Source organism: Heterocephalus glaber, unplaced genomic scaffold (assembly GCF_053883595.1).
Source record: "Heterocephalus glaber isolate CG9 unplaced genomic scaffold, H.glaber_assembly_v1.0 deba00000331, whole genome shotgun sequence".
Classification (NCBI taxonomy): domain Eukaryota; kingdom Metazoa; phylum Chordata; class Mammalia; order Rodentia; family Bathyergidae; genus Heterocephalus; species Heterocephalus glaber.
In genome coordinates, this window is record NW_028258142.1 from 58485917 (window position 1) to 58749917 (window position 264001).

The window sequence follows — 264001 nt, forward strand, 5'->3', positions numbered from 1 at the left end:
TCTTCTCCAGGCTTTCCCTTTCTTCCTACCCAATATTCAAGCAGGTGCTTGGATTTTGGTGTCTGTGACCTCAGGGGAGAGATCTAGCAGGTCAGAAAGCAGAAATTGCTTGGATGCTTTCTTGGTTTGTGTTCCCTAAGTTCCAGATGACAGAAACATTTCCAGAGAGATTCTTCCTCTATGTTATCTTATTCCTACATACACATCCACCTCCATTTTTCTCCACTTTGACCTATGCCCTGGGAGGCTGATCTTCATGGACTGCATCACTGGGCCCTTTTGCCCTTTTGGTTGGATTTGGCCAGTGAGAGCTCTGCATGAGATTGGAGGCCAGTGTCCCTCACCCACCTACCCACCCTCTGCACGTTTGTGCTCTGTGAGAGACCATGACATTGTGACAGAACTGGTGGTGAGTTGGGGGAGTTGGGGTGCAAGGTGATCTGAGGTTCAGCTGTTTGTCTTCCTGGGGAGATGATAGCCTCAAAGTTAGAGAGTAAATCGAAGGGGAATTAACTAATACATTTTACATATCTAAATTTTCAGACTGAGATTGACACCTGCCATAGAATTTTTTTTTAGAGGTTATCGCTGGATTACAGTGGAAATTCAAACTTAAAAGCTTCTTGGTGAGCTCTGTCTAGGAATCCAACCTGACAGTTTACATCATGCTACATTGAGGGTTATAAATTCTAAAAGCTGGTTCCTTGTGCACATAGATAAAATCTGTGATTAAAATTTACACTCTGAAGCCAGTGCAATGGTGCTGTAGTCCCAGCTACTTGGGAGGCTGAGGTAGAAGGATCACTTGAACCTAGGAGATTGGGACCGGCCTGTGCAACACAGGGAGACCTCGTCTCAAAAAAACCAAAGCATTGTACCCTGTGAGGCAGAAAGTGCAGTGAGTAATAATGAAGTAACTTGGCTCAGAATGACTTTCACTATTTCCACTTTCTCCTCTGTTAAACAACCCAAAATATTTAGGATTGAATAAGATAATGTAAGGGCCGGGGATGTTGCTTAATGGCAAAGCACCTGCCTGGCAACCACGAGGCCCGGAGTTCAATTCCTGGTACCAAAAAGAAGAAGAAAAACAGATGTGTGAATAGCCTAGAAAGGTGCATGTAGCTGGGCACAGTAAGACACTCCTGTAATCCCAGCATTTGGGAGGCTGAGAGAGGAGGATTGCTGTGAGTTTGACACTAGCCTGGACTGCCTAACAAGTTGAAGGCCAGCCTGAACTGCATAGTGAGACCGTGTCTCAAAAAAAGGCATATAATCAGTTCTCTATAGTGTTTATTACTCTTGTTACTATGACCTCAACAAGCACTCAAGCATTCATTCACCTCATTAATGTTTACTTACCACTCAGCCTATAGTGCACAGCAGGATGTATGCATGCGAAGGGGAATAAAGGATCTGTCTGTTTCCAAGGAGATGGGTAGCTCTTCAGTGAAAAATCCACTTCTCTTTCTCAAGTGCACAGCTAGACCACCTTTCCAGCACCCTTGCAGGTAGGGACAGCATGTAACTAAGTTCCAGCCATCAGTTTGTGAGTAGGTGGGTTGCTTATGACTTTTGGGCCAGAGTTTTTGAGAGAGAGGTGTTTCCTCTTCATACATGATCCCATGCTAGAGTGTTGATCCGGAAGACAAGCCCAGAGGAAACTGCACAGTAACAAAATGGACGGAGCCTGGGGTCCTGAATCACCATGTGGAAGAGACTAAGAATATCTCCCAGCCCTCCTGACCCTCTTGTTCCTTTGCCAAGTGATCAACTGGCAATTTGTACAGTGAAATGTTGGTCCTCCGACAGTTCACAGACAACATGGCTTCTTAAAGGAATTTCATACTGCGCAAGTCACACAAACTGTGTCTCTTAAAGTAAGGTTTATTATTTTTGGAAAATGTTTTTAAATTCCAGGTTAACTGCACACCTACTTCTTGAGACAAAATACCTTCCTTTGAACCAGTACTTTTCTAGGATGCAAGGGCCACACCACCACTAAATGGTGGGAACAGATAGAAGTTCCCATACTGCTTTATCACCATCCTGCAGCCTAAACTATGGATTTGACTGAGATGCATCTGATGTCATACACAAGCACTTGTCTAGCAAATCTGCATGTGCGCCTAGTAGGCCTACGCTCCCCCCGAAGATTGGTTTGGAGGGTGCTGCTCCTACATTGTCCTCAGGCCTCCCTGAAGAGAGCTGGGGGTAATGTCTGTTTCTTTCCTTTCTCCAAGGCACTGCCAGTCTGCACTCTTGCCCTGAAAGGTGTAATAACATAACTAAAAACCCAAATGGTAGGCACATTTTTACCTGGAGTTTGCCAGTTGTCCTGGACTGACCGACTATTCTCATCCAATAAGCAAGGCTGAAATTCCAGAAAAATAAGCACTTCAGAAACATTTTAAACTTTGCCCTTTCCCACTTTCCTTCTCCCTCTCAAACCTCTAATACTTAAGTTGCTGTATGTGGATTCAAATGCCTACACTGACAGTATTTGCTACCAATAATTAATTTTACACTGTAAAATAATATTCTGACTCTGAAAAAAATCACTCTTGGCAGGTTTTGAGGAAATAAATGCTTACCATGTGAGATTTTTAGAAAAAAGGAAGGTAAATTAGTCACTCAATACTTTGAAGCATCCAGTAACTTCTAAATCCCTGGAAAAATCAACACAGGGCAGACCTCTTTCAGATTTCTTAACTTTTCGATTGTCCTAAGAATATTGGCCTCGGGGCCAGGGATAAAGCTCAGCGGCACAGCGCCTTCCTGGCAAGCTTGAGGTCCTGAGTTCGATCCCTGGTACAAAAAAAAAAAAAAAAATAGAATATCATTCTCTTAGCTGGCTGGATTGCAGTTTGTGAGCCAGGACTGGCTCAAGCCAACTTGTGATTTTTTTTTTTTCATGCTTCTATCCCAGTGGCTTTCAAACAGTCACAGCCTAAAGTGGGCCCCGAAACCCTGGGTAGCATGGGGTCTGGCACTGTAGACCTTTTTTTTTTTTTTTTTGTATTGGGGATCAAACTTGGGCCCTTACACTTGTGCAGCAGGCAACGAAACCACTGAGCTAAATCCCTGGCCCTTGTAGACCTTTTTTTGATGTGCTCCGTAGAGGGTTTCTTGTTCTGGCTGGGCCCTAGAGTAGTAGTGACCAACCATGGGCAAGGAACTCACAGGAAAACTGCAGCCCAGCCCACTCCCTTCGCAGTAGGGGTTGCCAAGGGAAAACACAGACTTAGATGCCAGAGAGCTTCACTCGTATCAGAAATGTGCCCTGAACCTGCCAGAGCAGGAAAGTTAATCAGCTGCCTACTGTTTGACACAGTGGAGGAGAAAGACCTCAGGATCTTGATGCTAGCTGAAAATGGGCTGGCCACCACGTTATAGTGCCAGTCAGGGTGGCTTGAAGGAGTATGGTGAGGGATAATTCTGCCAGCGGGCCGAAATGCAAGGAGCCACTTGATGGCTCACTTTATAAAGTGGGACAAGGGGCCTGATATCCAGATGGTGTGGGCTCTGGGCCAAGGGACAGTGCCCTGGCTATTTGGTCAGGGCTTAGAAGGCACCAGGTTGGAAGGTCTGTGACAGAGAAATCTGAGTGAGCAGCATGAGGAGAAAACTATGGCTGAGGGCAGAAACCAAGGGTATCTTGAGACTTAAAATTAATGCCCATTAGAGGATGTCCGTTTGGAGGAAGCACTCAACATCAGGGCCCACAAGATGTGTCATTTTGGTAGGTGTGGGCAATGAATGCCGAACATTCAGTCATCCCACTACTGAAGAGACTGGGCCAGCTCCTTGGTGGCAGATTGGTTTCCATTTCAGCCAGCCCTGACCAGAACCAATACCTTCTCTGCCCTGTATCTGTTAGTACAGCCCTTTAAGGGCTCACAGATGCATTGCCATGGGGTCTTGCACAGCATTGTGGCAATGAGCACACAACCATGGCATCCACTGGCCTTATGAGTCATGTGCTTAGCCAGAAGTAGTCAGTTTGCTTGGAGTGAGCAGACTGCTGAAGGCTGAGTGAGGGTGCCAGCTGTGAGGCAACCACCTGTAGGGTTAGGATGCTGTCCCCCAGCCCGCAGTGTATGCACTCAATCAGCTGTGGTGCTGTTTCCATGAACTAGGATGTCTTCTCAGGTACAGGAGCCAAGGGGTGGAAGTACACAGGGAGCCTCTCACAGCTACTGCTTCTCAAGCTTGCAGCTTTAGGTTCTGCCATCTTAATGGTAGAAAGGGATCATAGTAAATGGGCCACCGTGACACTAGGGCCTGTGACAGTGTCCCTTGACTGGCTTGAGAGACATCAAGGAGATGAGTAAAGCACACTTATGAGTGTCTGGGTAGGTCATGAGGGCATGACCTTGGAGACTAGCCCCTGGCCCCTTTCTTCCTGGCTCTTCCCCTGCTCACTGCTTCCTGGCTGCCATGCATTGAGTAGCTTTTCTCAACCGCACCCTTCTGCTATGATGTTTCTGTCTTTAGCCAACCAACCATGGACTGAAGCCTCTGAAACCATGAGCCAAAATAAACCTCTTAAGTTGCGTATGTCAGGTATTTTTTGCCAGCAGTGGAAAAGTGACTAATACAGTGGTCAAGACAGCTAAGGACTCTGGGCTGAAGTTCTGGCTCTGCCCGTTTGGCAGGCAGCCTAAGGAAATGAAGGATTGGTGACGGAGGAGGGAAATACAGTCTTCATCTTGGGACACATTTTCCAGGGAACCCAAGAATGACCATGGGTACCAGCACAGGATCTGGAACCCAGTGAGAAGACCCTCTGAGACAACTCTATAAATCTTTGATGAATATGTGAATGAGTGACTCTTCACTGGGCTCTGTGGTAAAAGCGCTCGAGTTAAAGGGTGTTTCAGAACTGCTCAGGGGTCCCAGGGGAGTCTGTTGACACGTGGCCCTCCCAGCCTCTGTTTCAGCAAGGTTGTCCACGTGTCCCTCCCACAAGACTAGGGTTCTGGTGGCCAGGGCTCACACACAGCTTTGGAAGGGAACCAGACCACCTCCCCTCTTCGTCACCAGCAGGAACTCATTATTCCTTCAAGTCGGAGCAGCAGGGAGAAATACAATCTTAAGGCTTTACCATTTTCCTTCTCCCAAATAAAAAAGCCAAGTCACACATGGCTACAATTTGGATGCAGTGTCGCTTTCACACTTTATTGCTCCACACATAAGCCAGTTGAATGTTTTTGTAAGTGACTGACTGAATTTCATTTAAAAATTATCCCATGTACCTTATTCCAATAAATTACCAAAATAACCAGCAAGTATAGTATAATTATAGTGTTGACACTGGACTAAGGTTCAGCTAGATGAAAAATTGCTTTCCTTCCACCCCTTTAATTTCTCCTGAGGTCAGTTGGATGGAGGTGAATTCCCAAAATATGAGCTCTCTGCTTGAGATGGAAGCATAGGCCCGATGGGCCCGGAAGTGTTTTACTTAATGCTGAATCATGAAGCCAGAAGCTTTGCAGACAGGGACAGAAAACCTATCAGCCTTTCACTCTGTTTGTATGTTGTTTTTGTTTTTTGAGACAGGGCCTTGCTCTGTAGCCCAGGCTGGCCTTGAACTCATGGTGATCCTCCTGCCTCAGCCTCCAGCTGGGATTTCAGGTGTGCGCCACCAGTCCCAGCTCACCTTTCACTCTTAACTTTATTTCCCCTTAGTCTTGAATTTTAACAGTATTGCTCAGTGGTTCTCAGCTGATATGCTTCTAGCCCATTCTTTTTTTTTTTTCTTTGTACCTGGGCTCGAACTCAGGACCTTGCGCTTGCAAGGCAGGTGCCAGAACCACTGAGCTAAATCCCGGCCCCTTCCCATTCTTGAATACTAAAACTTTTGGTAGTATAATTGAAGAGACTGAAATACTCAAAACCACAACAAGCAAATAATTACCATACAATCACTATTGGGACTTAACTCTTTCTCATAGCATCTGTGGACACATCCACAGGGGATCGTTCATCTGCTACTTGTCCAGGCCTGTGTTGCTTAGAAGAACTTTTCACTGCTCTGATTTTTTACTTACATGTTTGAGAATAAAATTGCCTTTGATGCTGGCCCGATAAAAATACACACTTCTCTCCCTTAAGTGCAGAAAGTTGTACAAGAGACGTATATTACTTTTTGCAACCTTGTCACCTCTGTGTTTTATTGTTTTGAATGCCTGTAGCAGTATTACAGTTTTACCAAAAATGAAATCAACTCCCATCATTATTTGACTGTGTGGCAGTGATGGGTTTCTGAGATGCCACAGTGGTGTGTGAGCCCTGCCTATTAAGAACCACAGTTCTAGCTGTGATGTCTGTGAAGGAAGGAACCGAAGGGTTTGAGCCCTTTCTTAAGATAAATGCTTTCATAAAGGGATGACTGTATATCCACAAAAATGTCATCGTGCCGTGATGACCAACAAACTCATGTAAGGACCATCTGAACTGTGATGATTATGGCTCCAATTCTGTAACATTAGATGTTAATGAAGATAATTGCTAAGCTGAAAATTACTTTTGGGCAGCAAAGGGGCATTTGATTTGTTTAGCTAAAGCAGTAACTCCAAAGGTCATAGCTTTATTGTCCTGTAGAACAGTTTTATATATATTTTTTGTTTTTATTTTTTATTAGTCCATGTTTATAGTACATAATGATTGCGTTCCTCATGGGAAGTTGGTATGTGTGTGTAACACATCTTAATTTTTTTTTTTTTTTTTGAGTACCGGGGATTGAACTCGGGTCCTTGTGCTTGCACAGCAGGTGGTGAAACCCCTGAGCTAAATCCCTGGCCCTAATTCTTTTTTTAACCCCCTCCCCTCTACTCTTTTCCTCTCCCCCCTCCCTCCATCTGTTGGTCCCCTTCCCTTTTGCAAAAGATCTCTCTCCTTTTCTCCTATTATCTATCTTTTATCTTGCTCTTTATAGTTTGGGTTTCTCATAAAAGAGAAACCATGTGATAAGTTTGTGTGTCTGATTTACTTTGCTTAACACTGTGGCTTCAAGGTGCACCCATTTTCCTACAGATGACTCATTTATATTTCTTTATGGCAGAGATATTCCATTGTGTATAAATACCACATTTTATTTGTTCATTTGTTGATGGACAAGATTTAGCTATTATAAATTGTGCTACTATAAACATGGTGATGCATGTATCCTTAGAATATATGGTCTTTCCAGACATAGTGGTGCATGCCTATAATCCTAGTCCTTGGGAGGCTGAGGCAGGAAGATTGCTGTGAGTTTGAGGCCACCCTGAACTACATAGCAAGACCCTGTCCAAAAAAAAAAAAATCTTATAAATGTGATCTTTAATTCTTTTGGGAAGATATCTAGAAGGAGAAGAGCTGAGTTGAATGGAATTTCTATTTTTAATAGGAATCTGCATACTGGTTTCCATAATGATTATACTAGTTTACATTCCCACTAATAATGTAGAAGCCCACCCCCATTCCCTAGACTCTCACTAGGATTTGTTATCATTTGATTTCAATTTTCTTAGTTTTTGGTAACAGGGATCGAACTCAGATCCTAGTGCTTGCACAAGGCAGGCGGTGGAACCACTGAGCTAAATCCCTGGCCAATCATTTGATTTCTTGATGGTCATTCTTTCTGGAGTAAGGTTGAATCTCAAGTGTTTCAATTTGCATTTCTCGAATGACCAGAGATGTTGAACATTTTTTTCAAGTATTTATTGGCCATTTGTACTTTTTCTAGAAGTGTCTGTTCATTTCAGTAGCCCATTTTTTGATTGGGACTTTTATTTAGGGGCATTTATTTTTCCTGAGTTCTTTATGTATTCTAGCTATTAGTCTTCTGTCGAGGGAGTAGCTGGCAAATTCCGCCCCCCCCCCCATTCTGTAGATTATGTCTTCACTCTGCTGGTCACTTCCTTTGGTGTGCAGAAGTTTTTTATTTGGTATGACCTCATTTGTTGATTCTTGATGTTATTTCTTGTGTGATTGGCAAGTCTTTGCCTATGTCTATGTCTTCAAGGGTTGTACCTGTTTTATCATCCAGCAGATTGTTTTAACAGTCAGATCTTTGACCCATTTTGATTTTAGTTTAATACATGGTGAGAGATAAGGGATTAGATTTATTCTCCTGTATATGCATAGCTTCCCCAGTTTCCCCAGCACTATTTATTAAAGAGGCTGTCTTTCCTCCAGCACATGTTTTTGGCTCCTTTGTCAAAGATCAGATAGCTGAATGTGCCTGAAGTTGTTTCTGCATCTTCTGTTCTGTTCCTCTGATCCACATGTCTGTTTTTGTGCCAGTAGATGCTGTGTTTATTACTGTAAGCTTTGTAGTATAACTGGAAATCTGGGATTCTGATGCCTCCTGCTTTGCTCTTATTGCCCAGGATTGTTTTTGCTGTTCTGAGTCTCTTCTGGTTCTGTATGAACTTTAGGATTGTTTTCTCTAGTTCTGTGAGGAATGCTATTGGTCTTTGGATTGGGATCAGGTTAAATCTGTGTATCAGTTTTGGAAGTATGGCTGTTTTGACTATATTTGTTCCGCCTCTTCAGGAATAGGGAATGTCTATTTTCCGACGTCTTCTTCAGTCTTCTTTTTCAGAGTACTATAGTTTTGATTGTACAGTTCTTTCATTTCCTTGGTTAGGTTAATTCCTAAGTATTTAATTTTTCTTGACACTATTGTGAATGATTGTTTTCCTAATTTCTTTCTCAGTGAGTTCATTATTGGTGTTCAGGAGCATTATGTCTAATTTAGCAGCCTTGTCCTAGTAACCTTTATTTTTAAAAATCTTTATTTTTTGGCACAATTCTAGATTTATAGAAAAATAGTGCAGATGATTTCCTTGTACTTTCCACCTAGCTTTCCCTATCCACAGCCTCTTATATTAGTATGGCCTATTTTTTAGGATTAGTGAATCAATATTACTGCATCATTATTAACCAGAGTTACTACCTTGTTACTACTTTGTTTCTATGCCAAGATCCCATCCAGGCCACCATATTACATTTAGTTGTCATGTCTCCTGTGACTCCTCAGGCTTTGTTTCGAGATGACACTTTGGAGAGATACAGGTCAGATTTTTTTTTTTTTTTTTTTAGGGGCTTTTTTTTGGTCTTTTTTTCTACTTTTCTTTTTTGGTACCGGGAATCGAACCCAGGGCCTCGAGCTTGCCAGGCAGGTGCTGTGCCACTGAGCTAGATCCGTGGCCCCAGGTCAGGTATTTTGTAGGCTGTCCCACTGCTGGAATTCTCCCAGCCTCTTCCTCATAATTGGATCAGCTTCGTGGGCTACTTTTGGGAGAAAGACCGCAGAGTTAAAGTCACCATTTGCATTACCCATTACTAAGTGTAGGTGTTATCAACATGACTTATAATTGTTCGTGTCGACCTTAAAGACCTCAGACATCTAAGTATGTAAAGTAGTCCGTTTATGTATACGTCCATGAATATTCCTACGTGACCCTACTGTATCTACGTGTAAGAGAATCTGTACCTACACACCGGTCCACACTGATTTCTCCACCTCTGACCCACTGCCGTATGTGTCATTCTAGCTTCCTCCCCTTGTTTATCTATAAAACCCTGCTACAAGAGTGAGAAACCTGGCTCCAATCATCTGCCATCCTAGTAAGTAATCGATAAATTCCCAGTGTACATGTACCACAGTATTCAAATTGTTAACCCCTGCCCTAGAGGAAATCACCGTACCAATCAAAGAACAGCGTTCATGCGTAGGTCTTTTTGCCTTCAGTCTTACAGAACCACCCATTCCAAAGCTACATAGGACAAAGCCACATAGATTACTCCCCTCGCCCCTTCAGTGAGGTTGCTTCATATGTTTGTGATCAGTGCACTGTGTGCCTGAAGAATTAACAGGGCACGTTGAGATTTCCACTCATTGTTGTCAGGAGACTTTCTTAAGGACATTTTGGCGGGGTAGTAGAATGGTAACAGGTCTGGGTGTGAGGATTCTGCTGCCCAGCGCCAAGCCCATTGATACTTTGAGCCTCCGCTTCCTCATTTTACCCAGTGAGAAAATAGCAACATCAGAATTGTCTGATTGATAAAATAGCTTAATCCATAGAGATGTTCTTGTAATAAAAGAAATTATTTCTGTGAAACACTTGCCATGCATTGTTGATGGGTAAGTTATAAGTCCAGTACAAGGCTTGGCAAACTTTTTTGTAAAGGGACAGGTACTGAATATTTTCAGCTTGGCAGGCTATCACTATCACTTGCAAATACTCAGCTCTGCTGTTACAGTTCAAAGCAGTCAAAGATGATACATCCATCCGCTTTTCATTGCTATGGCAAAATTTCTAAGATACTCAACTTATAAGGAGGAAGGTTTAATTTTGCCTCATGGTTTCAATGCTTAAGTCCTGGACCACTTGGTCCTATTGTCTTGGCCCTTTGAAAGACATTGCCTCGTGGTGGTAGTGTGTGGTGGAGGAGGCCTATCTGCCTCATGGTGCCAGGAGAGCAAAGACAGAGACAATAAGGGTCCAGGCTCCTGATACCCCCTTCGGGACCACACCCCCATGAGCTCACTGCCTCTCACTAGGCCACACTTCCTAAAGGCTCCACCCCCGCCCCAGTAGCACCACAAGCTGGCAACCGTGAACACATGGATCCTTGGTAATATTCAAAATCTAATTTAGAGCAGATGGTAAATTAACCAATGAACACAGCTGTGTTCCAATTAAAATTCTATTTATAAAAGCAGTTTGTGGCCTAGATTGGCTGACCCCCAGACTAATATGAACATGGAAAGTTATAAATGGCTCTCCACGTTCCTTCTTGAAATTCCTTGCACATACGGTGCTGGGTAGGACATTTAGTTATTCACGCACAGCACTGATACCCAAACTGCAGGGTCCCTAGGTGGGGTTTAAGCCTCGCTGGTCACCCCAGCTCTTTACCAAACAGTTGCTACCCTGCTCTTCCCAGGCTCCTTTCTTCTCTGGGGCAGAGCCCAGCCTGCTCCTACAGGAACTGCCACTCTTCTGTCTTCCCGTAGGACTGCTCACCCACTTGCCAACGCCATGTTGTTAGGTGTCTGGGATGACTAGGAACCTGTTACTTCCTTAGCTGACCCAGGGACTTGAAAATCAGCAAGGAAGGGAAGAGAGGACCAAGATCAAGACAGGTGTCTCAGGAGCCATTTGCTGCGTGAGGTGCTTTGTCTGCATCAACTCATTAAAGTTTGCAAGAATGCTGTGAGGTGGGACTTAATACACCCACTGTGCAACTGGCAAGTTCAGAGTTTACATCTCTCATGCTGAGTTTTCCATCAGAGTAAATTTCTTCCTAAGTCGTTTCATCCCAATTTCTACAGAAAGCAGAAAATTTATAAACTCAAGGTAACACAGTCACCAGTGAATTTAAATATGGTTAGTGTAGTTTTAATCTCAGCTAATGCAAGATTCCTCTTCATCCCTCTTTACCCTTTTGTCCCTGGGGCTGTGTGGACTGAGCTTCTCGGGGCTTGGCTTGTGTAGTATCCTGGGGAGAGGGTTGTTCAGCCCTGTACTTTGTCTGCCTTTCCTGAAAGTTTGTCTCTTCTAGTCCCCGTGAGTTCTTGTCTTGTTCTCATGGTCCTGTGCTGCTCATTCTTCTTGTCCCAAGCTCCGGCTCCATTGCAGCTGTAGCTCAGGCTCTATCACATTTTGCTTCCTCTAAGAGCTCACAGGGTCCTTCTCCTTATGGTTCTGTGAAGCTGATGTGAGATTCATCTGACCAGGACTTTGCCTCAGCCGTTCCTTGGACTGCTATTAAAAAAAAAAAAATTTCTGTCTCACATTCTGACGGAGGAGGGTCCAAGGTCATGAGGCTGGCAGAGCAAGTATCTTGTGTCCAATTCCTGGTTCATAGATGGCGTCAACTTGCTTTGTCCTCACCTGGAAAGTGGGGTGGGGGGAAGAAGCATGTGTGTGTGTGTGCGAGTGGTTGAAAACAAGTTAGCTTTCTTGTCTCTTCTTACAAGGGCACCACCCTCAAAAGCCCTACCTCCTAATACCTTGGAGACTGGGATTTCACCATGTGAATTCAGGGGGACAAGACATTCAGACATAGCACCAGGCTGCCACTCTATGGCCATGATGGGTATGAGGCTTGTCTGGGAGGCTCAAATCTCATGAGCGACTCCATGGGCAGCCAGACAATGCTGTTTTGGCCTGGAGAACCCTAAGGTTATCTGGGTTTTCTCTCTCCACTTTCATCCAAAATTTTTAATCCATAGAAGGAGCTCCTTCGAGACCTCGATGTTGGCTGAAGTCTTCCTGACCTCTCTTCACATAATCCCTGAACTCTTTTTTTCCCCCCGCACTGGGGAAAAATGCTTTCATATGACCCTGGTTTCCCCCATTCTTTAGTTCATGGTGTAAACTCTGATGAGTTCTCCAGGATCCTGGTCTCTTAAAAGTTCAACCTTTTCTCAAACATTTTCTGTTTTAAACTCTTTGCCTGCTGGAACTTTTAAAAAGATTGAATCTCCAGACAATATCCCTATCCCAGGCTCTAGAAGGTCTACTTGAGAACTCACAGGTGAGTAGTGACTTCTTGGACTTCACTTTAATTTCTTCCCCACTGTGATCAGCATGTGTGGAAAACTGCTTTCAATTTTGTTTGTTCACTTTTTTTTTTTTTTACAAATTAGTACTAGGAGAAGCTTAAGATCAGATTAAATACAGATCACTTTAAAATTCTGTTTGTGTTTTTTAAGTAAATGGCGAAGGAAAGAGCACAAGGGAGCAGCAGGAGAAATCTTGGCTCACATCTCAGAATAATCCCTGCGACTCATGTATGCAGAAACCAAGGCCGGAGAGGCGGTGGAGTGAGTGCAGGACCACACGGGTGAGGGCGGGCGCACAGGACACTCTGGCTCCTGCCGGTTCTGTGGCTGACTCCAAAACAAACCTGCTGCTGGTGAAATTGTTGGTTTCAGCAGCTTCAGATCCCCAGAGAGGTAAGGATAAAGACGGGCTTTTCTGGTCGGTGCCCTTGGTCACCTGTGCCAAGGCTGATTTGCTCCAGTGCCTGTGATGTGTACCATGAGCACAAGTCTGCAGGCTCAGAGGTCTTGGCCCTGCAGCTGGACCACTCCTGTGCTATTGCCCACTGTGAAGAGCGCCCGGCAGGTGGTGCATCCTGTGCCCATTTTATCCCTGGTGTCGAGTGGCGAGAGGGCCTGAAGGTGGACGTCCAGCACTTGGCCTTGACATGAGATCCCTGGGCAGTGGGAAGTACCACTTGGAAGGAAATAGCACAAAGGAAGGAAGGACATGAGTGGGGAAAGGGGTTTGAGTGAGGGCAAGAGAGTGTCCCAAAATTCCTATAGAAAAGCACCACAAAAGAGGGGAACCGCAGAGGAAAGGGCAGTTGACTCTGGAGACAAGCGAACAGTTGCCGTCCAGGAAATATTTTTTGTTCCCCACAACTTTTTCCAAACTTTTTGAAATAAGTGGTGTAGACTGCAAGCAGTGCAAAGCATGCAGTCTTTGCTATCTTACCCAGGAGGGGTGGCCACCTCTTTGCCTCGGAGGACAGATTTTATTCTCCTCCCCATTGTTTCTGGAACTGTCTCCTAAATACCCCGCGATAGGCAGGTTTCCAGTGTAGAGAGAGCTGTACAGAGATCTGTCCACACGTGCGTCTCAGTTGCTGCGCCACCGCTAGGCTCACCTGGGTGTCAGTGGACTCTGGTCTCACACTGGTGGGAGCTGAGATGGGGCTGGGGAGGGAAAGGGCAGCGTGACTGCCATGCCCTCTGTCCTGCCACAAACACTTCCATGGACTGACGAGAGGGACTGCGAGGAGAGGCAGGCCTCGCCTGTGTGACCAGCCCTTGGTCCCTTGCTTCATTTCTTCTTCTCAATACAACTGTGGTGAAAAACCCGAGACCAGGTTCTGTATGCATCTGTTCAGGCTTCTGTTTGTCTTTGTTCATTTCAATTCCTGTTCATTCTATGAATTCATTCATAGGAGTCATTCATATTCTAGGAATTCATTCATTCCTATTCTGTGGCAAGAGATCTGTAAATAGAAACATTCTAGCTCTGGCCCCCCGCGATGTGTATTGCCTAGTAAGGGGCAGGGTAGACAGATACTGAGGTAATTTGCACCTGGCAAAGAGGAAAACAAAGAGGCCAAGAGCGTTTTAAAAGTTATTTCTAATTGGTGTCTACATAGAGGGTAAAAGCATGTGAAAGAGAATTTGTAAGGAGGACCAGATTTCATTGGCTGGAGGTATGCTTTTCGGGGAAGGTGGGGAATAGCTGGTCTTAGGAAAAAGGAGAAGAAATGGATCCCAGGAAGACAAGTGAGGGCACTAGAACACACTTTGCATGTTGCTGTGGTTTAAATATGGTTTGTTTGCTCTGAAACTCCTGTTGGAATCGGATGGTCATTGTGGTAGTGTCAGGAGGTGGGACCTTTAAAAGGTGACTAGGTTGTTAAGATTTGATGCCTTTCTCGTGGGACTAGATATGTTACTGCCAAAGTGGGTGGTATCAAGTGAAGCCACCCCTGGTGTTTTGCCTCTTCCACATGTGCCTGCTTGCCCTGTAGCTTTTCTGCTGTCTTACGAGGCGGCACAAGGCCCTCACCAGATACCAGCACCTTGCTTTTAGACTTCTAGCCTCTAGAACCGTGAGCCGACATAAACTCCTTTCTTTATAAGCTACCCAGTGTGTTAGCCTTGTGTTACTGTAACAAATCCCTGAGGTAATCGATTTTTAAAGAGAGAGGTTTTATTTTTGCTCCTAGTTTTGGAGGTTTCAGTCCATCATCAGTTGGCCCTGTTAATTTTGGGCCTATGGCAGCACAATGTGGAATTCACAAGGGAAGATGGCCATTTTGCACAAAATGATTCATGGCCAGGAGGTGAAAGAAGAGGAGGACACCAGATCCTAGAATTTCTTCAAGGGTGCACTCCTGGTGACTAGAAGATCTACTAGGTCCCCCCTCTTACATGTTCCAGACATTGGCTTCTGTGGGAAACTCGGGATCCAAACTGTGGTACCCAAGGGCCTTGGGTATTCTGTTATAGCAACAGGAAATGGACTCAGACACGCGAGTAAAAGTAAAAAATGATTCACAGAGAGAGAAGGCTCAGTGAGAGCGAGGACAAGGAAGGAATGTGTGCCATGGGTGAGGTTCAGAGAATGGGGTAGAAAGGTGACCAGCACAGCTGTGTCTGCAGCTGTTTGCGTCTTACTGTGGACGAGCAGTGAATTCATGGGGGAAGGGCCGCTTGACACAATGACCCTTGAATCCTGAGGAGTCATGCCTGAACGTTCAGGCTCGTGCTGCTGGTGGCGGTGGCCCTGGCCCTGAGAGCGTCTCTGCGTGGAGGCACAAAATTACGGTCAGTGTGATGGGAAGAAATGAGGCCAGGGCAGGATTCTGGCCTTGTATGTAATCGCACAAGGGAGCGCTTCCGTGGGCCGCAACCTCGGCTCTAACCACTGTGCCTGTGTTTCCTCATTTTAATCTCCACAAATACTCAGGTGGTCACTGAAGACCATGAGGGGCACTTTTTTTTTTAAGAGGATGGTGGGAGCCAGGTCGGCAAGAGATAAGGAAGAAGGTAGAGGAGAATGGGCAGCTATGGGACCGGGCCATTCTTTCAGGAAGTATACTGGTGATAGGAGTGAGGGGAAGGGGTGGCAGTTCAAGGAAGAAGAACATTCTAATATTTTAATTTTACTTGAAATGAAATAAACTGAGGAGAAGGGAAGGAACAAGTAGCGGGGAAAGGCTGAAGGTGCCAAAGAAGGGCTCTTGCAGTGGCGTGTTCTAGGCCAGTGGTGGAGAACCTACGGCACGTGTGCTGCGGGGGGCTTTCGCAAAGGCTCACCATCCCTGTGAAGTGAGGTGACGTGTGGTTTGCAGTGGGCGGGGAGGGGGTTCGGTGGTGCGTGGGGGTGGCCCGGGACACACGTTCAGGGAGTGCCATGGCCCAGAGGAGCTCCTTCTTCAACAAAGGAGTGTTGGTAAAGGCACAGCACAGTGCTAGAAGGGGCAGGAGGGAGCCTGAGGAGCACACTGTAGCCGTCCTCAACATTTCTAATAAAATGTCAGAAACAGCCATTGACTGACAGTGAAGGAGGCGTAGTGTCAGGGGCTGAATCAAACTTTACCCTCAGGCCAATTCAGGTGTTGAAACCTTAACCCTGGCACCCATGGGTGTGGCTCTGAAGAGAGAGGGCCTTTAAAGGTAGTGAAGTTAAACTGAGGACATGTGAGTGGCCCTCATCTGTATGACTTGTGTCCTTATAAGAGGAGAGCTCATTAGGTAGGACCCAAACAGTCGGAGCAAAGGCCGTGCAGAGATAAATCGAGAAGGTGGCCATCTGTAAGCCAGAAGGGAACCCCCAGGAGAAGCCAGCCCTGCCGACTCCTAGATCTTGGACTTCCAGCCTCCAGAACTGTGAGGAAATAAATTGCTGTGGTTTAAGCCACTTGGTTATGGTGGTCCTAGGAAACTAACACGGAGAGGAACTGAAGGCTTGAGACGTTCAAGGGAGATTTTCAATAGTTGATGTCAAGGCCATCACATGCAGGGAGGAAGAAAGGAAGGAAGGGACAAGAAAAGAAGTGAAAATAGAAGGAAAATGGAAACAAAGCTTTTGTACATAGGGAGGAAAGGGGGTCTGAGGGGGGAATGGGATTAAAAAAAAAGACCATCACATGGAATGAAGAGGAGGGCGGAATGATGACCCAAGGGTGATTTGTGCATAGATGAGTTCAGGTGCCGTGAATGCAGTAGGTCCCGCTCCTGTGGCTCTGGCGGAAGTCAGCGTGTGGGTACAGCTGTGATCATAACATACTGGCATGCATAGCGGCCTCGCCCATCCTCCATTTGGAGAGAGAGAACATGGGGATGTTTGGCTTAAGAACTTAGGTGGTGTCTTGAGCAGCTTGGCTGCTATAGGAAACACAGCCTGGTCTGGGGGCTTCAGCATTTATCACAGTTCCAGAGGTTGGGGAAGTCCCAGATCAAGGTCCCAGCAGATGTGGTCTTGGTGAGGGCCCCTCCTGGCTTATAGTTAGCCACTTTCTTTTTGTTTGCTCTCATTATAGGCAGAGTAGGGGAGGAGGAGAGGAAGGAGGAGGCCGAGAGAGTAGAGGGAGAGAATGCATCTTAGCTAGGGCCCTCAGGTCCCCTCTTAGAAGGGCCCTGATCTTATTTATGAAGGCTCCACCCTCGTGACCTGATCTCCCCCAAAGTCTCACCTCCTAATCCTGCCATACAAGGTTAGGGGATCAACACATGAATTTTGAAGATAGGAACATTCAGTCCATAACAGGTGGTGGTTCATACATAGGATAAGCAATCCGTTAATCCAAAAGCTTTGAAAATTATTGGATTGGCTCCCAAACTCCTAGCTTAAAAATAAAAGAACAGGGGAGCTTGGTATCCTTTCCTTACTCCAGCTGGAGTCCTTTCTGTTCTGTCTACCAGCATCATATTTGCCCTTTATTTGGTAAAGGCAGATTTTCAGTAAAACTGCCATGGGATAATTCAGAATGTCTAAAATCTTTGTTTCTGCTGGTGAGATTTTTGGAGGCCGATCTGGGCTCGGGACAGGGTGCATAGAGGGGAGGAGTAGGAGACCGGGGAAGTTCTCCTGCATTCTCCCCACAGTCACTCTTAGCCCTGGGGGCTGTTGTGAAGTATCTCCTTTGCTCCTGTCAGCCCTTCCAAGTGTGAGGTCCCCGGGCGCTCTGTGGGCTGGATCTCAGCATGGAGATGGCTCAGGGAGCAGCCACACAGGCCTGGGCTTTCCTTGAAGTTTGCATGTTGTCCATCTCTCCAGTAAAACGGAAGTCACATTTACTAAATGTGTTAGATTTTCATCACTATAGCAAAAATGCATGAGGTAATTAGGTTACAAAGAGAAAAGGCTTCTTTTGGCTCATGGGTTTGGAGTTTCCAGTGCATGACCGGTTGGCCCAGTTGCTTTTGGGCCTGTGGTGAGGCTTCGTATGGAGGCAGGTGGCAGGTGGTGATGCAAAACCCACTCATCTTGTGGGTGGGGAGGAAGAGAGTGGGAAACAGGGTTAGGGTCCTGCTCACCCCTCAAAGGCCATGTCCCCAGTGACTTTCCACCAGGCCCCACCTCTTAAGGTTCCACTACCTCCTGTGTGTACCAAGCTGGGGGCCAAGCCTTTAACACCTGAGCCCTTGGGAACATTCTGGATCTAAACTATGGCACTCAGCATTTTTATAGGGCATCTTTTAAAGTTCTTCTTAAAATGCACATTTACAAATTTTATAAATAGTTTTTGTCAGATCTCATATCCTGGTGTTCACCAAGCACAGTCTTCTTATACATGTAATCCCATCTCCTTTCTTCCTCTACCTCTATTTGTGTGATGGCCTGGGAGCTTTTACTGAAATTTGATTATTCCGGTGTAGGGCTCAGTAGAGAGAGGCTGAAATCTTGCCTGAAGGCTGATGTCTGTCTACACGTTAATAACCTGGGATCCGTGAGTTCTCAGAATAGGAGCAGGTGGAAGTCTGTTTCGGGGCTAGATGGATGAGGGGTGCCTCTGAATGGGGCCTTTACAGGTAGATTTGAGACCACTTGGAGCTGGGAAGGAGGGCGTTCAGGGGAGGCCTCAGTTTCCTGGTGCCCTCCAGGGATGCAAGCTGTCTCAGATGTAGCTGTGTAGGAGCTGGATGCTCTGTGACTATTTGCTTTTTGAGGTGCTCTGACCCTGGGCAGAAAGCTGCCCTGAGTCCTTTAATGTTGGCTGCGCTGTGCTTCAGAATAAAAGGGAGGATTTGGTGTTTGCTTGGTGTGAGTGTTAGGAGCAGGACTCCCTTCCCACCTGTGACGAGACCATGCCTCAGTCAGCAGGGCCCTGAGAGAATGTGAAGCTCTGCCTAGAAGACACATGAGGCAGTAAGGTCTGCGATATGATCTGTCGAGTGCTAATCTTGGGGGTTGTTTCTTTGACAAGAAGTAGCGTTTTCTTACTGAGGCATAACACACAGAATGCCTCAGTATGAGATCATTTCTCAGACAGCTGGGGCCGAGGAGAGACTCCTGGCCTCTTCCAGATGCTCAGGCAGTGGCGGGCCCTGCTGCTGCTGCTGCCAGGTGAATCTCACCTGTGTTTCATTAGTGCTGAGTGCCTTCCTGTGGTGGTTTCAGCTCATTGGGCCCAGCTTGCCCTGCTGAAGAGGAACCTGAGTTTAGATAATATGTTGGGTTCCTGGCCTCCCTCGATATGGTCTCCCTGGGTGCCCGTTGTTCCAGGGTGCCCATCAGTGAGCCAACAGAGAAAGGAAAATTGTCCCCACAGGAGGTGGAAACCAATGATCTCGAATGCCAGGGCCAGTTGGCCAAGGTGCCAGTTCTTACTGTAGACTCTGGGAAACACAATGCATGGGATCTTGCGGCCTGTAATGGAAATTGAAGACAGGAAAAGGTAATTCTAGGGCCCTGTCATTTTCAAACATTATAGCTCCAGAGCACAAATGATTGCGAGCAGGCGATTTTTTTTCATGCTTCAAAATGTGTGTGCAGTCAGCACCTCCTAATCTGTCATGATCCAAGACCCAGGCTTGAGTGAGAGGGAGGGCTGAAGAGGAGGTGTAGGGCTGTGTTCTGCACTGAAAGGGGCTCATCCACATGGACTCCAGGGGAAAGCAACAGCTGTTCCCCAGCTGTCTCTCTGTCCCCCTCACGCATCCGTCTGTCCGTCTGTCGTCCATCCATTCATCCTTTTCTAATGAAGAAACACCAGGGTCTCTCAGTCATTGTTCCTTGTGTCTGTTGATTCAGAATTCTCCATATCCTTCATCCATTGAAGCTGTAGATATGAAGTTAAAATAGGTGAAGTTTTGGTGTAAAATGGTTCTCTCTGCAGAGCTTCAATGAAGTGGCTTCTTTCTTTCATCTGTCCATCTATCTGACCGTACTCTCTTCCTTATTTTTTTCTTCTTTTCTTTCCAGAGGACTGAACCCAGGGCTTTTGCACTGAGCTACATTCTCAGCCCTTTTTACATTTTTGAGACAGGGTCTCGCTAAGGTTCCCAGGCTGGGTTTGAACTGGCAGTCCTCCTGCCTCAGCCTCCCAAAGTGCTGGGATTATAGGTGTGTGCCACACACCTGGCTTTAACCGACATCCCATGGGACCTGAGATCCATGTTATTTTCTAAAATGGACCCCAAATTTTACATTTGGAAAAAAAAACAGTGTCTTTTGACATGGTACTACCCAAATAGAGGTACAACAAATAAGTATTTAGAAATAAGTTATTGTCACCATCAGAAACCAGGTAGTGTGAATGCTACAGTACACACAAGGTGCTAACTGCATATACTAGTGAAACAAGATAAAAATTATTGTTTTTACTATCCATGAACATCACAGTGAAAGGTTAGAGACAGGAAAATTTGGGGAGAGATGGAAATTAGAGACCTTTAGAGATACATTTGCAAGTTTATGGAGGATTCATCCATCCTTCATCATTCAATAGGGCCCCTACTGGATGCCCCGCAACAAAGGTAGAACATAAATTTCTTGGTTTGGGAGATATTTAAATTTATCCTGAGTAGATAAAATTTATATACACAAATAGCTAAAGTCTAGTATATTAACCTATTCAAACTTTTTTTTGGTACCGGGGATCGAACTCGGGTCCTTGGTCCTGCGGGGCAGGCAGCGGAACCACTGAGCCAAATCCCTGGCCCTGTTCAAAATTTTTCTAAATCAGTGACTAAATGAAATCACACATCTGATGTGAATATGTCATCATTCTGGGAAGTGGAATTCCACCTGCCCTGCAAATCGTCTCCTCTCATCCACCATGGCCCTTCCCAGGACCCTTGGGTCTCTCACCACACAGATTACAGCCTGCTGTGCTGAAGCAAGACCTTGCTATGGTGCAGGTAATGGATCTTGGGGCTGCCTACTGGGCCCCAGAGTCTTTAGAGAAAGTGTCTTGAAAGAGGGAGGGTGTGAAATGTGCCTTGTTGTGTTTGGCTGTAGGAAGAGGAGGACCCACTTTGTGGCAGAGTGGAGTCCAGGGATAAAATGACCACCAGAGGTGCTGACATTTATCTTCACAGGCCTGTGGGTGGGCTGATCCCACCTATGCCTGGCTGGGCACCTCTGCTGCTCCCCACAGATCTATCTTAGCCACGGCAGCTTTGACCGTGTGTTCATTCAAGGGCTTAAGCAGGAAGGCTTTGGTTATGTCACATCCGCTAATATTGCCCAAAGCATGTCGCATGGCTGAACTCAAGTCAAGGGGCAGAAAAGTACACTTCTGATGATGCGGCGATGAGGGAGCTGGCAGGCTTCGAGGCAAAGGGGTGGATATGGAGAGGTACAAAGAATGGAAACAAGTTACTTGATCTGCCGGTCTTGGTGAGAGGGTGAGGGGCAGAATGTGTTGTGTAGAGGGGGATTTGTGTAGGTGACTATGTTGCTGCAACTATTGACATTTCTTTCTTGCAATATCCAGTCTTCCTTCTCATCATAGTACTAACATTTTTGGCTTGGTCTATGACTGTATTTCCCGACTAAAGGCTTTCTCCATTCCCTTACAAATCAGGTGAGGCAGTTTAACTACGGGTCTGGGTAGAGATGTGAGTGGAAATGAGATATGTGACTTCTGCCCTTAAAGGGAGGAGCTTCATTTTGTGTGTCTTCCTCGAGCCTGTTGTGCAGAGTGTGGGATGGCTGATCCCCGCCAGCTCACAAAAACCAGGGTCATAGCCAAGGGATGGCAGAGCAACAAGCCCGCAGGAGCGAGGCTCCCGCTGCTGCTGTGTCCTCCGTCTGTTCTAGGCTGTGGTTATTTGGGATCTCCATTTCAGTAGCCAGATCTGTAACTAATACAAATTGACAGGAACTTCAATATCTAAATGCAGGCATAGCCCAGAAAGAGGTGAAACTTTTTTTTTTCAACATTTACTGGTCTGAGGGAGCACAGATACCATAATTCCTATTTCCCCAAGTCATCCCTCTCCAGTATTTGGAAAGGAAGTGTTCTCGGTGAGGTAATTGACAAAGCTGTCTCCCTCTGGTGGAGGGACAAGCAGTGGGGTGGGGGTGGGGTTTGGGGGAAAGGAGAGCTGTTCGCCTCTTATCTAAATACATCGCACAACTAGGCAGAGGGTGAGATTCAAGCCTGGGCCTGTTGGGCTCCAAAGCCCTTGCCCCATTCATTCATCCTGCATTAGACCAGAGGGTTCAGCGACTTGAGAACCTAGGGTGGTTTCTCCAAACCAGACCTCTTTGGACATGGATGGCCGTGGGAGCCAGACTCTTGCCCCTTCCTGACAGTGAAAGGACTGCTCTAGTGCTTTAATCTAAAGCCCACAGAACAGGATTCCTGTATTGTCTCCCAAGAGAGGGTACCCTTGGTGCCTTGGCTGATTTCTTCTGGCCAAGGGGAATGAAAGACAATGCAAAAAGCCCAGGCTGCTGATAAAGTCACTGTAAAAGCATGGGAGACTGCATAACAGAGGAGGCAAGGTGACTTGGATTCAACCCCAGTTCTTAAGATAATAACTTGATCCATCTGCCCTTCAGTTCCTTTGAGTAGTATATGTCAAATTCCTAACCCACAGTGGATGCTGCCATGGCTACTGTGGAGCATGTGGTACTTGTTTATGTTGTGCCTGGCCCAGCTCCTTTGCTCCATGGCACAGGAATTGATTTTTGAGAATCTAACTCCCCACAGCTTCCAGCAGTGATTTAGTGGAGCACTGTTAATGATGATTAAATGATACAACAAGCTCTGGCAGCAGACTTTGGAAGACTGGCCAAAGGACAATTCTCCATTCTTGGCCCAGGGGACTAAATCAAGACCCTTTGGTTAAGCCCACTTAATGAGCTGCCCGGATGAATTGTTGGAAAAAGCTCCAGGCCTGGCAGCTGATTCTACCCGGGTTGCACAGCCATCACTGCCTTGCAAATTCAAGGCTAATGAGCCCTTGGAGAAGACTGGGGCCTGGGATATAACCCTGGCTGTGGCATGCAGGGCTGACTGGGAGAGTTCATTCATATCCTCATTTTCTGAAAAATGCAAACTCCAGGGCAAGCTTTGAGCAATTAACTTAAACCTGCTTTCCTCTGGCCCTTTGGCCATCTGGTATACCAGGGGCAGGGTGCATACTTATTTGAACAAGGATATGTGAGAGAGGAAGGAGATTGGATGAGTGGAGCAAAATGATGTCAACATCTGCTTTGTGATTTAGAAGATAGATATGATGCCGTGCCATTAAGGGATTCTTCCCAAGAAAATGGAATAACTGGAGGAAAACCTCTTAGACTGAAAAGTTTGCCCATACTTGTAAACCTATTGAGTATATTAAGAAGTGAGATTCCTCATTACAGTGACTTAGAACAAGCCTCTAAAGCTTTCCCTGACGCCGAGCCATATTTTGGTAAACAGAATTAGGTTTACCATCCAGCTCTTTTCTCTCATCTTCCATTCATTTTGATTATAGTTTTTCCTTGGAATTCATGGGTTCCACATCTGTGTATTCAACTGTGGACTGGAGAAAAATACTGTCTACATTGAACATGTACAGACTTTGTTCTTGTCATTCTCTAAACAATACAGTGTAATAAATACTTACATAACATTTATATTAAGTATTGTAAGTAATTTAGAGATGATTTAAATATATGGGAGGATGAGCTTGGGTTGTTGGCAAATCCTGTGCCATTTTACATATATAAGGGACATGAACATCCTTAGTTTGGTATCTACAAGGGGTCCTGGAACCAATCCTCCATGGGTCCGGAGGGATGGTGGTATGTATCTAATATTCACAAAACAGATGGTTAGCAACATGGGTTTCTTCATTCCTCTTGCTTGGCTTTCCTCACTTTTCAATTCTTTTAAGATTTTCTAACTGACCAGCCACATTAGCCTTTCTCTTTTCTTGAGTTTTAAGCATTTAAGCGAGGCCGTAGGTCATCTAGTCCAGTGAGGGAATTTCCCTCTGTATCACACAGAGCACTTGGTGTAAGCTTTTGGCATGGAAAGAGGGAGGAATCAGTCAGGCAGGTGTGCTGGGAAATGATTCCCATAAGATGTGATTCTTGAGCTGTCTTTGCTTGAGCTGTCTTGAAGGTGGTACTTCCCAGGTAAAGAAGGTAGTGAATCCAGGTAGAGCATGGTGAAAGTTGCAGGTAATATGGTTTTCCTGGAGTATGTGGGCAAGGGAGGGCTGAAGGTGGAGCTGGGAGTTGGACCCCAATGGGCCCACTGGCCTAGGTAGAGGTGAAGGGAAAGATAGACTTGGATTTGGAGGACCTAAGAATAGAGAACTAAGCCAGGCGTAGTACATGCCTATAGTTCCAGCCACCTGGGAGCCTGAGGCAGGGAGGATTTCTTGAGCCCAAGAGTTTGAGACCAGTTGGGGCAACAGAGACATGTTTAAAAACAAAACCCCAAAATAAGCAACCAACCAAAGACCAAGAAAAGCCTGATCAGATTGCTTTCTTGAAATTATCTGTGACAAGAATGTGGGCACTGGGCATATATTCACCCTGAGCCCTACTTTCCTCATTTCTACAGTATGGCAGTAGGTTCTCATGAAGATTAGATGTGCTGATATATCTGCAAGTGGTGTGTATACAGAGCATATTACTGTTATGACTTTGGGTCATGAGTCAACAAGTTTATATTCTGCAGACATCACTCAGTCCTGAGGCAAAATGCACATGCTTGGTTTTGTGACCCAGTTTACATGGCCGTCCACTTCCTTGAACATCCGTTGTTTCAGAAAAGAACAGCTATTACTGTTTGTTGTGTACTCAGGTGAAATCCTAACTGCTACACACTGGAAGGATGGTAGGGAGATCTAGTCAGCATGGGTCGCTGAAGAGGAAAGTGCTTTTTTTTCCTGCCTTGTTATACTTACATTTTTTCAAGAGCCATTTAGAGAGAAAACTGTTTTCCATCTTCTCGTACTAAATGGTAAATGTGGTGACTGAAGACCTCTTCATATTTTGCTAAAATTCTCCCGTCCAGAAGAGCGTAGCTGTTATGAAGGAAATAGATAGATTTGTTCATGAGGCATCTTGTCTGAGACATGAGGCCACTGGAATTTATTCAGTGTTATGAAGGAAGACCTCAGTTCCTAAAGAGATGAGAACATATTCAAGCCTTGGGTGTGAACCCTGTATTCAGCATTCAGTGCTGGTGTAACCCAAGAAATCATAGCACCTTCCTGAGCCCCTGTCCCTGTACAATGGGTATAAAAAGCCCACTTCACAGGGCTGTTGGAAGGAGCACCAGTGCCTGACAAGTAATAACCCTTCCATTAATGGTTATCAGGGCTGGGAGAGGACAGCCACATCTGGGGAGCTGGCACTCGCTTAATCTGATGATGGCATCGGACAGTTAATTCCAACTTCCGTACACAAATCTCCGCTGACATTTGAAAAACAGGAAGAAAATGAAAGAGGGCTGGGTTTAGTCTATAACATTTCTTGAGGAGGACTTGGAGTCCAGGGCCTGCTTCTTATCATAGGCCTCTGCAATTCAGGACTAGGCAACAGGGGGTCCTGGCAGCCTGACAGTCAGGACAAGAGAGTGTAGAAGCTGAGGAGGTGGCCATTCCCTGCTGTGAAAATGTAACTAGTGATCACGGGGAAAGCAACAGTTCGTGTCGTTGCAGGTGTCAGCCACATTCTGTCTGTATTCTTTTGCCATTTTATTTGGGTTAGGTAGCTGCGGTGCCCAGGAAGACCCTGGGGGTGCAGAAAGGGGTGGAATCTTACCTGTGAACAGTTAAATTCAGTGCCTCATTTCAGCACTCTTGACGTTAGACTTTTCAATGGCGAGTCAAGGCGTTGAGGGAAGATGTGCTTCGAGGAAGGGTTCTTTGTCGTATGCCTGGAAGCTTGTTTTTGCATTTCCTTGTGCATGTGCCTAAGAGTTGTTTTTGGAACATGATTTGAGAAATACAAACTTTGCAAATAGCATATAGTTGGTTCCCATCTTTCCAGCAACTCTGCCTTCAGCAGATGTGTTGCTTTGTACTCTCCTGACGGTATTGGCTCTGGTGTGGGTCTCAGACTAAGGCTGTTCGTGTACGAGCCAGAAAACAGGGCCTTCTAGGTCACCAGATTCAGGTGCTCTGCCCTTCCCAGCAGATGCCTCCTTAGCACCCCCGCTTCACTGCCATGGAGCAAGCGCACGTCCCGGGTTAGCCGCTTCCTCGGCTGACCAGGCACACATCAAGGGTGGTGACTGATGATAGCGCCAGCCACACCCGTGTCTCCACCAGCAAAATCTGCAAGGACATTTCCAGACACCTCAAGTGATTCACTCCTCTGAGGAAACAATACATTAAAATACGTATAACACGTGTATTTATTACAACTGAGAAAATTCTTTGCCACTGGGTAGAATTAAATCTGACAAGAAACCCTATGAGATTTTATTAGTACCATTATTGTTTTCTTTGGCTCCATGTATTACATTGGGAAAATGACAAAAAAAGGAAAATTGTAAAAGGCAAATATTTTGTACAAAAATACAAAGTTTTAAAAGCTCTTTAAGTATATTTCATATTACTAAGAGTTGGCCTATATATCTGTATGTCTGCATAGTTTTCCTATATTAGGGATTTTAGAACTGGTAAGGTACTGTTTACACAGTGTATGTTGAAGTTCTTCCCACAGCTCAACAACCAATGGTGGTCTTTTTCTGATTGGAGCATTTCATACTTTGGAAGATACAATTTGTGTAATTGCACAGTTATTGGCTGAGAGAAATCTAGGTGATTCAGTCTGTCTGCACACTGAAAATCAACATGTCATGCTGGGGGAACATGTGGGTCCCCAAGTCCTTGGGTAATGGCAAACAAACAGTAGCTGTCGATTTTTTTCAGTAATTGTTTTTCAGTGCCTTTTCCCCCAGTCTGGTGAGAAATTGATGCAGTCCAAAGGGAGTATCCTTTACCCTGGAGAAGCTGTCTGGAAATTTGCTCATGTCATTACCATGATGTCCATTATAATGCCAATGATGGTCCTAGAAGAGAGACATCAGCACGGGGGTTAGTTCTGCTTGAAGAATGAAATTAATGTACAATTCGAAAGGAAAAAATCTTTAGGAATGAAACACGTCATTCAACAGTGTTTACTTTTTCAAAGAAATGTCTAAAGTTCATTTTGAAGGATTATTCTCTGTAAGCCTAGTCCCTACTGTAATCCCAAGTGGCCAGACAAGGCACACAAATGACATCTGGGTTACACATCACCATCTGGCATGGTCTGTTGTTCAGACTTCCGTGTTTCCGCCTCACCAGATTGCAGGTGCCTTCTGTGTTCTGGCCAGTGTGTGACAGGTGCAGAGGACTCAGTGATTGTCTGCTGAGTTGGTATATTAATAACGTGTGCCCCAGGTACTTAAAAGAATAATTTGAGGGCCGGGGATTTAGCTCAGTGGTGCCACCGCCTGCTTCACAAGCACAAGGTCTCGAGTTCGATCCCCGGTACCAAAAAAAAATAATAATTTGAGCAAAATATATTTAAGGGTTTTGTTTACCACTGTTACATTTCAGTAAAGGTGTTATTTTTAAAAAAAATCTCAAAAACCATACAAACCACCCTTTAAAAGGTTTAATTCAGTTTTTAGTATATTCACAAGGTGGTGCCAGTGAGATCTACTCTTAGGAAAGATTTTCATCATCCCCAAAAGAAGCCCAGTACCCTAAGCATTTATTCTTCACTTCTCCCACCCCCTACACATTTAACTTCACATCTACTACCGGTGAAGGAGTCATGCACTCAATGAAGCTTCTGATCATCTTTCAAAGTCCAGACAGCCTCAAAGGCCTCTTTGGTTCCTGAACTTATAAAAGGCACAGACCATGTTCTTCCATTTTTAGTACAATGTCTGGTTGACTGTAGATGCTCAATAAATACATGTGGGTTCATATGTGCTGCTGCCTGAGTTGGCTGTGTACAGCTACTCATGCGAAAGGCAAAATGCTGGGTATCATATCTTATAGAACAGTTAACTAAGGTATTGGCCCAAATGGCTAGGCCAACATTGATTGAGTACTTCCTGTACATTTGGCACATTTATTAACTTAAACACAACTCCAGGAGAAAGACACTAGTCCTCCTCCCCACTATCCCCACTAACAGGACATAACGTCTGAGTTCCCTCTTACTATCCACTGCTTACCTGTCTCCCTGTCTTTTTCGCAAATGAAGTTGTTGATGTCTTCACACTGGAAATCGTTCCACTGCCCAGCATAAATCAACCCAGCACAGTCTTCTCCAGGCCCGTGGCCATGACCCCAGTTATCTGGCTGTCCAGCTTTCCAATTTCTTTTAGCAAAACAGAAACAGAGTGTTATTTGCACAGTAATGTCAAGGTTTTCTTTACTCATGAGAAGATGAATGTAAAAAATCAAAACTGAAGCATATCATTTGTCCTGGAATGAAAATGTACTGTTTAAAACTCTTATTTGGAATAAGAAGCAGCTGTTTGTAGAGAAAGGCAGCATATTCCTGCAGGCTTGCTATCTCTGCCAAGACGAAGTAACTTAGAGTGTCTCCATCACCGTGCCCAGGGAGTGGATATTTTTTGGGCCCAGTTAGATGAATGGCTTTCCTATGTGTCCTGGACGGTTGGCTTCTGGGCACATGTGTGTGCACAGTTGTGTGTAAATACACACGCATTATGAAGGCACCTCACACATGTGCACGCACTCTTGTGAGAACACAGACATCTGTACATTTCGGTATCTTCTCTAATATATCAAAGCATCAGGAAGACAAAGTGAGAGACCCTTGATTCACATTTACAAGAATCTACGATTATAAACAACTAGCAGTGGTTCTCTGGCTAAGATGTAGGTGGCTGATCACTTTAGAAAAAAATAGTAATTTAACCTCACTGAAAGTGACTCATGCATTTCACTGCTGTTTCTGAGAGAGACTCTTAAAAACAAGTTTCCTTTAGGACGAGTTCACTTGGGGTGTATTAACTTGGATGTGGCTGGTCAAAGCAGCACTGCCAGAGTTCGTGGTTCCTGAATCTGTTTCTGTGCACTGAATTAGATGTGCTTCTGGACCGCACTCTTGAAGGTTAGCACTTCCCTAGGATTCACAGAAGCTTATCATATCATATGACCGCTGTGTGCCAGGCATAATCCAGGGGACGGTGACCCAGTACAGGGATGCGACATTTGATAGTCATATTTTCTCTGTTAACCAGCACACTCCATAAATATGGTTTCTTTGGATGTAGGTCAGCTCAGTAATAATAATTCCCATGTGTTTCCTTTAAAGTCATTTTAAATTAGGGAGATAAGAGACTTCTCAACTGGAAGATAACTAAGTGATGGATGAGAAAGGAGGTCACCTTTGTCCCCTCTCTCCATTTGGTTTTCTGTGTCACTGGAATCCTTCACATGCAGTCCTCAAAACTTCCTTCGGACTAAAAGTGGAATGCAGCTTTGTGGGGATAGGAGGTAGGGCACCCCGAAGCCAGCCCCAGGGTTAATTCTTTCTGTAGACTGAATACCCAGGCCCTCAAAGCTAAAATCCCAGGGAGTGACTTGTGGCAAAACTTCCCAGTGTGCATCCTCATCAGAGAACAGAACCGGCCAAATGAACAGTTGTACACCGAGAAGACTGTCCGCTTAAATAGTGGATAACTTCATTCCCAGCAGCCTCTGTGCTGCAAAGCCCCAAATCCCACCTCACGATGTACACGTCACAGAAGTGATGAGTTAGTGGCATATGTACTTCTGAGTCCACCAGGAACCTTGGAAGCACTTGGACTGAGAGCCCTGGTGCCCTGGAAATGCGCAGGCACAGTAGCCAGTGGGTGTGGAGCACCGAGGATTTGGAGGTCAGCCTGATGCAGGCAGAGCACATACTCTCAGCCTTGGGACCAGCTCCTTCCAAACTCACAACTTAGTACACGTATTTTCTCATCCTCTGAGGCTAATGTGGCTGAGAAATATCTGCTGGTAAGGCCTGGCCTCAAAACAGGAAAATGATAGTGGTGAGAAATGTTTCTCCACAGCAAGACGTTCTCCCACTGCTGGGTTTGTGGAAGATTCCTCTCTCAGGGCCTGGCCGTGGCCACGTGGGCAGACATGTCACGTGTGGGTCAGCTGGGTTGTTACCGAATGAGAGGGCGCTGAGGTCTTTTTCTGTTCTAAGGCTGTGCACTATAAAAACACAAGGAATGACATGATATGGAGCCAGTTGCAGGCACAGAAAAGCACCCCATGTTTTATCTTTGTGATGTAAACATAAAAAGCTGTTGGGCTGTTGCTCAAACCTGACAGCATTTTCCCACCGAATGTCGTCTGTGGATGAGAGGAAGAGTAAATGCAGGTGTGTTTTGGGAAACCCTCAGGAAGATGTCACCATTCTGGTGATTTGAGGTGAGCAACCATGAGCACGGAGGGCGGGAGAGGCCACTGCCCTGAGAGGCCACCAGAGCCTGCGTCCTGCACGCATCTGGTTTGCCCAGCACAGGTGGAACCTGTACACGATGACAGCCTGCCAAACAACACACTCACACGTATTCCATCAAGAGCCGAAAGCTCAGTTTAGTGTGCCCTTGTTTTACCGTTCTGTTTTCCATTTCATTGCTTCCTGGTCTGTTTCTTTCTGTGTACTTAACTGCATACGTGTAGGGTGCTCAAGATGAAACCGGGTGCTTTACACAGGTACTTTCTACTCAGGGATCGATTTGCTCTTTTTCTACCCTTGTGTCATGGATGCTTAGATCATTGATTTGCAACCTTTAAAAATTATTTCTAATACATGTACTTTAAAGCTATAAATGTCTCTCTAAACACTGTTTTAGCTGTACCCCATAGCTTTTTGACGTGTTATACTTGGATTTTTTTTTTTAAATGTCAGATTTTTTGGTAGTTTCTTCTTTAACTCATGATTATCTCATTTCCAAGTATTTGGGATTTTATAGATAGTGTTCTGTTATTCTACTTATTTTTCGCCAGGGAACATACTTTGTATACCTCCAGTTCTCTTACACTTACAGAGATTTGCTTTATGGCCCAGCACATAGCCTATTTCGCTGAACCTACCATATGTACTTGAAAAAATGCATATTTTCAGTTGTTAGTTGAAATGTTCCAAAATAGCAATTCATTAAGTTAGTTGCTTGAGACTGCTCCGTCCCTATTGACTCTTCTGTCTCCTCGTTCTATCGCTAAATCTCTGAAGTCCTGGTCTCTGTTGTGTCCATATTTGGGGTTGGAAGGAGGGACCCCTTCCCTATGACGTAGTCCTAGAAATCCCCCTTTCCTATGTGAACAGAGCAACATCTCTCACTCACATTGCTGCCTCACACCCCAAAAATGTCCTACAGGCCAGCAGAGAGGCCACTGCGGGATCGTTCAGTGACAGTTATTACAGGATCCTAAACTGACCCAAATCTGCCATCAGAGGCTGCTGCTGGCCAGGCATGGAGTTGTCATAGGTCTGTGGTCAAATAAGAAAAATAACTCTGTGTGGCTATGTGTTTTCTTGGGGAAGACTATGTTTTTAATGCTCAGATTTGCTGGGGAGGCTGTGTTTTAAAAGCTATGTCCTGTATCAGCAAATTGAGCCATGGCAGTCTCATCATGCTCCAGTGATGAGAAAGTACACTGGTCTGGGGCCTGGCCCAGCGCTGCCCCAAGGCATCACCTAGCTGGGCCCATCCTGCCCAGCTCAGCAACGGTGCCAGGGGGGCGATTCAGGCTGTGCGTCCCATGGGGAGTCGACCTCGTTCAGGCCTGTGTGCACCCTATGCTCTTGGCACCTATTCCACATCGCCGGTGCTGCTTTATTTGCTTTCAACCAGGCTCTGCATAAATAACTGTGAGTCCAAAAGGCACAGGAGAGCCGTTTACCCCCATTTCCAATTTAACAGTAACCACAAAGCCCTTAACCAATTCAGAAGGGCCGTGTGTGCTGGGGAAAGGGTAAGGGGAAAGCCGGCGCTGACTTATGCGGCTCAGGCAAGGTCTGGGATGGTGCGTGGGTCGCTGGTGTACGGTTTGGGGAGGATTTAAGAGGACTGCTATTAATCCTCCTCTGAGCATTGATGTTCGGTAGAATTTAGCTTTGAAGGCTTCTGGTCCTGGGCTTTTCTTTGCTGAGAGGTTGTTGACTTCTTCAATCTCATTTGTTACTGGCTCGTTCAGGCTTTCCCTTCTTGATTCAGTCTTGGTAGGAATGAGTGATTCTAGACATGCATCCATGCTAGATTATTGGATTTGTTGGCATATCATTGTCCATAATAGTCTCTCTGACTGCTAGCTCAGAAATCATGGCTGGCAGGAGAAGAAAAGGTGGATGGGTCAGTGCTCAGAGGCCGCAAACACCGAGGAGGAGGATAAGGATGGGTCTGAGTAGATGGCGAAGTGTTTGGGGAGACTGATACTGGTGGGAGACCTCTGAGAGCCAGAAGCCTGGTCTCCATTCCCAGGACATGACAGAATGTCCTTGTCTTCACAAACCTGCTGTGAGACTTGAGTGTGTACCGTGGTTGCCCCTCGGCCAGGCTACTGTAGATACATAAATTCCAGGTAGTAGTCTACGCAATAGTAACTGGGGTTATGACCACACTAGCAGTACTACCAGTGCTTGCAGGTAGGATTTCTTCAGAACCTCTCATGTGGAAACCCCTGTACTAAGTGCTACATACAAACACACATAATCTCATTTAACTTTCACAATCCTGACACGGGAACTCATCAGACCCCACTTCTCCATGGCGATATGGAGGTCGCCTGGCTGAGTAATCATGGGGCCTCGTAGCCCCGCGTGCATTCCCTGCCCTGCCCACACTGGCTCTTTCTCTGGTCTGTGCAGTTTATTATATATTCTAATTAAATTGCCCTTCCGTTACTGAGACCTCACATCATCCTGCCCAATTTCTCCTTGCTTTCAGAATTGGCTCTACAGATGCCTCCATGGACACGGGTCCCTTGGGCAGGACAGGGCCCAGACAGGGTCCAGTCGGGGAATCTCCTCGGGGCCCGGGTACCAAGGCTCGCATTTTCCCCAAAATCACATAATTCTTGCTGGGTCCCAAGGAAAAGGAGCAAATGTTCACCTTGGCAGAGCTGGTGAACACGGTACTGTTCCAGCTCAATCCATTCCACGTGGTCCAATGCAGTTTATTTTGGAGGAAGGCTTACGGTTGAATTTCTTAGTTTAACCCAGACCTTTTTTTTGCATTTAAGGCAGTGAAAAATGTAGAGGAAATGGATTTTTTGTTGTTGTTTAGCTCCCTTCAATTCCTTAAAAAAAAAAAATCCTGGCTGTCTTGATTGTCAGTGAAATAGATTTGTTTTTCCCTTCTTAACTTCCACCTCCAGCCCTCCTTGGCGCCTGTGTTTGATGCGACATCACCCATCTCCTAGGTCTCCTGAAGCCTCCACGCTGTGCGGGGCACTTTCCTCCAAGCTCTGGCATTCCTGAGTGCCAGAGGTACCAGGAACTGTCCTTGGGGCAGTCTGAGGCACACTTGGACCAGACCTAAAGTTTTCAAATATTTCACCTCAATGCTTGGCTGCTTGTTTAAGAGCTGGCCTGCTAGTGTGGTGGCGCATGTCTGTAATCCCAGCACTTGGGAGGCTGAGGCAGGGGGGTCCACAAATTTGGGTTCCACCTGGGCAATTCAGTGAGACCCTGTCTTTTAAAAATAAAAAGGGTTGGGGATGTAGCTCAGTGCAAAGGCCTTGGGTTCTACCCCAGTCCTGGGGATTAAAAAAGAGAGAGAGAGAGATGGCTTTATTCTGGTTTCCACCTCCCTCCCTTAACCATGTTCTTCAGGTGGAGGATTTTTAAAGGCCAAAGGCACCTGTCTGTCTACCCACTCATGCAGAGGCTTTTAAAGAGGCTATGTGGCCTTTCCTTTGGACCCTAAGCTTCTCTTCGACTGACAGGAGTCTTTGTCTCAGGACCCACAACACCGTCTTTGATCCAAGACACCACATGGAACAGCCAAAGGCACTGCTGGTTCTGTGACAGCCACACTGCCCTGCCTGGTGGAGCCTCTGTAGGGTGTGGCTTCCGTCTCGAGCAAACTAAAGCTCCTCCAAGGTGGATTTTCCTAAGTGCGCTCTGTCTGGTTCAGCATGTTGTACATTGCCTGCGTGGAAGAGGCAAGGCTGGCACAGAGGAAAGTAAAATTCAAGCTGGGAGACTCTGGTCAGCTTTAGCACCTTGGGATGGACGAGGGGGGAGCTGACAGCCCTGGGCGCCAGATGCTCTGCAGACCTTTGTGTGCTGTGGGACACGCAGGGCTCTCCAAGCCTCAGGTGGTCATTCTGCAGTTCAGTTTGGGGTGCGCTAAACTGCCTGTGTGCTCCAGAGCCGAGCCCTGATCAAGGTCAGGGCCACCGATGATGTCATCCCGCAGGGTGCCTCCTCTCCTCAAACACTGAACGTGCCTGCTGCCACATGAGCTTCATTATCCTTCCTCGTGGGGTTTAAACAAAACACCTTGGCCAGAAGCACCATTCTGTGCCTGTGCAGTTCTGTGAGTCTCATGATTATCTTCTTAGAACTGAAGCAAAACTGACTCCATGAAACCTCGCTTACCCGCATATCGATTCTCAACCTGTGTTTCCCCAATGCAAGGAAACAGCTGCTGCCAGGAGCTGGCAGGAGACAGGCAGGTCTAGGACAGGAAGTCATGGAGGAAGCCACGGAGGAAGGCAGCAGGAGGGGACACAGGCCCATGTGCACCCAGCGGGAAGTTTCCGGCACTCACTTGTATTCTGCAGGGGTTCCGTCTAGCCACTTCCACTCGTTTTCTTGCTCTGAGTCTGTGAGGCCGATCCAGTGGCTCTCTCTCCCTACTACTTGCTTTTTTATCCATTGCTGAAAAATAAACCAGTATGGGTATGTTACTATTGATGGGAACAGTTGTCTGAAAGATTTTTTCTTTGAACATTTCGGCAAAGGGACAATCGAAAGAGGATGTCTGTCAGAATGTGTAGACACCCTAGCTGTCCTTTTGATTGGACTTGTTTTGCACTGTTTGGGGGCACTCATGTTTTTCCTCTCACAAGTTTACACGTGACTCTGAAGTGATTCTTTCTCTCCAAATCACTCAGGCAACTTGAGGAATCCCTGGTCCCCGTCTCCTTCTCCCGCCCGTGGCTCCCAAGTCCCCGAGGTGGAATGCTGTGGAGTTACTGGCCCTTCCTCTGGGCCAGGTCCCGTGTGCAGTGCTTTGTGTGCACACCCCATGTACCAGCGATACCAAGCGGCCGACTGGGCTTTGCCCAGGTCTGCAAGTCCTAAAGCCCAGGAGCCTGGCCACTGCCCTGTGGATGCTCATTCCCTGTCAGTCACTGTGGGAAAATGTATTCCAGGGCTGTGTCTGGTGGAGATGCTTAGGGAAAGGGAGGAAGCCACCGGGACAAGGTGGCACCAAAGGAAGAGCATTGGTCTTGCTGCTAATTGGACTCCAGTCTCAGCTCTGCCTTTACTCGGCCTGTGAATCAGTCTCTTAAACTTTGCTGGGCTTGGGTGTTTAAGACCTATGCTGTCAGGCTTAAGAAAAGGCCTAGCACAGGGCAGCAGCTAAGTAAAGGTCACTGTCATGGTCACATGTGGTCCCTGCCTCTTCAGATTTTTCTCTGCACTTCCTCACCCCTCTGGGGCCACGTGTCCAGTCCCATCCCTACACTGCTCACCCCTTGCCTCTCTGTGGGCGCTGGAGACAGCCTCCCACATTTCCACTTTCTACACAGCCACCAGGCGGAGCCACACATCACAAGGCAAAACCCAAGGCTGGAATCCCAGGCATGGCCACAAATGCTTCCTGTCCCTGGGAAAAGCCCACTTGTCCACACCGCAGCGAATGTAGCCTTCCACGTTTCCGTGACCACAAATTCTCAGTATCTTCGACTCCCTAATAAGCATGCAATTTCCAGGTGTAAGCTGTCCCTAAATTAGTTTTCCCTGACCAAGAATGTGGCAGACATACCTGCTCCTCTCTTGTGTTTATGAAAACAAGATGTGCAGACTTGTCTTCACAGAAAAGTTTCGCATCCTCAAAAATTTCTTTTTCCACCGAAAAATAGTAGCATTTGTCTGTGAAGTTCTTCCAGTGGGGCGGACAGCCTAGGAATGCAAAGGTTTAAAACCCTGATTTGAAAAGCTTGGAAAGCACTCTGCCTTTTCTCAGCTGTGTTTGCAAAGCCAAAGCTGCAGCCCTGTGTCCTTTGCACGCCAGCAGCAGCCTGTGCCCTGTGCCCCTGCACAGAGCCCGGGCTGATGTTGACAGATGCCATCACTGCACCCGGAGAGGAAGGGATGATCTGGAAAAGCCTGTGGCTGAGTCTTTGTTCCTCTGCACCTGGATTAATCCTTACAGGGACAGAAATAACACCAGAAAGCAGGGCAGGCCCAGATGTCTATCGTCAGGCTGGGAGCATCTGGAACCTATGAACACCTGGATGTGAAGTCCCAGAACCAAACCCAGGCTCACAGGAGGAAATGGAGTGGAAACAGCTCGGGTCACAGGCTGAGCTGTTAACTGGTTAGTTTTGCCAAACGTTTAATTTTCAGGGCACTAGAAGGTACCACGACTCCTTGGCGTCAGCAGTTTTATCTGTGTGCCAGTGGAGCTGGCCGAGGACGGGATGGCTCCGGGTGGCCAGTCGTGCAGGAAGCGTCTGGGGTTCTCCTGTCTCTTGAGGGCCGACTCCTCTAAGTACACCAGTTCGGGGGACCCTAACTGTGTCTGGAGAGCAGCTCAGGGCCTGGCTGTGAGAACAGCATACGCTGCTTCACTGCTGGTGGAATGGGGGCTGGGGTCCATCCCCGAGTGCACACTGCCCGCGCCCAACCCCTAGGAAGGGACTCAGACTTACCGCTGGCCTCTGGCACCGGGGTTGGCTCATACTGCAGAGCCAGGGGTGCCCCTGCCCCTGCTGGCCCCGGGGGACCAGGGGCGCCCTTGGGTCCTGGCTCCCCTGGCAGGCCTGGCGGTCCTCGAGGTCCGGGTTCCCCAGGCTCCCCCACGGTGCCCTGCAGGCCCTGGAAGCCAGGAGGGCCCTGGGGGCCGGGGAGCCCATCCTTGCCTGCTGGGCCCGGGGCGCCTGGGTCTCCACTGGTTCCCTGCGGGCCGGGCTTCCCGGGGGACCCACGGGAGCCTTTGGGGCCCTGGGAGCCTCTGGAGCCTTTGCTGCCGCGCTCTCCCGGGGGCCCAGCCGGTCCGACTGGGCCTCTCTCACCGGCGGGGCCGGGGGGCCCAGGCTCCCCCTTCTCTCCTTTTTGTCCTCTGTTGCCGGTTGGACCAGGGGGACCCTGAGAGCCTCTGTCGCCTTTTGGACCCCTGGGGCCAGGAGGACCTAAACACACAAAAAAGTAAATGACATAAACACAGAGTCCATTGTGAATGATGGCATGGGAAGTGTTTTTCTTACACAATCTCCAACTTACGAAAATCTAGCGTAAAATATATACTAAGAAATGCTTGTTTATCATACTATGCTTGGCTGTTGTTATGGGCTGAATTATTTCCCCCCAAATTCATATGGTGAATCCTGTTCTTAATGTGACAGCATTTGGAGATGTCTTTAACAGGTAATTTAGTTAAATAAAGCCATTGGGGTGGGTCCTGATCCAGTCTGTGTCCTTCTGAGATCAGGACACAGACACACACACACAGGGAGGACAAGTGACCCAGGGAGAAGCCCATGTGCAAGCCAAGGACAGGGGCCTGGGAAGAATCCTGTCCAGCTAAGGCCTTGATCTCAGACCTCCAGCTTGCACGACTGGGAGGAAATGCACTGCGGTCTTAAACCTTCTAGTCTGTGATACTTTGTCACAGCAGCCCGGCCAAATCAATGCCATATGTATTTTTTTTTTTTTTTCATAATCCACTCACCCTTCCCCTTCCAAGCATTCAGAACTGATCTGAATGGTGCAAAGCTTCTTAGGGCGGCACTGACGGGCTCCATGTTGACACTGGCAACAGAGGGTTTGTCACCAGCAGAAAAGCTGTGCGGGTTGGGACCAAGATTCCCTTCTACTGCTCCCCCCTTCCCCACTGATTTGACAAATATTAATGATCTGCCAGGTGACAAACACCGTGTAAGGTGTGGTGGGATACAGTCGAAGCTGACCAAACATTGCAGCGAGAGGTTGAGAGGCACTGACTGTTCGTCCCCTCACTACAACTAAGCCTGGCTTTTTCCTGTCACATCCCATCTTCCATTCACTCCTGTCCCGTCAGTGTCGTCCTTAGGGCTCAGCCTCACCCCATTGCCCAGAGGGAGGGGATGGACCCTGCCCACTGTAGGCAGGGCCTACACTCCACACTTTCTGGGCTGGTTTTAGTCTACTACGAATAGACGCTAGGCTAGAAGAAAAAATTCGGAGGACCAGCCAAAAAGCCACAGTTGGAAAGGAAGGCAAGTGCTTGGTCATCCCCACGACCCTCTCAAGCCGCTCACTCAGGGAGGAGTTAGAGGGGACTCGTATCTGCATTCCACACCCAGAGTCTGTAGTGTGAACGGGTTTTCAAGGCACTTCACTCATACGTCACTGGAATTCTTCCTTGGCATGATTCCCATAGCACAGATGAGGATATAAACTAGAGATGTCAAGTTATTTGTTCCAAGTTACTTAGCTACTGAGAACAGATAAACCTCGGAAAATAAGACTGGGACAATCACAGTCTAGTAGTAGAGTTGAGACATGAATTCAGCTCTTAGATTGGAATGAATACATCGAAGAAGGTAACAGTCTCAAAATAGTCTACTCTGCAGTATCTTGGAGTTTCTGAGACTTCACAATTCTGTGTGAGTAATGAAAGACGCACACAGTTACTCTTTCTACAGAAGCAGAAAGCCTTCAACGTTTTCCACTGGACAATCACAGATGTGCCACTAGTGGCTCGGAGCTGCTGCAGCGAGACATGCGTGTTATGGGCCTGATGTGAACATGTTAAGTTAGAAGGACAGAGGTGTGCAGGGGAGAAAAGATTGGTAGCCTGTGTATCCTAAGTTTCTCTTTCTTCCCACCCCTCGATGGGCTGTGAACTGAAGCAGTCCTTCCCACCTCTTTAGGGCCATCTCCCTCTGCCCGCCCCAGCCTCGGTGGACAGATGCTGTACCTTCACCCCGACCATCCTTCTCTGTGCTCTGGATCTACTTTCCCTACCCAAGGTCAGCCGTAGTGTTGCTCGTGGATTTATTGGCAGGATGCTCCGTGGGCTGTAAGAGTTTATATTAGTGGCCAGGCCTCAGACTAGCTTAACTGGGTGCCTTTAGGGTTGTCCACTGGATAGTGGAGACTTTAGAGGACTGGGATGAAGTGCTCGCTCCTGGGCTCTGGTCTGCTGGTCAGACGGGCTGTGCTGTCTGAAATGCTGAGGGGCACCTCCAGCCTGGCCTGCCTTCCACCAGACTTCTCATCTCTGTCCTTCACTTCCTCCCATCATCCTTTCCCACACATGGCCTCCTGCCCTTCTCTCTGCTTTTGACTCCTCTCCTCTCTTTTTGCCTTCCTTAAGCCCAGCTCTGCTGTCTGTTCATTCAACAGCGTTCAGACCCTACGTGGCCAGGGCAGCAGCAAGGTTCTTTGCAACTTGTTCTCTGCACTTTCACACCTCTCTTAGCATTTCTTCTGCCCATATCCACTTGTAAAATCCACACTGAAGCCCAGGCCATTCTGATGGAAGTTCCCTGCCTCTAATCTTTCAGCCTTCGGTCTACTGAGGACCTCTCCCCACCTAGCACCTCGCCCTTCTGGCCCGCAGACATTATTCAGGAATATTTACCAAATGTGTGTGCACTCCTGGTAAAAGCCCAGAGCTCGGATGCTAACATTTTGGGCCCAGGAAAGATCACCCTCTTCCTAGAGGTGCCTCTCCACCAGTCTACGTGGCAGGTGGACTCTGGACTCCTCAAGGGGTGATCTCTTTCCTGATTCTATCCTCGCTTAAAAATTGATTCACTGGGTCTCCTCAGCTGGAATCTGAGTTTTTTTCTGTTAACTGGAGGAGGCTCAAATGGCCTGGGTCACTTAGGAAAGATGGGGAAGGCGGGCTTTTTGCTGCCAGATATATTTCCTTTAAGTTAGTTCCACAGTCATGCTGTGAAATACTGACCTAGTGATGAATAGAGGGGAAGGTGGCATTGTGTTCCTTTGACATGGATATAGCATCACGGAAGGTTCTAGTGGAAAAATATCAACAGCAGGCCAATTTGCAAAAACAAATGAAAGTAACTTTTCTTCCATGTTTAACCTCAAGAAATCCAAATAATGAAGGTCTGTTGGGAAACTGAATTATTCTCTTTCAAAGTTTTGGCAATAATTAGTTTCTCTACCACTCACACCTGGAGTTGGTGCTGTATCTCCAAGTTATGGGAGATGGGTTCATCATGAAAGAAACAGTGCTGGTCAGGGGCCCTGTCTCCCTGTCCTCAGCTGAGCTGACACTGAGCTGCATTTCTTCCAGATCAACTTCTCTGGTTTCTGACAGTTTCAAAGACACACAGCTCTCTTAACTCTTCTGACCCGAATCCAGTACCTCTCTTACAGAGGTGACAGCTTTTCACTAACCATTTCTTCCAGGTAGGGCACTTTCTGGGGGTCAGCTGTTCCCCTATGAACTGCCAATGGCTGTGAATGTCCCCAGCCATTCCTCCCATAAGCTGTGACTTGCAGAATGGCATCAAACATGGTTCCCAAAGTCAGCACAAAAAAACACCAGCAGATACTAATTTCCAGATCTTGTGATGGAAGGGAGAAGATACCGGGAGAAGATGCAAGCTTTTGCCTTTGAAAAATTCTAAAATCCTACTTGCGATGGATTTCCCAGCTGGATTAGTATAAACAGATTTTGAATGTCCATCATATGTGGGATAAATGTCTCTTGATAAGATAAAGGTTAATATCCATGGTGGTGGATAAACCAGCAAGCTCACAATTATTGTGGTGTCTTCATTCACAGCCTGGGAAAAGTAGCAGAAATGGGTCCGCCACTCTCAGAAGCTGGGTTACATGAAAATAGGTTTGGTTCTATACTTTCTGTGAGGCTAGGAATTTGCTACTGCTTGTTTTTTGTTTTTAATCATTGAGAAGAAGAGCTAAAGCCAATTTAAAAGCATGGAGTCCTCACACAAAGTGATTGTGAATGCCTGAGAATTTTTTCCTCTAGGACCTGGGGTGCTGGGATCATTAGCACCTGGGTGATCCTGGGATGTTAGGTCTTTCTTGAAACTTTTATTGGGCAGCTGCTAAAATGAAAATAAAAGGAAATAAAATGTAAGCCATCTTTAGTGCCTTATGCACCTCTGAATGAAATGACAGAGTATTTATGAGCTTGTGTAGTAACAACCTGAATGCAGAGTGGAAAAAACAGTGCCCCATGTGGAGGAAGCACATGAGATGGCCAACCTCAAAGCACATTTGAGACTTGCTTTCAAATCGGCTGAAATTGTAACTAAATGTCAAGGCCTAGTGGGTGGCTTCCTGGTTTGTGACTCTGAAAAGCTCGGGTACCCCTGTGGCTGGTAAAAGAGCCACAAGCTCCGGAAATGCTCAAAAACAATCAACACCAGGACTCTGGAGCAGCCCTGTGTTTGCAATGCCAGCAAAACCTCCACCGCATGTTCCCCAGACTCCAGAACTTCAGGATCCTTGAAAACCTCAATCCTCGAGCAGTTCAAATGCAATGGAAGACTTAAAACACTGCCTTTTCTGTTTTGGCCATCAAACGACAGCCCTTGAAAATTTGCACAGCCCTGTGCCCTACCTTGGGACAAGTTTCAAATGTGTTTTCTAACAGAAAGAGAAACCACTTTAATTAGTACTGCCACCCACAATCTTGGCGACTTCGTGTTAAGAACCTCTAGTGGTAAGGTTGGAAGAAGAGAGAAGTAGAAAAAGATTATTGATATGATCAAATGCAGTTTTCTTATTTAAAAATGTACTTTGGCTGCAAGTATCAAACATTTATTAAACATCTGTGTGTTAGCTTTCCTTTACTGTAAAAATACCCGAGATAATCAACTTTACAAGACGAAAAGCTTATTTTGGCTCACAGTTTTAGAGGTTAGTCCATGACCAACTGGTTCACTTGCTTTGGGCCTATGATAGAGCAGAACATCATGGCTAGGAGCACATGGTGGAAAAAACTGTCACCTCATGGCTGGGACACAAGGAAGAGACCAGTGCAGTCCCCTTTGAGGGCACATCCCGGTGACTTGAAGACTTCTAACAGCACTAAGCTGAGGACCAATCCTTTAACACACAGCCTTCGGGGGACAATCAGATGTAACCTCTAGTAACCCAGAGAGTGCAAAAGTGAAAAGGAATGTACAGGCTTTAGAAGTGTTAATAGGTATCATTTGGCAGTTGTTGGGAAGAATAATTTGATTCTTGACCTCAAACTTAGAAGAGTGTGCTTCTGGCAAGTCACAGAAGTCCCTGTTGTACTTCTCCTGGAGGAGGGGACAGTTAAACCACTGCTGCTTGCCTGCCGGTCACAGTGGGCTTCTATGCCTTCTACTGGCTGCTCTTGAGGACCCCAGACATGTAGTCCTGCTTGGGGAAGTGGAGCCCAGGCCATGCGGTGTTCATGGGAGAAACCGAGGCATCCTGTTCAGTCTGCCTTGTACTTTGCATCATCCCCCATCCTTCCAGCCTTTGGATGCAGCTCTATGCTTCAGCTCATATGTCAGCCCTGAACCGACTGCACTTCTGCAAACAAGATTTCTGTCCTCCACCTCCCCAAACCTGTTTTAGGTCAGCACAGGGCACTAGGATACCATGGCAGAAGCCACACTGGGGAACCAGCACTGGCTGCCATTTACTAGATGTTTGATCTTGGGTAAGTTACTCAGGCTCCCTGTGCCTCAGTTTCCTCCCCTGCAAACGGGGAATGCTAGGGATTCCCAGCTTACGGAGATGTAACAATGAAAGCAGAGAATTCATCTGAGTGCTCAGAGTGATCAGCATACTGTGGACGCGCCAAGAATGGGGACTGAAGAAAATCAGCCTCGGCAGCACCCGAGTCTGACTCATGTCTAGGGCTGGGCACTGGAAGCCAGCAGGAAGGACTACTGGATCTAAGTCAGCCTTGACCCCACCCGCACAGTGTTATTCCTTGTGTATACGAAGCTTCTTCGTTCTCCAGTGTATTGGTTGCAGCTATAACGGAAGGGAAATCCTTTTGTGTGCCCCGCTCTGCCCACAGCTCTGGAGACTGAGCCCAGGACCTCCAGCGAACTCACCAGGCAAGTGCTCTACCACTGAGTTACCCCATCAGCCAGAAGGAAATCTTTACTAGGAACTGAACTTGTCCACACTTGAATATTACGCTAATGCCATGTTAGACACTGCACGCTGTATTTTATATCATCTCACTGAGTCCTCAAAAGCAAAAGGTTCACAGCACAGAGGAGGCAACTTGGGACTTGAGCCCAGGTCTAATTCCAGAGATCTTATCCACTAACCCTTATGCCTTTCCCTTTATTATCTTTCATTTTGAGACAGTCTTACTAAGTTGCCCAGGCTGGGCTTGAACTTGCAGTCTTCCTGCCTCAGCCTCCCAGACTGCTGGGATCAAGGCATGCACCACTGTGCCCTGACAGCTTCCACTTCTAGGGAGGCAGATGTCTCGATGGCTGAACTGTAAGCACAGGAGCTTAATAGATGCAAGTCAACAACTTCCTGGAGAAAGCACTGGTGTTTCGGATCTCGGGAGGGAAGGCCCACATGAGCGGTGCTAATCCCTCCCCTTGGCGACTCAGGGACAAGCTGTGCAGGTGCGGGGGGAGGAGAGCTGGGGCGCACTCAGGGGTGGGGTCTTCCCAGGCTCCCGTTCTCTTGGGGCACCTGTGAGCCCTGTGTCCTGCTGGTCTCAGATCAACGCTTGGAGCGATCGGACCAGGGATTAAGGCGACTTGGGGGACTGTGTGTGAAAGAGCAGCTCTCAGAACCGGAGCGCTGGCCATTTCTGGGAACCTGCCTTCCTACAGATATCTCCCCAGAGGTCCCAACGAGCCTTTCTATACCTGGTCTGGGCCCTGTCCCGGAGCTCCCACTAAGAACGCAGCAGACACCCCATGCTCTGCTTTCCTCTCTCCCCCAGCCCATCCAGCAGCAGGACACCAAACCCACACCCCGGGTCCAGTTTCCACCAATGCCACCCGACCCCTCCAGGGCACAGGTGCCTCTTGGTGCCATGGTGCCGAAGGGGTTGGGGTGGGCGTGGGTATGGAGCCGTGGACTCATCCTGGTGAGGTCACGGCCAGGGAGGCCAGTCGAGACTTCTAAGGCAGAGGCAGGTGGCCGTGCTGCCAGGTGATGGCAGAGCTGCCCAGGACACCCCCTCCAAGCTGATTCCCCCGGCTGGAACCTGCCGGGCCCCTGGAAAGCTGAGGCACCCACATGGCTCAGGGAAGCCGCTACGTTCTTAGGTACCGATGAAGCCCAAATCATCTCTCATTAACCAGCACCTAAGTCGTCTGTTTCACTCTCTGGACTCTTCTGATGCCTCTCAGGAGAGAAGGCCCCCGCACCCACTAGGCAACGTCTCCCATAGGTGAAGGTCCTGGGTCCTCAACGCTTCCTCTTGGCTCATGGTTTCTAGACCCTGTCATCCTGTCCTACTCTTGTGAGCGTGCTGGGCTGTGAACATTCCTCTTGAAATCCTTGTCCCCAGAAAAAACCTTCCAGGAGGACCAGTGACCAGAGGAAGATGCCACGTCCCTCACTCTGGGGATCATACTTTCAGTAATACAGGAAAAGATCCCACTAGCTTCCTGGAAGCCACATTTAATCGCTTCCAGCCAACTAAAACCCCCGTCTTGTTCACTTCCTCTAGGCCTGGCTCCCCCACTGACGTTGGTCTGTGTGGTCTTCTTCATCTCCGGCCGGGATTTTACATGCTCCCTCTGTGCTTCATTGCAGTCTTGCTATGATTCCAGCCTCTTGGATCATTTTGAACATCATTCTCTCTCTCACTTCTCAGGACATATAGTTTTGTGTCACAGAAGTGTTAGATCATCAGGCCACTCATGTGCTCATGCTGCTTGCAGACAAAGCTGCTGAACAGGATCTTGCCTCCTGCACCTGCCCCCGGGGATTGGACCCAGGGCCTCATGTATGCCAAGCAAGCGGTCCACCAGCAAGCTACATCCCCACCCCTTTTTATTCGATTCTGAGAGAGTCTGAGTTGCCAAGGCTGCCCTCGAATTTGCAATCCTCCTGCCTCAGCCTCCCAAGTAGCTGGGATTACAGGTGTGGACCTCCGCACCCCGCAACTCCCACTCTTTAAACTTGGTCATTCAACCAGCTTAGGGTGCCCCCCCACCCCGTGATGCATGCGCTTGTGTTGTCCCTTCCCATTTTTGAGTGTGGAAGCTGACGTCTGACCAGCGGGACATGACAAGGACGATGGGAAGGTGCCCCCTTCGTTTAGGAGCCACTTTGAAGGCTCCATCTCTGCAGACGAGTGAGGGAGACTCCCTTGCAGGCTCCGAAAGAGCTGCAGTAGTACTGGCTGACCCCATGGCAAGGAACTGTGGTGGCCTCTGCTGAGAGCAGTCCCCAGAGGACAGCCAGAAAGAGACCAGGAACCTCAAACTAAGGCTCGAGAAAATGAATTGTGCACCAGACACAGAAGCTTATGTCTATAATCCCAGCGCTCAGGAGACTGAGGCAGGAGGATCATGAGTTCGAGGCCAGCCAGGGAACTTAAACCTCTGTTTAAAAAAAAAAAGGAGTGCCGTGAACTCAAGGGAACATGGCAATGAATGGATCTGTCACCACAGCCCCTCAATAAGCCTGTAGCTTGGGGGGACCCCAAGCCGAGGTCCCACTGGAGCTGCGCCTGGACTCCTGACCCACAGACTCTAGGAGACCATGAACAGGTGTCATTTTAAGCTGTGTACATTCACCTATTCCTCCACCTCGTTCTTAAGGGCATCACTGCCAAATGCTTCGGTGAAATCCAGACGTGCTGTTTCATTCGGTCAATCTAAGCGCTCTGTCACTGTCAGGAAGCTAGACAGGATCTTTCTTCTTAGAGAACTCATTGTGCTGAGTGCAAACTGCCTGAAACCTCACAAATTATCTTTATAATCTCAAATCTTAGGCTTGAAGATAAGTTCCTCATTCACTTCAGTGTATAGAATCTACTTCTCTCCCTTTTTTGAGATTCAGGTCTATTCTGGCTTGTACCCTGTCTTTTGATGCCCTAAAATTCTCTTGATTTTAAGCCACCTAAGGGCTTCTTTGGATATGGCCCAGAGCTTAGCTCAGCATCCTCTGTATTGTACTTTTCACCTGAACTTGTTCACGAGGGCCATAATTCGTACATCTCACACCTGCCACCTCTGACTTGGACATGTTGTGCTCACACCGGCTTGACCCCCATGCAGGACTGTCCTGTCCTGAGCCACCCAATGGGACTGTCACACATGTACCACTGGTGGTCCAAGCCAGTGGGTAAGTATTAAAACCTGTGGAAATAGTTTATGACTAGAAAATATTAATACATAGTTGCTACAAATCTTCACAAGCAGGTGTAATTTAAGTCAAGAACTTTCAATTCATATAGATAATCTGGATTACAGTAAATCTTCGATTTTTATATACAAATCGCATCAGTTCAGCCCTCTGTGGCCTGGCAGTTACTGTGACAGCCAACTATCCCTCTGTTAGGGACATTTGCAACTAGTCAGCCCTTAATGGTAACTTTGTGACCTAGGACAGTCTTACTTTCAGAGGAGCTCAATTTATAGTGGCATCGAAATGATGCAGGAAGTGAGAAGATCGACATCAACCGACCTTTCATTCAATGAACAATTAATGGATCATCTTTACTTATTCCCCTCTTGAATGTGGGCTGAACCTAGTGAGTGGTTTCTAAAGAACAGGCTCTGGTGGCAGCGGGTGTGGGACTTCTGAGGTGTGATCGTAAAAGGTCCTAAGGCTTCTGTCGTGGCCCCTCTCAGAGCACTTGCTCTGGGGACACCCAGCTCCATGTTCTGACAACAGGCAAGCAATTTCACGTGGAAAGGAGCTGAGGCCTTGTGCCAGCACCAAGCGAGTCAGGCCGGTAGAGCCTTCAGAGTGCTCCAGCCTGGGTTAATAGTCTCCAACCTCAAGAAACTCACCCAAGTCTGAACTAGCGCACTAAGCCACTCCCACATCCCAGATCCTCACAAAACAGCTTCAGTTTTATTACTATTTTTTTTTTTGGTACCGGGGATCGAACTCGGGACCTTGTACTTTCGCGGCAGGCACCAGAACCACTGAGCTAAATCCCCGGCCCCAGCTTCAGTTTTAAATGGCCAAGTTTTAGGGTAATTTGTTGCATGGAAAAAACCACTAACAAAATTCAGAACTCACACTTACCTTGCAGGATGGTAAAATTCTTGATAAGCTGACCATGCTTGGAATCCACGAGCTTCATTTCTTCCATAATCACTGACAAGTTGGCTACCTCAGTGTCTAACCGTGACCGCATCATATCTTGTTGCATCCTGAGAGACACAGAATCCAAACGGATGTTGGCCAGTGTGTTATTCAAGGAGGTCAGATCGTCTGTGTGCCTGGTTAGGGTGTCTGTGCACGTGGTCCTGACTTCGTTCAGATTGCTGGTCAGCGTCCGCAGGTGGTGAGCTGTGTAGCTGATGTTGCTAATGATGGTCACAATGTCCGTCTCAAAGAGCTGGAAGCGTTCCTCCAGTTGGCTGAACTTGATTGCCGTTCTATTCTCTGCATCCTTGTGCAAGTCCTGAAGGTCCTTCAGGTTCTGCTCGTTGGCCTGTGAGACGGTGGTGATGTTGTCCACCTGACCTGTGAATGAGCTGAGCTGGCCGTTCATATCCTCCAGGGTGTCGTTGTTGGCCTTGGCCAAGGCGGAATTGTTGGCAGCAAGCGTCTGCAAGCTCTGCACTTTCTCCTTCAGCCAGTCGGTGTCCTTTTTGGCTTGAAGGAAAACCTGCTGCAGGTTCTGGAAGTCATTCTTGATGCGCTGGATGGCCTGGCTGGTGTCGTCCACCGATCGCTGCAGGTTGGTGATGAGGTTTCTCTGCTGCACCTGGGTCAGGTTCAGGTTGTTGAGGTTCATGATGACCACGCTGTGGGAGTACATCTGGTTCTGCAGATTGCTCTGGAGCACGCTGGTGTCTTGCTGCAGATTCGTGACGTAGCCATTGTACGCCTGGAGGGTTTTGTTTACAGTGGTGATGAGGAAAGAATTATTCTCTAGAGTTTCTTTCAGTTGGCTCTGCCTGTCCACCAGCGCATCCCCACCTGCCTGCAGCTTCTCCAGCGTATCTCTGTTCTTGCTGGTTTTTTCTGTAATCTCACGAAGCTGTTGGCGAAGATCCAGAATATCTGACCTGAATGTGGAGAGTTCTGAATTGGTGCTGATAGCTTTCTTCCCAGTTTGGTCCCCTGGAATAAGAAATGTTTGTTACATAGACTGGTGGGACGGAGAAGTGTTCTGATAAGGTCAAAGATCCTAGAGATGCTTGACTGGTATGCACTGCATTTCAAATCCCCAAATCAGGGAACAGTGGAGGCTGCACTCTTATAAATTCTACAATTCTGTGCCATTGAAAATCTTTCAAAAAGGGATTTATCAATCACTTTATCAAAGAGCTTTTAACAAGGGGTACTTGTAATGTTTTGCTTGGATCAAGGATCAAACCCAGTGTCTTTGTACAGAGCTCCATCCATCCTCCCATTTCTTTCTTTTTTTGTTTTTGGTACCAGGGATTGAACTCGGGACCTTGCACTTTTAAGGCAGGCGGCAGCACCACTGAGCTAAATCCCCGGCCCCCTCCCATTTCTTTATATGCTTACTGGTATTATGGGTTGAATCCCAGCCTTCATACCTAACTACCTCCTAGCCCTTTTTATTTTGAGACAAAGTCTCACTGAGCCTCCCCAGAGTGCTGGAATTACAGGCCTATGCCACTATGCCTGGCTTTGATCTTTGGAATTTATTTGTTATCTACAGTTGTGGGGGCAGGGCTCTCCAAAATTGGTCATTTGCGTTAAAATTTGAAAGTCTTTGAACTAAATCATGAAGACTCAACACCAAAAATGAATGTCCTCCTGTGTAAATGGGCGTTTAAAGCAACATCATGCTGAAAATTGTGGTCATCTACACAGAGTGAGGGGCTTTGACTCAAAGGCTCCTCTTGTTGCCGATTACCTAATTTCTTCAGGTCACTTTCCACTGCTGTGAGCTTGTCATCATAGGATTGGCGAGATGTCTCCATGCCTCCTGTCACATTGTCCATTTTCTCTACAACTAAGATTTGGAAAACAAAGCATTAGTCCACACACCTGCTCAAATTTGATTTTTCAGTCTCAAAACAGATCATTTCATTATGGAACAAAGGACATAGACTGAAACAGAAGGTATAAATTAAAATAAAATATGGGGAGCCAGGCGTGGTGGCACACACCTGTAATCCCAGCACTCAGGAGGCTGAGGCAGGAGGATTGCTGCATGTTTGAGACCAGTCTGGGCTACATAGTGAGTTCAAAGCTAGTCTGAACTATAGTAAGACCCTGTCTCAATAAAGAAAAATAATAATAAAATGAAGAAAAGCTACTCTTTAGAAAAAGAATCTTGTCACAAAACCCAGTAGTATAATTTATTTCACCAGGAAGTGTATATTCTTGAAGGTTCTTATGATTGTGTAATGCGCTTCAAATATTGACTAATTTTTAAATTTTTATATATTAAAGAAGTCTTCGGTCTGTGGTATTTATGTTGATTTCTATACATGGAGGTATAGAACAGTGATCTTTTACAACATTCCCTCACTCCCTGGCCTACCTAGCATTCCTATAGAGTCTGACTGAGCTAGAAGGGCATCACATTGCCTAAGAGCCCCTGGCTCACATCTGTACACAAGGTCCCCCGAAAAAGGGACAAAAGGTCAAGAGTGCTCACCACTCCCTGTCCCGAGTTCTGTCACTGAGGCCCAAATCCGGTTTGCGCTAGGGATGATCAAATCTGTACTTCATCAATTCCCACATAGATACCTAAGTCGTGTTTCCAAACAGTGATTTACCGAGAAGATTTTTTATGTTTTGCATTTTCTTGATTGTACAGCAACAAAGATTAGTAATGTGGCGTTAAACAAAAGCTTCACTTCTTTCTTGTTCTCAGTAGGCAGCCATTCTCTGTGGCTATGAATTCAAGTTTGGTTCTAAAATGTCTGAAAAGAAGGTATGTAGAAGCGACTTCTGTGAGACCCAACTTCCAGGAGCTCAGGATCAAGCCTGTCTTTGTCTTTAGTTTATTAATGTTTCTAAACAGGGTCTTGCTGTGCGGCACGGATTGGCCCCAAACTATTGGTCTTCAGTGATCCTCCTGCCTCAGCCTCCTGGGTGGACGGAAGTCTATGGCCTGTGCTCTGCTCATGGCTGTCCTTGGTATTAACAAGCTTCTCTTTCATAATTGACTTTTTAAAGAGCATGAATCTGTTGTGTGTACTAACTGCAGGATAAGCAACCCAAGAGCTCTGCCCACACGTGGCTATGGGAAGATGCCCTTGGCCGCTCTCCAGCGGAAGAGAATTCCCAGCAGTGTGGTGACCCATCATGACTCGGCTCCGTGGGTCCCAGAATGCTCCGGGGGCAGCTCCCTGCACCTTCCCTCGGGCGCCTACAGTCTGGCCACAGTCAGATGTGTGTGCCCCAAACGCTCTCCCCCAGCGAGCGCCTCTCCGCCTATCTTCTCTCCACCTCGGACCTGCTTCCCTGGCTTCTTCACTGCTGTGAGTCCTACTTGCCCTGCAGCACTCAGTGGCTGTGGGAACCGGTGCCCGGCTGTCCTGCAGAACTCCCTAGGCGAGCAGCCCCATGCTCATCACAGGACTCGCCACGCCATGTGCTCATGGCCTGTTCTGTCTTTGGGACCGTACAGTCTGTGCAGATTCTCCTCACCTTACGACGGGCTGCTGTCCTAATAAACCCATTGCAAGCTGACAATACCGGAGTGAAAATGCCCGGAAGCTGCCTAGCCTACAGAACAGCACAGCACCCACCACCCGCATACAGAACAGGGTCAGTTACCTACTGCTGGACTAGGACAAGAGCCAAATTCAAACTTCCAAGTACAGTTTCCAATAAATATGTCCTCCTTTCACACCATCATAAAATTAAAAAATCCACAGCGGAACCATCGTAAGTTGGAAACTATTAGTTTTTATTTTATTTTATTTTTTGACATAGGGTCTCACTATGTAGCCCAGGCTGGCCTTGAACTCAAGGCATTCCTCCTGCCTCGGCCTCCTGAGTGCTGGGATTGCAGGCGTGTGCCACCATGCCCGACTGTATTCACTTTTATCTCCAGCTCTCAGCAAGTAGTTGTCCAACACTTATTTATAATGTGAGCATCTGCCTGGGGCAAAGTGGCTGAGCTAAGTCACGTAACAAACATCCAAACCACCAGCCCAGGGCAGCCTCTGCACTGGCGGCGAAAGGCACATTGCATTGCATAAGCACTGTTTGTGAAATGCCTACACACACACAGGCCTGGTTATGAGAATGTGTACCTTCCTGTTGTGACCAGCACATGTACTGCTAAATCCCTGAAAGGCTGAAGAGCAAAATGTATCATGCATTTAAAAAAAATAAAATATGAAATGTTTACGCATTTCAGTTGTTTTGATTCTCAAATCAAAACACATGCCTCAGTCTGTCCTCAAACCACACTCAGGATCTGAAGTCTCCTGCCTTTCGTTCCTGGAAGCCAAAGAAACCTCTAAATATGCTGAGAGTTAGTCATTTTCTACCCTCTCTAATTTTTCTGCCATTTTAGTTTACAAAAGCAAAACTGTTTTGGACAGATAATTCAGGTTTGCTTAGAGTAGGAGGAATAACCCAAAGAAACTGTGAGCTTTGTCTTCCATGTGGCAAGGAAACTACCTGCCCTGCCCTGCCCACAGTGCACTGGTGTGTGTGGGGGGGTGTGCACGCGCGCCTGCATTTAAGAACAGGATCTGGGAATAAAGCTACAAACTTCAGCGCTGCCTGCGATGCTGGCAGCTTGCTCGTCCATAAAACCTCACGGCTGACGGGGATCCAGACCTGACACTTGCTGCATTCGCTCACGGTGTTCTCCCGGCTTTTTATTCATTTGCAGCACACATTCTCCATCTCCGTGGCAGTTACCAACGTCCCCCTTTAATAGGAACTGTTTCTCCACATGGGTTTTTTCTTCAGAACATTAGGTTTCAGGTGTTATACCTCAAGAAGTGCCCCTCTTCAGGTCCCCAAAGCCTAATTCCTTAGGCTAATGTGGCAATCATACCAAAAAGCACTTTGCTGTCATCCCTTGGTCTTGGTTACTAATCTCTCTTCCCTTGTCTCTCCCCCTCTCTAGTTGGTTTTTCTCTGTTATCTTTTTTAGAGAGAGTGTCCCTATGTAATTCAGGCTGGCCTTGAACTCACTATGGAGCCCAGGCTGGCCTCAAATTATCCTCTTGCCTCAGCCTCCTGAGTGCTAGAATTATAGGTATGTGCCTGGCTCTCCCCAGTTTTTAAAGTCCACTCCAAGCCTCACTGCCTCACTGTAATAAGCCTTGCCTAGGACTGACAGTGGAGCACACTAATTGAACCTTTATTTGAATGGCAATAAAAGCCTTTACTGTGTCTATAAGAAGACTATTTCCTATTCTTTACAGTGGGCCCCATTTTACAGATAAGAATCTGAGGCTTGAGAGATGTTCAGCAACTTGCTCACAGTCACACAGCTTATAACTAAGTGGCCTACCAAGCTGGGAGATCAAACTCTATTCTACCGTACAACTCCACTTCGCTTTTCATTTAGTAGTACTTTCTCCTCAATCTGGTCTCCCCCAATAAAGAGGGCCCCGAGGAGGAGGGTTGTGACTTTGTATTTTCTTTGAAATCAGCATCACTAGATGTTTATTAAGTGTCTGCCACGTGGGTGGCACAGTGCTAGACATTGAAGATGCAAGAGTCAGGGGCCATAGAGTTCCAGTCTTTAGGGGAGGGGACAAGGACAGCACAGAGCTCCTACTTGGTGCTCACAAGTGTTTGCCAAGGAATCCGCCCTCCTGCTGGTTCCTGGGACTTCTGGGTAATGCCAGGTCCACTCCCCTGGGTCTCGGCAGAGCCATCGCTATCCTGAATGGTATTTCAGGTTTCATTACAGAAATACAGAAGCTGTTTCAGGGTGCTATCCTGGGTTCCAGGGAGCTCTTTGGGGTGATTTGAGGTGCATCTTGAAAGCTCACTTAGCCTACTGAAATTGGAATTTTAGAGCTGGGTGTGGTGGCGCATGCCTGTAATCCTAGTACGAAGGAGGCTGAAGCAGGAAGACTGCGGTGAGTTCCAGGCCAGCCTGAATACACTGGGAGACCCTGTCTCAAAAACAGCAACAACAACAAAAACTGCCATTTTGGCTGAGCTTAGCAGCAAGTAGACATGCCATGGCTCGGAATGTTGACTTAAATGAGAGGACTTACTGAGAAGGATTCAGATTTCTGTCTTTTCTCTTTATCCCAGTTACCCTAAAAGCGCCTGCTGGGCAGGATGATGGAGTGGGATTTTCCCATTCAGGGAATGTTCTGGTAGAAACAACCCACTGAGCTTTCAAGATGGCTTCCTTCTGGAAGCCTCACTGACTGTTTCTAAGCAGCCCGGGTGGAGGGTGTGCCAAGCTGTAACTGCAGGCACATGTTTCCTGCAAAGCCACCATACAGACTGACTGGTGTGTGGGGGGGGGGGGGATGCTCTGGCTTGCTAGCAGATTCCGTAGAAGAAACTTCATTCCATCCTAACTCAGAGCCCTGGGAGTGATGTGAGAGGAGGGGTAAAGGAAGGTTTTGAGGAAAGCTGCTGGAGTAGCTTTCGCCAACTCTGATAAAGGAGTCTTGCTAGGCACAGTGGTGTTCACCCTGTAATTCCAGCTACTAGGGAGGCTGAAACAGGAAGACTCCAAGTTCGAGGTCAACTTTGCAAGGCACTGTCTCAAAAAATAAAAAGGCCCAGTGGTATAGCTCAGTGTAGAGCACCAGTGGGTTTGATTCCCTGTGTGAAGTAAAAATAGTTTCAATTCCTTTCAGCCACTCCTTCAGAGAAACACTTCTTGCACTGAATACTCTTCTTCTTTCTTATCTCTTTTTTTTTTAAAGAGGAAGTTTCTCCAGCCATCAAAGGGAGATGTGTGAAGGAAGAGTTGGGCCTTATCTTTCTGCCTCTTACCAGATTGGGTCAGCTTAATCTTATCAGGAAGAAAGAGGCATCCCACTGCACTGATGGAGAGAGGACAGCTGGAAAACATCGGAGTCTGAGTTCTTTAAGGCTCTGTTTGGAAACCAGAAGTGTGTGTTGGATGCATTATCTTCCTCCAATCAGCAGAGGACTGAGAGGTGGGGCTTGGAAGGAGGGAAGAGGGGACTGGTGTCATCTTGCCTCCCCTCCTACTTGCTCCTTGGCGGCTTTCTCACACCACCCTGGTGAGACCGGGCCGCAGTGGGCTGAGCTGACACCTGGATGTCAGGTCTCTGGACAGGATTCTGAAGGGGGCGGTCCTTCCCACGTAGCTGGCCTTTGAGGGGCCTTCCCCAAATCAGTCATCGTCCGTCCGTGCATCCGTCCACCCACACACCTGCACATTCAGTACACTGGGCACCTGCTGACTATCATGAGGCCAGGTACTAGCGGGAGATGTAACAGTTTTCACAGAAACGTGTGGCTGGGTGGGGGACGGACAAGCCAGACACTGACACGGAACAGATACAGTGTGACAGGGACAAGAACACAGTGGGCACTGGAGCTGTCTAAGGGCTGTGAGGGGCCTTGGGCAGTACAGGTGGCTCAGCAGATGTGAAGGGCCGGAAGGAGGCAGCGGGCAGGGAGCAGGGAGCAGGGAAGGTGCTCCAGGCAAACGCACGGACACACGGATGGATATCATGTCGGAGCTGCAGGATTTCCGGCGGGTAAAAGTGGAGGAGATGCCTGTCCCTGAACAGACCAACCAAAACAGGAGAAACCAACCCTCCTCTGGATCTTTCTGTGTAACTCTGAAGGCATGAAGATCCTAGCCTTTACTTCCTAGCAAAGGTAAAAATGACAAAATGTTACACAGTTGCCACTCCTATCCCTCTCCAGTAGTCGCTGTTTCTTCTCATGGTGTCACATGGTACTACGCCCCGGAGGTGCTTACTAAATGGCTGTTTGATTTCAAGTGTCTCTTCTATCTCATATCACTGAGTAAAGGCACAGAGGACTGAATAGTGACCTATATCGCCGACCGCTGGGCTGAATGACAGGGACAGGAAGCCCTCCCTCCTCGAGGAGGTCCCAGCCCTGCCCAGCCGGGTCCCCACTTGGATTAACTCATCTCCCAGGTTTGCTGCTTCGTCTGAAAATGCCAGGCTCTTCAGGTAAATGAGCTCACCATGAGTGGATAAAGTGACCCGGTCATTTTCCAAGTCCCGATGCCCAAATTCAGCTCAACACTCGGGCGCGTGTCACTTTCATGGGTAGGACTAAAAAGCCTCTCCCAGCCTGCGGACTCTGAGCACATCCTGCCATTCCGATGGCGACAGCTATGTGGGTGCAGTGGCGAAGGAAAGGGCAAGGGACAGAGGGCTGTGACAGGAATGACGGCTGGGGGCAGCTGCTGCCTCATCTCTGCTCATCCCAGTCATCCTGAAAAGTGGCCCAGCGTCACCATTTGACAGATAAGAAATCGGAACCTCTGAGAGCGACGACTCACGCCTGGGTCCTGGTGCCTGGCAAGCGCACAAGCACTCACTGAGCATTCACAGTCGCATCACGGCTGGAAGCATCAAGACCTGAACTCGGGCCATCTGGTCCGCAAGCCCACTCCCTTCGTAATGTGCTATCACCCTGGGAGTCCCAGGATACTGGAAAGAGGGGGAGGAGAGAGAGGTGGAGCTCACTCCAGATCTTTCTCTTCCTGTGGACTGAGGAAGAAAGAAGGGATCGGGTGGGAACTGGTGCTCAGCTCATCTACCAAGCTGCCATGTGTGGTACTGGGGAATGAACCCTGCACCTTTGCACTGAGCTACCTCCCCAGCCTTCAAAAAAAAAAAACTTTTTTATTTTGCAGACAGAGTTACACTGAGTCATTAAGTCTCTCAGGCTGAGCTTGAACTTACGATCCTCCTGCCTCAGCCTCCAGGAATGCTGGGATTACAGGTGAGTGCCACAACAGCGCGGTGGCTGAGGTGGCTCCCGAGAGTGAAGTCCACAGACCCTCTGTCTGTCTCCTCTGCGCGATACCCAGACAGGAATGTCTCACACAACTGATGAGAAGGCCTCCACAGTTTTCTAAAAAAGCTGTATGGCTGGGCGTGGTGGCACATGCCTATAGTTCTAGCACTCCGGAGGCTGAGACAGGAGGATCACCATGAGTTCGAGGCCAGCCTGGGCTACACAGTGAACTCAAGGCCAGCCTGAGCTATACAGCGAGACCCTGTCTCAAGGAAAATAAAGAAAACTAAAAGGTTTATGTAGCTCATGGTTCTGAATCCTGGCACCTTGTACTGTGGTCTCTGGAAGAGCAGTGGAGGGGCAGGAAAACTACTTTGTCTGCAAGTCTGGAGGACTCAAGCCAAATCTCCTTACCTTAAAGCAGATACAGTCAGTCTTTTACAGGGTTGAGCTGGCTGTGCTGCGTAGATTTCATTTCTACAGGGCAGTATTTTTATGGCACTATGTGAGCAATAGTGACCACAGAAGGTGTGTTGAAGAGAGAAAAGGGAATGAGTCGGCCCATCCCTGGGTGAAGCAAGCTGTATATTTTTGTGGTGCTTGTGTTCTGCTCATCCCTTACCAGTAGGGTTTTTCTGTGTGCTGACATCAGTTTGCACAGAGCCTCTCTGAGATAAGACAGAAAGAAAAATGGAGGAGGAGGAGCTGGAAATAGGAAGAAGCAACAAAGGGGGAAATATTTTTAATTCCTGGAGGATCATTACTGCTGTTGACATGAGTCAGAAGGAACTATTATTGCCCCCGCCCATAGAGCCCTTAACTACAAATGCTCAGGACACAGGCATGGAGCTCATGAGGGCCCTGAATTTTGCACGTGAGTTAGAAATGTAAAACAGTTACATTCCTGTATCTGTGGGTACTGCATCCTTGGATTCAGCCAACCTTGGATTGAAAATATTTGGGGGAAAAAAACCTGCGTTTGTACTGAAAAGTACAGACTTTTTCTTAGCATTTCTTGAATAATTTGGTATGACCACTGTTTATACTGCATTTGCATTGGTTTAGGTAAATAAGTACTCTGGAGACCTTTAGCATATACAGGAGGATGCGTGCAGGTGGATGGAATACCGTGCCGGTCGACACCAGGGACTCAGCATCCACGGAGTCCAATGGGGGCAGAACCAGTACTGAGGGTCAGCCATGCTTCACACTTGTGAAGATGCGTTTGTCCAAGCTTAAATTAACGAAGAGCAACTTGCTATTTGTAAAGAGAAGGGAAAGAGTACTTACCTTTGTATCCCAAAATGGCTACTGTGATGGTTAGCAAGGCACACAAAATATATAATAATATGATAGAAAACTTCAGTGCCCAGTTATTCTTACATTTGGTACATTGTGTTCCTTCCTGAATACCTGTAAGAGAAGACAAATTTTAATACTAGCAAACTAAAACCTCATTTCAAACAGTATCCTTTTGTATTCCGATTCAAATACTGCGACTAAGAATAATTTTATATGTGCCTTACTGTACTGCTGAAAGTATTTTAAAAATTAAACTTGCCACTGTAGCAATACAAGACTTTTCGATATTACACTATGTTGTATTTAATGGGGCTTTAAAACAACATATAACTTTGGCTTACAGAACAGTATCAAATCAAATACCATTGTGATAATTATACTTTGAATAAACATGATTTAAACACCCAAATCCTCTTGTCTCAGACCTTATCGGATGGACCTGTAGCAATTCACACCCAACCAAACATAAAAACCTTGTCACGTGGCCCTCGATATTGTTTCAGTGGTGTGCGAGAGCTGGTTTCTACTGCCTTGTGGAAGCCAATTATTACACATTTAGGAATTTCGGTTATTTAACTGATAGTAGCATGAAAACAACCCTTGAGGGAGCATTTACACCATGGAAATTGGCAAACACTACAAATTAGCACCTCCTCCACACACAGACACATGTAAAATTATTGGTTTATCTACACACCACTGGTTGTGATGCATTAAACCTACAGAAGAAAACTCAAGTTTGAGTGTATGCTCATTACAGAACCATTTCTGTATAGTACACGTACACAAAAACATACTGATCCCTAGTTATCACAGCAGTTGGAATAATGACTATGGGACAGATAGACCAAACATTTTTGATGACAGGAGGTAAATTTTTACTATGTACAGTTCAACTTTTCTAGCCTAAGAGGCAAACCAGTATCTCTGCTGCAGCTGACCCCACAAACGAACCCATAAAAAGAGAACTTTCCATCTCATTGATTAGAAACACAGAAGGCATCGGCTGCGTCCATTTTACTGTGAAAAGCACACTGCTCAGAGGGTGGGTGTATCAGGAGACTCCTTGTGTGCCCGCCCTTGTGTCCTCCAGGAGCGGCAGCACAGAGACAACTAATCGCTTGTTATTGTGCTTACAGCTTTTGATGGGAATGTCATGAGGATTAAGCCATAGCTGAAGTTTCTTTCCTTTGGTTTATAATTTTACAGACTTCCTTTCTTTGGTGAAGAGTTCTTCAGCTGTGGTTAATGCAAAATGATGATAGAAGCAGCATATAACAATGAATCTTAAATTTAGCTCCCAGGGTTCAGCCTTGGTGTTCTGGGCTACAGACACAGGGGAGGAGCCTGATCCATCTGTTTCATGGCCTAGAGAAGCACTCCTCAGACTCAGGGGCACATAGCAGTCACCTAAAGGGGTCATTAAAACAGCATTCCTGACGCGGGGGGTCTGAGAAATGGCCTGAGAATGGGGATGCCCAGCAGGTGCCCAGGATGCTGAGACAGCAGCACATTTCAGACCACACTTCACCATGTGCTTCTCGCACTTTCAAGGGCTCCTGGTATCTCAGTGTTGAAATGCAGATTGCAACTTGGCAGGTTTGAGCCAGGAGCTCAGACTGTGGCAGGATCACGTGAAGCCTGGTCCATGGGCCACTTTGGAGGAGGGGGTTGGGTGTAGAAGTCGGGTGGGCTGGACTAACCCTTAGTTACTAACTCCTTGGAGGTGAAACTGTAAAAATCAGGCTCATTCATCAAACACTTTGTGTTATAATTCTCCCATATATTTATTGCCTTTCCTTTCCAACCTATTTTAATATTTAATAGCCAGATGTACATCTCAGGACCCCTGCTGATGTCCAAAACTGAGCTCAGTGCTAGCTCTGCCAAAACAGATCTCCTACTTCCCCCCACCTAAATACTGCCTCATTCCCTTGAGTGGTTAAACCCAAAGATGCCATGAATCCTTCTCTCGTATGTGTACTCCAGTTTGGTCAGCCAGCAGGCCTTATTAATCTTCATGCGGGATATGTCTAGCATTATCACCTTCATCTTTACAGCGTTCACTTCCTGCACTGTCCCAGGTGCTGGGTGGTGTACTTTACACACAGCACCTCTAACCCAACTAGCCCTGCAAGGATGAGTGCTGCTGAGAGCTGAAATGATACCCAGTACATGCCACAGCCCGGATTCCAGTTACAGGCCACCATCCCTCTTCTGTGTCATGGGCCCTCTTTCTGCACGTCCTTCCCATTCCCACTGCCATGTCCTAGTGTGAGACCTTTTGTTGTTGTTGTTGTTGTTTTGAGCTAGGGTTTTGCTATGCAGTTCAGGCTGGCCTCGAACTTACTATGTAGCCCAGGCTGGCCTCAAACTTGCAGCAATCCTCTTGCATCGGGCTCCCAAGTGCTGGGATTACAGGCATGAGCCAGATGCCCTGATGCCCTGCCCGGGAGGATCTTTTATTCTTAATGGAAGCTTCCTCTTCCATTCCCACTGGAATCCAGCCTCGCCTAGTATTAAAATACTGCTGTCCTCATGACATTTGCCACAAAAGGAAAACACAAACACTTTCAATGGCCCACCCTTAACTAAAGAATGGATACATGCACAAACGCAAGCATACCAGCTCTTTTGCTGTCTGTAATCTGGTGGTTTAAAAGGAGACAAAGACCCCTCATATCCAATAAGGGTGAAAGTGTTTTTGAAATTGGGAGAGGAGGAAGTATAGGTGAGCCCACAAACATGTCACATTCCATGTTGAGAATCTGTGTATGTGTGTGTGTGTGCGCGTGTGTGCGCGCGCACGCTGTAAAACAGCAGGATGACAGACAGGAATACTGGACCGACTTCCTGTGGAAAGATTGGGTGACACTTTCACGGTTGTTGGGGGCTTTTTCCTTTTGCATTTTAGGGTCATGGTGGAGGGGGACTTTTTATACCTCTCCAGGGTGATTTTTTACATTCCACCAGAAGAGCCTCAAGATTTGGTGAGAGCAGAGGCGATGGTACAGTGTGGAGCCTGAGGCCTAGAAGGTGGCAGCAGGGTCATGTGGCCAATGTCACTGTGTTATCTATGAGGCATAGAGAGCCACAGGACCTGACTGCAGGCTGCTGTCCCTCCCGTCCTTGGGGTGCACTGGCACGGGGTCGCCACTGGGCGTCGTGTGCCGTGGCTCCCGTGCAGCTCTGCGTTCCAGAGAGCGGGGCCTTCCTTCCTCAGGCAGTGGCACACCACCGACTGTATCTGCGCTAATCAACCTCAGATGGCACCGCCCGCCTCCCTTTCCACTTGACACACTTGCTCCGGCTTGTTTTTCTTTCCCTTGAAGACTTATTTTTAATAAGAACTCTGTTTCATCTTTTCTTCTCTGCCCTCCCCTGGGAGGACATCTGGCCAAACATACAGATGCCTACTACAAAGGGACCCTGCTGGCTCCCGGGGCTGGGGGACCCCTTCCTCCTTGAACCTAGATGGTCGGAGAGAGACATCCCCCTGTCACCAGCCTTTGCAGTGTTTGTTTTCCTAGCATTACTTTGCAGAGACTGAGGCCTTTATTCCCGTGGGGGTGGGGGAGGGAAAGGCAAGAGGGCTTGGGGCACAGTGCGGGATAAGGACTGCAGTTCAGGAAGCGCAGCGGTTGTGCCTTTACCACCAAGAGATCGGCTTCTTCGAAAACCTGGCCCAAACTGCACATCTGTAATGTAGCCAGCACAGGCACAGGGGGCTGCGGCTCCAAGGCTTCCCATCAGTTATCCCTCCTCGGCTATCTCCGCCCTGTTCCATCCTTGGCTCCTGGTCTGAATGTATTTTTCAGGGTCCAAGTCTTTGTTACTCAAAAGACGCTGGGGGCCCGAGGAAGCCAGACTCACTCTGATTAACTCCTTCAATAGTCTTCGGAAGTTAGAAGAAGCTGACAATTTGGTCCCCAGTGTACAAACCCAAAGTTGCCCGTGTTGCCCTGTTTCTAATAACACAAGCTTTGAGTAAGCAGTGTGGGGCGCGGTGGGGAGCGGGGTGCGGAGTAACTGAGGCGCTCCAGGAATGACGGTGCAGGGCCAGAAGAATTCACCAGCAGAGAGAATTCCTTCTGCTGTGGGTCCCCATAAAGGCCCTCCAAGCGCTGTGGTCTAGGCTCCAACCCACCCTGCTGTTCCAGTCTCTCTGGAGAAAATAAGGTCCCTCCGCCATCCATCGTCTTTCCCACCATGTGTATCACTGCAGATGGTTCCGACTGCCAAATGGGCCCCAGCTGACCAACCCCTTCCTTTGGAGGAGGAGGCTGGGACCGCTTCTGGGCTGTCTTAATGATCCTGTCTGCAGCTCTGTGCTGTTGTCACTCGGATCATGTTACTGGAAAAGCTTCAAAAGCTGGGAGATTGCAAAATCCAGAAGACCACAGATTCTGATCTGAGATTGGAAGTGACCTTTTCATGTGGTTTTTCTACAGTTATTAATTTACTGCCTGGTGGCACATATTCCCATAAACCCAAGAGAATGATTTGGCCCTAACAGTAACTGATGATTCCAAGAAAGTCCTATACGTAATTAAATGCCCTCCGAAGCAACAAACGGAGCTACCGTCTGGGGGGTCAGTTGCTTGAGTGTTACACAATATCACGAGAACAAAAGTTAAATGTGAAGGCCACTTTATCCCCCCAGTCATTACCCTTCCCTCGTTATAAAGGACATCTACTCTAGGATGAGGTGTGGGACCTAGTTAGTGTAATTTCTTTTATTAGTAATTTAGTTTCCCAAATACAAATCCCAGCACTGGACCCTGTAGTATGCCAAGTTTCCTAAATGATGTAGAGAATCAGCAAAATGGAAGCAGGACAAGAACTGGCAAGGAAACCACTTTCTGTGCAAAATAAATGAAGCCTCACAGCAACTGTGTACTCATAAAGGTGAATTCTGACCAGAAAAAGTATGCAGAAGAGAACTTTATGAGCGCGTGGCCTCTTCAGGGTTCATTCTTAAGAGTTCTAGTCTGCGTTTTTAGCAAGCATATAGTTGTTTCTCATTAAATATTTATTTCACATACCTAAAGAGAAAAGGCAGGCAGTTCTGGTTTGGTTTTAATGTTTTTCAGAAAGAGTATGTATTATTTATTTAAAATGTATCATTTATATTCTGCCTACTGGAAAAGAATTGTTGTAGACAAAACAGATGTGACACTCCCGCTCGGCATATCCAGTGTCCAGTAGAACACGCAGTGTCTCAGAAGAACACCGCTGCTTTTGCCTTGTGGTTTCTAGAAGGGGAACCCTTTCTTATACGAGCTGTCCACAAATGCTTTCGATTGTGAGCAGAGGCACCCGCACTGGCTGGGGAGGTCAACCATCCTATCTCACCCACCGTCCCTCCTCTGCAGAGCCCCCCGCCCCGCCCCGCCTTGGCTGTATTCCTGGTCTTTTCATTCTGTAGGGACGGAGTGAACTGTCATCAATCCCGAAGACACATCTAAGCAGGCTTGACAACTCCATTATCCTGTACCACCACACAATGTCCTTCTGTGACTAAGCACTCAATCTTTTCATTAAAAGAGCTCATGAAAATTCAGCTGGGGCCATCAGAGTCCCTTGTCTAATTGAGACAGACAGTTCTGGGTATCTGCGGGGAGGGCCCTGGATATTTCTTTAGTGGGTGATATTTTGCTGTTGATGTGAATGAAAGAGGAATCACTGGGGACAAGTCCTGTCCCCAAGGACCTGATATGGGCTAGGTTCCCCCTCCTTGTCACCTACAGTCCCTCCGACAACCTGGCAGAGCATGAATTCTGACCCTAATTTTGTAGATTTTAGGAAAGTAGATGGTCAAAGAGGTTGAGTCTCCCAGCCAGGGAATGGCTATGCTGAGAGTTGAACACAGATCTCTCACATATAGCTTCTTTATGCTTAAAGACAAAGCAAGATGAAGGGTGCCTAACTAAACTGTAGCGACTTTTACTGGAAGTATCCTGTCAAAATAAAAGAGTGCAGAAACAACCTTTCACATGTTGAGAGATAACCTTTCTCAGAAATGAGCAGTAAAATTTAATCTCCAGTTAACTATTACAAGCCCCAGGCTTCTGAAAACCGTAATTTCTCTTACCATCTGTGGTGAGATACCTAGGAAGCAAGGTAATTAATTCTTCCACCCTAAATAAATGTTCCTTCTTCTAAGAGGGGTCAGGATCAGCTTGGAGGTTTGGCTGGCAAGAACAACCCACAAGGATGGTGACATTTTTGTAACGGGATGGGCTTGGAAGGCAAACCATGGGACGCACAGGGGAGCCTCCATCAGTCTCAGCTGGAAACCAAAACAAGCTGGTTGCCCCTATTGAATTTTCCTTGGGAAATAGATCTGTGACACTAAGCCAGGAACCTCAAAAGTCAATCTCCAATGGCTCATGCACCTAGGGACCCCAACAATTGCTAGTGGTTCAAGCTTGCAGGAATCGGGCAAGGGATGCTAACAAGAAGGAAGAAGGCACAGGAGGACTTAGGAAATGGTGAGAGAAAATTAATTAGGCTTGGGTTTGCTGACTCCCAGCCAAAGACCTTTAGACCGCTACACAACATCTGCTTCATCATGCTCTTTTCTCATTACAATACATTTATTCATTTATTTGAGATATAAGTATGGAAGGAAAGAACTCAAGGAACCTATACCTACTGAGCCTCCCCAAATGGCTGCTCTTTTCCTCTCTGAGTCTTGAGACTTGCCTCTCTTCTGAGCTACTTTCCCTCTTAACTTCCTTCCAGCTGCTCTGCAGATTCCCTCCCTATTGAACCCTTTCCGACTCGGCCCTGCCCCCAGCCCAGCTGTGCCCAATCCCCTCCCCTCTGTGGCTTACACTCACTGGTGTCTCTCAGGTCCTTTCAGTCCCATCTTCAGCCTGGAGAGTTAATGTTTCTGGGGAAATCCTTTCGCACTGCCTTAACCCAGTACTCTCCAGCACTTTGCCATCGTGGCTGGGGTATGGGTCCCAGCAATGGGACTTACCTGAGTGCCCAGGCTTCTAGGTGATGAGGGACACACTGAGCTTGCTGTCCTACAGGCCAGGGTGTGGCCATCCTGGGAGGGAAGCTGCTCAGAGGCCTGCCAGTCAAAAGGCACCCGAGAGCACCTGCTCCTACCCGTTCAGCCTCATCTGCAGGCTCCTGGGGGCTCAGAGAAGTTTTCAGATCTCGGATGGAGGTCCGGGTGAGTGGGGAGGGGTTACAAATGGAGCAGCCTTCACCCTCTTCCAAGTCTGCAGCCGACCCTGCGGTGCTAAAGCAGCCACTGTTTCTACACCAAGTGCCTCTCAAACTCACGAAACCCAGTCTGATGGGGCGGAGACAAGAAAAGCAAGCCCCCCCGCCCCAGCCCTTGGCTCAGGTGCTGCTGCTGGTAGACCGTCGCTTTGGGGGTAGCAGAGGGACTAATGCAGAGATGACAGGAAACATGCCCAGCAGCACATATCTTGGGTAATGACAGGGTGCTGCAGATCGCTGACTTGATGTGGGAAGCGTAGAAATGATGCAGCAAAGCAGGTACTAGCCTAGAAGCCTAAGCCTGCTCACTCAAACACACCTACTCGATTTTCTCTTAGCCAACAAACAGGTGTTTCAATGGGGGGGGGGGGGGGGGAACAGGCTTCAAAGTAAATGAAAATATAAATTGGCCTGACTGACATTCCTCACTCCTCTGAGTATTTGTCTTTCTATTTCTTCAAGTGAAGACTATACTCGAGGACGCGTAGGATGAAGAGAAGAGCCAAAGCAGAAAGACAGATTTTACTGCAGACAGATTTTAAAGAAGTTTTTAGGTTCTGCACCCACAGCAGCCTCAAGCCTGAACCTTAATGAGAAGTCAGTCAACTTGAGACAAAGTCAGCAAATAAATAGTAAGGGGGAAGGGGAACCTATTTTACAGACTGCAGGCCCACGGAGGCCATGAGGGAAGAGAGCCCTGATTCAGGAAGGAGCACCCCATTCACCATTTACATGCTTGTTACTCAAGCTGAATGAGAGGGGAAAGAGGGGGAGAGAGAGAAAAGGAACAGTCTTTTCATGGGTTAGACAGCTATGGTTTCCACAGTCAAAGAAATGAAACTGGAAATAAAAATTACAAATTTCTCAGAAAAAGAAAGCCCACATGAATTATAACTGAATGCAAAGTAAATGGGAAATGTATGGTTACTAAACTTTTCATGCCAAAGAATTCATAAATGACAGCTAAATGTAGTAAAGTATTCAAAACTGAAATGCCTAGGAAAAACCACGCAGTGTATACATACAAAGTGACTTTCTTCAGACATAAGAGGTGTTAAAAAGAGGATTGGGTCTCGCTATGTAGTCCAGGCTGCCCTTGAACTCATTATGTGGCGCAGGCTGGACTCAAACTCATAGTGCTCCTCCTGCCTCAGCCTCCCAAGTGCTAGGATTACAGGCATCCACTAACATGCCCACCTAACAAAGGATGTCTAAAGGAAATCTGAATTCACAATCCCCATAGATTTGTCAGGGGTGTGGCTGGAGCCAGTTGACACTGAGAACCAACCGTCTCTCCTCACAAGTCCATGTTCCGTGACTTGACATTGGCGAGCTGAAATTGGTCATGCTGGGAATATTTATGCAAAGGAAGTGCGTGCACATCTCCAAACCAAGGCCTTTGCCTTCGGGACAGCCGGTTGTTTAAACATGTGGCAGCGCACCACTCGGCTTACTGCAGTTGACCCATCACATTTAAATAAACCCAACAACCTCTCTGTCCATATAATCACTGAGATGTTCAGGATCACTGACAGCACCAAGCCTGGACACGGTAGAGATTATAATGGAGCAGAGCTCCCTCTCTCTCCCTCAGGGTTACAGAGATCTAATGTGTATTCCTATTCACAGTATCTGTACACAGTAGATGTTCTGAACTGCAAACGTTCGTGGAAATGTAGCAAATCCCAAACTCATAATCTCTGCGGGTGAGATAACTTTAGGTTTCCAGGGATGCTGGCAATATTTAAGATTCAATTCCTACACGTCTGTCCAATCCACAGGTACAGGCTTAGCTTAACCCTGGCCAACCGCGCTGAAGGTGCATTTTCTTCTCATGTGGACAGAACAGACGGAAGGACTGGTCTGAGCGGCCGCCCACATGCCGTTCCTCTGGTGAGGCTGAGAGACAAAGCCCAGGAGAACCTGGAGGGCACATCTGGCTTCGGACGGAGGGACCCCCAGAGGAATGAAAGCCCCATCAACTAGACAGAAAAAAAAGAAATCCAAGGGTCCAAAGGTGAGTGACTCCCTTACATTCACAAGATGCAGAAAAGTCTGCAGTAACAACAGGCAGACCCAGAAACTGAAAGAGAATTTCAGAATTACACAGCTGTGCTGTTCACAGTGGAGGCAGGATCCGGAAGCCTCCTGAAATTCAGCTTTGATACCAGAGAACGGTAACATGTGGCCAGGGACACGTTATTCTGGAAACAAATGGATAATGGAGATCAGAGATAAAGAAAATACATACACACTTTCATGTGGTATGAAATTCTTAGGGTAAGATCACGTCCCTGTAGTTCATGCTCGAGGAAATGCATTATATTTTCCAAATGGCCACACAGCTCCTAGTTGTGTTTCAAAAGGTACGAACAGACTGACAGAAGAGGCTTTTGGTGAGGACTTCAGGTCATCCACATCCATACTGGGCTCCAGGTTCTCTCTACCCTAGTGAATGCAGCATCTGGAGTTAGGGATTCATTTGCAACTTTTACTCCTAGTTTGCAGCATGTATTTGCATGTAGCTTACAACATCATGTGAGCTCGTTACTTACTGGTCTTTAAAATATTCTGTGGTAAAAGAGTCCCTCCCCGTGAGAAGAGGCAGTTGTTCTGGGGGGGGTCACCACACAGCAGGACCTCAGGGATGGGCCCCACTTCAGCGACCGAGGAAGCACAGTCCTGCCCACCACCAGCCCTAGTGCCGGAAACGCAAGTGGAGGCCTGGGTCCTGCTGATGCTGGGCCAGCTGTGTCCTCTCTGCAAACAGAGGCAGCACTATTTCATTCCTTCCGCATAGTGCACGGCCCTAAGAGGAACTGAAAAAGATTCAGTGATTCACCAAACGTGCTTCCTTCCTAAATGAGAACTAAAATTAACCCTAGACTTTATAGCTCCAGCCTATGCATGCTCCTTCCTGCCGGAAAGCAGTTGGTCCAGACAACCAACCCCCTGGAAACGCAACCTGCTGGTTATCCTGAAATAATCTGTCACCTTCAACAGCACTTAGGGGAAACAACACCTAATAAACAACACCTACTAAAGCAAAGGAACGTACACCGCAGTCTCAGGGAAAGGCCCACTTATAACCGCGGTTATGACAGTGCTTATAAAATTAGAAGCACTAATTTATTAGGGCATATAGAGCCCAAATGAGCATGTGATTGTGCATTTACTAAATTTTATCCATAGGACTACTGCACAGAAGTCGGTCCTCATGGCTTGGAGCTTGGTGGAAGGCGCATCTGTTTCCACTCCCGCCTACTCCACGGCTGGGCACAAATCATGCAGGAGAAATGTTTATCCAAGCAGGGCTGAAGAGCCAGGGCTCCAGGAGGCCCCGCGGCTCAAGGAGGGCTCCTTCTGCCCAGCCCTGGGTAGGATGGAAAGGATCAGAGTAGGGGAGAGAAACACATTTTGTTTTTAAATAAGGAAAAGAGCAAAGTTGTGATTCTGTAGACAAAGCAGGAGACAAGGAGAGCTGGGACAATGGGAGTGAAGACAGGCTTGGGGAATGCACTGTGGGAACGTTCCTATGACGGGCAGTTTGCCATGACAGGCTGAGAGACTCCAAGGTGGAGGACCTGTGCTTTGCTCACTGGGACCTAGGGATGACACAGACTGTAGGGTTAGTAATAAAGAACAAGCTAATCTTGTACCACAGTCGTGCCAAAGGACATCTAGGACAGAGTCGATCCAGTGTATCAGGTGAGGAAATAAGTACTGATCTAGTCACCACTTTGGAGATTCCCAATACTAAGGGTTTTCACATCCTTTTTTCCTGGAGATTATAAGCACGGTAATGCCAGCATCGGACCCGAGGCTCTGGCACGCTAGGCAAATGCTCTGCCATTGAGCCATGCTCCCTGCCCTGACTCTGTTAATTTCTATTGTTTCTATTAAGCCAAGCATCACAGTTCCAAAGTCACCAAGCCAAAGTGGGGGGCAGATGACCCAAACCTTTGAAACTGGTACAGAAGTAGAGGCAAAAGAGAGTTTCCTGGGGATTTAGCTCAGTGTTTCCGGCGCCTGCCTCGCAAGCGCCAGGTCCCAAGTTCATTCCCCGGTACCAAAAAGAAAAACAAAAAACAAAGAGAGTTTCCTACACCATTTTGGAAGTTACACCTGAAAGGATGTTACTTACTGACACTGGATAATATAATTCACCCGTGGTGATTCAAGGATGTACCTAGAACTTTCTTCAAAGGGGACATTTAATGTTGTGGCACAGGAGTGTCAAATAGGGGATCCAGTTTTAGTTTGATATTCCAGGAGAAAAGTGCTTCTGGCCAAATAATGCTTTTGGATCCAACTCTAAACCTAGGTCCTCCATCTTTAAGGAAACAGAAATTATAGCTCTGTAGCCAAAAAAAAAAAGGCTTCTCTGTGAAATGTGGTACTTGGAGCATGGACCACTGCTTCTCTATAAACGGGACAATAGTAAAATGATGGTGGCAGACAGGAACACAGTCTGAGTCTGTCATGAGACCCTTCATGGTTTTCCTCTTTTTAAGTTTCCATCTTAATGAAAAATGAGAAATTTTTATGGCACCGAAGAACAAATACATGGACTCCTATGTCGCAGTGGTTCTGATGGTCCACATCACTGGTCAAATTAAGCTCACCCTGCTGGCCATGTTTCCAATGGTCAGATGGTCAAGCTTTCCCCTCCACCGCCTTGGGTAGAGTTGTGAAGTCAGGGGCAGCTCAGGGTCTCTCTCAAGGCTCTCTCTGACCTGATGTGAGCTTAGATGGCTCCGTAAGACCGGCAGGGGAAAGAGTGGTGTGACCACATGGAAATGGATTCGGACAGCACCAGAACTATTTCCCTAGCCACACTGATGAAGGGTTCTCACTAGTTCTTCAGTGAGAAGATCTGGAACTGGGTATCAAAGCCCACCCTGAGTCCTTTACTGTACATAATTATGTACCATAAACTGCATGGGTTGCATTCCATGGCGTAGATCAGTCATTCTCAACAAATCCTTTTGTTGGCTTCTGTAAGTCCCAGCTAAGAGCCCCTGCGGGCTTATCTGAACTAGCAGAATCGACTGTGGCAGCACTCCAGTGACAGGGACAGCGTCGGCCCCCAGAGCTCCTCCCAAGGTGCCTCCCGTACATCTGCAGGTGAGCACCCACCAGCGGATATACTCTGTGGACATTATGTCACCATCGAGCACTGCCAGTGTGTGCTAGTGGGACTCTAGGAATGCATACATCTTACAGGTTGAGTAACTCGTATCCCAAATGCTTGACACCACAAATATTTCAAAGTTTTTCACATTTTAGAATATGTATACATATCATGAGATAACTTTGGGATAAGGCTCAAATCTAAGCATAAAATTCATTTATGTTGCAGGAGGATTGCTGCAAGTTTGAGCGCAGCCTGGGCTACATAGTGAGACCCTGTCTCAAAAAAACAAACAAAAAGGTATAACCACCATATATACCACAGCCACAAAGCCTGTGGGCCCTGGATTTTTAGCACGCCTGTGGTTTTTTTTTTTTTTTTGGTACCAGGGATTGAATTTGGGTCCTTGCGCTTGCGCAGCAAGCAGTGAAACCACTGAGCTAAATCCCCGAACCCTACACGCCTGTGTTTTGACTGTAATGTGAAGTCAAGTGTGGAATCTTTCACTGATGGCATCGTGTCAGTGCTCAGAAAGTGTCAGATTTGGGAGCATTTTGGCTTTCAGACTTTTAGATTAGGGATGCTCAACCTGTGTTTCTATTCCCCGTATAGCAGCAAAGTGGCTGCACTTTCTTGTTTAATTGTTCTCTGTTCCCCTTCTGACCTCCACCTTCCCCTTGCCCGTGGGCCTTGTTCCATGAAGGACCCGGAGGGATGGGGGCTTCCAAATACCTCAGGCCTAGGTTGCTGGCCCCTGTGCATGTGTGGAAAGCATCGCTAGAACTGGAGGTGTTTCAAAGGGAGTGAAGAGCACATAAGAACAAGTGATCTAATACACAGGGTGAATTCTTGGTAATTAAAGCCATGAGCAAGGAGGCAAAACAGACCTTGAAGGACGACGGCACACCTTGATTCTTCAGAAAGACATTCCATAACGTCTAGGAGACTATAATTTAGCTTTCTAGCTTGGAAATGCCATAAACAATACTTGCCAAATCGGGATGTTACAGATTCTCACTCGTGTGGCAAGTACAGCTGGCAACTGGGAGAAAGCCATCCAAGGACCAAGACTCCTCCAGCAAACCCCTGCCCCCCAGACGCACATTTGGACACCACTTTAGGAGGGGCACGGGCTCTGGGAGCTACCGCGGACCTGAGGTTCAGAACTGATTTTCAAAGGAAGCATGAGGTTGTCAGAATGCTTTCTCACCAGAATCTGTAGGCGCTCCTAAGTTTTCTGATGCCTGGTTATGCTGAGTCCACTTACCAATGTCCCCTCCCTCACCCTTCTGCCTCAGTCCCTTCCCGTGGTTGCGGGGCTGCTCTGGAGTCCAGAGACCGCAGTGGTCCACACAGCCAGCTAAGTGGCAACATCTAGACAATGGCAAGCAAGACAGCACCATCCAAGGGAAGGACCGAGGCTGGATACAGACACAGGGGGAGTCAGAGAAAGTTCTTCTGTTGTTAAAATCAACAAGTACAATGTCTCCAGAGAGGCCCAGAGGTCCCATTAAGAAATGGCCTACTTAAATGGTCTCCAAAAGTTGGCAGCTATCCTCATGGGAACCAACAGCAGGAGCAGAAGCTGCTGTGAATGAAGCTGAAATGTCTTTTCTCACATCTGGCTCTGTCTTGATCACGTCCCTCCTCTGCCCAGGCTCCTCTGGGAGCTTCCTGTCTCACTAAGAGCTGAGGTCCACGAGGCCCTGACTGCACCCTGAGCACACCTACTCACCCCTCACCCCTTCTATCCCAGCTACACTGCCCTCCTCACTGTTCCTCGAACACACCAGGCTTGCTGCCCCAGGGCCCTTGCATGCACGGTCTCCTGTGCCTAGGACTCTCCACCTATATACCTTCATGGTTCCCACACACACACTTTTTTCAAGTTTTTACTCCATTGTCACCTCAGATAGGCCTTCCCTAGTTATGCTTTTGAAAAATCCCATGCCCACAGTTGGCAGAGCCAGGATTTCAACCCAGCTCATGATTCCAAGTTCCCTGAGCCCATTGCCCTTGCCTGGAAGCCCTGGGACAGAAGAGAGGCCGAGACCCATCTTTCTGGAATCAGCCGATGCTTCCGGAGAGCAGGGCTGGGAACCAAGTCCGGGCACCCATTTGGTGTGGCTGTGAAATGGTGGGGTCATTCTGTTTGCTTCTGAACTTCACCGAAAAATGTAATCGAGACTGCCAATTAAAAGCTGTTTTCATGACCCCAGAAAATCCACGGATTGGCGACATTTACTTTCAACAGTCTTTCCACCCTAACAGGAAAAGAGGCGGAGCCGGGAAGTTTATTATGACAGCTGCTTTCATACCCCAAACAAGGTTGGGCTGTTTTTGGCAGGTTGCACTGTAGTAGAGCTGGCAAGAGGCTGACAGGCTGCGTGAGTTTCCTTTCAAAAGATCACTTTGCTTCCTTAAAAACCCCACCGCTGCACTACGGCATCTACGTGAACTGCAGATGTTTGCCCCTCTGCCCCTGGGGTGTCCGCCCTACCTGGGCATGAGACTGCAGACTGCAGAGACCTTGGTCAGACAGAACCCACTGTCCTTTAGAGAAGCGGCTAAACTCTCCGAGCCCCAGTGTCCTCAAGTCAGGGTTACCATGAGGACCGGGGGACGGCAAATAGAGCCCATGGCACAGGGCCAGAACCGTGGGCAGCTGTCGTGATGATGTGGTCATTATAAGGACTTCAGGTGGCAAGAGGCTGAGTCCTGGCCCTTCTGAGGGCTCTTCTGAGAGATCCCATTTGCAAAATGCAAGCCACAAAGAATGTAAAGTGCAGTCCTTCTTCTTATGGATTTTAAGGAAGTGACTCGGCACCCTCTTCCCTGTGACCCCACAAGTGGGTAGGAAATGGAGCGAGGATGGATGCCAGCCCCCCCCCCACACACACATGTCACCGCCCTCGGGGTCCCAAGCATGGAGAAGGGGTGGGAGAGGTGAAGACCGGGGTGGCCCGGAGGGCAGGGCTTCACCGGGCTTAAACTGGAAATCCTACAGGAAGCGAAGACTCGTGGCTGTGGGGGCTGGGCTGTGCCTCCTCCTCCCCCGAACCCGTGCTCAGCAAACACCTGAAACCATTTCAGTGCTAATGGCTTCCAGATGGCAGAAGAGCAGCGACCAGCACAGGACAGACTCAACACGTGGGAGCCTGGGGTCTGATGCCCACCAGCCCTGCTGCTGAACCCACGCAGATTAGGACTGGAGCCCCGGCAAGCTTGGGGCCCCAGCTGGACCCAACAGTGGGCGCTGGGCATGTCAGGATGGGCTTGTCCGCAAAGCCACCCTCCTTGCCTCTCCAGCATCCAGCCCAGGCAGCACAGCAAGGAAAAGAACCTCCCAGTGCCCTGGGATTTGGGGCTGTGGTGGAGGAAACCCTTGGCCATTGCTGGCAATTTTGAAAATCTATTTTTGATTTCCAAAAGCTTTTAAATCTTCTGTCTTTGCAGAGCCTGGGTTTGGAGGATTTGCTTCCCAGAGAGGCAGGGAAGCTGGTGAGCAGCCCAAGAAAGACAGGACAGGGATTCAAAAGGCCACCACTAGCTGGGCGCAGGAACAGCAACTCTCCTGGGGAGGAGCGGGGAGAGGGAAGGTGTGCGGTGGGGCCCTGCTTCTTCCCACAAGGGCTGCAGGTCCTTTCCGCTCAGATGTTGAAGCAGCCCAAACACCAAGCATCTGAAGGTAGAAATTGGAACTGTACACATCTTCAGCCTAGCTGATCCCTAAGGGTGATGGTCCAGTAGTCAGTGATCAGGCAGAAAGGGCGGCCCAGAGCATGGCCCAGGTGGGTGGCAGCCCTGCCCACATCCCAGCGGAGACATTAAAGACACACACTCGAGCAATTCTTAGTGGGTGGAACACCCTGGAGCAGCCAACACACTTTCCACTGCTGACACGAAGCTTCCACTGCCTGGTGTTTTCCCGGAGGGCACCCTGCTCCGGGTGGACCATGCTGTACCAGGCTGAGGAGACATCACAAGCCCAGGCTGGGAATTAAAAACAAAAACAGATTATAAATAAAAGTAGCTGTTCCACTGTTTAAGGAAAGTAGCTGCAAGGGCAGGGGCCAGCGCTGCGAGAATATTCTTCCGTGTGTGAAGGTAGGTAAAAATCCCAAGTGTGTTGCTTGGTGAATCAAAGCAGACTCAGTGGCCACTGGTCCTTCGGCCAGTGGTCAGTATCAAGTCCTGCAGGGCATGGCAAGTGGGGGAGAGAGAACAAAGCAAACAGCACCCGGTGTCTGCATCCAGGTGCTCACCAGGGGCAATCATAGTGGCCTGTCGACACCTAGCTTCCTCATATAATCTGGACTGCTCTGCTGCAGAAAGCCTGAAGTCGAAGGTATACTAATTATCTTATTCAGGTCATCCAGGACTCTTCTTTTCTGTGTGACATACTTCGTCCCAATTCATTTTCCCTCCTCCTTTCCTTGCCCATACTGTTAGCCTCTCAGTTCTCATCTGTCTGTCCCTTCTTCCCCTACATGCCTCCTCTGCCACCCCTCCATTCTCAGCAGCTCTATTTCTCTTGGTTCTTTCCTGCCAACAGTGCCCTCAGGAACTTTACATGCAAACGTCCATGGGTGAACACCCTTGGATGAGTTTGGAGCAGGACATGGTAGATGGGCGTGGGATGCTTTCCAACAAGCCTGCCTTCCCTGACACACTCACTGTCAGCAGACAAAGTTGGATGAATCATTCAACCTTCCTATCATAACACTTGAACTTTATTAGGAGGAAAAGTTTGAACAAACAGAAATGTTCACTTCCTCTGAACTGGATCCATGACACCGCAAAATTTTGGAAAAGTGAAGGAAACATGAAAATCACAGAAGGAGAAAGGCAAAAAAATTAAAGAAACAAACAGCACAAGGGTAGACTCAACTCCAGACTGGTGACAGTGTATTCGGGTCAAAGCTCAAGATCTGAAAACTGTGTCTTAATGGCCCACTAAGTCGTGGTCCTCCATGCTTCTGCCACGTATGTGATTTAGAGGGAAGTGGTCCAGTCCCGAGGGGCTCGTGAGCCTGTATGCGTGATGGTTCAATTGAGAGCACCAAGTGGCCCAGTCAGGGAGGTGGCAACACAAAGGTCAGGTGTGCAGGAGGGGACCATTCATCAGCCCAACACGTGAGCAGGCCCAGGGCAGCGCACAGGATGAGAGCCATCTGCTAGCTTTGCTTGCAAGACCCGATTGAGAAGCCACCAGCACAAAACCACAAAGGAGAAGATGAAGCTGGATTTCCGGAGGAAGAAGCAAAGATTTCTACCCAGAGCTGAGGTAAGAGCTTTATTCTTTTTTTTTTTTCCTTCAGTGATGAAGAAAGAATCCTACTTCCCTCCAGTTTGGGATATTTTTAGCACACGTGCCTCAGCATTGCCGGCTAACCTGTCTGGCCATGTCTTTTCCTCGGCCTGAGGTTGCTTTCCCATTACCTAGAGTATAAGATATAGCACAACATAGAAGGCCTTCACGATGGGACCCTCCCCGTCCTCACCTTCATCCCCTTCCTGCAGCCCTTGGCTCCAGCTTGGAGAACGAGCTTCCATCCGTTGCTTGCCTGCCTGGCCACGCTGCACTCCACAGCCCATCTCAGCACCCTGACTCTCCGAAGCCTGACCACTAAGGGGTTCCCTCTCCTGCAACCCACGCCCTAGCCTACTTATGTTTCATGGTAATAAAGACTGGAACATCACAGGAAGTTCTCCGAATGCATGGTGACTACTGATGTAGCATGCATTTGAATTCTGTGTGTATACTCACACACCGGCAGGTACCCCCACACAAGCATACACGCACATGCGCACACCCTCACCGCCTCCTGCAGCTGCAGGGATCCGGGTTCTTGTTAGACCCTTTGCCATAGGGTTCTGACCAGGGACCAGGCAGTGAGATGGATACAATGAGACTGAGTTGTAGATCAGAAAGGAAGTTTGAAACTTAAAAACTGCTTCCAGTGCTGAGAGATTTCCTAGACATGGGCCTCGGCTTTCAGCTCAGACAAAGTATGCAATTTGGCATGAGGGAGAGTAGGCAGTGAGTGGGAGCAGAGAGAGAGGCACAGGGCTCATGCACACTCCTGCCTGGCCCTCCAGCTCCCTGGCCAACTGGCCCCTGCCAAGTGGCTTTATCTGAAGAGCCAAATATTATTTTCATTTGGAAACAGGTCTTTCCCCAAACACTGCAGAATGACAAGAGTGTCAAAAAGTTGAGCCTTTTAACTGTCAAAGCCAGTGGAACCAAACAAACAGAGGCAGCCAGGTGAGTGCAGAAAGGGACCCCTGCATTGCAAAGCAGGTAGAGAGAGATGCGGGAGTGGGTATTTCCACAGGAAGAGGCTGCAGGAACAGTCAATTGCACTGAGACATAATTCTGTTCCCAAGCCCTAGATTTCAATAAGTCTGGCACGAAGGTGGCAGGAGGAGAAGGGATATCTGAATCTCCAGTGTTCCTCAGCTCTGAGGCTGATGCAGTTTGTATTCCATTAAAACAGCTGATCTCTTATCAGGAACACAATTGCTGGATTTAGAAAGCCCAGGACTGATTATTCAGACAGGTGATATGAGCCTATGGTTCTGTGGTCTCCTAGAGGCCTAAGAAAGGTCCTGCTACCCAGAGAGTGACAGAAGCTTTCTTAGTAACTAGGGAAGCACTGCCAGTGTGATCCGCAGTACGTCCGTGGTGTTGAGACAGCACTTTTATAATCACGTACCATGTACAGTGCAGGTTAAGTAGGCATTGCAGACAGCCAGAAACTCGGATCATTGGCTAAAAGGATGGGTTTTTTCTAGGGCAAAATTTATCTCTAAATAATCAAGATCTGCCTTACAAGTCACCTTTCCTGTTGTAAGTTAGGAACTACTGTATAAATCATTCAGATACATTAATTTAAAAAAACACCTTTCTTCCCACTTCTCATGGACACAGTCAAGAGCACAGAACGAGCCCTGTGTGGCCTGACTTCCTACTCTGAGTAGGAAACTGCACCAAGGTGGGGGGTGCTGTGGTTCGGGTCTGGATGTCCCCCAGAGCCTCGTTCCGACAGGTGGCTGAGCCTGGAGTGTTTGATGCTGGGGTCAAGGGCCTGTGACTACTAAACCACTACATGTGAGTGATTCGTTTAGCTCCGCCCTAATCCGGGTAGTCTGGATGGGATAAAAGAGGCGGAAAGACGCGGTGAAGGCCCCTTGTTGCCTTTGCTACCCTGTGCACACCATGGTGTTTCTCCTCTGCGAGGCCTGTTTGCCATCCCAGCCTCGCAGCCAGCCAATTATGGACTGAAACCTCTACGAACTGAAAGCCAAATAAATAAAGCCCTTCCCTTTAACTTTGGGTGCCGGCTATCTTGTCTCAGCAACGAGAGAAAAGTAACGAACACAGAAGATTTCCCTACCTACCAGTAAGTTCAAAGCCTGCAGAAACAGGATTTGGGAAGACAGAAAGGTGGGAACAAGGGAGCAAACCTAATGAAATCCAGCGGGGACGAAGCCTTTCCTTACCGTAGCAGTGTGGTGTGGTGGCAGGAGTGTGACCAGCGTCTGTCCCAGTACCCCACTTGTTAGCACTCAAGGCCCCTCCGAGCCCCAGTGTCTTCATGCGTAATGCAGGCACCACTACAGCCCCATCCCAGGGATACTGTACAGATTAAGTGAGATTCTGCCAATGAACAGTGTTTCCCTCTTTAGTCCTTTTAACATGCAATTCCCTTTTTCAGGTATCTGCCTTCAGACAAGGCATGAATGCCAATCTGCATCTCCACGCTGTCTGCTTTTCGAGGAAGGGCAATCCCTGCATGGGGAGTCTGTGGCTTCCCAGTATTGCATGCTGGCCACTTGAGTGGGTCTGATTCTGGATTCGGCATTGAGAACTCACTGTTACAGCACCCCTAATCCGTCCCCTCTCATTTGGCCTTTATCACTCTACAGGTGAATTTTTAAAATAAAAAAATTGTCAAAATATAAGGTGGGGAAATAGCTTAGCAGAAGCGTCAGTGGAAAAGACTTAGAAGCTGAAGCTGCCAATCTAGTGTGAGTTAGAGACCTATAGTTAAAAAGTAATGTGATGGCCAGGTGTGGTGGTACACCCCTGTAATCCCAGAACTCAGGAGGCTGAGGCAGAAGGACTGCCCTGAGTTCAAGGTCAGCCTGGACTAGTGAGACCTTGTCTCAAAAACCAAAAAACCAAAAAAAAAGGTAAATGTGATGAAGTAGGGAGGGAGTGGATATCAGGAGGGAGATGTATGTCCCTCCCTCCTTATCCTAACTCGGAATGCCTCATTGTAACACCCCAGGGGGCAAAATAAAATAGTATCTGACTATGTGCCTGTGTACTCAGCACTAGGGAGGCTGAGGTGGGAGAATCATTGAGTCCGGGAGTTCAAGATCAGCCTGGGCAACACTGTAGACTCTGTGTGTCTCTCTCTCTCTCTCTCTCTCTCTCTCTCTCTCTCTCTCTCTCTCTCTCTCTCTCACACACACACACACACACACACACACACACACACACACACACACACACACACACACCAACAACCCTGCTAGAAACATAATAAAACATGAAGCATGAAAACATAAGCACAGCTCTCCTAGCTATAAAATTTAGGGTTATATTGGTCTTCTACCAACATGCAAGAAAATCAGAGTACAAACTAAAAGCCAAGAAACAAATCCAAGTGCCATCTCATGGAGAGATGGCTCCATTCAGTGACAGCCAGCACTTCCCCTCCACCCTGCTCCCCTTGTACCCCTGCAGCCATCAATGCCTCTGACCAGTACAGAATCAGACCGTGCTCCTCAGCCCTGGCTGCAGTGACAGCCCAAGAACATCACAGGGCCCTGAGGCCCGGGTCTCTGCACATGGGCCAGGCCAGCCCTGGGGCGGGGGTCCAGGGTACAGCCAAGGTCAAGGTGGGCAGGCCGGTCTCCCTCACCCCTGGGGCAAGGGACCACTGCTGCAGGGCCACACACCTGAGGAGGGAAGGAGGGAGGGAGGGACGGACAGACAGACGGACAGACAGACAGGAGGCTGTTGGAAGGCGTGCAACCAGGATAGTGAGGAGCCCAATGTCTGCCATAAGGACAAGCAGCAAAGGTCTTGGAGCAGGGGAGACAGAGGGGACACAGCTGTTACCTACAAATACTCAGAGGACCATCACATGGAAGAGGGTGTTGTTCTGTTTGCCCTGCATTGCCAGCAAAGGGCGGGAACTAGAGAGAACTGAATTTCAGCTCAGTCTAATAAAGTTTTTATTTTTTGATAAGAATGTAATTCTATGGGGGGAAAAATTTTGCTTTTGTTCTGCAGTGTCGGGGTGGGATCCTGAACACCTTTGTTTCAACATCAACTCCTTCTACACCATCTTTAGTCAGGCGGGCTGTGTCCATGTGCTGACACTTTCTCCTACCCTCAGAAAGTTCTTCAGGGCTTGGTGGCCCTTGATCTCTTCAAAGTCCAAACACAGAAATTCAGATGCCCCCTGGAAAGAGATGGAATGCCTCCTCGGGTGGCACCGTGGGTAGAGCTGGCTTTGCAGCAGCAGCTTGGAGACGCCCAGTGCCCACGGAGAGTGCCCCGGGCCAGACCCCTCAGTGGCCTACTCTGGGGGCCTGCAGCCTTCCAAGCCGGCCACTTTGGTCTCTGAAAGCCCCACCCCAAATGAGAGCCTTCTTACAAAGAGATCTTAGTACAGGGCCTTCGAGGTGCAGTTGCGAGAACGCTGGGAGAGCAGAGTGAAGCTCCACTGGGCAGAGACCCTGGAGGAGGTCAGGCATCAGACATGGGCATTCAGGCTCGGGGACCTTCAGGGTCCCACAGAACTCTGATTCCAGGTGTCTTTGATTCCCGGGGCTCAATGGCTAGTAATGGATTAATTACCAAATTTGCAGAATGAAGGAAAAGATTTCGTTTAATTCAGGGGAACAAATCCATCATAAACCTTACCAAATGGGTAAACATAGCTGGGCTGGGACATACGAATAAACCCAAGAAAACAAAATGCCTCGGAGTTCTGCCACACCGTACAATTCATTAGAACAATTCAAAACACGGCAATAAAAAGCATCGAGGGTAAAAGCCTGGCCACGGAAGCTCCCTAGGAGGATGGCTGCTGGCTGGAGAAGGCAGACAGCCTGGGGGCGACTTCTGCCACTGCTATGGATGTCCAAGTTCATCATCCCTGTACTTTCAGATGAAGTGAATGACATTCTGTTTATCTAGGTCAAACATTTCGAGCTGACTCATCCCCTGACAATCATCTGAAAACACAGTATCCTTTTGGGAATTATAAGAAAAGATCAAGTTAAAAAAAAATAGTATACCTTCTTTATAGGCACAACATAGTATGCCTATATTTCTAAAGAACTCTAATTAGAGCCAACTCTGAACAGATGGCTTAAAGTGGGAGTTTTTAGAAAGATACAAAGAAAAGAAATTTTAATGGTCAATTATCTGTTTCTTGATTCACGATATACTTTTATCTTGAATTTATAGGATATGTTTCCCCACAGAGATAATAAAAATCTGGCTTCTGGCCTCTGCAGCCATTCCTGAAACAATAAATACCACTGCACAGGGTTACAGCACAGCGCAATCATGGAAGACTAGTCAAGTGCTGGTGGTAGTTACCAGAACAAAGAGAGGCTTCCAAGGAAGGAAGGAACTTTATATGCCACCATGTATCTGGCACAGCTGAGGGAGGGTGTGTGATTTAATTTGTAAAATGAAATCTTTGGGAGAGTAAGGTGCTTCTGAATGGCATTTACCAGATGTCCTTTAAAATTGATCTCATTTCAGATGGAGTGAGTCAGAGCCAGCTGGAGAGAGAGGCAGGGGAGAGAAACCCATCCGGGAGAAAGTTGGGATTACCAGGGAACTCTTGCGGGGTGCAGTGGGGAGGAGCACAGGCTCTTGAGAAATGGAGCCATCGGGGAAACTGCAGAACCACTGAGCCTTCGAAGCAGCTGTGGCAGTGCCACAGCCAGCTGTCTGTTATCAATGGCAGCTCTAAAAGGTTCGCCATCACTGCTGAGAGCTACAGTACAAACACCCCACCCGGTGTCCCTTTCTGCCATCTATTCTGCACTGGCAAGATCCAATGCATTCAACACTGGCAGGCCACTTACACAAACCACTGACTCAGAATATCCAGGCCAGCAAGATCCCCAGGTGATTCCCGGGCCTCTTAGAAGTTGGAGAAGTGGGCCGGAGCTAAGCGGTTTCCGCCTGCTGAGCAAGCGAGTTCGATCCCCGGTACCAAAACAAAAAAAGTTGGAGAAGCACTGTTGTGAGAGATCTTGAAGTCTCTAAGCCCTCGTTTTACAGACACAAAGCCAAGACTCACAGAAGTTGAGTGACTCGCTCAGAGTCACACTATGAACTCCTAACAGGCAGACAGAAAACAAACATTCCTTGATGTTTCATCTGGGCAACGTGGCAGAGGCAAAGAATGGAGATGGGAAGCAGGAGAACTGAATTTGGAAGCTCTACACATCTCCGTTTCCTCACCTGGGGAAACTAGGATGATTATATTTCCCTAGTAGTATCATTGTGAAGATTCAACACCATTACATACAGAATATGCCTGAAGTGCTCAAAAAATTTAATTTCCCACATTTTTCTGTTCCGACTGGCACCTTTGGGAGAGGCCGTGCATACCTGACTTGATGCTGCATGGTGTCCTGTGGCCAGGGGTCTTGTTGGGCAAAGAATGCAGACTGCCACTGCCTCCCTGAAGGGTGGGGCCCAGGCTGCTGCCCTGAGGGCTTGAGGACTGTGGCCCATGCCTTATACGGGTCCCTGGATGGTTCCAGCCCTGTTTTCTAACACAGCGACATGCTCACTTTTGGCAGGTTAATTGGCAGAGTTGTCAGCCCAGCTGCCTTTTATTGCCAATAAACTTGGCTCCCTGAGAGCTGTGGCCTTAATTATTTGTTATTTCTTTTTCCAGGGGGGATAATGTCCTGCTTTAAAAAAAAAAAAAAAGTGCCTCTTGCATCAGTACAAGAAATTGAAGAATTCACTGAGGAATTTGTCACAGGGCAGTGACTAAAATGTCACACAGAGCATCTTACAATAGCCTTTACCTCACTTTATTCTCTCACCTTTTTCTCTCCCTGGCCCCTAAATCTATGCTTACTGGCAAAAATCTCATTTCTCTCAATGGCGGAGAATTACCTGCTTCCACTGAGTCTCACGATAAAATCTCCACAGTGAAACATTGTGATTTCCCCCTCGCTCCACTAAAGAAATGTTTGAAGGCTTCGATGCCATGGTGCGATCCTTTAGTAACATTTTCTTGTGCTATATTTGAGGATTGCACAATCTCTCACAACATCAACTAAGACAACTGCACCCACATAGCTTTTAAAAATAACGTGCTCTAAGAAAATTCGAGACCTTTGTCAACAGGACTGGAATTAGGAGGAAAAAACATTCTGTAATCATGGTGTCACTTTCTTAAAGCTTCACTATCTTGTTGGGTTTATTAGAGTCCTTTTCCTTACATGGGATAAGATCAATAGCACATAAAATAGAACTCTAAGGACTGTACTTCTTACACCACCAAGAAATATTCATTTTAGCTGATTATTAGCTCTTTCTAATATCTGGACTCTAGGGAAATAGAGAAATATTTAATCCATAGGAAACACAAAGGTCTGTTTTAGCCAATAGCTTCAGTAGCTTTCCCCTAAGAGCTCACTGGATCCGTCAATAGGTAGACAGATGTAATTTTCACCTTTCATTTCTATTTTCTAGTCCTGGGATTAATGAACTGTAAAAACAGTCCCCACTGGACAGCCGGAGGGATAAGGAACAAAAAGAACTTGGTAATGGGCCAAATACATAATTGGTTCTTGAAAAAAAAAAAGCTTAAATAATAATTTTGAAGCTTGTTAGTGGCCCTTAGCTTTCACAATGGCAAAACACAGTAAAGTACTTATTATAGTATTGTATTATAGTCAAACACTACCTCACTTTAAGTAGAGGTCTTGTAAAACTGAACTGATTAATGTTTTAATCAATGTGTTCTGTGTAATCTCGAACTAAATCTGCCTGATTGGGTCATCTGCAATGGCTCTTTTGGCCATCAGTCTTAATTAACATGGCGCCATCATTACCGCCCACACTCACATGGCTGGAAAGGAGGAGCTGACATCAGCCGTGACCTCTTAGGAAGAGAGCCACTCCCCAGTTTCCAGGTGTGTGTGGGGCTCCCGGTGACAACCGTGCCACCATGGAGTTAGGAACCCCAGTTTTAGTCTGCCAGCGTCCTTGCATTAGCTATCTGTGGCCACCACATCTCAGAGCTTGTCTGTCATGGGGCCCTGCTGGGGAAATGACTGGAAGTATTCCTGCACTGAAGGTCTGTCTGCCTGCCAATTACTGTGCCACTTGAGGCAGCTTCTGCTGCAAAATCTGATTCCTAGGAGCCCTTAAAGATAGCACTAATGCTAGTAAAACTGTTTCCCTTTCTTTCAGAACAAGGAACTCTCGGAAGAGCACACAACTACCCACACCAACCAGGGTCAGCTTAGTTACATTTTCAACAAAGGCAACAGGGCACCGCTGGAGACCTCTACCTGGACACCCACACTGGGCCAAGTGTGCTCAGATAAGGGTCAGCTAACCACAGCACCTCACACGGTGCTCCTTTCCCCAACTTTTCGTGGGCCAAAGTATCTCTTCCTCCTAAAATAACGCTCTTCCCCCGTAGAGTATCTGAGCCGCAGGTTAGGAGGAAAACAACCTGACCGCATTATTGACAATTTCATGTGAAGGTGGAGCAACTGAATTCACTGACAGAATGGAATGTAGAAGTGATGGAATTTCAGCCAATGTCCTTTTGCAAAAGAAGTTATTTCACCCCAAATTAGAATAGAATGTTTGAAAATGAGAGCTGGCCCTCTGTATCCCTGGTTCTGAATCCTATGATTCAAGCAACTACGGATCAAAGGTATTTTTAAAAATTGCAGCTGTACTGAATGTGTACAGACTTCTTTCTATCATTACCCTCTAAGCAATACTGTTTAATAACTGTTTACATAGCATTTACATTGTATCAAGTGTTAGAAGTAACCTAGAGATGATTTAATGTATACAGGAGGGTGTGTGCAGGTTATATGCAAAAACAATGCCATTTTCTAGAAGGGGCTTGAGCGCCTGCAGACTTTGGTGCCTGCGGGAGGTCCTGAGATCAATCTCTTGCAGATGCCAAGGGACAACTATGCATCCATTCCTCTCACACACAGACAGGTGCGTAGAGTCACAGTATAGAATACTATGCAGCAATTACAAAGGGGAATGGTTAGCACTCTATATACTAACATAGAGACTCCAGGATATGTAACAGCAGCCCCTTTTGGACTAAAGCCCAACCTCGAGATCACAAATAAGCCCACCCCTGCTCTTCCTCTGTTGATTCTGAGTAGGCCTCCCTCCTTCCCTGAGAGAACCAGGCCTGCTTGTTACTACACAGACTCCAGCCTAAAGAGCACTGGAAGAAAAAGCACTTCTGGAAAGCTAATGACAGGATTCTCACTCACAGTCGGAAGCTCACTCACAGGTCTGGCCACAGATGGGAATCCACAAACCTTGTTCACAACTATCTAATGACTGGTTTTTGCTCTACTCTAAGGCCAAAGATAAGGTCCTCGTGGCAGTTTTGTCTTTAATATTAAAAGCACAAGAAAACAACCGCAAAGCTGCGAGCTAACACGCTGCCCACTCATTTCTCAGGCTGCTGCCTCAGTGGTGGCCAGGTCCCCAGGGCTTTGCCTGGTGGGGGCTCTGCTGGCCCACTCATATCTGCCCCTCCTCAGAGCAGGGCGCAGAATGGGCCACCCCGCTGCCTGAGGGCTGCCTGCTGTGGAAGCAGAGTGGGCCCAGCCTCTCCTCAAGCCAGGGACAATGGCAAACCTGAGTTAGGCTCTTTCAAAGCAGAAACCCCTGTCTGGGAATTTGTTTTTTGACGTCCTTTTGCCCATCTTTTTTTAATCCTCTTGAACCAAGGATCACTTGGCAAATGATTTGTGCTAAGGGATTAAAAAGATAATAGAAGAAATCCGTGCATGCATCGTAATCCCCCAAAGTTAGGAAGGCCCTGTCTTCCTAATGCCCTGCGCATGGTTTAGCAGCAGGTCACGGGAGGCACCGGGACACTCTTGGCCTGCACACTGCTGGGACAGACATTGTCCCCAAGGCAGCAAGCCATCGCCTGTCAGGAAGTAAACACACAGTGTCTGTGGGCAGCTTTATGTCCAGAGGGAATTGGTTCCACTGTTTATTTTTGGGGGGGTGGGGGAGATCTGCTAAGTCAGGCTGACCCCATCCTCCTGCCTCAGCCTCCTAAGTAGCCAGGAAGGACCAAAGGACCATGCCAGGGCACCCAGCTACTCTTACTTCTAACTTGAACTTCTGGCTTCCCCAAAGCCATTTCTAAACAATGGGTTTTCCAGTGTGGCTGTCAGAGGGTTTTGTTCCCATTACCTTAGCATGAACTCAACTTCTAACAACTTGGGGGAAGAAGGGGAAAGCTATCAGATGTGCAGCTGCTTGCACCATGTGGAGCCAGTCTTCCTAAATTCCCAGTGTTTTCAGCTGAAAGTGACTTAGTGTGCATAAGCACAGCTAGAATGGGACAAGCAGAACTGTGTGTGTCCAGATGGGAAAGGCAGCTCTGAACCATTTTCCCTGGTCAGGTTCGGGGTGGGCTGCTTCTGGAAACCTTTGGAAGTAATCGCATCAGAGTGCCTCACTTCTTCCTTGAAAACAGTATGCACACGTTCCAGGTTCCCACCGCACTGATGGCTGGGATCTTCCCAGCTATCATCTGGAGGGCGGAGGGTGGTGCCAGTGGGCACAGGCAGCGCTCTGGCTGTCACTGTTCAGGCTGACTGGGAGAAGAGTCCTGACTTCCGAGACGCTGGTGTACAACTCAGTGCATCATGACAGCAGTGATATCAATGTCTGAATTTACCTCCTCTTGGTGCTCTTTGGGGGGAATCAAGAAGAGATGATCTTTACCCACCAGTTCTCCATAGCATATCACGAAGTAACTAGGCACAAGTTAGCTCTTTCCTTGGTCAATGAAAATGCAGGCAGGAGGTGGCCACAGTTATTTTTAGCACTTAGAAAGCAATCCTAATAACCCCAGTTCAAGCTCATCATTGCATTTATGATGAGTGAGAACTTTCAGGAAGACCTGGCCATTGCATGCCCTATAAATTCACTCTTCCTTTGGATACGCCAGGTGGGCCTGGGGAGGTAGAAAAATAACTGTACTGACATCAAAAGCCTTGGGTTACAATCTTGGTTCTCGCGCCAAACACCCATGCCAATTTGCCCAAGCCTTCTCGTCCTCATCTCTGATGGAATCATCCTGCACAAAGCTTTCATGCAGTTCAAATTAAGACACTGGATGGGAAGGATAGGCATATAGTTTATAAATTATACTGTTATGTAACTTTGTGGGATTTGTTATTTGTGTTATGCAAAATTAACCCTCCTTTTGGTGAACACCACAGCCTTCTGAATCAAGAACAAAGCAAAACAAATATACTTGTGAACGTAGGTTTATGCTTTCTGGACTTGGTTTATGCTTCACACAATTACTTCAGTTAGTAAGCAAAAGGGGCCAAATCCCAAAGATCCTCAGCCCACAGCTTTACTTCTGAAACATGAGGGCTTCTATAGACCTCCTGTCTGCCTGGAGTTCAGAGCAAGACAGGTGCTGCCAGGCTAGGGAATTTACGTAACCACCGGTCCCAATGCCAGGTCACTTTGAGTGGGGCCATGGGGTTGCACTGTTAGTCCCTAAAGATCAATCGCTTCTCTTCCATAATTAAACACCTTTGGAAATTATTCTTTTCTTTGCTGCATAGCCCAGGGTTGAAATCCTTTGTTCTTGAGGTCTTTGATAGGGAATAAAAGCTCAAGTTTGCTGTCTGCTATTACTTTTTTTTTTTTGGTACCAGGAATTGATCTCAGGACCTTGCACTTATGAGGCAGGCAGCGGTACCACTGTGTTAAATCCCCGGCCCTACTGTCTATTACTTTTTAAGATACCTGCTGTAAGAAATAATCTTCATGAATGATTGCCTAACAGATAAAGGAACATCTATTCCTGTAGATACCCTATATTGTATCCACACATCAAGCCAAACCATCAGAAAGCAGCAGGCATAAGCCGAATCGTTCTGGCCTCATATAGAGTTGTGTTACTGAATTACACTTTGGCAGTGTGCCACTGATTCGCAGTGAGGGACATTACAAGACACAGTCCCATCAGAATTCCTAGCGAGGAGATACTCTTGAAGATCTTCCCCCTTTATCTCACTTGCAGCCTTCGATGAGAATCAATAGAGAAATTTCCCCACACTCTTGTTCTAGCAGAGGCCTGTTTCTCTTAAGCAAATGGCTTTTTTCATACAGGCACAATGAATTTCATATTTCCATTTTTGCGTTGGTGTCTGTGAAGCTCAGGGTCAAATTTTCTTCCATTTTTGACAACTGGGTATGAATTGTATATGAACAACTACTCTTCACTGTTTTTTTCATCTATTTCCTATACTTCAGATATCTTTTTATAAATTTTTTACATGTAAAGTTCTTTTTCTTATACTTGGGCTGGGGACTTAGCTCAGTGGTTCCGTTGCCTGCCTTGCAAGCTCAAGGTCCCAAGTTTGATCCCTGGTACCAAAAAAAAAAATCTTCTTATACTATATGTTTCTACAAAGTTCTCTGAATCTTGAGCCAGGTGTGATGGCCTATACCAGTAATCATAGCAGTCAGGAGGCTGAGTCTCACCTCAAGTTCAAGTCTAGCCTGAACTACATAGTGAGAACCTGTCTCAAAAATAAATAAATAAAAGAATAAATGTCCCTCAACCCTTTGAGAACCTATATATATTTACCTCCTCAGCCCTGAATGAGGGTCCTGAAGATTCCAAATTTCCTTTTCAGCTTGGCCTTTTGCCCCTCTTCTCTCCCATGACCCTGTGGTCCAGCCACATGGACCCTCACGCTTCCTCAGCTGTGTCATGGAAGATATCATGAGTTCTCGTGTCATTCTGCACCTGCCCACGCAGCGTCTTCTGCTTGTCTTTTAGTCAGGAGAGATTCTGGAAGGATTCACACCAACCATCTCTGCTTCTGTATAGCCATCTGTCCATACCTCTGGCGTAGCATTGATTGCGGTTCACAGACTAGACAGGCATCTGTGTCCTTTGCAAGCTCACAAACACCTTCCAGGCAACACCGTTTACATTTATCCTTTATCCTCAGTTCCAGATCTATAATAAGTGCTCAGCAAATGTAAATGCATACACCTGTACCAGCACCAACACGAGGGACCCTTGGGATGTTTGTGACCAAGGTCAACGTCAAGATCCATACCAGCATTCATTCGGGCGTGGTGACAGTGGAGGTAACAGGGTCAAGGTGGCAGTGTCCAGGTGAGTTTGGGATACCAGGGCCACATTAGTCCTTCCTTAGACACTCTGGGACAGCCTGAGTCCTGTTGATGGGAGTCAGGAGGAAGGAGAGGAATGAATGGAAGCCAGGCCTGGAAGAATGAGGCAGAAATCTAGGATGCAGGCCTCATGCTTTGCTGGTCCATGTGCCGTGCTTGTCACTTGCCAACTAGCACATGGTGTGCATCAGCGAAAGACACTCAGGAGTTTTGCACAGGGCCCTCCTTCAGTTGTGTCATGAAGGAAGCAAGAGAGTCACTGCCTTTGTGGTTTGGATTGTGGCACTTCGGGCCCTCTTGTCCCACTTTTAGGGGGCTACATGTGACCACAGTCCCTAGGCACCCACAGCACCAGAGAACCTCGGAAGAGAACAAACTAGCTCAGCCAGAGAACATGCGCACTCTTGAGTTTCTGACTGCCTTTTTAAACCATAAAAACAGAGAATAATCCTTCCCAGAAAAACACAAGGTTAAAAGTTTAATCTGAGTTCACAGCACATGCATTCCAAGAGGGTACTGTACTTGGGGAAATTACTCACCTAGAGTTTATATAAGTTTCAAGGCGATTAGAGTCAGCCGACAAATTGGAGCCAGAACACGTTTACATTTAAGGCTTAAAATGTAGATTCCTCTTATGGAAAGAAACAAGGGGGAGGGAGTCGCCCAGGACCCAGTGTTTCTTGTTAAGGGAGCAGGCCCCATTGAGCGTCTCACAGAGCGTGGAGGATGCCAATCCCAGATTCCCCGCCTGTCGCTCTTGAAAAGCACATGTCACATCTGCTTGCTATCATCATTTATCTCTCAGCGTGCTTCTGACTCATTTGGAAAACTCAAAGCACATGTTTCCCTGCAGAGACACTGGCCGTTACTGTGCAATTTGCAGGCCCCATGTGACCCAGAGCACACGAGGTGGCCACAGGCGCTGTCAAGGAGCTGGTCCGGTTCTTGGTGCTGCTCGGTTTCACTGCCTTGCTACCAGCTTCCAGGGAGCTCTGCTGTCCCTTCCCAGCCTAAGTCACCACAGACCCTCTGCTTCTCAGCCTCGGAAAGTGAGATCCCAAAACAAGTGTGTCCGGGAGAGGGGGCAGCAAGTAGCAAACAAGAGGTTTCTGAGACAAGTGGCATTTGGGCAACAACTTAAGAAGTTCTGGTTCTTTCTTTCCCCAGATCCCTGCAGTCTCAGGGTGGCCTCTGGCCACCACCAGATGTTTCTCACAGTGGTCTTCTCTCCACCACTCAATGTCACTTCCAGTGGCCTAACAAACCGAGCCTAGGCCTACAGAACCTATTAACTCACCAAGTGTCTTTTCTACCATGTGAAGCTACTTTATCAGGCCCTCCACATGCCATATTCCAGGTTAGAAGGAGAAAATTCATCAGCTCTACGAGCATTTGGATCATCCGATCTTTTTTTCTGGTTCTGGCCTGTTCTGCTACAATTTATGGCAGCTTTATGGCTGTGGCAGTCAACACAGGTGTCTCTGTGTGAGTTCGGGGAAGGTGTCCCATTCGGACAGGTAGACGCTGAGAGCCTTTCTGCAGAGTAAAACTACATAAACTATGATGCTGCCCTGGCGAGAGCCCACAGGCCTTTTCTGTCCAGACACTTTCAAAAGGGATGGAACACCAAGGTGTGTTTGCCTTACCTGGAGAAAGCTCTGCTAGGATGGCTAAATGCAGCAGGCCAGAGGTTTGGATCAAAATTCACTCTAAGCCTTTCTGTTCTCGGACTGCTGAACACACAGAGTGGGTCAGGAAGCCTGGCTGGGTGATCTGCTCTCTGCAGGCCCCACTAACGCATCCCTCTCTGCCATCTAGCCAAACGAGCAGGAGGCCCCTGAGCCAGGTTTCCTCTTCTGCAGTTGCCTTCCTGTGGTCTGAAAATATTCCATGGAAAATTCTAGAAATAAACATGTTTTCAACTGTTCGCTGTTCTGAGTAGTGTGATAAAATCTTGCACTATCCCACTCAGTCTTGCCTGGGACATGAATTAGCCCTTTGTCTAGGGTATCCGAGCTGTATATTCTACTCATATGTGTTCAAGTGACCTTTACTTAACAATAGCCTCAAAGTCTAAGAATAGAGAGGCTGGCATTTCAGATATGTCTAAGAGAAGTGAGTACAGGTAAAGGAAGAAACACAATATATGTGGGGTTCAGTACTGACTACAGTTTCCAACATTGCTGGGGGCCTTGGATTGTCCCCTGCAGACAAAGCGGTCTACTATATTTGGCTGGTTCTAAAACCAAACTGCTAGACACAACTTGTTGCTTTGGTGAGTTTGTGCTCACTTTCCTTGGCTCCTTGCTTAATTCTGTGGATCTCTGAAAAGACGGGGAGATTTCCTGTCTCCTGGTTAGTTCAGTGAGTCTTCCAGGTTCACCACCTCTCATGTGTAGCCTCTCTCATCCCTTCAGATCTTGCCCACAGGCACATCTGTCCTCTGAGGCCACCACCCCTACCTTTGAAACATGACACCAACCTTTGGAATCCACTCTAGTCAATGCCACCCCCCGGAGCAGTGAGTTCCAAGCATTTTGAACATGTACGCCACATATGACTTCTTTGAGTTACTCTTTGTTAGCTTATACATTATCTATGCTGGCCACTATCATTACTTCATAGGTCGAGACACAAAATACAGCGTCCCTTGGTATCCACAGGGAACTGGTGCTAGGCTCTGTCCACAGCTCCCTGTGGATATCAAAACCTAAGCGTGCCCAAGTCCCTTACATATTATGACATATTCTTTGCATAGAACACACGCTCTCATATATTTTAAGTCACCTCTGTATTACTTATAATGCCCAGTACAATGTAAAGGCTGTGCAAACAGCTGTTATACTGTAATGTTTAGGAAATAATAACAAGAAAGAAAACGTTTGGATGTGTTTAGTACAGACACAATTTTTTTTTACCTGTATGTTTTCAATCTGGAGTTGGTTGAATCCTGTGGTTAGGTTACAGAGCCTGAGTATATACCCCTATATTCCGTATCTGATGTGTTCGTTGTTAACTTAATAAATTATCTACACAGGCCATTATTGTTACTTAATGGTTGAAGGCACAAGATATACTTTGGGTGAAATCTCTTACAATAATGACATGAATTTTTAATCCCCATTTCCATGTAAAAAATTTTTTTTTAAATCTGAAGGGCTGGCTGTTTTGTTTGTTTGTTTGGCCCAAGTGCTTGCCAAATCAAACCAGACCACTGCTGTCTCACTCCTATGATGGTAGTTAGGAAAGAGTGCCACCCTTGCCATTTGGTCTGTTTGGTTGTCTAGGGCCTGTTCTACTACTGCTGTCTTTAATCCAGATTCTGCATCTTTTAGGTGGAGTGTCCATTTTGTGTAGGTTAAAACTGAATACATGTGGTCAAGCCATTTAGCCAGGGACATGTAACTGGGCAAAGTATACTCTTTACCCTTGAATTTTACAAGTTAAAGACAAAAGACTAAAGATTGGCTCATTCAATTAGCATTAACATATTGCCACTCAGCCAAGAAAAAATACAGAGCATTTGGGGGCTGTCAGAAAACAACAATTTGACAGTTAATTGTATATCTATATCTTCTCTGGTTTAGAGTACTTTTCAGAAAAACCCTGGAAGTTACAGGCACTAAATATGTCCAAATATCTTAAATATTTCCATAGGAAGAGTCTACAAACTAAGTTAAAAAAAAAAAAAAAAAAAGCAGAACCTGCCTTCGTGTTTTTACTCCATTAAAAAAATCTGGAGACAGCTGGGAATTTAGCTCAGTGGTGCCGCTGTCTGTCTCAAAAGCGCAAGGACCCAAGTTCAATCCCTGGTACCAAAAAAACAAAAACCACCAAAAAAAACCGGAGACAGATGTGTTTTTTCACCAATTAGCCTACACTACGTCTTGTTTAGCTATAATAATACCTACAGTCTTAGCACTTTCAGTGAAATTGGTTTTGACATCCCATTCTAGGTCTGAAAAACACAGAGCTGAGGGGCACAAATTCTAGTTTGAGAGGAATTTTGCGTCTTTGTCCAAGAAAAGCAACTTCCATCTCAATGCTAGGAACTAGTAGCAAATTCCCTTTTCCACCCACTTCTATGGTAAAAATCACATGATCAGCGCAATTCTCCAGCGTTGCCCGTGAAGAACGCTTTGAGGCCTTTCTGCCAGCGCTTGCAAACAGTATAACCTTCTGATCTATGCTTGCGGGTGCCCCTCAAGGAAGAGTGGTGGTCCCTGGTGGAACGGGGAGGGGACGGAGTGCAGTGGGCTCCATCACAAGACTGCACGGATGGAAAAGAAGAGCCACCCTGGGGGGGGAAGGCAGAAGGGCCGGCTTAGGGCATGGACCTGTCTGCCTCAAAGGCATCCATAATGAAGTTCAAAAAAGTCAACACTCCACAAAGAGCAAGAAGAAAGCGACATTGAAGCCAAAGGAAGCCATGGGTCAAGATATCTGAAATCTCCAGGCTTTTCTGGGGGGACCTTGCAGTCCACATACTGACTGCTTTTGGCTACTTGGAGATGTTTCTATGGGACTCTAAGTGCCCACAGATTTAGACAGCACAGGAGGAAAGAAGGAATGAAAAGCTGGCCTATATGTTGCAATCCGGACCCAAATCCTAACTTAAACACATTCAGGTTCCTCTGATCTTGTCACCAGTGTAATATAGCAAGCGTAGCTCCAAATAATACAAAGCATTTCAGGGCCACCCAAGTACACCAGGCGACTCTGTCAGCAGCTCAAGGCAGTGTTTAAAAAACAAAACCAACAAAAAACAACAAGAAAACCCAAATCTGAAACACTATGCAAAAAATGCACAGCAGTGTCTGAGGCCGAAAAGAGTTTCTACCTTGCTGGTCTCAGGTAAGCGTACGGCGCTCCCAGAGGATGAACTGAAAGGTGTTCTCATCGCTTGTCAGTGGGCAGCCAGGGCCCTGCTGCTGCAGCGAGCAGGAATCCTGTCTGTTCAAGTCGTCTGACAGCGGCCAGGTCTGCTGTTCCATGTCATTCACTAATTTACTCACCCATTTAGCAAATATTTAGTGACCTCCTCTTAAGTGTCAGGCGCTGAGGATATGCTGGGGAATGGAATACACATGGTCTCTACCCTCATTGGAAACTTTCTCTATATCCCCTGGGAGGTTGTTTGCTTGAGTTTTAATCTGGGTTAAAATGCAGAACGCAGATGCTTTGCGGAAGAATGGTATTTTTGGCTATTATCAGTAGTTAGTTCAGCAGAGTTGCTACATTTGGGGCTGGCGCTGAGTGCTTGGAAGGAATAGGTCTTTGCTCTTTCCCCAACCCTAGCCGTCGCCAAAGGAAGGGGGCTGGGCACAGATGTGTAGTAAGGATTGTAGTGGAGCACTTGGGGAATTTATTTGCATCTGCTGTGCAGTGCTCTTGGGACTACCCCAATCTATAACAGGCCCAACTCCTGGGCTCAGTCCTCAGGCAAATCTTATTAAAGGGAGGGGGTCCGTGTTGGGGTGGTGGGTGGGCAGAAGAAGCTGTGATTATTCAGAGTGTATAGAAAAATCCCAAGACATCATTTTAGCAAGGACTTCAGCTTTCAGGTAGCATAGATGGTGAATCCTCTGGTCTCCGTCTGTCCCCAGTGCAGGTCTGTGGGTGTTGCAGGGAGGCAGGAAACTTCATGATGCCAGTGGCTGCTGGGTGCCAAGCACACAGAAAGGGCTCGGATAAATTCCAGTCTGGAGAACCTCTGGGTGCTGGATAATGAAGGACCGGTGTTCTCTCAAACACAAAGCAAGACTCAGCCCAATGCCTGCCAATGCATGTTCAACAGTTTATAAGGAAATAGATCCTTTTAGGCTGTCACAAGTTCATGCACTGGGAGTGACCAATAATGTACACTTAAACATGTAATAAAACTTAAGGGGAAAGAGGGCCCAGGGCCTGCAGGGGAAATGAGCCATTACTCCTCTGGCATGGAAAGGCTGTTGTATTTCATGTATGATTTGACTCTGCTTCAGTGCAGCAATTTCAGCTTTAAATGGCACATTTCCTTTCTTCTTTATTGGGCTTCCTGAAGGGTGATTTCACCCCAGGTATTTTCTTACACCGAGTAGCATTTCAGCTGTATCGTGTAAACCAGAGATCTTGCAGCGAGCTCAGAAACATTCAGTATGTCACTGATGGCAGCGGCAGCAGCAGCCTGCGGTTCTGGAAGCCTGTGATGCATACTTGAGTCTGTGATGGATGTTTATGACTGTCGGAATGTGTCTTCAATCATCACAGAAATGCCTGAGCACATGGTTGTGGGTTATGCGATGTAAAGACGTGACTGACTGTGTTTTTTAAGATGGGCATGTGTGCCATTATTTATTATTGTTCTGGTAACATTTACTATTTTGGAGGACTTGTTGTTCTGTCCTAAGAAATAACAATTTTTTTGAGTGGGTTTTTTTTTTTTTTTTAGAAGTGGCCTAGACCTTCTTTCTCTGTGTTTTGGAGAAAAGCAGCATCTGGGAACATATGGTCCAGCTTCCTGAAAAATAAACTTTCTTTCCTTATTTTGTTATGATGGCTTCTTTATCCCCAATGAAAACAAGTCCGCATTAATTAATGGATTGTTTCCCCCCTGTGACTTAGTATCTCTGTGGGGACACCAATCTCATCAGTGGATCTCATGATGCAATGTCATCAGAGCATCAAAGCTGAGAACCGGGTAAGGGAGACTTCACCTTCTACTCAGACTTCTGGTCAAGACCCACTGATGCTCACCTCAGGACGGCACAGGCTCTTTCCCATACTACCTGTATTCAGAGGCTTGCTGCAACCTTTTAAGGACTGGAATCTAAAGTTAGTTATTCATGAGTGAAATCAAATCCTTTTATTTACATTATAGTCGTCCAGATCTGTAACCATGCATACTGGCTGTTCTTTTAGCAACTCTGCCACTCGAAGCAATGTAGTGACATCTGGCTTCCTTATAGGGATTCAGCTTATTCCAAAGGAAACCAACCAGGTTCTCGAAAGGCCAAGCACTCCTTGACTCCCTAGTTGCTCAGGAGAGAACAGTTATCACCAGAAAAGATCTTCCTAATGGCCCCAAGCACTTGCCCCCACTGCTCAGTGACTGGCCTGGACTAAGTCTCATGGTGTCTTGGGCAGGGTTCCACCAGCCCTGGCTTTGGGCTCCTCATGTCTTGTGCCATCTCAGAGTTCTTGTTTATGAAGTTGGGCTAGCAGTGCTTACAGATACTAAGAAATATCTCAAGGAAATACACTAAAAAGCTTGCTTTAAAATGATTTTCAGAATGAAAATTAAAACAACATTGAGATTCCATTTTACCTCACAAAGAATGATCATCATCAAGACATCAAATAATAACAGATACAGACAGCCCCAGTGATGGTCTCATTAGCATCACGCACCTTCATGCACAAAAGCGTATTAGGCAAGGTATGTTCCACTGGGGGGCGTCTGCTTTACTTTCAGTAAAGTCTAGCTTTCTCAAAAGACAGCTTTGAAAGTACACTCAATTAATTGCTCTGGGGAATTTCTATCCAAGAGATAAATTGAGTTGATTAGCATTAAAGTTACATCTCCAGGGCCGGGGAACCCCTTTATCTTCTTCATGATTTGCTGTGTGTACCTGTGAACACAAATTCTGTGTGATCCTTCTCGTCAGAGGGTCTTTTCGTCACTCCCAAGAACCCCTTGCTATTTCATGAAGTCTCTGAGCTTTTAAAAAGAAAACCCTCTTGAGTGTTGTTATGAAAAGATACAGGAGCTGGTGACACCAGGTAACTAAAAGAGGTAAGATTCTGATAGCCAGGTGACAAAATCCAGGTCTGCAGCACCCATCTGCCCATCTTGACTGAAGTGAATACAGACAGCCCCAGTGATGGTCTCATTAGCATCACGCACCTTCATGCACAAAAGCGTATTAGGCAAGGTATGTTCCACTGGGGGGCGTCTGCTTTACTTTCAGTAAAGTCTAGCTTTCTCAAAAGACAGCTTTGAAAGTACACTCAATTAATTGCTCTGGGGAATTTCTATCCAAGAGATAAATTGAGTTGATTAGCATTAAAGTTACATCTCCAGGGCCGGGGATTTAGCTCAGTGGTTTCACTGCCTGCTGCGCAAGCGCAAGGTGCCAAGTTCGATCCCCGGTACCAAAAAAAAAAAGGAAAAGTTACATCTCCACCAGTTAAGCAGACACTAAAGGAAGTGGTCCAAATCGAGAAAAGTGACCCTTTATAAACTAAAATGTCCACACTATCTCCACAGCCCACTTCACCAGGTCATTAGGCAGCTTCTGAGTCTCCCAAAGCCAAGTGAACACAGGCCAGGGCTGGCTTGCTGTCTGTCCTCACACACCCACGATCCCAGAGGAAGAGCTGGAAGAGGTTTTCTTTGGCTACTCTTGAACTGGAAGAACTCCAACATCCAACCCAGGACATTTTCCTTTTTTCTCAAATGTATTCCTCGTTTATTTTATTTTAAGGCAAAATGAAGATGGCTAAAACCATCAGAAAATGAAGCTGAAACAGAAACCCTGATGCTTTTATCTTCATACATGACACCACCAATGTGCTAGTGTAATATAGTGATGAAAGCACTGCTGGGTGAACTTTGGTGATCCCCTGAAATCTGTTTATTTTCTTGAACTGAAATAATTACTGTGGCTTTGTTTGTTGACGAGCAATTGTTTTTCAAAGTTTGGAAAAATGTAGACAAAAAATGGTAAAACATGAATATCATTCCTCTGCCTCTCTAGAAGGCATTAGAATGAACAAAAAAAATAACTTTAACAATACAAAATGGTAAAGCGATATTATCTATGTGGTAGCAATTTATGGGGAACTAGTTTAGGGGGTTGTAAACCAAAGATTTTTTTCCACAAAGACGTGAATTTGTGTTACTGAACAAAATATTTATTCAGAAGACAATATGGAGCCACATATGACTATCAGGTGGGTCTAAAGTTGGGGCTATATAAACTAAATAAAAAATGAGCCACCTCAATACAGGTTTTCCAACCAGGATGATCCAGTCAGGGCCACAGCTGGCTGTCAGTACCAAGCCACAGATATGCACTGTGGAGATTCTGACTCCCTTCCCATCTCTTCCCATACTATTCTCTTCTGATCCTTTGACCTAGGCCCTTTTCACGCTGCCTGCTTACTTCCTGGACTGGCATCAGGGTGCACCTATCCCTCAGTGCTCTCTAGGACCAACTGAAAACCCTCTTTGGTTCATTTCTCCTGTCTCTGAGTAACCACCTCCTTCTCAGTGCTGGGCTCCAAACTCCAACTTCTACTTGGGCCTCCTGGCCAGCACCCTGAGGAGACTGTGCCTGATACCGTGAAGGACGGCTGGATAAGGCGAGCATGCAGTGGGTGCTTGCCCTCCCGAGGCTGCTCTTCCCAGGACTGGACCACTGCAGCAAGCTGTGGCATGGTGACAGGGTCATGTGCAGCTTGGTTTCATAGGTAGGCAGGTGTCAGGGAAACAGGGCTGAGGGAAACATAGGGGCAAGAATCTGAGCTTCTTGAGGCTTGGCTGCAGCCACTCTATGTCAGGGTTGAGATGTGCACCTGACTCCCACCAGGAAGAGCTTCTCTTGACGATGTCTCTAGAAATATGAACCATGAAAACCTTCAGAAATGGCCAAGATGACTAGACACCTCGGGTAAAAGGGAAGTGTGTTAGTCACTTGGGATTCCCCAGAGACACGAAACCATCAGGATGTGTGCATCTAGAGAGAGCGATTTCTTATAAGGAGTTGGCTCAGATGATTTCAGTGACCGGCAAGTCCTAAGACCTGCTGCTGGTAAGCTCAGAACAAGGAGAGTTGATGGTTTCAGTCCCAGACCAAATGCCAAAAGGCCCAAGACCTAAGAAGAGCAAGTGTTTGAGTCTGAAGGCAGGAAAAAAATCCAATGCCCATCCACTGTCGGGAGGGCGGTCTGTTGGACCCGGTCCACCAACCAAGATGCTAACCTCACAGAGGGACCTCCAGAGACACACCCAGAAGAGCGCTGGCCTGGATGTCGAGGCGCCCATCACCCAGTCGGGCTGGCACCGAAAGTGGGCCGCCGAGGGAAGGGTGTTAGAGAACGGGGTCACAGCAAGGCCTCGGTGTGCCAGGTCTGGCTGTACAAGGAAACCACTTGGAGACTTTAAAAATAGCTGCTGGGCCCCACCCCAGGCCAATCATTGAACCTCTGGGGAGTGGTGTCTGACATTGATAGTTTTAAAAAGTTCCCCAGGTGATTCTGATTTGCAGTCAGAACTGCAAAACTCCAGGTGATGGTAGCTGTGACTCAGGAAGAGAAGGGATCCAGTTGGCACCAACCTAGGAAATGGATTTTCTTTTTTTTTTTTGGTACCGGGGATCGAACTCAGGTCCTTGCGCTTACAAGGCAGGCGACAGAACCATTGAGCTAAATCCCTCGCCTGGAAATGGATTTTCAATAGCTCCGGTTTAGAATGGAAGAAGTTAGGCACACGTCTGTGGTGTTTGACACAATGCAGCTTAGGTTCAATCCCAGCTTTAGCACAACAGTGACCTAAACTCTGTGGCCTCCAGGGTCCTAACTAGGAAGGCAGGTGTGGAGACACCTGTGATAACATCATGACAAGGTCTGTATGGCCCCCTACCCTCACGGGGTACCTGCAAGGTCACCTCTGCCTCCTCACCCACCGGGAGCAGGTTTATTAAAACCCAAGGGTCACACACATCCAGCATCCATGTAATTCCATCTGTGCTTTCAACAAAATAACACACCACATATTGCATGTCCTTTAGCATTCTTTGCAATCACTATCTTGTAACAAAAACTCCTGTGGTTTATAAACGGGAGAGAAAAGATGTCCTATTTTGAACTTAGAAAGGAATGAACATAAGATTAAGGCTGAATTATTCATAGTTGTCTAACAGTTGAAACCTTCCAGGGAGTTCGAGTATTGCCAAATATTAAGAAAAAGAAAAAAAAAAAGAAAGTACAAGGGAGGGGAAAAGAGATTTAAGATGATTTCTTTAGGGCTGGTGGCACACACCTGTGGTTCCAGCACTCAGGAGACTGAGGCAGGAGGACTGTCCCAAGTTGAAGGCTAGCTTTGGCTACACAGTGAGTTCAAGGCCAGCCTAGACTATACAATGAGACCTTGTCTCAAAACAAAAAATCAAAATTTCAGGAAATATGTCTAAACTCACTTATGTATATAGAGCTCCTTAGGAAATAATTGTGCCACAACGGTTCACACTCAGAAATGATGGTGCACCCCACTTATATGCTTATTTATTTTATGGTTTGTTGTTGTTGTTTTGGTGCCAGGGATCGAACTCGGGACCTTGCACTTACAAGGCAGGCGCCGGAACCACTGAGCTAAATCCCCGGCCTTGCTTATTTATTTTAAACAGAATCAATGATTTTTTACAACTAAAATGAAAATCACCTGAATATTCTGTATGAAATGTTTTAGATCCTAAAATAAATTTCTCCTTACCCTCAAAAGCAAATCCCCATCAAGTGTAGCCGAGAGATGTTTTACTCATGATTTTGTGGATATTTATTGGAACTAACGCATTATATCAAAAGCACAGCCTATACAGCAGTACCAGAATGTGTTAATACTGTGAAGCACTCGCTAATTGGAGCCCGTGTTTGTTAGCTGCCTGCTGTAAGTATAGGCAGCCTCAGGAGTGATGCAGTTGCACCTACACATACACACGTAACCACACATGGGAACGTGTGTCACCCACCTGACAAGTGCCTTGGAGCTGCACGGATGTCCCACACCCAGGCGTAATCACCAGGACAGGTAAAGGATGTCCCCATGGAGCTCACCAGGATGGGGAGAAGACTGTGGGCAGAGCTGACTTCGAGTCCTCGCCGTGTGATCTGGAATAAGGCACTGGATTTCTCTGAACCTCGGTTGTCCCCTCTGTGAATCAGGGTTCATAATAGCCTGACTAAGCATTCTTCTGAGGATTAAGTGAAATTATGCATAAAGGGCCAAGCACACGGTAGGCCCTTGGCTTCTTAGATAAGTCCTGGAAACAAATGCTTCCTGCAGGTGGTTTGATACCCTTCTGGTTTATTAACTGGTACAGCATGTTCATAAAATATTGAGCTTGAAAAACGCAGTGGACTAAACAGGAGAGCTCCAAGGCTTGTAGTTGTGGGAGATGAAGTGGACATACCTTTCCCCATTTCTCCGGCTCAGTATAGAGAGACAGCAAACAAAAGCCTGTGGGCAGTGGAAAGAAGGACGACCAGGTAGGGATCTCGGAACCACAGGCCAGCAAGACAGAATACTTTATATAATAAACACTCTATTATGGCCAAACACCACAGAATACACTACGGCCTTCTTTCCACCCAAGCCAGCATAGCCCAGGCGGGGACCCTGATTTCCACCCTGGCCCCATTGGAGTGAGGTGGGGCCACCCAGGGTGGTATCACAGAATGTCCAGAAGGGGCAGCCAGGTTCTTCACATGGCCACTCCCACTGTGCTGACAAACGCAACCATGTGGGGTGCTGTACCTTCCACCCCTGTCCACCAATAATACTTAATAATAAACAGTAATTGATACCCTATCAATGGAAGGTCAGAGGGAACCTGGAATTCTACTTCCACCTAATCAGCAATGAGGTGAGGCTCAACCCTCCCCTAACGAATTTGTATCATAGAAAGCTTTGAACATAGGGTTTTGATACAAGCCAGAACTTCATAACATAATATGAAAATATTCTGGTTCCAATTAAAATAACTCATCATTCCAAGAAACAGGAAGATCTCAAACTTAATGAAAAATGACTATCAATAGATGCCAATACCAAGAAGATGGAGATTTTAAGATTACCTGCAAGAACTATAAAGCAGCCATGGTAAATCATGTCAATGAGTAAGTACGAAAATGTTTCAAATAAACAAAGCAGAAAGCTTCACAAAAGAAAGTCTGAGAGAGGAAATAGATGACCTCAAAAAGAACCACATGGAAATTTAGAACTACCAAATACAATAAAGTAAAGTTCCCTGGAAGGGACCCATCACAGAATGGAGGCAATGAGGAAAGAACCAGTGAACTGGAAAACAGAGCAGTAGAAATTACCAATCTGAACAGTGGAAACAGATTAAAAAGAAAATGAACAGACCCTCAGGGACTGTGAGATTGTAACCAAAAATGGAATATTAATATCATTAGAGTCCTGGAAAAAAGAAGAGAAAGGCGGAGGACCTAGAAAAGTACTTGAATTGAAAATTTCTCAAATTTGGCAAGAGATATAAACCTGCAGATCCAGAAGATGTGTGAATCCCAAACAAAACAAACAAAGACACAACATAATGAAATTTCTAAAAATAAAGGGCAAAGAAAACATTTTGAAAGCAGTAAAGGAGAAACAACATAGTACCTACAGGAGGAAGGCAATTCAAATGACAGTGGCTTTCTCATAAGAAAATATAGAATCTAGAAGGAACTCGAAAAAATTTTTTTCAAGTGCTGAAAGAAGAGAACTGTTAACCCAGAACCCTCTACCTAGCAAACATACCCTTTAGGAATGAAAGGGAAAGTGAAGGCATTCTTAGAGGTCACAGAACTAAGAGACTGTTATGGCCAACAGATATACTCTGAAGGATTAGCTAAAGGAAGATTGGCAAAATGAAAGAAAAAAAGAAGAAATCTCAGGAAAACAAGAAGGAAGAAGGAACATGAGTAAGCAAAAATATAGGTGAACACAACAGACTCTTCCTCTTTAGTTTCTTCAATTATGCTAAATGGTGAAGGAAAAATTCCAAACTCTTTGATCTGGTTCTAAAATAAGTGGATGAAATACTTAAGACAAATATAAACAGAAGATAAACAGAAAGTAAGGCATCTGTGCTTCATGTGAATTGGTAAAATACCAAGAGCAGTAGGTGATGCTAAGGTCATGGATCTATAATATAGTGCTTAAAGCAGTACTTAAAAAGTTACACAAAGAGATACACTAAAAACTGTTATGGAAAAATCAAAAGGAAATCCTGAAAGAGTTTCCAGTAGCCCACTGAGAGGTAAGAAAATGAAAACCAAAGATACAAAACACCAGAACAATGACAAAAACTAGCATGATGGATTCTAACCCTTATATACCAAAGATCACATTAAATGCAAACAGTCTAAATAAACCAATTTAAAGATGGTGAATGGCAGAGTAGATTCAACTCAACTATATGCTATCTTCCAAGAATTCATCTGAAATTTAACAACATAGGGAAGCTGAAAGAGGACGGAAGAAGATATATCATGCAAGTATTAAAGGAAAACAGAAGTGTCTGTATTAATATCAGACTAAAGTAGACTTCAGAGCAACTAAATAGATAAGAGGGACACAAGGTAATTATCAGTCCACCAAGAAGACACAGCAACTCAAGACAGCAAAATGTGCATGCATCAAACACCAAAGCTGTGAAATATGTGAAATAAAAACTGATACAAGAGGAAAAATAAACAAATAAAAAATTAAGTTGGAGGATTCCCTTTTAACAACTACTTGGGAACTGTTTTCATACAAGACCACCAAGGACAGAGAGGAACTCAACACTGTCAACCAACAGGATCTAACTGTCATTTATAGAACACTCCACCTAACAAGTGCAGAACATACATGCTTTACAAATGCCCAGAAGACACACAACAATACAGACCATATCCAGACAAATCTTACCAAATTTAAATCACTGGAATCATACAGAATGTGTTCTACAACCACACTGAACTCAAGTTAGTTTTCTGAGAGAATTCTATCAAATGTTTAAAGTAGAATTAGCACTAGGTTCTATGCAATCTTTCAGTAAAGAGAAGGAATAATTTCTGAGTTTATGAAGAAGCTAGCATTACTGTGTGACCAAAGTCAAAGACGGTACCAAAACAACAAAACAAAAACCCCAAACCTACAGATCATTATACCTGAGTATAGATAAATCCCCAACAAAATATTATCAAGTTTAATTCAGTACAGTATATAGTATTAAAAGAATTACATACAATGAACAGCTAATCAAGGGCTACAAGGCTGGTTCAATATGTGAAAATCAATTAATGTAATCTACTACAGTAATGAGAAAGAGAGAGAGGGGAAGAAAGAAGGGAGGGAGGAAGAGAAAGAGAATAAAGAGGGAGGGAAGAAAAAAGGGAGGTGAAGGGGAAGGAGGGAATACAGGAAGGAGAGAGGGAGGGAGGAAGAGAAAGAGAATAAAGAGGGAGGGAAGAAAAAAGGGAGGGGAAGGGGAAGGAGGGAATACAGGAAGGAGAGAGGGAGGGAGAGAGAGAGAGATCCTGTCAATCAATGCAAAAAAAGCATGTGATAAAACTCAGGACTCACAATAAATACCTTCAGGAAAAGAAATAGTGGAAACTTCTCTATAAAGAATATCTACTATTTAAAAAACATTGGCTAACATTTATGGTAAAAAAAAAATTAACTGCTTTTCCTCTATAAATCAGGAACAAGGCAAGAATGTTCACCTTCACCACTCTTATTCACTATAGGGTCTAAAGGTCTAGTTAGGGCAATAAAGCAAGAAAAGAAAATAAAGGGCAGGCCAGGGACTTAGCTCAGTGGTTTCGCCGCTTGCTCCACAAGCGCAAGGACCCGAGTTTGATCCCCAGTACCAAAAGAAAATAAAGGGCATGGAGATTAGAAAACATCCACACAAATATATCCAACTGATTTTTTTTTTTTTTTGGTAGCAGGGGTCGAACTTGGGACCTTGTGCTTGCGAGGCAGGCAGCAGTACCACTGAGCTAAATCCCTGGCCCTGCCCAGCTGATTTTTGACAAAGGTATAAAAACCGTCCAGTGACAAAAAGATACCATTTTCAACAAATGGTGCTAGAGGTATTAGATATCCATAGGTAACTTTTGTACCTTATATAAAACTACTCCAATTGAATATGACAAACATAAAACATAAAACTATAAAACTTTTCAAAATTAAAAGAAAATCTTCAGGATCTTGGGCTTCTTAGACATGACATCAAAAGCAGAAAAGGAAAAATTGGCAAACTGAATGAGTATCATCAAAACAAAAAATTTTTCCTCTGGAGAAATCCCTGTTAAAAAGGTAAAAAGACAAGCTATAGAGTGGGAGAAAATATTTGCAAGCCACATACCCAACAATGAACTTGTAGAGAATATATTAAAGGAACTTTCAAAACTCAAGAGCAAATATCAGATGATCCTGTTAGAACATGAGCAAAAGATGAGACGCTTTACAGAGATGATAAATGGCAACAAACAAACAAACACTCATGGAAAGACTTCCACCCTCATTAGCCTTTAGGGTGACGCAAACCAAAGCCACAATGACATACGACTGCGTATCTACCAGAATGGTAACATAAAAAATGGAGACACCCCCCAATGTTAGAGAGAATGAGGAAACACGAGATCACTCCTATGCCGCGGGTGGCAATGTAAAATGATACAGCCATTCTGGCACTAAAGGCAAGACCCTTACTAAATCCTCACAAAGCTAATTCCATCCCCATGAACTCTGGACTCTAGGGCCCAGCCCCCAAATTAGGCCTAGCTCTTTACCATGCTGCTCTGCACCACAAATCATCTTGCATGATGAGATGCTCCTGTTTTCTTACATGTGATTAACTGAATTATAATTATTGAATTACTTGTATAATTACTTGTTTAAAGATACACTACTATTTGTATCCTTTAAAATAGATAACCACAGAATGGACTTATTTGTAGAAATATCCCTGCTTGTCTGTGAACTAGATGGGGCTGTCTTATCTGAGGACTTCTCTTGACATTTGAAAGGACTTACATTTAGACTTCTAGAAGTTCCTATAAGGCCCTGGCAAGCAGGTTAGTTTCACCAGAAAAGTGGCTCTTCAGGAACTAAGAGAAATGGAACAAATAGCTTTCCAGGTTTTCTGGCTAAATGTGCAGGAATACAGAGGTTTATTCAGTTGCCTGTCAAAGTGACATATGAACCTAATTACCCCGTAATTCACATCTGTCTTTCTTCAACTACTTGATACCCTGGTGTTGAATATGTTAGGCTTCAAATAAGCTGAAGGAAAAAATAACAAGAAGCGATCATCAATACCACTGATTGCTGGCCAAGCAATTTTTACTACCGTTGTCAATGAAGTCTCATCCCGGTAGAAAATGTGTGTAAGATATTTGTGGACTTAAATGTCTTTGTATCCTCCAGTGCCTATTTTCCTCTTTTCTTAAAGAAACACAAAGGTGCAAAAGATAAAAATGCAAAGCTGACATTTTACACGTGTTATCCCCCCCTTCCAAAAAAAAGCTTCAATATGGGGATTCTTTCATCAAAAAGCAAAAGCAAACTAAAATAGTCAAGAGCAGCAGGATGGGGGTGAAGCACTCATCACACACGGGCTCGTAAAGTGATCCGAACATTAAACAGAACTGAGTTTTATGAGATTATCTGATGTAAAGGACAAGAAGAAAAGAAAGATGGATCCACTCAGGAGCTGACAAGAGACCTGATGGGAAAGTCGCCACAAGACCGTGGATGCGTCTGCCTGCCCTCGACACTATTAAATGTCTTGTTATTAAATGTCTTGTTCTTGCATCTGAGAAGAATTCCGCAGCTCACTGAGAATTCCCGGCTCCCTGCCGAAGCCTGAATGTGAGCTCCGAGCCCAGGGAAGCTCGCCTGCTGGACCCTGGATTTAAATTCCAGAAACTGGGCTGGGGATTTAGCTCAGTGGTTTCGCCGCCTGCTGCGCAAGCGCAAGGACCTGAGTTCGATCTCTGGTACCAAACAAAAAAACAAAACAAAAAAACTCCAGAAACCAATGTAATAATCACACTGAGAAACCTGTCTTGCTCTACACTGTGGACAGTATGAGATAAGTCTGGCAAACTGACGAAGAGGAGGTAGAAAAGGAAGACGCGAGGGGAGACACAGGTGTGGGAGGGTTTGCCGGTTTGCAGACCTCACTAGAAATAGTTCACTATTTACACGCACACGGACACATATACTGGTAACTTCTTCATCTGAATCTCCAGTTCCTATTTTCTTAAAATAAAAGGTCCAACAGATAAAAATGCAAAGCTGACATTTTACATGTGTTGACACCTCCAAATAATTCATCTTAGGCATTATTTTATCCAAGAGAAGCAAACTGAAAATAGTAAAGACCAGTCAAAAACATCTAGAGAAGTACTTCTCCCATGGTGGCTGTCAAGATGACTGAGACAGATGACATAGGTAGAAAGGTGTTGATGTAGGTGTAGATATAGAGATGTAGGCATAGGTGTCAGCATTTGAGCCAGGCCTTGTTCTAAGGGTTGTAGAGGTGACCACCAGGGACTGTCCCTGCCTCCACAGACCACAGCTGAGCCACATCCCCAGTGCTCTGTCAACACATGTGTCTGGTCATCAGACTTCAGCAGAGACCTATCTTGCCCTATCTTCTGGACAGGAAGAGCCTGCGGTGGGAGGCAGACATGGTAGAGGCGCTGAAAGGGCAGAGCCAGCATCAGAAACATTATTCATAGAAGAGAGATTTCATTGCCAAGCCTGCTGCTATCAGCAAGTTCCAAGAAACAGCAGTCACTGCTGTAGCAACTACTTTCACATGCATCAGGAGAAATCATAATAGTATTACATCTCCCTGGAAACAGACAAAATTAAAACTGCCTGTGAGGAGTATTCCCCACTTCCTCTAAGGATGCTGGGGCTGCCCTGATCCTTTTGCCCATCCCGGAACCCCCTGGGTGATTCTATTGTCAGGGCTTTGTCCCTGCCATCCATGTCCCTGCTACTCAAAGCCTTCAAAGAGCACGACCTCAGGACTATAGATCAGAGTAAGAAATGACAGGGTTCAGGGGTAAAGCTCGAGGTTGGACCTCAGCTCTACTGGTTAACCATGTGACCCACAGACAGTCTGCTTAATCTCTCCACACCTCTGTCTCCGCATTTGAAAAAATGTTTTAGCTGGGCATGGTGGTGCACACCTATAATCCCAGCACTCCGGAGGCTGAGGCAGGAGGATTGCTGCAATTTTGAGGCCAACCTAGGCTATATGGTGAGTTCAAGGCCACCTTGCATTACAGAGTGAGACCCTGTCTCAAAAAAACCTATAAATAAATAATAAATAAATAAATAAATAAATATTACGCCTGGAGCTGATATAGGGATCACAAATCTTAAAATCCTCTAGAAAATATCCGAGAAATGGGGGAATGATTGTAGGGCCATAATTTCAATTTGAGATCAATAGTTTCTATCAAAACATTTGCTGTCAATAATCTTTATACAGGAGGAACTCTGAAACAAACTGCCAACGAATACATCCACCTTCTTAAGACAGGTGCAAAGTGAGACCAGGAAAACCTTTTTGGAGATGTGCCAAATGGCAGGGATTATTGATTTATCAACTGTGTAGATTAAAGATGACTGCAAATTCTTTGCTATGCCCCTTATTAAGAAACGAAGTCTAGGGGCTGGGGATTTAGCTCAGTGGTTCTGGCACCTGCCTCGCAAGTGCAAGGTCCCGAGTTCAATCCCCAGTACCAAAAACAAAAAAAGAAGAAAGAAAGAAATGAAGTCTAGAACTGGGGATTTAGCTCAGTGGTGCCACCCCTGCCTCTCAAGCACAAGGTCCTGAGTTCGATCCCTGGTACTGGCAAAAAAAAAAAAAAATCGAAGAAAGAAATGAAGTCTATGTCTCTTTTCCCTGAATTGGCAGGACAGGGTAGTAGTGAGGGTCTCTGTTAAAATTTAACCAAAAGAATATAGCAGAAAAGATCCTCAGCCAGTTTCTAGGCTAAGCCTTCAGAGAAAAGCAGTGTCCATTTTTTTACCTTTGGCAGACTTGTTCTGGGAGCCCTTCCTGAGGCCACCATTTTGTGAGGAAGCCCAAGCTGGCCACCCAGACAGGACATGGGAGAAGAGAAAAGAACTGTGAGATCACCCTCAGCAAATCTCATCAGCCATTCCTGTTACTCCCGCTGAGACCCAGGATGGTGGCAGAGAGGGGAGACTAGACCAGCTGTATTGCCTCGACTCCAGACCCACAGGACTAGACAGATAATAACAAACAACGGCTTTAGGGTGCTAAATTGTAGAATAGTTTGTTCCCCAGCAATAAATAACTGGAAAAATCATCCAAATATAAAAGAAAATGTCTGATGGTAGTGTACGAACCTGTGTGTCACCAACATGAAATTTCAGCCCGAGTTGCCACAGAAAAGGCAAAAGTGTCCTCTGGCTAGCTGCCAGTGGTTATCTGTGAGTGTCTCAGAAATTGTAGAAAAATGCAGTGTTCCTCAACATTGCTAAGTACAATGAAAAGGGGAAAAATCAACAAACTATATGTAGGCTAAATCTCTTCTGCAAAAATCCAATAGAAAGAAAAGAGTATAAAATTCTAAAAAGCCCTTAAAAAGTCTTTGGTGAAGAAGGGGGTTCTTGAAGCCAGGCATGGTGGCACATACCTGTAATCCCACCACATGGGAGACTGAGGCAAGTTCTGGGCCAGCCCAGGCAACTTAACAAAACCAACCTGTCTCAAAACTTTAAAAAGGGGAGCAGGGCCTATAACTCATGTGTAGGGTCAGAGGTTCAATCCCCAATACTGGAGGAAAAAAAAGAGAGAGGAAGAGAGTGCTGAATTATCCCTGAAGGTAGAAGTTAAATTACTTATTGGATGATTATTCAAGGATTATACAAACTAGAACATATTTGGTAAATGATTGTGCAACCCCGTGAGAGATAACTGAGACAGATTCAAGTGAACAAACTCGCTACATTCATTTGTACTGTACATACTCCGTATTTTCTGTGTGTCATGTTGTTGTGACATTTTAACCTTCCCTCCTGGGCCTAGCCAGTTCTTACAGATAACAGAGGGCCCACCTGGCACAGCCCTTTGATATGCAAACTAACCAGAGCTCCTCCACCAGGCCTCACAACCCAGAGGACAAGCACTGTCTCCATCACATCAGGGCAGGCATCCGGCAAACAGGAACCAGAAATTACCTAAACTCTCTCATCCTCAACTGCTTGCCTACCTACCTGCCTTGCCTTCCCATGGAAACCCAATAAAAGGCTTGGCCTGTGCCTCACAGCTTTAGACTGCGCAGGGCCGTGTGTCTTCTGAAAATGAGGCCAGTCTCTATTGCTGAGCTCTGAAAGCTCTGTATTAACATTACAGGCACATAGCTTAATAAAACACAAGATGGAATGGAATCTTTTTGCCTGGTGATAAAAACCAAAGATGTTTTATTAACAGCCCATCTGAGTAGAGAACAGATGGCAAAAAATACACAAAGGTACGACTCATTTCTATCCTGAAATGTTTTACTGTTCTCCATTCTTGGCAGAAATCAGGTTTCATATCTTCTAAATTTCCAAACATGGTGCTTTTATTTTTCTTTCAGAAAAAGTATAATAAAACACAAATGAGTTGAGACCGTTCATCCCCTTACTGACTGTCCATGTGTGCACGGCTTGTAAAGGATTCGGAGGAATGTCAGAGAGAGATGAATGTGTAATTTAAAAAATTACATGTCTGCTTTCTTGTGCTTTTAATTTAGGAAGTCAGTGGCTTAAATCACCTACTTCCCAGCATGAGTAATGCACAGAGTCTGTGCCGCAGCAGCATTTGGAAGGACTCTGCCACCCAGGCGGAGGCTGAGTGGCACTTTCTTCATTCGGCCGAAAGGGTTTCCAAGACCCATCCTGCCAGTCATCTTATCTAGACCTTTCTGTTGTTGGGATTTTCCCACCAGCCTCTTCAAACAGACTCTGAGCTGCCATTCAAGCATTTCTAACCCCTCCAGCTTCTTCCCTAGATGAGGACCCAAGGAAAGTTTCCAGGATCCTATCATGCGCACTAGACAGAGGCCAGAAGCACACACACATTCTATGAGCTTTTGGATGTCCCTCTACAAAGCAGACCGATGCAGCAAATCCAAACACATCACTGGCGGCTGAGCCACTACACTGCTGTCCCCTTCCTGGGACAACAAGGACAAGCCTTGTGAGCCCTGTGGGTGTTGCCTGCACCTGGCTATGCACAGGGGCCTTTTGGACCACCCTGCCAGCCCAGCCTTTTCAGGTCAGCAGACCCATGATGTTAGCTACTGGCCTTCTCGCCAAGCTGTTGGCCTTTGTTCAGTGGGCAGGTAAGCCTGTGGGGACACCGATAGTTAAGGTTATGCTTTTTATCAAGAGGAGCTAAGTGGCTAATTTGAGACAATTTTTAAGAGTGGAAAATAGGTGGATCATCCACGGCAACCTTCCTTGATTTCCAAGGGCCTTTTCTGAACTTGAGTTTTCTTTCCTAAGTCTTTAGTTCAATTTCTTTCTTTCTTTTTTTTTTTTTTTTTTTTTTTTTTGGTACCGGGGATCGAACTCTGGTCCTTGCGCTTGTGAGGCAGGCGGCAGAACCACTGAGCTAAATCCCCGGCCCTCAATTTCTTTATTATCATCTCTCTCAGGAAACATCTAAAGTCAAATGCTTGAGTTAAACTTCTATGCCACTCTACTGACTGATTCACCTGTGTTAACACTGGATGAATGTATTAAGCACCAGGCTCCGTGTCAAGAATGAGATACACAAATGCATTCTCTTATAAGAAGAATTCAAATAATGAGAAATATATAAGGCCAAGGGGTGAAAAGGTTCCCTTTACCTTTTCCAATTTTGCTTTCTTCCCCCAAGATAACTATTGTTAACAATCTATATGTTTTATAGCCTTGCAAAATATATGCATGCATACATGCACATAGCCTGTGCATTACATTTTAAGAATGTACACAAAATGATGGTGGGTATGCATACAATTTTAAACGTGGTACTCATGAGATTAAAAGGAATGAATTATCAAAATTGTATTAAATGTTCTTTTTAAAATTCTACTCTGATGCTTCTGTTTGCATAAATTTCTTGGGGTTTACAAAAAGAAGACATCACTGGATTCTTAGCCAGCCAGCCCTGAGACTGCCCATTGTGACCATTAAACTTGATGTGTAGGTCAACTTGACTGACTTAAACACCTCGAAGATTAGTAGAGGACACGTTGGTGGGTCATGGAGGTGTGACGCTGGGTACTATGTATGGGTCCTGGTCCCTTCCTCGCTTACGCTGTTCCCCTGCTCTGCTTTCTGACCACCATGAACTAAGAAGATTTGCTCCACCATGCCCTGCCACCATGATGTTTCTGCCTTGGAGCCAGCTGACCTTGGAATGAATCTCCTGAAACTGTGAGCCAAATTAAATCCCTTTCCCTTTGAGTTGTGGGTGTCAGGTACTATCTCTTAGCAACAGTGAAGATGACTAATACAGCTGGCAAATATTTTTCTCATTCATTTGTTCAAAGTAATACTTATCAGGTCTAGACCATGTGCCAGCTAGACACTGCAATGACTAGAAATATAAAAATAAAGATGTGGCCTTTCCCTCTCAAGTCCAGAATACACAGGATTAAAATTAATGCACGTACTATATGTTTTTTAAATCTTCTGTTTTTTCTTTTAACAAAATAGCCTCACAAATTGTTTTTGGTTATAAACTACTTTTTTCCTTCTTGATATTACAGAAACTATTGCTAACTGTTTAAACATTAGCCTTCCCAGTGTCAGTGCAGGTCTTCCTGGAAGAGCCTCAAGAAGCGATTCTTCCTGACAGAAATTCCACATCACTCGAGAAGCCAGCAGGTGAGGCTTTGAGGGAGACTGAGGGCCTTTCGGGAGCTTTCATATTATACTGATCACACATGCCAGGACTGGGCCCACAGTAAGGGTGGCGTGGAGCTCTTTGCGGTCAGTCATTTGTAGCTGAAGCTGGCCCGTCCAGCATGTGCCGATGAGGTGTCCGGTCCAGAGTTAGGAACAAATCCTTCAGAGACAGACTCTCTACTCCAGGAGGGAATTATGTGGCTGAGATAGCTGAAGAGTTCATTTAATGTCAAGCTTAATTCCATCTTCCTCATCTTAGTAGAAGTGAGGCTCTTGCTCCTTCCAATCGCAAAGGAAAAGAAAAAGACTTGGATGTGTTACAGATGGGCATTTATAGCTGCCATGAAACCCAGTTTTCAGAACAGCCTCTTCTTCAGAGAAAAATATTATACAACGTCCCTGACCAGTTCTCTATGTGGAATGAAAGTCCAGTTATAAATTACAATGAGGTCTTAAAATCACAGCATGACCTACAAGTGACCCTTTCGCCTTACATAGTCCAGCCAGCCTGATGGCTCCCCCATCGCCATGGACGGATGCTGCATCGCGGGGGAATGAAGGTTGTAGTGGGACCTACGTAAGCCACAGTCCATCTCCATCCAGCCCTCTGCTCACACTGACCCTAAGCACTATGTAATTTAGAAAGGGGGAAATGTGATCATAGCTTTTGCACCCACACTGCTATGAAATTCCAGGCTTTTATGTGCAGGAAGCTTCATGTTGATCTTGGCATCCCTATTGGTTAAAAATCTTGTTTAAATGTGCAGCCTTAGAATAGTCTTTGAGGTTTTTCCTATGTTGTTTTATAAAAGGCTTCTGCCTGATTATTTACAGATGCTGTCTCTGAGAAAGCTGAAAGTAGTCTCACTACGAACACTGAAATTTGGACTTAGGCTTCCTTTACATTTTACGGCAAACAGCCCAACAGAGCTCAGGCCCAAGCAACTACCCTGCTCCACCAGCCTTCCATGGGAATTGTTGGTGTTTCAGCCACTGAGGTTTCTGTAGACCTGATCTGAGCTATTCAAAGAATCACTCCTCAAGGTATTCATTCAACAAGTATTTGCTGAGTCCTACTACGTGCTGGGTGTGTGCCAGGGGCTGGGGACACAGGGACAAGGAGCTAAACTCTGCCTTCAGGGCTCAGTTTAAGGAGAGGCAACAGTTGCCCCAAACCCAAAGGCCATCTGGGAAATGTGGCATCACAGATTAGCAGGGTGAGCTGGGGTGGCAGCCTCAGAGGGTATGGAAAGGAGCAGAGGCAAACACCAGCCCAGCTCCATGGCTTGAGCCCCCTTGCCCTTATGTGGCTCCCTTCCTCCTAACAAAGCAGGTAGGACAACCAGGAGTGGTTCCCGGAACCAGGTGTTCCTTTCTTTCAGGCTGAAGGAGGCCTCTGCCTCTAGGGAGGCATGACCTGTAAACTAGGGTGAGTGACACCCATTCTTGCTGGTCAAAATCTCTTAAGAACCAAGTGTAGCCTTCTTTAAAGGCAGAAAGCTCCTCTGTCTCCTCCACGTTTATGAGCAAAAATCTCTGAGCTGAGGCTGAGGCTGAAGTTCCGTTCTTGGTGCCAGCCTTGGTGAGAAGGAAGCTGCCCTTGGTGGCCGCATCTTTCCCCACGGGAGCTCCCGCCCCGGCCTTCCCCTCTGGGGAAGCCATCCCACCCGCTCCCACCAGCGCTCTTCTTCATCTCCTTTCAATGTGTTCATGGTCAACTCCTGGACTCACTCCAAACCCTCCTTATCCCTTGTCAAAGACAAAACCCAGAGCTGGACTGGGAATCGGGGTGTGGGGCCAAAGGTTTACCTTCCCCATTCCTACAATTCCTTAGGCTCTCCACAGGCAGGTGAAACGAACCTCTCTTTACAGGACAACCATGAGAGACCCTGGGACGACAGCACCAGGGGGAAGGGGCTGAGGAGAGTAAAATACAGTTTGTCCAGGTTTAATTAGGGACACACGGCCCCGTGGCCATCAGCATTACCGTTCCTGGCACTGCTACCTCTCTGGAGCCACGGGGACACGTGGGTGCACGCTAAGAAGTGCTCTTGGGCTAACAGTCGAACCCTAAAACGCCATTACTGATTAGAGACTTCACTCTGTGATTTACAGCTTGCGGTGACAAACTCATCACTCTGTCTCTTGTTCTATTAGAGTCTCCTGTTCTTAAAACGGGAGGAGCCTAACCCTAAACTGTAATATGATGACAGCTCATCTTGGAAGAGCAGTTTTTCTTTTCCAGAGTACTCTGCCATACATTACCTCATCTAATCTTCACAGCAACTGTGAGGTGAATCTTGAATACCTAGACTTATACCTAAGAAAATGAAGGTATGAAGGGACCAAGTGACTTGCCCAAGGCCACAAGGAAAGCAGCAGAGGTAGGACCCAGACAGGTCTGCCTCACTACTCTACTTTACACTCTCACTATGACTCCAAAACATACCATAGCTGCTACAGCACTTTTCATTTATGGCCGGTCCCCAACCAAACAATGGTTCAACCCATGATTTTCCAACTTTATGACTGTGCAGAAGTGTACCCATAAGACCATTCTGCTTAAAAAAAAAAAAAATTCTGTTTTTCATTTTTGTTCTAGCAATAAATTACATGAACTATTCAACAAATTATTATAAAATGAACTTTTTGTTAGATGACTGTGGGCAACTGTAGGGCTCACGTAAATGTTCTGAGCACATTTAACACAGGCGGGTTGAGCTGTGATCCTTGGTTGGTGTGTTGAATGCACTTTGAATTTGCAATAGGGTGAACTGAGGGGCACCTGTGTATTTTATTGGTCCTTCCTCAGATGCCCTAGAGAACTGAAAGTAACAAAAAATGGTGTAGGTAATAGCTGTGAACAATTTTGAAATGGATTAGAATGATTAGTGGGTGTTGTCAACAGAAAATGAGCTGTCACCTGTCATACCCTTGCAGGTTTCCCGATTCTAAATCTCTGTGCACTTTGTGGGATTTGATTTATAGCTCTGTACATCACAGATAAACAAGAACAATGTAAATGATTCTTGACTGTACACATACAAATGAATTGTGTCCAGTGGAATTGCAGCTGATCTTCCTCTCACACTGTGGAAGAGCGAGTTGTGTATCTACTGACCAAATTCAGCACTCCTGATTGGCTCTACACAGGCCTACTCCTGGACGCTCCTTCAAACTGGTCGTAACATCATATGAGGTCTCTCCTTAATTAAACACATCCTTGACACCCATTCACTTGGTATTTGTAAGAGACTGATGGTTTTATCTTTTAAAATAATGTTCTTTAAAAACAAGCAAACATTTTTCAGACATGTAGTGTAAATCTTTACTAAGATAAAATAAAATTTATTTTAAAAAAATTCTGGGCCAGTAGGGCTGGGGATTTAGCTCAGTGGTTTTGCCGCCTGCAGCGCAAGCAGAAGGATCTGAGTTCGATCCCTGGCACCAAAAAAACAAAAAAACAAAAAACCAAACAAACAAAAAAACATTAAGACATTTTGTTTGATCCCCGGTACCAAAAAAAAAAAAAACTTGGAAAAAATTCTGGGCCGGGGATTTAGCTCAGTGGTGATGCCTCCTGCCTCAAAAGCGCAAGTGCAAGGTCCTGAGTTCAATCCCAGGTACCAAAAAAAAAATCTTTACAAAGGACTTTATATGCAAAGTCCTTAACTTATATTTAGTATTTAAATCTATAAAATGTAAATGATTATTACATATTTATTTCCATTTTATATTTACATTATTATTACTTATACTTTATAGAGGAGAAGACAGAGGTTCAGAAAGTTTAAGCAACTTGCTCAAGGTTCAACAATCAATAAAGGGAAAGACCCCTTCTCTCTCCCATCTTTTGGAGGTCATCGCTGTTTTCCTTGGAGTCTGCAATATCTGGGACTAGCTGAGCCCGAGGTGGCAAAGTCCCTAGAGAAGGTGAAGCTGTGGGTCCCTCCTGAGCAGCTGTGGACGGTCCTGCAGTCCACGTGCAGCGAGGCTGTGGACCGGCCTTACCCTGATAGACCATTTGGGGTGCACTCGGCATTACTGGTCTCCTCCATCTGTGGGTCTCCCTAGTGACTTGCATAATTTGTAACCATTCCTCAAATGTAACTGGATCAATTCAAGCCAGGATGGGGGAGATCCCAGGCCACCCTGTGACACTCAACATGCAATGACATGTGGTTCCCAGATCTTCCTTTCCTCATGGACTACTGCTTTTTTAGGGGACTTCTCTTTTGCTTTTAAAGTTGCCTTTCGTGTTTTTATTGATGTTTTTTATTTGCTTGCTTTGTTTTGTTGTTTGTGGTTCTAGAAATGGAACCTAGGGCTTCACGCATGCTAGGCAAGTATTCTATTGCTGAGAGACAGCCCAGCCCCACTTTTGGTGTTCAACTATATTTTTTTTAAAATATGCAATTCTATACACACAACTATTTGAGGTGCTACTTAAAGGACTTTTTCCACCCAAAACTGTATATTTTCTATGCACCTTGGTCTGTTCTAGACACCAGAAATAAAGCCGTGATTGAAACAGAAAATCCCCTCTCCAAGGAGTTTATTAACATTTTACAGGGGAGATAAAGGAAGGAAAGGAAAAGAAATATAAAAGGTATTACACTATAAAACTTTAAAGATTAGAAATTTTGTCTTGCATTTCAAAAATAAAATCAGTAACCTGAGCAATAAAAATGTATACCTTACCAGGACATTACAAATGAAACGATAGCCTGGAAGGTTGATTTTCATTGGATTCAAATGGTAGCTCCCATTTTCAGAGAACAGAAAAATCAGGTGTGGGTGTGTCTGTTCCAAATAGTGCTACACACTGGATTATCTCAAACTATGCCTTGGGTAACTCAATCATATGCACCTGAGCCCAGCTCATGGACTGCTCAGTGACCCGCTATTATGACCAATAAAGCAACTGATTAGAAATTACATCTGACTGGCAAATACGGGCACACGTCGGTGGGAGTTCATTATAATAGCTTTTTTTTTTTTTTGGTATCGGGGATCGAACTCGGGTCCTTGCGCTTGCACAGCAGGTGGCAAAACCACTGAGCTAAATCCCTGGTCCACGTTCATTATAATAGCTTTAAATAAGGCACTATTTGCTTTAAATAACATATCCGCCAAATGAGGCATTGGATTTAGTTGGGTGACCAAAATCTCTCTTTTTATTTGAGACTTAAATTAAAAATTTTAAGTTAATGTCATTTGGAAGAAAAATAATTAAGACACCAAACCATATGTAAGTACAATAGGTATAACATCTTTCCATTAAGATTTCATTAACTTAATGTTTTTCTCCCTTTAGATTAAATTACATCAGGCCAAAATGAACTTGCCCTAGAGCAAAATTTTTAAGGAATAAATGTAGCATTTACTAGGAAACACAAATCCTGGAAGGGAATTTTTCAAAAAGATATTTTTTAACCAGATGGAAGGGTTTACTTTAAAAATGTAAAAGGTTATAAAAGTCACCCTTTTTTGGGTAATCATAATTTTTCAACAGGCCAAAGTGCATATTCTTAACACACAAGGAAGACTTTTTAATTCTTTAAAATGCAGTAGGGAGTGATTTTTCCTAAACAGTAAGGAAGAAAACTCCCCAGAGACTGTGAAGTCACAAAACCTGAGACTGAAAATTTGCTCGCAGAGGGACAGTCGGTTAATCATCTGCTCTGCGTCTGTGTGCGTGTGTTTAATGAATGTGTCCCCGATGGTCATGATGCACTTTTCAAAGTATTTAAACTATGGTCAGAACAATCTGTACAACAATAGACAATTTCTTCACTTGGCTGACTTGACAGTAAACAACACAAGCCATTTTCTCATGCGGTTCATCATCGACGCAAGCCAGTGAGAGCATGCACCAGCGTGAAAGAGAAGCTAGTAATGCATTGAGGCGGCACGGATCCCAGGATCTGATCCTGGGGCTGTGTGAATGAAGAGCCAATTAGGGAGAAATCCTGCAAACGGCGGGGGATTCTCCAACCACCCCGTCTATCTAAACTAACGCCTCCGTCCTAATTCTTATGGCCTTTCTTTCAATAACTTTGATCACTGCGTGGCATTGCAGGCTTACTGCTTATTCATTTATTTCCATCTCTCCAAGTAGAATGTGAGCTGCCGTGGGATTGGGGATGCTTCTGCTCACTTCTGCAACCCCAGCTCCAGAACAGGGCCTGCATGTGGGAGATGCTCAATAAATATTTGTTGAAAGAATGAATAAACCCTTTGGAGAACTGCAGACTCCATACCTAGATCACTTTGTGCATTAATTACCCCTATTTTGGAAAGTTATATTTACCCAGAGTTCTTTTCTAATTTATTAACAGTACATTTTGAAAAATAATCTTCCTTCTCACTTATATGATAAATTTGAAACTTCTAGGGAATTTAAAACTCTATGGTTTTATTTGTATAGACAAAATTGCTAAGAATGAGTAAACATGGACTAAGCTAAACTTATAAAACCAGCATTAGTGTATACAAGTAGTAATTTTTTAACTAAAAAGTCAATTTTTTTTTTTTGGTACCGGAGATCGAACTCAGGTCCTGGTGCTTGCAAGGCAGGCGGTGGAACCACTGAGCTAAATCCCTGGCCTGAAAAATCAATTTTTAAATTATTTTGAGACCACCTTCCTATCACTATAAAAAATTATCCTATAGATACAAACCCAACTAAAAGATTGAATATACTAATAAAAAGGAAAAAGACACTGTCATGTGAAAGAACACTTTTAGAACCCAAAATGAATACAATCATCAAGAAAATTAGTTTTCTTGGTAAATATATGTTGTTAATCCAAAGGGCAAAATTTTAAAAAATATACAGTGAGCCCATGATGACACCCATCATTAACCCTGCACAGTAAAACAGACATCCACTTTGCACTTAGGTGGTGGGAACACAGGAACTGTAACAATTTCGTATGACCTCCTCCAACTGGCCCACACATTTTTCAATGACTGAACTACTGATATGGATCTGGATCAGGCACTTTGACAGTTTGCATCTCCGTCTCACTGTGTACCAAGAGATTCTTTGGAACAAGGATACTGTCTTTTCCATGTTTATTTCTTGAAGCATTTTGGAGGGAGCCTGAGACACGGTTGGCTCAGTAAAATCCTAGCTGAGTGAGTGAATGACCTATGGAATGTGGAGAAGAAAGGACAGAGCAAAGTAAAGGTCAACTGAGGCTTCAAGCTTGGCTAACTAAAGAGGGATGGCAGTCAGCAGGAGAAGCACATTGGGATGGATATTGGGTCATATTTCAGACATGTTGAGTTTGAAGGCCTACTATGGAGTTTGGAAGACTTGGCTGGAGCTCGGGGAGATGCCAGGACTCCATGTCCCACAGCTGCTGGCTCCTGGTTTCCTTCCCTCATGCAGAGAGCTATATATTGGAAAAGCATCAGGAGGAGGGGAAGAGAAGAGGAAGAAAGAGGGAGGAAGGAGGAGGAAGAGAATGGAAGGAGGATAAGGAGTAGCATCAGCAGTAGCATCAGCAATAGCAGCAAACTCTTGCCATGTGCCGAGCGCTGTTCTAAAGGTTTATATAAATTTTCTCATCTCACTCTTACAAATGCCCAGTGAGGTTGATGTCAGTATCATTTAGGGAGGTTAAACAGCTTGCTTGTGATCTATCACAAGTGTATACTCTTACTCGTCTTACTGACATCCAGACTGACCCAAGAAGACCCGAGTAGTTGATGCAGGGTGCAGCCATCCTGAACTTTAAATACAGTCAGTCAGCGCTCCACAGCCACAGGCTCTGCCTCTGTGAAGTCAACAACTGTGGATCAAAAGTGTTTTTTAGAAACCACATCTGTACTGAATATGTATAGACTTGTTTTTCTTGTCATTATTCCCAAAACAATTCAGTCTAACAATTATGTATATAGCATTTGTATTGCATTAGGTATTATAAATAATCTAAAGATGACAACATACACATGAGGACTGGACAGATCCTATATAAATACTGTGCCATTTTATATCAAGCACTTGAGCATCCTCAGATCTTGGTATCTGCAAGGGGGTCGTGGACCCCATCCTCCATGGAGACCGAGGAATAACTCTATGTATCATGTTGCCATCTGTATTCTTAGCTCTGGAACTGAGTCCACAGTGAACCTGGACTTGATTATGACCATTTACTAAAAGATATTTATTGAGTTCCAGAGACCTTGTTAAGTGTTGGTATCTACATTAAAGAGCTAGTTTTGAGATCTACATTAAAACAACTAAGCACTAAGGAGTACAGAGTGATCACTCCTGCTGGAAAAGGAGCCTGATGTCCAGGAACCCACGCTCAGCTCAGCCACTGACCTGCCTCCAGCACCATTTGGTCTGGCTGGGTCTCAATTTCTTAGATAAGAATTAGAGGGTAAGATTACAGTCACTCCTGCTATGCCATTTATTTTGGAAGTACAAATTCATTCCAACTCAATTGGTATAGTAAGGAATTTAAGTGTATTACAAACTTTGCATTTTGGGGGTGACATATAATTTCTCCTGTGAGAAACTGTAAGTGAATGCTGAAAGTGTCACCTAGCTGAACCTAGCTGATCTGTCGTCAAGCACAGATCCCACGACTGGCTGCTGCAGTTCACTGGGTGTGTGTAATGGGCCATCCCACCCCACGCAGGGTTTTAATTTTCCATCCGATTTCAGACAACCCTCCTTCTACCCCTTCATCGGCTCTCAAGGTGTGACCCTCCTGGCACCCACCTCCCCACACAAACTCTTCCAAGCAAAGCTCCATATTTATTGTAGTCTTTATGTATCTCTTCACCACTGAATATTCATAAAACTGCTAACTTTTTTTGTTTTTTTGGTACCAGGGATCGAACTCAGGACCTTGCACTTTCGAGGCAGGCACTGGAACCACTGAGCTAAATCCCTGGCCCAACTGCTAACATTTTTAGTTTGGTTTTTATCTCTACATGTGTCACTGAAGAAGTTTTAGGATGTTGTTCCCCTTACTCCACTTTTCCCATAACCTCTGGTTTTCAGAGCATGATTCTGTACTGTGCAGTGACCTTTAGGACGGCAGTTTGTCGAGCTACAGAAGAACCAAGTGTCCTGAGATCACTTGCAAATTTAATATCTGCTCTGTCTCATTTCCCCATGTTGTTCCTACACTGACTGTTTCTCTTTGGAATCCTTCAAACAAAATTTAATATGCTGAACCACGCCAATAAGGCTGAAAATAAGCGGTGCTTATTTCATCTAAGTTTACGTTTTAATCCCTACAAGGTAAAAAAAGGATCAAGTCATTCTATTAAAATGATCAGGCACTTGCTATCAGTTTTGCTTAAGGCAGCTGGTAGTCTTCCAAATATAATTTAAAAAGAAAGAAGAAGAAGGTTAAGTCCCTGAAAATCTATCATAAAAAAATGAAATTTATACCCCAAGACTGAGTCATTACACAAAGATGAGGTCTTCTTATTATTACTAATAGCATATCACTACTGAAATTTATCCATAAACCATTAAGTCATTTTCATTGGCTGAGACAAAAATAAACTACTCGAAGGTATGATTTCTACTGATAACAAAATACAATGGAAAGATATGCCAGTGGTAGGGTTTTTGTTATTGTTTTTTGTTTGTTGAGACTAGATCTCACCAAACTGCTAAGTTTCTCAGTCTGGGTTGGAACTTGTTATCTTCCTGTCTCAGCCTCCCAGAGTGCTAGGATTACAGCCATGTCCCGGCACGCCTGGCTTGGGCTAACATTTTGCTTTCGTGGCTTGCAGCCCACATTTGTAGCACCCCTCCCTCATATGAGCAGCCATACCCGGCTCATTCTTCCCCTGCCCACTCTTCTTGACAACAGGCCACTCACTGTCCTGATCAGGCCCGGCTGTCACCACCCCCCCTTCCTGGTGTGCCGCAATGAATGGCCACACTCAAGCCCTACTGTGATGCCCCCTCTTCCTGATCACTTCCCTGATCAACTGCCTTCAAAATGACCTTCCCAGTGCATGTGTCTGCAGCTCACTTTCCCCAGCTACCTTTTGCCTACAGACCCCTCTGATGGCTTTTCATGCAAACATCATTTCCACTGCAGTTTAGCCTAAACAATTTTTTCGGCTTCATTTCTCCACCTGGCCATCTACACATCCTCTAGTGAAGTGAAACTGCTTGCTCTTCCCCAACCTGGCCCCACCTGTTGGCCAATGCTCTTAACCATTTGTTCATCTTGGATGCCAGTCCCCTAATTCTTGTTGTGTGTGTCAACAACTTTCCTGATTTTGACTAGCAACTCTGCGTGTTTATTTAACACTTACTCTTGGTACTATAATTCTCTTGACTTGTACTTTCCTAGCTGGATTCTGAGTTTCTTAAAGATGTTACCACCTCGTATGCTCTCTGGCACATAATGAACACTTTATTAATGTGCATGAAAATGTAATTTGTTGAACTTCTAATTAGAGAAAGGATGAGAAGTTAAATTTGTCTCTGTGTGAGTTGTCACACATTTAAAGCCTCTTTTTGTACACTGGCCTTTTCTAAATACCCAAGAATAGACGAAGCATTGAGAATTTTGCCTACTCCTAAAAAAAGGACTAGGTATTCAAATCTGGATATTAATATCGTATTAAGAAGCTTTCTATCCTCAAGTTGAAGAAGTTCATTTGTTTTCGGAACGTAAAAAGCATTGCAAGATAATCACTACTATTTCAATAGGTCAGCCTGCAGAATTCCCTAGCACCTTGCACTCTTGTTTCTGAAAACCCATAACAGGAACGTGCAATAACATCCAGATGCTTCGTCTCGTACTCAGAGCGAAGTCCATAAAGACTGATGGTGTTTCTGGCAGGCAGAAGTCCCTAATATCTGTTTGCCTTTCCCCTTTAGGTCTTCCATGTATCTTGTTGTCTCTGGAGAGAATGTAAGCCAGAATCTGTGACTAATGTGCATAGTATACCAGCCAGATCACTGCCATGAAACAAATAACCTCCAGTTAGCCCTCAAATCTGTCATAACATTGCTTCTTGGTCAAGCTGCCTGGCTTCAGTAAGAGTCCCACTTGGTGATTAAAATTCTGCTCAGTATCACCATGAAATCTGCCCTGAAGGGAGGAAGAAAGAGAAGGCTTTGAGCATGGTATCAGTGGAAATTAAAATTTGGGGGAAGTGTTTTTTCGGCAAGTACACTCAGGCAGAAGGTACAAGGCAAGGATTGACAGGCTGGGACAGCAACACTGACCAAGGCTCAGTGCAAGGACAGCACAAGGTCTCAAGTCCAAGGTATGTCACATGAAAAACTGGGCTTAAGCAAGGAAGTCCCTAATCCCACAGTGGCAAAGCAAATTTGCTATAAGAAAGTCATCCTAAAGTGGGGTTGCTCAGATTTCCAAATTGTGAAATAATGTTCTGAATTTAATCTTTCCATGATTTACCCAGTAGTTTTGTTTATTGTTAATAGAAATAGAACTAGCTTGTATTCGATATTAGAATCTGTCAGTAAATTAAATTGGTATCAGATGTTTGAATGTCACTGTATATTGCACATATGATGGAAGGATTACAAGTCTACACAGTTATGATCAACAAAAACATATCAGAACCTTAAACAATTCTGTTCAAATAAACTCTTCTCTGCTAGGGTACAACTAGAAAAGGGCTTCTTTACCAATTAGAAATCTATTTATTTTGCAGATAATAAAGGGGAAAGTGTCACTTTCTGGAATTTACACCTGGAATTCTATTCTGTGAATGCAGTTTGGGTCCTGACATTACACAGATCTTCGCTGTGTCCAGTTGGGATGTACAGGCCACAAGTCCAGACTACCTGAGAGCCACCTGAACCAAGAGTCACCATTAGAAGTAAATCACAGAGAGGCAGGTGGTCTTCCCTTAAATAGCTATGGGAGAGTGTTGTGCTGCTCTTGGGCACTCTGGTGCGTGTGAGCCATTCTCCCACAGATGATTAGTGTCTTGAGGCCGAGATCCATGCTGTACATTTTGTTAGTATGCCTCATGTGGCTGCCAGAGTCACCAGCATCCAAATCCTTAACACAGACCCCATAAGTATCTGTCAGTTAATTTATTTTGCCATTGAGAGTAAGCACCGTGATACTTGTGTCTTTTCAGAGACTTCTAGCTCATAGCTAGACTAGCCATATAATTACATGATGTTGGAGCTTCTAAGGTGAGCAGCACTTCTCCACAGGGAATAAAATCAGAGACGCAGGCAGTAGGGGCAGTGGAGGCAGTGGAGAGAGAGAAATGGTGACCACAGAGGAAAAATTACAGGGGCCAGCAGGCTGTCTTGGCCTGAACCAGGGCCCCCCATACCAGGACCCTGTAGTTTTAGAGAACAGCTCCAGTAGGTATTGATGATAGGACTGTGAGGGCCTAGAATTCAATTCCAGTCCTGTTTTCACTTTATGGGCTATGCAACATAAAGACCGAGGAAGAACATCTGGGCCACTGGGCCACAATGTGCATGTTCACAGCTGGAAGAGATCACAGATGACCCACGTTAAATTAGCTTCAGGGTGGCCACCTGCACAGCATTTTCATTTCTCTAAAATTCTTTTCCTGCCCATTTTGACCTGTCCCATGACTCTCCACTTAAACGGGAATTTTTTTCAAGTCTGTTTCCATCGTCTCTTTTCTCTTAACCTTAAAGCTGGCTCTGGCCGTGGTGGCAGAAGGAGGAGGACCATGCCGCCTCACTTACCTCTCCACAGTGCATCCACCAGCACAGTCGGCAAGGGCAGGAAATGACTCCAGGCTGAAAAGTTTGATTCTGATTTGGACAAGTGACTTGAGTCAACCCAGATGTGATACTGCAAGTGACTGCATTTGAGTTAAAAGGAGTCTTTGGAAATCTAGTAGTAAGGACAGTAGTTGGTGTGGTTGGAGCCCTTACCAGAGCCAGACACTCTTCCAAGTTCTTTTACATCTATTCACTTTACACAAAGAGCTACACGTTGAGGGGGGGAAACTAGTAAAATAGACCAAGAAAAGTAGGATTTAAAGCTTTGACCTGTCATCTTAAAGCACACATATTTCTGAAGAAATACTTTCTAAAAATTTACAGTCTACATACATATATTACATGTCTACAGTTGATTATAATTTCAGCTCTGAACTCTAGAACATATTTTAAGTTGAATCTTTTAAAAATTTATGAACAGGCTAAGTTGACATATGTGCTAGGCTGCCATAAAAGCCATATTCTAAAGTGAAATGTAAAAAGAGAAATATATTTGGACATAGGGATTCTATTGGATATTGAGAAAGGAGACATGAGTGATTTCAGATGTCGTAAAGTCAGAGTGCCAGCATAAACCTCATGCTATTGCAACCCAGGATGATAGATGAATTAAAAATTTACTTTTCCTAACTCTTGCCTTCCAAGTTTTGAGCTTAGCTCAAAAATAAAGTGGTACTATGTCATGGAGCTAAAACTCATTCCAAATTTTAATATGCTCTCTACTTCTTCCAATTATGTATTATTTTTAAGCATTAAAATTTTAAGTGAACTTTTGGATTTTATGTTCAATACTTTAAAGATTTATACATCAAGCTCAGCTGCACTTTAAAAAAAGAAGACGTATCAGAGATACAATGCAAGATCTCAAATTCTCATCCCACAATTCCCTGTCACTCCCACATCTAAACACGTTCACTGTATCCAGCCACAGAAGAAAGAAAACCAGACCTGAAATCAGGGGACAAGGCCATAATGGTGGGGAGTTAAAGAAATAACTAGAAGGAAGGAATAATAAACAAAGGAAGCAGAAATAATAATTCTGGAGAAGAACCAGCTGCTTTTAGTGTGCCTCACCTAGCTGGGAAGCCTTCGGGGGACTCCAACTCCATCACTTCTTTTTCCCTTAAAACCTTTTATTGGTATATTTTAGGTATACAATACGTTTACATTTATCATTGGGTGCTTGTACCTGTACATGATGTATCTTGGTTCTTATTTTTTTTCCCCATTACCTGTGCACCCCTCACCCCTCCGCCCTTCCCTATTTACATAGACATCATTTCCATTTTTTAAATTTTCTCATAATTTTTCCTTTCCCTTCTTTCCTTTCCCCTTCCCCTCCCACCACCCTCCATCACTTCTTTGTTCCGACAACCCATTTGCGCTAAGAAATCACGTGCAGGGGCAGGGAATTTAGCTCAGTGATTCCAGCGCCGGCTTCGCAAGCGCAAGGACCCAAGTTCAATTCCCGGTACCAAACAACAACAACAACAAAAACTTAGCATCCATTTGAGCCAACCACAGTGGTACAGGCCTATGATCCAAGCACTCAGGGAGGCCGAGGCAGGAGAATCACAAATTTAAGTCCTTCCTGGGCAACTTAGTGAGACCTTGTTTCAAAATTAAAATTAGAAAGGGCTGGGGTTGTAATTCAATGGTACAGTGGACCTAGGTTCAATCCCCTAGTACTACCAAAAAAATCTGTTTTCACCTGTTTGGAGTCAAAATTACAATGAGTATCACCTCACACATGTTAAAATGGCTACTATCAAAAAATAAGAAATAACAAATGGTGGCCAGGATGTGGAGAAAATGGAACTGTTGGGCCTGCTGCTAGGAGTGTACAGGTGCAGCCATTACAGAAAACAGTATGGTGGTTCCTCAAAAAATTATGTCAAGAACCTACCATATGATCCAACCGTCCCATTTCTGGGTATACATCCAAAGAAGAGTAAATCAGTATCTCAAAGAGAGGGAATCAGGGGGCCGGGGATTTAGCTCAGTGGTTCCACCGCCTGCCTTGAAAGCGCAAAGAGAGAGAGGGAAACAATCTAGTGTTGTCCACGGATGACAGGCATGGATAGGGTATCACTCAGCCATACCAAAGAAGGAAGTCCTGACACTTGTGATGCACACCATGGAGAACTGAGGGGACATTATGCTAAGGAAAATAAGCCGGACAGAGAAAGACAAACACCACCAGATGGATCACACATATGCAGAGGCTTAAAAAAAATCAGAGTCACAAAACAGAACAGTGGTGATTTCTAGGACCTGGGGCAGGGTGGGAGAAATGGAGAGATATTGGTCCAAAGCTATAAATGTTCAGTTCCAAGATGAGTAAGTTCTGAGTTGTAATATACAGCACGTTAATAATGCCATATTTTTACATGAAATTTGCTTACAAGGTATTTACTTGTGAAAAAAAAACGGTAACAGATGATGAATGTGTTAATTAACTTGATCGTGCCGGGTGTGGTGGCGTATGACTGTAATCCTAGCACTCGGGAGGCTGAGGCAGGAGAATCGCCACAAGTTTGAGGCCAGCCTGGGATACACAGTAAGTTTGAGGCCAGCTTGGACTACATAGCGAGACCTTGTCTCAAAAAAAAAAAAAAAAAGGTAAAGTAACTTGATTTCACATTTACATGAATCAAGTCATCACATGGTAATACACTCCAATAAAGCAGATAATTTCATCTATGTGGAGAATTATACAAACAATAATTGAGAAATAGTATTAATAAATTACATTTGTATAGAGTTTCACCAGAAGTATTTTCACATATGCTAATGCACTGGGTTCTGGACATATTTTTTTGTATTGCAGAGCTGAGATTTTTACCTCCACCATACATATCAGATACCCGAGCTTTGGAAAGGTTCCTCCTCTCACGATCACAGACGATTTGGGGAAATGTTAGCTCAGACCACACGAGCATGCACTGCACACCGGCCATCTCCACAGCACATGTGTGACCAAGGTGCGTGTTTTCAAGGGTTTTCTTTGGCGATTGTCCCCCAGGACATGCTTTGGGAAACACTGGACTGAATCGCTCAGTGCTCCTGTGGAAGTGTTTGTCACCCTAGATGCCGCCGAGTGTGTACTGCGAGTAAACCAGACACAGCCCTTTAGTTCAGGACACACAGGGCAGTGGACACAATGAGGACACCATCCACATCCCCACACCAACCGGAACGATGTCCACTCTACATCATGCCTGTACTTTCCTTTTTGCTAGTGAACAGGTCCCCCAAATTCACTTTGGGACAAACAGTAAAAATATTTTTCTTTATATAATCATAGCTATTTTCAACCTATCTAATGTCTCTTTATATTTTAACTGCCCGAATGCTTTTTAAAACTAATACCATATCCAAAAAGAAACCTTTCATTTTAGTCAATGGGACTGAAAACTAGAAATTCTTCCTGCCCAGGTTTGTAAGAAAATGCAAATATAGGGATGTGGATTTAGCTCAGTGGTTCTGGTGCCTGCCTCGAAAGCGCAAGGTCCCGAGTTCAATCCCCGGTACCAAAAAAAAAAAAGCAAATATATTAAGGGATCAGAAGAACAATTAGTCAAGAAACATTTATTGGACAGAGAATCTAAGTTATGTATTGGGGATAAAAATGAGGCACATTCTTTCCTGTCAAGGTTGGCATCACAGAATCTACAAAACAGACAACCATTTAAAAAAATTCCTTTGATTTTTGTATTCTTGCAGTGCTGAGGGTTGTGACCAGGGCCTCAGGCATGCTAGCCAAGCACTGTACCACTGAGCTACAGCCCCACTCCACACATTCCCACTGACAGTGACTGTGACAATGACATGGACCTGTGGTGCCTGAACCCCAGGGGCACACAGGCCTCTGGGGGAAGAGAGAAGGCGCTAGAGAGATGTAGATTAAAGTGTGTCTTGAACCATGAGTAGCAAGTGGTCAAATGTCTGAAGCCTCTCCCAGCGTTATTATTCTGACTTTACCACTTTACCCTCCTAAAATGAAGTTCTACAATTTAATAAAAAATTCTTCTAATGAGCATCATTGGGGACTGGGAAGGAGCATCTTCTGGGCATGGATTTCTGAGGCTGAATGCACTGTATAGTCCTTGGTGGCAGGGATAGAGGAGTCATCAGAGAAGGTCACAGAGGGAAGAGGTCACAGAGGTGTGAAATGCAGGTTGGCATTTTCTTTCCTCCATTTTCCTATGGTGGCTCTGAGTGTCCACCTCACGGGGCTTCCTTCAGAGATGGGTCAAGGACTGTGATGCCTATGAAGTGAGTATTGATTCTCTCTTCAGCCCTGACTGTAGATGGATCCAACTCTCGGTGGACATTTCTACTTGGTGCTTCCAACTCTGAGCATCTAAAATAGCATCAACCAGCACCTGCCCAAATCCATTTTATACATTTAGCCTGAAGGTAATTTTACACAACATTTTTAGTGCCACCTGCATTTTGACTGCAACATGTCATACAAGATCTGGTGGAGAATTTTCACTCATGTCATTATGTCAGCACTCAAAAGTTTCCAATTTTGGAGCATTCTGGAGTTGTGATTTTTGGATCAGGTATGCTCAACCTATATTATTCCTTCCACTAGGTGAATTTTTGTCCTTTAGTGTTGGCGTCTGAAATCAGGGCCTTCACATTAAGCTATATCCCTACCCCACTCCCTTTATTTTGAGACAGAGCCTCGCTAACTTGTTAAATTTCCCAGGCTAGGATCAAATTTGCAATCCTCCTGCCTCGTCTACCAAAGCATAAGATTACAAGTATGCACCACCATGCACAGCCTAGCATCCACAGCGTCTAAGTTCATCTGGGATGGAGCACAGGCAGAGAGCCAGAAAAGAACATGGCCACCATGAGCCTGGGCACAGAGTTGCTGCGGGGCTGAAAGACCCACACCCCTGCTTAGCACCAAATAACATTCCATTATACAAATATACCATGCTATATTTATCATTCATTAGTTGACGGGCATTCATTAGTTGATGGGTTGCTCTCACTTTGTAGCTATTATGAATAATGCACAGGTATTTATGTGAATACATGTTTTCATTTCCCTCTTGTGGGTCATGTCAAAATGTTATATTCAATTCTGAGGAACTACCAAATTGCCCTGACATTTATCTTTTTAGTATCTCTGTAAACAATTTTTGTGAACAAATTCATGAAGTAAACAAGAATGTAAATCATAACACTGTCTCTTTCCTAAAACAAACCCAAATCTACCAAACTTTGGTACCATCATCATAACTATCGAACTCGGGTCCTTGCGCTTGCATAGCAGGCATAGCTAAATCGACAGCCCGCCCAGGGTGTTCTTAAACTATGTAGCACAGGCTGGCCTTGAACTCACGGTGATCCTCCTACCTCAGACTCCGAGTGCTGGGATCACAGGCATGGGCCTCCGAGTCCAGCTTACATTCAAGTATCTTGCTACAATAACCAAAAGCTAACTCACACAGCCTGAGTACTTTGTACTACCTTATCAACTGTTTCTGAGCAGTCATGTTATGCTCTCTCCGTCCAAGTTGGTGACTGTTCCTTGGCTTCTTTGGCTAATGCAACTGGAGGCAGTGCATCCTGCTGGGAAAGGCAGGGCCTTCAATCAGCAAGTGACTGCAGAATCCCTTCCTATGAAAAACTCACATGTTCAGGCTTTCGGCCTCTGTCAACCAACAACAAATAGTACTTTCTAGTAAAATCCCTTTTTTCTACGCATAACTCAGGGTCAAATCATTGCACCCTCAAGAGACACTTGTGTCAGCAAGGAAAGAGACCTTGCTTGCTGAGCAGGTCTGACCTCCCTTCCATGTCCCCAGGGTGGACAGAGGAGGGCAGAACAGCTGCGACTTCCGGAAATCCACCAGTGACTGCCTGGTGCGCCACACACTCCAGCTCCTCAAATAGAATGGGACCACTTTGCCAGACCACAGGAACAGGTCCACCACAGAGGCAGAGTTAGTTCGGGGCCTCAGTGTGCTGAGAATCTAGGATGCTCCTCTCCATGAGCCACCTAAAAGTCAGGAGGGATCATCCCAGTGTCTCCTTTGGTGAAATTCACTGCTTGGCACCTATTTGACAACATCACAGAGGGCAGCAATTTCTGCTGTTTGGATCATCTGTTAATATATAGTAAATAAAACGGTAAAACTATTGAACACCAGGGCTGGGGATTTAGCTCAGTGGTTCCACCACCTGCCTTGTAAGTGTAAGGACCGGAGTTCGATCCCCGGTACCAAAAAAAAACAACTTTTTTTTTTAAATTAAATTCTTTTATTGGTACATTGTAGGTATACAACACAATTACATTTCTCATTGGGAATTGTACCTTTATATAATGCATCTTGGTTCTTATTTTTTCCCCATTCCTAGCCCTCCCTTCACCCCCTCCACCCTTCCCTAATTACAAAGAATTTATTTCCATTTTTTCCATTTCTCAGCATTTTTCCTTTCCCTTCTTTCCTTTCCCCTGCCCCTCCCACTACCCCTACCCCTTTGGACCTTTCCTTCCTATTTTGCATTATCGATTATTCATTCTAATCATTGGTACATTTTAGGTATACAATATAATGACATTCATCACTGGAAATTTGCACCTTTACATAGTCTCTCTTGGTTCTTACTTTTCACCCTTGCCCAGCCCTCCCTTCAACCCCTCCACTCCTCCCTATTTACAAAGATTTTGTTCCTATTTTTCCATTTTCTCATATTAATCCCATTCCCTTCTACCCTTTCCCTTAGCCCTCCCACTTCCTTCCCCTTTGCCCCTTTTCTTCCTATTTCACATTACCTATTATACATTTTAGTCCTTATTTACACTTTCAGTTTCTCACACCAGAGAAACTATTCAGTATTTACACATGTGTGTCCTATTTATTTCACTTAAGAGTATCGCCTCAATGTGCATCCACTTAGCTATAAATGTCTCTAATTTCTCATTTTTTATGGCTGAGTAGTACTCCATTTTATAAAAAAAACCACATTTTCTTTATCCAATCTCCAGTTGATGGGCATTTGGGCTGTTTCCAAGTTTTAGCTATCACAAACTGTGCTGCTATGAAAAAAAAAACTATTAAACACCCAATCTTTTCCTCTCTGATTTTACTAAGTACAAAGCTACTCTTTTTTTCCACCCTATAGCAAAATACGTATCATGTGGGGAGAAAAACTACAACTTTTCCTTTTGATACTAGCCAAACATTTTTAGAACTCTTTCAAAAACAGCCAGCAGTAAGGTAAATTGTAATGGGGGGAGGGTCTGACTTTTGGGAACAGTGGGCATGAAAATATGGACCCAGAAAGTTCAATGGGAAATGCTTCGCTTTTGTGATCAAAAAACAACAGTTCTGCTGCTTTTCAAATACCCAAGTGGAAGCCACAAAGCTTGCCTTTCTCTGAAGACCGCCTGTGTCAGTGCCCTGTATCTCTGCTGACAATATTACTTCTTACGCCAATCTTCTCTCTTAACCACTTTGTCATCATCGTGGGATAAACAGGAGTGGGTTTTCAAAACGGGGTTGAACAGATAAAATGTGGCCTGGTGCTGTTATCTCTGTGTTGGCAGAACACCACTGTCGTTTAACTTGGCTTGGCAAGCCTCGTGCGAAATAGGACCCTTGACTTATGATACAGGGTAAACAAACCGACTTCCGAAAGCCCTCAATGGTATGTGACGAACGAAAACTAGGACACAGCCTCTGCTATGCACAACCTAATTCACTTGAAATGTATTTTTCTGTTCAGATTTTTTTCATAATATATGGGCAGCTCAACCTCATCCCTCCTGTCACAAATTTCACAATTAGTATCCAACTTCCTGGGAAGTCAGAAAAGAGGTGGTATTCAAAAACCAACTGCTGATAGACTTTGAATAAAATGAGAGTTCGGTGGGGCCAATTAGGTTGTCAGTGGACAAAACAAGCATAAATTAGAGCAATTAAGTAAGTGAAAATGATCAAAAGGAATTTGTGGGCAGACTTTCTGAACAGATTCTTTTCCATTATACAGGTACAACTTTTCATCTTAATGAATTTGAAACATTTAAAAAATTACTGTACTGTACCCAAGCAAGACCTTGTGTTACAATGCACAGAGGAATGAATTTGATAGATTCTTCTTAAAAGTTACTTGCATTGAAGTTATTTACATTCAGTATATTCACAAGCAACAGTAAATAATTGATGGGAGTATGGGTATAGCTGAGGGGTAAAGAGCTTGCCTAGCATGCCCAAGACCCTGGGTTCAATTCCCAGCAGAGAGAGAGAGAGACAGAGAAGAACTGGTGGCTAGATACTTCCCAATCACATCTGGAAGGAAGAGGGGAATAAATATTGTCTACTTGGATCATCACTTTCATTGAAAATCATATTGCAATCTATGGAAAGTGGAAAAACATTTTAAATGTCACATAGACATCTGCTATGGTCTGAATGTTGTGCCCCCTCCAAATTCATGTTGAAATTTCATCCCCAGTGCAACAGCATTAGGGGTCACAAGGGCTCTGCCCTTATGGATCAAATTGGTACAACAGGGCTGGCGGGGAACTGGCTAAGCCTTCTGCCAGGTGAGGACACAGTGAGAAAACCCTCACCAGGCACCGGGTGCCAGGGTCTTGATCCTGGACTTCCCAATTTCCGGAACTGGGAGAGATGAACTTCCCATCTTTGCAAACTACTCGATGTCAGGTGTTTTGTTCCAGCATCATAATCTCATTCCTTCATCTTTTATCCTCATGTCACTCTTGCGTGCCTGGGGAATCACCTATCGGGGCCAGTAATGAAGAAATGAGGTGCAGAGAGCCTTTACTTATATTAGCAGGCATCTATGTCAATGACGACATAGATTCGTGATTAAAATAGAATGACTTTCATTTTTTAAGCTCTTCTTTGGGGCAACACACCTTCTTGGTCGTCTTCCCACTCCTAGGACCCCTACGGTTGGAAGATGGTTTGTTCCCTCTGAAACTCGTGCTGAAGTTTAATCCCCACTGTGAGTTGTACAGAGGGAGGAAATTTAATCTGACTGCAGTGATCAGAGTGGGGCCTTTGCAAGATAATTGGGATGAGACAAGGTGGGCAGGGTGGAGATCCCATACTGAACACTCCAGCAGCTTTTTAAGAAGACGGGGAGAGACCAGAAGAGGCAACAAACACATGTGATGCCCTGGGCCACCCTGGGACTCTGCCAACAAGAAGGCCCTCCCCAGATATGGCCCTTTACCTTGGACCTCCAGAACAATATGCCAAAATAAACCTCTTTTCTTAGAAAGTTTCCCAGCCTCGTGTTTTTCATTACAGTAACAAAAATGGACTAACACAAAGATCACCTCTTTTTGGCCCATTTCATGGTATAATCTCCTTCTGCACCCTTCTTTCAAATGGGTTTCCCCCAGGTTTCTTCCCAACCCCCTTTCCCTGTCCGCTGGCCTGCTCCCTGAAGATGGCCATATCCTCTCTCAGTCCTTACATTCTGACCATTTCCCCTCCTGTGGACTCAAACTCACACCACACTGACTACTGGCCATTTCCACCTAGATTTCAGAGTTCCTGCAGTAAGTTAGTGCTGGCCCCAAAGATATCAGCTCCCAATCCCTGAAACCATAAATGTTTCCTTGTTTGGAAACAGTTTTTGAGGAGGTGATGAAGGCTCATGGGAAGGTGGGCTCTTCTGGGTTACCTCAATAGTCCCTAAATGGAACCACAAGTGTCTTACAAGACAGCGGTGAGGGGAGGTTGAGAAAGACAGGGGAGAAGGCAGTGGGACCAGAGGTGGCAAGAACAGTGATGTGACCAACAGTTGGAGAAAGCCAGCAGCCACCAGAAGCTGGAAGAGGCAAAGAATGGATTTTCCCTGAAGCCTCCAGAAGGAAGCAGCCCTGCTGACTCTCTGGTTTTGGCCCAGTGAAAAGGATCTGGGGATTTTAGCTTCCAGAACTGTGAAAGAATAAATTTCTGTTGTTTTTATACCACTGAGTTTGTGGTCATTTGTAACAAAAGCCACAGTGAACTGACAACAGTGCTGCATTAGTTTCATAGGACAGCCCTAACCCAATACCGCAGAAAGAGCGGGCTGGACAGAAATGTGTTCTCTCACCATTCTGGAGGCCAGAAGTCCAAGCCCAACCCCAAGACATCTCCAGGGCTGGTGCTTTCTAAGGGCTGGGAGCAGAATCTGTTCCACGATTCTCTCCCGGCTCCTATGGTTTTCTGGCAATCTCTGGTATTCTTTGGCTTTTGCCCCATCAGCTGATCTCTGCCTCATCTTCCCGTAACGACTTCTTGTGTCCATGCCCCCTGGTCCGAATGTCCCCTCCTTAGCGGGATGTGATTATACTGGATAAGGGGCCGCCTGTAACCTCATCATTTGTAAAGATTCTACTTCCAAATAAGGTCCTGTCCACAGGGACTCAGAGCTAGCACTTCGACATTTTTGGGGGGACACAATCCAACCCACAACCTCAAATTCAACATGAACAAAACAATTTAGCATCCTTAAAAAAAAAAGCTGCTCTTCCTATATTCCATGAATGAGAAGACGGCACTGCCAACGCGGAACCAGAAGTAAGTCTTGGAGTTATCCTTAACTCCATTTTCTGCTGAGCTAAACACCCGGTCCTGACTACCTAACCTCTTGAGGATCTACTGGGGCTCTATCGGCTCCTCTCCATCCCTCCAGCTAATGCCTTTAGCTGAAATCCAAGTCCTCCCGTCTGGGCTATTGCCACAGACTTTACCTATTCTCCTGCCCCAGCTTTCTTACTGTGCCCTCCTACCTTCTGCACTCTTTTGAGCACATGGGCTGTGTCTCACTCCCCTTGGAATCCTGCTGGGCTCACACAGTCTGTCAGAAAGAAACTCAGCAAATGGTGCTCACTGAACTCATTCGAACAACTGCATTAGGGCTGGGGGTGTAGCTCAGTGACAGAGGACCTGTCTAGACGCATGAGGCCCTGGGTTCAATCTGCAGCGCCACAACCAAACCAAAACAAAAAAGCATTACAAACACAACAGAAAAACATGCCATTTGGAGTTATCCATGGGCACTGGAAATAAATTCTGTCACTGAAACAAATTCTACAAAAGTATTTCTTAGAATGAGGTTTTACCAACAAATGTTTCATTTTGGTAGAAGATACAGCTCAAGTATTATTTTTTATTTACTATTAAAGAGAGTTACAGAGCAAAGATATGACTCTGACCCTTGTAACTCACATTGTTTTGGTGTTCCTTGAAGGGTTGTTTTCTGTGAGTTTTGTTTTGTTTGTTTGTTTGTTTTTTGTTTTGGTGGTATGGGAGATTGAACCCAGGTCTTCACACCGAGCTACATCCCCAGCCCATTTTTAGTTTTTATTTTGAGACAGGGTCTCATTAAGTCACTAAGTTCCCCAGGCTGGGCTTGAATTTGCCATCCTCCTGCCTCAGCCTCCCAGAGTGCTGGGATCACAGGTGTGCACCACAACCCCTAGCTTGTAATTGTTGTCAATGCCCATGATTAGGCACTTCATTACATACTACCTTATGCTATTTTCTTTTTTTTTTTTGGTACTGGGGATCCAGTTCAGGACCTTGCACTTGTGAGGCAGGCGGTGGCACCACTGAGCTAAATCCCCAGCCCACCTTACACTATTTTCTACTTGTTTAAGATTATGTTGTCTCTCACACTTACGTGTATGCTGCTTAAAAATAATGTTACTTACCTTTGAATGGTCAACTGCGCATAATCCAGGGTTAAGCAAAATAGATATTGAGTGAGAAAATTTCACTGCCATCAACCATTACTCACATACTATGCTAGGAAAAAAAATACCTGAATGGTGTAATGCTGCATCCAAGATACACGATTTAGATTAAGAACCGGATTTAAGGGCTGGGGATTTAGCTCGGTGACACTACGCCTGCCTCACAAGCACAAGGACCTGAGTTCGATCCCCGGTACCAGAAAAACGAACTCAGATTCTAAAATCAGACAGACTTGGTTTCAAATTTCTGCCACCTTCTGGCCTGTCACTTCAGGCAGTTTATAAAGCTCTGTAAGCCTCAGTTTCCTCTGTGATCCTATGGTCACCCACTTCAGAACCATCCCTACAGGGCAACAGTAAGAACCGAGCTCAGGCATGAAAGTACAACCCAGGGCCTAGCACACCGGAAGGACTCACTGAATGGGCACTATTGCTGTCATTCCTTGGGTTCCTGCTTCTCGGACCTTCTCTTTACTACCCTCTCCCTCCTCACTATCATCATCATCATCAATGAACGTCTCTTAAAGATCCCGGAAGAAACCATCCTGTATTTTTGTGCTTCTGGGTGCTAGCTCTGGCTGGACTCTGTGGGAGTACAAAAATCAGCCATTATTATCCCTGACCAATCCAAGATGCTCTCCAATCAAGGCCAGGCCCGAAAGCCTGGGTGTTCAGGATCAGCTCCTAGATGTCCTTCATACGGTGCTGTGTTCTGCCAGTATCACTGTGCGTACTGCATTTCCTGTGTGTTCTCCTGCTGCACAAGTAGCCCTGCTGGAGCTCAAGGCTCTGGGCAGGGAGGTAAGGATGCTTGGGCTTTTCCCACCAAATGTACCAGCTCCCCGTGCAACGTTGCGGGTCCTAAGCCACAGGAACTTGAAATTAATAGTTTACAAGAATGTAACCAAAAGATATCGTCCTAAAACCCAGCAAGAAACTACCATCAAGTCCATTTCCTGACACCCAGAATTTCTGAACAGCAAAGAAGGACCTCAGAGGGTTGGTGGTTTACTTCCCTCCTTCCTCCGCACCAGGCCAACTTCTCCTAATTAGAAGCAAGAATTGTGAATCACTGTCATATCATCAAAGTCACTGGCTTGTCCCAGGGTGCTAGGAGATGCAAGAACAAGGTCCACTCCAGGCCATGGTGGGGTTCTCTAGAATGTGATGATTAAGAAAGAAAGGAAAAGGAAGAAGAGAGGGAGAAAAGGAAAACAAGAGGACAAGGAAGGAAGAGGAGAAGGAAAATCACCCTTTGTCTCCTCTGCCCCTAACACACAGGAAGTGCAGAGAGCTGTTGGTTGGGAAGGAAGGGAATGTGCTTGGACCACGCAGGTTTGTCAGCACAGAACTTTCCAGAATAAAGGAATGTAAAGTTCTCCTGCCATTCCTCGACCCATGCCCCAGGACTCAGTTCTTAGCCTTCATCTCCATTTACACCCTGAAGTCTCCCGATTTTCATCTGCAGCCACACTTCTCCTTTGAGTTCCAGAGCAGTGCGATTATACTCCACTGGATGCGTACAAGAAGGACCTCAAGCTTGACATGTTTGAGACAAGATTTAAGGTCTATTACTTCCTTAGATGTCACAAGGCCAACAAACATGCCCCTGTTCACCAGCACGCTAAAATCAAGCACCTGCGAGCCACCCTCGAGTCCACGCTCTTTGCTTTTTGCTGTATCAGCAAGCTGGTCAGCTCGGCCGCTCAGCCACCTCCATCCTGTCTCTCTTCATCTTGGGGCTTTTCTGGTCCCTACCTCTCTCTCATCTTGTCTAACGGCACAGCCGCCTGTGGGTCTCCCTGCTCCCACACTCACCTCCACACCCCACAATCTCAGTCCACAGAGGAGTCAGGGTGGCTTGCAGGATGAGACGTGGGAGAGACCCTGCACGCCTCTACTTGGGCCCTACAAAGGCTATCCGGACTCCGACGTCCTCCCCATGGGCCACCAGTCTCAGCATCATCCACCCCTTGTTATTCCCGCACGTTTCGCTCTACTCCAGCAGCATCTGCCTTAGTTCTCTTCCCAGACACACCAAGCTGTTTCCGCAGTATAGTTACCACTCCCTGGGATGACAAAGTTCTTCTCCCAAACTGCAGCACCCTTCACACCATTCCTGACTCAGCTCCAACATCACCTTCCCGAGGGCCTTTCCTCACTACGTAATCCAAAATAGCCAATTCCCTCCATCACAGTCTGGCCCCCAGTCCCAAGGGTGCTCTGCAGCACTTACAGCACTACCCGAATTACGTTCTTTTTTAAAGTAGTTCATTTGGCCGGGGATGGTAGCACACACCTCGAGTCCCAGAACTCAGGAGGCCAAGGCAGGAGGATCGCTGCTGTGAGTTCAGGGCCAACCCGAACCACACAGAGATCCTGTCTCAAAAAAAAGTTAAATTAGTTCATTACCTGTTTCCCCATCTGCCACAACAGCAGATACATTCTACCTTGCTCACCGTGCTCCCAGAGCCTAAAAGTCCGAGACATTATCGCTCTTTAATAAATATGTGAACAATTAAATGCTGAGCCTTGCAATCATCTAGAAAGGGCTTCCTATAATCAGAATTCGAGTTTTATTTTCCAAGAGATGGAGAACATATGCTGGGTGGACTCACACTTGAAGATCACTAATGTCCCTGATTTGACTGCCGTCGCAAGCATCCTATCCTCTTTCACGAGGCCCAGGCCACCTTCTATAATCACAAGACCACCCATCGCCCTTAGACCAGGCTGTGAGCCAGACAGAAACAATGTTAAAAATCACCATTTCCTATTTCACAACCATTGCATGGCTAGATGGCAAGCTATACTGGGCGATAAACAGAAATGAAAGGCATGGTGACACTATAGCTTTATAAAAATAGCATGACATAGTTTAAATGACACAATACTTAAGTGCAGCAGGCACGGCCTGGGCAGGGTATGAAATCAGACCACCTGCCAGTCCTCAGGTGGGATCACAAAGTAAGAAGCTGGAGGCTGGTTGGCTTACAACAGCCTTGCAGTTCATTACATGGAGCGTTTTACTATTGACCTTGCACAGAATTGAGAAAAAGCATCTGACGTCCACATTTGCCTGGTCTTGGGGAGGCAGACACGACAGCATATAAATCCAACAGGAACACTGCGCCTGTGCCCAGTCTGAGTTCTCAACGAAGACTGAAAATAATTTCTGGCCCTATGCTGTCTTGAAGTTTAAACGATATAACACACGGTGATTTCCATCCTGCACACCGCTTGGTTCTACGACCTCATGCAAACCCCAAACCTCTCACTGGGTAATAGTGCCAGAAAGCCCTGGGAGTTTGGACCAATCATGGGCTGGGAGTGACTCGCACTCATAAAGCAGCCCACACAGAGGCACTGCTTCACTCTGGGAGGGAGAGCCTGCGCAGAAAGGTCCTCTGGGATGTGCACAGTTGGGGGAGGGGGGTGGGGCCCTGCCCTCCAAGCCGGGCTGGGCCAACAGGGCTTCTGCATTACCAACAATCTGTTCTCCACGCTTCACCAGAGTCTTGTCACACCTCATGCAAGAAGGTCACAAACCCACTTTGGGTTAAACACTCTCAAAGCTTACTGGAAACCCGCTGGCAGCTGGTGCTGTGTTTTGAGAATAAACTATGCAATCTGCAAGGTTTCCAAAAAGCATGGTTTCTCCTCCAACAGAGAGCAGTGTGCTAAGCTGTAGACTGTGGACAACAGGAACATCTCGCCATTCGCTTCTGAGTCTGGAGAGGCCACAGACTTGATGGCTGGCCAGTGGGATGGCAAGATCAGCTTTGTATCCCAAAAGCAAAGATAAAACACAAGCAGCAGAGAAGAGCCATGCAGGCAGGACCCTGGGACTGTACTCCTTTCTGCTGGGTCAAGGGCTCCGTCCCTCTGCTTCTCACTTCAAGGTCATATTATTTGACTGCCTTTTGGCAGCGTTTTCATAAGCATTTTGTTAGGATGGCAGTTCATTCCTGTTCCCAGACCAGCTCAGCTAGGTAACTGCTCTTCCTCATAATTAGTCTTAATTAGATTACATGTAACGGCTCAGACTGCACAGCGAGACCTGCTGCTCAGCAACAAGGAGCAGCTTAGCCTGTAAAGGAATAGGCCTGCTTGGGATTATGGAAGCTGTCTGTGTAAACGAATGGAGCCCTCTAAGCCAACAGTCCTTGGCCTGCTGACACAGCTGCGTGTAGTGCCCGCTTGCTCGCTTGCCCACCCGCCGGAGCACTGAAGGGTATTCAGTTACAGTGCAGAAATCATAACAAAGACAGGAAACAGATCAGCATACTGTGGAGCTAACACCCTCCCTGGGGAACTCTGCTGATTTCTAGGCTGCAGATGTTTTTAACCCTGCCTTAAAGAATGTCGAGTCACATATACTTGGGCTGATAAAGACAAGGACAGTAGTTAGGCAGGGCATACACAATCAGAAAGTGGACTCAAGTGTGTCAATTAGAATTCCTCATATCGAAAATAAAGACTGGCGACTATTCAAATGGGTGACCAGTTTAGATGGGGTTTGCTGAACAGCTGGGAAACATGCCCATAAAGCCTGGGGTGCCTTTGCGTAAAGGGAGGTGTGAATGGAACAATCTAGACTCTGCCACAAAGATCTTGCAAGTCAGTCCCTATAGCTGCCAGGCGTCCTGGCGTCTCCTCCAAGAGGAGGAGTGGAATGAAAACAAGCCTCCTTCATTCAGCATTTTTCAACATCGCTGCCAACAAAAACTGGATCTCTGACTGTTTGGAGCTCATGATGAAGGGGATGGCATATCCTTCTGGCAGGATATAGGGAGTTTTGCAAAAGTCACAGTAAATTTGCAGATTGGAAATTCGTATTTTTTAAATTCTTCTGAGTTACATAAATATGTCCCCTTCTGCATAAAGCTGTGCTTCCCCAGAGCCCCTGCCTTCTCTCTGTGGCACAGGGATCCACGGTTCCCTGCCAGAAGGGCTCGGGCAATGGGATAATGAGCACTAGAGAAACCTCAAGCCCAAAGGCTGGAAGGAGAGCTGCTCCACTTGCTTGTGATCTGTTTGCAGTTAGTTTACTGTACTAAGTTCGGTACAAAATGAGTCATTTTTCAGAATGCTCTCAGAGGACCCAAGACTATCACTAATTTCTGAGCGTACCCTTGAGCAGCTCACTGAGAACGTGTTTTTATTTCTCGTGGTAAGCAAGCTATGGTCATTTTAACTGCTACTGAACTAAGGCTCCTTGTGTGAGCAGACACGGATTCCTGGTCATTTCCAACAAGTCTCCTTTGCCCGCCTGAGCTGCTGACTTGGCCCAGTGACCGGGAAGACTTGAGGGGGCTCAGGAGGGAGGAGCAGCAGCAGGCTGGAATGATCAGGCCACCCTCTCCTCTAGCCACAGGCACCAGCCACCACTGTGAGTCACAACAGCTGGGTCCCTGGGAGCTGATAAAGACTTCACCAGCCCGTCCTGGTGGCGCTCGCCTGTAATCCCAGGACTTGGTAGGATGAGGCAGGAGAATTGCCAAAAGTTTAAGGCCAGGTGGAACTACATAGAGAGACCTTGTCTAAAACCAAAGAAGAAACAAAGACTTCACCAGGCAGCAGAGCCACCTGTTAAAAGGCCCTCTCAACTTCCACCTGGCAGGACTTGGGATCACAGATTCTGTCTGTCTGATACTCGCCCACACCTCTGTCTCAGATGAAATACTCTCTGTTCCCCTCTGCTCCACCGCCATCCGGGGGAAGTTCTCTTTCCACACTGCACATTCAGAGAACTTTCACTGCTGCCTCAGTAACTAGTGGAGAGAGATGAACTGCTCAGATTCTCAGAAGGCTTTTGGAATGACTTGGGACAAGATGCCTCTTAGGCACAGGCAGAGGACTTTGTCTTAAAAATGTGAAGGATGGCTAGGTGTGGTTGCATAGGCCTGTACTTACAACACTTCGGGGACTTAAGCAGGAGGACCGAACGTTCAAGGCCAGCCTGGGCTACATAACTAGATCATGTCTCAGAAGAAAGTAAGAAAGCAAGAAAGGTGGAGGATGCTATAGCCCGTCCATGTGTGTAGGTCTGCAGAGTCACCTGCTGTGTATTCTCTGCAGTTGGGCAGCACCCAGGTCTACTTTGGGAGACTTGGCAGGCACAGAGCCTGGGACACTCATGTAGAATGAATTTGTAAGTAAAGTCCTAAATCAGACACCTTTCCTCACTGGGAAAGCTTGAAGCAGAGAAGAGGTTGGATGTCTAGAAAAGGCAGATGGCTGGGAGTGTGTAAAACTGGGTGGAGATACGGGGGTGCTATGGTTTATGTGGTTTGAGTGTGTCCCCCTAGGGTTCATGTGTTGAAACTGCTTCCCCATGGTGAGGTATTAAGAAGGTGGAAACTAAGTCTGACTTTGGTTTGGAGGTGAGGCTTTCAGGAGATAATCAAGATTAGATGAAGTTGGGCCGGAGATTTAGCTCAGTGGTTCCACTGCTCTGTCCTGCCTCACAGACACAAGGTCCCGAGTTTGATCCTCAGTACCAAAAAAAAAAAGAGGATTAGATAGAGTCATCAGGGTCCAGCCCCCATGATTGAATTCGAGTGGCTTAGAGTGGCTTCCTGAAGAGGAAGACTTGTCTCTCACCATGTGATGCCCCACATGGACTCTGTCAGCAAGAAAACCATCACCAGATGTGGGCCTTAACCAAGGACCTCGAGAATTGTGAGGCAAAATAAACATTTTTCTCTATAAAGTTACCTAGTCTCAGGTTCTTCATGATATTTGTAACAAAAAGCCAGCTACCACAAGAAGTGTTTAACACCATTTTTGCCTACGTTAAAACTCTTCTAAGGCCAAGAAGTCTGTCAGGAAACCCAGGAGCACCCTTCTCTGCACACCCAGGGCATGCTGGGATGCTTCTGTCTTCTGACCCTTCACCTTCCAAAAGCTTCTGCAGCAGAAGTGGAGCCAGGGCCAGATACAGTTTCCAGACTCTCCCATGCCTCTTGGGTCTGAGGCAGTGAGAGAGAGAAGGAAAGGGGATAGAGAGGACCTCCTCAAAGGAAGGTTCCTGCTTCGGAGGCCAGCCCTGAAATCAACCTGGAAAGCCAACAAAACACATGTGCCCAAGGCACATATTAGTTCATCGGATTGCTGTCGCTCTCTTACTTATCCTGTTTTTCAGACAACCATAATGACCTCTCAGGACTTCCCAGGGAGCTGTCCTGAGATTCTCCCTCTAACGGGCAAGCGGTGAGTGACAACTGGTTAGCCTTCCACATTCTTAACCTCACTCACGAGAGACAGGAGATAACATACTGAGTTATTTTGATTGGGCTTTGAGCTCAAGTATGCAGCACCAATAAAATAGGAAGACTTTTTTTTTGTCAAGAGATGTCACTTCAATGCATGTGGAATCCCTCTGTTGTCATCCAGGAATACAGTTCTGGCAGGCTCATACCTATTTTTTTCTTCTTCTCCTATGGTCACCTGGAATGGGCCACTTGAGGGAGATGCAGATTCCCCGTTTACTATATGCCTCAGGTTTTATGGACTTGTCTCACCTTTTGAATCCCCCATCCACACCCCAAGTTTCATTTTACACATCAGTGAAAGAGCCTCAGCCAAGGGGTAAGAAGTTTTCTTCCCAAAGGAACAAAATTCAGGAATTTATCTCTTAAGGCCTGAGTCAAGCTAAATTATGTTACCTGGGGGTGTTGCCAAATACAGGTCTGTTCTGTTTTGAATCAAGAAACTACCAGTGGTAACCTCCTGTCCAGATAGTTGAGATTAAAAACATCAGCTCGTAATTCAAGTTTTACCAAAGACTGTTGCCAAGTGCATTACGCCTTCAATACAGTTTTCCTGACAATTTGAATACTGACCCACAAGGGAAAAGCAGGCAGGCAGCCCAGGGCCAAGTGTCTCTGTGGTTAAGTGGCATTCACACGTTAGCTAGAGGATGACCCCATGACCAGGGCGTTGTCCCAGGAGTTTGCCAATTCTCTTTCTTCCTGCATCTCCAAGGTGCACTTCCACTTCCTGCCTTAGGCCTTGGAGACAGGGCCTGGGCTCGGGCCAGCTAGTCACAGGCAGAGGGCACTGGCAGAGGAGCGCACCCCACTACCACAGTGCGTGGCTCCAATGTCCTCGCAGGCGTGTTTCTGTGTGGAGAACCTGTCTTCTTTTGCTCTGTAGGGGATGAATTACCTTCCAGGGAAGCTTGGCAGGGCATGAGAGGCCCTGGAGTTGAAAGCTGACTCGCTTTCCCTTGATGCATCCCACTGGAGGAGTAAACAGATTATTCCCAATCTTTCTCGGTGATTTTTTTCTTTTTTTTTTTGGTACCAGGGATCAAACTCAGGACCTTGTGGCTTGTGAGGCAGGTGGTGGCACCACTGAGCTAAATCCCTGGCCCTCTCAGTGATTTTTTAAAAACTGCTAATAATCATCTGTGTTTACCCAAAGGATATTTAGATTAATTTTTTTCTCTTCCAGTAATTCAAAAAGCAAGCCTTGAAAAATCATATGTAACAGCACAAATTGATACATCACTCAAGCCACAGGCATAATTTGTATTTTTCCAGTAGCCACACTAAAAACATACAAAGCAAGTGAAATTATTTTTATATACTGTTTCACCCACCTGACACCAAATACTATCATCTGAACACGTAATGGATGTAAAAATTACTCTAAGAGATTTTATATTCTTTATTGCAACATTAAACCTTCCAAATCCAGGGTGAACTTTAGACCCACTGCGTTTGTCTCAATTGGAACACGTTTTCAAGGGCTCAGGAGTTACAAGCAGCTTGTGGCAGGCAATCACACCAGCAAGGTCAGGCAGAGCCCTGGCTGCCACCCACCTGGCTCAGAGCGCTCAGGGAAAGGAGAATAAAATGTTAACCAGAGCCAGGCATGGTGTGTTCCACCACTTGGGAGTCTGAGGCAGGAGGTTTGCTGCGAGTTCAAGACCAGCCTGGGCTATATACTGAGTTCAAGGCCAGCCTGAGCTTTACTTGGCAAGACTTTGTCTTGAACTCCCTCCCCACTGCAAAACAAGAATGCTAACCAGGTCTTCCTTTCCACAGGGTAGCAGCTCAAGCATATGGAAAGGTATAGAGACCATGATGTGAATAACTAACACTGTAGCCACCCTCAGGCCACTTCAATTCTAGGCCTTCTTAGTTAGTGCACATCATCATGCACTACAGCATGATGATTTTTTCTCCCCTTTCAGGGTAAAGGAATGGGACTACAGTACTTAATAATGCTAGACTATAATCCAGCATTTCCTCAAAAGATTAAACATATAACTCAACTGTCCACTCCAAGGTATCTGCCCAAGAGAAATGAAAACACACATCCACACAAAAACATGCCTGAGCCTTTACCACAGCATCACTCCTAATACCCAACAACGAGAAACAGTGCAAATGCCTACCACCAGCTAAGGAACAGTTAAATGAAACGTGGCACATCCACACGGTGGAATATTACTCAGTAATGAGAAGGAACGAAGTACTGATGCATGCTACGACACAGGTGATGCTTAACGAAATTAAGTGAGATGAAATAAGCCAGCCACCAAAAAACATTACAAAACCACGTTTCTGTGAAATGTCCACAAGAGACAAATCCATAAGCAGCTAAGGAGCCACCAGGAATGAGGGGTGACAGGTGCAGGAGGGAGGGACAGAAGAAACTCTCCAGAGTGATAAAAGCACCCTAAGCTGATCTTGGTGGTGGCTGCATCACTCTGAGTATTGAAAGCCACTGAATACTTTAAATGAGCTGCATGTGAGATGTGTAAGCCTCTGTAAAACTGTCACAGTGATGGGAGGACTCTGCCTGCTGGCAGAGGCCCCTCAGCACCAGGCGCTTGTCACTCTGTCTGCGAGTGTGACCACTTGGAATTGGGTGTGTGAACTTCCCACCAACACAGATGACAGTTCACTTGTTGAAACCTTGATGTTCCTTTATTTGAACAGGACAAAGGAGGGCAGCTCCAGTTTAATTTCTTCCTAGCCAGAGAGGCCTGTCATCCTAGGACTTGGGAGGCTGAGACAGAAGGATCACCATGAGTTCGAGGCCTTTAACATGCACGCTACATAGTGAGTTCAGGGCCAACCTGAACTACACAGCAAGGACCTGTTTCAGAAAAACAAGAAAAAATATACAAGAAGTGCAACATCTCAGGTGGAAGCCCTTCCTAGCAACAAAACAGAAGTCGAGTCTTTGAACAGTTGTTCTCGGGGTGAAGGAGAGGTCCAGGGGAGTGGGGAGAGGGCAGGAGGCCGTGCCCAGGCTCTGATGGAGGCATCCACCCACCTCTGCCATTTCTGCTTCTGCCCTCTCAGCCCCTGCACTGCTTCTGTATCCCTGGGCTGGTTCCCAAAAAGGACCGTCCAAGCTTACAGCAGTTTTCCACATCAGTGCTTCCAGAAAGCCATTTATTTACCCAGACTCCTAGAGTTCCGGTTCACACTCCTTTTACAATGTTTTGCCTTAGGTTGGGTTTGTTGTCATGTTGTTTTTCCCCACGATCATAAATGCCTCCAAGACTGCACTGGCACAGCCAGGAAGCAACAGCGAGGAGTATAAACTGCAGGCTGGAGGTGCAGGGTGTGCTAGGGCATTTCCTGAGCATGTGCAAGGCCCTGGTTACATCCTCAGCACCATAAAAAATAAATCTGTCGAAGCACTTATTGTCTGTACCTGACTACAAATTGCCAGATTTAAAACATTCAGCAATCATCGACCAAACCAAAAGCACTGGGTCTGTTAAAATCAAGAAGGTTGTAAGTCATACTGAGAAAAATAATCTCTCACTGCAGTGAAAGGCGGTGGCAGGTGCATTAAACACTGAGTGTCCCGGTGAGGAGCTCGGCCCTGAGGCTCCGCCCTCTCCTTCCAGCCCGGGGTCACTAAGGTCAGAGGTTATCAGTTTCCCTCCAGAGCCAGCGCCATGGTGGAGTCGCAGATTAGTGTCCCGCTGTGGTATCTCTTCTCTCTCACTTCATTCCAGGTGTCACGTCCATCATCAGCTTATTTTCGGGGTCCAGCGACTCTCTCCCCAGCCCACCTCCCACTTCCTCTGCCTTTCCAGTAACACAGTGTGGCGAGATCGAAGCTGGAGCTCTGCCTGCTCTGCCTCCCCAGGGCCGGAGACCTGACATCTTCATAGGATCCACCTGGATCCTTCCTCCCAGTTTCCCAGCCTGCTGGCCTGGCCTGGCCCAGCCAGCACGCCTGCAAGGTTACCCTGTCTGGGTTTTATCCTTCCCAGCCTGCACTGCCCCTTCTCCTTCCCGGACGTCTGGTCGGCTCCGCCTTCATCTCAGATCCATACTGAGAACTGACCTGGATTATCTACTGCCACATCCACGAGTGACTTCCAAATCCACGGCAGCGTGCTTGAGAACTGAACTCGACTGACTGACTCTTCAGACTCCTCCATGGCTTCTGGCGCCTATTAGGTGCCTAATAAACAGCGGACGTCGTGTTTCCCTCCCTATCTGCACAGGCCGGGTCCACTTTCCCATGAGGTTAGGGACAGCTGCCCCTCGGCATCCATGAGGAATCAGTACAGGACCACCTACAGGGACTAAACTCTGCAGGTGCCCGAGTCCCTCCTATAAAATGGTGGAAGGTTTGCACTTACCTATGTACGCTCTCTGGTACCCTTTCCATCATCTGTAGATGGCTTACAACACCCAACAGCTGGGTGTGGTGGTGCACACCTGAAATCCCAGCACTTGGAGGCTGAGGCAGGAGGATCACTGAGAGTTCAAGGCCAGCGTGGACTACATAATGAGACCCTGTCTCCAAAAATACAATAAAATAAACACCTAACACAATGTCATTGCCATGTAAATAGATGTTATTCTGTATTGTTTGGGAAATGGCAAGTCAGTACGTGGTCGGTTTGGGTGCAGGTTCTCTCTTTCTCAGTTTTTTTGAGGCAGGGTCTTGCTATGTAGTCCAGGCTGACCTTGAACTATGCAGCCCAGGTTGGCAGAGACCGTCGTGCCTCAGCCTCCCAAGTACTAGGATTACAGGCGTGTGCCACCATGCCTGGCAGCAGGTTTTTCCTTTCTGTTTTTTTGTACCGGAACTCAGGACCTTGCGCTTGCGAGGCAGGCAGAGGAACCTCTGAGCTAAATCCCCAGCCCAGCAGGTTTTCCTTATAAACATTTCCTATCCAGAGTCAGTTGAGTCCACAGATGCAGAATTAGCAAACCCAATGCCCGGCTTGCTGCTCATGGGTGCTACTCGTTTTTTGTTTTGTTTTGTTTTTGTTTTTTGAGGTTAAGAGTAGGAAGAATTTATTGAAAGGTAGCTTCTATCTAAGAGAGACAGAGGGGGACCACAAAGTGGACTGCCCTCCCACCCGGCTTCTCAACGGTGTTTTATGGGGCAAAGCCATGAAGTGAGGCAGGTTTAAAGTGGGACAAAACTATAAGACCCAGTGGAAAATTACAAGGTGGGCATGAGGCGAGATAAAACCATGATCAACCAATAGGATTACAAGTACGGTCACCCAGGTAATATTGATTAAACAGTGATCAAATGGAGAAGCTAGTCCATGCTAGCTACGGATGGTTTAGCCCCGGTTAAGGTGCCCATGGTCTATTTAGAATATCAATCACTGTTATTCATCCCCAGGGGAAGTAGGTGGTGTAGTAGTCTCTCTCCTTTTATGTTAACCTTTAGTCAATGGGTCTCAATTGTTTTCTATGCTGAGGGCCCATCCTCATCCAACTGTCTTATCATATTTCCTAACTTAGCTGTCTGCAATATTCCCTCCTCTGAAGAAGTTCCCCTAACTGCAGTTAAGGGATCTAGTTAGTCATCTACTTGCTTTGAGCTGAGAAGGGTTGATGTGCGGGGACTGGAGTTAGGGGCCCTCTCCAGGGAGCTAATCTAATGGGCCTCAGACACAAGTCATATTGTAGTTTACCAGTTGTGAATTTTTTTACGAGGTTGGTCTGGTGGATCCCAGTAAAAGGAGTCTAGCACATTTGTCGTTGGTTCCATCTGTATGTGTGTTTGGAGTTTGGCAGCCTCTATGCTAGAATAAACGAAAATTTTAAGGAGTTAGAGCGTGTATAATCTAAGCATAAGTACCAGAATGGAAAGGTGGGTTGGGGAAAGAGCCACGCTTAGAAGCTGAAATAGTGACCTGCTGGCTAGGGCTCTTACTGATGAAGGTTGTGTATAAGTCTGATATTTTGTCATAAGTCTCTCTAGTTTTAGCTGTAAGAAGATAGACACAATTTGAAGGACAATTTTAGCTAAGAAATTTTAAAACTCTTGTTGAGCTCTTATATGTTTTATCATAGTTTTTTTTTTAATGACCCTTAACAGCGGTCAGCTACCTGTATAGCTGGAAACTGCCAGAAGGACTCAGCGATTGGAGTCCCTTTTAATATCTAGTTTTATTGTTATGGTCTTAATATCTTAATTATTCTTTTCTACTGGCTGTTTAAGACGAAGTTAAAGAGAGACCTGTGTCAATCAAATTAACCTCTTGCTATCGCTATCTATCAAGGTCAGTTAAGTCTCCTCAGGCATTACTTTGGAACCATGCATAGAACCTCTCAGCTCCTCTGTCAGTGTCAGCTGTCAGGATGGGTCACGGCCTTGCTACCATGTTGCTTGTGGTGAAAACAAGGGAGACTCTTCCCTCTTGATCACCATCCTTTGGCACACTGTCCATTTGTTGATTTGTCCTCTGGCATTCAGCAATCTCCCTGCTCAGGAGATTGAGTGACTCACCAAACTACTCATCTGTCTTTATTCTGCCTCTTCCACCAGCGGCTCTTGCTCCCATGTGACTGCCTGGTAACTGCACTTTAAGGCCCTTCCCAAACTGCCCTCTGCTTGTCCATCTTTAGCCCAGGGCTCTCCTTGGTACTTCTCTATAGAATTAACTGCAGGATCTGGGTCCTCTATTTTCTTCTATTTCAAGTATTTTTTCAATGACACTATATCTTTTTTTTTTTTCCTCCCTTGCTAGACTCTAAACACAACAAATACTGGTACAAGGACTGGGGGCAGGGTATTATTTTTTTGTGTCCAAGGCCTGGGTTCAAACTCTAGTACCCAAAAATAATAACTAGTAAATATTTTTTAGCCAGGCACTCTGGAAGGCTGAGATAGGAGAGTTACATGTTCAAGTCCAGCCTGGGCAACTTAGCAAGACCTTGCCTCATGATAAAAAATAAAAAGGGGCTGGGGATGTAAAGGCTATGCAAAGGCTATGCCAAGCTCGGCGGAGGACGTCACTGGTCTCTGTGCTGGCAATGCAGTTCCAGGCTCCAGCATAAGGACCAGGATAGAGCAGGTACACTACAGATGCTGTGGAATTTTTCTAACTCTCAGTGGAGGCTAACAATACATGCACACGATCAAAGCTGGTTTCCACTCCCAGTGAAAGTGAAGCCACTGCACAAACCTATTGAGGGGTCCAGCAGCAGGGCGGGCTGGCACTGAGGCCTGAAGAGCAGATCCACTCAGCCTCTCCACAGCCGGGTACTGGAGACTCCCTCACCTTGGGGATCTGGATCTCGGGAAGCTTTCTCCCAGAATCACATTTCCCTCCTCAAGGCGGTTTAAAGAGGAGCCTTGTATACCTGCTTTCTGGGAAGAGAGATGAGCCCAACCTAAACAAGATCCTTCAGGAGGGAAAGCTTGTGTTTGACGCATCTTTCTGAGCTCCTGTCCCACAGCTTGAGGCATTTCTTCCTCAAACCAGGTAGTCAGATCCAAAGCTCCTTCAACCTTTTTCATCTTTGCAATATGAATCTCGTAGGCGGTCGTGGTGACACACACCTGGGAGGCTGAGGCAGGAGGACTGCCTTGAGTTCAAGGCCAGCCTGCACTACATTGTGAGACCTTGTCTCAAAAAACAAAAACAGAAAAAGAATCTCCTAACAACAAAACACTGACTTCAGCTTGATTTTACAGAAAGAAAAGCAATCTGATGAAATAATTCCCCTAATTACATGTGATTATCAGTAACCATCATCATTTCTAAAACATCCTAGTACATGTGTACTTCAAAAGAAGCCTCGCATCTTAATTAAGTGTAAGCAAAAAATAAAGTCAAGCAGGGGTACAATTTTGAAGCCAATGGAGCTTCCCAGCATCTTGAGCAACAAAGGACCTGGACCACCCCCAAGAGAGTTCCAGGAGTCTGGGGAGTCACTGCCTCCCCGTCTGCTCCCTCGGACACTAGAAATTCTACAACACCCACCGTCTAGTGGAGGCTCTAGTTTGTCATCTGCATTTCTCAGATCTAGCTCTGCTCTGGGCTTTACTTTTTCTGCACGTGATTCTGTGTTCATGTGACTTCCTGCTTGACCATGGGCTAGGCCTCTGTCTCCCCAAACTCAGCGGCAGAGCACATTTTTGGGGTGAGGCCTGCCCAACCAAGAGCTTGGAAAGATTTAAGAAAGCATCTTGAGGACCTGGCGCATTACAGTGACTCAAAATACATTACTGTTTCTTTCTCAGACACAGTGCTAAGGCTGGGATAAGAATCCTCAGAGAGCCAGGCATAGTGTCACATGCCTGTCATCCTAGCACTTGGGAGGCAGGAGATCAAGGCCAGCCTAGGCTACCACAGTGAATCCAAGGCCAGTTTGAACTACATACACAGCAAGACCCTGGCTCAAAAACCAAACAAATAAACAAACATATGCTCATTCCCTTCTTCCTAAGTCTCTGGTTCTTGAGAGCTAAGATTCCTTATATCCCAATCCCAAAGCCTGTGGAATGTTCTACTTCCAACCCTTTTCCTATTCCCTTCTGTCTCTTTTCCTTTCTCTTCCCCTTCTTAGAATTCAAGAACCCCAAATTCTTCAGCTGTCCCCAGCTGTGGGTGTACCTAAATCCACCTCAGCAAAAACAAAAACAAAACAGGTTTTCAGTTTACTGTATCAAAATCTACCCTTTCCAGGTGTCATTATAAATAGAAAAATAATTTTTGAATACTCAACCTTTTCTCCTTCATTTTTTCCCTCATTCTAATGGTGACTTGCAATTTTCGAAGTGAAGTGAACTACCAAAAAGCTGAGAGTAAAGAACTGACCTAATAGTTTTCCAGATGGTAAAAGGACAAGCTCACAAGCTTTTAAAATATGTATGGATCAAGGGCCGGGGATTTAGCTCAGCGGTTTTGCTGCCTGCCTTGCAAGCGCAAGGTCCAGAGTTTGATCCCCAGTACCAAAAAAAAAAAAAAAGAAACAGCAAAATATGTATGGTTCCACTTTACAGAACCACAATCCTGGGGGGAGAAAGAAAGGCCCAAGACACAGAGGACCTCCTAGTGTCTTTTTCTCCCCCTTGGTGAACTCTCATACTTGGTCACTCACCAGAAAAGCTGAGAAAGTCAGGGTTCCCAGCAGGCCTTCTTCTGAAGATGGGACACAGTTAAAGTGATTTTATTCTGTTGATAACCTGGGAATGTATGATTTTATTCAATATGTTCTTCATTAACACAAGAAGCACAAAGAAAAAATCATAACATGATTAAATATAAACGAATTACTCGGTTCAGAGAAACCAACAAATTTCCTTGAGATTATTAATGGAAACATTATACTTTCTATTAAATTTACAAGCCCCTTTATTTGAATAGTTATTCAGTGATTTTATGACGCTCAGAGAGAAAGTATGTTTGAGTCTAGAGAGCTGCAATAAATTTTGTTCAAAACATTTATACCTAGAAAATGCTTCAATACTTACACAGTGCCATGAGAGGAACATATAACCAAATGGAAAACCAATAATCATAAGATCACTAAAATTCTGAGCAAAACTAATGCGAAAAGAGTTTGCCACCTGCTCATTTCTACCAGCTACATTAACATCAGATATCTGGTGAAACATAACAGAAATGAGGGTACAAAATACTTATTTAGAATTGTTGAAGTAAAAAGAATAAAAAGTAAAATATGTTAAAAATCAGGGGCCGGGGATTTAGCTCAGTGGTTTTGCTGCCTGCTGCGCAAGCGCAAGGACCTGAGTTCGATCCCCAGTACCAAAAAAAAAAAAATCAAATGTAGTGGCAGAGTGGATTATTAAACTGAATCACAGTATAGATGCAAATCTCTAACCCGGCTATGGCATGAAGAAACTTTGAAATCAGCTCTATTATTTGGCTGAATTCACACAGGTAATTAAATATAGCAAAAGGAAGACTAACTCTGATCTCTCTGCTTCCAATTCAGCAGACTTCAAACACCCAATGATACAAACGCGTGCACACACACACACACACACACACACGACCCCATGTGCATTCATACAGGATGCACGAGAGTGGCTATGAATATGTACAACGGAAGAACTGAACTCAGTTTCTGTCTTTGAAAACTAGTTCTCTAATACTAAGTACTTATGGAGCACTTTTGAAGTATCAGGCATTGTGCTAAGTGGTTTTCTTACAAGGCCCATTACCTCCTCCCAATGCCCCTGAAACAGTTGTATTATCTATCTTCCATAATGAGAAAATTAAGAATTAGTGGTGTAGGGCTGGAGATTTAGCTCAGTGGCACAGCACCTGCCTTGCAAGTGCAAGGTCATAAGTTCGATCCCCGGTACCAACTCACTGGTGTCAACTTACTCTTTGGAGGCCACCGGGGCTCTCTGAAATCCTTATTCATGGGCCTCAGTGTTCATAGGAGATACATTTTGGTCTATTAAAAGTGGAACAAAGCCATGCATAGTGACACACACCAACAGTCCCAGCACTCGGAAGGCTGAGGCGGGAGGACTGCTAGGGTTTTGAGGCCTGCCAGAGTTACACAGCAAGACCCTGTCTCCAAAAAATAAAAAGAAGGCACACAGTTCCTGTGAGTCTGAGTGAACTCACAGGGCCGCAGCCTAGCAACAGCGGTGGCAAATGGAATGTGGAGCTCACAGAGACAGGAAGTATCTTCTTCTCATTCCTCACCCCCACCCTTCCCAAGGGGCAAAGGAAGGGGACTTCCCTGCTCTCCTCTTGGATGACCTAGAGAAGCAGGTACAAAGGGGAGTCCCAACCTGGTTTACCAACAAGCAGTAGGCAAGGGCCATCTACCTGGCGTGCAGTGCCCCCTGTCGCGCCTGGTGAAATTCTGTAGCCCAGAGGTGAAGCACCTGGTAGAGCTGACTGACATTTTTTTATGCAGATACATCACTGTTTGAAATACGTGTCTGCTTTCCATTAAATGTCAAATTCCCCGAGGCAAAGGCCACATCTCCCTTCATGGCGCACGGTGCCCAACACATTATGGTTGGTTAATAAATATCACATCGTTTTCATTCTGCGCTGACTAGGAATGACGTTTTCCCTAGGAGTCTTGCTTGCTTTAGCATCTCAGCAAGTCTCCTGAAGTGCATCCATTTCCCCAAAAATGGCCAATTCTCTGGGGCTGCCTCTCTTCCCAAATTCCCGCTATGTGACACCCCTTCTCCCCTGAGCCAGTGGACTCCCTCACTCCTCTCTCTCCCTCTCTCTCTCTTTAGACAAGGCCTCACTATGTAGTGCAGGCTGGCCTTGAACTTAGTGATCTTCCTGCCTCAGCCTCCTGAGTAGTACTGAGATTAAGGGCGTGCGCCACCAGGCCCTGCTCGCTCCACTCTCTTTCACTCTCTTTTTCCACTCCCACCTCCAGAATTTATATGTGACTCCCTGACACTCTATTTCCTATCACTTCCAGCACAAAATGTCAACTCTCAATTCTACTCACATACATATGGGAGCCTTTTGAGGAATGGCCCTGATAAAACATCACCACCCACATAGGGCCGGGGATTTAGCTCAGTGGTTTCGCTGCCTGCTGCGCAAGAGCAAGGACCCGAGTTCGATCCCCAGCACCAAAAACCAAAAAAAACAAAAAACAAAAAAAATCAAACACTACTCACATGAATATTCTTAAAAGAATACTTCTGTTTGCATAAGGATTTTTAAAATAAATTTGCTTAGCCAGGCATAGTAGCATGTGCTACCTGCAATCCCGGCACCGAGGAGGCTGAGGCAGGAGGACTGCTGAGTTTGAGGCCATCCTGGACTACCCAGACTACATAGTGAGACTTGTTTCAAAACCACACAAAACTTATTTTTGAGAAATTGGAAGAAAAAAGGAATTCCAAATGCTGATGATAATAAATAAAATTGTCAAGGTCCAAGGCTTTGTTTTCTTCATCTCTACACCCGGCTTCATGGCACATGGAAGGCATTCCATGGATGTATATCAGAATTACAAGTGTTCATAATTCCTCTCAGTTATTTCCCAGAGAAATTCGAAAACATGACTTGTATATAAAAAAGGAGGTAGAAAAATCAGTCCTTCTTGATATTCCTTATCAAATGGCCCAAGTAAGGGGCTCAATAAGAAATATCAGGAGAGCTTTCTCTTATAAGCACAGACTAAGACACACCTAGGAAGGATGTGGTCATCTCTCCCTTGTATTACTGTGGTACTTCTGAGCTTAGACAGAAGACTGAAGATCTACAGTGTCAGCAACAAGGAGCCGGAAGTGTAGCTTGATAAGAGCTCGTGTGCTTAGCCTGTGCAAGGCCCTGGATTCGATCCCCAGCACCAAAAATAATAATAATAATAATAATAATAATAATAATACCAGACATTATTTTATTTCTACATTTTCATATCTCACAGAGCACAAAAGACATGTTAGAAAGTTTACTTCGAATGACAGAAGTGCAGAGCAGCATTTGGAATTGGGAATAGAAATGCAGCCTGGATTTCCCCAGAACTTCTGCAGACTTCTGAGTTCAATTCCCACTTCCCTGACAAGTCTAAACTCCTCCATCATCCACAGCATGTGAAGGAAACTGATCTGTATGTGAAAATATTCACACTTAAAAATTTTTTAAAAATACTCAAGTGCATAAAAAGGGAAGCTTGTATCCATCAGGGCCAAGCATCAGTATTGAAATACCTAGAAAAAGGAAATACTGGAAAATGAGTGTTTGTAGTGATGACTCAGAACAAGAGACCAGTTTCACAATATTTCGTGTGGCAAGAGCTATATTCATTAAGATTTGGGACTTTTCTTAAGTTCCTTTTTTATTAAAAAAATTCCTTCAAAAATCTGCTTAACATTACAGGGAATACTATGTTCTAGAAAACAAAATAACCTCTATTCCCTCACTCATTCATTTCCTCCTCCATTTCACTGATTTCTTGTTTCATAAGGTTTCTCTTTTTATAAACTAATCATGTCTGAGAGCCCAGCACTTTGTAGCTCCATTTTCAACAAAATTACAAGCAACTGAAAAATATTTTGGGCACAAACTGAATTTTCAAATGTGTTATACAAAACATGATAATTTTAGAGGTGGGACAAATGAGAAATAACATATTTGGTTATAATACAATTATGTTGCTATTTGACAATATTTATTATATATTTAATGTTAAATTCTAAATGTACTGATACCATATATTTTTTTGAAACACTCTCCCTGTATAATTCAGGCTGGCCTCAAACTCCCAGTGATCCTCCTGCCTCAGCCTTCCGAGTGCTGGGATTATAGGCATGTGTCACCATGCCCGGCTGATGTTATGTATTTGTTTGTTTGGTCCCAGGAATGAACTCAGGGCCTCCTGCTTACCAGACAGGCGCCTGGCCCTTGATACTACATATCGGGATATGGATGTTATGAGTAATACCAGTGGTCAGAGCTTTGATTCAGCACCATGTACAGTGCTCCACGCCACACAATTAGCCCAACTGGAGGCAGGGCCTGTCCCTGTCTGTCCCTTACTAACTCAGGCAAGGACTGTCAGTGTGGCCCTTGAGATGGGTGCGCGAGCTGACTGGGCGTGTTCATGGGAAGCTCCTTGCTCTGCAAAAGAACAAGGACACAATGACTGCCTCGCCCACCTGGACCTGTGGTGGCCCAGGGCCCCTGTGACCTTTCTGCAGCTTTCTGGACGGGGCCCTGCTCCAAGGACCAGTGCGCTCAGCCCTCACAGAGGCAGACACCTGTCCCGGCCACCTCGCTGGTGAGCCACAGAGGGAAACCAGGCGCCTGTGTGCCCCAGCCTATCCTCTGCTTTGGCCACACGACTCCATGACAGCTGCTCTTTCCCTTAGTGCGCCGTGCCCCTCCCTTAGGGCAGATTCCGAGCTGGTGGTCACCGAGCCTTTCCATCTTGATAAAGCCCTGCAATGAGAGACTCCCGAGGTGTTTCCTAAACCAGCGACAGCCCTAGGGCAGGCCTGAGAACAAACAGTGAGGACGGACTGAAAGAGCAAGATGGAAGGGCCAGAGGGCAGGAAGGCCCCTGCGCTTCTCGGGGGAGAGCTGGGGTGCACCAGCAAGGGATGCAGGGCCTGCGGAAGGGGAAAGAGCAGAGACGGGGAGCAGCCAGGGGCGGACAGCCACGGTCCAGCGCAGCCCCACTGCTCTCCTGGCCCTCACGGCCACAAGCCCGGGTTTCCTCGTCTGCGCACCCCGCCCCGTGGCTGCCCTGGGCGCCCCACTTCACAGCTGAGCAAAGTGAGGCCCAGCGAGGTCTGGTGACTTGCTGGGAAGGGGCGAAGGCGGCAGGGGAAGCAGGACAGTCTGCTCCCAAGCGCGGCTTCCGGCCCAGCTGCTGCGCGGCGGCCCAAACACCTCTGCCCGGGAGGGAAGGGAGAGGCCGGCGCGGTGCGCTGTCTGCTGTCCGCTGCCCTAGCCCAGCTCTGCTGTCCTCCAGGGAAAGTGGCGAGTCACTCTTTCCACCCTGCCCTGCACCAAACCCCGCAAACAACTGAATCTCTTCACGCTGTCTCCACAGGAAAAATGGCTGAGTATATTTTCTTCTTTAGTTTTTCCAAAAATAAAACTAAACCACATTCAGCTTCAACCTAATTGTCGGAAAAACAAATGATTCCCTCTCTCCTCCCTCCCACACCCTCGCCGGGATTCACAAGTGAATGAAAAACAGGGGGCGGGCAGGGAGGCGGTACTAAAGCGGTTGGAAAATTCAGGGCTCAGTACTGTGCACGTTACGGAATTACGACACAGGAGACACTGTGGGGCAGCTGCCCACTTAGCCCACACACAGCCGGGACTCACTTCCGCTCTGGGAATCTTGGGGTGCTCTGAGAAGCAATCTGGGCGAACCTCAGCCCTGAGGGGAGCGAAAAGAAGCTGGGGTCTGAAATCGGGCTATGGTTTCTTGACGTTGGAGGTAGAAGCCAGGGCCTTACTCAAGTTAAGCGCGCCCGGCACTGCACCACAACCCCCCAGCGATGCCACGACAGACACTCGGCTTGGCGGCTTCAGGAGCTCCAGCTCGCTCCTGTGCAACCACGGATTCCCGCCCGAAGGGCTTCAGAGAGACTTAAATGAAGGGACGGGCGCGAAACCCGGGCACATAGGAGACATTCAAGAAAGGAAGCCTCACGGTTACTTTCATACGAAAATGGTTTCTAAAAAACCGTATGAGGGCCGGGGATTTAGCTCAGTGGTTTCGCTGCCTGCCGCGCAAGCGCAAGGACACAAGTTCGATCCCCAGTACCTAAAAAATAAAAAAAAGTTTTAAAAATCGAATGCTATGGAAGGCAGGGAGGATCTGGCCTGGGCTCTTTAAAAAGGGAAACCTGGATGCACATTGCTGGCAAATAAGGCTGCAATTTTCTATTACTGATAATGACAAAAATTACAAAACCTCCTCAGGTTATTTAAAAGGAGGTGATAACTGCTGAACTCCCCTGCGTGGGTTGTGGGGGAGCAAAGGCCAGAGGGGCTTTGCCTGAGACTCTCTTCAGTGTCCACTTCTGTCACCCGACACCAAGCTCTTATGAAATCAGAAATACCAACTCTGCTAGGATTCCCAAATCTCATAAATAAAACCGTCCCCCCTCCTGCTAAGTAATACAAATGGCTTTGAACATTCCAAAGAAACTCTCGGAAGGCAGCGAGTTGAATTCTGTTCCCTCCCTCTGCCCGAAAGCCAGGGTGGGTCCTCTGCCTCCTGTCACCCCTTCCTGTCTGGAAAAGGTACTGCTGACATCTGGCCTTCTTGCTGGGCACACAGTCCTTGCCAGCAGGAAATGATGGAAATTCCTGGCATTCTCCTCTCTGCCAGTCAACTCCGTGGGCCAGCCTCCCTCCCAGAGCTGGGAAAGGGATGCTCAGCCCTCCTGCTGTTGGAGGCAGGCTTCTGACTGGTGCCTTCCCCAAACTGGAAGGTGGAGCCAGGCTTCCCGGAAGAGCCTAGTGCTCACCTTGAGCAGCTCACCACCCTCTCCTAGACTCTTTTGGTCGCTCTGCACTGGGTACCACTCAGTGGGAGACAGAGCTCAGCATGCATGAGGCCCCAGGTTCAAGTCCCAGCACTACCACCAGATTTAGCCCTGGCTGAACTGTTGAAAATACTCTTGGCTCTCCTGGGTGCAGGGCATCCACCTGCAGGGCAGCTACTTGGGAGACTGAGGCAAAAGCATCACTGGAGGAGTTTGAGGCCAGCCTGGGCTGCACAGCAAGACCCTGTCTCTCCATACAAGAGATCATTCTTGCTAATCTGAAATTATTTTTCAGGGTAAAGAAAAAAAAACCAGGCTTACTTGAAGCTATAGCTATAAGTGGTCTGTGAAGTGGTGGGGAAGCACAACAGTCCAAAGACATACTTCAAAGAACAAACTTCCTGACCTGGGAGGAAAGGGCATCTGGTCACACCTCTTTCTGGCCGGGAACCCTAAATGTCTTTCCAGCAGCTCCCTTAGAACTGTTCTGCTTCATTTCCACCACACACCCGAGCTCTTCTCCACAGAGAATTCGTCCTCTTTCTTTTTGATACTGTTTCACAGTGCAATTTTTCAGATCTTTTCTCTCGTGGCCATTCAAAACCCCTATCCCTGAGCCCCAAGGAAGGAATCTTATCCGAGTTTGGTTTGTCAAACACCATCAGCAAATGTTCCCAGCTGCCCAGGGTCACTCACTGTGAGCCCTTAAACCCACCCACAATCTTTGCAGGCTGAACCACGCACAAAAGTGGACATGGGTCATAACAGCTCACAGCCCAGTCAGTGAGACTGAGGCAGTCTCATGTCCCCAGCTGGGCTCCCTGGGGACAGCCCAGGACAACCAGGTGATGCTCATTCTCTCTGCCTTTGGGCTAAGTATGAAGATGGGGGATTCCGGGACCCCATATGCTATCTTTGAAGAAAACAGTGAGTGGGAGATAAACAGAAAAGTATCATCGTTTTATAGATCATATTCTATGGATGGAAAAGAAACATTCATAGCTGGGAATCTCACACCCCAGAAAAGGAATTCTGCCGCATTGTAACCACGGTTTCACCTCAATTAGCTCTGTGGACAGAGGCCGAGAAATGCTGACCTCCCAAGGCTGATCAAAGCTTGAAACTGCAGGGCCAGGGATTTAGCTCAGTGGCACTGAGCCTGCCTTGCAAGCACAAGGTCCTGAGTTTGATCCCTGGTACCGAAACAACAACAACAACAAACAAACCAAAGCTTGAAAATCCTCACTTAATGAACTCTTCAGGATCTCCCCTCAGTGCAGCTTTTGTGACAGGGGCAAATTAGCGGCAAAACCATCAGACTTAACTCCCTCTCTTTCAGACACCTGCCCAGAACTTTGGGAAAGGAGCTAACAACTTTGGCATAGGACAAGACTGAAGACTTTTTTAAAACTGCAAAAATGAGTCCATGAATAAACAAGGGGTGATTGTACTAAAATAATGCAAAACCAGACTAGGTCACCAGAAAGGACCGTGCATTTTGCTCTTTAGGATAATACTATACCAAATCTGAAAACACAGACTATTACGATAGAAATGGCCTTGGCTTTACATAGCAAATGCTTCTGAATAACTCTGGAAATAAGCTGACCCAGTAATGATTCACTAACACAACAGACCCTTTGTGCAGAGAATAACTAACCCCTGTGTTGTGTTTCTTATATTTGCATAAACAAGACATACCTAAAATTATACAGCAGCTAATCTCTATGTTACGTGGTCTACTTTTGCAAAAATAAAAGCCTACACATACACACACGCACATGTACCCCACAGCACCTGGTATCTCTCAACCTCACAGAGCTGGGAGTCTGACTTCTCTACCTAGGCAGGGGGCACTCGCTTACTGGCTAAGGCAGCACCTGAGGCTCAGAGTTTGAGTAACTGGTTTCAGTCCCAAGAGTCACTAGGAGCAGGGCCTAGAGAGAGGCCTAGCCCATGTCCGGACACTTTCTCCCTCCACCTCACTACCAACCTGCAGCACGAAAGGAAGCAGACTGTCCTCTACAGGCTGAACTTCAGCCATACTTGAAGGCATGGTTTCCTGGGCTCTGCTCAATTCAACGAGCAGATCGGGCCTCTTAGGGACCGAACACCCACCTACCATCTGAAGAACCAGGCCGGGCATCCTAGGCCCTGTGAAAGTGGCCAGGCCTCCCGGTGGGGCCCGACTGAGTGCCCACCCAGGCCTTTCCCACGACACCAGCCTGAGAACTGGAAGGTGGAAAATCTTCTAACACGCTCCAGCTACCTCACCTGAACAAGGACATAATCTCTCCAGGTCTCACCTCCCCACCTATAAAATTAAAGGCCGACTTAAATAATCTCAAAAGTTCTTCTACCGGCAAAACCCTGCTGTTGCCCCCCTCTGGTGTTAAGGCTGTGTCTAGAGGACCCCAAAGCCTCCTGTGGCCTTAGATGGGGCTTTTTCAGAGGTGGCCGGATCCTGGGTGTGTGATGCTGGGATTACTGGTGTGCGATTACTAAATCAGTCCACTGATTGTTCTGACACCACCCTAATCCCAGTTGCCTAGATAGAGTATAAAAGGGGCAGAAAGATGCTGTTAAGACCCCTTGTTTTGCTACCTTGTGTCCCCATGAACTGTTTCTCTCCTGAGAGGCCCCTCTGCCGTGTGCCACCCTGCCTTGGAGCCAGCTGATTATGGACTGAAACCTCTATGAAGCATGAGCCAAATAAACCTTTCCCCCTTTAACTCTGGGTGTCGGGTATTTTGTCTCAGCAACCTGGATTTCCATCACTTTGCCTAGAAGCTGAGTCCAAGGATTCCCGACTTCAGGCATCTCTCTCATCACCTACTCCAAGATTTTCCCTTTTCAGTCCGGCCCTGTCCTCTACCTGCATGACTTGGTATTGTTTTCCTCCTCCCTCTGTTTCTGTCCTCTAGTACTTGAGTTCTGTCTCCTGAATCACCAGCTGGCAATTCTCACACATAATTTAACTTGTAAATTATAATCTCTTCAGTAACATACGATTTTTGTGTTTTTCACCAAATCCTTACCCATGTAGCTAGTCATGATTGCAAAACAACAAATTTCCTCTCAAGGTCACTCTTTTTAAAGAGACTTTTTCCTCTTTTATTTTTATTTATTTTTTTTACACAGGGTCTCAATATGTAGCCCAGGCTGGCCTTGAACTCGTGGTGATCCTCCTGCCTCCTCCTGCCTCAGCCTCCCGAGTGCTGGGATTGCAGATGTGCACCACCATGCCTAGGTCCAGACTTTTTGTCTTGGTGCTTCATATTTCTACTGATTTCCAAAACATGGACATTGATTTATGTTGCCTTACTTTGGCAAGTATGAGTTTCCTCTTCATCTCTGCCTTTCATGTTTTCTGGTTTGTGCTTTGTTCTCCTTTGTAATTCTTGGTCTCATCACCCCTCCTACTGGCACCTTCAGTGACTCCCCAGGGGGAAGCAGAGGACCCTGATGCCACCTCAGAAACACAGGAGCTCATGAGGACCAGGAGGAGGTGGAGGGAGAGGCCCGGGCCACTGCTGTTCGAGGGCATGAATGGAGGTGCCGTGGGCCTGGGCCTGGTGCCACCGCATTCCCAGCCCACAGGCAATTTTCTTTCCCAGAAAGAAACACAGAAGTGTGTTTCTGGAAGGAAAAATGCTACAACAACAGGGAGCCAGAGCAGCTGGGGGTTGTTAATGTTAATCGATGTCCAGCCAGGATTTTTTTAAGCAACAGGAAATAGATTCATTCTCTCTCATGTTCATTCTTTCATTCTCTCTTTCTCTCTCTCCCTCGCCCCTTCCCCCTCCCTCTCTTCCTCTCTCCTCCTCCCTCTCTCCGTCTGTCTCTCCCTGTCTCTGTGAGCGGCTGTGACACACCCCTAACAGGGTGGTGCAACAACACGAATCCCTTCTCTCTTTCCATTCTGGAAGCCGGAAGCCTGCAGGCAGCCTCAGTTGGCTGAGGCAAAGCAGTTGGGTGGCCGGCGGCTCCCCTCTGAGGCTCTGAAGAACCCATGTCCTTGCTTTTTCCAGCTCTGAAAGCCACCCAAGTCCTCCCCATGAGGCCCGGCCCGAGCCTTCCCCCTCCGTGCTCACCCCAGTCACATCTCCTGTGCCTCCCTCCTCTAAGGACTCCTGCCTGGGATGGCATCTGGGGCCCCGAGGGCGACCAGGCCCCTCTGCCCCTCTCAAGCTCCCAACTTGGTCATGTAGTAGACAATGTTCAGGGTCCAGGATGGTGATATCTTGGGGGCCGTGCGTGGCCCAGCCCTTCCCACAGTGCTGTGTGCAGTTGGCTTCCTGGAAGTCTCTTCCTTCCCCTCACTGACTGATACTACATTGTACGAGTGCAGGCCTGAGTGACAGGAGAGACAGAGGTTTCTAGATACCAACACAGCCAGGTGTGGGAGTGCACACCTCAGGCCAAGAGGCAAGAGGATCTCCATGAGTTCAAGGCCAGCCTGGGCTACAGAGTGAGTTGAAGACCAGTTTGAACTACACGGCGAGACCCTACCTCAAAATACCTAAATAAATAAGTAAAAACCAGTGCAGAGAAGTCCCATGAATTTTGCCTCAGATTTCCCTTTCCCACCACATTGGGTAGCAAGCCACCTGCTCTGTATTCAGACCCACAAACATCGCATCCTTCCCCACACATAACCTCGGAACTCAGAGCCACGACGTTCCGGGAGGCCAGGGTCCAGCAGTGGGCTCAGTCCTGTCCCAGGCCAAGCAAGGAGGAGACTCGGAGCTTTGCTCAAACTCACCAAACCGCTTGTAACCGAAGGACTGCACCTCCTCCTCCTCTGCGAAGTCGTCTGTGGGAGAAGAAGAGGCACACTGTCAGCCTGGTACAGGGCTCCCAGGCCGAGGCAGCCAGCTCTCCCCTCCCCTTGGTCCGCAGTGGCCACCTCAACGGCCTCCCTTTTGCCCCAGGTCCCGCAGGTGGACCACACTCTCTGCACTGGTTGTCCCCACTCCTGCAATGCTCTTTCAGGTCTTGTTTTATTGCCACACTGAGGACTGAAGCCAAGGCCTTTGCAGTGAGCTAGCTACATAGCCAGCTCATTTTCATTTTGAGTCCAGGTCTTCTGAAGTTGGACTGGCCTTGAACTTGCCATCCTACCTCACCTCCTGAGGAGCTGGGATGACAGATATACACAAGTGCCCACTCCTGCTGTACTTAATGTGTCTTCTAATTCACATCTCTGCTAAAGTCTGGCTCTTTCAAATTGCCTTTTGGCAGCTAGGTGTGGTGGTGCACACCTGTAATCCAAGTACTCAGGAGGCTGAGGCAGAAGGATCTCCATGAGTTCAAGGCCACATATCAGGACCCTGTCTCAAAAGAAAAAAAAAAAAAAAAAAAGATGCCTTTTGGACCACTCAGCCACTCCCTGTCACACTACATTATTTCAGTGTTACTCTCTGATAGCTTGCTGTTTTCTCGTGTGTGTGTATGTGTGTGTGTGTGTGTGTGTATTGTCACTGTGCTTGTGAGCAGAAACTTTTTCTACCTAGATTCAAATGACTAAATTCCCAGTGCCTAAGATGGTATCTGTCTGAAGGCAAGGGGTTAATAAATATTGCTGAATGAATGACTGAACAATGTCCAAAGTCCTGAGTTCGATTCCCGATGAGGGGGGCACAAAACTCTCAAATGCATTGAAGACAAGTCCCCTACCCCACACCTTAGCTCAGCGTCACTGTAGCACCCTAGCTGCTCCCCTTGCAATCGCAGGACTGATGGGGAGCCGCTGCACCCAACATCACCAGGAAGTTTTGTACTGCTTGTTATTAGCCTAAGACCCAAATTCAAAGTACAGTTTCTACTCAATGTGTAAGTTAGAAAATTGCTGAAAAATCATTAAGTCCAGTTGGCTTGAATTTGCGCTGCTCCTGTCTCAGCCTCCTGAGGAGCTGGGGTAACTGGTGTGCACAACCATGCACGTGAGTTTTGAGTCTGGAACTGGGAATGCTCCAGCCCTCAGCGTACTCCATGCTGGTAGCAAAGTCCATCCAGCCCTCGCTGGGTCAGGGACCACCAGGCCAGGAGGCGAGCCACGGTCCTCTCACTCAAGAGACTGCTGGCGGTCAGGGAGGGCACAATGCCGCCTCCAGGTCAGGCATGGACTCACTCCCCAGTGGGACACGGCCTGGCTACAGCTGAACCCCGAAATGGTACCGAGAATCTAAGAGACGTGCTAGCTGTAACACAACCCAGAGAGCCTTACAGTCATGGTTTGTTAGAGTTATAAAAACACACATGAAGCTGGCCATTAGTGACGCTCACCTGTAATCCCAGCACTCAGAGGCTGAGGCAGGATTGCTACAAACTGGAAGGCAGCCTGGCCTACATAGTGAGTTCAAGGCCAGCCCGAACTACACAGCAAGACTGTCTCCAAAAATAAATAAATAAATAAATAAATAAAAGATAAAAACACATGTGAGAAAGGAATTGTTTCTAACAGAGAATGGAGAGGTGTGAGATCTTTGCATTTTGCCATTGCCTGACAATTCTGAAGACAGGAAAAGAGATGTTGCATTGGGATCTAGAATGCCAGAATTTCGCCATCACGACTTCTCGTGTCTGGGATTAGAACCTTGGTTCCTTCCGCATGGAGAAGCATTCTGAGAGTCAGAATGGCACCTTCCCACCATCGCAAATCAACTCCTTACTCTTCCTGCTACGCAGGACTCTTTCATATGAATGGCTGCAGTCTGGTCTATGCACCCTCATGCTCTTTGCTTTTTTTTAGTTTTTGTTCTTTTTGAGATAGGGTCTCACTACATAGTCCAGCCTGGCCTTGAACTCATGATGTAGCCTAGGCTGACCTCAATTTCAGTGATCCTCCTGCCTCAGTCTCCCGAGTGCTAGGATTACAGGCGTGCACCACTTGCTCTATTCTCAAAGAGAAACCTTTGTCTGGTGCTGCTGCTGCTGCTTAGACGCATCCATTTGGTCACTTACTCAGTGTGGTCCCTCAGCACCCTTGGGTACCTCAGGAGCTCGGGTCACTCCTGTTAAAACCCTACACTTCCTCCCATGGAGGTCGATATCGAGATTACCTGCATTACCTGATACAATGTAAGTGCCGCTCAATGTAAATCGCCTTTACACCTCACTGTTTAGGGAACAATGACTGAGTAGGGACAAGTCTGCACACATTCAGTACAGACCTAACTTTTCCCCAACACTTACGCTCAGAGTTGGCTCTGGGACGCAGCACACCAGGGCGAGCTCGCAGTCCAGCCTCGCTGACCCAGTGTGGCTGCGTGATGCCACCATTGCCACCACTGTGAAAGCCACCACCGTGCCTCCTGCTTTGCGACCTCCCAGGACCCTGAGGGCCGAGGACACATCGCCGCAGGTCCACACCCCAGGAGCACACAGCTCGGACCTCCTGCTCTCCCTGAAGCTGCCTTCATACAGGGCTACCATTAGTTTGCTTGTTTGTTTGTTTTCTTTTCCCTCTCAGATCTTTTTCCCATGCAGCTTTTGCCTGGCTCCTCTCTCTTTCCTGAAATTTCCCTGGGAACTCGCATGTCTCATATTTTTTTTATTAAAGCAGTTCGGTTCTGTCCCTGCCTCTCCCTCTGAATTAACATACTCAAACCCATTAGGGCTTAAGAAAACAAAGGCCCAACAGGCGGCCCACCCATGCTAGGGCTCACCAAGGGTCTCCTGCATCTTGTCTTAACCTTCATCCCAAAGGATTAGCCTGCTTTTTTTATTTTGAAATACTGAGGATTGAATCCAGGGCCTCAGCACTGAGCTGCATCCCCCCCCACCCCCCCACCCCCGGTCCTTTTTTATTTTGAGATACAACCTCCATAAACTGCCCAGGCTGGGCCCACTTGCAATCCTCCTGCCTTAGCCTCCTAGCTGGGATTACAGGTGTACGCCACCAAACCCGGCTGGATTAGCCATTCCTCTCTCTCACCCAATGCAGAAAGTAGATAGAATATTACACAATACCTGAGGGTCACTGATAAAATACGACAGATAACTTCTAACTGGGGTCACCAGGAAAGGACTTGTACAGAAGTGTCTTAATTCAGTCTTGCTGCTTTTTGTGTCATAAGGGAGTGAATGAAAACTGATACATATTACAACCCTTTCCTGGTAGTTCATAGTGGCTTTCTAACTATTTGAGACTCTGAGAGGTGTTAAGAGAGGAAAAACAAAAACTTCTTTAGCTTTGTTTTTACTTAAGTGTTTTCAATCGTTGACTCTAGAAGCCTCTTTTCCTAGCCCTCAAAGTTGGGTAGCGTTTGGGCTGGGAAAACTGTGTCTTAGTCAGCTTTGAGTTGCTAACAAATACCCAGATGGCCAAGCTATAAAGAAAGAGAGGTTTGGTTTGGCTGACAGATCAGATCGGAGGCTCCGGCCTGCACTCTGAGGCAGAATGGCTCACCTCATAGCAGGAAAGTGAGAGAGCTACATCCCAACCACTCAGCCCTGCCAGCCCTGCCTGCTAAGTGCTCCTCTACCTCCCAGCTGGGGGCCCCTCCTCAGCCCGAGCTCATTCGGCAGAAAGGCTGTGGTGAACGGACATAGGCGCTGACTGGCTTGTGGCTGTGTGGACAGCCTAGACCGGCCTACAAAGCCATGCAGAGACCGTGTCCCAGTGTACAGGAAATAATATCGGAGATGAAATATGGAATAGTGTAATTCCCAATACGAGCCACTGAACATTCTAGAGAGCACAGGCTACCATGAGGCTCCAAGCTTTCAACCGTCGGCCTGGTGCTACGTTCCCTCTCCAAGCCTCCTCCTCACTGTAAATGTGTCCACTGACATTTTCCAGGAACTCATCTCCTCAGCAATGTCCCACTCCCCACAGTCTGCCTCAGACAGCCAAGGCCACGGACCTGCCACACCTTACAGAAGTAAGGACTTGGTTAAAGTCTAAGAGCTCTGCTGGGCATGGTGGCCCAGGGTTGAAATCCAAGCACTGGGGAAGCTGAGCCAGGAGGATCACTACGAGTTGAGGCCAGCCTGGGCTACACAGTGAGCTCAAGGCCAGCCTACATAATGACACCCTGCCTCACAAAAACTCTCTGAGGAATGTATTATGTACTGCAATCATGTACTAATAAAAAATAAAAACTGAAAAGGAAAAGAAAAAATTTAAACACAAAGTTACAATATCACCCAACAACTCTACTCCTAGATATACACCCAAGAGAAATGAAAACATGCGTACATACAAAAACTTGTACATGAATGTTTGTAACAGCACAAAAGGGGAGACAGCTGAAATGTTCCCCAAAGGATAGATGAGTATATTTTGGTATATCCATAGAATGGAATATTATTCGGCAATAAAAAGGAATGAAGCACTGACACGTACTAACATACAACCCCGAACACACGCTAAGCAAAAGAAGCCAGTCTGAAAAACATCACATATTGTGTAATTCCACTTATAGGAGATGACTACGTCAGGCTAATCTACAAAGTCTATGGCAAATGAGTCTGCAGGGAGAGTGACACAGCCAACACAACCAGCCCAGCCGCCCTTGTGACCCTCAGACTCGGGTGTGAAGAAGCAGAGCTGAGCTGTCCCTGCAGATGGAGCCACAAGATCCTAAAGAAATAAACACCTCTGTTTTGCACTGCGGGTTTGGATGGTTTGTTTGGCAACAGCAGACCCTGAAAGGTAAATACCAGAAAGAAGCGCTAAGGAGTTATCAAGGGCTTGCTCTGGGGAACTGGAAGGGATAAATGAAGAAAGCCTGAGTGGAAAGCAGCTGTTTTTCATAATAAACCTGTGCTATTAAGCGAATGTGTGCAATTAACTTTGCAAAAATAGAAACTAGCTGGGCCCAGTGGCCCCTGCCTTTCATCCCAGTACTTGAGGCAGGAGGGTCACCGTGTGAGTTGAAGGTCAGCCTGGGCTACACAGTGAGACCTTGTCTCAAACCCAATCTCCCTCAAAAAATCCAGGAGACACTTGCTTTAGGAACAAAGAGAGATAGGAGACCTTTTTCCTTTATAGTTCAAATTTCAAGCCATTTCTTACTTGTATCCCTAAAAGAGTCATGGATGCTAAAGCAGACTTCCCTCAGCTGCTACAGCTTCAGCAACTCAGAGCACACAGCAAGTCAGCCATCCAAAGCCTTGGCACCTGCCGAGTGTGGCACACACCTGTGATCCTGGCACTGGAGAGGCTGAGGCAGGAAGATAGCCCCGAGGTCGAGGCCAACCTGTCTCAAACAACCTAAATAAATAACAATTTAAAAGGAATTAAAGGGGCGGGGATTTAGCTCAGTGGTTCCACTGCCTGCCTGGCAAGTACAAGGTCCCGAGTTTGATCCCCGGTACCACCTCACATAGTCTGCTTCCTCCTTGTACCTGGGCTCCGGTTATCTGTGAGTGAATCCTACCTGGCCTACCTGACTCCAAACTCCCTGAGGACAGGGATTTACCCGCCTTATCGATGTTTCCACAGTGCCTTGTACACGGACAGTTCATACCAAATATTTGATTTTTTAAAAATGGCGGCCATAGTGCCACACACCTGTAATCCCAGCTCTTGGGAGGCTTAGGCAGGAGGATCACAGCGAGTTTGAGGTCAGCTTGGGCTACACAGTGAGGTTAGGGCCAACCCGAAGAACAAAGCGAGACCTTGTCTCAAAAAAAACAAACAAAAAAATGGGGCTGAGGGTGTAGCTCAATGGTAAAACACTCACCTAGCATGCACAAGGCCCTGGGTTTGATCCCTAGCAAAAACTAAAGAAAAAGAGCCCAGCACAGTGGTGGATGCCTGAACTCTCAGCTATTAGGGAGGCTAAGGCAGGAGGATCCCAAGTTTGAGGCCAGTGTGAGCAACTTAGCAAGATCCTGTCTTCAAATTTAAAAAGGGGGAGGGTTAGGATGTAACTCAATGGTACAACATCCCTGGGTTCGAGCCCCAGTACCAAAAGAAAGGAGAGGCATAGAGGAGAGGAAAAGGAAATAAGTTAGGACTTGGTGGTCCAACTGTAAGTAATAAATCGAAATACGACAGCTTCATGGAAAATTAACCCTAATGAAACAGACAGGACAGCATATGGCTGAACCTTATGTATGCATACATCTGTCCTAATTCAGTGACAACTTTCATGTGTGCTGCTGGATGTGGTAACCTTCCTGAATAAAATCAGACACTGATTGAGGCAGGGATCTTTAGGACACATGTCAGGATCAGCAGGCCCAACAGCCTGCTGGGAACTCAGTGCTCCTGAGTAAGTGAAGTGCATTTACACACATTTATCAAGTTCCCACTGCTATCAGAGCAAGCATGAAAACTGCACCATCGCTACAGTGACAAACTGCTAAGTGTGGTCCCTGCATTCAGGTGGGGCTGATTTTTGATGCCAAGAACAGTGACAGGCATATGACTGTGACAGGCGTGAGGTAACAGGCATGAGAGTGACAGGTATAATGGTGACAGGCATGATGCTGACATGTACAAGGTGACAGGCCTGACAGTGACAGGCACAGGTGACAGGCGGGATGGCACTGTAGCACTCCCAGCACTAACACTACTCAGCCCCCAAGGTCAGTGACAACACTGCTGCAATCCGAAGATTAACTTCAATACCGGACACTTGCCTTCCAGGTCTAAACTGCATCACTTGATCAAATTAACACAAATGGCTCGGAAATTGGCAGTTAAACTACCACCCGGAGGAAGCAGCGGATTACAGCAACCCAGGTGACTTCAAAACCTAAAACATCAGTTCTCATTACACAGCATTCCAAGCAACTGAGCTGCATTGCCCTCTTCAATCCTCAAACAGCACGCAGATAAACATTCTCTCATTTCAGCCAGGCATGGTGGCCCACACCTGTGATGCCAGCGCTCAGGAGGCTGAGGCAAGAAGATCGCTGAGTTTGAGGACAGCCTGGCTACATAATGAGACCCTGTCTCTCTCTCTCTCACACACACACACACAAATCTCATCTCACAGATAAAGAAACTGAGGTCACACAGGGCTAATTCGCTGGCAGTCACCAGGTTTTCTGTTTCACAGCCCACACTCCTTTAGCCGCACAAAGATCAGATTCAACTCCCTGGTTCACGAAGCATAATTGCATTTTATGAGGTGATTCTCTTTTATTTTATCTGCTCTTAAGTTGGACTGTTTAACCTTTGAAATAAGTTGTTTCAGCTACTTTCCTAAGTTTCCAGTTCATAAGAAAATGACAGCCAGGGCCCAAGCATGGTGGTGCTTATCTGGAATCCCAGCACTTGGGAAGCCTGAGGCAGAAGGACCGAAAGTTTGAGCCAGCGTGGGTAACTCAGCAATGTAGTAAGACTCTGAGGGAATGGGATGAAAAAAAGAATTGAGATGTGTTATGGCCATGTACCAACTCCCCATGAGAAATGTAATCCGTATGTACTGCGAACATGGACCAATAAAAACACTGAAAGAAACAAAGTTGGAGATGTAGCTCAGTGTGAAGGCCCTGGGTTCAATCCCTAGTATGGGAGGATGGGAGGATGGGAGGATGGAAGGATGGAAGGAAGGAAGAAAGGAAAGAAAGGAAAAAGGGAAAAAGGAAAGGACGCAAAAAAGGAAAGGAAAGAAATAACACCCAGGCATAGCGATACACGTCTGTAATCTCAGCACTCAGGAGGCTGAGGGAGGAGGATTTCAAGTTCAAAGCCAGGCTGGGAAATAAGGAATAGAGGGAAGAAGGGAGGGAGAGAAGGAAGAAAGGAAGGAAAAGACGAGGAAGGACCCAAAGAAATGCAGCTAGGTCCACAGAGCCAATGCCAAACAGCTTTCACAAAGTCAATGTCCAACCCCTCTGGCTGATGATACCACTTCATGTGACACTGAGCTACAGCACTAAGTCATTTAGGAAGTGTAAATGACTCAGGTTTAATATATCCAAGTCCAATAAATTTACTTAACTTTAAATATCCTCCCATGTTAAAACACATTTTTCTGTCAAGTGCGGTGGCGCACACCTGTAGTCCCAGCACTCGAGAGGCTGAGGCAGGATGTTGCCATGAGTTCGAGGCCACCCAGAACTACATAGCAAGACCTTGTCTCAAAATAAATAAATAGAGGGCTGGGGACTTAGCTCAGTGGCACTGCGCCTGTCTTGCAACTGCAAGGACCAGAGTTTGATCCCCAGTACCAAAAAAAAATCTGGGATTACTAATTTCTGCTTGCCTGGGGTTTCACTGCTGTGTAATTACAGAAGCCCCTTAAGCGATCAGCAAGGCCTTAGCGAGGCCCTCCTTTGGTCAGGGCTCTCTGAGCGACACTCGCTCAAGCAGGAACTAAATCATTGCTTGATTGAAGAGTTGCCTCCCTCACAAGCTGGGTGGAGGGGCTGGTTCAAAACTTCTCAGCAGTAAAGCATGAGACACCTTCTGTGAAGAAGGGCTCTACCTCCTTGCACCTTAAGATCTGCCCCTGGAAATGGCACTTCTGACATTTTATGGGCTCTCACCTGTGGCTTCTGCAACCAGATGTGAGTCTGACTGCTGGCTTCCCTACCAACTGGCTGGGGAGCCTTGGATCGCACTGCAACCTCTCTGAGCGAAAGTTTTCCTACCTGCAGTTGTGGGGAATAACAATGATTGGGACCAGGGATTTAGCTCAGTGGTTCCAGCACCTGCCTTGCAAGCACAAGGTCCTGAGTTCAATCCCCAGTACCAAAAAAATTTTTTAAAAAGTAACGATTTTTTTCCCTTGCATTGTTCTTCTTTGAATGGTTTTAATTTTTGCATGTGTGTGTTTGATAATAGTTATTTTATATATAAAAAGAGTAATGACTGGCGTGAGGTGAGAATGGTGGTGTATACCTGTAAGAGGGGGAGGCAGGAGGATCGCTGTGAGTCCAAGGCCAGCTTGGGCTACACTGTGAGTAGAGAGGACTGGCCAATGGTCAGTGCTCAGTACATGAGACGTCATTAGAGGGGAAGATGGCCCGGACACTAAGTGGCCCATCAGAAAAAACCTGAGAAGCCGTCTGTGGTCACAAACCACAGTTCAGAGGGCTCTCGTCTCCAGCACAGGACTTAGTCCTGCCTTGTGGCCACCGACGGCCTCTGTGGCTGAGACATCCAGGCTTATGGGGGCACAAGGCCTGGCAGGGGTGGGGCCTGCCTCTCCAGGGACCCAGCCTCTCCTTCCCATCTGGGATCCCCCAGGCCTCCCTGAGAGATCGCTCACAATCTGGGCTCACCCGAGGCAAAAAGGCTTTTCCTGTCACCAAATGGAGAGGTCTATTTTCTCATTGGAAAGCTAATATTTTGAGGCCCATGTAACTGACTTTAGCAGTGGTTGCATCCACTGTGGTGAAATAATATTTTAATGAGAATAAGCACGTATTAGGAAAATCAGACCCCGATCTGCTAGCTTTCCTACCTTCCCATCACCAGAACCACATGGCAAAGGCTGGGGAGAGGGAAGAAGCTGGGGAAATTGCATGAAGACCACAAAGAAGAGCTATGCTTAGCAATAATTAAACTTCACCTTAAGAATGTCAAGCATCTGCAAATCAGTGACAAGCCAAAGTATGATAAGAGGAAGGGCAGCCTTGCAGCCCAATCTGTGAGTGGGAAGTGCCTGATTTTGTATTTTGTTTCTACCTTTCATGCTTGCTGGCTCAGTATCCTAGTTAAGCACAAGAAAACTTAATCTGAGAAAGCAAGGAGACAGAAAAACAGGGAGTAGGAGAAATACGCTGCTTACCAGTGCTTTTGGGAAAGTATTACTGCCAAACAGTATTCTAGAAATGTTTATATACAAAAGTACAAAAATAAGCAGCTGAACACTGTGTTTCGAGGCGCTACTCCTCTGCCCATGTTAAATGAGAACCTCGGAGGTCCCCAGTGGCGCTGGCTGTTTTCAGACGTCTCTTAGGCAACAAGAGCTGCTGCACTGAAACTCACCGATATCCTCAACTTGCTGACCCAAGAGTGTGATTTAGTAGCAGCACATCCAACTCTAGAGCAGTCAGATTCCTCCCTAAAAAGTGTATGTGTCCAACAATCATGAGCTGTATGGTGTAGTCCAGCTAATGAAGGATGAAACTAAAAATACATTAAAACAAACCTCCTGTTTTAATCAGTTTGCAAGACTTCAAGGACTGCAGTAGCGGAGCAAGAAATTTTCTTCTAGAAAATACATAATGATGTCATTATTTTGGTTACTTGGGACTCCAGAGATGGAAGAGACAGAGGCTTGCTAAGTGCAACCGATAGGTGGCGCTGTGGCACACGGCAGTTTGGGATCCTACAGAACCCAGATTATGACAAAGGTCAGGTCCAAGGTTTAAACGTCAGAATTCGAAAGCTTCCCTCCTCAAAAAGGTACCCTGAAAAACCATTCGACTGCACAGGATCTACTGCTTTGGCAAATGAAATTCTGTAACTTCCACAGTAGCCACTGATTTTGCATTTGGCTAAAGAATGTTTTAGATTGACCCATCCCTGGGGGGCTGGATCTAAACTCTCTGCCCAGCACAAAAATCCAGGGTGCTCAAGTTCCCCACGTAAAATGGCACAGGGCTGATGTTGTTGGAGTTCAGTGCTAGTGCGCAGGTTTAGGGTGCTTGAGGCCCAGCACCACAAAACATAAAGAAAAGAAGCGGGACGGTCTTTGCATACAAGCTTCTCACATCCTCTAGAACACTTTAAATCGGTTTTCAATGACTAATGATACCTCATACAAGGTGAGTGCTATGTACACGGTTGTTACACTTTGTTGTTGTGGGGTTTTTTGGGTATAGGGATCGAACTCGGGACCTTGTGCTTTCGAGGCAGGCTGTGGCACCACTGAGCTAAACCCCCCGGCCCATTACACTGTATTTCTAAGGAAATAATGATAAGGAAAAAAAAGGTCTGTACACGTTCAGAGCAGGCACAACTCTTTCCAGTTACTGTCAGTCCTTGGCTAGTTGTATCTTCAGAGGATACCGACTCTACTCGGACTCTAACCGTCTGCTGGGCTCGTCGTCACCTTGTAGCATTTAGAGAAATCAAATTCTAATGAAAACTGGCCAATTATCAGCTGTGCAACATAATCAGAAACCCAGCGAGAGAATAATCCCCCTTAGAAAGGCGACTTCCCTTTTTATCCAGGACTCACTCACGTGCTGGTCTCGGGAGGCCTCAGCCCAGTCACCGCCTGGCTCCTGCTCTCCTGGCCACCGTACCAGCTGTAGCTCACGGCTTCTCAGCTGAGATCCACTGTTCTTCTCGTCTACACCAAAGGTTCCCGACTCAGGCGCCCCAGAGCCTTGGAAGCCACATAAGGAAGGTCTGCCTCTAGGTCCCTTCCTGTCCCCCCAGCTCCCAGCTCCTGTTTCTCCCTCCTTCGTTTCTCCGTGGGAAGGAAGGAGTGAAAACGCCTCCTCTTGGCCAGGGGTATATCCAGAGCTTGTGTTTAGCACTCTGGGTTCATACCTCAGCAGAAAAACAGAACAGAACCTGTACTCTAGGACTAACTGCAGAGTGCTCACAGAGGGCACAGCACTGTGGGTTGGCACTTGATAAGCAGTGGAAAATTATTACTGCCCCTCCTCTCCCTCGACTCACCAACTGGACAAATGAGCGCAAAATCTGTGGTAATAGTAAGCAAATCTCCTACAGAATATTTTCATGTAAAAAGAGGCCTTCAAAAGGACTGGTCTACACAGGACCCCTGGACCTGCCTTCCCAATGGAGGCAAGATGGTGCGGCTGTCCGGTAAAGACCGCAGAGGGTAAAATAGGAGCCTTCTCCTGGGGTTCACAACCTGGTTGACAGTGCTGCATGAATCACACCAAAAATGTGTTCAGAGCCCGGTGTGGTGACACATGCCTTTAATTCCAGCACTCAGGCCGGCGAGGCAGGAGGACCGCCCTGGCTACATAGTAACTTCAAGACCAGCCCAGACTACATTAAAAAAAAAAAAAAAGCGTTCAGAGCTTTTAGGTGCATTTTCATTTTCCATTGCAGGTTTGAATTAATGCTGCGAAGTGCCCAAGCTGCAGTTACAGTCATTTACTCGGTAAAGCTGTAACAGAAGTCTTAGTGTTTAGGAACCCACGATGGAGCTAGTGGAGAGGGTAGCTTACCTTCCCAAGAGCTGAAATACTACTGGCCAGAAGTCTCAGCCCTGGGAAACTCCCTTCTAGGGCGCATCCTTCCATCAGAGCTAAGGAACGTGCACCTTTCCCATAAAGCAAATGAAAGAAGCGAAACGGGTAGAGAACGCACACCATCGCATTTTGAAAGGCCCTGTGCAGGAAGCTGCAAACGTCTTTTATCCCCCCCCCACCACGGCGGCCGCTCCCCACCTGTTGTCCGGTCCCTTCCTCCCGATCCCTTCCCGTGGGGACGCAGCGCCCTTGGAAGGCAGGGAACCGGCGGGCACCAACTCTGCAGATTCTGGAAACTTTCCCAGCGCGCGGGGCTCCCCGGGCCCCTGCAGCAACCCTGGAGCCACCGCGCGGCCCGGCGAGGCTGGAAACTCGGCCGGCGCGGTCGGGAGGCGTCTCCACCCGGGCCCGGACCGCGCGGGGCACCGCCAGGGAACTCGAGCCCGCTCCAGCCCATCGCTCAACACTTGCTTTGATGCTCCGCCGCGACCATTTATCTGACATCTAAATCTCCGCGTCTCCACTAAACAGAAGGCTGCCTGCGAAGCCTGCTCCCCGCGGGCTCCCTTCCAAGGTCCGATAACCTCTGACACTGCCACAAACGGGCTGCGAGGACGCGGGCGGAGAGGTGACTTTCCAGCCCGGTTCCGCTGTTAGATGCCAAGCGTGCGTCCCGAGCCAGCTGCGCTCCGCGGGCCGCTAATCGTTGCCAGATGTGGGGCGGGCGCCGCGCGGACATCCCGGGTCCCCGAGAAAACTCCCGGGCCGCGCGCGGCGACAGCTCGGACGGGGACAGCACAGCCCCGGGGAGGAAGAGGGCGGCGGGGAGCGCAGAGCGGTGCCAGCTCGCGCTCCCCCACAGGTTTTTCCAATTAAAAAGTTGGAAACCGGAATCCGTAAACAACGGCTCCCAACTACCTTGCAAAAGTCGGGGCGGCGAGGAGAGGACTTGCGCGCTTCCGAGCCCCAGCCTCGAGTCCCCGCGGTGCCCACGCCGGCCCCGGAGAGACGCGCCCCGGGGTCCCGGGCTGCAGCCCCGCTCCCGCCGTCCGGAGCCCCCCGCCGCCGCCCTACCTTTCATGGTGGCCGAGGACGCGCGCCGCCAACCCCGGGGCTCCGCGCTAGGAAGTCGCCCTGAGCGCCGTCACTGCGCGCCCATGGCAGCCGCGCCGCGCGCCCGCCGTCTGCGTCCAGCCCGCCGCGCCGCCGCCGCCACTGCGCTCCGCGCTCTGCGCTCTGCCGCCGCCGCCGCCGCCGCCGCCGCCGCCGCCGCCGCCGCCGCCACCCCGGCCCCGCCGCGCCCTCGCGCCCGCCCCGCCTCTGAGTCCCGCCCCCGCGCCCCGCCCCGCCCTGCCGGGGCTCCCGGGTCTCCGCACCCCGCCCCAGCCAGGAGGAAAGCCCCTCCCGGGAGGTCCCGGGGTCACTCCCGGGCGCAAGACAGGGGCAGCTGCCCAAGCCACACTACCCAGGGAGCATGGGGCCGCGGGGTGGCGGGGCGAGGCTGTCCCTTCCCCACCCGCGCTCGGGGCCGGCAGTCACACTCGTCCCGCGCAGTGTCCAAGTGCGCGCCCTGTCGCCAGGCCCCCGTCTCCACGAGGTAAGCTCCTGGCAGGACTAGGGCCAGGATCACGACTTTCGGATCTTCCAGGAAAAGTCTCTCCCCACTACCCCGAGGATGGAAGAGCCCCCTCCCACCCTGCGCCCTAGGCTGACGCTCGCTTCCCAGGAGAGGAGGCTCGCGCGGGAGCGGCTGGCTGAGTTCCGCTCCTGGTCACCCTCATGCTGCCCGATTTACTGAGGAAAGCCCGGGTCTCCTTCCAGCAGACCCTCGCTGACTGCTCGAGGATGGAACTGGTAGCGAGTGGAGCGGAGCAGTGGGGCGGGAGGCGACTTTCTCCAGCCCGAGAGATGACACCTCACCGCGCGACACCTATCCACCCCCGCTCCGCAGACAGCGTGTTCTGAGCGGAGGCGGCTTCCCCCAGAGAGGAACGCATCGTGAACTGTCCTGGACGCTCCACCGCGGAACTTTTCTAATTACAAGGTAGAAACTTGGGCGCTTCTAGCAAAGCAAGACAGAACGCCCCGCCCCAGCCACCTCCACAAACGGCTTCCTGGGTTGGGAGAGCAGAGCCCCAAGGTCGGGGCGGGCCTGGCCCACAGCCCGGAGGCCGATGTGGGTCCTGCAGGAAAGGACCTCCCGAGGACCTGGCATAGCAGTCAGCCAGCCTGGGGACCCACCGAGCCCACCAACTTTGTTCAAGTTTCTCCAGCCGAAAAATGGAAAAGCTGCTTTCAACATTTGCACTGACAATCATTTTAAAAATTTAAATTCTGAATATGACACCAAAAGCACAGGCCACACAAGAGAAAAATAGGTAAGTCACACCTCAGAGTTCAGACCTTGCCGTCAAAGGCTGCAGTGAACAGAGAAGGCCTCTCGCAGGGTGGGAGACGATGCTGGAAAACCAGGTAGCTAACAGGGTATTAGCACCTACAGTACATAAAGAACCCCTCGGGCCAACAACACCGGGAAACAACCCAATTCAAGAATGGGAAGAGTCTTGAAAAGCAGTGTCTTCCAGCAGATACACAAAAATGGTCAGTCATCACAAGGAACGATTCAGATGCAGTGAGATGCAACTTCATGTCCAGCAGCTGGCTTGTTTATTTGTTTGTTTGTTTGTTTGTTTGAGACAGGGTCGTGGTATGTAGTTCAGGGTGGTCTTGAACTCACTGTGTAGTCCAGGCTGGCCTTGAAGTCACTGCAATCCGCCTGCCTCAGCCTCCTGAGTGCTGGGATCTCAGGCATGCGCCACCACACCCAGCCCACAGGGTGTTGTACGCCTGTAATCCCAGCACTCGGGAGGTTGAGGCAGGCGGATCGCTGTGCATTCAAGGCCAGCCTGGGTCACACAGAGACCCTGTCATAAATAAATGAGTGGCTAAAAGAAAGGTAAGGAAGAGGAGAACGGTGTGACTGGAAGGGGCTGAGGCGCCGTTGCAGATGCTCTAAGCTCGAGAGCCTGGGTCCCTACAAGCCCTGCAGTCCGGCAGCATTCACAGGCCCCACAGGGGCAGTCCTCACCCAGCCTCACCTGGCCAGAGGCTCCTTTCTACTGCTGGAAAAGCCCAGCGGCCTGCTTGCCTCCCCTCCCCTCCCTACCTCCTCCACGGGCTCTGCTTCTTCCTTGGAGTGCACGGAACACCTTCGCCCTCCCAGAGACCCTGCAGCCCATGTGGGCGAGGGCAGGGCTCAGCTCCTCCTCTCCAGGCTCCACCTGGACCAGCCAGGGCCCTAGGATGGCGGGAGTTGAGGAACCAGCGGGCTGCATGCTGGAGGACAGTCTCGACCTGTATGCGGCTAGCTGAGTCACATTCAAGCAGCGATCAGAAATACAGTGTGTGTTCACATTTTTAAACAGTTCTGCCAGGCATGATGACGCATGCCTCCAGTCCTAGCCCTCAGGAGGCTGAGGCAGGAGGATCACCACAAGTTTGAGGCCAGCCTGGGCTACATAGAGAGTTTCAGGCCAGCCTGAACGACATAGTGAGGCCCTGTCTCAAAAAACAAACAAAAAAAGTTTTTACAGTAAAAGACACACTGCCATGAATCCCCCTCAAAATACTCTCCCAGCTTTGAACACACTTGCTCCATCTTTCTTGCCACTTCCTGAAGCAGTTCTGGAAGCCCTATTTTGTGTCTTTACAGGATGTTATCAAAACTACAGTGATTGCTGCTGCCCAGGGCCATCTAGCAGGAAGGCAGGCTCACAAAAACATCACAATGTGTCCTCATCCACCATATCCACCGGATCTGGCACTGAGTACTTCCGGCCCTTCCCCCAAGTCACAGTGACCACGAAAGGGAAAAGTTTTGGATCCATTCAGGGCATCGAGGCAGCCAGGACAGCACAACTAAAGACCCTCAGGAAAGAGGACTCCAGAGCTGCTGCAGAAAGCAGCAAGGACGATGGGATAGGTGTGTTTGAACCGAGGAGGGCAGATTTTGAGGGGGGTTAATGGCAAAGTGTCTTTTACTATAATGAAATTTTTACAAAATGTAAACATTCAGTGTATTTTGTGGTCCTATCTTGTAACACCTTGCTCTGTGACCGCCTCAGAGCTTCCTTTCCAGCTTGCAGCCAGAACATTCACCAGCTCCCCTCCCCTTCCCCTTTTGCTGGATCTCGGCCAGGCCGTTTACTGTCTCCCCACACATTCCCATACATGATGCTTTGGGCCTAGCACTCCACCTCTGAAGCCACTGTCCTTTCTCCATTGTATCAGTACATTTATCTGTGTTTGCTTGAAAAATTTAGACATGGACCCCCTGATTCAACAAGCGAGACTTACACGCTGCTGCTATATCCAAGACACTGCTCCGAGCTTCGGATGATCAGAGTTCAGCCAGATAGGGACCCCCTTGGGAAGCCTGGAGCCCAGGGCTTTATAGAAAGGACCTAAGGACCAGAGGGAAGACAGGAGGTGGTCGGCATCCTGGGAGGGGCACAGATAGAGGACAGAGAAAAATGAAGGCAACATGGGAAGCTTCCTTGGGACCGGGCCCTGCCGGATGGTCAGGATTCAGATGGACGTGAGAAATGCTTGCTCTTCCCCTAGACGAACTGGCTGAGAAACTGAGTCTGGAATACTTTTTTTTTTTTTTTGGTACCAGAGATCGAACTCGGGTCCTTGCATTTGCACAGCAGGCGGTGAAACCACTGAGCTAAATCCCCGGCCCCTAGAACACTTTTGATCAGGGGTGTTTTGTTTATGTTTTTTGAGGCAGGGTCTCAGTATGTAGTTCAGGCTGACCTTAAACTCAGTAGGTAGCCCAGGCTGGCCTCGAATTTGCAGCGATCTTCCTGCCTCAGCCTTCTCAGTGGTGGGATTACACGTGTGCACCACCATGTCCAAGCCAGGGATGTTTCTATAAAGTGCAGAGCCCTGGACCTCTTTTCAGGTCTCTGAAGCAGAACTTTTCAGGGAGAGACTTTGTTCTGCTCCCTAAATGACTTCTAGGCTCTCTGCATTTGGAGAATCATCACAGTAGCTTAGGAGCATGCTTTTATTTATTTTATTTTATATTATTTTATTTTATTTTATTTGTGATGCTGGGCATTGAACCCATGGCCTTTGTACTGAGCTACATCCCCAGGCCTTATTTATTTGAGACAGAAGAGTCTCAATGATAAGCTGCCCAGGCTGACCTCGCACTTGAGCTCCTCCTGTCTCAGCCTCTCAGGGTGCTGGCATTACAGATGTGTGCCACCGGCGCCACCACCACGGCCAACATCGCGAGAGCAGGACCCATCCCTACCTTCACCTTTGTCACAACAGCTCCTAGCAATGACCATTCAATGAGACTGAACAGACAGAAATGCAAGCAGGCGGGCAGGGCAGGGCAGGGAGAGCAGAACGTGCGGAACTCCCACAGCAGAAGGGGACTCAGATTCTGTTACACTTCAGCCACTAGTGGAGGAAGTGCCCTGCTCTGGAGAATCAAGCTTTCCCTCTCTGCATCAGAACTGTGGGGACAGTGCTGTGGATGAAGAAGTAGCTTTGGGGTCTTAGAAGCTTCCCTCTCGTTAGTCTTTAATCAAATTTAAGATCTTTGAAAGAGGGCTCTAATGCAGGGTGTGGTGGTGCAGGCCTGTGATCCCTGCACTGGGGAGGCTGAGCCAGGAGGATCTTTGTGCATTCAAGGCCAGCCTTTGCTACATAATGAGCTCAAGGTCAGCCTGAACTATGTAGTGTGACCTTGTCTAAGGGAAAAAAGAAAGAAAGAGGGCTGTGAGAGGCAGTCTCTCCATTTGGCCTACCAGCCAGTCAAGTTGTTCCTGGTATCTTTGGGAGAATCTGGACACCCTAGAATATGAGAACCCATAGAAGCTCAAGGTCATCACATGAAGTAGACATTGGCGAGCATCGTGGCCCACGCCTGTGACCCTAGCATTTGGGAGGCTGAGGCAGGAAGATTGCTGCAAGTTTGAGACCACTGTGGGCTACTTAGCGAGTTCAAGGCCAGCCTGAACTACCTTGTGAGATGCTGTCCAAAAAACAAATAAGGCCAAGAAAAAGTTTACTGAGTTTCCATTAAGAGCAATGCACAAGGCTCGTTTGGGTTGCTTTGTTTTGTTTTGTTGGGACAGAATCTTGCTATGAAGCCCAGGCTGGCCTTGAATTTGCAGTGATCCTCCTATCTCAGCCTCCTTTCTTTTTTTAATTTATTTTTTGGTACCAGGGACCGAACTCGGGACCTTGTGCTTGCAAGGCAGGCGGGTACCACTGGGCTAAATCCCCAGCTCCTGTCTCAGCCTCCTGAGGGCTGAAATTGTGCTCGCTCCCCGGCAGCACATATACCAAGTGCCAGGATTACAGGCGTGTGCCACCCCGCCCAGCTCTCAATAAACTATTTTTAGTCATAATTTATTTATCATCTTGTTTTGCTTTGGAAAAACAGAAGATCAATTACAGGTAAATTTTATCCAATTATTTTATATAAAATACTCTGAATAACAATGAGCCCAGTGACATCAATTTAAATTCTGAGTGAGGGTACAATATATCTTTAAGGAAACAGTTTCATGTGAAGACCAAGCAAGTACAAAAATAGTAAAGATCCTAAAGAGAATGACTTTGAGGGTAGATTAAAATGTTTATAATTCACATGTAAATTGTTACTAAGTACGGTATGCACAAGATATTTGAACATAATTTGTTCTCTAATGTAATTTAAACATGAGCTTTATGAATATGGTTTATACTATAATTTGATTAATAATGGTGAAAGGGTAAACTTTTGCTAAGATTTAGTCAAAATTGTCCCAAATTCCAAATAAGTACATCAAGATTACTGAGATTTAACAGGATAGTTTTATTTCTATGCAGCATTATCTGAGAATTGGCAGGATTTTACTTTACTCCTTACTTCTTGTTAATAACTCGAAGTTTTCATTGGAGTTTTTTTATGCCTATAAAGGACTTACACTACATCTTTTGTTCAGAATCAAGTTCTAATAATTCCATTTTATTTATATCTTTCATTGAAACAATACATTATACTTCAAGCTTAAAACTTTCTTTATGTTGAGTGTGCATGCTCAGCCTCCAAAAATATCAATATTCTAAAATATTTACTTGAAAGAGTAGCAGAAGTGCAGGTAATTTATTAAAGAAGGTCTTTTATTTTCATAGATTTTTTTTTTTTCTGAATTGTGGAAGATGTTCATTGTTGATTGTGCACGTGCTGTAGTGAATTCTTGCATTGCCCATTAGGTTTATTTGTTCTGTTGATTTTAAAAGCTGTGGATTTTAGGCTGGGGATGTAACTCAGTGGTACAGTGCCTGCCTGGCAAGCGTGCGGCCCTGAATTCCATTCCTGGTACAAAAAAAAGAAAAAGAAAAAGAAGGCTGTGGAGCTCTATAGCCAGACACGGTGGCACGAGCCTGTAATCCCAGCAACTCAGGAGGCTGAGGAAGGAAGATCACAAGTTTGAGCCCAGCCTGGGCAATTTAGCAAAACCCTGTCTCAAAATAGAAAGATAAGGACAGGGCTGAGGATGTAGCTCAGTGCAAAGTCTCCAGGTTCAACCCCCAGCACTGCAAATAAAGAAAGAAGATGCGGGCCGAGGATTTAGCTCAGTGGTTCCGCTGCCTGCCTCCCAAGCGCAAGGATCCGAGTTCGATCCCTCATACCAAAGGGAAAAAAAAAGATTAAAGAGCACATATCTTTAAATAAATAGATAAATAAATAAATAGAAGATGCCCCCAGACGTGTCCTCCATGCACACTTCAGCTTTCTCCACAGCTGTTGTCAGCTGTCCTCGCCCCCCACGGCTGCTTCTTTCCTCCTGTCCTTCAGTGTAGAGCTTCCTAGGCAGTCCAGGTCTACACTCACAGTGCTGGTGCGCTTCCCGCACGGTGCTGCTGACGCTGCCCATGCCGAGGTCACTCCCGACAGTCACGCGCCGGGTCCTCTGGGCTCTTCACGAGCTTCCCGGACTCAGTTATCCTTCCTTCTGCTGTCCATTGAACTTCTTGAACCTTGCTCCTCCCTCTAATAGGGGGTCCTGATCCCTCTGACAGAATCATCTCTGACTCTTCAAGAACTCTGACTACTTATTCTTCGTTTTCACGGCTAGCGCCTCCTTAGCTCTCTCGATACTCACAGGATGGTGGTGCACCCCTATGATCCCAGCACTTGGGGAGTCTGAGGCAGGAGGATCGCCTGGGCTACATAATGAGTTCAAATCCAGCCTAGACTACATAGTGAGACCCTGGCTCTGAAAACAATTCGGCTCCTAGCTCAGTAGCGTGGCATCTGCCCAGAGTGTGTGAGGCCCTGGGTTGGATACTGCTGCTCCACTTCTGCATCAGTTCTGCCTCTTGCCCTTAATATCTGTCCACTTCTGATTATCTCAGCTTCAGCCTGGACTTTTTCTGAGCTTGAGACACACATATCTGATTGTTTACCAGATGTTTCAAAACTTTTCTTTTTCATCTCGCTTTTCAAATTCACTGGCATGAAGTTCATAGTAGTTGCTTATGACTTTAAAAACGAATCTCACTTCTCTTTAGATTTATGTCTCTTCTTGTCCCTGATATTATTTGACCATCTCTGCTAGAATTCTGGCATTTCAAAGAAACAGCATCAGCATTGCTCATCTCTGTATTTTTATTTTGTTTTGTTCCCTGTCTTATTTCTTTGGTGTTGTTTTTTTGTTTTGTTTTTTGGTTGGTTGGTTTTGGCTTTTTGAGACAGGGTCTCACCATGTAGTTTAGGCTGGCCTCCAACTGGTCCTCCTGCCTCAGCCTCGGAGCCCTGGGCACCCAGCCTTGGAATGTCCTCTTTCCCTCGCTTGTGGGAGCCCCTCTATCTGGATATCTCTGAGTACTTTTGCATCCTGTTTAAAGTTTTCTCTCTCTGCATTGGAATCTGTGACCCCCGCCCCTTCTACCTCCTGTTTACTTTGTCCATCTAGAGTTTACCTCTTCTACTGACTTTTCAGATTTTGATGAATATCGTGTTCACTTTCAAGGCTTCTAATTTTCTTTCTTTTAATTCACCTATTCTTGTTTTGTTTCTGTTTCTCCCTCTTCTTCTTCTTCTTCTTCTTCTTCTTCTTCTTCTTCTTCTTCTTCTTCTTCTTCTTCTTCTTCTTCTTCTTCTTCTTCTTCTTCTTCTTCTTTTTTCTTCTTCTTTTTTTTTTTTGAGACAGAGTCTCACTATGTAGTTCAGACTGCCCTGGAACTCACTATGTAGCCCAGGCTGGTTTCAAACGAGCAGCGATCCTCCTGCCTCAGCCTCCCGAGTGCTGTGATTACAAGGATGCACCACCATGCCCAGCTCTCATTCTTTTTTATAGCTTTCATTCCTTGATTTATCTTTTAAACTCTTACATTACTTATTTTTAAAATTTTATAGCTTGATGTGGTGGCGCATGCCTGTAATGCATCACTCTGGGAGGCTGATGCAGGAGGATCCCAAGTTTGAGCTCAGCCTGGACAACTGAGCAACTTAGTGAGACCCTGTCTCAAAATAAAAAAAGTTGGGGATGTAGCTCAGTGTAAAGGCCCTCAGTGTGCCCACCCGCCCAAAAAAAAAAACAGATTTTTTTTTTTTTTAAAGATTATTCCATTCATTTAATTTTATCTGGAATGACTCTTGTTCTGGAAGGGGATCTTGCTTGGTGTCTGTGTAGCCTCCTCACTTCCTGAAATACAATTCTGTGCTCACACCTTTATTGTGGTCTCAGGGTGGGGTGCCAGAGTTTTTCCGGCCTTGCTCGGGCCATCCCAAGACTGTGAAACACATTGTCTGTCTTCATCTGTTTCCTGGCAGATGCTTGCAATCTCCAGCTGATAAGCCCGTCCCTGGAGGGCTCAGGGTGGGAGTGGGTGAGAAGGTCATGTTGGGCGCCAGCAGCCAGTGACCTAATCAATCCTGCTGATGTATTGAAGCTTCCAGTAAAAAAAAAAAGAGGCTGGGCTTGAGGGGACCCCACCAGCTAAACAGGAAGTGGTCAAAAAGCACAGGGCGCTCTGGACCACACGTCTCACCCTATACACGTGTTCCATCTCGCTGTTCATCTATAGATTTTTGGGTTTTGAGACAGGGTCTCGCTATGTAGTTCAGGCTGTCCTCAAACTCACAGTGATCCTTCTGCCTCAGCCTCTTGAGTGCTGGGATTACAGGCGTGCACCACCATGCCTGCCTTCTGTAATATTCTTTGTAATAAATGCAAGTTAAGCATTTCCCCACATTCTGCCAGGCACTCTAAGAAGCTGATCAGACTCGAGGAGGGGGTTGTGGGACACCGGTTCATAGCCTGTTGGTCGGAAACACAGGCCACAAACAGGCTTGCAACTGGCCTCCGAAGTGGGGAACAGTCTGGTGAGACCATCTTCCTGGAGACGGCGTCAGTGCTGAGGGAGAGGACTCCTGGCCGGTGTCTGCAGGAACTGTATTCCCACACACCCAGCACCCAAGTGCTGAGCAACCAGCTGCGTGAGAGCTGAGAACAGGAGGAGCAGTTTGCCCTCTCATCTTTCAGCCTTACATGAAGGGACCTGAACTACAGCTGCACTGTGGGAACGCGAGCCAGGTAACTGCTGGTCTCTACCCTGGGTCCCCGACTGAGGAGCAGGAAACAGACATTGTGTCCTGCTAGCCTTGGGTCCCAGCGGGACAAGACACGGCCAGCCGGGACCCCCAATCTTGGTGTCCAGGCCTTGTCCTGCAGGTGACACTGTCCTGCCCAGCTGCTTGGGAATAAAAGGTTGCTTTAAGATACTGAGTTTTGCCACATAGCCGAGTTGCGGCACTAGCTGGAAGGATGTTATATTTTATTGTAATCCTTTTCTTTGAGACTTTGAGTTTGTGGGCTTACTCCGAATGTGCAGGTTTTGGTTTGTGCTCTTCTTTCCTCTTCTCTGCCCTTCTAGCCTCCTGATTAGTGTATTTGGAGGCCTCCTGGACCAAGTCTTGTTTGTTTTGTTCTGGATGCTGGGGATTGAACACAGGGCCTTTGCACCTCATCCACAGCCCTTTTTTATTTTTATTTGGAGACAGGGTCTCTCTAAGTCACTAAGTTTGCCGGGTTGGGCTCCACTTTCGATCCTCCTGCCCCAGCCTCCCAGGGTGCTGGGATTACAGGCGTACAGCACTTCACTGGCTTTATACTGATTTTTCACACCCCCTGGGGTAACCTGGGAAGAGTCCCATCTGGTCCTTGAGCCAGAGGGTGGCTTGGCCCCCGTGCTGGCTGTGAGCTGTGACTGCATCTCCCCATCTACAGGTCGGGAGCTCACATGAGGCCGAGCCCCAGGGACCCCAGCTCTTCTGTGAGGCCATCAGCCAGGGCGAAAGGCAGCCTCTGGCTCCTAGACTTGAGTAGGCTCATTTTCCCTGCCTCACCTAAGGTTCTTTCAGTGCTCAGTACCCCACCGAGCACCAGCTCCACTCCTGCCTGCTTCTGGGCCCACATCCTGCACCCCAAAGCCCACTCCTGCTTCCTGGTGTCTCCTCTTCTGTACCTGATCCAGTGTCCTTCTTTCCTTGAGAAAGCAGGGTTGTTTTTTTGTTTTGTTTTGTTTTTTTGAGACAGGGTTTCAATTTGTAGTTTAGGCTGGCCTTGAACTCAAGCAATTCTCCTGCCTCAGCCTCCCAAGGGGTGGGATTACAAGCATCTGCTGCCACTCCCAGCAGCCCCCCATTACATCTTCTACTCCTCAGGCTGACATCGTATCTAGGCTGACCTATCAAAAACCTGCTTGATTTCACACCAGAGGAATTGAGGAGCCGATGGCACACGTTGGAACTGTTTCTCTGTACAAGTCCTGGATTTCCGGGATTGGCAGGCCACGCCCAGTTGCACTGCCGGCTGGCCACACCCTAATCTCCTGCTTCCTTCCTGCTTTACTCCCTCTCAGTGCCTGGATTAGACCTGTGCCACCACTCTGGACTCTCATCTTCCCTCTGCCTGTGCTTTCAGCCAAGTCTCTGCTGCATCTGTGAAGTAAATTCACCGCCATGCACATGTCACTCATGTCAGTGTTACTCCACAGTCTGGAAGTTCACAGCTAGGAGCGAGTAAAGCCCATGGGAGGGGAGACAGGCAGGCACCTCAGCTCCGCCTCCCCGCCCTGGGCCTGCACAGAACTAATCCCCTAATGCAGAGTTCCTGGCTCTCTCAGCCTGCTGCTGGCTGTGCACCTCCCTTCATGCCCTTTGCCCTCACTGAAATTCTTTTCCTCCTCCACCACCACCCATCACACCTTCCACTGCTCATTCCTCCCTGCCCATGGTGTGCTGGCAAATCTTCAAGACTCGAGAACCACGTGAGTTGAATTGCCACCGGGCATCTCCTCTTCCACAGCGCCCTGGAAGAGCCTGACTCGACACTTCTACCATAGAGCCTAGGACACTGAATGGCATGTAGCTTTGGATTTCCAACTAGACTATAACCTCCTTGAGAGATTTTTTTTTTCCTACATCTCCAGTTCCTTTTAATTAAAAAACATTTTAAAGCAAAGTCTACCTAAATCACCTAGACTAGGTTTGAACTTGCCACCTTCCTGCCTCAGCCTCCCAGAGTACTGGGGTTATAGGTATGTGCCACCATGCCTGCCTAGAGAGAGATCGCTTTTCTTTTTCAATATCTGACACTGAATCGGCCATATAGGAAGTACCTAGTGAATGCCTAATGTATTTTCAGGTTGGATGAAATATAGTTGACTTTCCCACTAGGTCTTTTATTTCTGCATGGTGAATGGGGGAGTTAGGCTGAGTGACCCCTATGGGTTCTTGGCTCTTCATTCTGCTGTTATGTTTCAAATGTATATTTTGCCTGCAAACCTCCCAAATTACTATAGGTCCCATCAGTAAATCTCTGATGTTTCAGGTCTCAAAATATAAAATTGATGGTTGCTTTAATAAATATTTCTACTTTATCCTGCTTTTGTTTAGTTTTTGGTTATTTCAAGGTAAAGATAAAACACAAAAGAAGATCAGTAAAACACATTTTGCTGCAAATCTGTATTATACACAATTACTTTTGTGTGTGTTTTTGTGGTACTGGGGATCCAACTCAGGACCTTGGTTTCTTTCTTTTTTTATTTTTGGTACTGAGGATCGAACTCAGGACCTTGAACTTTCGAGGAAGCCGGTGGAACCACTGAGCTAAATCCCTGGCTTTTTTTGGTTTCTTGAAACAGGGTCTCACTGTGTAGTTCACGCTGGCCTCAAACTCATGGCAATATTTCTGCCTCAGCCTCCTGGTATACACAATTAATCTTGACATTTTAAGTGTATTTATGTTTTTGTCTAATGTACTTGATAATAATTCTATTTCCAATGAGAGTTCTTTATTTGCAGTTGTTTGAATTTTGTGGTATCATTATTTTAAGGAGTTAAAACCTATTCAATGAAGACTTAGCTGGTGTAGTACAATTGAAATATTTTAGAAATCAGGAAATTCATTTCAATCTCACCTGGTTTAGCTACACCAGAATTTTCAGATGATTCATGTTGAAAATTTCAAGCCCTGGAAACGTCATGAAATCTAAGCAAACTGTAATTTTGGTTCAGGTCACTCAGAGCCCCCTAAAATCTGCCATTCATTCATTTCACTCGTTCAGCATGTATTCAGAGAGCGGTTGCCAGCTACCCGGCATTGTGAACACAATAGGGACAAGATAGAGGTGATTCCTGCCCGCGTGATTTTAGTGTGTATTGAGGGAAAGAAGCAATTAAATAAACAAGAAAAAAGTGCATGCAACAGAACAGCCACCCCCAATTCTGTAACAACACAGGAAGTTCACATACATCTGTGACATTCAGAGGTGGCTTCAGCCGTACTTGGTCCAAGGAGCTCAAAGCTCAGGCCCGGACCCAGCACTTCTCTTCATTTCTAAGCTTTGGTTCTGTGTTGTAGGCTACTCTGTCATTGGAATGCTCTATGAAGCCCAGGTAGCTCCAAGCAACTCCTGAAGCTACATCATTCACACACAGTGGGGAAGAGGAATCTGTGTCCCAGTTATCCTAGCAAAAGTTTCAAGATTTATTCTGATTGGGCCAACCTAGGGCACATGTCTACCCTGGACCAATCATTGTGAGTAATGAGAGGGAGAGTGCTCATTGGCTTAGCCTCCATCACAGGTTTCATTCTTGGGTACAAGGATGAAGACTATCTAATCAGATTGAAATAGAAAATGGTTAGGGCAAGGTGTGGTGTTGCAAGCCTGTCATTATAGCTACCTAGGAGCCTGAGGCAGGAGGATCACAAGTTCTAGGTCAGCCTGGTCAATTTAGCAAGACCCTCTCTCAAAATGAAAGATAAAAAAGAGCTAAAGATTTAGCTCAGCACTCAGGACTACTTGAGTTCAATCCTCAGTACTATTGCATATAGGTAAGTTAATTAGATATCTTGTAGGCAGTTAGGGCCAGCCCACAAGGAGCCAACATGGAGGACAGTGAAGACACATTCACTGAAGGCCAGCATTGTAAAAGGAGAGAAACTACCATACCCATGTAGGATGAATAGCAGTGACTGATATTCTAAATAGGTATCAATCACTTGGGTGGGGGGCCAAGGTTTTAACCCAGCCTTTCCAGGGAAATATCCCAGACCCACCCTTACTGAAAATTCTTGTAGGCTTGCTACGTGACTTGCTCCCCCATTTGCTCCCCGTTTAATCAATATAACCTGGGTGACCATACTTGTAATCTTATTGGTTGGTCATGGTTTTGTCCTATCTCATGCCCACCTTGTAAATTTCCGTTGGGTCTTATAGTTTTGTTCCGCTTTGTACACCCGCCTCACTACATGGCTTTGCTGTATAAAACATCTTTGAAAAGTGGGGTGGGCGGGCAACCCACTTTCCGGTCCCCCTTCTGTCTCTCTTCGAAGCTTTCTTTCTCTCAATAAATTTTTCCTACTCTTAACCTCCATTGTTCCTAGAATTCATTCTTCAATTTTAGAGAACACAAACTCACATTCTGGATATCTAGAAGGTTTGGGAGTTGCATCTCTTCCCCCTATATCAGTACCACAAACAAACAGAAAAAGGAAGAAAGAAAAGAAAATTGCTGGGAACAGAATGGGGTAAGTGCTGGGCAGGCAATCCACTAATGTGGATTTACTACAAATTCTGTGATAGAGAAAGAGTGCTCGATGAACACATCCACTTTGGGGAGCGGGATAGTGGAGTACTGAAAAGCGAGAGCTCTGAAGTCACTTTGCCTGTGTGTAGGTAACAACAGCTCCACAAGCTTTCCTGTCTTGCGGTGAACTTTCTAAACGTGAAACAGAATAATAGTACCTTACCCCTCAGGTTAATCTGAAGATGAAACAAAGTAATGCAGGCAAACAGGTAGCATTCTTGGCAAGTATCTTTATATTAATTTGATTTTACCTTGCCTAGAGGCATCAGAGGTTTTTAGGAGGCAGTAGCATTTACATTAAATCCCAAAGGATAAGGAAAAGTTCTCTAAGAAAAAATGATTGGTTTCAAGCCAGGCCTGGGGGCACACTCCTGTAACCCCAGCACTTGGGAGACTGAGGCAGGAAGATTGCTGTAAGTTCAACACCAGCCTAAACTATAGCGAGACCCTGATTTGGAAAACAACTTGGCTGGGGATTTGGCTCAGTGGCACCACTGCCTGCCCCACAAGTGAAAGGTCCTGAGTTCGATCCCCAGTACCAAAAAAAAAAAAAATTGGTTTTCAAGAGAGGGTAGATTTGAGCCCTCAGTTTTGGGCCCTAAAAAAACTTGCACTACCTCAGAAAAGACCATGTCTCATACTTTCTTTTTTTTTTTTTTCATGCTTTATTTTCTAAATGCATTGTGTGGTGATTTTATCAGATATATAATTTTTAGAAATAACTTTTGAGAAATATGAAAATGGAGCTCAATGAAAGGAAATCTAGAAATAAAAATTAGTTTGTGAAAATTATTTCAGAATTTGGCTTTTTAAAAAAGTATGTGTATATGAACAAGCTCTTTACATTTTGGTTTTTGTTTTTGATTTTTTGTTTTTTTGGTACCAGGGATCAAACTCGGGTCCTTGTGCTTGTGCAGCAGGCTGCGAAACCACTGAGCTAAACCCTAGGCCCTTGTTTTGGTTTTTTGAGACAAGGTCTTGCTGTGTCGTCTACTCCCCCCCCCCCCCCCAGGTACCAGAGATCAAACTCAGAACCTTATGCTTGCAAGACAAGTGCAGTGCCACTATGCTAAATCCCCAGCCCTCTATGTAATCTACTCTTGAACTCATTTTACGTAGCCCAGGCCAGCCTCGAACTATCAGCGGATCCTCCTATCTCACTCTCCCAAGTGCTAGGATTACAGGTGTGCATGACCACACACACTTTTACCATTTCCAATTTTTAAGTCATATTTTACAAGGGAGAATTTTAAGCCGGGGATGGTATCGAATGTCTGTAATCCCAGCCCTCTGTGAGGCTGAGGCAGGAGAATCACAAGTTCAGGTCCTTACCAACTTAGTGAGACATTGTCTCAAAATAAAAAATAGAAAAAACTGGGGATGTGTCTCTGCAAATGTCCTGGGTGCTGCAAGAAAATAAAAATGAGAATTTTTTAAAAACTATGTGTTGAGTGGGGGTAGAATGGAGAATATTTCTCATTGAAATATTTTTGGGTTTGCTTTTTGTTTGTTTGTTTTGGTACCGGGAATCTAACTCTGGTCCTTGTGCTTTCGAGGCAAGCGGCAGAACCACTGAGCTAAATCCCTGGCCCTGGGTTTGCTTTTTTGAGGTGCTGGGGATAAATATTTTTAAGTTTGAAAATATCTCTGAATTTTTTCAGCACAAATAATTCTATCTCCTCGTCCCTTTCCTTATTCACATTTTTGTTTTGTTTTTGTTTTTTGTTTTTGGTACCGGGGATCTAACTCAGGTCCTGGCGCTTGTGCAGCAGGCGGTGAAACCTCTGAGCTAAATTCCCAGCCCTCCTTATTCACATTTTAAATGAATTAATGAAATTTATTGTTGTGAAAAGTCATATGGAACATTTTTCAGCCACTTCACTGTATTTCAACAGAACCTAATCTTCCTGGTAAAGTGCAATCACACTGGTTTTTAAGAAATCATACCCAGCAAGCCCTATCTCAGGAATGTGGAAATAATCTTATTTCCTCACCTCCTTTAAATCATGGACATTCATTTAGCTGAAATCCCCTGTGGTATTTATGCAGTTTCTGGAGTTTTCATTATGACTTGATTCCTTTGGTTTACAAATGCACAGAGGTACATGGAGGTGGTTCTCAGACTTTTTTGTTTTCTGGACAATGATGGGTTGGCGCATTGAAAGTGACTCAAGCCTGGCGTGGTGGCAATTGCTCCCAGACAGGGTTCTAACTTCCGACCACTGATCCAACGCACCCAGGGGCTTGGCTATCCAGTGGCAGAGCCTGGCAGGTGACAAATAGTGTCAACACAGCCAGTGCTGTGCGGAGGCTCCTGAGCAGTGTGGAGGAGTGGAGCAAGGAGGGAGATGGTCTCCTAGGGGTCCAGAAGTCTCTGCAGAGGCGAGAATGCATTATGAGATTTACAGTCCTTCTGTGTTCTGTCCATGCACAGACCCCTTCCCCTTGCCATGTGCAAGTTGCCAAGTTTGGAAAATCGTTTAAATTCTAAATAATTTTTGCCAGGAGTAGTGGTGCACACCTGAAATCACAACACTTGGGAGGCTGAGGCAGGAGGATCTCAGTAAGTTCGAGGTCAACCTTGGGCCACATAGTGAGTTCAAAGCCAGCCTGAACTGGATATGGAGACCCTGTCTCAAAAAAAAAAAAAAAAAAAAAATTTGCCAGGGATTTAGCTCAGTGGTTTCGCCACCTGCCGCGCAAGTGCAAGGACCCGAGTTTGATCCCCAGTACCAAAAAAACGAAATCTAAATGATTTTAACATCTCTAAATTTTGGGGACATTCAAACTGAAGTATTGGCCTTCTCTGGAAGAAAGCCAATAGTAAGTTTTTGAAACAAGAAGCCTAGTTATCGCTAGGGAGGTACCCTTGATGAAGTATATCTTCAAGACGTCAACTCTTTGAACATACCTGAAAGACAGCCAAGATCGGCAGCTCTGCCAAAGCGGCTCTGAAGGGCAAAGGCAGCATCTGACTTTTTTTTTGCACCCATGCTGTTGATTGCTAAATGTAATAGTCTGATCACGATGCTGAATACATGTGTCTTTAAAAAAAAGAGAGAGATACACTCTCGAATGTGAGGTTGGCTCTACAAAATTACTTGGGAAAAGTCTATTTGCTCATATGGCTTATGTGGATACATACACCCAAAGCTTTGCTTTAATTTTAATGCTCTGTATTCAGGGCCTAAGTACCTCATCTGTTGTATTATCAATCCTACCATAAAACTCAGAACAGAAGGAACACAGAAACAATCAATACATGAAAGGTATAAGTCAGCACCAGCAATTCCTGGTGCCAGGTGAACTTGCCTGGGAGAATCATAATCTGGGTAACAGCCACTGCTTTTAGGGGTTGATGATGTAAACAGCAAGTTTGAGCCCAGCCTGGACAATCTAGTGACTTAGTGAGACCCTTCTGAAAATAAAAATAATAGGGCCAGGGATTTAGCTCAGTGGTTCTGCCATCTGCCTCACAAGCGCAAGGTCCTGAGTTCAATCCCTGGAACCAAAATAAAATAAAATAAAACAAAAATAATAGAAAGGGCTGAGGATGTCACTCAGTGTGAAGCCCTGGGTTCCATCCCCAATACAGAAAAGAAACAAACAAACAAACAAAACCCCCAAAACTTACAGGCAGTGAGAGCTAACAGCTGAGCTTTAACTCAAGCACAAGCCATGTGTGCACAGATGTAGCCCATCTCACAAAACACAGGTGCCGGGAGCTTTTCCTTCCATGTCAAGAAGCTCCCCTCTATTTCCTGATACTTAAAAGTACTTCAGCCTTTATCAGGGAAATAAGGGACCACCATACCTACACCGGGCAGCATCAGGACATAGGTGGTCCAAGGGGCGTGAGGACAGCTGCTGTGCCTCTGTGGGTCTAAATAGTGATAGTCTCCAAGAACCTCCAGGCAATGGGATTAAAGCACAACAATTTTTGGTCACAAACCTCCCAGATTCTCCACAGCAAAATGTTTGCATAGCTTTACAATTCTGGGCCGTGCCTTAGAAGTCCCACCCAGCCCAACCACCTCACATATTGGGACTTTACAGTTCTCCCTCTGGAATGTTTAGGCTAAAACCTTGTCCTCTTAAAAACTTCCTTGGAGGGAGGGATGGATGGTGCACACTGGAGAACAGCTTTGGAGAGAAGGCCATGGGATGACAATGAGGTGTGGAAAATTACTGCAAAATAATGATACAACCACAGCATTTGGGCCACAAGATGAACCCCCCAAGACAACTGCGCCTGGGCCTATGCTAAGTTATATGCTACTTGGGAGGAGCAATGGGACGTGACGCTTGGCTTGGGCAGGGACAGTCTGACTCCAGTGACCAGTGACTGGGATGGGTGGGAATCGCAGGATCTCCACAGTGGGATTCAATTTGAAACTAAGAGCCTGGTTTTTCTTTTTCTCTTTCTTTCTCTCGCTTTGTGTGTGTGTGTGAGAGAGAGTGTGTGTGTTATGTGTGTGTGTGCATGTGTGTGGTGCTGGAGATCAAACCAGGAGGCTTGTGCTTATAAGCAACTGCTCTTCTCCGGATCGACAACCCTAACCAGGATCCCGCTTTCTTGCTTCATTTCAGCTTCTTTCCAGCTGTGTGTGTTCGGGTAAATCGCACGCGCGCGCGCGCGCGCGCGCGCGCGCACACACACACACACACACACACACACACACATACACTGTCTAGGTCTTGGTGACCTTGTATCTTTAATGAGGCTGAACTATCTCAACTTTTGGGCCTCTTCCTGTGAAAGAATAGAAATGCTATGCATATTTCGCCGAGAAGGTGTGGAGGGAAGATAGCATAAGGGAAGAGGACAAAGAGTTTGTTCCCTAACCAAACAATGAAATGCCCAGGGAGAGTGAATCATGTCCAGGAAACCAGAGAATACCAGAGAAAGGACTGATATTTAGGGACTGAGATAATTAGCTACAGAGCATGTCAGGCTGGTGGGCCAGGGAGTTGAAGTATGCTCAAGGGCGAGTCCTTGGCTTTTTGTAATGTAAGAGGCGGGAAAAAGGCTGGATGGGATACAGATTTTAATTTCAAACTTCCAAGAGGTTATTATAAACAACTGGAGAGAAGGTTGTTTAAAATCGTGTTTAATGTGAGTATTCACTTGTTGGCAGTGATTGGTGTTTCCTATAAATACCACTTACAGCTTACGAAATGGAGCCGGAACGTGTAATGTGTAAGGAGAGGAGGTGAAGAGAGAGCAGAGGGGAAAACTTGGAGCCTGAGCGCTTGGCATGAAACACTGGGGAAAACTGAGCTCCTCTCCTTTTATTCTCTTTGGAACTGATGGCAAACAATTGCCTTTTGAATGGCTGTGATCTTATTAATACACATTTTTGCTTTGCTTTTGGGTATTTAATGTGCTCTCTAGAGAATAGTTCAAAGCAATTAAAATAGCATTTGCCAATTTCTCCTTCTAATTAATACCAAGTGGGCTCATTCAAACTAATGTTTCAAGCTGATTCTACATAAGCAGAATTAAGTGTAGAGTTGAGCTTTGGAACCAGAATAACCTGGGTTCAGATCCGAGCTCTATCATTCCCTGACTATCTGACCTTGGGAACATTATCTAAGCTGCGGACGTTCCAAACGTATCTTCTTTATAGTGAGAATTGCTATGATGGTTAAAAGAGATAAAACAGGCGGCGCCTGACACAGCTCTTGGAACACAGTAGGAACTTCATGAACACTAGCTGTTCTTCCTCTACTAGGAAGAGCTGGGAATTTGGGGAAGGTCTGAATGGTTAGTACTGAGAGGCTGGACAAGTAAACAAGGATGCCCACCCACTCACCCTGCTCTACTTCGTGCCTGCCGAAGAAGGCTCAGGTGAGAGCCTCTCCTAACATCTCAGGGCCTTACTTGGCTCGGTGGGTACGCTCTGCTTCAGCACATGCAGTCTTCGCACGCCTGCAATGTTCATTCTGCTTTTCCCACCAACCCTGCTTTCAACTTCATCCCAGTAGGAGACTGATGGGAAACCTTCCCTGACCCCTTTCACAGTGAGTATTCTCACAAAGCTCTGTGCAAACCACGAGAAATTTCCCTTGTCACATTGTACTGCCAACATCCTTTCATATGCCCGTCTCCCCACTGGTCTGTGGCAGGGCAGGATCATGGTAAGTAGCATACCATGGGCATCCAACATCTGTTGAACAAAGAATAAAAACCATCATATCTAACATTACTTTTTCTCCTAATGTCCCATTTCCTCCAAGTTTTCGCATTTTTGTAGATACAAGCCAATTCAACCAGAGGTACTCTGAAGACCCCAGAAAAGCTTTCTTCGTTTCCTAAATAGGGTCATGTGATGGTCCCTCAAGAAGGATGGTGTTTGGAGGCTGAGATTATGTCACTAGCTTAGCCACACACCCAATTCTCTAGAGCACATATGCTTACATTTGGGTGGGGTAGATATAAAATTCGGTTAGTACCAAGAAAAATGTCAATGGATGTGAGAAGACAACCATGTATCCAGAATATCAGTGGTGATGATGTCTATTTGATTTGTCTTGGAGTGTTGTTGTTTTCATATTTTCCTACTTGATATGCCCCAAGTATATAATTTTGTTTAGGTTCTAATTTACTGAGGCTGAAACTGGGAGGAACATGTGTGGACCCAAGCCATAACCCTGATGCCAAGATCGTAAGAGCACTGGGTTCCAAACTGGGGATGGCAGTGTTCCTGTAGTGAAATTGTGAAGCTAAGAACCCCCACAAATTAAAATTACTTGAGGATACCTACAAATGCAAACATCTTCTCATTGAGGGAAAGTCACGCTGACTGGCTGGCTCCTCTTACCTTTTTTGATAATATTTTTACAGCTTTTCACACTCACAGAAAGATGAACTGAGAGCATATTTGAAAATGAATAGTTAAGGAACCAAATTATATATTACATATATAATGGTTCATCAAATGCTTGTTTTCTTTCTTTTTATTTATTTGGTTGTTTGTTGTTGTTATTTTGGTTTTTGGAGACAAGGTCTCACTATAATTCAGGCTGGCCTTGTACTCACTATGTATCCCAGTCTGGCCTTGAACTTATGGAGATCCTCCTGTCTCTGCCTCTTGAGTGCTGGGATTACAGGTTGTGCCACCATGCCTGGTTTCAAATGTACTGTGTACTTCTTAAATTTGGACTGTTGTCTTGCTTCCACTCGTATCCATGAAACAAATGTAAAGCTTCCTAAGACTCCTCCTCATCAGACTGTTTTTCTCCTCATTGCTAGAGGAGCTGAGCATAGGACTGGAGAAGGGAGTTCTAGAAGTAGAAATACACTTTTACCTCCATGCCCCCAAATCTACAATGGACCCTCACAATGGACTATTTGGAACACAAACCCCTAGCCTTCTGCAATGGTTGACTGATTGTGTCAACGTGACTAAGAAACACCCACCTAAGCTGGCTTAGCACAGTTTGGGTGTGGAAGACTCACCCTTGGGAGGTCATCCCCAGAATAGTGTAGAAGGGAAATGAAGAAGGAAGGCTTGCTTCTGCTTCTCCGGAGAAGATCTGGTCTTCACCTTCACCATGCACACTGCCTCCTGGCTTCTACTGCAGACCTTTCAGCCTCCATCAAAGACCCCTAGGCCTCCTCATGATGACGTGCACGGTACACTGCAGTGAGCTCCAGGCCATCGATCCCCGGTGCATAGGAAGACCTTTCTCGCTCTTCCACACCTGACTCTGTGGGCGGCCATTGCAAGCCAATCCTGTAAGTTCTTATATATTTGTCTCTCCTATTAAATCTGTTTCTCTGGTGAACACCGACTGATAACACCTTCCAATCGAGGGCGGCTGCTTTGGCTCCAACAGGCCTGGTCAGACCTTTCAACATCCCAGGCAGTGTGAATACCTTTGTGTGTGCTGCTCTCCCACTCCCCACAACAGCCCAACCGTTTCTGCAACCTCGAATGCTTCCTCACCATCCTTTCTTGCATGTCACAACCCACACACCCTATCCTCCCCACACTGACCCTCCTTCCCAGCTGCAAGGTCTGTGTGTGACCAAGCCTCTCTGCTGTGTGTGAATCAGGTGTCCAGAGCTGCACCTGGACCAGAAGCAGGCCTGGGCTTGTGACATCTTCCGGGCATTATGGAAGACTACTTTGCTCGGAAAATAAAATGAAACAAACAAACAAACAAACATAAAGGGGGACACGATCTCCATCAAGGTAATAATGGTTTCGAAAATTTTGTTTTATATTTGAGGAAAGTCTTTGACAAGAAAGATTTTTATGGATCAATGTAGTATTTAATCCACTGGAGCACATTTAGAATAGCGAACATTAATTAAGATCCCAATTTATTTTATACTTTCTTTCTTTTTTTAACAGTGTATTGCTTTTATTTAGGGGCCTGGGGGTGGAGGAAAGATCCCATGGTGAGGGAAGAAATCAAGGATTATAAATGCACGAACAATTATAAAAACAGTAATACACAAAATGAGTAACTGGAATTATTTTCTTAGGAGGCCTTGACTCAAGGAAGAAAAACTTTAATTGCTGTTGCAGAAACATTTTTATGAAGTAGAAATTGGTTTCAATAATATTACTAGAGAAAAATATGTTCTAGGAAGTGGAGGTAGTTGGATGTAAAATTCTGGCAGCAATGTAATAGAAGAGTCCCAGATTATTAGTCTGAGGCAAACACCTAATGAGGACGAAATCCTTGTTGGGGTGGGGTGGGGATTTCAGATGACACCTGCAGAAATATTACACTGTGTATGAACCAAACTGAATTATTTCCACAAGTGTTGTAAAGTTTCATACAGTAAAAAGTTTTTTTCTACACACACTTCAATTTCACAGCAAGAGTGGCATAGAACACAGAAGAGAGCATTCATGCAAGAAGTCTAACTCCTTGATACAGCAATGCATACACTTCAAAATGATTACACTGTCATTACCTCTAGGGCCTTCTGCAACTGCAAGGTGGCAGTTACAGAAAGCACAGCCCCTGGTATCAACATCTAGAAAGCAGCCACCACCTTCTATGTGTGTTCTCTTTTTAAAAGTGTTTTCTCTTCATTTTTCTTAATCAACTGTGCTGTTGTTGCTGCTTCTCAGCAAAACTGGTAAAAACAAAATTGTAACGACTGAACATAGCACTCTGGCAATCAAGACGTTTAAACCCTTCAATCTTCTGGGGTGAAGAAAGCACTGTGTGGCATTTAGAACTCTGATTAACAAACAAGGTGGTCACAAATTTTCCTGGCTTGAAGACTTCCACAACTTTCCTGATCAGGTGAGGTTGGACTTAAGTTTGTTTCAAAACTAACCTAAGAAAACTGGTTCTGGAGTGATGTGAATAGTCCAGTAAGTTCCATCTTATTTCATTCCAATCACTGAATACCCACAAGGACTGAACAGTGTGGCATCAATGACAGAACCTGGTATCAGGTCACAAATTCCACTCTCACGAGTGAATCCCTTGCAGTAACACCATCTTCATGTAGAACTGGTCCATAACTCGTGGGTCAGGCTCACCCAGCAGAATCCCCAGGGTCTGATCTGGCTGACCGACTACTCCACTCTCTGGGAAATCCAGAGTGTACAAGTACCAACAGTCAGAATTCCTACGTCCCATACAATATGCTGGTCCAGTTGGGAAAACTGCATTAAGAAACTCTATTTCTTCCTGGAAATTCCGGTGCGGGTACCCTTGGTGAGAAGGCTTCATGAAATTCTTACAAGAATAAAAGAAGCTTTGAATCGAGTCAAACCCACTGTGATCCCTAGCAAGATTCAACAGGGGAACCAGACCTTTCAGTAAGAGGGTGGTACCACTGTCTTCAAAATGAAACATCTCTTGGAGACAAACATGCTACTCTCACTGAGTGCATAAGCTTCCTGCTTGACAGGTTTTGTCACACTTACGATTGAACATTGCACATCCTTCAAAAGTACATCCCACTCAGATCCTGGGATAGTGCGAAGATCCCCAGATCCCTGGTTGGCATGGTGTTGCTGATGGGAGAACCAAACCTCCAGCCGCTTCTCGGTCCCTTCGAAAAAATGTGCAGTTTCCATCATAGCGAGACTAGCGAACGACCAACAGCCACAGAAAATCAGCTAAATTAAATCTCTTCTCCCGCTGCTGCGGATTGTTCCAAGTGTGTTGCTATAAAGTTCAGGTTTCTTTCCTTGCTATAATTTTATATTAACTTTTTAAAAAAATTAATAAAATTTTCCCGGCTTTTTTGTTTGAGCAAACATTGAACGTGAATAAGTTTGGAAACAGAGGCAGATACAGTTCAGTCTCTTGTAATCCACTGCTTTCCCGTTAGAGAGAGTAGAGCAAGCGCTAGCTAATGTCACCGGCCATACTGTGTAAGCGGGATTTTATACTTTCTTTTACTTCACTATTTTTTCTTTCGCAATTGTAAGAGATATTCTGAGTTGCAGCCCAAATGGCAGTGCGTCACTTTAAGAGTAAAAAATGAAGTGCTGATATACAAACCTTGATTAATTAGAAAACAGTTCTGTCCCTCTCCCCTTGCGTGTGCCCTCTCTCTCTTTTCTATTTGAATTGGCATGGAAGCATAGTATTTCTGCCAAATTAGTAAGTTCAAATGAAGAATCCCCCTCTCTCGGCAAGAGACTCAGCATTGATCTGGAGGAAAATGGAGGGGATCTGCGTCCCCACAGACCCTAGCTCAAGAAAAGCACCAAGGATGTTGGAGGAAAACCCAGAGCAAATAAATGGATTGCCTAACAGCTTAAATAAACATGCTTATGCAAAACTGTCTGAAAATGGTTGTTTTTTCCAAAGACGTATGTGTAGGTCTGATGCACGACAATTCAATAATTCCAAGGCTGTTCTAATTCTAAAATTTAGTTGAACACTGACACAGACATGCACACACATCACACTGACTGTGCACTTCCTAAAAGAGGCTGTTTTTTTGTTGTTTTTTGAGACAGGGACTCACTATATCATTCAGGCTGGTCTTGAACTCACTATGTAGTCCAGGCTGGCTTCGAGCTTGCAGCAATCCTCCTGCCTCAGCCCCCCTAGTGCTGGGATCACAGGCATGCAGCACTACACCTGGCTTAGAAACTGTTGTTACTGAGTTCCACAGGAAGGGGAGGATGGCCTGTAGCTACTGTTTGACACATGTATAGTCAGCCAAAGTCCTGGATGAAGGTCCTGGCAGAAGCTTTTCAACCTACACCAATTAATCTCAAGAGTTTCTGGTAATTTTTGAATGCTTCTTGGCCCTGCCAAAAGGCATCAAGCCCAGAAGGAATTTCACTGAGCAATTCCTACATAAAGTCGGGACAGAGGTGCTCAGGAATGCGGAGCTTTCTGCTGTATTTGCTTAGGAGGAAATTAAGAAAGTGGATGAGCTCTCAGCAGGACCAAGGGAATGGGACCTGAGGGCTTGGTGGGAGCAGGTGGTGCTGTAGACAAGGAGCATTGCAAAGACCCTGGGGTGTGGTGGGGGTTGCCGCTTCCCTCCCTGTTCCAGGTGGAGAGGACAGGAGAGGCAAACCCAAATCAGAAATAGCCTTCACCTCCCCAGCTCCCTGACGTGTCATACAGAACAGCACCCACTGGTGTAGGAATACAAAAAAAAACAAGATTTGTGATTATAATAATATTCTGCTTTTGAAAAAATTAAAATTTCCTAATAGTTAATATGTACTGCCACTGGAACCCAGATCTCAGTGGTGTGTCAGGGTCTCACACACACTACATTTACCAAGAAAGAAAAGGATCCCTGTTTTTTGCTTTTGGTGTATTGCAAGGTTGATGTCTGCTATGGGATGTTTTTCTTGAGATTGATTTTATAAAAAGAGATCGTGGTGAGATGGATAATAACTAAGAAAGTCTTCCATACCATTGGTTATCTTGGAGTAAATTATGTAAAAGAACAGTTAATATAAAGATAAGTCACACATATTTTTCACAAAATAGTTTCCAATTTACAATGGTGATAAGGAGCTGCCAGCAGTTTTCCTAGTCAACAGATTTTTTTTTAAACAAACACACTTACATCTGACCCTCAATGAACACCATACACAAGAATAACTCAAAATGTATCAAAGACCTACATTTAAAATCTAAAATCACAAAACTTAGAAGAAAGCATGGGTGAAAAACTTCCTGGCACTGGATTTGGCACTGATTTTTTGGTATGAAACAAAAGGGCTGGGCAACAAAAGAAAAGAGAGAGAAATCCTAGTTTACCAAGTTGAAAACGGTGGCATCTGAAAGGACACCGTCAACAGAGTGAAAAAACAAGCTACAGAGTTGGATAAAATATTTGAAAATCATAATCTGATACAGAACCAACAACCAGAATACATAAATAATTCCTGCAACTCAACAAGAAAACCTCAAATATGAGCAAAGGACTTGAAGAGACATTTCTTAAAGGAGATATAAAATGATCAATAAGCACATGAAAAGATGCTCAAACTCTCCAGTCCTTAGGGGAGTGCAAATCTAAACCGCCCTGAAGCTGTGGGCCTTACCGCTATTTTAGAAACCTCCCCACCCTGAGAGACTAGTGGAGAAAGAAGAAAAGCTCAGGTTGAAAGGAGACAGAAGAGAGAGTTCCAAGGAAACTAGCCTGGGCGCCCACAGAGCTCAGAGAGAAGAAAAAGGAAAGCAGGGGCCTGGAGAGCCGGGACAGTTGTTAGACTGCACACTGCCATTGAGAACTTGCCTCTCAGTGGATCTACAACTCTCATGAACATCCAAGCCCCAAGACTACCTCTGAGACAGCCTCCATGCTCAAACCCAAACGCTGCTGTACCCATCTCTCTCCATTGGCCCTTTGTGCCCCAGACCTGTGACATTCTCTTTCTTTTCTCAGCTGTGGCCAAGAGTAATGCATGGGCAGTAAATCATCTCTTCTGCCATCTTAGCTGAAAAACAATCAATCAAACAAAATTCCACAATGTGATATAACTTTATATCCCATAGAATAACTACTATCAAAAAAAAAACACATGTTGGTGAAGAGGTGGAAAAATTGGAACTCCTGAGCATCGCTGGTAGAAATGAAACAATGGTACATTTGCTGTGGAAGATAATATGGCAGCCCTCAAGAAATTAGACGAAGAATGACTGTGTAATCATTCCACTATTGGGTGTGGACCCAGAGAAAGGAAACCAGGAACTCAAGTAGCTGTACACCTTTTCCTGGCAGTCTTATTCACAATGGCCAAAGAGGGAAAAACGCCCAGATAACTACCAGTAGATAATTGTATCCAAAATGTGGTACATACACACTATGGAATTTTATTCCTCTCTACAAAGGGAAGCTGGAGGGTAGCTCAGTGGTAGAGCACTTGCCTAGCATATCAAGGACCTGGGCTTGATCCCCAGAAAAAACACAAACAAACCAACCCTCAAAAAGCAAAACTAAAAAATGAAAAGGAAGGAAATTCTAGCACATGCTACAACATAGATTGAACCTTGTAGAGAAAAATGACAAATAGAAGTGAATTCACTTATGTAAGTGCTCCCTAGATTAGTCAAATTCATGACATAAAGTGGAATGGTATAGAGTCTATGAAGAGAAGGAAATATAGGGATATATTTAATTATTAAATTTTATTTTAGTTTAGTTTTATGTGTTTGACACGGGGTCTCTCTTCATAGTTCCGGCCAGTCTTCAACTCACTATGTAGCCCAGGCTGACCTGGAACTCACAGTGATCCTCCTGCCTCAACCATCTGAGTGCTGGGATTATAGGTATGCACCACTACAACCACCTAGAGGTATTTTTTAGAAGCAAAAATTTTATTAGTACATTTTGGATATATATATATATATATATATATATATATAATTCATCATAGGGAATTTGAACCTGTACATGATATATCTTGCTTCTTTTTTCCTCATTCTTCTCTTCCCTTAAACCCCTCTTCCTCTCTTTACAAAAGCTTTGTTTCCATTTTCCCCTTATCTCTTCTTTTCTTTCCTCCTCCCCCCTCTCCTGTTCCCCTTCTCATTTGAAGATTTTCTATTTCCCAATATCTATTATACATTTTGGTCCTTATTTCCACTTTTGGTTTCTCACACCAGAGAAACAACTCGGTGTTTAAACATGTGTATTCAATTTATCTCACTTAAGAGTATGGTCTCAAGGTTCATCCATTTAGCTAAAAATGTCTCAAGCTTATCTTTCTTTATGACAGCATAGTACTCCATTATATAAAAAAGACACATCTTCTTTATCCATTCATTGGTTGATGGGCATTTGGGATGTTTCGAAGATTTAGCTGTTACAAATTGTGCCAGAATAAACATGAGTGTGTATATATTTAGGTGGAATGATGATTTCAATTCTTTCTGGTGTATACCAGAAGGGAAATAGCTGGGTCAAATGGAACCTCTATTTTTAGTTCTTTGAGGTATCTCCACACTGATTTCCACAGTGGTTGCACCAGTCTACACTCCCACCAGCAGTGGAACAGGGTTCCTCTTTCCCCACAGCCCCGCCAGCATTTGTTATTGGTTGATTTCTTGATAGCTGCCATTCTTTCTGGGGTGAGGTAGAATCTCAGTGTTGTTTTAATTTGCATCTCTTGAATGATCTGTGATGTTGAATATTTTTTCATGTATTTATTTGCCATTTATACTTCTTTATCTGAGAAGTGTCTGTTTATTTTAGATGCCCATTTTTGGATTGGGTGTTTAAATTTGGGAAGTCTGATTTTTTTTTTTTTTTTTTAGTTCTTTATATATTCTACATATTAGTCCTTTGTCTGAGGAACAGCTGGCAAAATTTTTTTCCAACACTGTGTGTTGTCTCTTCACTTTGCTGGTGGTTTCTTTTGCTGTGCAAAAGCTTTTTAATAAGATGAGATCCCAGTTGTTGATTCTTTGTGATATTTCCTGTGTGACTGGGGTTTTGTTCATAAAGTCTTTGCCTACACCAATGTCTTCAAGAATTCTACTTATTTTATCTTCCAGCACATTTAGTGTTTCTGTTTTAATATTTAGATCTTTCATCCATTTCTATTTTAGTTTAGTGGATGGTAAAAGATATGAGTGTAGTTTTAATCTTCAGCATGTGGAAAGCCAGTTTTTCCAGCACTATTTATTTATTTATTTATTTTCAGTACCAGAAATTGAACTCAGGACCTTGCACTTGCCTGGCAGGCATGGTGCTGCTGAGCCACATCCCAGCCCTTTTCCAGCACCATTCATTAAACAGGCTTTCTTCCAGTGAAGATATATGGCCCTTTTGTCAAAGATAAGGTGGCTGAGTATGTCTAGAGTTGTTTCTACATCTTCTAATCTGTTCCATTGATCCCCAGGTCTGTTTTCTTTGTGAGAGCCATGCTGTTTTTATCACAGTAGCTTTGTAGAATAATTTCAAGTCAGGGATTGTGATGCCCTCTGACTTGCCTTTTTTGCTTAGAATTGCCTTTGCTATTCTAGGTCTCTTCTCATTCCAAATGAATTTTAGGAATGTTTTGTGGGGCCGGGGATTTAGCTCAGTGGTTTCGCTGCCTGCTGCGCAAGCGCAAGAACCCAAGTTCGATCCCCGGTACCAAAAAAAAAAAAAAAAAAAAAGGAATGTTTTGTGATGTATGCTATTGGTGTTTTGATTGAGGTTGTATTAAATCTGTGAGATATACTATTGGCATTTTGATCAGGATTGCATCAAATCTGCACAACAATTTTGGAAGTATGGTCATTTTCACCATATTGAGTCTTCCTACCCAAGAGCAAGGGGTATCTTTCCATTTTCTGATATCCTTTTTAATCTCCTTTTTCAGAGTGCTGTAGTTTTCCATGTAGAGGTCTTTTTCTTCCTTTATTAGATTGATTCCTAGGCATTTCATTTTTTTGAATGCTATTGAAGGTGTGGTTTTCCTAATTTCTCTCTCAGTAAGTTTCTCATTTGTGTACAGAAATGCTATTAATTTTTGAGTGTTGACTTTCTATCCAGGTACACTACTGAAATTGATTATTAAATCTAGAAGTCTTTTTTTTAATCTATTTTTTAATCTAGACATCTTTTGATGGAGTTTTTGTGGTTTTATGTAGTTTTATGTAGAGTATCATGTCATAAGCAAATAATGCTAATTTAAATTCTTCCTTTTCTATCCTTATTTTTTTTTCCTGTCTAATTTCTCTGGCTAATGTTTCCAGAACTATATTGAAGAAGAGTGGTGACAGTGGACATCTTTGTCTTCTTCCTGACTTTAGAGTGAAAGCTTTCAGTTTTTATCCATTTAGTATGATGTTGACAGTTGGTTTGTCATAGATGGCTTGACATCTGTAGCCTCTATTCCAATTTTCTGTAGATTTTTTTTTTTAATCATGAATGAGTCTTGGACTTTGTCAAATACTTTTTCTGCATCTACTGAGATGATCATATGGTTTTTGTCCTTGAGCCAAGTAATATAACAATACAATCATGTAATAGAGTGTATTATATTTATTGATTTGCATATGTTGTACCATCCCTACATCCTTGGGATGAATCCTTAGTCATGGTATATAACCTTCTGTTGATGATTTGCTGCATTCTGTTTGCTGGTACCTTATTGAGGATTTTTGCATCTATGTTCATTAGGGAGATTGGCCTGTACTTCTTCTTTTTTGGTTGGATCCTTCTCTGGTTTAGGTATCAGAGTAATGCTTGCTTCCAGGAATGAATTTGAGAGTACTGCTTTCCTTTCAATTTTACTAAAGAGTTTGAGAAGTAGTAGCATTAGGTCTTCTCTAAATTGCTTGTACGATTCAGCAATGAATCCATCAGGGCCTGGGCTTTCTTTGATGGTAGGTTTTTAATTACATCTTCAATTTCACTAACTGATATTGGCTTATTTAGAATTTTTATATCTTCTTGATTCAGCTTTGATAATTTATATGTATCCAGGAACTTGTCCATTTCTTCTGTGTTTTCTATCTTATGAGATTATAGGTTCTCGAAATAGGAATTGATGATCTTCTGGATTTCTGCAGGATCTGTTGTGATTTCCTAATTGCATGGATTTGAGTCCTTTCTTTCCTTTTTTGATGAGGTTGGCAAAGGGTTTGTCGATTTTTTTTAATCTTTCAAAGAACCAACTCTTTGAGCACTGGTATTTTGTGCATATATATTTATGATTAGTATCTCTTCCTCTTGGATTATTCCCTTTACAAGGATATAGTGACCTTCTTTGTCTCCCTTCATCAGTCTTGCCTTGAAATCCACTTTGTCTGAAAATAGAAAAGCTACCCCTGCTTTTTTCCTGGTTCCTGTCACATGGACTATTGTTTTCCATCCTTTGACTTTTAGTCTATGAATTTCTTTTTGAATCAAATGTGTTGAATGTAGCATCTTCTTGGATCTTGCTTCTTGATCCATTCTGCCAGTCTATTTCTTTTGATTGGTAAATTGAGACCATTTACATTGATGGTTATAACTGATATGTATTGACTTATCCTTGTCATGTTATTTTCCTGTTGTTGGTCCCTCCCCCCATTTAATTGCTTGTCTTGCTTGGTGGAGTCATTCTATTGGGGTTCATGGAGTTGTAGTCCTTGTTATCTCTTTCTAAAATGTCCATCTCAGCATTTTGGAGTGCTGGTTTGGTGGTCATGAATTTCTTCAGGTGTTCTTTGTCATGAAGTATCTTATTTCTCCATCAATTTTGAAAGATGATTTTGGAGGGTACATCAATCTGGGTTGGAGGTTGCTTTCTTTTAGGGCTGGAAATACTTCGCTCCAAGCTTTGCTTGACTTCAGGGCTTCTGTTGAAAAGTCTGCTGTGATTCTGATGGGCTCTCCTTCATAGGTGATTTGTTTCTTTTCTTTAACAGTTTTTTTTTTTTTTTGGTCTAACAGCTTTTAATATTCTCTTCTTGTGTTTTAATTTCTGGGATCTTGACTATTATATGCCTTGGTGTAGATTTTTTTATCATAGTTAAATGAAGTTTTATATGCCTTACTTATCTATATGTCAAATTCTTTTTCCCTGCTTGGGGAGTTTTCTACCATTACTTCCATGAACAGGCTTTTTATGTCATTTGTGCTATGTCCTGCTTTTTCATTGTCTCTGAGCAATCTTATGTTATTCTTCTTTGCATCATCTAGCAGCTATTGGGTTGACTTTTTGTGGTCCTTTGCTATTTTAAAGAAATCTTTCATTTCAATTGTATACAGTAAATATGCCCTCAGTATGGCAATTTTACCCTTAAGGGAGAAACTTTAAAAGACCTTGGGGGAAAATAGAGAAACAGAAGAAGAGGAAGAGATTAGAAGCAAGGCTTGAGGATAACAGAAGATTATGCAAACTTTGGGGAACTGGTGAAGAAGACTTCATGGAAAGAGGGCAGGAAGAAATAAAAATAAGAACAGAACATTAACAACAAAAAAACTAGAAATAATGTTCATACTTATATAAAAACAAGAACAAATAATCAAGAAAAAAGAAAACAAAACAAAAAGAGAAAAACGTCCACTTCAATGCACGTCTCTGCTGTTACTGTTAGACAAATTGGCCACACAGAGTCCAGATCCACACTGATTAATCCCAGCAAATCAGGCATAGATTTACTTACTGTGTGGTAATGGATAATCACTGCAAGCCTGCACCTTAGTTTTGAAGCTCAGGCTGGTTTCTGGTTGTGTGGCTGGAACCTGATTTTTTTCAGGCTGCAACACTCGGCTGTCTTCTGCTGGCTTGATGTTGGCTCCTTGCCAGCTTGAACTTGGCTCCTTAATCTTCTGCCAATTTGAAGTTGGTTCTACCTCACCCTGTTGGAGCCAGTCCACAGCTGCCCTGAGTTCCGAGCTCAACTGGCCCCTCTCCAAAATGGCTACTGTCTGATCACCCTCTCTAGGTGATGTCTAACCTGAATAACTCACCAGCCACTACAGTCTGCTGCATTCACTGCTCTGTTCCACTGGTACGTTTCTCGATGGGGGCCTTTGTGGTCACCAGTAGTCACTGTGCATCTGCAGGTTTGAGCTGCCCTTCCGACACAGTGAGTTAGGGCTCAGGGAGAAAGTGCCATTTGCCACCTCCTTCTTCTTCATTGAAGTCTCTCTCCTTACTCTCCCTGTGGGTTTTGATTCTTGCTGGGACCCAGGGACCCACTTCCCTCTTTCTTCTCTTCCTCATATTGCTATATTACAGTGTCTGAACACCAAATCTCAAAAAAGCTGTTTCCCTGCTGTTCCCACTCTGCCATCTTCCTGGAAGTCTGCTTTGTTAGTAGAGTGGCTGTCTGGATAGGTCAGAGCACCACCCAGGACTTGCACGCACACATGAGAGAGGTAGAACAGGTACAGAGACAGGCACAAGTGTTGCTCCTGACCCCCAGTCTCTTAGATGTTGACTGCGGCTCACCCGGGCCCAGGTCAACAGAAGGGATCACATTGGAAGAAAGGTTGGAAATGGGAATCTCACCAAATGAGCAGCTCCGCAGTGGAACCTAGAGTTATTTTTTAATGAGTACAGATTTTCAGGTTGGTAAGGGGAAAACATACTGGACAGGAATGGTGGTGACACCTGCGCAACACAAAGGTAGACTCAGGTAGAAGAACTGCATCATTGGCTAAACCTTCTAAAGCTCGATACCTAGTATTTTAGTGGTATCCATCAGTTATGTAAAACTTTGTTCAAATTCAACTAATAAATTTAAATATGTCCTGGTGTTAATCAGTTGGTTCTTGCAAGTAATTAAAAAGTATATTTCTGTGGATTCAAAGCCAACCCAATGGGCCATGTGAAAAGTAATGATTTTACTCTACCTGCAGTGGAAACCATTGGAGGATTTTTAAATATTAAGAACTTCTTGCGGGCTGGACCAGTAGCTCAGTGGTAGAGGACTTGACAGCATAAGAGAAATTCTAGATTTGATCCCCGCCACCACAAAAGAAAAACAAAAGACAAAACAACAAAAAACAGTGAAACTCTTGCTTTCTTTTTTTTTTTTTTTTTTTTTGGTACCGGGGATCGAACTTGGGTCCTTGCGCTTGCAAAGCAGGCGGTGGAACCACTGAGCTAAATCCCCAGCCCTGAAACTCTTAAAATACATTTAAGAAGCTAGAAATACTCTTACCAAGTTTTTAAAATGTATGGATATCAAAATTTTTATAGATGATGCATACTATTTTTGACACCAGAACTCCATAATCATAGAAATATTTCCAGACATTCAGTTTCATAATTCTAGCTCCATACCACAAATTTCACTCAGATACTATTTACTTTCTCATTTATTTTGAGCATATCACTTTTATCATGAAGTAACGGAATAAGAGTGCTACTTTTGTTTATATATATTTTTAATAATATAGATTTTAGTCTATTTCCATCCAGTCATTTTTCCTGTGCAGTTTTCTCTCTTTTTTTCTTAAATTTAATTTTATTTATTTGTTTATTTTGGGTTTTTGGAGACAGGGTTTCAGTATGTATTCCAGGCTGGACACGAACTCACTATGCTGCTCAGGTTGGCCTCAGAACTCTCTGCAGTCATCCTATCTCAACTTCCTGAGTGCTGGAATTGCAGGCATGCACAATCATGCCTGGCAATTTTTATTAGTCCAAGTTTACAGCGCAGTACATAATGCTTACATCCATCATGGGGAGTTGGTACAAGTACGTAACACATCTTAATTCTTTTTCCATTTCCATCCCCTCCCAAATTATTTTGGTGATGCTGAGGACTGAGCCCAAGGCTTGTCTGTGCTAGGTACCCTACCACTGAGCTACATCCCCATTCCTATATATATATATATTTTTCTGTTTATTAATTTTATTTGTTTATCATTACCATTCCTATATAATATTTATTGTGATAAAATCTACAACTTTAATCTTTCTTTTTTAATGTACAGTTCAGTGGCATGAAGACACACTGTTGTGCAGGTGTCACCACCATTCCTGTCCGGTATGTTTTCCCCTTACCAACCTGAAAATCTGTACTCATTAAAAAATAACTCTAGGTTCCACTGCAGAGCTGCTCATTTGGTGAGATTTCCATTTCCAACCTTTTAAGGATTTTTTTTTTTTTGGTACCAGGGATTGAACTCAGGACCTTGCGCTTTCAAGGCAGGCGTGGTGCCATTGGGCTAAATCCCCAGCCCGGTTTAAGGATATTAACAACATGGCATAACCAAAACCAAGCCAGAATGCCTATGTCCATGTCAGGCACCTCTTGCCTGTGGTGCTGGGGATGGAACCCAGGGCCCTGTAGGTGCTAGGAAAGCTCTCTGTCACTGAGTTACACCCCCCGCCCTTGCCTGCCTGGGGAGTGATAATGTGTAAGGCACCTTACCTCTCCAAGCCTCATTTTTCCCAGCTGTGCAGTGGGGACAGTGATATACTATCTTCGGCACAGGCTTACTATGCTGCCCAAATGAGATCACGAATGTGAAAGGCTTTGCAAATGGGAACTGCCTCATATAGGTGGGAGTAAGGAAACGGAAGTGAGATATCTATCTGTGGAACCGATGCCCAAAGCGGAAGTCCAAGGTCAGAAAAGGCATAAAGCAGAGAACTGATGCCACATAGGGGCTTTAAAATATTGCCCCCAAGCCTTTCTCCAGGTAGCTGGAGTGAGGCCCGGCATCCTTCCAGGTCAGCTGGGGCCTTGTCAGTGGTAAGGCCACAGGGTCACCTGGGCCTAGAAGCTGGGCTTCCAATTTTAGCTTTGAGTTGGAAATTTTAATCAATTCATTCCAGAGTGCTGGAGCCTGGGGAATGTCCACACTAACCAAACTTGAGAGGAATGACTCAGGAGCTAGCAACATCTCTCCATTCGGATCGCCGCAATGCATTTGCCATGGAGACTGGATACTTGGCCTTTAGGCTGCACAGCTCTCTCCTTGTAAGAATCAGAATTCCGAGGTGAGATCTTCACTGAGCTGGATATTTTGCTCTGCTTCCAGAACAACTTGCCACACAAATCAGAATTCCTCAATGGGCTAGAAAGAGACTTCCTTTTCCAGGGTCCTTGGTGACTACTTCTTTCTGTTGCCATGACAACACACTCTTCTCCATATCATCCAGTCTTCACTGTGGGTGACAATCTAGGGACAAAATTTTTTCAAAGATGATGCCTTCTCCTTCGGACCTCTAGAGAGGCATGCTAATCTCATCAGAAGTGGTATTAAACCCACAGCAGGGTCCTTTTTTCTGAGCTGACTTCGACCCCTGGACCTGTAGGGGTGAATTTCAATAGTCTCAATCTCAGAAGCTATTGCTGTTGTAGTGATTGTCATTTTAAAAATAATAATAAAATGAAGATGTTTAGGAAGTGGCGCTATTCTCCTTGGGCGTCATAGCCTCTCTAGACCTTCCCCTCCAGATGTGCCCTATCTGAAATCTCAGAGCCCTTCCTCGGGCTGTTTGTGTTTCCTCCACAGTGAGGGAGGCATGATCTCTTCTGTATACACTCAAACCCTTCTGTTTCCCTCCTCTTCAGAGATTTGAGCCTGGAGCCCAGAGCTGAGACTTCCTGCCCAGCAACTTCCTGTGTAAACAAACACAGCTCATCCAGCTCCAAACAACAAAACACAAACATCTCCTGTTAGCACAGTGATACCATTCATTCCTCTGGAAGACCGCTTTACATATCACCATAAAAGCTGGATACCCTAATCTATGATGATTAAGATTCTTGTCACATAAGGTTTTGAACAAAGTTTAGCCTCATTAAAAAAAGAAAAAGTTGTTGGTGGCCCATGAAACACAAGCTTCTCTTTCATCCAAATGTTTTGAAAAGAAAACCTACAGAAGTTACGGATTCCACTGTCAGAAGGAGCCTCCTTTGATAGAGGAATGTTTTTAATTATTTGAATACTTTCACAGCAAGAGCTCACGGTGGGACGGTTGGTTTCTAAAACTATTACTGCAGTGGGACGGTTTCTAAAAGTATTACTGGAGTCGCACTGTAGGTAACCATGTAATTTTGTCAAAGCCATTGATTAAACAACCTGGCGTGAGGTAAAGTACCAGTGTGAGTCAGAGTGCTCAACCCACAGACAAACATGCAGCGCCCAATATGAGTAGCCATTTGTTTGCCGCACTTTGCTCACCTTCACTTCCGAGTAAATTGCTATATCCTCTTCTACCTCAGACTTCCAGGGTTGAGGTAATCTAGCCACAAACCTCTGCTGGGTTTTTAAAAACCAATTGAACAGTATCAAAGATAAAGGAATATTTTCCAATCCATTGCCAATTAGGAATAGCCTTGAGAATCCGTGAAAATACAATTCACTATTTCCTCTCTTCCTGGAAAAACATTTTCATGTATGTAGAGATAACTGTTATCTCGGGGATCTTCTCTGACTGTTCTTATTAAAAAATAACCACTGAAAAGGCTTGAAATAAGGTCAAAGTCGAACTGGCCAAAACACTAAACATTCCTTTTAAGTTAGACACCAGATAAGTACACACATAATTCTCTCTCTACGTTTTTACTTTCCTCTTTTTTTAAAAAATTAACTTTTACCAAAAATATTTCGCACCTACTATGCGCAAACGTTATGTTAAATGCTTGGATAGAGAGATAAGTAAGAAGTGGTCCTTGCACTCAGCTCACCGTCCTCGTCTCCGTCTCCGGAGAAAGGCATGTCACTCTCTCCTTCTCACCAGCTACTACCTACTAAGGGCCTGGATGTGCGCCCAGCACGGCAATGCCAACACAACCCTATTTCTTGGGAATGAACAAGCACTCGAATGCTGCCTGGGTCAACAATAAGAGATGGTGGATGTTTGTGTTCTTATTTTCTCTACTCGGCTGTGTATTTGAAATGTATAATGAAAATAATTAAAAACACAAGTGTTCTATTTGGATGGATCCACTACCTAGATTTGTGTTAAATGTTGTCTACAGTGCAAATCCACGTTCTAACATATGTAATAACGGCCAGGAGTACAGTGCTCTTGTTGATCTTGTATCAGTCAGGTTAAAACAATGGACAATAAAGAATAAACACACACACACAAAATATAGAAAGAAATCTGTGGGTGTAGCTCAGTGGTGTAGCACATGCTCTGGGTTGGAGCCCAGCATGGGACGGTTGTTATATATAATACATATTTTATTATAGAGCATATAAAATGTATATTATAATATATATTATAAAGTATATTAATAATGTTTAATTTTTATATAATATATATATAAATCAACAGCCTCAGCTTTGTAAATATGAAAATTTCCCCAAATTTGAGCCACAATCATAATTGGTGCCTATAACTAAAAACAAAACAAAAAAATGGAAATCATCATATTTAAGTATACCCATATTTAACTATAAAGATGTACATCTTTTTGTATTTATTTATTTATTTATTTATTTTTGGTACTGGGGATCAAACTCGGGTCCTTGCGCTTGCACAGCAGGCAGTGAAACCACTGAGCTAAATCCCCCGGCCCTTTCTTTTTGTATTTAGAAGGCCAGGGATTTAGCTCAGTGGTTCTGCCACCTGTCTCACAAGTGCAAGGTCCTGAGTTTGATCCCTGGTACCAAAAAAAAAATTTTTTGAATTTAGATATATCTGTAAGGAATCTTTCTCAGCTATGATATCATTAAAAACAAGTCTAGAGGGCTGGGGATTTATTTAGCTCAGTGGTTCTGCCACCTGTCTTGAAAGTGCAAGGTCCTGAGTTCAATCCCCAGTACCAAAACAAAAAACAAGTCTAGAGCCAAGCGTGGTGGCACACAGCTATGATCTGTGTTACGTGGGAGACTGAGGCAGGAGGATTCCAAGTGTGAGGGCAGCCTGAGCAACTTGAGACCTTATCTCAAAAAAAGAAAAAAAATAGCCAGAGATTTAGCTCAGTGGTGCTGCCACCTGCTTCGCAAGCACAAGGTCCTGAGTTTGATCCCCGGTAGCAAAAAAATTAAAAAAAAAAAATGACTGGAGATGTAGCTCAGTGGTAGGGAGCTTGCCTAGCTTGTGCAAGGGACTGGGTCGAATCTCCAGGAGCAGACAAAAAGTTGGGCCAACGTCCAGTGACATAGCTCAGTGGGGCTGTGCCTGCCTGGAGAGGGCAAGCACAGGTCCTGAGTTTCCCCGGTACCAGAAAACAAAAAAAGTTGGGCCAAAATAAAAAAATAAAAAGAGCTGAGGATGTAGCTCTGCAGTACAGCACCTCTGGATTCCTTCTCCAGTACAACACAAGCGCGCGCACACACACACACACACACACACACACGCAAGTCTAGAAATAAGCAGAATTTAGAACCAGAACCTTCAAGTATCCGTTAAACCAAGATTTTAAAACCCCATAAAATACTTCATCTAACAGTGCTTGCTTAACATTAATAAATGTTAATAAGTTTGCTTTTTTTGGGGGGGGTACTGGGGATCAAACTCGGGTCCTTGCACTTGCGAGGCAGGCGGCAGAACCACTGAGCTAAATCCCTGGCCCAACATTAATAAGTGTTAAAATTGATGTTAACAATTACTATTAATTATTAGATATTGAAATACTTAAGGTGAGTAGTAGAGAAATTTTTTTGTCTTAGTAGTAGAGGATATAGGTTGAAACTTTGTGGATTAAATATACTACCTAAGAAGCTAATAAAAGTGGCAGGGTAAAAAAAGAAGAGAAAATAGTAAAGATAGCAAAAATTAATAAGGAAAACAGTTCTCTTAATGAAGCCCAACAACATCAAAAGTTGATTATTTGAAGACAATAAAATTGCCAGATCTCTGGCAAGACTGACCAAGAAAACAAGATAAGGTATTCATAAATAGTTTTTTATTTTTGTTTGGCTTTTTTTTGAGACATGGTCTCACTATGCAGTTCAGACTGGCCTTAAACTCACTATGTAAAAAACAAACAAACAAACAAACAAACAAAAAACCCCCAAAAAACTCACTATGTAGCTCAGGCTGGCCTCAAACTCAAGGCAATCCTCCTGTCTCAGCCTCCTGAGTGCTGGGATTACAGGTGGTTACAGGATTACAGATTACCCCTGGCTAGGTATTCATAAATAGCATTAGGAATAGTCCACATGATATAACAATAGTTGTGGAAGAAATTTAAAAATACTATTTAATAATGTTATTTACAAATTTTATGCCTATAAATATCAAAATCATAAGTGAAATACGTAAATTACCAGGAAAACATAAGTTACCAAAACGGACTCAAGAGAAACAGAAAATCACAACAATTGTATATGAAGGCCAGATGTGGTGGCACACATCTGTAATCTCAGCATTCGAGAGGCTGAGCCAGGAGGATTGCTGCAAGTTGGAGGCCAGACTGGACTATATAGTGAGTTCAGGGGTAGCCTGACTATGAAGAAAGACCTTGCTGCAAAACAAAAATAATTACATGCAGTAAAAGACACTGAAACATAAGAGAAATAATTAAGAAAATTTAATTCAGAAAAGAAATTTAACTAATTAAAATCTGCCCTCCAATTAAAAAACCAAACCCATTGCATTACTATTCAATTCTGTCAAACAGTCAAGGATTACTGTTCAAGGATTGGGTGGTGCTCATCTGTGATTCCACCACAAACTGAGGTCAGCCTGGACTACATAGCCAGCTTAAGACCCATCTAAACTACACACCAAGACCCTGTCTCAAACAAAACTGAACCACACATTCATAGATTAAGTATGTAATTCCAAATTTTACAACATTTTCAGATTACACATAAAGAGAGACTATTCTCAAATTCCTATTGTGACGCTAGCTTAAACTTAGTACCCAGACTTGACCAAGATAGTTGAAAGAAAGTATAAGGTAATCATGAAAATAACAGCAAAAATCTTAGAGGCTAAAACAGGAAGGTTGTAAGTTCAAGACCAGCCTGGGCAACTTTGTGAGACTTTTTTTTTTTAAAGTCTCAAAACTTTAAAAAAACACACACACAAGGACTGGGGATTTAGCTCAGTGGTTCTGCCACCTGCCTCACAAGCACAAGGTCCTGAGTTCGATCCCCAGTAACAAAAAAAAGAACCAAAAAACAAAAAAAACCACACACACCAAACTTAAAAGAAACTGGATCTAGTAATGTATAAAAAATATAATATGATCAAGTTAAATGTATTCTACTAATGTAAATTTAGCTCATTATTTAAAAATCAACTAATCTTACAATTTGAAAGAAGAAAACATCTTAGTAAATACAGAAAAAATTCAATAAAATCCAATTACACTTGTAATTATAAAATAAACTCCTCTATGACTAGAAGAAAACTTCCTTAATCTGTTAAGGTGTGTACTTAAACACTCAGGAAACATGATAATTAACTGTGTAAAGCAAATCCTTTACAATCATGAAAAAGACCAAGGATCCTCATTAGCAATACTGTTTTGAAGGTCTTAGCCAACACATTCGATTTTTTAAAAATTTAATAGAGTTGGAAAGGAGAAGACAAAGCCTCCACTTAGAGATGAGATACCTGTTTACATAGATGACCCAAAGACACATTATTAGAATTAGAATAAGATTAACAAAATTCCCAAATACTAAATCAGTAGGCTAAGCTAATTTCCTTTCTCTTTAGCAGTTAGTATAAGTTAGAAAATTCAAATAAAAGTACCATTAATGCTAGCAATGATAAAACATCGGAATAAGTCCAGCAAAAGAAGTAAAAGACTTCTATGTAAAAATCATACATTTTAAAGAATGCATTTAAAGAAAACTTCTTTAATAATAAAAATAAGATGCTCATTGAAAAAGAGTCAATATTTAAAGACATAATCCCTCCTCGATGATTTAACCATTCAATGCAAATCCAATCAAAATCTCAAAGAGGATTTATTATGGAATTTAAATTTATAAGGAAGTCCAAACAGCCAAGAATATAGCCAAGACCTTATGTAAAATTAAAGAGCCAGAATTTGCCATATAAGATATCAGCTTATTACAAAGCTGTAGTAATTCAAACAATGTAGTACTGGTGGGCCAGCTAAAAACTCAGCATATACAGAGTGCTGGGGAGACCATTTGATCTAAAAATTACTCATCTGAAAAAGTTACTCATGTGGAAAAAATGAAAATAAACCTCTACTTTACCTTATTTAAGATAGATTAAGGGATTTATTAATTTAGATTAAGGAATTTAAACATGAAAGGCAAAACTTTAAAACTTATAGTAGAAAATACAGTACCTTACAGTAGGGATAGATTTCTCAAGTAAGACATACAAAGCCCCTCAAGAAAATACAGAAAAAATATCATACTATAAATTAAAGCTTTTTTTCCTTTTTTAAGTTTTTGTGGTACTAGGGATAGAACCCCGAGTGCTGTTCTACCACTGAGCCATATTCCTAGCCATCCACTCCCCGCCTCCTTCTTTTGAGACAGGGTCTCGTTAAATTGACTTGCCAGGACTCAAACTTGCAATCTTCCTGCTTCAGCCTCCCTCAGTGCTAGGATTACAGGGGTGCACGGCGACACCTGGTTAAATTAAAACTTCTGAGGGTTGGGGATTTAGCTCAGTGGTGCTGGTCCCTGCCTCGAAAGCACAAGGTCCTGAGTTCGATCCCCGGTACCAAAAAAAAAAACCAAACAAACTTCTGAGAGTCAAACAATGTCAAGAGAGTTAAAAAGCCATGCACTGGGAAAGGGTTTTTAGGGTTCATACAGTGAATGAATTGCTTTCTGTTACCTATTGTTGTGAACAAACTTATCCCCAAACTTGCTGCTTAAGACAGTAGTTATTTTATTACCCTGCTTTTGAGGGCAGGAATTTGGGCTGAGCTCAGGTGGCCAGTTCTCCTGTTTCCTGAGGTCAGCAAGGTCTCCATGCATCCAGTTGGGGCTATAACTTCACTGAAACATACAAAGCATCAGTGAGAAGGTGGCTCAGCCAGCAGCTCCTGTGCCCGTCTGTCTCCCTATACAACCCCTCAGCTTGTCTCTCTCCAGCAGGGGAGTTGGATGTTGTCACATCACAGCTGGCTTCCAAGAGGCAGAAATGGAAATGCAAGGGCTCTAAGACCTCATCCAGGGGACTTACAGCACCTCCTGCGCTGCATTCTACTGATCCAAGTCAGACACAGGACCAGCTCAACCCAAGAGGAGGAGAGGGGGCCCTGCTCTCTTGCTGGAAGGTGGCGTGTGCCTGCAGGGACAGCAGCAATAGTTGCCAGCTTTCTTGGCAAACATTCTATGCACCAAGTTTTGATATCCAAAATATGTAAAGAACTCCTGTGACAAATCAACAAAAAGGCAAAAAAGGAAACAAAGAAAAGAAAAAGGGAAATGTGCAAAAACATAGACATTCACAGATTTATAGAAGAGAAAACATGAATAGCCCATAAATGTATGAAAAGATGCAGGGCTGTTGATTTGGCTCAGTGGTTCTGCTGCCTGCCTCACAAGCGCAAGGTCAATCCCCAGTACCAAAAAAAAAAAAAAGATGCTCTTTCTCTCTTGTTTTGGAGACAAGGTCTCACTGTGTAGTTCCGGCTGGCCTTGACTCACTATGTAGCTAGTTCAGGCTGGCCTAGAAGTTTGCAGTGATCCTCCTGCCTCAGCCTCCTGAGTGCTGAGATTACAGGCAAGCGTCACCATGCCCAGCTTCACTCTCATTATTAATTAGGGGGAAATATTAAACCTACCAAAGAGCAAACATTTAAAATCAGACAAGTCCAAGTGTTGGGGGAAAATGTTATATAATGTTATAAGGAGTGCAAAATTATACCCTACTTTAGAAAAGAAATCATTACCTAGTAAAAATAAGTATGCATAGATACACAATTTCTCTTGCCAGGTATGGTGCCACACACCTGTAATCCCAGCCCTCAGTAGGCTGAGGCAGGGGGATTATCATGAGAATTTGAGGCCACCCTGGGCTACATAGTGAATCCAAGACTACATAATAAGACGCTGCTAGACTACATAATGAGACCCTGTCTCAAAAAAAAAAAAAAATTCCTCTCCGAAATTCTTATGCATTTGTCTTGAAGAACAGTAAAATAATATTCTTAGGAGCATTTGAGCACTAGAATCAACCCAAATGTCAATCAAAAATAGAATGGATAAATAAACTCTAGTAAATTCCTATCTTGGGATACTGTAGTACAGTGAAAATGAATGATCCATAGTTGGACATGAATCCACAGGGATGAATCTGGAAAGCATGATGCAAAGTGGAAAGAGCCATGGAAGAGTATTTCAGTATAATTCCATATATATAAAAACTCACAAACAGGCAAAACTAAGCCATACATATTTGTATAGTCCTTACTATAAACCAAAAAGTTTATAAAGGTTAATTTATCTAATCTGCAACCAGCGAAGCACTGTTATTTTACATGTAGGGAAACCGAGGCACACAGAGGCCATGTGTCTAAGGTCACGTGGCTAGTAAGCGGCCTAGCTGGTCTTTGAGCCCAGCAGTCGGGTATCCCTGTATCTTAGGGCGAAGCGCACATTCTTCTTGAGTGTTGGTTTTCTGGTCTCCGTCTAACATTTCTCAACCTTGCTAAGTGGAGCACAGGGCTTGGAGGCCTGGGCTCTCGTACAGCGAGCACAGTGTGTGCACAGGCAGGTGTGCACGGGGCGATGTAGAACTCAGACTTCAGGACGCCTGAACTGGACAGGGGAGAGGAAGCCAGCAAACAAAGGGCTCAAAGATACAGCTAATGTCCTCTCTCTCTCCCCCGCTCTGTGTTTTGGAGCTCATTCACTGTTACCTAGGCGAGGTTCTGTTACTACTCTAATACAGCTGCACAGTCTGTCCCTTCTGCTGCTGCTTCCGTGGACCGTGGGGCCCTTGCATGGCCCTCTGCCGCTGGGTTGGGCTGGCCATCGGAATCGTGGCATCCTGTCCTGCCACCCAGCTATCAGCTGCCTGACTTGGTGCCCTACAGGCAAGCGCGTCTCCCCCAGATGATCCCATCCACCATCCTGACTCCAGAGCCAGGGCTTCCTGGCTCACAGCTACCACCCAGAGCCTACTAGACGCGTCCCTGGCCCTCCCGCGCAGCACCAAGTAGAGGGCGTGGTGCCCTGGAATGGACTTCCGTTCACGGTCCTGCTTCTATCCTCAGTCCATGCTGTCCTCTCCACCTAGGAGTCAGGTCCTCCCTGCCACCACTCGGATCAGCGGGCAGCGTGGGATCCCCGGGCCCCTGCAGGGAGGCGTCGCCCTGGCTCCCAGGCCAGCAGACGTCCTCCAGGGTCACACAGCGAGCCTCAGGCCTGCCTCTCCCGCCTGCAGGCCTGTGCCTCTGGTAAGGATGGGACTCTTCTGGAGGAATGTGAAGGCGAGTTTCCCTTCTGTCTTAGGACTTACAGAGCCAGAAAATGAAGGCAAGTGTTCTTCTCCAGTCACAATTATGGAAGAACTTTTTCCATTTCTCTATGACCTCTGTTGTCTAGAGAGAAATTATCTTAAAGGGCATACATTTGCTATTTAAACGATTGTAGAAGGTAGCAAAGGAAGGTGGCTACAAGGGGATGTAGTTTAATCCTAGTTTTGTTCTTTTTAATTTTCTGTAATTATACATTATTGAGGGTTGGATGGAAGTTAACCTAGAGAAGTTTTCAGAAATAAAGGACTGTAGCTGATGTCTTCCTCACCTATTTGTCCCCACTTCATGTTAAATGACCTTTTACCAATACCACCATCTGTACAACCAGGCCAACTTACAAGTGACCCAGGTACGGAGGGAAAGTAAATACTGACATTACCTGGGTGTGGTGGTGCATGCCTGTACCCCCAGCACTTGGGATGCTGAGGCAGCACTTGGGAAGCTGCAAGTTCAAGGCCAACCTGGGCTATATACTGAGCTCCTGGCCAGCCTGAACTAAACAGTGAGACCCTACATCAAAAAACCAAGTCATGGGCCGGGGATTTAGCTCAGTGGTTCAGCCACCTGCCTCGAAAGTACAAGGTCCCGAGTTCGATCCCTGGTAGAAAAAGGAAAAAGAAAAACCAAGCCAAATGCCAGGGATTTAACTCAGTGGTGCCATCACCTGCCTCACAAGCACAAGGTCCCAAGTTCAATCCCCGGTACCAAAAAAACCAAGCCAAAACAACAACAAAAAAGCATTAATATTTAGAAAATTACAAATTATTAATGCCTTTCTAATAAGGAATGAGAGGGCCAGGGATTTAGCTCAGTGGTTCTACTGCCTGCCTCAACAGTGCAAGGTCAAAAAAAAAAAAAAAAAAAAAAATTCAAGGTCCTGAGTTCAATCCCCAGTACCAAAAGAAAAATAAGTAATAATAATAAGGAACGAGAGATCTGGCTCGCTAAATATTAACCCATTTTTTAAAAAAGGTATCCTAGATTATGTCATGAAATCTATGCTAAAATAAACCAGGATGTAGTTGGTCTGGTTAGTTTTTCTGCTTGCTTGGAGCGCCTACATTTATAAATCCTGGGAGAAGAAGCTAGCTAGCTGTCTCCAAACTTGGCAGTGGAAACATCTATCACATCCAGGGTATCTGTTTTTATTCAGTGATGTTACGTATTTTTATCCCATGCTGTTCTACCTCATATATGTCACTTGAGTACACGTGCAGTGTTTTGGATCATAGCTATGGTATAGAGGGCAATCACTTTAATTTATGAACGATCCCAACTGTCACTTCCTCCAAACAGCAATGGAATTTTTCAATATCCTCAGAATAAATCCCTCCTCTGGAGCAGTAAACATAATATGACAGTATGTCAACCATGGATTTGTTTCCAGATTATTTACTTACAATCCAACAACAGCGCTGGCCTGCAGACTGCCCTGTCAGCAAAAGCTGCATTGTTTGAAGTAACTGGAGAAACAGGAGAAGCAGCCAGGGTTTCAGAATCCAAAGAATGTCGTTTTCCCAAATACCTCAGGATTATGGGATGCTACAGAACTTATAAATTTGCTCCTTTAAACAGTCTGGAAGGGATCCTTGACGGCCCCTATATGTTTGAAAGTCAGGTTATTGATGGAAAGAGGGAATGCTCTTCTACCCCTTGGGCTCACATATGAGTATAAAGCACATCACACACACACCCCTTCTTTTTATGATTATTTTAAAAGAAATGAAGTCCAGAGGTAGATTACCTTTTGGAAGACAAGAGAGCAATGATGCAACAAAGCGAGATTATGTGTGAGAGACCTACTCAATGAGATTTTTAAGCGGCTCACATCTACCTGATTCTGACCACCTTTTTCCAGATGCCAGACTGACCGATTTCATCACCTCTGGGGTAACCCAGACTGCACTCCGTAGGTGTGACTGGCGATACACTGACAAAAGGAAACTGAATGTTCTACAACTGGTTTATTGTTTACACATAGGCGGTAACCAAGTCTGACCTACATCCCCATCATGTTTTAAGCATTTTAAAGCACTTTCCCATCTGCAGTCTCATTTTCTCACCAAAGTAAGGAGTTATGACTATCACCATTTTATAGACAAGGAAATCTCGGCCCCACAGACTTACACAAGTTACCTAAGCTCACACAGAAAGTGGATGGAGAAAGAGGGACAAAAACTCAGGTTTCAGCTGGGTTTGGTGGCCTTTGTCTGTAGTCCCAGCTACTCGGGAGGCTAAGGCAGGAGGATTGCTTGATCCCAGGCATTTGAGGCCTGCCAGGGCAACACAGCAAGACTCTGTCTCAGAAAACAAACCAAACACCCCATTCAGGTTAGTGGTCACAACCTCAGCTCTATCTAAGGTGTATTTAAATGTGCGAATTCAAAATATGAAAAAAAAAGTATGCACAAGGAGTCTGGACAGAGTCGGTGTGTATCATAGTGGACTTTTTAACTGGGGGCCATGCAACTCAGACTAAAGAATTCACTTCTCAGCCTCCCTTGCTGCTCCATGTGGCCCATGGAAGTGGGCAGAGGGATGCGGGCAACTTCTAGTTCAGAGAAGGCATGTGTGCCCCTCGGTTGGCTGGAGTCCCCCAGATAGTGGTGTCTGCAGCCCAGGTTTAACAGCAAATTTATCTGAGCAGTGATTCCAGGAGGCAGGAGTGAGGGACAGGGAGAGTGAAGCAGAAGGAGGGACAGCCACTGCAAGACAGTGGATCTGATGAGCCACTATTACAGGGGACTGTGCTCAATCCCAGGACCTTCTGATGGGGAGATGGGGTCTACCTCCAGGGCATAAATGCTGAAGGAGCTTGGCACCCTGGCGCTGTAAGGACCATGGGCACTTGGACCGTACAAGACTGAGAAATAACTACCTCACTTAAGCAGCTACTGATTTGGAAACTAAACAAAAGTAAGTCTGATAATCCTGATAATCTGATAATTGTAAACATCAACTGGAGAAATGTAGTGAACAAAAATGTTAGTTGTATCGCTTTGTGGCCTCTTGGCTAAGACCAAGTGTAAAAATGTTAGTTGTCAGTAAATAGCAAAGCCGCAGTCCACGTAAAAACCATGTTGAACATCTCACCACCAGGTGGCTCAGTGCACGAAACCAAAGAATAGTTCCAACAATGGTACTGAAAACCTGAATTAACTGAGTGGTTAGCTGCTAGCCCAAAACAGCCCCCCTCTAAATACTTGACCAACACACATTTACTGTATTCTAAGATGGCTTTTTTCTTACAGTGTGATTATATTGTATTAATGCTTAAGGGAAATCAAAATAACTTACAGGACACAGTGTAGTCCCTGTGGATAATTAAACTTCATAGCTAAAGGCTAATGAGATCAAACTTGATGAAGCCCTAGGTGGGATATGTTACACTGTCCTCAAAGAATGCACACCCCCTGGAAGGAAGATGGTGCCATACTGGGGAAGAAGGGGACAGGTACAGAGTGGCGGGGTAACCACCAGAGCTGCACAACTGGAAAGTGGCAGAGTGGAGATTTGAACCCAGGATGTTTGGTTCACAAGTCAATGCTTCATCTATTCCACTAAACTGGAGTGATCAGAGCCTTAAGTGTCCCTGTCCTCTGGGACTGCAGGGCCTCTGACGATGAGTATTTCACCTGCCTTGTGTCATGCAAGCCAGTGTCGCAGAGGCCAAGACAAAAGTAAAGCTGAAGACAAGAGTTTGCTTGGATCAGAGCACGCTGTCACTAGGGACGGCGAAGACAGGGAGGGCCATGCCTGGGGGGGAGCAGGGCGGTGTCATTTTTGGAAAGGTGTGGGCTGGAAGGAGGGAGTGGCTCAGACCCTGGGACCGCACGTTCTGTCTCCTCTGGGCAGGTGACCCCATCATCCCCATCATCCTGTGATAAGGTCCTGGCCGGGGTATGGGGGACTGTGACAGGCACGCTCCTTACCAGGGCTGCTCTGCTGCAAGTTTCTTTCAGCAGTTCATCTTTTTTTTATTAGTGCATATTTGCAATACATAAATACATTCATTGTGGGAGTTGGCACATGTACATATCCTATCTTAGTCCTTTTTATTCCCTCTTCCCCTCCCTCTCCTCTCCTCTGTTCCAATATTCCCTTCCCAGCTGTAAAAGGTCTACCTCCCTGTTTCCTCCCACCTATCTTTTATTTTTCTCTTCAAATTATTTATACTTTGAGTTTCTCATAAAAGAGAAGCCATGCAATATTTAACCTTCTGTGTCTGATTCATTTTGCTTAGCATTATGGTCTCAAGGTGCAACCATTTTCCTACAAAGGACTCAAATTTATCCTTTTTTATGGCTGAGTAGTACACCATTGTGTAGATATGCCACATTTTCTTTTTCATTGAGACAGCTCATCTGGAAGCAGAGTATGTGGTCCTGAGGTAGCACTGAGTGGAGACTGAAATGGCGTGTCCTTGACTACTTATCATTCCACATTTTGTGTTTTAAAGGAAGGCCCTTAAAAGAAGAGCTCAAAAGACCAGAGTTGTCTATTGTGTGGACAGTATCTGCCCTCAGGTGCCTCACAGAGGAAAGGGAACTAATAAGGCCTATGTGTGGGCTCTTTTGAGATGTTAAGCGAGACAGTGTGTGTACACAGAAGTGCTTTGCGAGTCTAAGCACCACATTCACCGAGTACTTTCTGTGGACGAGGCACGCAATCAAACACTTGGCGTCAGCTTTTCATCCCCACAGGGAAACACCCAAGCCGGGAACTGTAGAAGAAAAGAAGTTCATTTAGCTCACAGTCTCCGAGATTCGAAGTCCAAGGAAGCCCCAGAAAGCAGTGAGCCAGTGACTCTATCTACAACAGGCACAAAGAAGAGGGCACCAGGCCATGCCTTCTTTTTTAAAAAAAATCTTGAATTTGTAAAATGTTTTATTAGTCCATGTTTGCAGTCCATAGCACTCATTCATCCTGGGGAGCTGGTGCACATACATGACACGTAGTCATTCTTTCTCGGCCCCTCCCCTCCACCTCTGGGTCCCTGGCTGTGCCTGCTCTAAGGACCCTCTCAGAGGCCTCAGAGCCCGCCCTTCTGTGGCCACGCCCCCAAGGCCCAGCCCCTCCCACCAGACCCACCTCTTAAAGGTTCCACCACCTCCCAGCAACCGAGGCTTCATTCACACGAATCTGATACAATTAAACCATACTCAACCCACAGCACATGGGTTATCACATTTAATCACCACTTCGACTCTGTGAGTTATCAGCCTTTTACATGTTTTATGAAACCATGAAGCTTAGTCTGATCTTATTTGTTTGTTTGGTTGGTTTTTTTGAGACAAGCCTTCCCTATGTAGTCCAGGATGGTCTTGAACTCTCAGCTATCCTCCTGCCTCAGCCTCCCAAGTACTGGGATTATAGGTGTGCACCACCATGCCCGGGGTAAATCTAATCCTAGTAAATTTTTTTTTTTTTTTGTACCAGGGATCGAACTCAGGACCTTGTGCTCGCAAGGCAGGCAATGAAACCACTGAGCTAAATCCCTGGCCCTCCTAGTAAATTTTTCATATTAAATTGAAATTTATCTTTATGCAGTCTGGACTTATCTTTAATGAGCAAGAATCTAAAGTGTCTCTTCTTTCTGTGTTGCCTCATTCCTGTCTGTTATCCTTAAAATATTTTTTTCAAACACCTCTCTGTTCTTAGAGGATGTGGGCTGCTTTAAAATTAACTATGGGCTGAGTTAAGGCAACAGGGCCTGAAATCACTGTGGTAGGAAAACATTTTGCACGAGGTGTAATTGAAAACAATACTACAAAAAACGGAAAGAAAACAATACTACAATCAACTGATCCAGTTTCTCTCTAAGCTTAGTCCCATGCACGTCATTCAGGGCAAAAGAAACCCTGGCGAGTGCCACACAGAGGAAAAACAAACATGGATTTCAGATAAGAATGATCCAGAAACCAAAGGAATCTGGAAAGGACTCCGCAGATGCAGAGCAGCGAATGCAGAACAGGAAGGGAACCAGGCCAGCGACTCTGGGTTGTGGGGCCACAAACTTCCTAAGGACCCAGGGATGTTTTACCCACAAATAAATGAAAAGGGGGGTGGAGGCGGCTCGGGGTGCAGCCCAGCACCACGGAAAGGAAGGAAAGGTCCTGCGGAAAATGAAAATCCTGCGTGGGCAGTCAGCTGCCAGCTCCAAAGGATGAGGGCCATGTGGGCGGCTCAGCAGGAAGGGGCTGTAATATGACTACTTGTGGATAAAGGGGTTGCTTTGCCAGTGGCTGCTGCAAAGGACACTGAAATGACCCATGGTTTCCTTTGATGTTCTGTTTGCTGACACAACTGCTAAACTTTGAAATGCAGTAGAACTCTAAATTAGTTCAGAAGTTTATGTGTAAATGTATATCAGTCATGGAACTGACTTTTATCCAAAATCCTCAAAAAAAAAAATTTTCCCCAACACTGGGGTTTCATTCAGGGCCTTTGCACTGAGATACATCCCCAGCCTTATCTATTTTTTGAGATAGTGTCTCACCAAGTGGAGATCAAGTTGCCCAGGCTGGGCTAGCACTTGCTATCCTCCTGCCTTAGCCTGAGTGCTGGGATTATAGGCATATACTCACAATTTTTAAAAAATGCAAGTTTCCGGCCAGGGATTTTGCTCAGTGGTTCTGACACCCGCCTCACAAGTGCAAGGTCCCAAGTTCGACCCCCGGTACCAAAAAAATAAACGTGCAAGTTTCTACTTCATAAAAGAGAGGTTTACCCCTCCATCTCCTGATCTTTCATTCCAGTTCCTGGGTAATCAGATGGCCTTGCAAATCCCCAAAATTACTTCTGAAAACAGGGCTGTTGAGAAGCAGGTTGGAGACAGTCCTGGCCCTGCTGTCTGTCCCTCGTTGTGTGTCAGGCCCTCCTAGGTAGCCTTGCCGCTGGCACCACAGGAGCCCACTTGGTCCATATTGGTCCTGGTGGAAAGGACCCAGGGATATGCGGACTCCTTTCCTTACAAGCTGGTTCAGGGGAAGGAATCAAACAGACTGCTACATCTGCAGTAGTTTACTTTCTACTCTTGACTAGTCCTGGTCTGTCTTTCATTGCTGAGATTTATGCTGCAGGTAAGGAACTGGGCAACAGTGGGCTTCAGACTAGAATTCCATTTCCCCTCTGTCTCTACTCTGTCGTCTGAGCAGCATCATCACTACTTGAAGCCAGGCAGAAAGAGTGACCCTACAAGGACTGGGTGAACACTATGCAGCTCGTAGGTCAAGGTCTACCTGGTTTCTTTTGGACTTGCACAGTTATTTTGTTTGTTTTGTTTTTTAAATTTGAATTGCGGTATCTTTAAAAATGGCACACACTCCCCGGGTCACTGCTGCTCTTACCAGCAGCCCTGGCTCAGGCTGTGTCACTCAACACCCTGTGGGTTTCTGACCTTTCAAGCTCTGGTGAGCAGAATTTTTTTTTTTTTTTGGTATTGGGGATCGAACTTGGGACCTTGCACTTTCGAGGCAGGCGGCGGAACCACTGAGCTAAATCCCCAGCCCAAGGTGAGCAGAATATTGTCCTAGGTTAGCAGCCTCAGAGTCAGAGTTAGCTGCTGATGTTCCAAGGCCTTGGAGAATGAAAGAAGGTAGATCAAAGAGCAAGCAATAGCTAAGTCTTTGAAATATTTAAAAAATCCAACAAAGTGCCAGGGATTTAGCTCAGTGGTTCCGCTGCCTGCCTCGCAAGCACAAGGACCCAAGTTCGATCCCCGGTACTAAAAAAAAAAAAAAATCCAACAAAGCCTTTTGGCTCTTTTTGTTTTTTCTCCCCACTATGTAGTTCAGGCCATCCTTGCACTCACGATGTAGCCCAAGCTGGTCTCAAACTCATGGCAATTCTCCTGCCTCAGCCTGCTGAGTGCTAGGATTACAGGAGTGGGCAGCTACCACCTTCGGTTCTGCATTTTCTGCTGAACACCTGCACTGGCGGGTCCTTGGTGAACTACTTTATAGAGTGGTGCAACAGCACCATTGCAGATGCCATGAGTTTGTGTGCTAAGTTTATGTTAGTGTTGACCATGTCTTTCCTCGGCTTCCTTCCATCAAAGTGATGCTTGATTTGGGCTGATCTACACTCCAGGAATTAATGGGGAGAGAGCAGTCATTCTTTCATTGGATCCATTTAATTTTACTTTCAAGTTCAAAATGCACTGGAGATTCCTTCATCTTCCTTGTCTGACTAGAATATGAAGGCAAAATCTGCAGCTCAGGGGTCCCAAGAGCCCAGGCTCAGGCACTTGACCCAGAATTTGATCAAGCAGACAGCAGCAGTGAAGGGCAGCATGGGGGTCTTGGATCAGCACAGCCATGAGGGGAAGTGCAGACACCAAGGTTCAAGATCTGTCTTCAAGAAGCTGGCAGGAGCTCTGAGGTTCTACAGAAAGGGAAACAAAGGCAATGGCTGAGGTTTTGCTGGGCTGGCAGTGTAGGTGATTCAGCAAGGTCCTGGTCTGCTTCATTGTTATCTCAGGACTGGCTCTGTGAGGTTCTGGAAGACCATCAGTGCTGGAGGGCCATCCGGTGCCATCATTAAATGACAGCTACCACTTAGGGGGCAGCTTGGTTCCATGGGGTGATTGCTCCTGCTGAGGCAGTGACCTCACTGTGGGTGACTGTGAAGCTCTGCTTTTCCTGGAATCCAAGGTAAAGGCAGGTTTAGGACAAGGACTGGAGACCTCTAGACATTGCTCCAGAGGGTCTAGAATTGGACACTGTAAAAGCTGGCAATTGGATGTCCCTGCATAGTTACTTTTATTTTATTTTATTTTTTGGTACCAGGGATCAAACTCGGGACCTTGCGCTTCTGAGGCAGGCAGCAGCCCCACTGAGCTAAATCCCAGCCCTAGTTACTTTTATCTTAGTGTCCCCAGTCTTGAAGAGCGAGAGATAGGCTAGATAAAGTTAGGGCTAATAAGCCTTGTATTACTAGTTTTTAGACTGATGCTCCTAAGTAATTAACATGCTGAGCTCCACAGCTGAGCATGGATCTGACCCAATATTTTAAGGTAATAAAGGAGACAGAAAATGAAGAAAGAGATACCAAGCTTTATCCTACCTTTAGTTACCCATTGGACATCTAAAGGTCCAGCCCTGTTACACTCCCACTTTTTCTTCTTTGACTCCCAAACCCAAATGATGTAAAAGTGGAGGGGATCTTGGTTGGATAGGTCTTTATTGAAGATCAGGCCCTAAATTAAATCCCACTGCCATGCCAAAACATGTAAGATTCTCATAGACCCCGCTCATGTCCTTGGAAAGTCACAAAATAAGCACTGTACACTTTTAGGGGAAGGAATCAAATTTGCCCAATGGTCAGTCATTTGAAACTATAGTAGAATCAACAAATGTGCTATGGAACAAAGCAATTTCACTTTTTTTTTTTTTTTTTTTTTTTGGTACCAGGGATGGAACTCTGGACTTCCCGATTGCAAGGCAGGCGGCAGAACCACTGAGCTAAATCCCTGGCCCTTTTTTTTTTTTTTCGTATCGGGGATCGAACTTGGGACCTTGCACTTGCAAGACAGGTGCCAGAACCACACAACTTCACTTTTTAAAAAGATAAACACAGGATGGTAAAGACATTTTGTGCTTGTTTTATCCCTGGCTAGTGTGGGTGCTTGCTTTGGTAGAAGTAGAAATTACACTGAAAGCACAGATTTACAGGAAAAAGCTTTAATTAAAAGTAAGAGGAAATGGTAACAGACTTCAGCTTGAGGAGCTGACATTCTGATGAAGAGGATCAGACTGGCCCTCCACAAATGCAGGAGACCTTTTTTTTTTGAAGCATTATCTGAGGTGAGCCAGGGTCTGGTCCATCATTATCTTAGCCCTGGTTTCTTGGCCCACGTTGAATCCTCAGGACTAGGGGGCCAATTCAGTTCCCACAGTAGGAGTTCTTATGCCCTGAGGGGTAATTTCAGGCCTGTGAGGCTCTGCTGCCATCCAAGGCAACTATAAGCTTAGAACAATAGAGACTTCTGGCCCTAGCGCCTCAGTCTTGAAGGGCGATGAGAGAGGCTAGGTAGACTTAGGGCTGGACAGACACTCCCTAAGAATGACTTATATGCCTGTGTGCAGAGCTGAGAAGGATTCACCCAGAGTTTTACAAGGTGAAAGTCAAGCTTTGTTCGACTTTTAGTTGGGCAGGTGCAGGCCCCCAAGTGAAGAGTCACAGTTTTTAGCAGAAAACACTTCTAAGTTCCTGACTGCCTCAGGAGAAACACACTAACAGTAACAGGTGAGGTAACAGGTGAGGGGCCCAAGCGTGTGTCTGTCCCATCCCTGTGGTGGTCTCTGACTATGTCACGACTATGTCCCTTGCAGGTTTCTTCCAAATGTTTTCCTGGATTGCAGGGGACTGCTTCGAATTCTCCTTTGCTGTTATGGATATCTGGGTGAAAGCTTTTGAGAAACTGTGAAATTCTGGCAAATTCTTTTATAAAAACAGTCTGTAACTGAAAGGAGTTTTCTTTATTCCTGGGTTTCATGCAAGGAGAAATCATGTAGCCCTTGGCTGGACACAGATCTATTCCTAGGCTTGCCAAATGGGCTTGGTTTGAGCCACTGGACTTGACTTCATATTCCAATTCCGACCACTGGGACTGTAAAACTTTTGCTGTTGAGTCCACTTCTTGTAAATGGCTCCACATACTTAAGAATAAACAGTTTAGCTCTGTTACTATTGGTTTTTGGGTTCTCCTCTCACAGCCCAGCACAGCGGTCCTGCTTATGTAGGAGCAGTATCAAGCATTTACATTTTCTGTTCTGCATTTAGTGGAAAGTAAATAGGCAGCAATAAATCAGCTTTATTATGCATGTTTTCTGCCTTGGGTGGCACCTGGAATTTGCTGAGTCTGCTGAATGCACCTTAAATTTTAAAAGGCTCCTGAGCGTCACCTTTTCATGCCATGCAAGCCAATTGGAAAACCAAATAATCAGCAGAAGCAAGCTGCATGGGTCCTTTCTCTTGATCTTTCCTGACTCCAGGCTCTGTTGTGAAATTCCAATACCTTTGCCCCTCCTTCCAGCTGTTAACTCTTCCGGACCAAACTTAACCAACTTCTCTCCTTCGCTCAGATAACCCCAACCAATTTTGCAAATTACCTAGGCCAGAGGTGGCGAACCAATGGTACATGTGCCACAGCAGGCTATTGGTAATCACTGAAAGCTCTAAAAGGCTAGCCATTACTGACCTAGGACACTGTGGCACAAAAAATTTTAGGTGAAAATAAATTTTTAAGTGAAAAAAGAATGAACAAAGCCTACTCACATCCATTCATTTTTCAAGTATTTCATGAACTATCAGTCCTTTTTTTTTTTTTTTTTTTTTTGTACTAGGGATTGAACTCAGGACCTTGCACTTGCCAGGCAGGCACTGTGCTGCTGAGCTACATCCCTGGCCCCAGTCTCTTTTTGTTTTTTGAAACAGGGTCTTGCTATGTAGGTCATGCTGGCCTTGAATTCACTATGTTGCCCAGACTGGCCTTGAAACCATGGCGATACTCCTGCCTCAGCCTCCCCAGTGCTGAGATTACAGGCATGCACTACCATGCATGCCCAGCTTGTCTTAATAGAATTTGAGAAGTGACTTAAAAGGAATGAAGCTGATTTGCATGTGCACCGTATAGACTCACACTAATGCTAATTTAAAAGTACTTGTCCCAGACTCCTTCCCAATAATTTGTATGTGGAGTTGAAAGAATAGCTGAAGAATAAATTTCAAACACAGGGTGTTTTTGTCCCTGGTAATTTGTCCCACATTAGGACCCTGCCTCAGAGCCTACAAATTCCTTTTAAAACTTTTTAGGCAAGATGCTTAATTATTAAGGAAAAAAATCAGCATCCTATTTTTCCAGGGATACTGTGTTTTGATGGTAATCTCAACTTTTAGAGAAAGCAGTGTATGTAATGAACAAAGCATCAGTGTTGAGAGGCCACAGTTGAATCCCAGAGCCACATTTATTAGCTGTGTGCTATCACAGATCTCTCCTCTGCCTCATTTTTTTCCTCTGCAAAAAGGGAAATGAATGCAAGGATCAAATGAGATGACAAATGGGAGGCCCAAACCCAATGCTGGGCACACAACAAAAGTACATTTCCATTTCCTTTTTTTTTTTCTGGTACCGGGGATCGAACTCGGGACCTTGCGCTCGCGAGGCAGGCCAGGCAGCAGCACCACTGAGCTAAATCCCTGGCCCCTCCCTTTCCTTTTTAAATCAGAGTTTAGATTATGAACACAAAGTAACTCCCCACCAAGAGCTGCCTCTGACCAAGGGCACTGTTTTCTACGAAGAGAGTTCTTGGTGGCCCTTTGTTGTGACTGTTGATTGCACACATCTGGAAATGATGACAACCAGTTTGCTTTGAGCTCAACTTGGCCCCAGTGTAGTTCTATATAAGGCAGCCTCTATCCTTCAGTTTTTCCCAACACATCACAGCTTTGCTTGAATTTGGGCAAAGGGGTGGGTGTCAAAGGAAATGCACAAAGTCTGGGAGGAATTGAGGTTCAACTAGCAATTATCCAGGCCGGCATAGCCCTAACTAGGTTCCTGTCCCCAAGCTTTTATGGATATTCTCTCATTGGAAATGCTTTAGGGAGCTTTATCATGATGTCTCCTTTGCCAATGTGTCAAATGATTCTAAGTGATTTTCCCAAGGTCACAGAGACAATGAAGCATGGGCTTAGAATATCCGGAGCTTTCTGACCTGGAAGAGGTAGGGCAAGCCAGGCATGACCAGGCATGGTGATGCACACCTGTAATCCCAGCACTCAGGAGGCTGAGGTGGGAGGATCACCATGAGTTCAAGGGCAGCCTGGGCTACTCAGGGAGTTCAAGGTCATTTTGAATTACATAGCAAAGCTCTATCTCAAGAAACAAAAGAGGCAGAATAGAAGGATGTGCAGTGTTGGAAGATCGGTTCCCTGCCATGTCTGCCTGCTACAGTCTACTCTGAGTTGACAGAGTCTGCAAAAAGTGCCCAGGTAAGCTGCCTTGGCCTGTGGAAACCTTGTGTCCAGGCTGTCTGTCTACTGTCAAAATGAACAAGGGCAGGTAGCGAGCTGTGGCTAATTAAATGTGCCACATGGGTTGGGGATGCAGCTCAGTGACAGAGCTCTCCTAGCTTTCAAGAGCCCCAGTTCAACCCCCACCACCACAAAAACAACAACAAAATACCTTGTAATCGATATCTGATCACAGATTTTTAAAATTTGTAAGAACATTCCTAACATTATTTAATCTTTTGGGGTTTGTTTTTTTTTTGCTTGCTTTAGTTTGATGATTGAGAAGGTATTTTGGGACAAACAATTGTCATACATTAACTCAACAAGTATTTATTCTTTTTTTAAACAAATATTTATTAATCTACCTCCAATTTCTCAAGCACTGTTCTAGGTACTAGGGACACAAAAACTCTTGAAGAAAAACTTGCAAGTGCCATGTGTTGTTCATGGATCAAGTAGTGATAAATTAAGTTTTTTGATTATTTAGGTGAAGAACGCTAAATGTAAAAGTCAGTGGCTTCTTTTTTAACTGTTTAAAGAAACACAGAACCATTCTTGGGCTTATTTGGTAACACTGTCTTTGTTTTGTATTTTAAAAGCTCTTGCTCCTTTGGTTTATGGAAGGACCCTTCTATTTCCAGGAGGTAATTTCAGGTCCTCTCCTGTCACTCTCTCACTCCCTTCTGTCTGGATGAGGCCCACAGTCATAGGAGGGCTACAGAGTGAGTTATTGCACAGCACTGATTGGATGAAAAACAGAGTAAAATTGCTGCTAGAGTTAAAAACAAAACACACACAAAAACTAGGATACCAGAATGCAGTATTTCGACTCCCTTTCCTCCAATCAAGTGTAGTGAATGAAATTACAACCATTACTCAAGTGCAATTATGCCAAGTATGTCAAATTGAAACACTAAAAGTAAATCATACATTTGATTATTACATTTCATATTTGAGAATATGCCGGAAAAATTTTATTACAGTTGAGTGTAATGTCAGGAGACAAACTTCTACAAATTTTATACATAACTTTTTCCATTTTATCTGTTTTCCATTTATGTCAGTTTGAACACATGGTGTGACTTTTAATATTTTCTCTTCCTTCTCCTTTTCCACATTTAATGCCAAGTGATCAAACTCATTTTTCACCCCAGTTCTGGGGATTGAACCCAGCACCTTTGCACTCAGCTACATTCCCAACTCTTTATTTTTTATTTTGAGACAAGGTCTCACTAAATTGCCCAGGCTGGGTTTGAATTTGTGATCTTTCTGCCTCAGCCTCCCAAAATGGGGGGATTATAGGTATGCACCACCAGCTGGCTTCAGTCCTGATTATCCAAAATCTGCCCATCGGTAACTTCAGACCAAAAATGTCTCAGTTTTATTAGTATGGAAAAGGAGCAAAGAAGAACTTCCAAATCTATAAAAGGGTGCTACAGATGCAAATCAAAGGTCCAGAACGAAAAGCCAGGGTCGATGAATTACAGAAGGCAACTGTGGCTATGGCATTTCTTGCCAGCGCCCGTTAGCCTAGAGGACAGTGGGTGATGACAATGTGACAGCTTTGCAGGAACTGTAGGTCCCAGCATCCGGATGCGAGAGCCGAGGCCATGACCCAGGCGCATGCGCGGTGGCCACGGTGCTTCGGCGATTGCCCCCAACGGCTACCAGGATGGCTTCCAGCTTCAAGAAGCCAAATGTGGCCTCTACCAGCCAGAAGAAAAAAGTGGGCCCTAAGCCTGAACTCACTGAAGAGCAGAAGCAAGAAGTGCGGGAAGCATTTGACCTCTTCGATGCCGACGGCAGCGGGACCATCGACGTGAAGGAGCTGAAAGTGGCCATGCGGGCGCTGGGCTTCGAGCCCAGGAAGGAGGAGCTGAAGAAAATGATCGCGGAGGTGGACAAGGAAGACACAGGCAAGATCAGCTTCAATGACTTCCTGGCTGTGATGACCCAGAAGATGGCCGAGAAGGACACCAAAGAAGAAATCCTGAAAGCTTTCCGACTCTTTGACGATGACGAGACCGGGAAGATCTCTTTCAAAAACCTCAAGCGCGTGGCCAACGAGCTGGGCGAGAACCTCACGGACGAGGAGCTTCAGGAGATGATCGACGAGGCCGACCGCGACGGCGACGGCGAGGTGAGCGAGGAGGAGTTCCTCAGGATCCTGAAGACCAGTCTCTACTGAGGGCCGCGGCGGCTCGCAGGGCTCCCGCTTGCCCTCAGTGAAACTCGGCTTGGAGGGCACCGGCTATCTACTCCCCCACGTCCTCTAATTTATCTTGATTTCCAAACCTCTAGGTCAGTTATAGTTTTAAAGATGCTTGTAAACTGAGTTCTGTTTTGCTTTGTTTTTTAATTCTCAAGAACAGACCTGGAGGAGCTTTAGATTAAAGGGTTCCAACGCCAGCACTGATGGACAAACATTAAGCTGAACGCAGAGTGGCTTCCTGCCACAAATAGAAATGTGGTTCCTTTGTTACTTCCTTGGTGTCCTGAAATCTTTTTTTTTTTTTTCCAAGGTTTTTGAGACAGAGTCTTGCTATGTATTCCAGCCTAGCCTTGAGCTCACTCTGTAGTCCAGGCTGTCCTTGAACTTGCTATGATTCTCCTCCCTCAAACTCGGGACATCAGGGATTACAGGTGTCGGTCACCAGGCCCACTCATTAATGATCTCGCTGATGTACCTTCCTTAGATTCGAGTCCCTGTTGGAGTGTGAGGAGGTGGCCTCTGCCAGCAGGTCATCTGGCCATTGCTTTTCACTTAACTGAACAATGGTTTGAAGGAAAAGACTGTAACCACCTACGACCTTACTGAGCTCAGGAAGGAATCCGTTCTAAAGTACAGGCTTGTCCTTTGGGAGGTGGCAAACTGCAGTGTAGACTACTTCTCTGCCTTCATCACATGCAAATGGTTCTTCATCTAAGGATTCTAAATTATCTAGTGAAAGTCATCAGAGCCAGTGTGTAGATCTGGGCTACAGAATAAAAATAACAGGTAACAGTGGTCCAAGCAAGCAAAGTATGTAAGGTCTTCGCTTAGGATATTATTTTTTTTAAATTGGTACATTTTAAGACACTTATTAGGCCTGAGAAAACTAATGAATGTTTTAGTTAAGAGTAACAGAACATAACAGTATGCATTTTTTACTATTTATTTACAAGCCACTGTCTACCTGCTGATTCTCAGAACCTCTTGGTCTTTGGTACTTGATTTCTCCCCTCTGACAATACAGTTGATATAAGAGTGTCTGGGATATAAGCAGTTTCTATTTTGTGTGCTGGGGATTGAACCCAGGACTTTTACCTATGGCTGGAATGTTCTACCTCTGATCTACATTTGTAACTTTTTTTTTTTTTCTTTTAGAAAGAGGCTTGTTATGTAGCCCAGGCCGGCCTCAGACTCATGGTGATCCTCCTGCCTCAGCCTTCTGAGCGCTAGAATTACACGGGTCGGGCCGGGGATTTAGCTCAGTGGTTCTGCCACCTGCTTCGCAACCACAAGGACCCGAGTTCGATCCCCAGTACCAAAGAACAAAAAACAAAACAAAACAAAAAAGAATTACACGGGTGTACCACCATGCCCTGCAGTTTTCCATTTCATAATTCTGAATAAAATATTTCACTATGGCTAGTATATGTGTCAATGCTACTTGATTTCTATAATAAATCAAGCCTTTCTTGTTTTTAAATGAAAGAAAATATCTACCTTTGAATATCTACAAATCTGGAGTTAGAGAAAATGTAAATAGTATGTACCTGTTAAGATGGAGGTTTTGACTAATGGCAACAAAACTATTAGAGAAGCATGATATTTTGGTCACAACTAAACCTAAATTAAGTCTTCATTAAAATACATAAATGCTTAAACTGGGCATGGTGGTGTATGCCTGTAATCCCAGCACTCAGGAGGCTGAGGGCAAGAGGATCACCTGAGTTTGAGGCCAGCCTGGGCTATGTTGTGAGTTTGAGGTCAGCCTGCCCTACAACACAAGAACCTGTCTCAAAAAAAAAAAAAAAAAATATATATATATATATATATATATATATATAAGCTCAAATTCTGGAAAAACTTTCACTTTGCCAGCTATTTTGCCAATCAGAGGGTGGTAGAGGTAATAAGGGAAATTAGTACATTAACAGGGACTCATTTGTCAAATTAATAGCATTGGTGGAAGAGATGGGTATGTGGGTATTTGTTGCAAGAAAGGATCTGCTGAGGTAGTGGCACAGGGCAAGGAGCTCACCCAGGCTGCAGCTGCTCTAACAGTTTGGGCTCAAGGTCTTCATGTGGATACAGGTGCAGCTGTAGGGGGAACAGATTCGATGTGGGCCAGCATCTGTGGGGAGGGCCTGATGGGAGGACAAGGGATGTGTGTGGCATTCTAGGGAGCCAGAATTCTTGGCATCCTGTCGACCAGAGTCCTGGCACAAGGATCAACATTTGGATCAAGGCAGAAATACCAGCAACAGAGAGAGTTGGCAGAAACTGGGAGAAGGGGTCAGAGCCCCAGCCAACTGGACTGGGCTGAGGACTGGCTCCTGGCCCAGCAGAGGACAGATGTGAAAAACAGGACCCTGGCAGAAGCCTGGCAGTCGGATCGGCCACACTGTGGGACTTAGTATTATGGGGTGCTCTGAGGGCACAACCCAACCCAAACAAGGGAAGATGGTGCCAGCATCTCTCCAGACCCACAGACAGCTACACAAGGTCTCACTCACTTAACAGTGTGTCCTCAGTGGGCTCTTACTCTGAGAATAAAGTGGGTAGGAGGACCAACTAGAACTGGCCTAAACACATATTCGAATTTCAAAAACAGTTAATCATACATTTGGGTCAGACATGTACCTAGGTGGGCTTCACAAAAAGCAGAGCATAAAAAACTCCCAGAAAATTTGTGGACACCCTTATGAAGATGAGGAAATAGGTATACAAGTTGGGAAGGGCTAAATATATATTTTCCCCAGCAATCATAAATGATCCCAATAGGGCCAGGGATTTAGCTCAGTGGTATCGCCACCTGCCTCGCAAGCACTAGGTCCGGAGTTCGATCCCCAGTACCAAAAAAAAAAAAAAAATCCCAATAAATAATAAGAAGCAATCAAATAAACCCATGTGACCCTGTAGTGTCCTCATGGTGACCTCTTGCTTTTTAATGAAAGATGTAACCACTGAGCCACTGATAAAAATACAATAGCATCCTGGTTGTATTAATGTATTATCAAGAAAGCTAATGCCTCAAATGAGCAGAGCACACTGAAGGGGTATCTCAGTTATGTTTACAATAAGAAGATACAGAAAAAGATAGGTACAAGACTTTTTTAAGACAAGGTCTCTGTAGTCCAGGCTGACCTTGAAGTCTCAATCCCCTTGCCTAGCCTTCCAAGTGCTGGAGTTACTGGCATGTGCTACCACATCTGGCAAGGGATAGGTATGATTCTTGAGATCATCACAGATTCAGGCTGGGGATTTAGCTCAGTGGTTCCGCCGCCTGCCTTGCAAGCACAAGGTACTGAGTTAGATCCCCAGTACCAAAACCCAAAATAAAACAAAAATTATTCGGCCATGAGATCATCACAGATTGGTTTCTATGGGAAGCAGATTTGGTCTGAGATTTGTATGCAGGAAATTAATTCGAATGTGCCTGCAGGGTCACACAGGTGAAGCTGAGAGAGGGGTTGGGCTGTGACCAAGTTACACCAGAGGAGTCAGCTGACCCATGGGGATCTCTGAAGCTAGCATGGCTGGCCCTGCAGAGATGTCTGAAATTAGGCCAAGGAAGCTGAGCTGGGCCTTTAAAACTCCTCACTGACTGATGTAAGGCATGAGCTGTCTCCAGAATGGGGGTATGAACTTGGGCAAGGTGGCCCTCTTTAGCCAAAGGCAATCACAGTGAAGAAGAACCTAGCTACAGGCTGTCTGCTGTCAACATTCCTAGAATGTGGTAGAATGAGTGCTTCAGTCCTAAGGTGCAGGGTGGGGGTGTGGGGTAGGGTAGGGATATAGGAGTTGTGGAAGGTGGGATTTGGGCACTGTTCCTTTCATACCTTCCGCTACAGTCCACCCCTTGCACTACTTAGATCCAATAGCTTTGTGTAAGTTCTGGGAGAACTACTTCAAGATTCTGATGAACTTCTTTTCCTGAGAGAAACTTACAAAGTTAAAGGGACAATGTGCAGCTCCTCCCACAGCAGCTGCTCTCAAGGACACAATTGGTACTTGCTGTGCGTTATGTATAGATATCCCCCAAGAGCCTCATGCACTCATAGGCAGGGTGCCTGGAAAGTGACTGGATTATGAGGCATTATAGCTGACTTGCTGTTAGCAGTTGGGGTACAGTCAGAAGGGGTGTGTCACTGGGGAGGGGCATGACCTGAAGGGTGTATCTCCCTTTCCACCTCCTCCCTTCACTCTCTTTGCTTCCTGGCTGCCATGAGATCAGGAGCTTTTCCTCCACAATGTTCTTCTGCCATGCCTCCCTGCCTTGGAGCCAGTGGACTACAGACTGAAGATGTGAGCCAGAATAAACCTCTCCTTCCTGTGTCCCAGTGGTGAGAAAGTGACCAACCCAGTGCCGCAACAATCCAGACTCCCCTTGTCCTCAGCTAGCCCCTCTGCTGATGTAGTGGTGGCATGACTCAGATCCTCACCTTGAGTGGTCTCAGCCTCCAGTTATCTTGCCATTTTCATGGTGTGGTGACACATGTGCCCCCTTTTACTGTCAAAATTGAGTGCGTAAGAGACACTCTAGAGTCTTGGGTGCCAAACATTCTCTTCTCATACCCTTCCTGCAGCTTTATCTCCTCCTGATGATCAGGATAATCATGGCTAGTGATTCCTTTCCTTGACTGCTGGCACCTCAACATTAGGAACCTATTAAGATCAGGTCCACATACAGTTTGAAATTTAATGAGGCTCTTGGTGTGCCCACTCTGGAAACATCTGAACCCTGGGGCCAAGATCTCTAAATGCACAGAGTCTAAAGTTGTGGGGGTGAGAAGCACACATTAAAGAATAGACTTCTGGGAGCTATGGTAAGAATTGCTTCTACCTTGGACCCTAAAAGATGCTACACCATATAATGGTCATTGAGTTAGAGACCACTATCTAAGACCTGGAGGACTGGCACCACAGTCTCACTGGTGATCATGTCAAAGTTGTCCTCAGAGCTTTCTTCATCAGGCTTTTCCATTGCTTCATCAGGCTGAACGCTTCAGTGTGTTACAGGGCTGGTGGATTTCATGGTCACATGCCCACTAATACACTTCCTTTCTCTAAAGTGAGTCCTTTAGTCTAATGTGATATTACATGAAATCCTATGACACTTGAAGAGGTCTTGAGATATGGTCTGGCTGAAACTCTGGAAGCAGAAAAGGCAAACCCATGACTAAAACAGGTGTCAAGGGCCGGGGATTTAGCTCAGTGGCACCACACCTGCCTTGAAAGCACAAAGTTCCGAGTTCGATCCCTGGTACCAAAAAAGAAAAAGGTGTCAAGATGAGCCACTCCTCTTTCCTGAATAGAAGGGCTCCAGTGAAGACTACTTGATGGTATGGTGGCATGTATCTATAATCCCACCTAATTGGGAAGTTGAAGCAGGAGGATCACAAATTCAAAGCCACTCAGGGCAACTTAGAGAGAACTTGTCTTACACTGAATAATCAAGATCCCAGAAACCCAACAGAAGAACAAAATACTACAAGCAGTTACAGAAAAGAAACAAATCACATTCAAAGGAAAGCCCATCAGAATCCCAGCAGACTTTTCAACACAAACCCTCAAATCAAGGAGAGCCTGGAGTGAGGTATTTCAAACCCTAAAAGAAAACAACCTCTAACCTAGACTGATGTACCCTACAAAACTATCATTCAGAATTGCTGGGGAAATAAGATATTTCCATGACAAAGAACACCTGAGAAACTTCATGAATACCAAACCAGCGCTCCAAACAATTCTAAACAATATCCTAGAAAAAGACAATGAAGGTCACAACTCCATGAGGCCCAACAGAGCAAATCTACCAGGCAAGGCAAGAAATTAAAGAGGAGGAAAAATATAAAAAGAGCCAACAACAGGAAAATAACATGTAAGTCAATACATATCAGTTATAACCGTCAATGTTTTTTTAATCTCTCCTGTGATGACAATGATGATGATGATGATGATGGTGATTATTATTATTATTTGGTCCAGGGATTGAATTCAGGACCTTGTGCTTGCGAGGCAGGTGGTGGAACCACTGAGCTAAATCTCCAACCCTTTTTTTTAACCATCAAAGTTAATGTCCTCAATTCACCAATCAAAAGAAAGAGACTGGCAGAATGGATTAAGAAGCAAAATACAACAATATGCTGTATACAAGAAATGCACCCCAGTTCAAAAAGAAATTCAAAGGCTGGGGATTTAGCTCAGTGGTTCCACCACCTGCCTCAAAAAGAAATTCATAGACTGAAAGTAAAAGGATGGAAAACAGTTCTCCGTGCAACAGGAGCCTGGAAAAAAGCAGGGGTAGCAATCTTATTTGCCGACAAAGTAGATTTCAAACCAAAACTAATTAAGAGAGACAAAGAAGGTCACTACATCCTTGTAAAGGGAATGATCCAAGAGGAAGAGATGACATTCATAAATATATATACACCAAATACTAATGCCCCCAACCATACAAAACAAATATTAATGGACATGAAAAACCAAATAAGCACTAATACAATTGCAGTGGGGGACCTCAATACCCCACTGTCACAAATAGATCAACTAGACAAAAAATCAACAACAAAATACGAGAAATGAACTAAGCTTTTGAACAAATGGACTTAATAGATGTCTACAAAATGTTCTACCACACAAAATCAGAATATACATGCTATTCGGCTGCACACAGGTCATTCTCCAAAATAGACCATGTGCTAGTTCATAGAACATGTTTAAGTAAATGCAGAGAGACCTTGTCTTAAAAAAAAAATCAAGAGACTACTTGACACCAAGAGGCATTGGTTTCGTTGAGGGACAGTGTAGTTCTACTTTTAGCAGCATCAGTAACTCTATCTTCCTCAGTGAATACGAACACCTGATGTTGGGCTCATCCATAGCCTCCATCTCCACCACAATGATGGCTCCATTTGTTTGCCTATTATACCAACATTAGAGTAGCCATAATCACTGGATACATTGTTGCTTTTTTTTTTTTTTTTGGTACTAGGGATGGAACGTGGGACCTTGTGCTTGAGAGGCAGGTGGCGGAACCACTGAGCTACATCCCCAGCCCCATTGTTGCTATTTTTGTTTTGAACTAACCATCATCTGTTGATCAATTCAGAATAAGAAAAATAATGGCACACATGGTGGCACATGCCTGCAGTCCCACTACTCAGGAGGCTGAGGCAGAAGGATTTCTGTGAGTTTGCGGCCAGCCTGGGGTACATAGTGAGTTCAAGACCAGCCTAGAATACATAGTGAGACCCTTCCTCAAAAAAACCTAAAAAATCTAAAAAAATCTAAAAAAAAAAAGAAAAGTAACATAATACTTTACCTTTATTTATTCCTTCTCTAATGTTCCTCCCCTTTCAGTACTAGGGATTGAACCCAGGGCTTTTGCACTGAGCTAAATCCCCAGCCCTTCCATTTTTTCTCCACGCTGGAGACCAAGCCTTTAACACGGAAGCCTTTGGGGAGAGCTCATCAAAACCACAGCAGAAAACCACAAGTTTGAAAAATCAGGGATCTCACATAAAGATCCAGATTTCTGCCTGTTGGAAAACTGGATGTTCTTTCCACAGGGGGCCCACATTCCTTCCTGACAGCCATCAACACCTAGTCGAGGAGAAACTGTTTCTAGGGCCTTCAGACTGGATGGTGGGACCCCCTCCCAGCCTGGGGTGCCAACGCTCTGAGCTGGGGGCCCTGACCTCCAGCCGGCCGCACCGGAAGTCCGCCTCCAGGTGGCAGCACTGAGCGCGTCATCTGAGCAACAGGTGAGGAATAGTAGTCCTCAGGACAGAGGCTTCCCTGGGTGAGGCGGAGGGAGAAAGGACTCAGAAGTCAGGCGGTCGCGCTCCGAAGATGTTCGCCCTTTCAGGTGGGCAGAACAAAGCCACTCCCTGTTTTGGCCGGGAAAAAAGAAAACACTACTGTCGGCTGCTTCCGAGGCTGCCAGCAAAACTCAGGCAACCTCCTGGAATACTCCGAGGGATTTGTTCGCTGATTTTTTTAACAGCCAGGAGGAGGAGGTAGGTGCAGGGAGACACGCCATTAGTACATAACTATTGGCGAAAACCAAGCAGAAAAAGCATCACTCTGACCCCCAAGTATCAATGCAGTTCATTGAATTCTCAGCCCAGCTTGCAAATTCATCATTGCCAGAAACCCCTCTGGCACGCAGAGGACCTGATTGTCGGGGGTACAGGAGGCGCTGCAGGCACTATTTATGGCCACAGAAAGCCGCTTACCCTAGCTTAGCCTACTTTCAGAGCACACGTCTCACCACTGCACGATGATGCTGTTACCTGCTGGTCTGTCTCGGGGCTTTTCTTTGGAAACTGAAAACAGAAATAATACTAAGGCCACGTTTACCTGCCTCAGTCAAGAACAGGAGTTTTCAAACTCCCCTCTCAACACGGATGCAACCCCGCCGTCCCTGACAATTACCAAGAAGAAACGAGATGTTGTTACCTAATGAAAATGCCTAAACACAGAATGATGAAGTACCAGGCGAAATGAATCGGCAGAAAAGGACACGTTGGAATGTGGGGTGGTAAAAATCACTTAAACTGTAGGTGACCTTGAAGAAAGTCACAGTGATCAGTTTTTCCATGACCCCCCAACTGTGTGTTGAGCTGGTCTTAATATTTGGTGAACTGAAATAAGACCCCTTTCTAGGTTTCCTTCCTTCCTCAGACAGCCCGGAGTCTCCTCAAGTCTCACGGCTGCCCAATTCCTCCTGTGCTCGCATCCTGCAGGGAGCATCAGCTAATGAGACGGTTACTTCCGTGGGGCTTCTTGCGTGGGGGCCCTGGGGACAGAGGCGCCTCTCGGATAATTCAGAACACAGGCGAGCAGTGGTCAGATCACCCCCGGTGGTGTCCACTGAGACAGTGGCTATGACATGGAGTTCCTGGACAGTTTTCTACAGCTGGTCCAGATTTTCCATGGGCTCACCTTTAAATTAAAAGAATTTCTGCACTTTCAAGAATTTGAAAACAAAGCCATGTGCGAGAATATGAGATCCACTCATGCCCTTGCAAGAACTAGGTTGCATTCTTTTTTTCTCCACTTAAAAAAAATCTCCTCCCCCTGCCGGAATGCCATATATGTAAATGATCCCAAATTAATCTTTAGCATGTGCCCATATTGTTTTGATTTACTAAACCCCAAAAATACGCCCATTGTTCTCTTTTAACAGCTTTTGGCAACTTTTTCAGAAATTGAAATATATTAGTAAAATGAGTACAATTAGCAAGTATAATTCAACAAGCACTACAGGTACAAATACTCCTACAATACAAAAAGGATGCGTATATAGATACATTAGTGATTTTGTTTATATTATGTAAAATATACCGATCTATTATAAATGTACCAGTTTGTATCTTTTTTGTTAAGGAGTAAAGATTTCCCTTTTAAACTAACTTGATATTTGCTTGGCTTTTGTTTAATGCTATAGAAAATAAAGTATTAGGGCCTGGGATTTAGCTCAGTGGTTTCACTGCTTGCTGCGTAAGCACAAGGACCCAAGTTCAATCCCCGGTACCAAAAATATATATATATATATATATATATATATATATATATTTACATGTCTGCTTATGTTCTCATATTTAAAATAATTACATGATGAGGTGGGAAGAGATGAGTTAGATAAAATCCTGGTTCTCTCCCTGAACAGCTTTGTGACGTTGGGCACATTACTTCTCTGATCTTCCTTTTATTCTGGGGAGAGTAGAGAGAGCTGGGATCAAACCCACAGCCTTGAGCATGATGGGCAAGTGATCTACCACTGAGCCACACCCTCAGCCCTTGGAGAAAAGCCACAGGGATCTGTTTCTGCACAGAAGGGGGTTGGTACTACTCAGCTGAAAGGATTCGGTGAGATTCTACATAAAATGTCTAACAGGATAGGGTGACTGATATACTATAAATAAATGCTTAATGAAGATAGAGCTCATTATTAGTACTTGTTTCAGATGATGGTGATTTAAAATACTTAGGTCGGTTTATTGAAACTTTAGAAATACAGTTGGCTCTCTGCATCCATGGATTCAGCCAACTGTGAATCAAAAAGTATTACCTTATTTTTATTCCCTAAACACTACAGTATAACAAGTATTTACATGGCATTTCTATTGTATTAGGTCTTACAAGTCATCTAGGGATGGTTTAAAGTATAGTTGGCCCTTAAACAACATGGATTTGAACTGCATAGGTCCATTTATACATGATTTTTATTTTTGAGATTTGCAACAATTTGAAAACTCACACAGAAAATTTCACAGCCTGAAGATACTGAAAAAAATTTTAAAAAGGTTAGCTATGTCATGAATGCATAAAACGTATGTAGTAATAGTTTGTTCTATCACTTTCCAATTAAAATACATACAAATCTATCATAAAAGCTACAATTTACTGAAACTTGTACACAAAAAGATCAGACATGGCATCATTTGCAGTCAAGAGAAATGTGAGCAAATTAAAAGATACAAGATTATATCACAGCTGCATAAACTAACTGCAGAACATACTGCACTCCCGAACCATTTCACAGCCATCTCTTGGTGCTGCTGTGAGCTTCTTTTGCTTAAAATGCCAATGTGATACTTGTCACTTCCTCCTGAGAAGCTCACTGTACATCTCAACAAAGAGTGATCTCAAAAGCCAGGTGTGGAGGCCCACGCCAGTAATCCCAGCACTTGGGAGCCTGAGCCAGGAGGATCGCTGTGAGTTCAAGGCCAGCCTGAACTACATAGGGAGACCTTTTCTCAAAAAACCAGAGAGAGAGAGAGAGAGAGAGAGAGAGAGAGGTTTTTGAGTATTTTTCACCACATATAATTCACACACAACAAACAAAGTATGTGTTAACCAATTGTTTATGTTATTGGCAAGGTTTCTAGTCAACAGCAGTCTCTCAGTAATTAAATCTGGAGGGAGTCAAAGTTATATGCAGATTTCTGACTGCACAAAGGGTCAGAGCCCCTAACCTGTGTGTTATGTATATGGAGGATGTGCTTGGTTGTATGCAGATACTAAGATATTTTGTGTGAGGGACTTGACCATCCTCATTTTAGCATCAAAGGATGACTACATTTGATTTTCAAATGTTTAAAATAATAGAACTTTTTTTTTTTTAAATAATAGAACTTTTGCAAAAAAGGAGAGGACCAAGAGATGGAGGGAGAGGGAGGGGGAGAGGATTTAAAAAGAACTGTGATGTGTTGCGGACATATACCTATTGTTCACAAGGGATGTGATCAAACATAGAGTAATAAAAATAAAATAATTTACTTTTTTTTTTTTCAGTACCAGGGATTGAACTCAGGACCTTGTGCTTGCCAGGCAAGCTCAGTGCCACTGAGCTACATCCCCAGCCCTAAAATAATTTACCTTTAACACCAAAAATGTCAGTGACTGGCTAACCATAGAAGTCAATGATTTAATTAATCATAAGCATTATGTCATTCTCTTAATATTACATAGGCAAATCCTAATTGTGGTGGCTGGTTTCATCTGTTCTTTTTTTGGTACTGGGGATCAAACTTGGGACCTTGAGCTTGCAAGCCAGGTGCCGGAACCCCTGAGCTAAATCCCTGGCCTTGGTTTCATCTGTTCTTAAGTGTAGACTGCTGTGTGAAGGATTATTACTTGCATATTGTCACTGGACTCAGCAGTTGGATTTTTTCTATCTCCTTCAGGAGCATTAGCCTTTCCTACCAAAACTCAAGCAATCCATTTGCTAATTCTAAAATCTCTCGTACATTATAAATACTCTATACTGGCTAAATATTTCCTGTACTTACATAAAGGACACATAAATCAATCTCTATATGATGCTTCTCACTATAAAAGGAGTCGATCTGGTTCAAGAACCAGGCAGTTTTATTGCATATCAAATTTCTATAGTTCAGCCAAAAGTTTGCTGCAAAAAGCCTTAAGTTACTCTCAACAATTTTTCCACTTAGCTGATGTGAGACAGTCAGTACAATGGTTGTGTCCACATAGTCCTCTTAGAGACTATTAGAACAAGGGCCTTGCAGTTTATAAAGGTGGATGCTGGCAAAGTGCTGGAAATATATCCAGAAATCTTAGGAAATCAATGGAAAGAGAAGCCTATTCGTATCAATATGCCAGAGAACATTTTGATTTTTTTTGGACACAAGGTCTTGCTACCTAGCCCAGGCTGGCCTCGAACTCACAGTGATCCTCAGTTCTCACCCTTCTGAGTGCTGGGATCACAGGCGTGTGCCACCACACCGTTTGGTTTTATACTTGAGGAACTAATTAATTTACTTTAATTAAGTCATTGAATTAATTAAGTCCTTTGGGATTGGGGTTAAGAGACTCCTCGAAGTGAAGGGTTTATCTCAGGGTTTCTTAGTTGGTCAATCAGTGAAGTTACCAGATCCCAATTAGAAAAGGTTCCAAGTCTTACAAGACTCAGGGTAACTGCCAAAGAGCCATTTACTTATCTTTGAATAGTACCTCTCACTGAAGGTATATCGTGAAGAATCAAAATCTATATTTTAGGGCTGGGGACAAGGCTTAGTGTAAAGTGTGTGTCTCCAATGTACAAGGCCCTTGGGTTAAATTCCTAGTACTGCAATCTTAAAAATGTATATTTCTTTCATTGACGCCAATCATGGGTTGAACATCTGTCCTCATTTACCTGGGACTGAGGGTGTGTCCAGCTGATGACCATCATTGCTAACCCTGGGACAGTCCCAGGAGACTGAAATGGTTTGGTCACCCTACCCAGCAGTCTCAACTATATCATTAGTGTCTGGATTACCTCAAAAACCTACCCAGTTTGCCTGGCTCGAGACACTCAACACATTTTTATGCACTGCCTGCTGTCTGTCAGGCTCTAGCAATGATCCGTGGATAGAAAATATCACTAGTGGTGTTGGGAGCAATGTTACATAATTCTAGGGAAAAATCATTTGAGTAGGCCTAGTTCTCCTGCCTACAGCCCAGCTAGGACATTCTAGACATAATTGCATTTTGGCCTCGGGTCACAACTGAGACCCCAGTGATCCCCGGATGCTGCAATCTCTAGGACAAGACCATACCTGTGGGAGACACCAGGGAGGAACCAAATCTTCATCTGCATAATTCCTCATTGTTCTTAGATTTCCACTGCCCCCCAGCCTTTTGTTACACCTTGTTTATCCCAATGTGAAGTACTGAACTCTATATTTCACTTGTTACATTTGTTTCCCCAGGTACTGAATAAAAGGTGCTGCAAGCTAGGGGGGTTTTGTCTTTGCTGCCCAGAGCAGCATTGATCAGACCCAAAGCTCAGCTTCTTCTCAGTCTCATTTGTCTACCTTTCCTGTAATTCGCTGTGTGCTGCCGTGGCTCACAGGAGACTAGGATTTACTGCAGTGGTTCTGGTAACATCCCCTTCCCCTGTTCTCTACATAGTGGAAATATTTTATGGGTCTCACACTCTGTATCTTGGGCTGATGGCCCCAGAGGGATGCGTCTCCTTCCAGGTTCATATCACTGCTGGGGTTACCAGGTGCACCCAGGAGAGGAGGATGGCTAGGAGGTCTTGGGCATCTATTGTCACATAAGTTTGGTGTGATTTCAGGAAATATATAGAGGCAGGCAAGGTGGGACACACTAATAGTCCCAGCATTTGGAAGGCTGAGGCAGGAGGATTGCCACAAGTTCAAGGCCAGCCTGAATTACCAAGCAAGACCCTGTTTGTAAATCAATGTATACAAACAATTCTGTGTGAAAGAGAGTAAAAATGGGCCAGAGAGATAACAGCTTGCTTGCTTTCCTTCCCTCATGGTACACATGGTACATCCCCTCCTATGAGAATTTGCTTCCACAAAGATTTCTCAGCTGCTGACTCTGGGCTCCACCTATGCTGGGCGCTGAGGCTCTGAGCATGTGAGAGATATGGCTGTGCCCTCAGGGCCCTCCCATCTAGGAGGAGGTAAACCTGTGCTGACTGCTCTCAGTATGGCATGCTCTCCCACAGATCCCTTCGCCACCTCTTTCTGCCCTGTTCCACATGACCCCTGTGAGCCGCCTCCCTGGGGCTCCCTGCTCTGGGTGCAGCCAGTGAAAGGCATCTGTTTGCTGCAGCAGCTGTGGCAGCGCCTTGGCCACTGCAATCCTCTCCCCTTAGGTTCCAGTACTCCCCGGGCTCCTGTGTCCAATAACTAATGTCCTAACTCCACCCACTCCTGAAAACAGTCCCTTCATAAAATCATTTGGATAATTTTCTAGGTGTGCCTTCTGGTTCCTGTGAAGATTCTGAATGATTCAACAGGAAAACAAACTATTAAAATGAAAGAAGCTGGTCATGGTGGTGCACGCTTGTAATCCCAGCGCTCTGGGAGGCTGAGGCAGGAGGATTTCAAGTTCGAGCCCAGCCTGGGCAACTTAGCAATTCAGCAAGACCCTGTCTCAAAAATTTAAAAAAAAATCATAAAAGGGCTGCCAAGATGACTCAGTGAGAAAGTCCTGGGTTCAATCCCCAGTACCTTCAAAAAACAAAAAAGGAAGGAAAGAAGGTCAGTGTTGTAACAGAAGTACATGCACAAATAGAATGGTGCAATAATGGTGAATTCTAGCACTGCCAATAATGCCCACATGTGCTTGTACAGCTGAACACCAAAGGACAAGTGACAGTAGGAGAAAGACTTGGAATGGGCAATGTTTGGCATGGAAAGAAAACAAACTATGGTCCTGCCACACAACTGTTAGCAGCTTAGCACATCCAGACACAAAGTGCAGATACTCCTTGTGTTCCCATTACACCCAAAGGAACAGACCTGAGGATCAGTGGAATAGATTAGGAGATGCAGAAACAACTCCAGCCATGCTCAGCCACTTCATCTTTAACAAAGGAGCCAACCACCATCATTGGAGGAAAGAGAGCCTATTTAATACATGGTGTTGGAAAAACTGGATTTCAACCTGCCAAAGATTGAAACTAGACCCATACCTATCACCGTGCACTAAACTAAGATCGAAGTGGATTAAAGATCTAAATATTAAGACAGAAACACTAAACTTGCTGGAAGATAAGTTAGGTAGAACTCTTGAAGACATTGGCATAGGAAAAGACTTAATGAACAAAACCTCAGCAGCACGGGAACTAGCACAAAGAATCAACAACTGGGATTTCATCTTATTAAAAAGCTTCTGCACTGCAAGAGAAACCACCAACAGAGCTAAGAGACAACCTACAATCTGGGAAAAAATTTTTATCAGCTGTACCTCAGACAAAGGACAACTATCTAGAATATACAAAGAATTGAAAAAAATCAGACCCCCCAAATTCAAAGACCCAATTCAAAAATGGGCATCTGAAATGAACAGACATTTCTCAGACAAGGAAGTGAAAGCAGCAAACAAATTATGAAAAAATGTTCAACATCACTGGTCGTTCAAAAGATGCAGATGAAAACAACGCTGAGATTCCATTTCACCCCAGAAAGAATGGCTGCTATCAAGAAATCAACCAATAACAAACGCTGGTGGGGGTGTGGGGAGAAAGGAACCCTGCTCCATTGTGGGTGAGAGTGCAGACTGGTGCAACCACTGTGGAAATCAGTATGGAGATTCCTCAAAGAGCTAGGGCCAGAGGTCCCATTTGACCCAGCTATCCCCCTGCTGGGTATCTTCCCCAAAGAATTAAAAGAATCATACCACGGCAATATATATGCACCCATGTTTATAGCAGCACAGTTTGCAATAGCTAAAGCTTGAAAGCAGCCCAAGTGCCCACCAACTGGAAACTAGATAAAGAAAATGTGGTTTTTTATAAAATGGAGTACTACTCAGCCATAAAGAACAAAAAACTAGAGTCATTTATAGCTAAATGGATGCATATCGAGGCCATACCCTTAAGTGAAATAAATAGGACACACATGTGTAAATACTGAATAGTTTCTCTAGTGTGAGAAACTGATAGTGTAAACAAGGGTTAAAATGATGAAAATGAATAATTGATAATGTGAAATAGGAAAAAAGGTCCAAAGATGAAGGAGTGAAGGGAGGGGAAGGGGAAAGGAAAAACTATGAGAAAAGAAAAAAAAAAAAGGAAATGAAATCTATGTAAATAGGGAAGGGTGGAGGGGTGAAGGGCACACAGGTAATGGGGAAAAAAAATAAGAACCAAGATGCATCATGTATAGGTACAAGCACCCAATGATAGATGTAAATGAATTGTATACCTAAAATGTACCAATAAAAGAACAACAGAAAAAAGAAAATACCATAAGTAGGGCCAGGAAGGTAGCTCAGTGGTGCTGTGCTGCACCTGTCTGGCAAGCTCAAGGTCCTGAGTTCGATCCCAGGTACCAAAAAAAAAAAAAAAGAGAGACGAGAGCAGAGAGCGTCAGGAGGGGGACAGTCCTGATGGGACAGGTAGGCTATTGAGTTTTATTCTGAAGGACGTGAGGAGCCATTGGAGACTTCTGAGCAAGGAGCCACATGCTCTGACTGAACTTTCTTCTGTGGGAGATGAGAATCAATTGCAAGGGTGTAAGTATGGGCACAGCATGAAGAGAGGTATTTGAGATCCTTGCTATTCAAAGTGGCCCCTGACCAGTGGCACTGTCGTAACCAAGGGGCTGGCCAGGACTGTAGAATCCCAAGCCCTCAAGACAAACCAGCACTTTAACAAGATCCCAGGGGGCTCATTTGCATGGCAGAGTAGAAGCACTGGTTTATAAGGTCTTCTGGGGCCGGGATGGAGCTCAGCGGCACTGTGCCTGCCTGCAAGCATAAGGCCCCAAGTTTGATCCCTGGTACTGGAAAAAATAATAATAATAATAATGTCTTCTGACAGGAGAGAGGAGGACAAACTTGAGATAAGAGACAAGTCAGAGAGAGGTAGGGAAGGCCTAAAAACCAGGCCACTGAGGAAGTAAAAGGGGACAAATTTAAGGAAAACAAAAAGGTGACAATGCCCTGAGCAATGTAGTTTCTAGACACTAGAGTTTTAAAAATTACAGATTCACAGGGGTTGCAAAAAAATGTATAGGGAAGTACAATGTACTTTTTTTTTTTTTTGGTACCAGGGATCGAACTCGGGTCCTTGCGCGTACCATGTACTCTTTATCCAGTTTCTTCCAATATTAACATTTTATGCAACTTAGAACAATATCAAAACCAATAAACTGACATCGATAGTTTGTTATCCATAGTTTGTTCAGAGTTCACCAACTGTTACATGTACTTGTGTGTGCGTCTTTCTGTAATTTTATCTTATGTGTGGCTTCATATAGCAAGACTCTAAACACTACCACAGGACTCCCTCATGGTGCCTCTCTGGTCACACCCATCCCTCCATTCCTAACCCTGCCCACCACTAATCCGTGCTTCATCACTATAGCTCTGCTACTTCACACGTGTTCCATGAATGAAATCACATCCCCTGTACCCTTTAGGACTGGCTCTTTTTACTCACACAGTTTCCTTGATGTTCATCCAAGTACTGTGTACAACCCTCACCCCTTCCTGTTGCTGAGGCACAGTCCACGGTGTGGATTATGACAGTGCATTCAGCCCATGGAACTCACTGGAAGACATCGGAGAAGTTTCCAAGTTTCCAGTTTGGTTCTCATATGAACAAAGGTGCAATGAACATTCGTGTACCATGAAGGTACTTTTTGAATGAATAAATGAGACAGCATGGATAGTATTTAATGATCAATTACAAGAAGAGTGACATAATTAGTTAAAAAAAAAAAAAAAAAAGAGCCACAGCCATCCCAGCACTCTGGGAGACCGAGGCAGGAGGATCACAAGTTTAAGCCCAGCCTGGGTAACTTAGCAGCTTAGAGAGACCCTGTTCCTAAGTAAAAATAAAAAGGGCTTGGGAAATAACTCAGTGTAAAAGCCCTGGGTTCAATCCCCAGCACTGCAAAACAAAACAAATGCAAAAAAGAAAACCTTGATCCCATGCAATGCGTGGCCACCAAGTACTGCAACACTATAAAATGTTTATTTTTTCCATATATACACTTTATTCATCATAGAACAGTATCTTTTTATAGTAATAATTTAAGTGACCTGTGAACTGAAGTCTAAAGTAAAACTTGGGCCAGGGATTTAGCTCAGTGGTGCCATGCCTGCTTGGCAATCACAAGGTCCTGAGTCCAATCTCCAGCACCGCAAAAAAGACTTGACAGGGCCAGGGATTTAGCTCAGTGGTTTCGCCACCTGCCTCGCAAGCACAAGGTCCTGGGTTCGATCCCCAGTACCAAAAAAAAAAAGACTTGACAACATAATAATGCTTTATAATATTTAAGTAAATTTAGAATAGTCTTTATGATTTGATATTTTTAAAATACTGTTTTATAAATTGTTTTATTAGTTTCTTGAGTTCCTACTCTGTAATGTTCAATTACGATAATAATGATGTTGATAATATCACAGCTTTCCTCAAATATATTTTGTTTGTTTTTGTTCTTCTTTTTTGAGACAGGATCTCACTTTGTAATTCAGGCTGTGACCTTGCACTCAGTATGTAGCCCAGGCTGGCCTCAAATTCATGGCAATCCTACTGCCTCAGCTTCCCAAATGCTGGGATTACTGTTGCATGCCACCACATTTGGCCTTCAAATAGTCTTAAAATCAGTTTTAATCTGAAGAAAGAACATTTTACAAAGTCATGGACAGTGTTAAAAATAAAAATGATAAAGATACAAAAGGAAGCACACATAGGATTTTGTATTATCTTCTTCAGCATACTTCTAAGATAGTAGCCTGTTTTTCTTTTTTGAAAAAACAGGCAGGGCTGGAACCTGTGATCTTCCCACGTCAGCCTTGAGAGTGAGGGGTCACAGGTGCATGGTACCATGTCCATGTTGTTACTGTGGATCTAGAGATGGCTCCAGGACCAGGGACATGCAGGCACATGGCTGGCCCAGCTTAAGAGATTTTCTTAAAAAATACTACAATAAAAAAATAAAATAAAATATCAAGCACATGTATACAAACAAAAATAAATTTGAGAGCTGGGGATTTAGCTCAGTGGTTCTGTCACCTGCCTTGCAACCACAAGGACCCGAGTTCGATCCCCAGTACCAATAAATAAATAAATAAATAAATAAATAAATAAATTTATTTGAGCTTTGATCGCTCCCCGAGTGTTGGAGCAGGAATGTTCTCTGCATCTGCCTTCGGTTCCATCTGCACCCCACGCCAAGGCCAGTGCACCGTGAGCTCCCACTTCCTTGCAGTGTTAACAGATTCTGTCACGGTTTTAGTACATCTCCTCAAACATCTCTTCACCATTGGTCTACTTCTCCTAATCGCCTGCACATATGCAGTAACTAACTAGGACATGGGGAGAAAAGAACGTAAGTGGACAGCTGCCCCCAGGCCTTGGAGTTCTGTGTATCTGGGGGTTCACTCAGGGCACAGCAGAGAATGAAGGACTGCAATCCCTCCTCCTAAAAACCACTGGTGGGGCTGGGGCTGGCACTCGGGGAGAGTACAATGCCTGGCATGGGCCAGGACCCAGCTTTGGCCCCCAGCACCACAATCAACCCACCCACCCAGCCAGCCACCCATCCATCCTTCCATCCACCCACCGACCCACCCACTCATCCACTCACCCATCCACCCACCCATCTATCCATCCACCCATCTATCCATCCACCCATCCATCCACCCACCCATCCAAAATCATTGGTGAAGCTCAGGGAACCACATCAGGGATGCCAGATGGAAAGTGAGGCTGTACTGAGTGTTCTGGGCCCTGGGTAGAGGGGAGCTGTGTTCCTGGGTCCCCCACTGAGGACTGCTGTTCCCCCTGGAACCCCCTGGCCTGACCCAGACTTCACTGGGCTTCAGTACCTGGTTCCTCCCTTGCCCTGGGGCCTCGGGAGCAGCAGAGAGTTCTGCTGCAATGAGGGAGGAGCCCCATACTTAAAGCCTCTTAATTTGAACCATGGCAGATGAGTTGTTTCCTTCCAAAACCTGACAAATGCACAGATCAAAGCAGGCAATGAAAACTCCAGCAGGATTTTCTAGTTTGGGTGATTAGGGAAGTGTTTGTTTTTAAATGTGGAAACATAATTTAAAGAATTATTCCCTTTAACCTACTATGAGAAAAGAATCATATAAAAAAGAAAATAATCATATTAATTTACAATTCTAATTTCAAAAAACCAAAACAATGTCCATGACATTTCAGCTAAAAGGGGCCCAACATAAAAGTTCTGTCAAATTATAGTGGGTAATCAGCCTTTGGCAACTATGACAAGTCTCTTGCCATCTTTCAGATAAAAGTCTGGTTCTGAGGGCTGAGGATGTAGTTGAGTGGTACAGCACTTGCCTAGCATGCACAAGGCCTTAGGTTTGATCCCCTACTGCAACAAAACAAAACAAGACTAATGTGGCCATGACTAAAGAGCTTTTATAAGGGCTCTTGATCTATCTACAAGATATGCATACAATTTTTTTGCCATTATAATAATCTAAATATGGTGTCTTCAACTTCCAAAAACCTGTAGTCAATAAACAAGAATTCTTTTTTTCATGTAGCATAAGTTTGATTTACTTATTATAAATTTAATAAGTGATCAATTATAATATTTATGCACCTGATTTTTGTGGATTTTTTTTGGTAGTATTAGAGATTGAACCTGGGCTCCTTGCACTAAACTCCATCTCCATCTTTTTAAGTTTTTTATTTTGAGACATAGTCTTCCTAAGTCATTAAGATGCCCAGGCTGGGATTGAACTTGCAATCCTCCTGCCTCGGTGTCCCAGAGTGCTGGGGTTGCAGGCATGTGCCTACTTCTGTTTGTATTTTTAAAGTTAATTTGAACTTGTAACTACTTGGTCAATTATGGATCAGAAAGTGAAAGTTAAATGTCCCTGTACAAGTGACAGAACGGCTTATTTCTCCATAGGCCATGGGGATAGGTAACAGTTACCCAAGGACTTACTGTATTTTACCATCCTGTTATGGAGATTAGAGTCCCACTTGCCGAGGTCATAATAATGTAGCCAGAATTACATAAAACCTTGATTATCACTTGACTTGTTTGCTCCAATGGCCTACTGATTTCTAGATGCATTAGCTCTCTCAATAATGAAGCTCAGCCCTTCTAAAGCTGTCCACTCCCATGACCTTAACGCTGCCTGGTCCCAGACACAATGCAGCTGGCAGTCTGCTTGGGCTGGCCACCAGACTACAGGCGAGAGAGGGCTGGGACAATTCCCAAATGTCTGGATCTGGTGACAGAGAGATACAGCAGGGTGAGCTGGATGAGAAGCAGCTGGATTAGGAGCTGTTGACTGAGATCCCTGGGGACCATGCAGGAGTGACAGTGGGAGAAAGCTGGCTCGCCTATCTGGGGTTCCAGGTGACACCATCCAAAGCAGGTGAAAAGGGCTGAATCCTAGGGAAGCTAAGCATCTGAGGTGGGGCAGAAGAAAAGGGGTCAAGAAAGAGTCTGAACTTTTCCATCTATGTCTGGTAAAGCACAGACACAGAGTAGGCACTCAGCAATGTATGCACAGCCCAGGTGGGCAGAAGCTGAAAGCTCGGCCCACTCTTCCCTGTTCTGTAACTAATCAGAAATCTGCCTGGCATTCTACTTTTTGATTGTTGGTTTGTTTGTTTTGGTTTTTTGAGACAAGGTCTTACTACTTCAGGCTGGCCTTGAACTCACTGTGTAGCTCAGACTGGCCTCAAATTCTTGGCAATCTTCCTGCCTCAGTCTCCTGGGTACTGGGACTACAAGTGTGTGCCACCACGCCTGGCTTCTGCCTGCAATTCTGAGGCTCACACACCTCCTCTGCTGCTCTGCTCAGCTCACCTCCAGGTGAGCCCTGAGTCCACATCCCATCCACCTGCCCCCTTCTTCCTTGGCGTCCCTTACACCTTCTTGTTCTCCTCCCCATCTCTCCAGCCCTTCATAGCTTGCCCTTCTCTATGCCTGTGCGAGCTTTTCCTGCCTGCTGCCCTTTCACATCCTTCAGAGTGGCACCTCTCTGAGACAACCCCCCCAGGGTGGCTGCCTCTCAAAGCACAACTATGACACATTGTCACCACCCATTCCCTCCTGAGGAGGGCTGGGATGCATGAGGTGAAAGAAGTTTAGAGAATGGTGAGCTCTGTCCTGCTTTACCATTGAGAAAGGAGTAGAATGAAAAGGATCACTATGGATGAATGTGGTTTGTCCCCGACAAAACTCCCACTGAGGTGTGGTACCTGGTAAAAATGTTGAGAGATGCTGAGCCCTTTAAGAGCAACCCTGTCCTGTTGCAAATAAAAAGAGTGGTCTGATAGTAGGAACAGAACCAAGATAGGACCGCATCATTCTGCCAAAGGAGATGCTTTAAAAACAGTTGCTAGGTAACTGTGCCAAATGCCCCAAGGAGGACAGGTAAGAAAGGGAATGGAAAGCACCCAATGGGTTTGGTAACCAGAGGCTCCTCTGGGTGGGTGGTCCATGGGCAGTAGGGGGTGAGCAAGGGCAGTATGCCAAGCCAACACCCCCCACTGTGCCCCGCAACATTTTTTGTCTCAGAAAATGACATCACATGCCCTTGTAGCTCAGCCAAAATTCCAGCGCCATCCTTGATTCTGCTCTTTCCCTCAACTGGCAATCCAGTCCTGTCTCCATGATTAACCCCAAATCCAGCTGCTTCTCCCCTTCAGGGAGTAACCATTCTCTCCCCTGGGGATATGATAGCTAGTTCAGTTCCCTTCTGCCTTACTTTCCTATGGCCCGTTCTTTAGAGGACAGCCACAGTGGTCTTTTAAAACCAGTAAATCCAGGGCCAGGGATTTAGCTCAGTGGCACCACACTTGCCTTGCAAGCAAAAGGTCCTGATATCGTTCCCTGGTACCAAAAAATACCCAAACAAACAAAAAACCAGTAAATCCAGTCATATGACCACCTTGTGTAAAGGCCTCCACCACGATCCCAACTCATGTAAATGCAATTCTAATTTCTTGCTCAGCCTGCTAGGTCCGTACTTCTCTGCCCCTTCACCTGATCTTTTGCTGCACTGTGAGTGGTGGCCCATTATCTGTCCTGAACGTTATCCCAAGCTTATGCCCATCCTTGCACTTGCTCTCCTGCCTGCAAGGAATGTTCTTCATCAGGTCTAGGAGGAGCCAGGGCTGGCCTGAGCACATACCACCTGCCCTCTTGCACTGGGTGGGTTCTTTATGTGGCTCCATGCTCGCCATTGCCATCTTAAAATCTGTAATAATTTCTGAACACAGGCCCTACATTTTCATTTTGCACTGGGCCGTACAAATGATGTAGCCAGTTGGTTCTGTCTTGAGGGATCACATGAGGAGTCCCCTCCGGAAAGAGACCTTCCTCGGCCACCTATGCTAAGGTAGCCTCTCCCCTTCTAAGTTACTCGCTATTGCACTATTCTCATTTTATTTTCTTTGCAATGGCTTTCATTCTGATACTTTTTTGCTTATATATTTATTTGTTTGAATGCAATGTACCTAAAGAGCAGAGATCACCTTATCCTCACTATGTGGAACATAATAAATGCCCAACATAGCCAGGTGTGGTGTTGTAAGCTAATGATCTCAGCACTCAGGAGGCTGAGGCAGGAGGATCACTGTAAGTTTCAAACCAGCTTGGATTGCATAACAAGACCCTGTCTCAAAAAAACAAAAAAAACCCCACAAAAAATAATAGATGATCAACTTTGCATTTACTGAATAAACTATTCCCAGAGCTAAACTTGCTGGGAACAAGAAAAGTACTATGTGTGCTGGGTGTAAAAGAAAATTTAAAATATATTTGATATTTATACACATCCAGATCAATAAATTTATGCAGAGCTATTCTAAAATGATTCTGGTTTCACAGTGAGGTTAAGTGGGATCTAATTTCCTCATATTGTATTCAATTTGAATTATTTTCATGAAACAGTCTGAAATCTGGATTCAGTGTCTACTTTTGCTACCTATCTCATATGAGCCTAAAATAATAATTTTAGTTTAGTTTGAGTTTTTAAAGAGGCTATTGGTCTATCTTCCAATTACATTATACTCTGGCTCAATAAAACATTTTCACTTATATCAATTACTTGACCTCAGCAACTCTAATTTTTTGGGGGGTACTGGGGATCAAACTCCAGTCCTTGCGCTTGCAAGGCAGGCAGTGGAACGACTGAGCTAAATCCCCGGCCCTCAGCAACTCTAAAAGAAAGATAAGATTGCTATAATTTCTTAATTTTACAAATTGTTCCAACTCACTCAATGCAATCCAACAATGTTACAGCGTGATGAGGATAAGTGGAAGGTAATCCCAGAATTTCAGAGCTGGGATCAACAGTTGAGATTCTTTCTTCCATTTCTAGAGGAGGACTCTGAGGTCCTAGTGCGCAGGATCATGAGACAACTGTGTGTGGCAGGGCCTTTGATGGAACCCAATCTCCTAACTCTGTGATCTGCACAACACAACTGGTCTCTTCTATCAAAAGCAAAGAGAGGGGTCAAGCTCTTGGGCTCCCAGTAGGTTCCACCACCTCAGCAGCACTTATAAAAACCAAGCTTCCAACACATGAACCTTGGGGTAGAAAAGCACATCCAAGGGCTGGGGATGCAGCTCAGTGGCTCTGCACCTGCCTGGCAAGCACAAGGTGCTGAGTTCGATTCCCAGAACCAAAAAAAAAAGAAAAAACAAAAAAGCACATCCAAACCACAGCAGTGGACACTGGTGTCTCAGAGATGAGGTGTTAGCAAGTCCATTGTGGCTCACTTCTGTCCATGCCTGAACTTAGCAGCGATAACCCTAACACGCTGATGTCCATCGGTGAGACTCTTTCTCCAGTGCCACCACACATCCTCTTATCTTTCTTCATTAAGATGGCCTTGCTTCTAGGTCTCTGTAGTTACCAAGGAGCTATCTATAATATTTAATAATCCACTTAAATCTTGGGCATAATGAGGTCATAATTATGAAAGGAAACGGATCTGGGTGAAATATTGCTTCATCTTAAGAACAAAATGGCAGCTATGAAAACATGAAGTAGAGGAAGAGCTTTTATGGAAGCTTCAAGATATTTTGAAAGTTAAAAAAAAGACATTTTGAAAGTAATTAGTACTACTTCGCAATGAAGTTCTGTTCTCAGAAATTACATGTGTAATTTCATCTCAGAAAGGGCAAACATGGACTAAAGGAAAAATAATCTGCTAATAGAGGGTGAGCCACTGGGTTTCCTAAACAACAGTTTCATTTTCAACAAAATGTGGGTTTAAAAAGTGCAGCTGTCAGCCACGAGGTCTAACACTTCTGAACCTGGACTGCAGTAACTCAGGAGCAAGGGTGTGCAGCCAGGGTAAAGCCCGGCAGCTTCCTCTGATCAACCCTTCCACACTGTGCTCTTCACTCCTGAGTGCTCCTCACTCCTCTTCCTCTGCTGACAAACCAGTCATCTCTCCTGAGGTCAGACCTGTCTCTAGGTGTGGGATGTAGTTGCTCAAAAGTGACATTCGGCTGTTTAAAATAATAATAGCTCAAGTTTGCTCTGAGCTGATCTGTTTTCCAAC

The 264001-nt window shown here is 45.5% G+C and overlaps 2 protein-coding genes and 1 pseudogene across 3 annotated transcripts; 1 reads left to right on the forward strand and 2 right to left on the reverse strand.

Annotated features, from left to right (window-relative positions):
* Nucleotides 1-26337: 26337 nt before the first annotated feature.
* On the reverse strand, nt 26338-178089 carry Colec12 (collectin subfamily member 12). Its single transcript, XM_004853176.3, has 10 exons — nt 177926-178089; nt 164523-164573; nt 57489-57611; nt 49183-49281; nt 47370-48416; nt 36863-37342; nt 35974-36110; nt 34750-34859; nt 28177-28322; nt 26338-27015 (listed from the first exon to the last, which is right to left on the reverse strand). Exons 1-10 carry the CDS (start codon nt 177930-177932, stop codon nt 26996-26998), a joined length of 2220 nt encoding a protein of 739 aa, XP_004853233.2. The 5' UTR covers nt 177933-178089; the 3' UTR covers nt 26338-26995.
* Nucleotides 178090-201008: 22919 nt separating this feature from the next.
* Nucleotides 201009-202100, reverse strand: LOC147830159 (S-adenosylmethionine decarboxylase proenzyme-like; annotated as a pseudogene).
* A 35791-nt stretch (nt 202101-237891) lies between these two features.
* On the forward strand, nt 237892-239913 carry Cetn1 (centrin 1). 2 transcript variants are annotated; one of them, XM_004853177.3, is made up of 2 exons: nt 237892-238577; nt 239644-239913. In XM_004853177.3, exon 1 carries the CDS (start codon nt 237949-237951, stop codon nt 238462-238464), a length of 516 nt encoding a protein of 171 aa, XP_004853234.1. In that variant the 5' UTR covers nt 237892-237948; the 3' UTR covers nt 238465-238577; nt 239644-239913. The 2 variants fall into 2 exon arrangements, with proteins under 2 accessions (XP_004853234.1, XP_087050344.1); XM_087194218.1 differs by having other exon boundaries at nt 237892-238416.
* The last annotated feature ends 24088 nt before the right edge of the window (nt 239914-264001 follow it).

Excerpts from the sequence above, each read along its gene's own strand:
- Colec12 (XM_004853176.3), bottom strand. Across the intron at positions 48,417-49,182 it reads AAGTGACCTGAAGAAATTAG|GGGACCAAACTGGGAAGAAA; the intron begins GTAATCGGCAAC and ends TTCTTATTCCAG. Across the intron at positions 34,860-35,973 it reads TAAACACAAGAGAGGAGCAG|CAATGGATAAAAAAGCAAGT; the intron begins GTATGTCTGCCA and ends TTTATTTTTCAG.
- Cetn1 (XM_087194218.1), top strand. The coding sequence starts at position 237,949 with ATGGCTTCCAGCTTCAAGAAGCCAAATGTGGCCTCTACCAGCCAGAAG. Across the intron at positions 238,417-239,643 it reads ACCGCGACGGCGACGGCGAG|AAAGAGGCTTGTTATGTAGC; the intron begins GTGAGCGAGGAG and ends TTTTTCTTTTAG.